This window comes from Eptesicus fuscus, chromosome 15 (genome assembly GCF_027574615.1).
Source record: "Eptesicus fuscus isolate TK198812 chromosome 15, DD_ASM_mEF_20220401, whole genome shotgun sequence".
Classification (NCBI taxonomy): domain Eukaryota; kingdom Metazoa; phylum Chordata; class Mammalia; order Chiroptera; family Vespertilionidae; genus Eptesicus; species Eptesicus fuscus.
In genome coordinates this window covers 29,606,732-29,838,562 of record NC_072487.1, presented here as the reverse complement: position 1 = coordinate 29,838,562, position 231,831 = coordinate 29,606,732, and the positions used below count along the sequence as shown (strand labels likewise).

General features: G+C 40.5%; 3 protein-coding genes and 1 non-coding gene across 7 annotated transcripts; 2 read left to right on the top strand and 2 right to left on the bottom strand.

Annotated features, from left to right (window-relative positions):
- The first annotated feature begins 19,773 nt into the window (after positions 1–19,773).
- Positions 19,774–39,594, top strand: MLANA (melan-A). 3 transcript variants are annotated; one of them, XM_054727700.1, is made up of 5 exons: positions 19,774–19,831; positions 28,148–28,247; positions 32,372–32,468; positions 38,106–38,219; positions 39,302–39,594. In XM_054727700.1, the coding sequence occupies exons 2-5, from the start codon at positions 28,171–28,173 to the stop codon at positions 39,368–39,370; spliced, it is 357 nt and encodes a 118-aa protein (XP_054583675.1). In that variant the 5' UTR covers positions 19,774–19,831; positions 28,148–28,170; the 3' UTR covers positions 39,371–39,594. The 3 variants fall into 3 exon arrangements, with proteins under 3 accessions (XP_054583675.1, XP_054583674.1, XP_008143219.1); XM_054727699.1 differs by lacking the exon at positions 19,774–19,831 and adding an exon at positions 20,643–20,759; XM_008144997.3 differs by lacking the exon at positions 19,774–19,831 and adding an exon at positions 26,581–26,647.
- Positions 39,595–46,540: 6,946 nt separating this feature from the next.
- On the bottom strand, positions 46,541–144,465 carry KIAA2026 (KIAA2026 ortholog). The gene is made up of 9 exons (XM_054727648.1): positions 144,396–144,465; positions 143,025–143,709; positions 114,565–114,765; positions 96,080–97,497; positions 83,552–83,631; positions 74,788–74,877; positions 61,200–61,315; positions 52,109–52,296; positions 46,541–50,837 (listed from the first exon to the last, which is right to left on the bottom strand). The coding sequence occupies exons 1-9, from the start codon at positions 144,463–144,465 to the stop codon at positions 47,215–47,217; spliced, it is 6,471 nt and encodes a 2,156-aa protein (XP_054583623.1). The 3' UTR covers positions 46,541–47,214.
- Positions 84,362–84,468, top strand: LOC114232778 (U6 spliceosomal RNA). Its single transcript, XR_003618877.1, has one exon. It is a non-coding gene; the product is annotated as a U6 spliceosomal RNA (small nuclear RNA).
- Positions 144,466–146,392: 1,927 nt separating the features above from the next.
- On the bottom strand, positions 146,393–150,952 carry RANBP6 (RAN binding protein 6). 2 transcript variants are annotated; one of them, XM_008145001.3, is made up of 2 exons: positions 150,817–150,952; positions 149,631–149,701 (listed from the first exon to the last, which is right to left on the bottom strand). In XM_008145001.3, exons 1-2 carry the CDS (start codon positions 150,950–150,952, stop codon positions 149,631–149,633), a joined length of 207 nt encoding a protein of 68 aa, XP_008143223.1. The 2 variants fall into 2 exon arrangements, with proteins under 2 accessions (XP_008143221.1, XP_008143223.1); XM_008144999.3 differs by having other exon boundaries at positions 146,393–150,952.
- Between the last annotated feature and the right edge of the window lie 80,879 nt (positions 150,953–231,831).

Below are 231,831 nucleotides of genomic sequence, written 5' to 3'. Positions count from 1 at the left end.
GCCGCTCCTCCACACGGCCTGGAAACTGTGCCAGGTGCTATTAATAAAGATGAAAATGAAATAATAGCCCAGAATTGGTGGATAATTTGATGCTTTTGAAATCATTTGCACATATATTACCTCACCTCTCTCTCCACCACTTCAAAAGACTAATTTGGGGATGGTTCAACTTGTCATTTCACAGAACTGGAGACATGGAAAAATTAAAGCAAACTGAAATCAAATTTGAAAACAAGGTATTGAAACCCAAAATACTTGCTTTGAGTTAAATATGTCAATAAAGGCTCTTTTTCACAAATTGGACGGTGATGAGAAAATCGGGGCGATGACATGACCAGTGTGGGAAGAGGGTAGAGAGAGCATGGTGCATGGACTGGTACAGTATTTCCTGTTCCTTTTCTAGCTGTGGGCCTGCAGGCAAAGTTGCACATGCTCCCTAAGCCTCGCTGTCCTCATCTGTAAAATGGGACTAGCAATAAGGATGGGTTGTTTTAGTAAAGCAAATGCATGAGAGGGCAGGGATAGAGCTGGGCCTCAGGAAACAGGGACCAAGATGTCCAGGGATATCAGCACCTCCCTTACCAGGTACCTGCTCCTGGACCAACCCAACAAGCCAGGAGGGAAGGTTCTATAAGACCATGAAAATTCCCACATGTACCTCGTGGAGTAGGGGGGGTGGTGGTGGGAGGGGGGTGGATCTCAGATGAAGGACATGCTATTCCACAGAGAAAGAGAAGGATAATGGCCTTCGGGGTCTCTTTTTCCAAGAAGTTGAAGTGGCACCGTGGACCTGGGCCAGGCCCTAGAAAAGTCTGGGAGTTGGGAGTGGGGGTGGAGGGGACTAAGTCCATTTTTGCTCAAGGCCTTAGGGAGGAACATCTCTGTTCATTTGGGTTGTCTTTCCCTGCTTCTTCCTGCTCTCAGGTGGTGAGTCCTCTAGGACCAAGATTAGGGCAAGGGCCTTGAGGACAGAGGTGAAGGCCATCAGTAGAGGTGCTAAGCCTTAGATCAAGCATTAAAATGAGTGCTCAGCCAATGGACGCAAAACTCTGGGGGGTGAGGGCATATATGGGAGTAGGGTGGGAGGGGGGCAATGGTAAGATATGTACACATATACCTTAATTAAAAAAATTGAAAAAAAAATGAGTGCTCAGGGCTCCCATAAGTTCCAGCCCTGGAGGATCCACACGGGGCTTTGAGATCCAAAACTAGTCAGTAGTAAGTGTCCCCCGTGTGTATCTCCCTCTGGCACCTGTCATAGCAGAAAGCTGAGGATGTGGGGCTTAGGAACCCTGGCCAAATACCTGTTCATCACTTCAGGACTAACAAAAAGGGAAGCCACGTCTTTAGGGCTTTTGGGACATTGTCAGATTGCTGTCCTGAAAATTGCATCCCATTTACACCCTGTCTGGTAGCAAGGGGAAGAGTCCAATCCAGGGGGGTCTCTTGACAATCCTGGACCCATCTCAATCAGCTACCAATAGCACCCCAGTGTTCTGCATGAGATAGAGTTTTCCTTAGAACCAATCAATCGAATACGATCATCACAATGATACAATGGCACCTGACAAAATATTGTATTGGTTTCTTCAATGCAAAGTTCTTCAAAGAACCATCTTTCCAGTTTTTTACAAATAAGAAATTGTGAAGGGGCTGGAGTATTTTCAAATGGTGTAGCATGCAGAAGGGTTTCTTTGGGAAACCTTGTTCTGTGTGCTTTTTTTCTCACACAGACGTTTTCTATGAGCACAGGCATTAGCATTTGGGGTGTAGTTTTTCTGCTTCTTCGGGGGTTGAAGAAGATCCATAGTTTGAAGACTGAACAAATGTGAATGGACACCTCTTTGCAAGTGCTGCCTGCCCTGACTTCCCTAAGCAAACACGGTATGATTGGCAGTGGGCTACAAGGGCATAAGAAGGGCTCACGCCAGTAAACACAGGCGTATTAGCTGGGACGTCCCGCCCTGTCTGCAGTTGCATGATGGAATGAGAGAGTGATGGAGCGGGAAGACCTGGAGACCATCTATTCCGAACACTTCCACCAGAATCTACGCACCTTACAGAAGAGGGAACTGAGATCATGGGAATGGAAGCGGCTTGTCCACGGTTACAAATGCAGAATATTCAGTCAAGAATAAGGTCTGGGTCTCCTCCTCCCTCCCTAACCAGAGCTCTGTCAAAAGTTAAACATGCATGGCGCTGGCTGGCGTGGCTCAGATGGTTGGAGCATCATCCCTTACACCGAAAGGTAGCAGTTTCGATTCATAGTCAGGGCACATGCCCAGGTGGCAGGTTCAATCCCCAATCGGGGTGTGTACAGGAGGCAACCAATGTTTCTCTCTCACACTGATGTTTCTCTTGCTCTCTCTCTCACTTTCTCTCGCTCTAAAAAAATCAATTAAAAAAAACATTTTAAAAGTTGAATATGCATTTAAAGAAGAATTTACATTTTGTGTTGCTTATGTACAAAGATGTTAATACACACTAAGAAAGGTCAGGGTTCTGAATCCAAGACAGCAGTGGAGTAGGTGGAAGTTACGCTCACCTCCCCGCAAGTCGAAACTGGAACTAGAGAACAATCAACCTGAATAACCAAACGAAGACTACCTGAACAGACGTCGGATAACCGAGGATTACAAAGAAGCCACTTCAAGGCTGGTAGGAAGGGCATAGATATGAAAAGCGCTGGCCCTGCACGCATGGGTGGTGGCTGAGAATTTGGAGGAGTATCTCAGCTTCAAACTTCCTCCCCGAGGAGCATGAGGTCTCAACCCAGGACCAGGCTCCCCAACCCAGAGCACCAGAGCCAAAAAGAGAAGCCCACATAACATCTGGCTGTGAAAATCAGCAGGGATTCTGTCTTCCAGGGAGAGACAGAAGTCTGCTAGAAACCCAGGCACTCTCTTAAAAGACTAGCACGCAACATCGGTTCATGGCCACTCACCCTGGCTCCAACAGAGAGGGCACGGCTGGAGCAGACTGGAGTCACGCGAGGAAAGACGGAGTTGTGTGTTTCCAGGGAAAAAACTTGAAGGGATGGCAACCAGGGTCCCTGTGCTGAGTTCATCTCCCACACCACCACAGACGTTATCTTTCCCGGGTGGAGCACTCCGCTCCATGTCGCATCAGCCTGGAGGAGTGCACCAGCCCCACCCTCCTGACTCCCTGTCAACCCACCCTGCTGAGCTCACACCTTGCAAAGGAGTTAGCTGCCTGGGCCTGTGGTGAAGACTTTCCTGGAGGCCTCTTGAGGGAGAACTCAGAAGGTGTCAGAGACTGAGTTCTGTGGCTCCGGGGTAAAGCCATTTCCAACCACTAGCTCCCCTGGCTGACCAGTGCTGCCACCCTCCCAACTCCTGGTGGCACCCCTTGCCAAGCTTGAGCCCTGCATAGAAGTCAGGTGTTTATGGCCAGCTTGAGCCCTCTAGGCAGCCTCTCTTAGAAGGCTCTTAAGGAGGGAGAGAGCCTGGCCAATATTGCTCAGTGGTTGAGCATTGACCTATGAACCAGAGGTCATGGTTTGATTCCTGGTCAGGGCACATGCCCCGGTTGTGGGCTCAATCCCCAATGTGGGGTGTGCTGGAGGCAGCTGATCAATGGTTCTCTCTCATCATTGATGTTTCTATATCTTTCTCCCTCTCCCTTCCTCTCTGAAATCAATATATAAATATATATATATTTTTTAAAGGAGGGCGAGAATGAGTTGTGCAGCTCTAGGGTGAGGGCCATTTCCCCTGCACAATGACCGGCACTTGTGCAGAGCCCTCCCTTCACAGGGCCAAATCTTGAACTGTTTGGGCCTGATAAACTCTGCTGGCCTCACCCTGAAGACTCCGAGAAACCCCACCCCATTACAAAGGTGTGCAGGTACCCAGCAGGTAGCAGCTGGCCTTGGTGCACCCTGAGACATTTGCTGAGTGGCCTCCGTTCAGGCACTGGCATGAAGTTCGAGTCTGTACCAATATGGTGAGCACCACTCACCCCAAACTAGTGTCTCACCAAGAACCTACGTCACCCAACTCACATGCTGCCAGAGGCTCTTTCAGTGACTGAGCCTAACAGGAAGTCAGCAAGCGGAGGGGGTTCTTGGGGTATCTTGGGCCTTTTCCTGACCTGGCCTGAGGCTTGGTACTGTTGGAAGCCAGCGCTGGTGTGCGCCTTAGCCGATCCCACGCACACCCAGGCGCAGAAGAGGCAGCCAAAACCTGTGCATTGCTTTGTAGCTACAAACAGGAAGCCCAGGGCTGTTCACAGGCAGTGCCTGACATTGACCTGCACCTGGGTTCCTCCCAAGGGGACCCACAATCAACACATTTTGGGGTGAGATTCACACCACATCAGAGCACCACCCAATTAGCTCCACAGGCAGCACGCCCAAAAAGAGATCTCAACAGGCACCAGGCACTCCTGGGGCAAATTCTGTTTCCTGGGGTCAGCCCCGCACAGCAGCTCTCGCACTGTGGTCCAAGTTGATCCTCATAGTCAGCCAGCCTGCCAAGGACTAACCCCCACATACACATGGGCAAATAGCAACCAAGATCCAACTGTAACAGGAGGGTTCACATGCCCCACACAAGAAACCCCTGGAGCACCTAGAAGGTGATTGGAGAGACTGTGCCGGTCCCATAAGACACCTACCACAAAAGGCCACCACAGAGAGACTGGCAGGCAAAGCAGACATACTTAACACACAGAAACAATTAGAGAGGCAGCCAAAATGGAGAGACCAAGAAGCATGCCCCAAATAAAAGAACAGAAGAAATCTCTAACTAAATGAAATGAAGGTAAGCAATCTACCAGATAGAGTTCAAAACAATGATTATAAGGATACTCAAGGAACCTAGAGGAAGAATGGATGTATTCAGTAAGAGCTTAAACAAAGAGATAGTAAACATAAAAAAGGACATAGAAACCATAAAAAAAAATCAGTCAGAAAAGAAGAATATATCTGAAATAAAGAATACACTAGAAGGAATACACCTCAGGTTAGATGAAGCACAGGATCAAATCAGAAATTTGGGAGACAAGGTAGCAGAAAACACCCAATCAGAGCAACAAAGAGAGAGAGAGAAAAAAGAATTTAACCTTTTGCACTCGGATGTCAAGTGTGACTCGACTCGGTTAGCATTAGAATAAAGGAATCGAGAAAAAAGCAAGCGAGTGCAAAGGGTTAAAAAAATGAAGATAGTTTAAGGGACCTCTGGGACATCAATTATAACAACATCCTCATCGTAGTGGTACCAGAAGGAGGAGAAAGCAAGGAATTGAAGACCTGTTTGAAGAAATAATGACTAAAATCTTCCCAAACCTAGTAAAGAAAAAAGATACAAAAGTCTAAAAAGTGTAGAGAGTCCAAAACAAGATGATCCCAAAGAGGCTCCAAACAAGACACATCAAAATACAATGGCAAAAGTTAAAGACAAAAATAGAATCTTATGAGTGGATTAAAAAACTGTGGCACATCTGCACAATGGAATACTACAGTGCTGTAAAAAGGAACTCCTACCATTTGCCTCAGCATGGATGGACCTGGAGAGCATTATGCTAAGCAAAGTCAGTCAGTCAGAGAAAGATAAATACCACATAATCTCACTCATTTGTGGAATATAATGAACAACATAAACTGATGAACAAAAACAGATCCAGAGACAGAGAAGCATTGATCAGACCGTTAAACTTCAGAGGGAAGGTAGGAGAGGGTGAGGGTAAAGGGGAGAAATCAATCAAAGGACTTGTATGCATGCATATAAGCCTAACCAATGGACACAGACACCAGGGAGATGAGGGGATGAGCAGGGAGGGGGGACAATGGGGGAATAAGGATACATATGTAATACCTCAATCAATAAAGAAAAGAAAGAGAAAACAATTAAAAAACAAATAAAAAATTAAAAACTGAAGGGAAAAAAGATAGAATCTTAAAAGCAGCAAGAGAAAGACAGTTACCTACAAGGGAGCTACCATAAGACTGTCAGTTGATTTCTCAACAGGAATATTTCAGGCCACAAGGGATTGGCACAAAATATTTAAAGTGATTAAAAGCAAGGACCTACAACCAAGACTATTCTACTCAGCAAGGCTATCATTTAAAATTGAAGGAGAAATAAAGAGCTTCCCAAACAAGTAAAAGCTATAGGAGTTAATTATCACCAAACCAGTATTACAGAAAATGTTAAAGAAAATTCTTTAAGAAGAAGAAAGAAAAGAAAAAGAGGAACATGGTTATAAACCATTAAATGGCAAGAAATACATACCTATCATCACTTTAGCTCTGGCCGGTTTGGCTCAGTGGATAGAGCATCAGCCTGTGGACTAAAGGGTCCTGGGTTTGATTCTGGTCCAGGACACATGCCTGGATTGCAGGCTCAATCTTCAATAGGGGGCATGCAGGAGGCAGCTGATAAATGATTCTCTCTCATCATTGTGTTTCTAGCTCTCTCTTCCTCTCCCTTCCTCTCTGAAATCAAGAAAAAAAATATTTTTTAAAATAATCACTTTAAATGTAAATCAAAAGACACAGGGTAGCTGGATGGATGAGAAATAAGACCCTCTCTCTATATAAAAGGCTAATATGCTAAGTGTCCCTCTGACCGTCCGACCAGTCGCTATGATGCACATTGACCACCAAGGGGCAGACGCTCAATCACAGGAACTTCCAGGATGCACACTGACCATTTACAAAGAAACGGCACCGCGGACCTGATGCCAACAAAGCAACACTCAGCTTCCCCCAAGTGGGACACAGGCCCCACCACCACCCCAGAGCGACACCCCACCGAATCGCAGCCAGCTCAGAATGAGGCAAAAGAATGGGAAAAGGTATTTCAGACTGAAAGTAAAAGGTTGAAAAAAGGTATTTCATGCAAATGGGGGGGAAAAAAAGGCTGAAGGAGCAATACTTGTATCAGACAAAATAGACTTTAAAACAAAGCTATAATAAGAGGCAAAGAAGGACATTACACAATGCTAAAGGAATCAATCCAACAAGAGATACAACGCTTGTGAACATTTATGCACCCAACGTACCAGTAGGAGCACATAAATACATAAAGCAAATCTTGATGGACATAAAGGCAGGAATTGACAGTAATACAGCCATAGCAGTGAATTTTAACACCCTATTGACATCAATGGCTAGATCTTCCAGTCAGAAAATAGAAAACAGCACCGTCACTGACACATTAGACCAGATGGATTTAATTGATGTTTTCAGAGCATTTCTCTCCAAAGCAGCCAAATATACATTCTTTTCAAGTGCACAAGGAACATTTTCTAGGATAAACCAGATGTTGGGCCACAAAACAAGTCTCAACAAATGTAAGAAGTTTTAAATCATATCAAGCATCTTCTCTAACCACATGGTATGAAACTAGAAATCAATTATAAGAGAAAAACTAAAAAACACACAAACACATGGAGGCCAAATAACATGTTACTAAACAATGAATGGGTTAACAATGATATTAAGGAAGAAACCAAAAGATACCTTGAGAAAAATGAAAACACAAGAACACAAAATCTGTGGGACACAGCGAAAGCAGTACTAAGAAGACTGCTTTCATAGCATTGTAGGCCTACCTCAAAAATCTCAAATAAACAATTTAACCTTACACCTAAAGAAACTAGAAAAAGAACAATACACAAAGCCCCAAGTGAGTAGAAGAAATGAAATGATAAAGAACAGAGCAGAAATAAAATAGAGTCTAAAAAAATAGAGTCTAAAAAAATAATACAAGAGATCAATAAAACCAAGACCTGGTTCTTTGAAAAGATAAACAAGATGATAAACCTTTAACCTGACTCATCAGGAAGAAAAAGGACTCAAATAAATAAAATCAGATATGAAAGAGGAGAAATAAAACTGACACCACAGAAATACAAAAGATTATAAGAAAATATTATTAACAACTACATGCCAACAAACTGCACAATCTGGACAAATAAACATATTCCTAGAAACATATAATCTTCCAAAACTGAATCTGAAAAAAAAACAACAAAAAACCAGAAAGCCTGAACAGACCCATTACAACTAACAAAATCGAGCAGTAATAAAAACAAAAACTTCCAACAAACAAAAGTCCTGGACTCGATGGCTTCACAGGTAAATTTTACCAAATGTTCAAAGAAAAATAACACCTATTATTCTCAAAGTACTCCAAAAAATTCAAAAGGAGAGAAGACTCCCAAGCTCATTTAATGAGGCCAACATTATCCTATTTCCAAAGCCAAGTAAAGGCACTACAAAGAAAGAAAATTATAGATCAATATCCCTGATGAGCATAGATGGAAAAATCCTCAGCAAAATACTAGCAAACTGAGTTCAGCAGACATACACCATGATCAATAAGTTTTTTATCCCTGGGATGCAAGATTGGTACTATATGTGCAAATCAATTAACGTGATATACCACATAAACAAAATGAAGGATAAAAATCATATGATTATATCAATAGATTCAGAAAAGCATTTGATAAAATCCAGGGCCCATTTATGATAAAAACTCTCAGCAAAGTGGAAATAGAGGAAGCATACCTCAACATACTAAATGCCATATATGACAAACCCACAGCCAACATCATACTCAATAAGGAAAAACTAAAAGCATTTTCCTTAAGATTAGAAACAAGACAGAGAGGTTCACTTTCACCACTCTTATTCAACATAGTACTGGAAGTCCTAGCTACACCAATCAGAGAAGAAATAAAAGGCCTCCAAATTGGAAAGGAAGAAGTAAAACTGTTATTACTTATAGAAGGTGTAATATTGTATATAGAGAACCCTAAAGATTCCACTAAAAAACTACTAGAACCGGGAAATGAATTCAGTAAAGTGGAAGGATACAAAATAAGCATTCAGAAATCACTTGCATTTTCATAAAACAATAATTAAGTAAGTATCAGAAAGGGAAACTAAGAAAACAATCCCATTTACAATTGCATCAGAAGTAAAACAAAATAAAATACCTAAAATTAAATTTAACCTGTACTTAGAAAATTATAAGCTAGTGAAAAAGGAAATTGAAAAAGATACAGATAAATGGAAGCATATACCATGTTCATGGATAGAAAGAATTAACATCATTAAAATGTCCATACTACTCAAAGCAATCTATAGATTTAATGCAATTCCTTTCAAAATGCCAATGAAGTTTTTCACAGGACTAGAACAAATAATTAAAAGTTTTGTATGGAATCACACAAAAGACCCCAAGTAGCCACAGCAATCTTGAAAAAGAACAACAACATTGGAAATATTACACTACCTGATATCAAACGGTACTACAAGTCTATAGAAAAACAGCATGGCACTGGCATAAAAACAAATGGATGGAACAGAATAGAGAGCTCAGAAAAAAAAACTCCATGCATACATGGTCAATTAATATTTGACAAATGAAGTAAGAACATACAATGGGATTAAAGCAGTCTATTCAATAAATGATGTTGCGAAAATTGAACAGATACATGCAAAATAACAAAACATTATAAAAAAAAGAAACCTTATACCATATACAAGAATAAACTCAAAATGAATTAAAGACTTAAATGTAAGACTCAAAAACCATAATACTCCAAGAAAACATAGGCAGTAAAATCTTGGACATTTTCATAGCAATGCTTTTTCTGATATATCACCTGGGGCAAGGGAAACAAAATAAAAAAATAAACAAAGGGGACTATATCAAACTAAAATATTTTTGCACAGCAAAGGAAACCATCAACAAAAGGAAAATACAACCTACTGAGTGGGAGAGAATATTCACCAATGATACATCTGATAAAGGGTTAATATCCAAAAGTTATAAAGAACTCATACAATTCAATACCAAAAAACCAAACAACCCAATTTATAAATGGACAGAAAACCTGAATAGACACTTTTTCTAAAAGGACATAGAGATGGCCAATAGACATATGAAAAGATGCTCGATGTCACTAATTATCAGAGAAATGCAAATTAAAACCACATTGAGAAATTAGTTTACACCTATCAGAATGGCTATCATCAATAATTAACAAACAGTGATGGTGAGGATATAAAGGAAAGGAAACCCTTTTGCACCATTGGTGGAAATACAGATTGGTGCAACTATGGAAACAGTATTAAGGGTCCTGAAAAAGTAAAAAATAAAATTGCCTATGACCCAGTAATTGCCTTATGACCCAGTGATTCTACTTCTGGGTATATATTCAAAGAAACTCAAAACACTAATTCAAAGGAATATATGCACCCCTATGTTCACTGCAGCATTATTTACCATAGCCAAGATATGGAAGCAACTCAAGTGCCCATCAATAGACGAATGGATAAAAACGTGGTAGTACATATATAAAGTGGCATATTATTTGGCTATAAAAAATGAAATCTTACCATCTGTGACAGCATAGATGTACCTAGAGGGTATTATGCTAAGTGAAATAAGTCAGTCAGAGAAAGACAAATACCATATGATTTCACTTATATGTGGACTCTAAAGGACAATATAAAGGAACAAACAGACTCACAGATACAGAGAACAGACTGATGGTTGCCATGGAGAGGGGGAGACTGGGTGAAAAAGGTGAAGGGATTAAGAAGTACAAATTGGTACTTACAAAATAGTCACGGGTATGTAAAGTACAGCATAGGTAATGTAGTCGATAATATTGTAATAACTGTATGGTGCCAGGTGGATACTTGAAATATTGGGTGGACCAATTTGTAAAGTAGATGATTGTTTAACCCCTATGCTATATACCTGAAACTAATACAAAATAATATTGAATATAAACTGTAATTGAAAAAAATAAAAAAGAATGGTGAGTCAAGCCCAACAGATCTCTGAAAGACCTATATTCAAATATTTTCCAATTCCAGGACTCCAAGACATAGTGAGAAAAAGCAAAGATTGGAGGAGCTATCATGAAAGCCCAATGGTAGCCATACCAGTCTGATTATAGTATTCGTTAATGATAATCCTTTACTAAGGGCTATTGGCACAAATTCATCCTGTGTAAGTCAAGGATGCTAAGTTCAAGGCCACAAGACTGAGTTCAATGCAATGGTCTACTTCTCTGGTAACTACATAACCTTAGATAATGACTTCTCTGAGCCTCAGTTTCTCATCTTTAGTGTGGGGATAATAATACTTGCCTCATAGGTAAAAAAAATAATAATAATAATGAATGTATATAGTCTTGTGGTAGCTAAACCATTGCCCCCAAAGATATCCTAGTCCTAGTTCCTGGAACCTATGAATCTTACCATATGTGTAAAAAAGGTGTCTGTGGATGTGTGAAATGAAGGATTTTGAGACGGGTAGATTATCATGGATTACCTAGGAGGCCCCTAAATGCAATCAGGAATATCCATGTAAGAGGGAGGCGAGGGAGATTAGACTATAGACAGAAGACAAGGCAGCGTGGTCCCAGAGGCAGATATAGGAGTGGTGAAGCCACAAGCCAAAGAATGCTGGCAGCCACCAGAGGATGGAAGGGGCAAGGGAGGGATCGTTCCCTGGAGCCTCCAGTGGGAGGGTGGCCCTGCCAACCCTTTGATTTCAACCCAACAAAACTGGTTTTGGCCTTTTGGCCTCCAGACCTGTGAGAGAATACGTTTCTGTTGTCTTAACCCCCCAAGTTTATGGTAATTTGTTACAGCAGCTCTCGAAAACGGATGTAGATCCCACTGCAACATAAAAGATTGTTTGAGGTACAGGTCCTGTGATGTCACTTTGCCAATGTCTAACCGTTCCATGAAAGTGAGGAAAGTGTAAATCCCCATGCTCCCATGCTAGCCAGTGTTCTAGAGAGAAGCAGAGGCGAGATTTAGGAGAAATCTGGCTCTGCTCCGGGCAGGTGGGTCAAGTTCAGAGCTGAGGTGGCTTTACGGAGGTGGGTTGACACAGAGGGTATTATGCTCAGTGAAGTAAGTCAGTCAGAGAAAGACAAATACCACATGATTTCACTCACAGGAGACAGAGAAGACTGCTCTCAGGTGCCTTTCAGGCAAAGCACTGTGTTTCTTTTGCGATTCTACAAAAAGGAGGGAGTGGGGCTCCAGAGGGCCTTATGGGGCTGATGGAGCGACCCTGCTAGAAGAGGGGCAGCCTTTGGTTGGTTTTACTGCAAGTGAGGGAACAGAGAGGGGGAAGGGAACAGAATGAGCAGGTCTCCAGAAGGCGGGGTGCCTGTGATACCCTTCCATTTTCATTCAGGTCACAAACATCTTAAGATGCCTGGTATATCGGACTCCCCGGACCCCAGATTGGATCATGAGCGTTTTCAAATATACAGGGGAGCTGAAAACATCAAACAGCCATCACTCATATACCCACTACCTCAGTGTTCCAATTACATCTTACTAAACGTATTCCACATGTAAAATCATCTGTGTGCTCTTGTATTCATCCATCAACCCACCTTACTTTTGGTACATTTTTTACTAAGGGGCGGACATCAGCGTCCTTTGCTCCTAAACACTGTTAGCAGGAGTGCTCTGACCGGTGAGAACCACGGAAGGTGCTTGTCTTTGCTTCCGAAGGCAGAGGCTGTGGGGGGCACGGGCAGAGAGTGATGCGGGGAGAGCACTCAAACCTGGGGAGGGGCTGGTTTCCCACACGGCCAGCCACTGGACTCGGAGACAAGTTTAACCATGTCTTCTTGGGGGAGTGGGGGTCCCCCCCCCCCCCGCCCCAGGTGCTCACTGCATTCTACGGGCGAAGGCCGAGGGGGAGGCTGCCTGTGTGTGGGCAGCGGCGGCTGGAATGGTGCCTGTAAGTCTAACAGTCTTTTTCATGTTGGACACACAGTAACTCATCCACCAGCACAACATTTTAAAGGGGGAAAAGACCTCATGTTATTTTTAAAAATATCACCAGAAGGAGCCCTGGCTGGTTTGGCTCAGTGGATAGAGCGTCGGCCTGCGGACTGAAAGGTCCCAGGTTCGATTCCAGTCAAGGGCACGTACCTTGGTTGCGGGCACATCCCCAGTGGGAGGTGTGCAGGAGGCAGCCGGTCAATGTTTCTCTCTCATCGATGTTTCTAACTCTCTATCCATCTCCCTTCCTCTCTGTAAAAATCAATAAAATATATTTTTAAAAAATATATCACCAGAAGGAGAAGAAAGAGATAAAGGGAACAGAAGAAATATTTGAAGAAATATGACTGAGAATTTCCCCAAATTAACAACAGATCCGGGAAGCTTGGAGAATAACACCAAGCAGGATAAATGCAAGAAACAGATAAAAACCTAACCCAAACCAACCGAACAGAAAGCACATAAAAACCCTATACCTAGGCATATATCATATGCAGACTGCAGAATATAAAAGATTAAGAAAAAATCTTGAAAGAAGCCAGAGTAAGAAAACAAAACACCTTACCGATAGAGGGGCAAAGACAGGAATTACACCCATCTTCTCAGAAACCGTGACAGCAAGAAGAGAGTGGAGTGACACATTTAAAGTGTCGAGAACAAAAAACCAACTTAGAATTCTGTGTCTGTGAAATGATCCTGCAAAGGTGAAGGAGAAATGACTTTCTCCGACAAACAGAAATTGGATGTGTTGTCAGTAGACCTGGCACAGAATGTTACAAGAAGTTCTTCAGAGAGAAGGAAAGTGATAAAGGTAGGAAATTCAGATCTAAAGAAAGGAAGAGTGTTAGAAAAGGAAAAAATGAAGGCGAAATTTCAGATTCCCGAAGTAAAACCCACACACACACACACACACACACACACACTCACACACACACACACACACTCACACTCCCCATGTCGTGTGCTTTTACACTAACCGCTGTGACTGGATTGGGGAGGAAGGAGGACTCAGTGACTCAGAGTCACTGTTCCCTCAGGGAAAAGGGGAGGCGGGATCCTTCCTGGGAGCCTGTGCGGTAACTTGGCCCCGGCCTGGATGAGGGGCGCCCAGGCCTGGCACGCCCCGGGGTGGGGAGAGGAGAAGAGGAAGGCCCACCCCTGCCATGAAGCAGCATCCTGTCCAGAAGCTGGGTGTTTAGCTCTCAGGGAGGCCGGAGGAAAGAAAAAAGCAAGAGAGACCGAGGGAGGGAGCAAGGGAGGGAGGCCTTTGATCACAGGAAGCATCAACTCCAAGGCAAAGAGCCAGCAGCCACCAGGCCCCGTGGGCACGGGAGGTGCTGGACGTTCCAGACGCCCACAGGTGGCGCTGCACCAGACCCTGGACCAGAAGCCGCAGCCCCACGACCTGCCGACCTGCCACCATCTGTCCCTTCCTTTCCTGCTTGAAGCAGCCTTGGGGGTGGGGGTTAGGGGTGGGGTGGGGCGGAGGAGGGATATAGGATTCATGGCTTTCCTCTCTATGTCTGTGCTCTGTTAGCCACAGACAGGGAAATTCCAGGCTGGAGAGTAAATCTTCAAAGTCCCATGCTCAGGAGAACTGAGATGGGGCCAGAGGACACAGGCTGTCATGGGGGGTGGGGTGGGAAAGGGAGCCTGGAGGGCCTGCTGGGTTCACCCTCAGACACCCTCTGCCCTCAGAGCTGGGTCCCTCCCGCCACCGATTCTGGTGCCAAAAGACAGCCACCTGGTCAGTTGTTTTCCGCCAGAGATGGTGGCGCTGCTCAGTCTGGAGCCAGCACGTCCGTTCCTTGCCTGAGCGTGCCAGACACCAGCAAATGCAAGTCCCAGGAGCTCTTCGGGGCCCCAGGGCCACTGGGCTCTGGGCTGGGCTTTGCCACAGACCTTAGTGTGACCGGGCGGGTCTCTCTGTGTCTCTGCCTCTGCCCTGGGAGGAGAGGACTTAGCACCGAAAATTCATGGAGCCCAGCCCCGCCGTCCCGCAGAGAGAGCGGGCAGGGCTGGGCTGATGTCTGGTGGAAGGGCGGGCGTGCCCCTGTCCGTAGAGCTACTACCCCCCGATTGTGAGGTCGAGAACGTTCCCACCTGGACACGGCCTAGCAGACCACACCTGGCCCAACACCGAGTGTGTCAACACGCCGGGACGGACTGGCCCAAGGCCAGGGAGGGGCAGCGTGAGGGACACCCTGGCCTCTAAGGAAGGGGAGGGCCAGGCCTGGGCTTTCCTGGGAAGCTGTGGGTGGCTCCAGAGCTGGGATGGGTTTTTCCAGGGCTTCTCCTCATCAGCCTCACTGCTGCCCGGGGCCAGATAACTGAAGAAAACCAACGGTTCCCCAACTTCCGCTTGTGTGAGCATCACCTGGAGGACTTGTTAAAGCAGACGGGGGCCTCCTGTCTGAGTTTCTGATTCAGCAGGTCTTGGGGGGCGGGGGCGGGCTGGAGAGTGTTGAGGCTGCTTGTTGAGACTGCACTTTGAGGACCACTGAACTATGGGAAAACAATTTTATTTTCTGCGACATCATGGTAGACACTGTATGAATATCATCTCATGTAACACTCACCATAACCCCGCTGGGTAGATGCTGGGCAGTCTGTGAAACTCTCTGTGGAATTGTATCCCCAAAATCTCACATAAAATCCTAACCCCCAGCACCTTGGAAAGTGACCTTAGTTGAAAACAGGATCATGGCAGACGTAGTTAAGATGAGGTCCTATTGGAGTAGGGTGAGTCTTATAAGGAGATATGACTGGTGTCCTTATAAGGAGACACAGACACACAGAGCGAGGTCAACACCCTGTGCAGACAGACACAGAGCAGACAGACGTGGGACAGCCGAGGCAGAGACTGGAGTGATGCATCTACACGTCAAGGGATGCCAGGACTCCCAGCAAACACCAGGAGCTGGGGAAGCCAGGACGGGTTCTCCCCCAGGGTTCAAAGGGAGCGCGGACGACACCTTGCTTTCAGAGGTGCAGCTTCCAGAACTGCGGGACAATACACTCCTGTAGTTTCAGCCACGCAGGTCGCAGAGCAGCACGGGGAAACCAACACTCAGCCGTGCGCTGTTCCCCCCGAGGCTCTGCTCAGCCTCCTGGCCACCGGCAGAGCCAGGGACCCTTCCTGAGACAGAGAGCTAAGGACACGGTGGTCCGGTGCACAGACATTGCCCCACGGGCGTGGTCCACTCAGGTGGGACAAACCAGCCCGGTGAGGCCCTTTACCCGTGTGAGAGAGACAGGGAGTACCGAGAAGTCTCAGAAGGAGCAGAGGTGCCCTTTGCTGACTGGTCGCTCCAGCGGCCGCCATCTCCCTAACGAAGACGGGCTTGCCCCCGGGCCTCCACGAAGCAGCAACAAGCTCAGCCTTGAAAAGGTCCTACTCTTCCTAATCAGACCTTCCTCGGCCTCCTCTGAAGCCACTTGTGGGTCGCTCTTTGCAACCTGGAGAAACTAAACAAATAAGGATAATCTTAAATTTAAACAATTATTATCCCCATTTTACAGATGAGCCAACTGAGGCTCAAGAAGGTTAGGTAACTTGTCCAAGCTCACACAACTAAAACAACAACAACAAAAAAAAAAAACCCTGCAAAGGTAGGACTTGAACCCCTGGCTCCTATTTCACCCCTGTATCTCTCATGGGAAAGGCCCAAGTAGAGACGCTTGGGGTGAGGTGGGCTCTGCTGTCAGCCTCCTGCATTTCGGTCCGTGCTCCCTAGGAGCACCTGGCAGCCTTGCCCAGGCGCCTGCAGGATTTTCTCTCTCAGAAAGCAGCAAAGACCCGGGAGCTGCTCAGGGAGGAAGCCTCGCCTTCGAGCCCTACGTAACTCGCCGGCCACCGTTTGCGGAACGCGGTAGAGGACAGCTCTGTCTTTGTCTCTCTTGCATCCCTTCCTTCTTATTCCCTCTGAAAATGTCTCCTTCCCTGTTGCATCATCCTGGAGCGAGTGTTAAATACCACACTCCCTGCACCCCCGCTCCAGACCATTCCACGCCTGGGCGAGGATTTGGCACGAGGCCCAAGCCACCCCAACAAGACTCTCCAAGGAATCTAATTATTGTACGCAGACAAACAAGGACGGACGTGGTTAGAGCTGATTACTTTCTAACGGCAGCCACTTGAAAGATCACCCATTAATTCCTTCTACCTGTGTCCACAGGCCTGCTCAGTTCTACTCCTTCTTCAGACCTGCTCTGCTCAGACTTTTTTTTGTTATTAGTTCTGTGGGACACCTCCAGCACCTCCCTTATGCCCTTAAGTAGCCCGAGTTGCGTTTCTGTTGCTAGCAATCAGAGACCCCTGACACAAGAGCTTACTCCACGCCAGGCACATGAACCCTCACCCCACGGCCTCCCCGAGACGCAGGTAATGTGTTCCCGTTCTGCGGACGGAGAAACTGAGGCTGAGTGTCTTGCCACACAACCAGCCCTTGCTGTAGCCAGCCTCCAAAGCCCAGGCCTCCTCCTATCCCTCGCTCCACGCCACCAGCCCAGCGCCCTGCCGTTTAAGGACCAGCTGCTGCTGCCAGAGGCCTGCCCATATGCTGTACCCTTTACACAGTGTTTTCTCACACAAGGACACGTGTAAGCCGCCCAGCCACCTGGGAGGGAGATATTTCCATGACCCCAAGTCTGGTCAGCCCCATTTTTTTTTCCCTTTCTAAAAACCTTTCTGTGACTCAGCACAGGCTGCAGGGGAAGTCCGACGGCCTCGGCAGGGGCTCCCAGTGCCTGGAGGCTCAGGCCCAGGCCTCGGGTCCGCACTTTCTTTCTGGGACGTTGAGCTCCAGCCAGGATGGAGCTGTTGGCCATTCCCCAAACCTGCCAGGCGGTGCGGCGCCTCTGAGCCCTCGCCCCACCCGGAGTCACCTTCCCCTCTCACCCTAAGTCCTGACCGGACTGCCCCCCCTCCCACCTCAGGCCTGTGAGCCCTGCTTACCTTTCCAGACTCCAAGGAAGCTCTTGTTCCTCCGAGAAGCCTCTCCTGTGCCTCCGGCCCCAAGGAGAGCCAATACTCCCGCTGTGTCCTGGGCAGGAGTCTGGGGTGACATCGCAGCGGACACTGAGGTTGACCCCTCACTATTTTCCACCTCCGAAGCCCTTCTAATCCAGCCCTGCAAGCCCCCCCTTCTTCATAGACACTGGCCAGAGCGGCCACGGGCGGGCTAAGTCCCGTCTCTGACTTACTGGTGCTCTTCTCTGCCAGGGACCCGGGCATCGTGCTCACCGGCACCAGCCTCTGTGCGGGTGTGGGGGGCGATGCTAGTTCTCCCGGGACGACTTTCCTACCGGAGTGGACAGTGACGGCGTCCCCCCAGCTCCTTCCCGGGAGCCCAGGCTGAGGCAGCAGAGCCACTCTTGCTCTTGTGTCTCAGGGAGGAGGGGCTCCTGTTGTCCCCCAGGGGCCCCCCGGCTGCTGGGCTTTCCTGGTCGGCGCCCCGGTGGACAGACCTCACCCTGTCTGTCTCCATCTCACCACGGCCTCCACCTTCAGAGCTGCCCCGCCCCACTCCCCGGGCTCCGCAGGCAGGGACTCAGCTGATGGGCAGCAGCCGCGCTCGGGCCACAGCTGACGGGGAGTTGAGGGGATGAGCCCGCTATCCCTCCCTCGCAAGGCTGTCGGCACGTTTGCAGGAGATTCTCCGTGGTCTCCGCTCTTCTCAGACGTCAGCAACTTGCCAAGCTCTGTGCTGGGTGCTTTTAGATATTATTGCTCATCTAATTTTTACAGCCATTTTGTAATTATTATCTATTGCCATTTTGTCGATGAGGCTGCTGAAGCTCAGCGAGGTTAAGTAACGTGCCTGAGATCACACAGGTGTAACAGGAGCTGGGGCTGAAGGCCGTTTTGTGGGCCCGGGACCCTGCAGCCGGCCGCAGATGTGCCTGCCTGTCCTCTCTGCCTCCTAAACAGCCAGTTCCGTGTGTCCCACGTCTCCCGCGACAGGGCAGCAGCATCAGCCCCACTTAGAGCCACGTCCTTCATTGATCACATTCTAGAATTTTCTGTTGGGGTGTGTGTGAAGGAGCAAGAACTCACTGTTGGGTCTGATCAAATAATTGAATCGATACCCCCTCCCCTGGGAACGGACCTCTAGGCCAGTGGTCGGCAAACTCATTAGTCAACAGAGCCAAATATCTACAGTACAACGACTGAAATTTCTTTTGAGAGCCAAATTTTTTAAACTTAAACTTCTTCTAACGCCACTTCTTCAAAATAGACTCACCCAGGCCGTGGTATTTTGTGAAGAGCCACTCTCAAGGGGCCAAAGAGCCGCATGTGGCTCGTGAGCCGCAGTTTGCCGACCACGGCCCTAGGCCACTTCACAATGGACATTCCCTTTTGCTTTGGTCACATTCCACTTGCTAAGCCCATTATCCTTCCTCTCCCACCTTCCCAGGATTCCCAGGACCCTGACCGCCCAGAGAATTCTCCGCCTAGAGTCCTTTAAAATCTCTGACTCCCCATCGCTGGGTGTTGGCGTCATTTGGGGGCTCAGCCCATCTGGTCTCCAGGTGACATAATACATTTATAATCCCTTACCACTTTTGGCCTCCTGCGTTCCTCCTTGGGAGACCCTAACACTCACACCCCAAAATCACACTGATTGAAAAGATGAACTGCAGGCAGTTTGGACTCCAGAGCCCCTGGTGGGGGGAATGGGAGAATGGGGGATGGAGAAGGGGGAGTGGGGATGGGGATGGGGAAGAGGAAGTCACTGGGAGTGGGGAGAGTGAGGGCAGTGGGCCTGGCCTGGGCTTCTTGGAGGCGGAAGCCGAGGCTATGACGATCTAAGGACAGTGACCAGCACTGAAGAAGGTTCTAAGTGCCAAGGAAGATGAGTACAGTGGGTCCTGGCCCCAGAGCACTGTGAGCGGAAGGTGTTGAAAAGATCAAAGAGGCATGTCCGCAATCAGTGCCCCGCCCTCACCGCGGCTTCATCAGGTGGGCGTGTGGTGCGAGGCCAGGCCCACCAGGTGGCAGCAGAGCGCCAGTGAGTGGCCCGCAAGGTGTGACTTGGCGCGAGCTCTACCCGAGGAGCTGGGACAGGGGAGGTGGCAGCCACTTCTAAACTCAAGGCAGGTTGAGCTGGGCCAAAGGGGTGATGGGTCAGGCAGCCTCCTCCACACTATGATGCTAAACGTATTCTGTACCAGATACTGTGTCAACACGTGGTGAGCATGATCTCTTTGAACTCAAACCGCTAACCTCGGGAGTAGATGCTCTTATTAAAAGCCCTACTTTTTAAGTGCCGGCAATGAGGCTCCAAGAGATTTATGATTTGCCCAAAGTGACACAGATTGAAGAGATGATGTGCAGGCAGTTGGGACTCTAGAGCCCCTGCTGTCAGCCTGGGGGGCGGCGGGGGGGGGTGGGGGTGGGGGCGCTATGCTGTCACAAGTCACTAGGAAGTGTGCAGGGTGAAGGCAGGTAGGGCCTGGCTGGGTTGGTCCTAGAATAGAGCCTGAGTCCCAGGCCAGGCCGAGGACAGTGACTAGGAGCCGAGTCAAAGGGAACTTCGGGGCACTTCCAGGAAACAGGATGTGGTAGGATTTTCAGGCTGCGGTCCCTGGGGAAACCCTATTCGAAGAAGCCGCACCAGCCAATCCTGGGCACCTAACCCTGACAGGACTGGGTACCTCAGAATCTGCAAACCACTCAAAGGCCAAAGAGATGCCCTTGTACAGCCTGATCAGGACTTTCTTGCTGAACTCCAAAGAGCAGAGGCACTGGAGAGTATGTCCCAGACAGGTCACAGTGTCCCCCGTGTGCTGGGTCTGGTCCTGTAGCCCCCTCTGGGGGAGAGGGGGGGGTGATGCCAGCTGCTCTGCGGACTCCATGCTGGAACAATGCCCGGGCACTCAAGGCCCCTGAGTTAGCACCCGGCACCAGGGGAATGGACTGAGACTGGAAGCTTCCCCTTCCCCTGAGATCCAGGTCAGCACCTCCCTCCTCATTGGTCTTGCTGCCAGTCATCCAGGGGCCCAGCTGTAGGGCCCAGGTTCACACACACCTGTGGCTTCTTGGCTCAGGACAGAACCTGCCACGGGCCTTTGATAGTTACTGGGCATTGCCCCAAGGTTCAGCTTGAAACTGCTTTCCCCAAATCCTTGGACACCAAGAGCTGGTAGCCTTCCTGACTTTTGAGCAAGTCATGTTCTATTATTCTGCCTCAGGGCCTTCGCACTGCTTCTTCTCTCCGTCTGAAATCTCTCTCCATCTTCCTATGGCTGACTCCTCATGTTGGTCTCAATTTACGTTCTCCCTCCTTCCCAGGAAGGCTTTCCCTGTCTCCCCTAATAGGAGGAACACCCCTCTTTCCGTTCTGTCTCTCCCTTGCCGTTTCCAGTGATGATAATCCGGGATGCCGTAGTTCTGTATGTCCTCACACAGGACAATCCCAAATGTTCACTGGAAACCCAGAGGATCTGGCAGGAGGGGGGCCCTCATATGTGATAGATCCTCCCTTCCCCCAACTGATGGACAGAGTATGACGTAAACTCCACCTGCAGCCGGACATTCCTGAACACCTTATATGGACTATACATTGAACCACCAATCAGCACCTGCCATATACCCTAAGCCCCCGATTCCTAATTCCCTAGGCCCCTAACCATGTACCTTACATGAAACCACCAATCAGCATGTGCTGAGTGCCCTAAGCCCCGTCCCCTCTTTTCCTCCCCTTAAAAGGCACTCTCACCCCGGCACGCTCTCTCTCTCTCTCTCTCTCTCTCTCTCTCTCTCTCTCTCAACTCTCTCTCTCTCTCTCTTCCCTTTCCCCCTCTGGAAGGCAGCGGCAGGGTGATCGCCAATAAAGCCTGTGTCCTGGTATCCCACGGTCTCTGGCCCTCTATTTAATCTTTTATCTGGTGCCGAAACCTGGGTGAATGAGGACGATCCCCAAAAAACCTAGTCCCGAGCTCTGACTCCTGCTCTGCTCGGCGGCTTGGTTTTGGGTTGATTGGCCCATTCAGAACCCTGCCGTGCCAGGACACGTGGGAATCTCGTCGCTTCCTTCTAACCGGTAGGCTTCAGGGATCCCCCCCCCCCTTTTCCCCCCACCCCGTTCCCTTGACCTGGAAGGGCCTCAGAGTTTCCCGTACACGGCTACACGTTCTACGTTCTAAGTTCTACGTTCTACGTTCTACTTTCTACGAAAGCCCAGGTACCTGGCCGGGAAAACTCTGTTCTACTCCACGGGAAAGGTTCAGGGTGACGACCTTGCAACCTTCTCCTGTCCTTTTTTCTACAGGTTGGCAGAGGGAAAAGAAGGACGCTTCTTATTCCTTCCCCAACTTCTCGGTGGCCTTTCCATCCGGTCATGGGAACCCCTCAATCCAAACCCTCTCGTAACCTCAAAGAAGCTCTACCTGGCCACAATATAAACTCGACAATGTCTCTCTGTGGCCTGAAAATTCCAATATCCTCCGAGATCTAGATAATTTTTGCCACCGGATTGGGAAGCATTCGAGATTCCTATGAACAGGCTTTCCCCTCCCCACCCACCCTCCTGCTCTCCCCACTTGCTTTATTCCTCGTGTTCCACCCATCAGATCCTCCTCGCAAAGTCCTCTTTGCCCTCTCAAACCCCTTTCTCTGTCTTCTGACTCTTTCAACCCAGTGGATCGTTTCTCTCCACGTGTCTCAATCTCACCACCTCCTTACAATCCTAAACCTGTCCCTCTCTGACTAAAGACTTTTTTCCCCAGGTCAACGCTGCTGGAGTGGAGTGCTGGAGTCCTTGGAGGACTCCGGAGTACGTTTAACTTTTTTTTTCCTTTACACACACTGGTCCCGCCCACTGACCGGAGGCAGCAGCGGTGGCGGCGGTGGCACTTACAGGCCCTCCTCTCCCTCAGAGTGCTCACTTCCTGAGTCCTCAGTCTCCCTGAAACGTCCCTCCTGGTCCCGCCCTCATGGGAGGCAGGGTGGGGCATTTCTACCTCTGAGAATTCTAACACCACCCCCCCGCCCCCCCAGCCTTCCCCTGTGCTCTCCGCCTTATCTCCGCTCCTGTGGCCTCCAGCAAACAAATTTACAGGTGGCTGGCCATTTCCCTTCTCACTCTCTGACCTTTCTCAAATTGAAAAACGTCTAGACTCTTTCTCTTCAGACCCTCTTAACCAGCAGCCACCTTCTCCCCAGTCCCTGAGCCCAAATCCTGAGAACCTGAGCTCCAAAACAGCCTTTCCATCTAACACTCATTCTCAGGCCACCCAAAGACTGCCTTCCTCAACAGCTTCTTCTACTCTCGCGTCCACTCTACCCCTGAGGGAGGCAGCAGGAACTGAGGGCACACTCTTTGAGTCCACGTCCCATTCTCTATGTCCAGCCTCACAGATTGAGAGGCATCTCAGGTTTCTTTTAACACTGACCTACCACCTTTACTCCCCGACATACGCCGCAACTGCAGGTCCACAAACCCCTCAAAAAGACCTCGTTAACCTACCTTTAAGGTCTTTAATAATAGAGACAAGGAGACCCAAATCCAAAATCAAAGACGAGATCAGGCCAAGGCTGAGGCCCAGAAGGGGGCCTTCCAGCTCCTAGCCACCGCTTTTAAACCCCAAACAGAGTGCCGGTCCTCCAACCGAGGGTAAGTCAGGGCTAAGCCTCCTCCGGGCCCATGCCTCAACTGCAGCAAGGAAGGACACTGAGCCAAGTCCTGCTCAAACCCGAGACCCCCACCTGGGCCCTGCCCAAGGTGCGGAAGGGAAGGCCACTGGAACTCAGACTGTAGTCTGGCTCCTCCGGTCTGGCCTCAGCCAGTCCAGCATGGCCACCCTCTGGATCCGGTTTGGAGCTCCCAGACCTCCTGGGACTGACCACCAAAGAAGCTGCCCAGGCCCCGACAGGGCCCCACAGACTTACATCACCAGGACAGAGCCTCGGGTAACGACTGTGGTGGCAGGTAAGCCGATCTCCTTTTTAATTGACACTAGGGCCACTTATTCTGCCCTCTCTGAATTCGCTGGGACCCTTGTCCCCTCCTCAGTCTCTATTATGGGGGTTGACATATCAGTCTCACAGCCATTAGCCACCTCACATCTACACAGCATCTTACTAAATTCCCCCATTCACTCTTTTCTCATTCTACCTTGGTGCCCGGCCAGGGCTACCATGCATCCCCTCATAAAACCCAGTTGTCCCAAACCACAGTCACCTACCTCAGTTTCACTCTCTTACCCCACAAGGCCAAGCCATTCCTGGGACTGTAAACGCCTTATCTCCTTATCTCCTCTATGATCATTATCTGCAGGAAGAATGTGGCCATTTGGGACTGAAGCGGCTAGAGGCCTGGCTAGCCTGGGAACCGGCTGCGGAGCCTGCTCCCTCCCCCGCCCCTGCCTTTTAGAAATAAAGAAAGAAAAAAGAAAGGAAGAAGGAACTCTGAGCAAGAAAGTGAGGCTTCAGTCTCCAAGCCTGGCAGGACAAGGTTGCTGAATACTTCTTAAGCTAAACCAGAATATTCAGTGTCTAACCTCTTATCCAACCATCCAGGTCCCTGGCTCTCACTACTCCTTTCCTTCCCTTTCCCTCCCACTTTCACTGCAATACAATCTCAATCACTCATCTGTCACCCCTTATTGGTAGCGCCATGGCTTGGAGTGTGGAACTAGAAAAAAGAATTTCATACCCGTTAGTCCACCTCTTCTCCCTACACCTTTCAGCTTGTCTCCATGATCAGGGATTTTTCTTCCTCTGTGGGGAAAACACATACATCTGTCTCCCCATCAGCTGGACAGGAACCTGTATTCTCATCTATCTCTATGCAGCCCCCAATAATCAGTCTTTACCTGTCCCTGTAACCCATCATATCTGACACAAAAGGGCAGTCCAGATCATCCCTCTCCTCCTAACCCTCAGCATCACAGCAGGAGTTGGAACTGCCACAGGGAGCTTAACCACTGCTCTACCCATACTTTGAAACCCTGTCTGTGGATGCCCAGCAAGGGGCAAAACTGGGAAAGCAAGAACCTCACCCCCAGGGTAACCTATTCTCCCCTTTCATATCACTAGTGAGGCAACTGAGACCCCTACTCTTTTCCCCCCTAAAAATAACATCTAGGTCTCAGTTGTATTTCAGCTCCAGGCCTAGAAAAGCAGCAAAACCAGACAAGTGACGCTGTGGCAGCCTCAGGACCAGCTTTTACCTCCCAAGTGACTCAACAGGATCGCTCTCAAGACTTCACCAACCAGTCTCTTGGGGAAATTATGCTGCTGCACTCCTCGTCCAGCCTCCCATCATTAGGCCAACTGGTGTCTATTCCTTTAATTTTGCTCTTTAGCCCCCTTTCTCATGCGCTGTTTTCTAGTCTTTTGCAGAACAGAATACAGGTGTTCGCCAACCAGAAGGTGGGAGAGATCTATCTGGCACTGAATTCAGAACCTAACACCAGAATCCTTGAGACCCCGGGTAGACGCCCCTAACGACGCCCCCTCTCAGCAGGAAGTAGCTATGGAAGACGGACCTTCATCCCCTGACCCTGCCCGGTCTCTCAATATTTTTTAATATTAGCAAAAGCCTGGAATGATAGATCCTCCCTTCCCCCAACTGATGGACAGAGTATGACGTAAACTCCACCTGCAGCCGGACATTCCTGAACACCTTATATGGACTATACATTGAACCACCAATCAGCACCTGCCATATACCCTAAGCCCCCGATTCCTAATTCCCTAGGCCCCTAACCATGTACCTTACATGAAACCACCAATCAGCATGTGCTGAGTGCCCTAAGCCCCGTCCCCTCTTTTCCTCCCCTTAAAAGGCACTCTCACCCCGGCACGCTCTCTCTCTCTTCCCTTTCCCCTCTGGAAGGCGGCTGGCAGGGTGATCGCCAATAAAGCCTGTGTCCTGGTGTCCCATGGTCTCCGGCCCTCTGTTTCATCTTTCAATATGTTATGAAGGAGGAGAACTGAGTGGCCATTTAGTCTAAGTGCTCAGGGATGAGAAGGCTCAGGTTGCCTGGTCCTGGTGGTGTTTTGTCTGGTTTGTTCACGATAGTGACAGAGAGCTGGTGAGCAGAGGTAGCTGTCCGTCCCACGGAAACGCTTCTGGCATCGACACGTTGGATAATCAGGGTCGATCGCAGTGTCCGGTTCAATCAGCCCTGCTTTCAGTTAGATCTACCTTCAAAGAGAAATTTTTATCTGCTTCTCCCCGGGGAACAGTTCTCTCTGAGAACATCACAAAGAAACCAGGGAGCTCAGCTTAGGAAGTTTTAGGGATCTTCTATTTCCGCTTCTTGACCAGAAGGGGGTGGGCCTAGATGGTCTCTAGGTCTAAGCCTGAAGGCTCTTCAACCCTTGGAGGCTCCATGAGGGAGGATGTGAGGGGCCCAGTTCCATGGAAATGTTAGATAAATAAATATAATCTCTTTAGTAAAAAATATATCTCGTGCAGTACAAGGGACATATTTATACTAATAAATGAGCCACAGTTAATCTAATTTTAGAGTACTAAAATTATTGTTTTTCTGAAATTCAAATGCAACTAGCATCCTGTATTTTAACCAGCCACCCTACAGAGGAGGTACCAGCATTGAAAATAAATGGCTTCCCCAGGATGAAACCCTGGGCTGAGGAAAACAGAAGCCATAGTGAGCCATGACTTTTGGAGGGGAGGAATGAAGGTGGTTTCTTTCATGCCAATTAAGCAATCACAGATGACCCCATCAGAAATCCAAACTCATGACTAACATGGGACTCAAGACCCGGGGGAGCGGGGAGGGGGGCGGGGGGGGAAGAAAGATTGAGAGAGGAGAAGCAGTCTTCACACACACGGGCCGCGGCAGTCGGAGGACGACCCCATCCAGAAGGTAAGAGCATTGCCTTCTCGTGCGCAGGGAGGGCCTGTTCCTGCAGAGCAGGGCCGGGGCCTGGTGACCCCCACCCTCCCTCATCGCCCCCCTGATGCTTGGCCATCACAGAACTCCTCCTCCATGTTTGTAATTCTCCAACTTCCGAAGGTTCCTAACGTCTCCTAGATGCTCTCTGGAGGCTGCCGAGCAGCAGAGCAGAGGCCCGGGAGGGCCCACTGCGAGCAGCAGCGTCTGTCACTGGAAGGACTGCTTCTCCTGGGCGGGGCATTGCTCTCCCTACACCCTTCCCCACGGCTCGGGACTGGAGGCAGGGATTCACCAAAACAAGTTGTTAACCCAGGATGCGTGGAGTGCCGTGTCTGTGATTTTGAACACGGGGCTCCCCCCTCCGTTACTCCCCTGAGCTGATCAGTGAGTTCAGCTGTAATTTCTTTGTTACCAGCGGGAAGGGCTAATTATACAGGAAAGGGCCCCGCGGAAGGGGTCATGTGGTGAATTCCCCACTCTGCCTCCCACTTCTCTCCTGCTGTTCTAAGCAGGCTCATTAATATAATGCTGTGGGGACCAGACCTTTGAAATTCATGAGAACAATAAGAGGAAAGAAAAATACATAATAGCAAGGGGAGAGGAGAAACCGCTGTTGGGTTTTAACAAGCACACTTTAATCACGCCCACTGCCGTTCATGAGCTTTTTGTCTATTTGTATTATAGATTAAATTTTTGTTATATATATTTATATAGTCTCTCTCTCTCACACACACACGCACACAGGCATCACACACACACACACACACACACACATACACACACACACACAGGCATCACACACATACACACACACTTTAAATCCCAGTCATGAGACTTGAACAAGGGAGAAGCAGAAATTAACTTCAGCAGGAGGGACAAGAAATTGTTATGAAAGACAGGCAGTGGGCTTCGTCAGCCCACTTTGTGGGGTGAATGTGGATCAGGCACCTGCAGGGGGTGGTTTTCTTTGTTGAAAAGTGGGATGGGAGGGTGCTGTGCGTGGCCACACACATTAGGTCGTCATAGCCTCCTATTTGTCCGGGGATTGCTATCAAATAATACCTCTAGAGAGAAATCACTCCTTCTATTAACCACAGTCTTGGGCCAAGGAAAGGAAGGAATAATAAGAATGATTTTTGCTTGTTTCTCTACAGTGTGTTTTATAGAGTCAAACTGAAGGCAAATGAAGAACATCCCCCCCCCCGCCCCCCAATAATAATTTAACTTGAAAGCATTTTTGCTTTTGTTTCTTCTTTGAACTTAGTTTCCAGTTGGAGGAAGGGGTTAGAAACCTGAGCCATTTCCACTTGGTAGCAAGGACAGAAGCAGGTACACATCCTCTCACAAAGGGAGCCCAGGTCCCAGCTGTCGTTCCTGGTCCCCGAGCGGGAGCGTCGGTGGGGTCTTTATGAGAGGAGGAGGAGGATGCTCTGGATGCGTTACATGCTGCCCGTGTGCCTCTGCTGTTAGGTGTCCTGTGGTCCCCGGTGAAGATGCCTAGTGAAGAGGCCCAGGGCGTCTACGGGTACCCCAAGAGAGGGCACGGCCACTCCTACATCACAGCTAAAGAGTAAGTTCAAAACGTTTGCTCACACAGCTCCTGAATTCCGCCGGCACGCGCCTGTCCATGAGTCTCTCCAGTGCTTATTTCTCCAGAGAGTAAAACGGTGGCAATGAAGCGAGGAGACCTGTGGTCCCACAAGGGGCTCACACTAGCTTCTCTGAGGCCGAACAGGCAAGGTGACAGGAATGGTAAAAAGTTGGATCTGGCCATGTTGGCCTGCATTCCTGGCTCTTCAGCCTTGGCTGTGGGTTCCCAGGCCGAAACACAGGTCTGGACGCAAGTCGCCTCTTTTCCTCAAGCCATGTTCTGTCTATGCCTCTCAGGCTCCGGAAGGCGGTCTGCAGACAGGACAAAGGTGAGTTGCCAAAGAGCAAGTGAGGATGAAGGGCAGGCATGTGATTCCACCTGCGGTGTCTCCAGGGCGGACATGGTGGGCAGGCCCTTCGCGTCATGACTGTCCTCTGGAAAGGCCTTCGGTGTTTTGAACCCGTGAAGCGTTTCTAAGAGCTGAGCATTGTCTAACCTGCCCAAGATGCTATCCTTCCCTTGGAAAAAAGTCTTACGATCTCGTGGGAGAGTTAGGCACGAGGATGGTTTCACAAGGGCAAGTGGTGTCACGGGAACACGGGCTGCAGGGGCGCTGGGCGAGTCTGGGTGCGGCGGCGGGAGGGGAGCCCCGCCCTCGGAGTGGGCATTCCGACAGGACAGACAAGGAACCGTCTCTTCAGCGGCCCGCGGCCTGGGACAGCTTCCTGCAAGCCGGCTGGCCCCCGGGAAAGAGCTGTTGACACATCCTTCCTCGACTGAACTCGCAGGGCCAGCGGGTGTCAGACCCAGCCAGATGGCGCGGGAGCATCTCCCCAAGGCCCCGTGGGGTTTCCTAACGTCCCCCATGGTCAGTGGGGTGGGCAGATGTCCTGGAAAATTGTCCCAAGAGCTAAAGGACACTCTTTGGGGGCTATATTGCACATGGTATTCAGTAGGATGCTGTTTCGGCTTCTGCGTGATGACTCAACAGGCCCCATAGCCGTGAGGCCTCGGGAGAGGGGTTCTCTCAGGTGCGAGGGCACAAGTCACAGGAGCTTGAAGAGGTGAGGTGTCCTAGGCGCCGCCACCCGAGGGGCTGATTCGGTTGGAGGGGGTGGGGGGGCAGGACCTGCACTTTCGCACATCTCAGGCGACCCCTCTGCGGAGGTTATTGGGGTGACACTCTGAGGCTCAGCCCAGCAGGGGGTGGGTTTTCCTGGTGTGCGCGGCACAGGCTGGTGATTTCCGCTCTCGGTCAGTCCCTGAGGGTGTGAGTGCAACGTGACTGTGTGTAAAGGGCGGGAACAGAGCTCGCTCTGTGCCATGGTGTCGGGGCACAGCCGCAGACCCGGCGGTGGGATCAGCTGCCTTCATCACGGGCCCCGCCGCTGGCTCCACGGAGCAGTTTCATTCCAGGAAGGGGGTTCGGGGGATCGGGCAAAGCAGCGGCCCAGGCGAGGGGGGCTGGGTCTCCCCGATTCTAGACGTGCGCGCTGGGTATGGGGCCAGTCGCTGTGAAAGCTGGTTCTGCCACTTACCTGCGTGCAGCCTGAGGCACGTTACCAGCCTGAAGGCTTGGGGTGTCAGCTGCGAAACGAACATCCTCCCTACCTCAGAGGTTGCCACGAAGATGGAATACAAGCCCGTAGGTGGGGGGCCTGGCACAGATTGGCGCTCAGGGAGTAGCCCCTAAGGTGGTGGAGATGCTGATGAGCTGTGGTGGGTTTCGGCTGCACGATCTATAAAGCGGGGGACTGGCCTGCAGCATCGGGTCAGAGCTGCATCCCGCCCTGCCATCCCCCTGCCGGGTGGGTCCTGGCCCCTCAGCGGATCTGAGGTGGCGGTGGCGCAGCAGGTGGCGCTGGGCAAAGGCCTCTCGGTCAGACCCTGTTTCTCCGGCAGCTGCTCCGTCTCATACTCCACCCCGCTCTGCGGAGCCTTTCTTCCGCAGGCCGCAGGGAAAAGGCTCCGCACTCTCCATTTTGTGGCCGCTGTTCATGCTGTGAAGTGGAAAGGCAGGCAGGTTATGCAGAGCCCCAGGGCCTGGAGAGGGACACTGGACACGGGGCCCAGAAGGCTGGCCTGGCTCCTGCCCCTTCTCAGCGAAGCTGCGGCCGGGACACTCCTCCCAGGGCCGGGCCTGGGCTGTGTTTTCGGTAATCCCCGCCCGGCCAGCTGGGAGCCACTTACCAAGTAGCTACAGAGCGCCTGGCTCCAGGGGTCACCTGGGCTCTCTGACTTGGCGGCCAGACCGGCCGAGAGGCCAGACCGCTCATGTCAGCTGCTCCAGGGTCTTCCGCCAGCTCCTTCTGAGAAGCCCCTTCCAGTCCCTCGGGAGAGACCAGAGGAAGCAGAAAGCACCTGCCCTGGGTTCCTGGGGCGAGAGGAGGCCGGACAGCAGCTTGCCTCGCTGAGCAAACACACGGGACCCACGTCCTGGCTGGGCTGGGTCTGGCACCCCTGTGACACTCACCGTCTCCTGGACCCCTCAGTCCCACAAGTCCTGCTTCCATCCCTTCCCCAGAATGCCCCAGTTCCGAGCCCTCAGGGGCCGGTTTCTGAGCTCTCTCTTTCTCTTTATTAACTTTCTCCATCCCAAACCCAAACCTGCTCTGTGGTATGTTGCTGATCCCTATGCTCCTACTAGAGTGTCAATGACTCACAAGAGGTTAAAGTCACATTTTGTCAAAAATCCACATAATTTTAGATTTATTTTTTTAAATATATTTTATTGATTTTTTACAGAGAGGAAGAGAGAGGGATAGAGTTAGAAACATCGATGAGAGAGAAACATCGACCAGCTGCCTCCTGCACACCCCCTACTGGGAATGTGCCCGCAACCAAGGTACATGCCCTTGACCGGAATCGAACCCGGGACCCTTGAGTCCGCAGGCCGACGCTCTATCCACTGAGCCAAACCGGTTTTGGCAAAAAAATCCACATAATTTTAGAAGGTTATTTTAGGAGGACATTAAATTGTTCATTCATTTTTTTTAGCGAGAGTGGTGTTATGGATTTGGATTTGTTATGGATTATGGATTTTGTTATGGATTATGAATTTGTAATCAGTCGTAATGCATTTGTTCATTTTTTAAATTAATTTGTTTGGCCATCCATTCATCCATCCACCCAGCTTTAAGAAATAGTTCTTGAAACACCTATGTGCCTGACTCGTTCTAGACATAGAAGACATACACACACACACACACACACACACACACACACACACACACGCCTCTGGGAGCTCTTTCCGTTTCTAGAAGAAACAGGTGAGCACACAGTGATCACCACCACAGGGAGGCCCAGGAGAGAAGGCAGGGTGGGTTGCCATCACACTGGAGGAATGATGCCGAGTCTAGGAACCTGTGTTAGCCAAGGCAGGAAGGGAGAGAGGACCTGGGCAAGGAGTGAGGTGTGGGGGATGGATCGGGCTGAGAGGGCACAAGGGAGAGTCAAGTTCAAACCCTCTGCTATCTTTGTGTGACCATCAGCCAGGCACTTAACCTCTGCAGGTATTTCCTCAGCTGTGAAATGGGGACGCTAAGTGGTGCCCGCCTTCCAGGGCTGTGGTGAGAATTAAATGAGCTAATGTATCTGGAACAGCGGTCGCCAACCTTTCGGACCTCACGGACCACCAGTGGTCCGCGGACCACCGCTTGGCGACCGCTGAAATGGTTAGCATGGGCCCTGGCTAATAGTAGATGTTCAGTCAGTGCTAATGTCCATTTCCCGTTTTGTGGACTGACAGTTGGGGGAAATGATTTAAACCAGCCCCAGCGGAAAGGTAATTCAGCCTCAAAAAGTCTATGGTCCACATAAGGGTCAGTTGCCACTGCACCTCCTGCACCAGGACCTCGGGTGCTTGTGCCCATGCCGGGCAGCACGGCTCCTGTTGGCACGTACCTGAGAGGCTCCTAGAGGAGGTGCTGCCCCCCGGATGCAGGTGCTGGAGGCCTGCTGGGTGCCCGGGGTGCCGTGTGGTGGGAAATTACGTGGGGACTGGGTGGTGCCGTGCTGGGCTGGCCAAGTCCCTGTGAAGAGAGGAACGTTCGGTCACCATGTGGAAGAAGTACCAAGATGGGCCTGTCTATCTCTTGGGCCAGGATCGTGGGGATTGGCGTCCTGACGGTGATCCTGGGACTTGTGCTGTTCCTCGGCTGCTGGTATTGTAGACGACGAAATGGATACGGGAGCCTGAAGGTTGGTAAAGCTCCCCCTGCCGGGATCCACCCAGCGCCGCGGCCCCGCTTCCCCTTCTTCCTCTGAATTGCTGGGCAATGGGGTAACATTCTCACGGTCACCTCTGGCTCTGATTCCCGGTCCTTTCTCTACATTGTACTTCTTACAACTCTCCCGTGGCCTCTGCCCAGGCATCAGCCCCAACCGGGAACTGGGCCGCTCTTTGGTTCCACTCAGAGCAAATGAGTGCTGGCCGTGTGTGTGTGTGTGTGTGTGTGTGTGTGTGTGTGTGTGTGTGCTGAGCACTGATAGTTTGGTGGCGGGGGGTGCGGGGGCCCCATGGGGCAGGTTTGTGGTCCTCTTACACAGCAAACAGCAGCAAGGAGACACTCAGGTCCTACCAAACTGTCTGGGGATTCTCACTGCGTCTGCTGCTCCACTTAGTGGCCGCTCCTCTCTCCTTGCCTCTTCACCCCTCTCCTCTCCGGTTGCCTGGGAATTCTACGTCCGCTCTACCAAGCAACCCAGTATACCCAGGACCCATCTGGCCATCAGTGCAATGAGGTAGCCATTCACTCCTCAGCAGCACCAAGGACCGCCAGGTGTTTAACAGGCTCCATGTTCCTTTGATGGCCGATGTGGTGCTAGTAGAATTTTTTCCTCCTTTGCTTTTGTGATCAGGAAGCTGGCAAGTGACACAGTTCAGTCTTGGGGCAGCAGGATCTTCCACAAATGGAAACCATCAACTGAGTCTCGAAACTATAAAAACTACAGGTTTCAGAAACCTGGCCTCAAAGCCAGGTAGCACCCTAGCACCTAAGCATCCAAAGGCATTATCCACAGTGAGCAACGGAATAGAAAGAGAGCTGTATTTTCTCTTCTCTTCCCTCCTCTTCCCTTCTTCCCTCTTGTCTTATCTCTCTCCCTCTCCTGTCTCTTCCTTGTTATTACAGACCTGAAGGCTTCTGAGGTTGGCACGTGATGGAAAACATTGATCTTGATAAAAGATGTTGGAACGTCCGATTCCTCACTCAGAGGAAAAGGCTCTGTGATAGAGGGGAGGAGTGGTGTGGGTGGGAGGCCGTGGCTTGGCAGACCTAGGTGCAGAGGGGAAGGTGAGGGCTGTAGCTTCGAATTCTCCTCCTTGCCAGGAAGCTTGGGCAGTTCCATGTACCCCCTTTTTTAATATGCATCTTGCCAGAGTGTCCCCAAAGCCAGGGGGAGTCTGGGGGCTGACACACCCACCGAGCAGCAGCCCTTCAGTGTGTTGACATTTCGGGGGGAGGAGGAGAAGTTGCTGAGTTTGAATAAGACTCTAAAACCAAGTACCATAGGAAAGCCTTGGGTTAGGAGGTTAGGGATGACACCTCTCTGTGGCTGTCCACAACAGGTTAGTTGAGGGGAGCGAGGGGCCTTTGCTCTCTGCCACAGAACTCCATTGTACCTCTAGCTCAGGGTTATGACATTGCCTTGGAATTGGCTATTTACTTTTTGCCTCTCCCACCCCTTCTCTTTCCCTCATTTATGAACTGGAATGGAGAATATTTCTTTCTTTCTTTCTTTTTTTTTTTTTTTAGTATGTTCTTATTGATTTTTTTATTTTTTTAGAGAGATAGGGAGGGAGAGGGAGAGAGAAGCATCTATTGGCTGCCTCCTGCATGCCCCCTACTGGGGATTGAGCCTGAGATCTGGGCATGTGCCCTGACCCGAATTGAATTAGGGACCCCTTGGTGCATGGGTCGTTGTTCAACCACTGAGCTACACAGGCTGGGCGAGAATATTTTTTTATTCATCTTTGTTCCTTGTGACCAGCACAGTGCCTGACACACAGCAATCACCCAATTGTGTGGCATTGGGTTTGGCCTCATTGTCTGCCATTGACTTGCGAGGTGACCTTAGATTTTAACTCCTCTGAACCTCATTTGCTCTGTTCTATACCTAGACACATGATATAAGATGACCTATATCTGTTTTTATTTTATTTACCTTTATTGTTGAAAGTATTATAGATGTCCCCTTCCCCCACCACATCCCCTCCCCCTCTGTTTTTATTTAATATATATCTTTTCTATATAGTTCTTAATCCTTTTGTTTATATATTAAAAATCACAATGGTTTAGTTTTTCAAGGAGTAAAAGTTCTACAAACTCAGTATGTTGGTATTCATTTCTTGACTGTCCACAGTTGCTAGCTAGATGATTCTGGGCAAAAAGACAATGTGTGTGTGTTTTTTAATTTTGTTATTTTCCTTTCTGCTTCAACACTCTCATCTTAAACTCATTCAACTTAAGGGTAACAGAGTCTTAACATTGTGGGCTCAGACACTGGGGACATTTTGCTTGGTAAGGTTGAAGTCCAGCCGGCCATGCTTCCATTACTCTAGACCTTCTTTCTGGAATTTTTATTCTCTGCTTCTCTTCTGTCTAAAAATGCTCCCCATCATATATTTTTTTTAAAATTAATATTAAAATCTTGTTTTGAGACTTTTATAACTCCTGAAATGCTAGGTTGGGAATTAGCAGTCTAAGAAATGTAGGCAAAATTATGTAAAATAGGGCATGAAGTACTGCATTTAATTACATAATCACCTCCCTGTCTCTCCTTGGTGATTCTATTTTCACTTTAAAACCGAAGTACATACATGACAATAAATGCAAACTGTGGGTGTCTGAGTTACTCCACCTTGAGCAACCTTCACTGAGCTTGGAAATGTCCACGTCCCCACTGTCCCTGAACACAGAAGGGTAGCAAGGTTGGTTGGAATTAAGATCTAAAATTTCTCCCTTGGCTAACAATTCCCCTTAGACCTGGAACACATCCTTTGAAAGGAAAGACTGCTTTTTGCTGCAACGTGTTTCTTTGAGGAAATGATTTGTAAGGTGCTGGGACTTGGTTTTCGTATTTACCAATTTTACTCTTTGACCTGGAAGGTTAGCGCACAATCCTTGTGATCCTGGGAGAGCGTTTTGAGGCCCCTGCTGGCAGCGGAGTTTGCGCCCATGTCTTGCGGTGTCTGCTTCTCCGTGCATGGCCAGGGGCTCCTGCACGCCAGCCACTGGGGGTTCTTGCTGAAATGCAGATTCTGGGGCCAGCTCTGGTGGCGAGACCCAGGAACCCTTGTTTTAACATGCACACCATGGCAGGTGAGAGAGCTGAACAGCAAAGAAAAAGAATAAAAGCAATTATTGAGTAGAGGGAGAGACACGTTAAATGTTATTTTACTTTTCTGAGGGGAAGCTCTGGGATCTGGGGAGGAAAGCAGAGCCTCCCTGTGTGCTCATGTCATTGGGGCCCGTGTGGGTGATTGCTTTAAGCCACTGCACTTTAGGGACGTTTGCTATGTCGTGATAGACAGCTGACACATGGTATTTGCCTTAATTTGCTTATGTTTTATTTAGGATTTTTGCACACACTTTCAGAAGGAAGATTATATTTTCTCTTCTTTTTCACTGTCCTTGTTGTCTGCTTTTCATATCAACATTATACAACCCTTTAAAAAAGGAGCTGGGATGTGTTCCTTTTTTTCCTAGTTTCTGAAAGCATCTGGGTAAGTTTGAAATTATTTTTTTTTTAACATTTGGTTAAAAAGAGACAGCCCTGGCAGGCATGGTTCAGGTGTTAGAGTGTCAGCCCGCACACCGGAGGGTTGTGGGTTCCATTCCTGGTCAAGGGCACACCTACCTGGCTTGCAGGTTCGATCCCTCCCCTCAGGTCGGGGCTCTTTGAGGAAGCAATCGATGTGTTTCTCGCACATCGATGTTTCTCTCCCTCTCTTCCTCCCCGCTTCCTTCCACTCTCTAAAAATCAATGGGGAAAAAATATCCTCAGTCCTTAGGCGAGGATTAAAAAAAGAGAGACAAAATAATACATATAAAAAAGATTAGGGTCCTTGTTCAGGCTGGAGTGTAGGAAAAGTACTTCTTTACAGCCTGCAGACTGTGTCGGTATCAGCCCAACCCATGTAGGGCCTCGTCCAGTCGATGCTCCTAATACTCCTCCTCCCTGGGGAACCTGCCTGGATGCCTTTCTCATGCCACCTGGCAGACAGACCCCAGTGGTCTGCCTGGGCCCATAGAGGAGCCGAAGAGCCGCACATCCCCTGCACACCCTCCCCGTCCCAGCCTCCCTCAGCCACAGAGCATGCTGCTAACACCCCGCTGGCTGGATTTGGCTCACAGATAGGTTTGGGCCTGTCTTTTTGAAAATTGAATTAGGTGCTAACATTGAAAGTAACATTTTATATAAAAAATCTTGATATCTAGTTTCTCTTTAAAAAAAATCAAAAGATCTGGGGAAAACTGGCAGCTCTGCAGTGGCTGTGCCTTCAGATGGGACATACACTCCCTCCTTTCCTATGGCCTCACCTGACCCCCTTCATTACCTGCCTGGTCCCGCTACGTATCTGAGTAGAGCCGAGTTGCGCTAGGCACAGGCAATGAGAAGGTGCATTGTCTGTGGAGCAGTGGTTCTTGGTGTGGTCCTGGCCCAGCAACATCTCCTGGGAACTTATTAGAAATGCAAATTCGTGGGCCTCACCCCAGGCTGACTGAGTCAGAGATTCTGGGTGTGGGCCCAGCAATGTGTTTAGCAGGCCCTCCAGGGAATGCCACGCACGCTCACGCTTGAGAACCATTGTTGTAGAGAATTTAACAATAATAAAAGCAACTAAACGTTAGTCTGTTTTTTATTATCACAAAATGCCAGCGATTTTTAACAATATCCGTGATTAAAGACTCCACCTCGCCAGGCTGGAGCGCTCCTGCAGTCTCTACTTTAGTTTGTGTCTCTGTCTTGTACAAACTGTTGCCATCCTATTCTAGGGGTGAAGAGCATCACCCACTAACCCTATGCAAAGCACTAAGCTTTTAGCCACCCTCCCCCCAATAACTCAGGGTGCATCGCTTAGCCATAGACTGACTTGTCATCATTGTTGCAACTTGACTTGGAAGCCCAGGGCCACAGCCACAGCATTTCTATCACAGTACACGCATTCAGAGTGTTTAAGATATTTTGCTTATGCAAAAGGCAGAAACAGAGTATGTCCCTGCTGTCATGTGGTCATATGCATGTCCTCACTGTCATACCAGCTCCTGCCTCACTAGTTCTGATCTACTCCACTTGCATTCATTCTGAAGTTTTTTGTTTTTTTTTTTAGATTCACTCTTTTTCTCCTTCCCTTTAAAAATAGTCATTGAGCATGGCCTGTGTGGCTCAGTGGTTGAGCGTCGACCTATGAACCAGGAGGTCACGGTTTGGTTCCCGGTCAGGGCACATGGCCGGGTTGTGGGCTTGATCCCCAGTAGGGGGACGTGTAGAAGGCAGCTGATCAATGATTCTCTCTCATCATTGATGTTTCTATCTCTCCTTCTCCCTTCCTCTCTGAAATCAAGAAAAAATATTTTTACAAAAGTCATTGACAACTGGGTATCAGGCACTGTACTAGGTGCTTTACCTTTAGTTAACTCCTGCAACAGCTCTGACAGGTGGATGATGTTATTTTCATATTACAGATGCAAAAACTGGAGTTCAGAGGGGATACACAGTATGTGGCACAACCAGGATTAAAACCCATTCTTAAAACTTCACCTTCCTTCTCATGTCTTTAATGGGCTCAGTCTTTTCTTCTCACGCACTGATCTTCATGAATTCACATTTCAGGGCAAAAGCCGTTACGTTGGTACTCAGCGTACCTTTACAGGAAGATGTCCACGTGAGGGACTCGGTCACCAGGACAGTAAGCTGCCTTTTCTAGAGAACAATTACGAACCTGTGGTAGGTTGAGATCCTGCATGTTGGTGTTTTCGTGTATGGCTGCTTTTAACCCAAATGAATAAAATTATTCCTATTTAAAAAGCAGGGACAACAGGAATGTATTTAATACTACTGAACAGTGCACCTAAAAAAGGTAAAATAGTAAATTTTATGTCTATTTTACTACAGTGAAAAATAAGAAAGGTAAAAATCAAGGGAAGCACAGAAATGTTCTTGGACTGTGTTCTCTCATGCCCCGATTTTCCAGGTCAACAATGAGAGCTTTACATGTAGGATCCAAAGGAAGAACTTGGTTCTGGATACAATATCCTTTTGTCTTACGTTTTTAGTATATTTGTCCATGTCCTGAACATAGATATATTTAAGGGAGAAAATAAAGGACCTGTTATTATTTGTATTGAGCTGTGCGACCCAGTAGGGTAACCACTAGCCACATGTAGCTGTTGCGCACTTAAAACACAGCAGTTTGGATTAAGATGCACTCGACTACATACCAGATTTCAAAGACTTAGTATGAGGACAGAACATAGGTAATTCATTAATCATTTTTATATCGGTTACATGTTGAAATGATATTTTGATATGTGGGGTTAAGTGAAATATATTAAGATTAATTTTACCTGCAGTAAAAATGCAATGTATTTAGTGCCTGCAAACAGGGTTCAATAATTCATTAGTTAGGGCTTGGGACTTCTACTGATAAGGATATTCTAGGTGTATAGGGTGTCCCCCCAAAACTATACACCCACTCTGAATAATTATAAAGGCAGTGTTTATTAAAATACATTTTCAAAATTGAGCTATCAGCTACTAAAGTGTGCGTACAGTTTTGGGAGATGCCCAGTATATAAGTTTCTGAGATTTTGGAAAGCCCTTAGCCCTATTTTTCTCTACTCTTGCCCCAACAATGTTTCAACATACACGCTTGTGAAATTTAACTATGATTACCTTGTTGGATGGAAATTAGATGTGGACACTTAAAGGCTCAGTCCAGAGAAAAAGTAGGGTTATGTTACTTAATGGCTGCCCCAGAAACATGCTCTGTGGCCACACGCCCTGTTCTCCCTTTCTCGTCCTCCCAGGTTCCCAATGCCCCGCCTGCCTACGAGAAACTCTCCGCTCAGCAGTCCCCACCACCTTACTCTCCGTGAGAGCCAGCGAGGCCCCCGAGAGATGCTGCAATGATTCGCCTCACACTTTGGATTGCACTGAACATGGACATTTAATGTTCTGCTTCGGGATGCTGTAGAAACCGTGTACATCATCACTAACAATGAGCTTAGTGCTAAATTCTTAGTAGGGAAACTAGCCATACTAATTGAGGAAATGATGAAACATATTAAAATGGAAAAACGTTGCCAATAAACATTTTGATGCATGATACTGTCTGTGCCAGGAGTAATGCTAATACATCTAAGGTGTTAGTTACTTCTGGAGGGACAGAATTTAAATGTGTGTTCTGGGACCATGCAATTTCTTTTCAGTTGAAATTCGGCCAATAACTAACCAACTACTATTCTGATTTCTGAAGAAGCAACCTCTTGGCCACATGGAACTCTAGCAGGTGAGTTTGTGATCGGGAGCGCTCACAAAGGATGCCTTTACAGGTTTAAGACCAAGAGCTGATTGACCTTCCAGATGACACAGGCGGCCTCGTCTGATCAGGAAGGTGTCAGCAACGTCCCTGTTTGCTGAAATTCCAAGGTGCTGCAACAATATACGGCAGAGGTCCTCTTTCCTAAGTAACACACAAACACAGTCCTCATCTCATTTCCTTTCAGGGCTCAATGGTATCATAATTAATGACAAGAAGTTCCTGTTATTCCAGAAGGTGGTGTCAGAATTTAAATAAGTAAAAGCCACTGTAGTTTGGCTGACGTCTTACCTCCTTAAATGTCCCAATGGCAATTTAGTTCCTGTGGGCTCCCAAATTCCTCTCAAAGGAGCATATAGAAGAAATCATAAAGAATCAGAGGTCCTGGAAGAGTGTTGTCATTTGCTAGCAACACTACAATTTTTTGTTGTTGACATCGACATATCATGTATACTATTATTTATCTAATATTTTTTTTCAGCCAGCTCATTAAAAATATTGGCTCAAATTTCCACCCTAAGTGGAAAATTGTATCTTTTTCCATAAGTAGAGGATAACTATAAACATGAAGATAAATGAAAGCAAATTATTCTTATTAAAACCTAGGAAGAGACTAATGGTTGCAGAAGGCTGTCAACCTGAGACCTGCTCTCTTTATTAATGAGGGAGATTAGCAAGAGCCGGAGAAAGCTTTTAACACAATGAAAAGGCTGCAGGAGAAAGAAATGACTTTCTCACTGTGTGACTCAGTGTTACCTAGTGCTGAGTCACCAAACCACCTAAAATCGCCTTGTGTCATTGGAAACACCAGTGCAGCCTAACTGCATCATTTCCCACAAAAGACCGAATTGTACGGAAGGGAAGAAAACACCGAATAAAGAGACTTATTACACACATTGAAAAAATGTCATTCGCCCAGCCAGTGTGGCTCAGTGGTTGAGCGTTGACCTATGAACCAGGAGGTCACAGTTTGATTCCCAGTCAGGGCACATGCCTGAGTTGTGGGCTGGATCCCCAGTGTGGAGTGTGCAGGAGGCAGCAGATCAATGATTCTCACTCATCATTGATGTTCCTGTCTCTCTCTCTCTCTCTTTTTTTCTCTCTCTCTCTCCCTTCCTCTCTGAAATCAATACAGATATATATTTTTAAAAATTCACTTATATATAAAAAAGTCATTCAACAAAATACTAAAATACTTCCCTGCCCTTCCTGACTGTCCAGTCCTACCACTTAAAATAAGCCCTGTCCCCATCCCTGTCGTCCCCTCCCCCAACACCCTTTTCCACCAAATAAGTGAGTTCTAAACAAAGTAAATCCGCAGCTCCTTTCCTCATTGAAAGGCCTAGTTTGAGCCCTAACCCTGCACATTCATAGAATAGCCTATGGCTTGCTCCCTGGACCCCTCCAAGATCTCCAGCCCATCCACCATCCGCTGAGCGTTCTCTCCTTTCCCTGTGGAAAATGGCTCTTTTCCCAGAGTCCCTCCGTGTCCCAGGTGATGGGCAAGGGGGTTGAGCTGTCTGCCAGAGAGAAACTAGAAGAGTGAGATTTTGTTTCAAGGAATAGGTATGGGGTGCCAAAAGGCCCTGCCCCCTACTCAGAGGCAGCCACACTTTTGAAAACGACTCCCTGGATTGGGGACCAATTGTGGGACAACCTTGGGAGCCAGGAGCTGAAGACTGCAAGGTCGCATGATGGGAGGAGCCTGGGTCACAGACACCAGTAGAAGAGTCTCCCTCATCTAGGAATGCTTGGATTGAATGAGGACAAATGGGCTCCACAGAAAATCCATGAACAGTTAACGGCTTTGCCAAATCTGACACTGAAATCCAGGGCTGTTAGTTAATACCGTTGTTGAGGCCCTTCACTGCTCTGCCCCTGCACACCTGGATGGAACACTCTCAAATGAGGGCTAGAGGGGTGCCTCCCGGGGAGCTAGATCCCTGTGACCTCTGCAGGCAGGATTAGGCTTCCCTGCTGCCCAAGGAAACTTGAACATAGGAGCATGAGCCTCACCCAGGGCCCTGCGCACAGGTGTCCTCTACTGCAGTGTGCCCCCCCACAATACCTTGTGGGCCGAGTGGGTAACGGCATGGCATGGCTTTGAGCTCCTAGGTTTCCTGCAGGACCAGGTCAGGACTAGAGTAGCCAGAGCTCATGGATGATCTCCTCTGGCTGCAACCCTTGTTTTCTGTGTCCAAATGCGCTGGATAAATAATATCACTTTCCATTTGTGCAGCGAGTCTGTTTTATAGAACCTGGTCTTCCCTCCTTCTCCTAGCCCCCGATCAGCCCTCAGGTGTTGTCTGATGCTTGATTCAAGGCCCAAGTCTCTATGGGTTTCCCTATAAGATTCTGATATGGACTCTCTGATTGCGAAGAGAGTAAAGAGCAGGCAAACTTAAGGAGGGAAAAAGAGCTGGCCAAAATAGTCTCTGCCTGGGTTAAAGTCAGTGAGGAGCTGGCAAATCAATGAAGCCCCACGTCCCCTCTAGTGGAGACCAGTCCTCTGCAGTTATAAATACTGAGTTTGGTAGCACTTATAAATCTGGACAGAACTAGTTATCACTTGAGAATATTACAGAACTTTTCCAAAAAGGACAGAAAACAGGGAGCCCCCTAAACTTTCATTTCATGGCTTTAAGGACTGACAGTGTTACCCGAAAATGCATCGAAATTCCTCTATCTCAGGTGACTGATGACAAAGCATCATAAAATCATCTCTGAGGAATGCAGAGCAAGTTCGGAGGGAAATCATGGATGGCTTGGATAAAAACACTCATTTTGAAGAATGCCCAAAACTGCTACCCCAAGAAGCTGTAAGATGAAAGAAAGTGTGGGAAATGAAGGAACAGAAAAAGAGAAAAAAAAAAAGAAAAGAAAAAAAAGCTGGCAACTTGAAAACACCAATGAAGGAGGCGTTAAACGATAAAGAGAGCCCATTAAAATCTCTGAAAAGGTAACGAAGATAAGTCTGCCTGCTTTCTTCAGAAACGATTGCATGGTTGATGGCTATCTGAAATCAGACAGAGAACATTAAACAAATGAGAACCCCTCTACTGTCAATGAGACGTCAAATTTGAAGGAATATACCAATCCCGTTAAGTGTTTCTTTAAAAAGACCTGAAGGAGAAAGATTAAGGACTATTTAAAAATTGAAGTGAAGACATTTAAATTAACAAATCACTTACAGTTCAAATGAATGGTGTCCAAACTGAGCAAACATCTTTGCAGTCTGAAAATAGTTTGAAAGTGAGACTCAAAAACTTCAGCTAAAACTTCAAATACGGCTTGCAGGACTAGTCAACAACATGTGCAATGCAGATTTGCAAAAAATCAATGGAGGAAAGAATTTACTGCTTAGCAATCTGGAAGAAACTTCCTGAAGTGTCCGAAAATACTAGTCATATACATTAGAAGCACGGCTCCTACAAGAAGATGGCTCTGACAGTTGGAAAGAAGCACTTCCTTTGAGATCAGCTGGATTGCCTCCCATGAGAAAAACGCTCAAGAAAAGTGGAGGGCAGCCTGGCGGAGAGAAAGCTCACTGAGCCAAGAAAAGAAAATGATCACAACAGACAAAATATTGGCTGGAGAAGTTTAAATTCCAGCTTTCCCCAAGTGGCCCCACTGTCCCACATGCAGCCCTGGGCAGAAGCCAGGAAGTATCAGGTCACTCCCTAAGTCAAGTCATCCGGTCCCCAGAGGAGGAGAGGTTAAGCTGTGAGGACTCAGGTATCTGAGTCATCTGCAGGTTTGATTCCGGTTTACAGCAGCCAACTCAATTTCTAAAGAAGGACGTGTTTTCTTTTTAAAAATAATTTTTAGATAATTCTTCTTTCAGTTTTTTACTTCCTTGTTGCTTCAGTTGCTCAAATTGAAGTTTAATGGAATCATTAATTCCCAAGATAGTGTTTTGAGGATCTAGATGGTTTTATTAAAATTCTAGCCCATTTCATTGATGTTCTAGAATTAGATCCATATAAACATTGTATTTAATCCTCAGCTGAGGATATTTTTCCATTGATTTTTAGAGAGTGGAAGAGAGAGGGAAAGACAGAAATATTGATGTGAGGAACATCAATATTTCTGCACAAGCCCCAAGCAGGGTCTGGGCCGGGGAGGAGCCTGCAACCGAGGTACGTGCCTTTGACCAGAATCGAACCCGGGACCTTTCGGTCCGAAGGCCGATGCTCTATCCACTGAGCCAAATCAGCTAGGGCTGGCATTACATAAGTGCTTACAAGTACTTTTATTACAGTTGTGAAGGAGTGATCTGTCCTTCTCAATCTTTGACCTCAATCTGTAACTGCAATATCATGATGCTGACTGGGGTATGGTAAAGAGAGGAAGTTATGTAATATGTGATGACAACCTATAATGGAACATTAAGTCAAAGAAAACATCTGGGAAGACCTTGAGGTGTCTCAAACTTTCTAGGACCAAAAACCAAACCAAACCAATCAAACAAACAAAAAAACTAGAGTACACTGAGCAAGGAGAGTAGGTTGAAATGAAGCTGGAGAGGTAAGCAGACACTTAAAAGACGGGAGAGTCTTTTAAGCCCTGAGGAGGAGGAGCGGAGCACTTCACTCTAAAAGGTTCAACAGATCACACAGAGCTTCGAAGGTCATTATCAGAATTTTGAATTTAGGAGTTAGAAAAGAATTAGTGGTTAAGAAATTATTTAGGTCCCTCACGAGATTAAAATTGGACCAATAGGTAATTCAGTTATTTCTGGAAGTGGCTTAGATAATTCTTTTCAACAAAAGATAAACAGTTGTGGGTGGTTTTACTTTAAAAGTTAAGTACAGAGCCCTGGCCGGTGTGGCTCAGTTGGTTGAGTGTTGTCCCATGCACCGAAAGGTTACTGGTTCCAATCCCAGTCAGGCCACATACCCAGGTTGTGGGTTCAGTTCCCGGACAGGAGGCAACTGATTGACATTTCTCTTCACATCGGTGTTTCTCTCCCTCTCTCAAATTAAAAAAAAAACATATGTAATAAAGTTAAATACACACATTCATTTATTGAGGACCACCTATGTACAATGCAATGCATTTCAACATCACCCACTCCCCCCTGAAATCCATGGTCTTTCTAAACTGACAGGGAAAGGGAAAGGTGACTACAGAGTTGAACATAGACATGATTGGTATAAGTGCTCTAAGAACACAAATACAGGTTTTTGAGAACCTTTAGCAACTTTCCAGGAATATCCATCCTCACTGCCCACTTTGATAACTACTAAATTTCAATGCAGTTTCGAAAGAAGTCTGTAGGCCTATTCTTCCCTACCATTTTCAACCCCAGGTTTAACAATCCTATATAGTAAAAAGCCAGAGGCATCATGATGGAAACGACCAGAGACCAGACTACCATGGCCCCTCGCAGGCTGGCCCCGCCCCCAAGCAAGCGGTTGGGGCAATCAGGCAGGCAAGGAGAGTGGTCAGGGGTGATCAGGTAGGCAGACCAGCGGTTAGGGGTGACCAGGTAGGCAGGCAAGTGGTTAGGGGCAATCAGGTAGGCAGGCCAGCAGTTAGGACTGACCAGGTAGGCAGGAGAGTGGTTAGCGGCAATCAGGTAGGCAGATGGCCCCTAACAGGGCTGGCCCCGCCCCCCAGCAAAGAGGGAAGCCCAGACCAGCCAAGCCATCGCACCCCAGCCTGTCACCTGCAGAGGGAGGCCACTGGTGGCAGGGGAGGGGGGGGGGCAGCGCTGCACAGATGGCAAGCAGTGGCAGTGGCAGGGGTGGGGCCAGCTGCCTGCAGCCAGGGGAAGGAAAGCCCCGACAGGCCCCGATCTCAGGCCAGGCCTAGGGACCCTACCTGAGGGGTCCCGGATTGTGAGAGGGTCCAGGCCAGGCTGAGGGACCCCCTTGAGTACACGAATTTTCGTGCACTGGGCCTCTAGTATTATTATAAATGGAATGTGGATGAATATACAATGTCCCAAATAAGATAATGGATCTAAAGATCTAATAAGTATAAAATCTTTTATTTAAAATGAGGCATATCCTGACCCATAAAAATTGCTTTATAATGGAATTTAAGTAACTGCTTTGTAATTGACAAAAACAAATAAAAAGCAGAGTACTTACAACTAATTGAAGTGTCCACATTTGTTATGCTAAACTAAAAAATCATGTTTTAAAAAATACCAAATTGGAAAATTAGTCACTATGAACCAACACCTCAATAAACCTATCGGGGGAAACTTGGTAAAGGGTTCAAGGGACCTCTCTGTACTATCATTGCAACTTTTTGTGAATCTAAAATTATTTAAAAATAAAAAGCTTATAAAAACATATCTGGGGTGTATAAACAGACAGCAAATACATTGGTCTGAAAGATTACTTATTTTGGTTAATGTAGAATTTGGTGGTGGACTTACAGAAAAAAGTTAATGAAATCTAGAGTAAAATTTTATAAGAGAAATAGTGTAAAATCATGGAAAAAGAATGTAAAGCATCATGTCCAAATATTGGCTCTACCACCCATTAGCTGGGTGACTTTGGACACATCACTTAACCTTCTCAAAAATACTGTGAAAATGAAATGAGATGTGAAAGTACAGTTTATAAACTGTAAAGCCGGTACAAATGCTAGTTATTAATTCAAATTTCCCAGCCTCAATTCTTTTTTGTAAGGGACTATCTCCATTTTATATCATATATTCTTCCAATGGAATAAGAACGCACTTAAAAAAAATGGTATTCAAACAAACAAATACAGCAACTCAGTTTATTACATGCAGATTCTTCTGCATTGTTGCTAACAGTTCACTGGTCCAAAATTACTAAAATACTTAAAAAACTATACATTATGTAAACAAAACATAAATAAGACAGCATAGTTCTTTGTACATATAGTTTAGTACAGGTTGTTAGGAATTTAGGAATATGTACAATTTTACACCATGGGCTGCATTTTCACAATGCATAAATATATATATATATTTTACAGAAACAAAAATAAGATTTCACTAATGACACAGAATACCATATTGTAGATACACGCTGCAATAGTCCAAATTCAAGAAGAAACATGTCAATGCAAGTGCGCAAAAGGCTAGCTTACTCCAAACTAGTCAAACTTGACTTTGTTCAATTTGTTATACAGACAGGTAAAGCCTGTCTACTTTAAACAAACAACCTCTGAGAACATATACCAATGAGTGAAATGGAACAGGTATTTCCCTCCCCAAGAAAACAAAGCCTTGTTGCAAGCTAATGAAAAGATACATTAACACACACACACACACACACACACACACACACACACACACACACACACACACACACAATGTATAGTATGTTTTCAACAGTATAACAAACAGTTCAAATTTATATGGGAATCAAAACAATGCCCCATTATTTAAAAACTGGCTCGTTTAGTCTAAATTCAAGATGCAGCTGTGTCAGGCTTTTCTAAGCCAGATGACTGAAACGCAGGGAAGACAGAGGCAGGCTTTCGACTGGCAGATACAACAATTTGAGAGAGAGATGAAGAGAGTGAAGAAACCTTAGATGCTGGAGTACTTATGGTATTCAAAACGGCTCCTTCTGGGCTAACCAACAATTTTTTGACTGATGTGTCCAAATGAAATACTGAAGGATTTGGCAGTGGAGGATTACTAGAGCAAATGGCAGAAACCAAAGATGTCTTAGCTAAAAGAGTACTTGGAGGAGACTTAATCACTGAAGTCAATGACACTGCTGGTACAGGAGGTGGAACAGAAACTTGAGCAGTTGTGTTTATGATTTGTGGTTGTGTATGTACTGTGGGTAGAGAACTTGCATTCCCAAGAGAGTTTACAATTTTTGTAGAGGTTCTTAGAGACTGTTTTACAGGTTGCCCATTTAAATTATTTGATGCTAGTGTGGTCTTTTGGACAGGATTATCTACTGGTGTAGGCTGAATGCTCTGGCCACTGTTAAGCACTAAGGGAGGTCCATATTTTGGATTAGTAGATATAAGGAGAACATGGCTGCCAGCTCCAAGACCTTGTGGAGGAACAATAAACCGGGTTCCATTAATCATGATCTGAGTACCAGGTGCCAAAGGCGTACTGGTGTTGATGACTATTTTTTGCTGAATACAAGGTTCACTGAACTGACTTTCTACCACACTAGTTACATGTGATGGTGCTGTAGCAGTATGAATGGCAGAGCCACCTGGAGTAGAACTGTAACTGGAGGTTGACTTTACTAAAGCAGGGGATATTGGCTGGTTTGGCAGAGAAGCAACATTGGAAATATTAACTATTTTACTTGGACTCGGTGAAAGGGATGGCAATTCAGTTTGAGGTTTATTTGTGTTCATATTAGTTGGCACTGTAGCTGAAATCCCTGGTGACTGAAACTGGACAGAAGTCTGAGATTGTCTTTTAGAAAGAGACACAGAACGTGTGGCTCCTGATACTGTTGCCACTTGTGGGACTGTGTTGATTTTAGGGGATATAGTCACAGGTGTAGGCAAGGCAACATTAACAGGGATTTGCAAAGCTGATGTCAAACATTTAGGAGACACTGTTGGTTGTGTAGTTGAAATCAGAACAGATGATGCAAGATGTCCTGTTTTCACAGTTGATATCGCCACAGTGTTTCCGAGATTTGACGTGCAAAGTCTATTTGACAAAATAGGCATAATTCTTGAAGAGGTATCATTTCCACTGACTAAAACAGGAGGTCGTGTCCCAACTGAAGCAGAGGTTGAGGTCACTGAAAGAGAACCTAAAGATACATTTGCTCCTGTTACTGAAAACATGTTTACTGCTCTTGTTGCAGAAACCACTGATTCATTAACAGGAGTAATATTTTGACTCACAAAATTTGAGCTTACTGGAATTGAATTACCACTTGTCGACAATGGCAAAACATAGCCCTTGGTACTTTTTTCTTCTCCTTTTGGGGTTACATTTTGCAGTATGTTAATTGATGGTATAGCTGGCACACTCCCTGAAGTATTTACAATTGCTTGACCTATGTTTAGTCCAATTTTCACATCTTTTATCTGAGACACAGTTGTTGATGAATTTATTTTCATTGGTGCTCCCACTGTAGATGGAATTAGTACTATCTGAGGCTGCTCTGGAGTCTTAACATATGTTTTATTCAAGGGGGGAGTTTGTTTTAATGGTTCTGCCACAATAGTTGAAGTGCCACTGGAAACTGGAGCATTAATAAAAACTAATTTCTGGGCAGATACACCTGTAGGTGTTGGTGCAGGTGTCACATTAATTGGAGTTCCACTGCCAGAAGAAAGAACAGATGGAGCTGATACCAGCATAACTTTTTGAACTGTAGTCCCACTGATCACATCTCCATTTGTTGCTACTGTTGCTTCTGATCTTGTAACAGGGTAACTTTTTGTGATATAATCTGCTTGTTGCTGTTTATTTGGAGTATGACTAGCATTTGCACTGGTTTGTCCAAAATTTCCTGGTGGAAGGCTAATTACACTTACTGAACTATTTGCTGTTGATGATAGCAGAGTACTAGAAGAAATAGAGGACTTTAAGGGAGAAGAGGGCATGTGTGAAGTCTTCTCTATCATGTGGCCCAAATTACCACTTACAAGAGGTTGTCCTAATGTAAGTTTGAGATTTTTCCCCACGGACGGATTAAAGCCAGCTGGAATGGAAGCAGAAGTCGGTGTTTGGCCAAAAGGTGGAAGACTAGATGTAGTAGTCATTCCAGCTACTGGTGAAAAAGCAGAGGAGGATGAAGTTGTTGATTTTGGCACCAGAAATGCCTGAAGCTGAGGAGCAAAAGTGAAAACTGAACTCGAAGATAAACTGTTGGGTGAATTTTGATCTGTATTTGTTTGTACTTTCACAACTCCAGTGTTCCCACCTCGTGTCCTAACAAGAATTGACTGTGAATCTCTGATACACACCGTTTTCAACTCTTGCTTTGCTTCAGAAGAATCAGAAGTTTGTTGTGCAAAACTGTTGAGGGAGCTACCAGGATTTGTAGATCCACTTAGTGTTGTTGCTGATAATAGAGGCTGAACTATGGAAGAAATGGTGGGTGAAGCAATGGGATGGGGGAATGTGGTTGCTGAAACTGCATTTTTGACTTTTCCTACCTCACTCTGGCTATTCTTAACTGGTGGTAATAAATTACTTATGGGGGTTACAGGTGACAAAGGCTGTGGTCTAGCACTATTCACATTTGACAAAGGTGTAATCGTCTTATTGAAAACTGCATTAGGTAGATGGGTAGAAGAAACAACTCCTGTTGACTTGACAAGAACTGTTGCTGAAGAAGAGTTTACATTTGCTGTCTGCTGGAAAGATAAACCATGTTGTTCTGTATCTTTTTGTTGAAGTGGTGGTATTTCTTTTGCAACTGCTTTTCCTTCCTTATGATGAATCACAAAATTCTTAGGCAGAATGAGGACCTGCTGCATGATTTTTTCTCCTGTCTTAGGATCCAGCATAGGTTGCATCTGAATCTTTACTGAGCTGTTATGAAGATCTATGGGCAACCACTGGCCACAGGGCGTTTTGTATAGCATCTGTAAAGGACCTTTTGTACTGGTGTGGCAGGTCAATGCTGGCTTTATGGGGCTTGCTTCTGGAGGAGATATAACTGGCTTTTCCACAACAGAAGCACTTTTACCTGTGGAAGGGGGCAGTTGATTTGTTAAGGTCACTTTGTTCCCAATATTTGTTGCAAGCAAGGCCTGAATAGGTTTGGTCCCTTTCTGGAGAGTAGACACTGGTGTTGAATCCACTGAGGCAAATGATTCTGGAAACAGTGGCTCTGTATGCTTTGATTCATTCAAATAGTCAATCTGCATATCATCTTCTGCATTCTCAACTGTTGTCTCATTTGTGCTTAACTTTGCTTTCTTCCTCGGAGAAAGTTCTTTTGTGCTGTCATCCAGATGACTAGTTTGTTTGGACTGTCGTTTAAGTGATTTAGGCAGTGTCTTCAGTATATCTTTAGAAGGCAATTCCTTTTTCAACAACTTGCTTCTGGCCATAGGAAACTCTATTTCTGACAATTTCGTATCATCTGAAAATTATAAAACAAGCATTTTGTTAATATAAATTGCAAGTGAATAGTAATAAGACCAATTATTTTTTAAAAAGTCAATCTTTGAACTGACAATTTATTAAGAAATTTATAAGGTGATTAAAGTCTCAGCACCACTGATGGAAATTAAGGTAAGATGACCTTTGACATAGTAATCTTGATATAATAAACATTTTCAAGAACAACCTATTATTAACAAGAAAATTCTTTTTGGTTAACTTCTCTAATTCTGCTGACCATGTAAGTGCAAAAGGAAATTTTATATCTTTTAAAGAGATCAAGCCAGCAATTAAAGGCTAAGAATTTAGATTTGGAAAGAAATCTAGTCTAGTTCTCTTCTTCACAGGAAAATTAATGTCAAAAAGAGATGGTTCTCCATTCTAATCTATTTTTAGAGACTCTAAAGGATGAAAAGTGTCCAGCTTTTACTGGTGTTTAATTATCCCTACAAGTAAAAAATTTATGCTCATGTCTCGTCAAACTGGGTTGATAAGAAGTTACTCTTTTTCAATTTACTAAAGACATAAAATACAACAGGTTAATTCATTTCTAACCACAAATTTTCATACTAACCCTCATATAACTAAAGAAAGTCATTTAATTAGATTTATATAATAATATAATCTGATGAGCTGAAATGAATTACAGATAATCTAATCCAGTCTTCATATAAGAAAAGTGTGTCCACTCAGGTATCATTAGGCCATCAATCTTGGTCATTCCTTATTAAAAAACAATCTTCACAGTATTAGGGACTTTCCAAGTTCCCATTTAAAGTAAACATCAGAAATAGTGCTTCAAACACAGTGGTAAGAGGCTGAACCTATTTCAAAGGAAGTGCAGATCAAGGCTGTGTGGTCTGTAATGAGCAGTGGCACACATATAGTTTGGAGTCAAGCATTGACTCCAGAAGCTCCCAGAAATGTAGTAACTTCAAAGAAACTTTTATTAAGGACATAGTACACCTTCAAAACATCAGATTTCCCCAATCAATACATGTCATCAACCAGATGATATTTTATCTCCATATAATATACTAAAACTTCTCTGAGCTTTTAGTGTTGATTTAAAAGAAAAAAATAAAAAAAAAAAGTGTTTTATTATTAAACTTATGATTTCTTTGATTAGTACTGAAGTAACAGTCTTTGATTTATTATAATTCCATGATAATAATTAGCCATATTCTGAAAGTAACAATGGGGACTGAATTACAGAGGTGTAATGCATTGGTGTTTTTTTTTAATGCCTACCTGAGTCAAAGTGATCTTTCTCCAGGATATCTAGAGGTTCTGTTGAGTCTATAGACTTACTGATTTCAACTTTAGGAGATTCCTTTCCAGGATCTCCTTCACCTTCTTCAGTAGTCCATAGTTCTCTAGTAAATTTATCATGATCAGGCTGTCTTCTGAAATCATCATAGTCTTTCTTTAGGCGGCTCCTGAAATATAATGCCCAACATAACAAAAAAAATACCCATGTTTAGTTCAGTCTTTCCAATGATTATTGTTTAAGAAGACAAAACCCAGGGTATAGCATAAGCAAGTGAAAAGATTATATCTGCAACTTCAAAATAAAGTGTTTGAACATTCTACCCATTTGTCTTTCTAAATGCTGCTGATAGAGAAAAAGGTAATTCTTTCTAAGAATATTGATTTTAGATAGTCTTAGAATGACTAATTATAATATTTTAAAAGGTCATTAAAAAGTTAATCAAGAAATTCTAAGAAACAGTACCTATCTACAGAGATTAACAAACAAACAAAAAATTCCACCATTTAATCCTGAGAGTAATTATTTTTAAACCTTTGGGTCTACTAGAAAGCATTCTTTATTAAGCACCTACCAAAGCTAAATCATGAAGAAATAGAAAATCTGACTAAATCTATAGCTAATAAGGAGATCATATCAATAACAAAAAAAGTCTCTTGACAAAGAAAAGCCCCAAACCTGACTACTTCACTGGTGAAGTTTACCAAACATCTAAGAAGAATTAATAGCAATCCTTTCCAAACTTTTCCAAAAATCTCAAAAGGATAAAACATTTCTTAACTCATTGTTTGAAGCCAGCATTATCCTGATGCCAAATCCTGGTAAAGACACTACAGGAAAAGAAAACTACAGACTGCTATCTCTTATAAACATTAATGCAAAAATTCTCAACAAAAGACAAGCAAATCAAATTCAGCAGCATATTGGAAGAATTATACACCATGACCAAATGGGATTTATTCCTGAAATGCAATGATGGTTCAACATACAAAAACTGGTTAATGTAATACACCACATTAACAGAATGAAGAAAAGAAACTGCATAATAATATCAATTATTGCAGAAAAAGCATTTGACAAAAGTCAACATCCTTTCATAATAAAAACACCCAACAAAGGAGAAACAGAAGGAAACTACTTCAACATTAAAAAACACACACCATACATGAAAAACCCACAGCCAACATCATACTCAATGGTAAAAGACTGAAAGCTTTTTCTCTAAGCACAGGAACAAGAATGCTTGCTTTTGCTACTTCTATTCAACATAGTACAAGATATTCTAGCCAGAGCAATTAGGCAAGAAAAAGAAACAAAGGCATTCAAGTTAGAAAGGAAGAAGTAAAATGATCTCTGTTCACAGATGATATTTTATGTAAAAAAACACTAAGCTAAAAAATATTGCTAGAACTAATAAATTCAGCAAAGTAGGAAGATATTAAGTCAATACACAAGAATCAATTGTATTTTTATAGACTGACAATGATCAAAGTGAAAAGGAAATTAAAATACTTAGGAATTAATCAAGAATGTGAAAGACTTGTACAATGAAAACTAAAAAAACATTGGAGAAGGAAATTAAAAGAAGACATAGGTAAATAGAAACATACCATATTCATGTATTGGAAGATAATATATTTTTAAATTTTTTTTCAATTACAGCTTACATTCGATATTATTTTGTACAGTATTAGTTTCAGCTATACAGTAATAATGGTTAGACAATCATACTTTACAAAGTAGTCCTCCCAATATTTTAAGTACTTATCTGGCACCATACATAGTTACTGCAATATTATTCACTATACTAGAGGCCCGGTGCACACATTCGTGCACCAGTGGGTCCCTCAGCCTGGCCTGCGCCTTCTCGCAATCTGAGACCCCTTTGGGGATGTAGCAGTGCGTGAAGTGGCAAGCAGCCAGGGAGGAGCCTGAGCCAGGGCTGGCGTCTCGCCACTCCTGCTCATCCCGGCCCCGCTGTACCTGCCGCCTGGTAGTGCTGCCATGGAGGTGGGAGAAGCTCCCACCACCGCAGCTGCACTCACCAGCCGTGAGCCCGGCTTCTGGCTGAGCAGTGCTCCCACTGTGGGAGCACACTGACCACCAGGGGGCAGCTCCTGCATTGAGCATCTGCCCCCTGGTGGTCAGTGTGCATCGTAGCAACCGGTTGTAATGGTCACTTAGGCTTTCATATACATAGATTCCTTATGCTGTACTTTACATTCCCATGACTATTTTGTGATTACCAATTTGTACTTCTTAGACCCTTCACCTTTTTCACCCAGACCCCCAACACCCTCACCTCTGGTGACCATCAATCTGATCTTTATCTATGAGTCTATTTCTATTTATTTTGTTCTTTAGATTCCACAAATATGTGAAATCATATGGTATTTGTCCTTCTCTGACTGACTTATTTCACTTAGCATAGTACCTTCTAGGTACATCCATACTGTTGCAATTGGTACTTTAATAATTATTTTTTTAATCCTCACCCAAGGATATGTTTTTATTGATTTTAGAGAGATAGGAAGGGAGGGAGGGAGAGAGAAAAATATCGCTGTGAAGAGAGCAACACTGATCGGTTGCCTCCTGAATGCACCCTGATCAGGAGGTATGCACCCTGGAACCTAGGTATGTTCCCTGAGCAGGAATGGAACCTGCAACCTTTTGGTGTATGGGACGATGCTCCAACCAACTGAGCCACCCAGCCAGGGCCCACTTTGCCTATTTTTAATACTTTTTTTTTTTTTTAAATTCTCACCTGAGGATATTTTTTCCATTGATTTTCAGAGAGAATGAAAAGAAGGGGGGAAGTGGGAGGGAGGAGGGAGAGAGAGAAAAACATCAATGTGAGAGAGACACATCTACTGGTTGCCTCCTGCATGTGCCCTGACCGGGGCCGGAGATGGGAACCTGCAACCTAGGTACATGTGTCCTTGACTAAAATTGAACCTGTGACCCTTCCGTATACAGGCTGACACTAACCACTGAATCATGTTGGCCAGAGCTGCCCATTTTTAAATTGGATTGTTTTATCTTTATCTTCTTTGTGTGTGTGTTGAGTTGTATGAGTTATTTATAAATTTTAAATATTAACCCATTATTGGATGTATACTGGTGAATATCTTCCATATAGTAGGTTGTCCTTTTGTTTTGTTGATGGTTTCCTTTGCTGTGCAAAATATGTAGTTCCATTTGTTTATTTTTCTTTTGTTTCCCTTGCATGAGAAGATTTATCAGAAAAAAATATTGCCAAGAGAAATGTCAGAGATTTTACTGCCTATGTTTTCTTCTAGGAGTTTTATGATTTCAAGTCTTACATTTAAGTCTTTAATCCATTTTGAGTTTATTTTTATATATGGTGTAAAAGGTGGTCTCATTTCTTTTTTTTTTTTTGCATGTATTTTTCCAATTTTCCCAACACCCTTTATTGAATAGACTGTCTTTATCCCATTGTATGTTCTTGCCTCCTTTGTCAAATACAGGGTGTCCCCCCAAAATGTATACACACTTTAACAGCTGATAGCTCAATTTTGAAAATGAAATGTGTTTTAATAAACATTGCCTTTATAATTTTTCAAAATGTGTATATACATTTTTTTAGGACATCCTATATTTACTAACCATAATAGGCCTGGGTTTATTTCTCAGCTCTCTATTCTGTTCCATTAATCTATATGACTGTTTTTATGCCAGTACCATGCTGTTTTGATTATTATAGCAATAGTTTTATATCAGGTAATGTAATAACATCCAATTTTATTCTTCTTTCTTAAGATTGCTGTGGCTATTCAGGGTCTTTTGTGGTTCCATATAAATTTTTGGATTACTCTCACTGTTCTTGGTACCAGATGATGTCAGCAAGTAAAAGTCGCTAAGTGTTGCTTTTAGAGAGAAATTAAAATGCACATTAGGTCTTAGCATGACTTAAGCAAAGTGCTGAGTTCAGTATTTTTAAAATAGACTCACCATAGGGACAGGAGGAGAAAAAGTGTCAGAAATCATCTGTGAATCTACATGTTTTCTAATTATGATGTTGACTGTAGTTTTCATCTGCTGGTTTTGCTAAACCTCCAGACACTAAAAAAGAATGTGCCCATTAGCAGGTATGACCCCCCGCCCCCCAGCTGTCTCCACCACTGGCAGTGGGGGACTGAGGAGTGCGGACTTGTTTAAGATATTAAGGTTCTCCTCAACTGTCCATACCGCACATTGATTTTGTCATAGCTCTATGCCTGGGGGTCTGGACCTCTTCACTGATCCACAGAGAGCATTTTTAGTGCATCAAAGAGATGCAGGAGGTGAGACTCAGAAGAAAAGATGGAAACCACGCTTTTAGGGCTGGACACGGCTCAGCAGTGTAAAAATCACACACACACACAAAAATAAAAATAAATAAATTTTTGGATTGTTTTAATTCTGTGAAATAGGCTGTAAGTATTTCGATAGAAACTGCAATGAATCTACAGATTACTTTGAGTAGTATGGACATTTTAATGATGTTAATTCTTCCTATCCATGAGCACAGTATATGCTTCCATTCAATTTTGTGCTTCACTGTCTTATAATTTTCTGAGTATAGGTCTTTTACCTCCTTGATTAAAAACTTTCCTACATATTTTTTAATGCAATTATAAATGGGATTGTTTTCTTAGTTTGCCTTTCTGCTAGTTCATTATTGGTGTATTAAAATGCAGTTGATTTCTGAATATTTATTTTGTATTCTACTACTTCACTTAATTCATTTATCAGTTCTAGTAGTTTTTTAGTGGAATCTTTGGGGTTCTCTATAAACAGTATCAAGCCATCGGTATATAACAACAGTTTTTCTTCTTCCTTTCCAATTTGGATGCCTTTTATTTCTTCTTCTTGTCTGACTGCTTTAGCTAGAACTTCCAGTGCTATACTGAATAAGAGCAGTGAAAGTGAACATCCCTGTCTTGCTCCTGATCTTAAGGAAAACACTTTTAGTTTTCCCCCATTAAGTATGATGTTGGCTGTAGGTTTTTGTCATATATGGCCTGTATTATGTTGAGGTATGTTCCCTCTATTCTCACTGTGCCGAGAAATTTTATCCTAAACTATAGGCCCGGTGCACCAATTCGTGCACAGGTGGGGTCTGGCCAGCCTGGCCCCTGATCAGTGTGTGTGGGGCCAATCAGGGGTGGGGCCAGCCGATGGGAGACCCCCCCGGCAGTTGGTGGACTGGCCCCGCCCCCTGGTCGAACTCTGGTCAAAGGGACAATTTGCATATTACCCTTTTATTATATAGAATTAGTACTGGATCTTCTAAAATGCTTTTTCAGCATCTATTGATATGATCATATAATTTTTTCAATGGGGATCGTACCATCTTACAGACCATGCTGTGATTTTTTTGTTTGTTTTAAATATATTTTTATTGATTTCAGAGAGGAAGGGAGAGGGAGAGATAGAAACATCAATGATGAGAGAGAATCATTGATTGGCTGCCTCTTGCACACCCCCTACTAGGGATCCAACCAGCAACCCGGGAATGTGCCCTGTCCAGGAATCGAACCATGACCTCCTAGTTCATAGGTCGATGCTCATCCACTGAGCCATGCTGGCTGGGCTGAACATATACTTTTTATCCTTCATTTTGTTTATCTGGTATATCACGTTAATTCATCTGTGAATATTGTATCAAACTTGCATCCCAGGAAGAAATCCCACTTGATCATAGTGTATGATCTTTTTAATGTATTACTGAATTCAGATTGCTAATATTTTGTTGAGCATTTTTTCATCTATGCCCATCAGAGATATTGGCCTATAATTTTATTTCTTTGTAGTGGGAAGACTTAATATTTAAAGATGTCAAGCCCTAGCTGGTTTGGCTTAGTGGATAGAGCGTTGGTCTGCGGACTGAAGGGTCCTGGGTTCGATTCTGGTCAAAGGCACATGCCCAGGTTGCAAGCTCGATCCCCAGTAGGGGGCATGCAAGAGGTAGCCAATCAATGATTCTCTGTCATCATTGATGTTTCTATCTCTCTCTACCTCTCCCTTCCTCTCTGATATCAATTTAAAAAAATTAAAAAAAATAAAGATGTCAATACTACCCCAAATAATTTACAGATTCCACGCAACCCCTACCAAAATCCCAATGGTGTTTGTTGCAGAAATAGAAAAACCCATCTTAAAATTCATATGGAATCTCAAGGGACCCCAAATAACCAAAATAATCTTGGACGCCCCCTACCCAGCCAAAACAAACAAAAAACCCCCACCAAAGCTGGAGTAGTCACACTTTCTGATTTCAAAATTTACTACAAAGGTATAGTAATCAAAACAGTGTAGTACTGTCATAAATACAGACATATAGGCCAATGGAATAGAATAGCGTCAAGAAATAAACCCTTTTACTATATGGTCACATAGTTTTTTACAAGGGTGCCAAGACCATTCAATGAGGAAAGAACAATATTTTCAATGACTGGTGCTGGGAAAAGTGGACATTCACATACAAAAATGAAGTGAGACATTTTCCCAGAACCCTGTATAAAAGTTTACTCAAAATGGATCAAAGACCTAAATGTCTCTTAATAGGAAACACAGAGCAAAAGCTTCATGACACTGGATTTGGCAATGATTTCTTGGCTATAACATAACTCTACAACTACAGGTAACAACAACAAAAGACAAATTGGACTTAATGAAAATTAAAAAGTTTTGTGCATTAAAGGCACTATCGACAAAGTAAATGGTAGCTCAAGAATGGGAGAACATATTAATAAAACTTATTATCCAATAAAGAATTAATAGCCAGAATATATATAGAATTCCTCAAACTCAGCAACAAAAAAACAAACATCCTATATAATCCCATAAAATAAAGAGGTAATATGCAAATTAACCCTCACACTCTCACAAGATGGCTGCCTATGACCAGTCTGGCAGGGGGGTTAGTGAGGGATGACAAAACAACTGAACAAGCAGGCTACATGAGGTGACCAAGCCGGCAAGGGGGTTAGTGAAGAAAAACCAAACGACTGAACAGCAGGCTGCGTGGGGCAACCAGGCCAGCAGGGGGGTTAGTGAGGGGCGACCAAACAACTAAACAGCAAGCTGTGTGGGGCAACCAGGCCGGCAGGGGTGTTAGTGAGGGGCAACCAAATGACTGAACAGCAGGCTATGTGGGGCGACCAGGCCAGCAGGGGGGCTGTGAGGGGCGACCTGGCCAGCAGGAGGGGAAGTTGGGGGCAACCAGGCCAGCAGGGGGGTCAGTTGGAGGCGACCAGGCAGGCAGGGGGGACAGTTAGGGGTGACCAGGGTGGCAGAGGGGGCAGTTGGGGGTGACCACGTTGGCAGGGGGCAATAAAAGGCAACCAGGCCGGCAGGGGGGGGGGCAGTTGGGGGTGACCAGGTTGGCAGGGGGGCAATAAGAGGTGACCAGGTCGGTGGGGGGGTGGGGCAGTTAGGGGCAACGAGGCCGGTGGGGGGGGGCAGTTGAGGGCAATTAGGCTGGCAGGAGCAGCAGTGAGGGGCAACAAGGCCAGTGGGAGGGGGCAGTTGGGGGTGACCAGGTTGGCAGGGGGGCAATAAAAGGCAACCAGGCTGGCAGGGGGGGGGCAGTTGGGGGTGACCAGGTTGGCAGGGGAGCAATAAGAGGTGACCAGGTCAGCGGGGGGGTGGGGCAGTTAGGGGCAACGAGGCCTGGGGGGGGGGGCAGTTGGGGGCAATTAGGCTGGCAGGGACAGCAGTGAGGGGCGACAAGGCCAGTGGGAGGGGGCAGTTGGGAGTGACCAGGCCGGCAGGGGGGGCAGTAAGGGGTGACCAGGCCGGTGGTGGTGGGCAGTTAGGAGTAAAAAGGCCAGCAGGGAGGGGAGACCTGGCTGGCAGCGGGGGGGGGGGGGGGGGGGGGCGCGCAGTTAGGGGCGACCAGGCAGGCAGGCAGGTGAGCGATTAGGAGCCAGCAGTCCAGGATTATGAGAGGGATGTCCCAGGGATCGGGCCTAAACCAGCAGTCAGACATCCTCCAAGGAGTCCCAGATTGGAGAGGGTGCAGGCTGGACCAAGGGACCACCCCATGCATGAATTTCGTGCACCGGGCCTCTAGTACTGACTCTATAATTGCCAAAAAACTTAAATAAACATTTCTCCAAAGATACACAAATGACCAATAAGCACATGAAAAGATATTCAATACACTAATCATTAGAAAAATGCAAATCAAAACTACAATATACCACCCACTTCATGCTCATTAAGATAGCTACTATAAAAAAATAGAAAATAACAGATGTTGGTAAGAAAAGGGAACCATTGTACACAGTTTGTAGGGAATGTAAAATTGTACAGTCATTGTGGGAAACAGTATGGTGATTCCTCAAAATATTGAAAGTAGAATTACCATATCATCTGGCAATCCCAGCTCAGGGTATGTACACAAAGAATTAAAAGCAGATATTTGTACACCTATATGCATAACAATATTATTCATAATAGCTAAAAACATGAAAATTGTTACCTAAGTGTCCATTAAAGAAAATGTGATAAATGCATACAATGGAATATTATTCAGCCTTAAAAAGGATGAAAATTCTAACATATGCTGCAACATGAATGAACCTTGAGAACATTATTCTATAAGCAAGTCACAAAAGACAAATATTGTATATTATATAAGGACTTATAGCAGTCAAAATTATAGAGACAAAACATAGAATGGTGGTTACCAAGGGCTAAGGAGCAGGGAAAATGCGAAGTTAATAGGTATAGAGTAGAGTTTCAGTTCTTGAGATGGATGGATAATAGTAACAAAACATTATGAATGTATTTAAATCACTGAACTGCACACTTAAACCTGGTTAAGATGGTAAATTTTGTGCATTTTACCACAATAAAGAAAAAGAATGTAAGGCACAGAGAAAGGGTTTTATTAACATTATTTTTTCAGGGCTTGGGAAGTCTCTTGTACATAGGAGGCACTCAAAATAGCTGCTAAATTATAAATCAATAGAAAACTACTAAATATTCCAGGACATCTTCCTATAAATCCTAAATTAAGAGCCCTAAAGTAAGTAAAACAAATTATAAAGCTTGAGTTACCTGTTTCTTTGAAAAGCTTTCATTAATTTTGGTTCCCATGGCAGCAGTTCATTTAAAAGACGTATCAATGTACTATGCAATTCTTTTACAGCTTGCCTCCGATGATACCATTTGCCCTAAAAACACAATTTTAAAAGTAAATCCCTTAGATTTAACCTAAAAATGAATGTCAACCCTTATTTTCTGAGTAAAAACCAAAACACCAATATCCATGAAATAAGTATCTCTTCTAGAAGATTGCAGAAAGGAGGATGTATCCTGTAATAAACCTTATTTGATACACTGTCATCATTTTCAATACTGCAATGCTACACTGAGTTAATAATTACTGACACCTCCTCCATTTGCTACTAAGCATTACTCAAAAGCATTTCATTCATACATGGGGGGAATGGGAAGGGGGGACGGATGGAGTGAGCATGACAATGCATACGCACTCTAGCTGTATGAAAACTCTTCTGAGGTATGTGCACTTTAGTCTCACTTAACAAATGATAAATGATTCAAAGTCCTATAAGGTGAATCCGCATCTGCCTGATGCTGAAGTTCAAGTTCTTAAAATTACATCACTATCTCTTAAAAACTATAACATGTAAATTCAATCTGACATAGGTTATAAAAACCTCTAATAAAGATATGTTTTAGTAGTACCCATAGAATTATTCAAGTTATATCTCTAGGTAGCTTATACCCTATTCTCCACAATGTTAGTGTACACCTATCAACATCACCACCGCCATCATCATCATTTACTGTTATATAACAGATTGCATTTTCTTTTCTTTTTTGGAGGCGTAGGGGGTGGTGGAGGGTAATGGCTTTGAGATGTAATTCACATACCATATAGCCCACTTGTTTTATTTTTTAAAATAACAAAATACACACTACTATATATGATATGGATCATATTTAGCATGTGAAGAATTAGATTTCATCCCATAGTAACTGTTGAGCCAATTGCACGTTTGTAGAACATTAAGGCAGAAAAATTACCACTCCCTAGAGCAAAATGTATTCTAAATCTGTGCATAAATTTCCCAATTGTATATGTATCTAAAACCTTCAGGATTTCAGTCATGGAAATTTTAGTCACATATAAACCTGAGAGATTAAGTGTACAGTTCCTACTCTCAAAAATTTTTGTATTTTAAACCAATAGAATGTTTATGTACATAAAAATAATAAATACTACATTTTTACCACTGAGGTGTTTTTTTTTAATCTTGAAAGGGGAATTGTTTATTAAAAATAGGAAGATGTGGGATTTTATGTGCACATGCACATAAATAGGCTCACTCATTCTTGTGTCTTCTTAGATGGCATGATAACTCATAGCATTGTGAAAATATTTTCAAAAAAATCAATTTATTTCATAATATGCTAATGTAGACATATCTTCCCTCTTGTCAAATATTTCCAAGTTAACAATAATTTATACCTCAAAAGTCCCCCCAAAGGAATGTTATGAAATAGTATGAAGTGCTTATTCTAACTCATGAAAACAAGTTATTCATATAAAAAGCCAGCGACCATAATGACTGTAACGACCGTAAGAACCAGTCGCTATGACACCCACTGTGGCCAGCAAACAGGCCTGATCAGGGGGTGGGGCCGGCCAGCCAACCTCGAGGCCGCTCCTTCCTGCCGGCCGGCCCCTGGACTCTCCCACCCTGATCAAGAGCGGGCCTCCGGCCAAACGCCCCCTCCCTTCCCCCCGGCCAGCCCCGCCCCCCCAGCTGGCCTGCCCCTGATCACACACTCCCAACCCAAGAGGGGGCAGGGCTGGCCAGCCAACCCCCTGCAGCCCCTCCCCCCAGCTGGCCATGCCCCCAATGGGCCCCCACCACCCTGATGGACCTGCAGCCCCTCCCCCAGCTGGTCCCACCCCTGATCGCTCCACTACCCCAATAGGGGGTGGGGCAGGCCCGCCAACCTCCTGCAGCCCCTCCCCCCCGCCTGGCCCCACCCCAGATCGCCCCCCCCCCCACGCCATCAGGGGCCAGGCCAGCTGGCCAACCACTCATAGCCCCTCACCCAGGTCACTGGCCCCTGATTGTCACCCCAACCCCAATTGGGGGTGGGGCCTGCCAGCCCAGCCCTGATTGGGCCTCAATCGGGGCAGGCCAGCTGGCCAACTTCCCACCATCTCCTCCTCCCAACAGGCCCAGCTCCAATCTGCCCCAACTGGGGCCAGGCCAGCAGGCCCCACCCATGCACAAATTCATGCACTGGGCCTCTAGTTAAATTATAAACAATAAAACTGACCAGAAAAAAACTTTCATCTAGGGAAAGCTAACTGAGGAAGGTAAAAAAGGCAAATGACAGCTGCCCTAAATCCTTTGAGGAATGAGATAGGTTTTTATTTAAAAAAAAAAAAAAAAGAAAATTAAAAAAAAAAAAAAGAATAGGAAGGTGGAGACTTTTCCCTTTAATAGGGCATGTCAACAATGTTATTTTTCTACTTAACTATCATTTAGCTCAAAAATAAAATGGTGAGAGTAGAAGTAAACTTTTCCTAAGTTAAAGACAGCAGGAAGAAAAGAGAAATGAGGAACGAAGGCGGAGAGAATATACTCTTCTTTGTGGTATAATTAATTGGAAAAGTGTGAAAAGGCCAGGGAATACCAAGCATGCTGAATTCCTTTTAACTGGGGGTCAGATGGGGCAGAATGGCAGATCAGAATTAACTTGGGTAGTATGTCTGCTGTCTGGATTAATGTGATGGTGATGGGATGGGGAATGCAGAAAGACTACCAGTATTATGGGACCTAAGAACTAGGTAAGTGAAGCACAAGAAGGGAAGACTGTGCAACTGGATGTCGTTATTGCAAGGCATTTGTCATCTGTGTTTGTGTCTCTACTAAATTGCAACATTTATTTTTGTAGAAGAAAAATTTTAAAATATTAGGAAGATTTCATCTTTTGGTTTATTAAATTTTAATTAATCCAATACCCAGAAATAAACTTCTGAACTAGCTGATGTACACAGGAAGGAGTCAGTAAATATTAATCAGAGAATAGATTTCTAACTTCAATACAATTCTGTCTTACCCACTGACCTGTTTGGGAATGTCTATGGCCTTCTAACTTTATCTACATATTTTGCCTTCTTTCCTTTCTTTACATTGCATATTCCCAAATTGGGATAGTGATGGAATGCTATTTCATTTACATTTGAAAATGTGTATTTAACCATTCTGTATTTGGAAAGCAAACAAAAAGTTTATTACTTACATAACACAAATCATAGAAAGACTGATAAAATGTTTTGACTATAAGAGACATATAAAGAATACAATATGACCTTGACGAAGGACATTCCTATACCCTGCCATGGAGTATGTGTGTCCCTAGTTTTTAGGTTGATTAAAAGGGTGACACAGGTTTTAAAAAGTTCAGAATCACTGCTCTGGGATTGGTATTTGAGGTAAGGTAGTTTAACTACTTGGTAGTAAAAGAGAAACTCACACTGCTTGTTTCATTTATCATCTTTGGTCAATAAAACCAAATGGAATTAAAATAATATATCCCTTTCTAATAAGAGATGATTTCAGAGTGTCACAGTATACAATGGGACTAATGTAAGGAGAAGAAGTTACAAAATTTTAAGTTAGTCAGAGATGGTAAAAATTTACCTTAACTTGGGTCTAATATTAAAATCGAACAAATATTGCCAGAACTTTAAGTCAGGTCATTAACTAAATACAGGCAATAGCTTTGCTGACTGATCAACTTGATTTACAAAGGCAGATAATATAATGCTATTTTTCTTGGCCTATACAAAGGCAATTCCTAAAGAAGAAAGAGACTATCTTGTTGTAAGTACCTGTATTTACAGGTAGGTATCTCTGTAATGCAAAAATTAAAATATCAAATGTATTGTTTAATTACAACAGTACTTAAAATTATAGTGAACTAAAGTTTAAAAGTGAATTAAAAAATAAGGAAAACAGCAAGTTCCCCTATTTTCAAACATGTAAGACAGAATATGGATATAATAAAAATTAGAAGACTCTTACAATCGTTGTCGGCACTAATCAATATAGAATCAAAGATAAAGATGGTAGGTAGAAGGATTAATAAAAGGTCATTTGTGGAACAGAGCTATAACTGTTTCTCTAATAAAATATATTTAATAAGCTTAATGTATATAAATTTAGCCCTGACTTTTCTTTGTAAACAAGTATATAAATGAGGATAAATAAATTGTTCTCAAAATTAGAATTCTATTTTCAGGGATAAAAGATATTTTCTAAGATAATCCCAATGTGTTCTGTGAATTTAATAATTCAAACATCTACTGAAAAAATCACTTTAAAAAAGAGGAAATAATTTTTAAATGGATGTATTATAGAGTTTAACATAGAATACAGTATGAATTTCAAGCATAAACCATGGAACCAAAGGCATACAATATGGATTAAATTTGAAGTTTACCTTTCAATACTTTCTCATCCAATGTCCACAGCAGCTGCAGATTGCCAGCTCCCTTTCCATAAGATGTCCCAGATGTCAAATAGTGGAGGTTTTCTAACCTCATAGGAATTACTATAAAAAAGGAGTTGGTCTATGGTCACAAGATAAGTCCTTTATTATATTATGCAGTTTTGTAAGTTTTTGAATGTGACACATTAATTAATAACCTAAGGAACCATATGGAAAAACTTAAAAAAGTTCACAAAACTGCACAATACTGTAAAATGAAAAACTGAGTCTATGTGTGTGAAATGAGTGGGAAGGGAAACTTACCTTACAACTAAAGAACAACTCCATTCTGCTGCAGTAATCTGAAATGGGCATGACAGCACCAGCATAATGCTGGCTGCGGTAGCAAAGAGAGGGAGTTGGCAATCTACTGATGTTGGGGACATTAGACACCTAAAAGGAAGAAAAAGAGGAAAACAAATTCCAGATTTATCAACTGTCTCACCACCATGGACATATTTTGCACATTTTAATAAATTTAGGTGGTTTGAATGTTAAATTTAGGTGAAAGTAACTTGTTTAAATAATAATATACCATACTTTTCAAATAAAATGCAAACAACTTTCAGAAAAGCCAAATTGATTCATACACAAAGATATCTCATTTAAAATCACTAGCAATATCTAAAGGAAGGTTGCAAATATTTTAAATTCAGATGTGTAATAACAGCAGAAATCACATTAACTATAATTAAGTATTTTAATAAACTAATCACTTGCCATTCTCCTAGTCCAAGCAATATTACATGAAAAGGTAATAAGTATTTACTTATTTTCGTATTGCCCACCTAGAGAAAATACCACCATATTCATATATTCCTGCATATTCACAGTTTTTGGGGTAAAACATCACATTTATCTTGATAAAGACCCCTGAAACAGTGCTAATTTGGCAGTATAATGAAATGTTTGCATATAATATGGAAAAAGTTAAAAAATATTTTAACATTGCCAGAAGTTCTAATATGAGCTATCACATGCTAGTATTTTCTCTTGAGGTACTCTTACACATTTTCATCTATGACTAATTTAATAGAGAAGGAAAACATTTGTACTTTATTTTAAAGAAATCCCATACTGAACAGCATATGTGAAATTTCCATTTTATTTCTAAATTAGCATTTGACTAGAAAGCAGGAAGACAGCAACTACATAAAAAATAAAATTCCAAGTTTCGGTGTCATTTGGATTTGTAAAAGAAAAACTGGATGACATATCACATTCTTAGTGAGACAGTTACTATTAATTATTGGAAAAGGGAATCTAATATTGCCAGATTGATGAAGCTCATAGTTTTGGCCATAAGCACCTCCAGGATTTAAATTCAATTGTTCAGAACTCTGGTAATTGAAAGGTGGCAAAATAACTACTAAATAGAAGATAATATAAATTTACTTGGGGCTTTGAAAAAATTTGGTATTTAAAATGTTATTCATATTTGAATAAGCGTTTGAGATATGTAATTCAAAAGCGTTTAAGGCATATTATAAAAGCCACACTATTATGAAGCTCTAACTATAGAAGGATATATTACCTAGTTTAACCCTTGCTTAAAGCTCACTCCATTCTGGAAATATACAGTATTCTCTGCCTAATGTAAAAATACCCAACAACCCTTTCCCCTTGTAATTAGAACTTTCTTTTGGAAGAAAAAAGGATTTCAAATATTCATTTTATGAAAGTTTCCCTGATGGGATTCAAACTATGCCAAATTGCAGTAAGTAGAAATAGTGAACACTATTAATAGGGTTCAAATCCTTCTTAGTTGGGCAGAGTAGACTTACCATAGATAAATGAAAATGCATTCTCAGACATTTCAATGACTATAGTCTTACCAGTCATGTATTGTTCTGTCATCTAGCTTTATTTTTGAACATGTCAGTTAACATTTGATTCTTCACAAAATTCATGTTATGTTTTTCCACACTATTCTCAAGTAACATATAAACATGCAATTAATGAAAGTGAGCAAGTGCATGGTGACTTCTGAATAAACACAGCTTGAAAAATAAAAGATTAAGTCTTTTATTTAAAAAAACTGGAGCTAGTCCAACCTTTGATTAAAGTTAATAATTTATTCCCAGGGGTGAGAATAGAATCTTAAGCTCTGTAAGTGATTTCCTTGAGGACAAGAACTCAATTTCAATCTCTAGATCCCTACCCGGTTCCTGGTAGTATGCATAGGACACAAAAGATGTTGAGGAAATCCTATATAATGAAAGGCTAATATGCAAATTGTCCCCAGGGGCAGAAGTTCGACCAACCAGGAGTTAGATGTGTACTGACCACCAGGGGGCAGCATGGAACGAAAGGAGGCCCTGGCTGGCAGCTAGCAGACGCTAGGGACCCTACCCGTGTTGTGCACTGGGTTTCTAGTATTTTCCTAATGAATAAGACTGGAATCTGTAACTAAGTAAAGAAACTTATCTGTTGCAAGTTTTCCAAAAGGTCACTTTAATTTCTTAAAAAGCTTTAAATATGGCCATTTAAAGACAAAGTAATCCCCCAACAGCTGAGATAGTTTTCAGTTTTGTTAACCATTAAATAGTTTACCAGAAGATCTAGAATAAAAAAACAATACAGATAATGACTCAATTGTCAAAACTTTAATACTAATCTTAAGGACAATTTAGAGATTACTACAACCATATCTACAACTAAAGCCATTAAATAAAATTAATTAGGGCATATTCAATACTCTGAATATACCTAAAGTTCATTACACACTCTAATAAAATAGATTTGTACTCTAGACATCTAACTATAAAGATAATTTTGATTTGATGCCTCACTGTGAGCAAATGCGATATGAAATGGAAAGGAGGAGGAAATAGTCCCATAACCTTTCATTATAAGAGAGTAAAATTTGTTATAGGTGTTAGAAAATAAGATGAATGTATAATAACTTCTTTGCCTTATATTAAACTTTTACCATAGGTTTTTTGGGTCCATATAAATTCACATAAGTGAAATTTTATGCATAATTTTCCATTTATCTGTGCTTCACTTTTTAAAATATATTACATCATATCTCTAAAAATGAATAAAGAAAATATATAAGCATGTTATCTGTAACTTCTTCATTTCCTAAGGAAGGTAAAAGGTAAATGGTGAACAAACTTAAGGGAGGCCATAAATCATAATGGAGTGAAGACAGCTGAGTTGGATCTGAAGCTAAACATTTGCAATATATAAATGTATCAAATCAACACACTGCACACCTCAAATTTACAGTGTTAATGTCAATTATATCTTTTAAAAATTTTTTTCAACTATATCTTAATAAAAACATTTTTAAGTGGAAAAAAAGAATATTTTAAAATTATCTGATGGAATCATAAAGGGTAAATGTTAACACTGATAGTCACAAGTTCTATCAAATACGGGCCTGAATTAGGAGTAAATGATGCAATAAAATACTCTCAATTATGGGATATGATATATGATTTTATTGATTTTTACATAATTTTCAAAATATCCACATAATAAATTGGCAGCAGCAGACAAAATTTGAGGCTAGATCCCTTAGCAAATACGGGCTTACCGCCAGGGTTTTATAATGGCCACACAACTAACATTTGAGACAAGATAATTCTTTGTCATGGGGTGGAGGGCTATCATGTGCATTATAGGATCATTAAAATGTAGCATATTTTTAGCAGTATCACTGGCCTCTATCCATTAAGTGCCAGTACTACATCTTCAACTATGACAACCAAAAAGTCTCGGGGGTTGGGTAGTAGGAGTGCAAAATTATCCCTGATTTGATAACCACTGGCTTATGAAGAACTCTGTGACTCCAAAATATTGTCTAGCTAATGTATAGACTTTGTATTATTGTATTATGAATTTAAATAATCTTAAGAACATATAAAAATTTCATTCATTACTTGAAATTCCTAATTCCTTTTAACATGTCTTTTTATATATTGTAACCATTACACACATATTATTTTGTATGTTTTTAAAATTTAACATTTCACAAATATTTCCATGTAGTAACAATGATCTACAAATATTTTATTTTACTAGCTATATGATATACCACTGTGTTAATATTACTGTTTGGTTAGTCATCTCCCTACTGTTGGACATACGAGCTTTTTCCAAATTTCCAATATTAGAGGCAGTCTATGGAACACACCATTGTGTAAATTACTTTTATTGGGGGGTGGGTAAGGGTGAAATGGGGATAATAAATGTTAAATCCCAAATAGGACTACAGGATTAAAGAGCATAGACAATTTTATAGCTTTTTTATATACTGATTATGATATTTAGAAATATTAAATTCTGCTCAGTGCAGAAGTGCTTAATTGCTAAAAGATGTATTAGAAAAGATGTGCTCTTATATTTTAATTTTAGTTTATCTATTTGATAAGACTAGCATTCCATCATTTGTCATAATATAATCCAGACAAGGTTTCTTTTCTTATAAATAAGAATTTTTTTTGACAAATGTTCATTTCCTCTTATACCCAATCTTTATACAGATCTTTGCTTATTAAAAAAGATGAAAACCTCTTTGAAAATATAAACTATGACATAAAAAATAAGGAAATAAAGCCAATGCCCTAGCCAGTTTGGTTCAGTGGATACAGAATCGGCCTGGGACCCAAGGATCCTGGGTTTGATTCCAGTCAAGGGCACATGTCTGGGTTGCGGGCTCAGTCCAGTGTGCAGGAGGCAGCCAATCAATGATTCCCTCTCATCATTGATGTTTCTATCTCTCTCTTCCTCTCTGAAATCAATATATTTTTTTAAAAAAGGAAATAAAGCCGAAACCGGTTTGGCTCAGTGGATAGAGCGTCGGTCTGCGGACTGGAAGGTCCCAGGTTCGATTCCGGTCAAGGGCATGTACATTGGTTGCGGGCACATCCCCTGGTGGGGGTGTGCAGGAGGCAGCTGGTCGATGTCTCTCTCTCATCGATGTTTCTAGCTCTCTATCCCTCTCCCTTCCTCTCTGTGAAAAATCAATAAAATATATTTAAAAAAAGGAAATAAAGCCAATATGAGAAAAAAAGGGGTCACATGAAACACCCAGAAATATAATCACTTCTATATAAGCTTGGCAAAATCTTTCCAATTTTGATTATTTAGAAAGCAATAATGCTGAATAAATTTAAAATGCAACAGGATCAGACAAATTTATTAATACCTTTATTCTATCTTTCTGGAAAACTAATAAACTTCCTCGATAGAAAAATGTTATTTTCCATATAATTAAGGAAAATGCAAATTATATCTCAAGACTAAAACTACAAAAATAATAAAATGTTATGATTTTTTCTTTAGCTTACTAAAGAATCCTATGATCTAAATAATAATGAGAAAGAAAAAATTAAAAGACTTTGTCCAACTACATACCTCTACCTCAACCAGTTGTTTGACTTTAAATGAATCTCTGGTAATTAAGTATAGCATCTCTCTAGGATGTTGAGCCTTTTTTTGAAAAAGCTCCTAAATGAAGTATGGGATCAAGTGAACTAGAGCAAACTCAAATTTAAAGCATTTTCCTCTCCTCACATTATTAACCATAAATAGAACTAGTTGTCTTGCAAGAATGAATAGCTCAATCTAGATTTTAAAAGACTGTACATCTTTCCAATACAATGAGGAGTAGCAAAGCCTCTAAGTGGTTAAGAAAGCTATATATATATATATATATACATATATATATATATATATATATATATATAATTTTCTTGCCCTGGCCAAGTGGCTCAGTTGGTTGGAGCGTTGTCCCACACACCAAAAGGTTACAGGTTTGATCTTTGGTCAGGTTATATACAGGATGCAAGTGATCAACGTTTCCCTCTCACATCAATGTTCCTCTCTCTCTAAAAATCAATAGAATATATCTTTGGGTGAGGATTTTAAAAAATTATTTTAAAAATAATTTTAGACAGAGAGGAAGGGGGAGAGATAGAGAGAGAGAGAGAGGGAGAGGGGGGAGAGAGAGGGAGAGGGAGAGGGGGAGGGGGGATAGAGGGAGAGGGAGGGAGGGAGAGAGAGAGAGAGAGAGAGAGAGAGAGAGAGAGAGAGAGAGAGATCCATTTGTTGTTCCACTTATTTATGCATTCATTGGTTGACTGTTTTATGAGCCCTGACCAGGATGAAACCCACAACCTTGGATATTGGGATGATGCTCTAATCAACTGCTACCCAGCCAAGGAAAAAAGTTTTTTTAATGGAATGTTGAGTAAGGGTGAGGAAATAGGATAATTCTTCCTTGTTGCTTTGGTAGAAAAAAGTATCTGGAAAGGCCCTGCAGAGAAGCTGCCTAAAGCAGCCAAGTGTTTATATGAATCCATTTTAAATCCTCTCTCACATATATAATTTCTACCTTTAGTAATGGCATTTATGACAACTGAATGTTTATATAGAATATACCCTCTTTGTTATTTGAGCCATTATTGTAAATAGGAAAGTTTATGATAATAAGTTGTTTTGACTCTAAATATTATTTTAGTTTTGGCAGTGATATCCTCTTATGAAGACCAATATGAATATTTTATTTGTCTGGCAATAGTGAAGGAAGCTCTTGAGGCAAAGAATCGGTCAAAATGGTTATTACCATCACCAAGTTCAGGCATTTCATTATTAATAAAGTCCCTCAGGTCCTTACCATGAACCCACTTCCAATAAATGTGGTTACTTGCTTTGTAATCCACAGTATATATCAGGCAGGGCAAGTACATGGACACACACAAGAAATGACAGACTGACAATGAAGAGACAGAACAAAAGCAAAAATACAAACAAACAAAAACCTTAATAATACATAGCATAAAGGCCTTTTGGTGTATGTTCAGTTACTGATATTAACAGATTTTTAGGGTATCAGTACAATTATGGATATTCATAATGATACTTCAGTAATCAAGAAAGGGTTAAATTGTGTTCAACACAGTACAAGGAGGCAGGAAATTTTCCATTGAATGATGAATTTCAGTTATGCAGAAAATTCAGTTATGTGGAATACTGTATTCCAAATGATACCAGACCAGACAAAATAACTGGTATTCAATATTAACATAAACATTCAATAAAGTTAATTCCTGCAACTAGTATTTATCACACTCAGTATTAGCTTTTGTAAAAAAAAAAAAAGAATGATACTGAGATGCAAACTTTCACTGTGTATTTCCTTTAGAATGCTATGTGGCCATTTAAGTGGTTGAGATAAGCTGTTCATGAAAACCTTTTAGGCAGCCTATACATTGGTAATCTCAATAAGATTATCCCCACTAAGTACAATTCCAAGAACTTCTATTTCTTTAAGAGCAGAAATCATATTTTAAAACTGATATGCAAATACCAGGAGTCATGGACAAGCTAAAAATTTAGAGACACGAAATCTAATCAATTAAACCCTACATGTTCCCAAGGACTAGAGTGCTAAGTATTTGTAATTTATAAATGTTTTTTTTTTTCACTCTTCTCCTTGTTCCTGTGAAGGAAGGCAATATGCTTATACCTCACAATACCACATGGAGGTGAGGTAGATGGCTTTATATAGAGAAACTCTAGGATGTGTGCAAAAGTCTTTTTCTCTTACAATACATGATATAAATAAGTACATAAATCAATTATGCTTAAAAACAAAACCCTAATTTATAATATGGGAACAAATTAAGATATTATGTTTTACTAAAGCATAAAAACCAATTAGCAAATTAATTTAACAAAATTCTGTTTGGAGTCATAAAGTATAGAAAATAATAAATACTAAAGTATGCACTAAAAATAAACAGTTTCTGCAAAAAAACTGTAACACCCTGATTAAAATATTATTTCTTATTTCAGAACATCAGTCCTTTATGAGCATATAACATCAAATATATTTTTGAAAACTTTGGCTGAGGAGAAAATAGTCTAATATAAATGTTGTTTGTGAAATATATCACAGAAGTAAATTTTAAAACAACATTTGGTGTTCCATATCAAGAGAATGTCCGTATACCAAAACTGTGTGTGTATATATGAAAATAAAATATTCTAATAAGGGTATAAATCATGTTTAATGAAATATTTTTATAATACACTTTTTTTTTGCATTCTCAGATTATAATTTAACATAATATTTTCTTGTTAATTGATGATTACCATTATGAACATTATTCTATCTGTTAGATTACAGCTATATTCTCAGGGGTATCACATGAGTGACTTCTGATATGCTTAAAGCTGTTTCACTTCTGTATTAAAATAACCTTGGAAGGTTGTAATTTTATGATACTTCAGTCTCCTCCCTTCAGAGTGCTACCAATATGTCTTTTCTAAACAGAATATAAAATGACTACTATAAATCTGTTGATATAAAGCTTGCTGTATCACTAACTTTATTTTATACATAATTCTAGATTAACAGATTGTGAGAGCAAAGACCTAAAAATGGCTTCATGACATTCCTAAGGGATAAAACAAAGGGATTTTTAAAAATGATGATTGATTTTCAAATTTGTGAAATAACCGAACTATGAATGCCAGTTAATTAGGTAGTACTGATTAAATAAATAATTGGGTGTTTTACCAAGTATTGAGTGAATAAACATAATGTCCCTATACTCTATTCTCAAGAACAATATGAAATAAGGATGAATTTAGAATATATAGTGAAAGTTAAAAAAAGACCTTTAGCTGGCAAAGATTCTTAAGACATTTTTAGGCATGTATCAAAAACATCTGGGGCAAGATTAAACAATTTACATCTGTTATTTATGTCACAGCTAATTAAAATTTGATGTTACTAAGCAATAAACTTCCATAGAAAGCACATAATTATTAAGAATATTTGCAAGGTAAGCATTACCCAAAAAACTACCAGTCAGACAACGACCAACCAGTATATTGGGAAATATCTAAAATTATACCTGATATAAACCAGGCAAACAAAATTAATTTACTTGCGCTGGCACAATTTTTATCTATTAAAAATAAAAAGCAGACCACACAGGAGAAATAAAAGAAACAATGTTTCTATTGTTCATTGCAAATTTTTATGTCATCCAGGAGAACAAGATAAAAAAGGCTTTAGAAAAAAGAAGGAATAAATTTTTATGCTGACAATAATAGATAGAACTTTTGGATCAACACCTACCGATTTTTTTCTACTGTTTTCCAGATCTTTGAGTTCATTCTCGATTTTTGTGATTAAGTCCCTGAGTTCATCAAGATTAGTGCAAATAAGCTAAAATAAAACACAAAAACACAGCTTGATAACACATAATATAAAACACCCAAAATGTGGTAACAGAAGTTGTTTCAACACACACTGAATTCACAATTATTTGTAATAGCTAAAACCAAAGAAAGCTCCGCAGTTTATACTTTAAAAGATATTTTTTATGATGTATGAACTTCAGGCTTAGTATAAAAATAGCTGAAATTTCAACATCGGTGGCTTCACCCCTCTTCCCTATCCCTCAGTTTGCTTTAAAATACAGGTAACTTTAACATCCTAACTTTCAGCCCAGAATGACAAAGATCTGGAAACTCACCCTAGATTTAACAGGTTACTGAATCACCTTTTAAGAAATACTTCACCAGGCAGTCTCCTAGTAGGTGAATAAATGCACCCCTGGAGAACTGTCATACCTTTGCTTTGGTTTGCTAACTACACAATTAAGCTGTATTATTGGTGTTGGGATTGCTAATAAAGGACTTTAACTACATGTGATATATTCAAAGATATAAATGAAATTAAGTACATATTCTTAATATGATCTTAGTAGTCCTTTAGTAAGACCATCTCCACACATTTCCTTTCATAATTGTGTGGCTCATTTTATTTCACTTGGTAATATTAAAAAATGGCCAAAATAATTGGTTTTTAATTATTAATAATCAAACTAGTTTGACTTAATTACAAAAGTTTTAAACTGTAAAGTGTCAGCAACAAAAATATTAGTAACTAGATTTTAGTTCTTGTAAAATTATATTGAGTTTTTCCAATTAGTTTAATATACTTAATATTTTTCCTAAAATAATTTAAGCTCATATTTTAAAACAAAACTAGAACCACCTACAAAGGAAAAGTTTTAGATTAATGAAAGTCTTGCTGTAATGTTTATACTGTGTGATAATTTTAAAAATATACTATAGTTACAAAGCTATTAATTCATTGATTTATTAGCCCTTGTTTTATTCATTAATTTATGTGTAAGAATACTGTTTTCCTAAAAGTCATACTTTCTTTTTAAAGAAACAAACAAAAATGACAAAAGGAAAAGCGTTACAAGATCATTCCTAGTGACTGATGAATAAAACAGGAGACTAGGAGCCCCTTAAACTTCCTTTATCATTAGGCTGAATTATATGAAATTGCTGATATGCCTTTGATCTACAAAAATGGCAATATGGCTCAACTTAATAGACTAAGGAAAATTTATCACAGATATTATAAATTATAATTAATATTAAAATACCATTATTAGAAATAGCTACATAATTTCAAACTCACAGAACTAACAAAGCAGGTAAGATTATATAATTAAGTAACTCAAAACAATTCCAGAGTAGAAAACAGTACACAATATATTAGCAGGACAGTACAACTAATATTTATTACAAATTATGCATTCCCATTTGCCAGTCTAGAGTTATGGAAGAAATGTTGATAGTCAAGCAGTGGAGTGGTTAACCATGTAAGTGCCTCAAGAACGAAATTGTCTTCAATTTCTATTAAAGCCTAAGAACAATGTTGGCCCTATACCAGATTTTTAGCAAGAATTCAGTGGAAACTAAACTTCCCACTATATAATCTGCTATTATGACTATCATGTAAAATTTGTCCCACAGCTTACAGATGGTTGGTTACACCTCTTTTCACTGAACTTGGTGTACTAGTTCATATCACAGTAAAGATTTCTAATTTGCACATATAGCAAAGCTCAGAAGAATTTTCACTTGCATCTTAGCTGTCACATTTTACAAAAAAAATAATGGCATATTTTGCATATAGTTTTTAGAAACTTATAGTTACAATGAAAACATATATTCCTACAACTAAACACACCCTTAAAAAGGTAAAGATCTTTTAATTAACAATTAGCCATGAGGTCAACAAATATTTATATTCAATTTAAAGGAATAAATAACAGTTCTGAAGTCAAACCATGAATAATTTCCACAGTCTATGAGCTATGTAAAATAACACTCTCAAGTGGCTTACCCAGTTATTTATTTGTACTAAATCAGTGCTCCTCAAACTTTTATGTGCATAAGAATCATCTGGGAATCTTGTTAAAATGTGGTTTTTATTTAATAGGTCTGAGGTGGGACCTAGGATTCTGCATTTCTAACAAGTTCCCAGGTATGGTCTTCAGATCACACTTTTGAGCAGGAAGTTATTGAATGATTATGAATTACAAAACTGCATGGCTACTGAGACCTTCTGGTACTAAGGAGCTAATGAATATGGAAATTCATAAAGATAAATTTCCAAACAGGGGATGGAATACTGAATTAAATGCACAATGAGAAGACAATTATTTCTTAAAATAACTGACATGACTTTTAAACATAAATTTTGTTGAATTTGAAAGTCAAAAGTTTTAGCAATGTTTACTTTTACATTATCTTAAAATGACTTAATATCTTAACAATTTATACCCTTTATCTATAATAATAAAAGCATAATATGCTAATTAGACCGGACGTCCTTCTGGATGACCTTCTGGACGAAGCTGCGGGTAGCAGGGGGCCGAGGCAGAAGCAGCCGTCGTGGTGGGCAGGGGCCGAGCCCCTTGCACAAATTTCATGCATTGGGCCTCTAGTATATTAATACATACCTCTCTCTACATAAATTTGTCCTACATACCTAACATACTGAAAATAGGGTCAAATTACATGACTACAAATTCTTGTATATGAATATAATTCTAATTTTGTTACTAATATTGAAAGAAAAAATAATTTGATTTTTGCAATTGTCATAGTTCTTCTGTTTTACAAAGTAAGGCATATGTGTGGCTTTTAAACTCAACTCAACTTCAAATGATGCTTTTAAAAATACAACCAATCCAATAAGTAAAGTTCGCCTTAATAAGGAAAACAGATGCATTTCTTGAATGAAGCAAAACACCTTATTAAAACCTCTTTCTCATTACCTTGAATTTGAAAAACATATCTGAGGCTCAGGGCCTCAGAGGGGCTGAGGGAAAGCTCCACAGCAGCTCAGATTACAGTTGGACTGCATTGCCAACACTCATAAGAGCAGTTTTCAGTCACACTGCAGGGGTTACAAGAAGAGTTTTATCCTCCAAGAAGAACCTCTTTAAGGCAGTCCCAATCTCCCCTCAAGTTAACCTTTCACTTGATGGAATCCATGACACAGCCACAAGCTACAGGGACCAAAAATATGTAATTTGGTCCAAACCTTGGCCTAGGCCAGTGGTCAGCAAATTCATTAGTCAACAGAGCCAAGTATCAACAGTACAACGATTGAAATTTCTTTTGAGAGCCAAATTTTTTAAACTTAAACTTCTTCTAATGCCACTTCTTCAAAACAGACTTGCCCAGGCCGTGGTATTTTGTGGAAGAGCCACACTCAAGGGGCCAAAGAGTCACATGTGGCTCGCGAGCCGCAGTTTGCCGACCACGGGCCTAGGCTAAAAAGGTGTATACATGCTAGTTAAAACTAACAGTTACTAACCTAAGATAACACACTGGTAGAGAAAACCACAGAATCTGGGATTCATCCTTCTTCTACTATAACATGTTCTTTAAAGGTCTTTCTAAACAAAACAAAACAACATCTAACAACTGGAGATGTATTATAGTTTTAGGATTTAATTTACTATATCTAACCTTTTACTTCTATTAAATGGCAAATATTAAAAGGCCCGCTCTTCAACTCAAGAAGCAGAAATGTGTGTACGTAGTAGAGGAGAAGTCCCATAGAGATCAAAAGAACCCCATTACCACATCTCAGAAAAATTACAAAATAATTCATTCCTTACTTTAGTACTACTTCAAGTTAGAAATTTTGCCCTTTGGGTTATAAATTCAGTAGGTTTGAGAGATATGTACTTTATTTGTTCCAAAAGGAGTAAGGTGGCATACAAAAATAAAACAATATAGTAAATTACATTAAAAAGCAAAGGGATACAAGGCAGAAAAGTCAGAATGAACACGTCCAAATGAAATGGATCATGTTCACTACCATTCTAACAAAACATTCCTATATAACTTATTATGAAAATTGTGAGCAAAACACTACATGCATGGTGTAAATTAAAAATCTATACTGTATTTAAGTTAAAATTATATTAATATCTGTTAAAACTGACAGGAAAATTCACTTCTTATGATCACCATACCAGCAATAACGAGTTCTTCAAAACTTGCAAATAAGACTATCTTGTGTGACGTAAAAAATATGATTAACAAGTTAAAATATTTTTACTACTATATGACTAAAAACAGATGTTTTTCTCAATGTACTATATATATTTAAAAATTAAAAGAATTTTAAGGTATAAATAAAAACCCATGCTGTTGTTAAAAGTGAAACACAAAGCTGAAGTTGGAAATACTCATCTTAAGAGGTAGCAATTCAAAATAATAATCAAAAGGTCCTTAACAAAGTTAAGCACTTAAAACTCTAATTTTAATTTTGGTCCCAATTTGTTACATTAGGGCAGTACTTTATTTAATATTCCTTAGTTTCTTCATTGGTTAAATGGAGGAACATAGTTGTTATTGTTTTTTTAGAGGTATTAAGGTCCAGTGAGTTTATGCTTACATTTTAAAACAATACTTTTACTTAAAGTCTTAGCTGGATTCTGAATTTCCTGTGCAAAGCAGCCTTTAGGATAAATGACATATAGAACAGGAGCAAGTGTGCATTATATGAAAGACTTTGATTACCAATGAAAAGCGGAATCATGGTAACTAAGGCTTTTAAACTATTTTAAAAACTTGTTTTAAAATAAGTTTTAAACTTATTTTGACTTGACACACTAAGGTTTTAAAATACTTTCTAAAAAATAAAAAAACTTCCTATGACTGTTATAATTATGTACAAAATGAGAATTCATATATGAGATTTCTTTCTCAATTAAACAAATTAAAGTAAAAGGCTTTTAGTAAAAATTAATTTTATTAAAATAAAGATATTTTCTGATTTTTTGCAACTATTTCTAACTAAAAAAAATTTTGACAAGTTCCCCTATGTGCCAACTGTATAACTCAACCAAACACTAGAGTAAGGCTAAGCATAAGTTTTTCCCTCTGGTTAAATATAATGATGCAAATATTATTACTTGGTTCTTTTCACTTTTCAAATTCTTATAAGCTTAATCATGAGATTTCATGATTTATGAAATATGACCAATCTAAGATTTCTTTCAAGGACTTAAGCAGCTGTTGAAAGTGGTAAAGGTCTAATGATACATGCTCTTGAGCCAATTCCTAACTGATTTTCCTACTCATAACACAGTATTTTTTTGTCTGAAGCATCTGGCATGCTTATTTGGAAAAAAAATAATACCAAGAGAGAAAATAGTAAGCCCTCTCATTTAATCCTTACAACAACCCTTTGAGATAGGTACTATTATTACCCATTGTACAGATGAGGAACTGAAATCACAAAGAGGTTCAGTAACTTACCTAAGTTTCAGAGTTAATGGTAAAGTTGGCATTCAAACCCAAACTGCCTGGTTCCAGAATCCGTATGATTAACCACTATGCAGATTACTGGTAAACCCACTGAATCAAGGATGAAACCCAGGAACTTTCATTTTTAATAAAGGCATCAGATTATTTTTATACTATCTAAGGTTTGAGAAGCACTTTTTCCTAAGATTGATGTCACTTAGGAAAAAGTGGCACAGATATGGTTAGTCCTTTTACAGTACACACAAAGGAATAAATCCAATCCACCATTTGAATATCTACAGTGTATACTTTAAACAGGGATGGGATAATTATTTCCTTAAACTGAGGTATAGATATTAAGAAGGTATGTAAATAAACCTGGATTCTTCTGGACATAAATAGGCAGACAAGTTTGATTTCTAGTTTAGTTGAGGTCAAAACAGGATTCACTTTAATTCATTAGGACTTGCAAGAAGGCATTTTAGAATAAACACCATGAAGCAAATCTTCCAGCTAAACATTTCTATATAGTACTTTTATGTTTAATATTAGAAATGTGATACTTAAAACAACTTGGATAAAAAAAATAATTTGCAGAATCTGAGGTATTAAGTGTCACAATGCTAGAGCTTTTGTGAAGGAAATAAATTCACTTCTTTAGTATATAATGATCAGTCTTCTTACATGTGGGGAACTTCCAAATAATTTAAAAAACAAACTTTACATAAAATTATTTTGAGAGGCAAAACTCTAAGTTTTGCATGTAATAACAAAGTTTACTACTGACTGCCCTAGCTGGTTTGGCTCAGTGGATAGAGCGTTGGCCTTCGGACTGAAGGGTCCCAGGTTCGATTACGGTCAAGGGCATGTACCTTGGTTGCAGGCACATCCCTAGTAGGGGGTGTGCAGGAGGCAGCTGATTGCTGTTTCTCTCTCATCGATGTTTCTAACTCTCTATCCCTCTCCCTTTCTCTCTGTAAAAAAAATCAATAAAATATATTAAAATAAAAACTTTACTACTGACTAATACTATCTACTATTATTTGCTTATTTGAAGCAAATGACCTATTTCCTGGGAGACAGGTGTCCATTTCCTTTATGAATAATACCATGGTATTCAAATTGTAAACCAGGCATAAGAACCACTATTGTCATAGTCTACACTGTGTGGCCATATTATTATGATCTCTGAACGCATAATAATCTGGCCACTCAGTGTATATCCTATATAATAAAAGGCTAATATGCCAATTGTCCCCTCGACCAGGAGTTCCACCAGCAGGCAGGCCGGCCAATTGCCCACATCCCCTCCCTCTGGCCAGGCTGGCCGGACCCCACCCATGCATGAATTCATGCACCAGGCCCACACACACACACACACACACACACACACACACACACACACAGCCAAACTATCTATCTCTCTCCTCTCTCTCTCTCTCTCTCTCTCTCTCTCTCTCTCTCTCTCTCTCTCTTTCTCTTCCTCTCCCTCCCTCTCTCCCTTCTCCCTCCCTCCCTCCCTCCCTTCCTTCATTTATTTAAAACAGCACAATCTAACAAAACATGAACTTTTGACAAATTTCTGAGAGTGGTAAGAACATGGTTAGTAACTGATTAAAAGCCTAACTTAAGACAGTGTTTTTAAAACTCTTTTGTTTACAACCCATGTTCAAATATACATTGCATGTCAGTGTCACACACACACACACACACACACACACACACACAATTAAAATCAAAGTTTCATGAAACAATATTACCCTTACTATATTGAACACATTCTTTTAATTTCTTTTTATTTTTAACTTCGTTAACTTACAAAAGAAATGCTGGTCATGCAATCCACTGATTTCATGGTTTACTAATGAATACCACCTGCTTCAGGTGGTATTCATTTTAAAACACGGTCTATGCCAGTCATTACATATAAAAGTCCATCCACTAAGATAGGAATGGAGACAAATACCAACATCAGGCCAGAATACTTTGAAGGATTGAGGAAAAAAATGAGTGAAAGAAATAGCAAAGGCTAGTATGATATCAGTGGAAGAATGATAATATACTACTATAGCATTAAAAAACATGTACAAGCAATGATAGAAAGGCCTCTCAATAAAAAGTAAATACACATTTTTTTATTGAATATGCTAGAACCAAGTTACTTTATATTTTAAAAAATCATTCTAAGAATGTCATTAAAAATACTCTATTTGAAAATATTAAGAGAAAACCACGTTTATTTTCTTTCTTTGTTCATTTAAAAAATATTAATTTAATAGAACTATAAATAAAAGTAAATGTGTAAATGAAAGTCTTCCAAGAACAATTAGTAACTTTACCAAATAACTTTAAAAGAAACACTTCCAAAAACAGAACTTTTACTGAAAAATAGATTGTTACATATATCCAAAAATAGCTCATTTTTGGATATATGTAACTGTTAAAGTCACTTTACATACTATCAATATTTTCAAAGTTATTACTCCTTTATTTTCTTCTTTACTTAAATTGGCTCACAGAAACTCATTTTAACATCATTTTTATTTTTGGCAATGAAGTATTAGGTTATAGAACTTTTGGAAATGAACTGGACACACTAATACAAAGAAATTTTTAAAGAAAGAATCATCTGTTGAAGAAAACACATCTTTTATAAAAACAGAAAATAAAAATATTTAATTAGGGTGAGATTCTGCTTATTCTAGTATCAGCTTCAAACAAAAAACTCTTCATATAGTCACATGGTAGTCAGATAATTACTTTTTTCTTTTTGCAGAAATGTTTAAAGACAACTGAATTAACCTTTACTTAATATTCTTTCTAAAGTTTATATATAACTAAGAGTTAAGAGATTTGTTTTTCATATTAACAACTCAACCATTTCTACAGTGCCAAAATAAATAAAAACGGATTACCTTGGCAGTATTTCCATGCACATATATGGCTTGTTCTTGGGAGACTTTCATTTACATGTTTATTTTTATATATAGTTCTATTAAACTACTTCTACAAAACAGTATAGTATATAAAAAAGAAATTTCTGACTATCAGAAAAAAATAGAGGTAAAAATTTGTTTGAAATACTAGCAGATTAACTCATAAGTACCAGCTATGTCTGTACTTGTAGGGAAAAAAGTCACAGTTGGAAACATTTCATTGAAAGTATGTGTGTGCTACAGTGGAATTTAGCCAATTTCTTTACAAACAATACAAACATTGAAACAAAACTTTAAAAAATGTTGAGAGAAAACTAAAACACTTACCTGAAATTCTGGTACAGTAGGTAACTTTGTGACAGTTTTCCTCTTCTTTGTGATTGCTTTTTTAGATATGGATTTTTTCCCTTTCAAGATTAAAAGAGAAAAACTTCATAATGCTGTTAATAACCCTTCATTAACAAAAATAATACACAGAACCTTGAAAATTCAATTATAACTAACAGATGGATTCCAGTGAGTCAAATAAAAATGATGAATCAAAAGTCCTAGTAAAAGCAAACATTCAACTATAACTACCTATAACAGACACAAAAACAAATGCCATATTCTTTATATAAGAACCAAATTATTACAATTTCCAATGTGTTGCACAGTATCAGAATTTACTATAATAAGATTTATCAAAAGAGTCACATTACAACTCAATTAAAATTTAATTCACAACTTAAAATGAGGTTACATAAGGAAAAAAAAATCTTACCTTTAACAATAACTTATGTAGTCAGGAACCTGCATCGAATTATACTCTGAAGACTATGGTCTATTTAGCCAAACCAATGTAAAAATCCTCTCAATAGCTCAGAAAACAAAGTTTTTCTATCCCTTTAGCTCTGCACTCATCTAATCTTTCCTCAAGGGCTGCCCTTGGCAGTATTCAATGACCAGTTGTAAAACAAAGTAAACATCTCCCTTTAAAGTGCACCTACCTAATCATTTGTGTAATCAAAAATCACCGGGAAATATAAACTTACATTCTTAAAGAAATAAAATTCATAACATAGATTGAAGTATATCTCTGTGTATTTAACCTGACAAGAGACATAATTCAGATCATGTTAAAAGTAAATATGTTTTGTGCTCACTTCGGCGGCACATATACTAAAACTGGAATGATACAGAGAAGATAAACATGGCCCTTGAGCAAGGATGACATGCAAATTCACAAAGCGTTCCATATTTAAAAAAAGAAAAAAGTAAATATTTTTCTCCCACTTGTAATTAGCAAAATCAACTAATAATAAGTTGGTTGTTAATTATTCAACAAAGAAGAGATATAGGGCACTATAAAATTTATGGGAATGACAAAGAAATATAAAATGGAAACTGTCCTTCAGGAGCTTACAATCTATGTAATGGGATAAAAATTAATTGTAAATACTTAAAAGTTAATTTTAATTCTCAATCATTTATAGGGGAAAATTAAAAGTTACTTTTTTTTCAAAATGAAAAATGAGTTTAAGTACATAAAGTAACTTTGCTCTACATACACCCTATTGCTCCTTTTTAAACAGTATCCTATGTAGATAAGATCTTGCATGAAAAGTCAATTTAAAAAAATTTAAATTTATAGGGGTGACATTAATAGGATCATATAGATTTCAAATATACATTTCTATGATACATGACCTATATATTGCATTGTGTGCCCATCAACCAAAGTCAAATCATCTTCTATCACCATATATTTAGCCCACTTTACTACCTGCCCCCATCAGCTCTTCCCACTGGTAACAACCATACTGTTGTCTGTGCCTATGAGTTTCAGTTTTATATCCCACATGGAAGTGAAATCATATGGTTCTTAGCTTTTTCTGACCGATTCATTTCACTTAGTATAATATTCTCAAGGTCCATCCATGTTGTTGCAAATGAACAGTATTCCATAGTATATATGTACATTTTCTTTATCCAATCCTCTATCAAAGGGCACTATGGTTATCTCCATATCTTGGCCTCCATGAATAATGCTGCAATAAATATAAGAGTGTATATATCTTTGCAAATGAAATGTTTGAGTTTTTCGAGTAGATACCAAGAAGAGGGATTGCTGGGTCATATAGTAACCCTATTCTTAATTTTTTGAGGAACCACCATACTGTTTTCCATAGTGGCTGTACCAGTTTATATTCCGACCAGCAATAAATAAGAGTTCCTTTTTCTCCACAACCTCTCCAACACTCGTTATTACCCGTCTTATTGATAAGAACCATTCTAACAGGTGTGAGGTGGTATCTCATTGTAGTTTTGATTTTCATTTCCCCAATGGCTAGTGAAGTTGAACATCTTTTCATATGTCTGATGGCCATTTATATGTCTTCTTGGAAGAGGTGCCTGTTCAGGTTCTCTGCCCATTTTTTAATTGAATTGTTTGTCTTGTGTTTATATATATTTTGGATATTAAAACTCCTTGTCTGAGCTGTTGTTTGCAAATATCATCTCCCATTCAGTTGATTGCCTTTTTGTTTTACTGGTTGTTTCTTTTGCTGTGCAGAAGCTTTTTAGTTTGATAGAGTCCCATTCATTTATTTTTTGCCTTTACTTCCCTTGCCTTTGGGATCAAATTCATAAAATCTTCTCTTAAGACCAAGGTCGGTAAATTTAGTACCTATGTTTTCTTCTATGTAATTTATCGCTCCAGATCTTACATTTAGGACTTTGATCCATTTTGAATTACTTTTTGTACATGGGGACAAACTGCATCTGGTTTCATTCTTTTGCATGTGGCTTTCCAATTTTCCTAGTGCCATTTTTTAAAAGGCTTTCTTTTCTCCATTGTGTACTTTTGGGTTATCAAAAATTATTTGCCCATATACATGTGGTTTTATTTCTGGGTTCTCAATTCTATTCCATTGGTCTATGTGTCTGTTTTTCTGCTAATATCATAGATCTATAGTATAATTTGAAAGTCAGGTAGTGTGATATTTTTGGCTTCGTTCTTTTTTCTCAGGATTGCTTTGGCTATTTAGGGTCTTTATTGGTTCTGTACAAATCTGATGATTTCTTGTTCTATTTCTTTAAAAAATGGCATTGGAATTTTGATGGGGATTGCATTAAATCTTTGGGTAATATAGCCATTTAAACTATGTTGATTTTTTCAATCCATGAACACAGAATATCTTTTCATTTCATTGTATCTTTTTCAATCTTTTAATAGTTTTGTAGTTTTCAGTATATAGGTCCTTCACATCCTTTGTTAAGTTTATTCCTAGGTATTTTATTCTTTTGGTTGCAATTGCAAACGGAATGTGTGTTTTTTCCCCCGTGAAGTTTCATTGCTAGTATATAGCAGTGAATTTTTGTACACTGATTTTGTATCCTGCAACTTTACTATATTTGTTTATTGTTTCAAATATTTTTGGTGGTCTTTAGGGTTTTCTATATACAGAATCATGTCATCTGCAAAAAGTGACACTTTTACTTCTATTTATTTCACTTGCCTGACTGCTCTGGCTAGGACTCCTAGAATTATGCTGAATAATAGTGGTGAGAGTGGGCATCCTTTTCTTGTTCCTGACTTTAGAGAAAAAGCTTTCCATTTTTCACCATTGAATATGATACTGGCTTAGGAAAACATTGAAAATTTCTTTAAATAAATAACACAATTTACCAAAGAGCTTCACATGACCTAGGAGTGGTAATAAGAAAACATTTATTGAGAGCTTACTATGTATCAGACACTTAGTAAAATGATTTATATAAATGATCTCATTAATTCTAAAAAATGCCCCCCTCACACACACACACAAAAAAACCCTCAAAGGTAGGCAATTCCTCATTTTAATGTGAGATAACTGAAGAAGAAAAAAGATTACTTACTCAAGTGTTACATTGTAAGTAAGCACCGCAGCCAGGGATTCTACCGCCAAAGTCCAAGTTCCATTATGCAATGCTAACCTCTCAAAAATCATAGTTAACATTTATTGATTCTTACAACTTGCCAAGCACCATGCTATGTACTATGCTTTGCTATTCAAATTAATCTGTGTAATGCTACAGCAAGGTAGGTATTACCTCATTTTTTTTACAGATAAACAAACTGGCTATAAACAGGCAAATAAATCAATGGAGGACTTGTAGCTAACGTGCACTGGAGCATGTATCTGTACTAGACCTGTCTCACATCAAAGCTGTGCTCTTTTCTTTTTTAAAGCACGTTATTTTATTTATTTTTGAGAGAGAGAGAGAAAGAAAAAGAGAGAGAGAGAGAGAGATTTGTTGATTCTTTTATGTGCCCTAACTGGGGATTGAACCTGCAACCTTTGGATATTGGGACGATGCTCTAACCAATTGAGCACCCAGCCAGGGCTAAAGCTGTGCTCTTCTTAATGATAAAATACTGTGTTTTTTCTAACTTTCTACAGCGATATAATATGCTTTTGACAGATTTCAGAGCATTCCTTTATACTAGAGGAAGATTCGCATATTCACTATTACATAATACTTTCAATCTATAGCCTCATAAAAACAATCTGAAAAATTTCCTGTATTCTTCAATAAAAATTAGTTCTTTTTAATTAAATACTTACTTTTATTTTTTTCATTTTTTAAAAATAGATTTTATTGATTTTTTTTACAGAGAGGAGGGGAGAGAGATAGAGAGTTAGAAACATCGATGAGAGAGAAACATCGATCAGTTGCCTCCTGCACACCCTCTACTGGGGATGTGCCCGCAACCAAGGTACATGCCCTTGACCGGAATTGAACCTGGGACCCCTCAGTCTGCAGGCCGACGCTCTATCCACTGAGCCAAACCGGTTAGGGCTAAATACTTACTTTTAAAATAGAGCATTGTGCACTATAAAACCTCACAGTCTTTATTTAGTAATCTGTTTTTGTTTCAGGGCAAGATATATACAAGGCAAGTTACATACTGCCTCTCAGTGGGCTTCCACTGCCCTAAGTCACCTGTTACCATAAAACAGAATAGAAGTCTCAGATCTAGGATTGTGCTGAAGTCAAGAACAGTTAAAACATACACAGAAATGCCCTAGCCGGTTGCTCAGTGGTTAGAGCATCGGCCTGCGTATTGAAGGGTCCTGGGTTTGATTCTAGCCTGTGTATTGAAGGGTCCTGGGTTTGACTAGAATCAAACCCAGGACCCCTGGGTTGCAGGCTCCATCCCCAGTGGGGGGCATGCAGGAGGCAGCGGATCAATGATTCTCTCTCATCACTGATGTTTCTATCTCTCCCTCTCCCTTCCTCTCTGAAATCAGTAAAAATATATTAAGAAAAAATAAAGAAGCCTTTAAAAAAAAACACACACACGGGCTTTCAACTTTAATTCTTGGGCTTAAAACACAGCCACGGGCAAAAAGTTGAATCTCAACTTGTACCAAGAAAATGGATAAAAACCTTAATATAGTCTACTAATTAAGGTTACAAGTGCAGCCTAATGAAGCTTTTTAAAACTATGCTTAGAACAGCTCAAGAAAAGAAAGCCCAGCTTGAGAGGAAAAATATAACTAAAAATATATTTTACACTATAAATGTAGGCACAAAACTCTAGTCTTCTAGAATATGTAGATACACTTACTAGAAAAATGAAGATGATTATTATCCCCACTCCAACTCCTCTTTCCTCAGTCTCTCATTACTCATCTTTATCCCTCTCCTTCACCTAGCTGCCCTGCCTATCTTTACCCCTTGGCCTTCCACTTCCACTCCAATGCCCTCCTAGATTTGGCCTTCCCATGTATAAGAATTCTCCCAACACATTCACTACTCTCTTAGCGTTTTCATTTTAGGAACCATAAGTGAATGGATAATAAGACATTAATCACTGTTAAAAGTAAAGGGCATTTGTATTATTAAATACCAAATCTGGGAAGTACTTAGAATGTGAGGCCACAACTGGATTTTAAACTTGACCTTTATTTACTAAAAGTGCATGTTTTGGATGAATATTTATATTCTACAGTAATTTCTGGAATGTTCTATATTTAAGTAAGCAATTTGGCCTTAACAAAACAGCTGATTTCCTCCTATTCTCTTGGGCAAATTTTTCATCATACTGGTAATTTTTTAACCCTATCATATAATTCAATAACTGCTGAACACCTATTTCTTCTCCTTTAATTTAGAATACTGAGTCAGTTGTCAAATTCTGCTTCTTATTGCAATATATTTCTCAAAATGTTTTTTCTTTCCTGTCAATGTGATAGAAAAGTCATGTAATCATTCCTTATCTGGATTTAGAATTTCCTCTTTCTGAAGTTACCTTCTACCCCACTCCTTCATCTAAATCTCATCAGTTTCTTTTTGTAGCTATTTAATGATGTCCTAATTACCTGGCAAGATCCTTTCTCCTAATCCTGCCACTTACTAGCTGTGTTACCTTGGACACAGGGATAAATTTCTCTGTGCTTCAGTTTTTTTTAATCTATAAAATCTATATAATAGGAAATAACAACATTATCTACTTTATGGAGTTTTTATGAAGGTTCAATGAGACAATATGCATAAAGGCTTAGAACAGTACCTGGCATACATTAAACAATAGATGAGTATTCACTTTTGCGGGGGTGGGATAGGGTGGGAGAGTAGAAGGCAATAAAATAAAAGGATATGGAGTACAGTTTATCCTTTTACTCTCTTTTACCGTGGCATCTTGAGTTGGTCCTCTAAAAGTTTTCCCCATAAAGACACACACAGCTAAGTGCTATAATAGTGCTATCAACACAGAACTATACAATCTTTTTTACAAATATCGGTCTGGATGTAACCAAATATTGTAGATTACATTACTTTCTCGGTTATTCCCTATAAACCAGTATAGTGTTTTTTACACATCTGATAGATCTTATTTAGTGCTCATTTATTTGTACTGGGCTCCTGATTCAATTATTTAAAATAGCATAACAGTATGAAAAAAGATATAGTAACTATGAAAAAAGAAGAGTCTGAGATAAAGAATGACATAACACAAATAAAGAACACAATGGAAGGAATACACATCTGATTAGGGGAAGCTGAGGATTGAATCAGTGAATTAGAAGACAGAGTTGGAAATATCTCTCAATTAGAGAACCAAAAAGAAAAAACAATTACAAAACAGGAGGACAGCTTAAGGGAGCTCTGGGACCATGTGAAACGTAACAATATTAGAATAGTAGGTGTGCCAGAAGAGGCAGAAAGGGAGAAAGGAATAGAGAAGGTGGTGTTTGAAGAAATAATGGTAGAAAACTTCCCTAACCTGGTAAAAGGAAAGGTCACACAAGTTCAGGAGGCATAGAGAACTCCAAATAAGAAGAACCCAAACAGACCCACACCCAGACACATCATAATTAAAATGCCAAAAATTAAAACAAAGAGATAATCTTAAAGGCAGCAAGAGAAAGAAAACTGTTACCTACAAAGGAGTTCCCATAAAGCTGACACCTGATTTCTCATCAGAAACTCTACAGGCCAGAAGGGAATGGCGTGAAGTACTCAAGGTAATGAAAAGCAAGGATCTGAGACCAAGATTACTATATCCAGCAAGGCAATCATTCAAAATAGATGGTCAAATAAAGAGCTTCCCAGACAAAAAAAAAAAAAAAAAAGGCTAAAGGATTTCATCACCACCAAACCAGCATTGTAAGAAATGCTAAAGGGATTGCTGAAAGGGATTGTTGAGAAGAAACAGAGAGAGAAACCTAGCCATACAGAATTAAAATGGCTATAAATAAGTACCTCTCAATAATAACCCTAAATGTAAATGGATTAAATGCTCCAATCAAAAGGTGTAGGGTAGCTGAATGGATACAAAAACATGACCCAACTATATGCTGTCCACAAGAGACCCACCTCAAAACAAAAGACACTCACAGGATGAAAGTGAAGGGATGGAAAAAAATTTTCCATGCAAATGGAAAAGTAAAAAAAAAAAAAAAGCTGGAGTAGCAATACTCATATCCAACAAAATAGACTTTAAAAGCATCATGCTAAGTGAAATAACCCAGTCGGAGAAAGGTAAATATATGATCTCAGTCATTTGTGAAATATAATGAACAACAATAAACTGATGAACAAAAATAGAGCCAGAGAGGGGGGAAAAATATACTAGAGTATAATAAAAGTAACCCTGTTATTTGCAGATTTTTAATATTTCCTACAACTTTTGTGATATTATACTATGTTAGTACAGTTTTGGTAATATTATTATACTTAAAATCCTTTTATTCTTAAAATATATGTTTATTGCATGAAATATTATATGTAAGATCATTTTTCTTCAATAATTGGTGTTTATTGCATGTAACAGTATTATATTTAAAATCGTTTTGCTTGAAATAAAAAAAAAAGAGGTCATATACAAAGAATCAATAATCCCAAGCTTGGCAATAAACCTAACCTCCAGTGGCAAATACAGTTTACAACTTAAGTGATTAAACTCTGCTCTCTATAATAAACTAGTAGCCCATTTGCAGGAAGAATCCTGCAAGCGGCTGCTGCGGCCACGTGCGTGGCCACTGCTGCCACCATTGCAGCCGCAGTGCCTGCACGCATGTGCCACTGCCGCCCACCGCGCTCCGCCCGGCCCTGCCCCGCCCTGCCCCGGCTTTCCCTCTGGCAACCACCTTGCTTTCCGCTTTTCCTCCCTCTTCCTTCTAAGTTGTCTTCAGTCTTCACTCCTCCCTCCCTCAGCGTATGCAAATTAACCGCCATCTTGGTCGGGTAATTTGCATACTTGCCCTGATTGGCTGGTGGGGGTGGCTTGGGCGTAGCAAAGGTGCGGTCAATTTGCATATTTGTCTATTATTAGGTAGGATACTCTAACAAATAAATGTAGTGTATTCTAACACAAACTAATAGTCTCAAAGTTACTTGTCAATGGTCTTTCCAAGGTTTACATTAAATAAACTTTTGACTTTTATAGGAAACTCTGCCTTTTCAGAAAACGGACTTAGCCTTAAAATCAACTCAATGATGACAAGATACATGTTAAAAATAAGTTACAAAAAAAAGTTTGACCTCATTTTTTTGCAACTGGTATATAAATATTTTTTAATCTTCCCAATCTATGTAAAGCAATGTTTGCCTTCTCAAAAGCACTTTCACTAACAACTTACCATCTTGCAGATTTACTGCTATGGAAATTATTAAACTTCCTGATAGTTTAATAATTTTAATCCTTAATTTTAATCAAGGCTAAAAAAAAGAACATTATAGAAAAGAGTGTAGATAATAACCAAAATAACCTAGAAATAAACATAATTGTTATGAATAGATTTAATAAATAAGTATTCTGACGGAGAAGTATCTGGTGCTATAATTATGCACATTAAGGAAAATTCCAATGTTTTTCTATTCTATAATGTTTCCAAGAGTAAGGAACAGGCTTAAATTCACTAAAAATGAATTCAAAATTTTAAAAGGCAGAAAGAACATTCTCATTCTGAAAAATAGATAAAAATGTTTAAAAGTTACAAAATTCTCTTATAGTGCATTAAAATTATCAAATCATTTTTAACCAATCTGCCTTTGTGCCTTCTATTAAAAACCATCTCCCATCACAATAAGAAGGTTTACTAAATTTGGAGATGCAACCAAAAATTAAAACATAAAAGGAACCAGATTAACCACATGTAGAATTTATTCTACCCGAAATTAAGGTTAATAAATCAGTCATGGATGACACAGCTTATCCCAAAGCATATTCTACACAATACTATTATTTGGAAAAAGGAAAAAAAAAGCCCTGTGTTCAAATAAACTTGAAAAATACTAAGTTAAAGAAAACGAAACAGTTTCTTTTCTTCAAGACCTTGAAGTGACCTTAATATACAGGCACAGAATCAATTATTCACAATTCTAAAGTCTCAAAGATTCCAAAAAATAAAGTTTTAAAAAATAATTTATATGGTAGTAAAATCTGACCTGAACTGTTAAGAGGTTCTTTATTGTCTTCATCATTTAGTCTGATTTATTCATACATTTTCTTTTCTGTAGAAATTATGTATTTGATTACAGAGTTACTCCAAACTCCAGAGGATGTTCCTTCGAAAACACTATATACATCATTAATACCCTTCTAAAATCTGAAGATTTCTGAATCCCCCAACATAAATGGTACAAGAGTTTCATAAAATGCACTGTGGACCTGTACTAACGCACAATGTAACTCTATAAGAGGAACAGCTCCCAAACTTGGGACCATGGAGCTCACCAAGTCTAGCTTCAATGGGTGAAGCCAGATTAAGCTTTGAATAAAGAAAATTTATCCTAAAGTGCCACCAGACTTTTTCTTTTGGAGATTAAAAAGAGAAAGGAGCCCTAACCGGTTTGGCTCAGTGGGTAAGAGCGTCAGCCTGTGGACTGAAGGGTCCCAGGTTCGATTCCGGTCAAGGGCATGTACCTTGGTTTCGGGCACATCCCCAGCAGGGGGTGTGCAGATATTTTTTTAAAAAAGAAAGGAAATACTGGATTAGAGTATGTCCAAAACTGACTATAAAAGGCCACACAATATCTCATACCTATTAAAGAAGCCCAGGGCAAAATGATGTACAATAAACTTTTGTTGTTATTATAACATTTTATGTAACAATGTAAAACAGTAAGAAGCTTAGTGTCTGATGATGAAAGAGAGCTGGTCTATGCTTATCCACTGCTAACAACAGAACGGTATTTGCCAAATCCAAGTATTTTTGTTACTGAAGACTTGACTCTCTAAAATTTGCTCTGAAGATAAAAACAAAAAAGTATATAGGCAAGTGCATTATTTTCTCCATTTCATGCCTGTAAGACTTCTCTCCTCAACTAAAAAGGCACACAGAGGATACACAAGTACTAGCTGAATTTGCTTCTGACCTTTTTTCATTCACTTGTCTAGAACTGGACATGAAGTTCTCAAATTTTCTCTCTGATCTACATTTTGAACTTATATTTCAAAAATGGAACACTTTATTTGCTTACAATACAAATTCATTTTATTCTAATCCTCATCAACTAATATTTTTATTCTGCTACATCAATAACTATGTTACTTTCTAAACCACTTTAATTCATAATTAACTTTGAACACACGAATAGTAGGTCATAAATAAAAACTTAATCAAAGGTTTTAGGAAATAATGGTATTAATAAAACAGTATTACATATTATAAAACTGGAAACATTTTCAAATTTAAAATATTTAGTATTTCAGAGGCCAACATTTCAGAGAACTCCTCACGTCAAACTTAATTTATATAGCTTAATGGATTGCTTGTAAAATTTAAAAGGTTTATTTCTGAAAGTTACTTTAAAATATTATAGCTTTTCATTACTTGGCCAATGTGGACCACTTTGCAATTTTCAGTTCAACAAATTAAGCCTGTTCTTGATAGTAAATTTTATACTACTTCTTTATCAATGATACATTGCATATACATTTAAAAATACATTTAATTGTATTTAATAATTTAAATAACTAAGGTATACATCTACTATAGCAGTTAAACTAAATTCATCTCATTTTCCAATTCATTATCAAATTATTGCCAAATCTTAATTATCTTTGTAACTGAGGGAATGAAAAAAAATTGAAATCCACAAATAATTACAATAAATCACAATTTATTTTAGTAAACAATTCAAGGTTTTCCCAATCAGGCAACTTTTTATTAGGGTTAATAAATGAAGTTAATCATCTGCTTTTGTCTCACCTATCCTCTCAATAAATGAGACATTTAAACTGATTAAATGGCAAAGATTAGGAAAAGCAAAAGCAATTAAAAAACAGAGCAATCAACCACTGAATATTAGAGGTCTGTATACACACTTTAACAGCTGATAACCCATTTAGTTTTCACTTCTTTTCAGGTTTAACTGATTTGAAATGGGTGAAGCCAGACTAAGCTTTGAACAAAGAAAATTTATCCTAAAGTGCCACTAGACTTTTTCTTTTGGAGATTAAAGTTTACAGTACAAAACAGTCGACGAATCGAGGGCACACTAATACCAAAGAAATAATTCTTGATGTTTGAGATTCCATGGGTTTGTGTTATCACCAGTGCCTGGACCAGAATTGTCATCATTTCAAAAACAGGCAATGACAAAAAAAATTATTCATTTCTGTAGATTCTTTTAAATTTTGAAAATGAACTATATGTTAATAAACACAGACTTTATAATCATTCAAAGTGCATACACATTTTGGGGGGACACCCTGTATATTTATCGGATTTTTTGCTTTAATTTTTAAATAGGCTTGTGACAAATACATTATTTAAATTAGGTATAAGACAAACTTAAAAATTCTGTTATAAAAATATGATTCATGTCTTATTAGTTGATATAGCTTTCTTTACATTTCACAACATTTTTCTGTATATGCAAATAAAAACTGAAAACAGTGCTGAAAAATATATGATGTGGGGAAAAACTGAGACCCAGAAAGATAATCTGGCCTGCCTTGGTTTAAGAAGCTAGTTGCTATGAACTTTAGTCCTGGGAATGCAATCTCCTGATACCAGTGCCTTTTCCACTGCACTGTAACTGCCCTTACCCAGGGGAAAAAAACACTTCTCATCAGTGATGAAAAGTATCCCTTATGGAGAAATTGGTCCAAAGAAATGTAAACACATAATGTCCAAAGACTGTCAGATGAAAATTAAATTCAAATGTATTGCCCCAGTATTTTGTTGTTATTGTTGTTAATAATAAAACCTCTTCTGCTCTGGGTTTTAATCATGGGGAATAATATAAAACTTGACCTTTACATATGCATGCAAACACGCATGCATACATGTTCATTTCATTCTGTTAAGATGCCTAATTGAAAGAACTTGAAGTATGCATAAATGTAATTCTCACCCATTTGTGTTAGCTTACCAGATTTGTGCTTCTTGTGTTTTGCTTTCTTTTTGATGATCAATAACTTATTCTGGATCTCAGGTTTGTAAGACTTGAATGCAAGAGAATGAAGACCTTCACGCTTTCTCTGTAAGTTTTCATTCAAAGCGTCTTTTAATTTCTTTTTTTTCTTTTTCTTCTTTTTTGCCCTCATTTTAGTTAGCTTGAGTTTCTTGTGGCTCTGCAGTGACTGCTCTAATAGAATATCCCTTACAACTTTGGGGCAGCTAATTTCTGCGTGATCATTGTGACTTCCATTTACATGTATTTGGCAAGATTTCAGAGCATTTTCTTTTAATGGACTGGGTTCAGGCTTTACTCTAGAAGCTTCACCAAATCTTTCGTGATTTTCTATAAACCTTATTTCACCTGGACTAAGAGGCTCTCCAAAGCCAGTAACTTCACCTGGACTTCCTGGTTTCTCTAAATTTTCTTTACAGCAATCAGTTTTCTTAATTTCGCAGGGTCTGCGAATTCTAATTTCACAGTTGGATTTCACTTCCATTTCAACAGAGATGTCATGATTATCCAAGTTCATTTTAGCATGGCAGCAAGTTGGATCCAAATTAATTTCTTTCTCTTTTTTGAAGGCAGAGGGCAGGCCTTCTCTACCACACCTATGTTCTCCATTACTTGTACTAAAATAGTCACACTTCAATTTCTCCAGTTTAATCCGAGGTACTCTTTGTATTTTAATGGGTGGAATTGGAAATTCTGGGGCCTGAAAAGGTCTCTGCTTATAAATCCGTACATCTGCACCACAGAACTGTGGAAAATGTACATAAGCATTCTCCAAATAATCGTAACCAAGTATAACTTCCCTGCATTCATGAATAGGCTGTCCAAGTACAGCATCTTGAACTTCTTTTTGTGTTTCATACACAAAATCACAAAGACCCTTAAGTAACCACACTTTTTGGTGGAAAGGTAGTTCATGAAAAGGTTTTTCTTCCAATGGATTAACTTCTCCAAGAACTTTAAAAAACTGAGGACACAACCCAAGTTTCTCAGCACAGTTATTGGGATTTTCAGTCTGCCCTACAGCAGTGTACCACTGGTGTACTTTCTGTCTCAGTGCTGCCTCCCAGGTCCTGTAAGGCAAAGTAGGTCTTCGATGTAAGGTAGGTCTGCGATGAGGAGGACTTAATAGAGAAGTCATTATTTTAGATAAAAAAGCATTACACTGAGGCATCAGAAGACAGCGTTCCAATTCGTAGAAGACTATTTCTGGCAAGTTTAGAATTTGCTGGGCTAAGCAAAGGAAATGCCCAATAGCTGGAATTTCCCACATGGTTTCCATACAAGTTGGAGCTGCTTGAGCTAGAAGTCTTCTTTCCCATTCTTCTATTTCCTTTTGACTAGCTTCTTCTGCCTCTTTTCTCTCCTGCTCCCGAAGCCTAAAGGAAATTTAACAAAATATACTATTATTGTTTAAAGTAGAAGATGCCATAAGATAACAAATTTTGTCATATTTATCTTCAGTCAACAAGGCAACTGGCTGGTCCAGTTTACAGTATCAGTACAAAGTGTTCCATTGCCTATACCATTTTTTTTTTCAGATGAAGAAATACACATTTAACTTGATCATGAGTTTTCTTGATAGAGGATTATCACTGACAATATTGCCACTCAAAGTAAAACTCTTATAATGTGCATCAACTTTAAAATAAATGAAAAAAAATTAAAGCATATTTTCTAAACAAAAAAAGTTTAGTGCTTTCTAGAAGTAATGTGACATCATAAAGGAGTTGTAAAGATGTTTATATCCTTTGAGCCCATAATTCCATTTCTAAAAAGTTATATTAAGAAAATAACTCAGTACAAGCAAAAAGTTATATGTCAATGTTAATCAGAGTTTTATCATATAATATATTATGTCATAAATATATTATATCATATCATATAAAGAAGTTGCATTACACAACTAGAAAATAAACTGGCTATATTATGTAGTCTTAAAATTAGAATTATGAATATGACATATAAACACAAAAGTATCAGAACACAACAGAGTACTTAAAAAACAATAGCAATAATAAAAATATGCATACATTGGACAAGGACATTATAGCATTTCAAAAATAAATGACTCCTAAATTGATTATGGGTGTTTTTTTCCCGTTAAAAAAATTTTTTTACTGACACTGCTACAAAATATTATTTAAAAATTTTAAATTATTTGAAAAGATAGGTGTAAATCTTTTTGATATTGTATTAGGCAATGTGTTCTTAGACATAACACCAAAAGCACAAGCAATAAAAGAAAAAATAAAGGGGACATCATCAAAACTAAAAGCTTTTGTATTGTGAAAAGACAACCCACAGGAGAAAATTTTTGTAAATCATGTATCTAATAAGAGATTTGTATTTAGAAAATATAAGGAACACTTACAACTCAATAGTAAAAAGATAAATAACTGGATTAAAAAAAGGGCAAAGGATCTCAACAGACATTTCTCCAAAGGTATACAAAAGAACAATAAGCACATGAAAAGATGCTCAACATTGTTATCCATTAGAGAAATATACATCAAAACCACAATAAGATACCAATTCATACCCATCAAGATGACTATAAGAAGAGAGATAAGTACTGGTAAAAAGGTAGAGAAATTGGAAACTTTATACACTGTAAAGGGCTCAGCTGCTTTGGAAAACAGTGTAGCAGTTCCTCAGGTGTTTAAGATTACCATGTGATCCAGCAATTCTACTTCTAGGTTTATACCCAAAAGAAATGAAAAGTTATGTCCACACAAAATCCTGTATGTAAATGTTCATAGTAGCATTATTCATAATAGCCAGAGTGTCTGTCAACACGAAATGTCTATCAACTCCTGAATGGATAAATAAAATGTGGTATATCCACACAATGAAATATTATTTGGCAATAAAGCAAATGAAGTGCTGATACATGCTACTGAACATGGGTTAACCTTGAAAATATGATACTAAGTGAAAGAAGACATCCACAAAGACCACATATTGTGTAACTCCATTTATATGAAATGTCCAGAAGTCTATAGAGACAGAAAGTAGATTAGTAGTTTCCTAGGATTAGGGAAGTCAGGGATAATGGAGAGTGACAGTTAACAATCTTTCTTTGTAGAGTGATGAAATGTTTTAAAATTGATTTAAGTGATGATTGCACAACTTTGTGCATATACTAAGAATAACTGATTTTTACACTTTAAATAGGTAAATTGTATGGTGTATAAATTTTATTTCAAGAAAGCTGTATAAGATAATATGGAGTTTTTTATGGTGTATAAATTTTATTTCAAGAAAGCTGTATAAGATAATATGGAGTTTTTTTTTGCGGGGGGGGGAATAGGATACAACAACAAATGAAGGAAAATAGCCGAAACCAGTTTGGCTCAGTGGATAGAGCGTCGGCCTGCGGACTCAAAGGTCCCAGGTTCGATTCTGGTCAAGGGCATGTACCTTGGTTGCGGGCACATCCCCAGTGGGGGGTGTGCAAGAGGCAGCTGATCGATGTTTCTCTATCATCGATGTTTCTAACTCTCTATCCCTCTCTCTTCCTCTCTGTAATAAAATCAATAAAATATATATTTTTTAAAAAATGAAGGAAAACATAATAATTTATCTTATTCTTGATTTTCGAAAAGCGAGAATGCTTCCTCTAGAAATGATGTATGAAAACACTGATAAGTGACTAATTCTTGGGCTTTATATGAAAACCCAGGTATAATGTCTGACACTGGCTATTTTCTATACTATCATATTGTAATTTGTTAAAACAAATACACAGTAAGACACTATTTTAGCAATATCAGGATGTTCTCTTTCACTGAACATGCCTACAATTACCTTTTTTGGCTGAGAGGTCACATTACAACTACCTTGCTACAACAGGTACAACAAATTATTTGATCAAATGGTCCTAGTTCATTAAAAATATTAAACTGTCACTTGCAATTTGACATCTATACTAATAAAAGGGTAATATGCTAATTAGACCGGGTCGACCGGCCATCTTCTGGACGTCCAACCTCCTTCTGGACAAAGCCATGGTGGTGGGGGCCGAGGCAGAGGCAGTTAGGGGCAATCAGACTGGCAGGGGAGAGCCGTTGGGGGCAAGATCAGGCCTGCAGGGGAGGGCCGTTGGGGGCGAGATCAGGCCAGTAGGGGAGGGCAGTTGGGGCAAGATCAGGCCTGCAGGGGAGGGCAGTTAGGGATGATCAGGCAGGCAGGCAGAGGAGTTAGGAGCAATTAGGCAGGCAGGCAGAGGCAATTAGGGGCGATCAGGCAGGCAGGCAGGCAGGTGAGCGGTTAGGAGCCAGCGGTCCCAGATTGCGAGAGGGATGTCCGACTGCCAGTTTAGGACATCCCCCAAGGGGTCCCTGATTGGAGAGGGTGCAGGCTGGGCTGATGGACGTTTCCCCGCCCCCTCCCGTGCACGTATTTCATGCACTGGGCTACTAGTTTACATATATGATTACATCTGAACACCCAAACAATGCTACATTTAATAAAATTTAATTTTCTTCAAATGTACTTATAATTTTGAAGAGTTTTAACTTCTCACTGTGAATGGGGGCTAGTTAAGGTGGGCTGGCAGAATCAAGTTTCCGTGATACAAAGCTGGAACTCCAAAAGCCCACATAATCAGTAGAAAAATATAATAGAAATATCAGTCTCTTCCCCTGTCCCCAATTAGGGGACTGCAAGGAAAATTGTCTTCACAATAGAAGTGGTAAATGGAAGGAAACAAAATCTCTCTTAAGAATTTATGCCTGGCCAGCATGGCTCAGTGGTTGAGTGTCGACTTATGAACCAGAAGGTCACAGTTCAATTCTGGACAGGGCACATGCCTGGGTTGTGGGCTCAATCCTCGTGGGATGTGCAGGAGGCAGCCAATCAATGATTCTCTTGCATCATTGATGTCTCTCTCTCTCTCTCTCTCCCTCTCTCCCTCCCTCTCCTTTCCTCTCTAAAACCAATAAAAACATATTTTTAAAAAAGAATTTATAACCATAAGTTTACTCTCATGTGGATTTTTTGCCCACATTCACATTTTCAGGGTGCTCAGAAAAACATCACACTAAAAAATGAGTTTAATGTGGTCTCATTCCAAAACTGTTGTCAGCTATTTGACCAGGAAAAAAATATTAAATCTCTTAAGGAAATGCAACTTAGTTCTAGATCTTCAAAAACTCCTACTGATACAGTCACAAGAAACAAGTTCATAATCAAAGATACATAATATCAAAGGAAACAAGATACTGTGAGGACAGGAAAAAACATGTATATATGGCCCATCAAAAACTTTAGATATAAAAATTACAGGACATGGAAAATAAAATGTTTAGTACAAAGAAATTTAAAACATGGGTAAAGTAGAAGAGATTATTAAAAACAACAAAGCAGTTTGAAAAAGAACTAAAGAGAACATGTAGATATAAAAAGTATAAATATTAGTTCTGGCCCGGTGGCACAGTTTGGTCCTGTGCACCAAAAGGTTGTGGGTTCAATTCCCAGTTGGGTGCATCTTGGAGGCAACTGATAGATGTCTGTTTGTCTGTCTGTCTCTCTGTGTGTGTGTGTGTGTGTGTGTGTGTGTGTCAAAAAAAGAAAAGAAAAAGAAAAAAATCAATAAAAATATATCCTGGGGTGAGAATTTTAAAAATATACAAAAATTAAAAGAAAAAGATTTACAGTTATCTCCTCAACAGCAATAATTAAAGCCAGCACAGACAATGGAATATCTTCAATGAACTTAAAAAATAACTACTGCCTGGCTGGTATGGCCCAGTGATTGAGCATTGATTGACCTACAAACCAGGAGGTCACGGTTAGATTCCCAGCACATACCTGGGTTTCGGGCTCGAACCCAAGTAGGGGATGTGCAGGAGGCACATCAATGAATCTCTCTCTCCCTCTCCGAAATCAATAGAAGTATTTAAAAAAATAAATAAAAAGTTTTAAAAAATAACTATCAATGTAAATTTTCACTGAGAACAAAAACATTTTCCAAAAATGAAGACCAAAAAAAAAAAAAAAGATACTTTTCAGTCAAAAACTCAATATCTATAATAAAAGGAATCTCAGCTAAAGGAAGTTCTAAGGGACATACATAAGACAGAAGGACAGTAATCCTTTCCTGAAGATCAGAGATGAGAAAAGAGCAAAAAACTGGTAACAGGTTAGTAATAGGCTGATCTATATAGATACAGCATAAATAATGATTAAAATGTTTTGTGGAATTTTCAAAAAAGACAAGAAAAAATTAAAATACATTATAATAATAGCAAATAAGCTGGGCAAAAAAATTATTAGAGTTAAGTATTCCAAGATCCTTGTATTAAACAGGAAGAAGGTAAAAATACTAATTTTAGGCTTTGATAAGTTAATAATAAATGTGAAAATTTCTAGGGTAGCTACTAAAATAACAGATTTTATAGCACTAAAAATAGCAGAGATGGAAATATTGAAAAAAGAATAATCAAAAGTGGTAGGATGCATCCAAAGTAGTATGTTGAGGGAATTTATAGATTAAAATGCATATTTAGTTAAAAGGAAAAGTTGAAAATCAAATATATGTGATTTTTAAAAGGGAAAAAATAACTAGAAAAAGAACAGCAAATCAAATCCCCAAAGCTGGAAAGATGAAAATAAAAAGCAGAAATCAATGAGCTAGAAAACAAACATAGGATAGAAAAATAAAATAATCAAACCCAAAAGTTGGTTCTTTAAGAACATTAATAAAAACAATAGCCCTATAGCAATATTGCTCAACACACACACACACACACGCACACACAACACACAACACACACTCGCACACAACAAAAATGAAAATATGCATGTCCTATAGATCCTATAGGTATAAATGATATAGGATGATATTATAAGCAACTTTTGCCAAGAGACAATTTAAATGAAATACACAACTTTTATAGAAAACAAAATTAACAAAACTGACACAAAAAGAATGAAAATAAAATTAATTCTGTATTTATTAAAGAAACAATATAACTTTAAAACTTTCCCCTATAGAAAAATTGGTGTCTTAAAGCTTAACTTCACTATAAGAATTCACCTCAAAATTCTCAATTAATTAAATTATTAGGAATAAAATATAAAAGATATGTTAAAAAAGTAAAAGAGGGAATTAAAATAATAAATAACAAGAAATTATCAGAAAACTTCAAAGAACTCACTTTTGGATTTGAATTTGGCATTGGCAGATTTGAAAAAGAAAAAAAAGAAATTTTTAGATGTTAAAAAAAAATAAACACAAAAATAAAATACTCAGTGTATAGGTTATCAGGGGTCCTCAAACTTTTTAAACAGGGGGCCAGTTCACTGTCCCTCAGACCATTGGAGGGCCGGACTATAGTTTTAAAAAAAAACTATGAACAAATTCCTATGCACACTGCACATATCTTATTTTGAAGTAAAAAAACAAAACGGCAAAAACACCCGCATGTGGCCCGCAGGCCATGGTTTGAGGACGCCTGGGTTACATAGCTGATTATGCACAGGAAAAGAAGGTAGGGCCAAAGAAATTTCAAAGAATTCAGTTTCAAGAAGCAAAGATATAGAATATAAAAAAGATATATAAAGACAGAAGGACAAATTAAAATCCAACAAGCAAGCAATTGGAGCTCCAGAAAATAATACATAAGAAGGGTTGACAAAGGACTTGTATGCAAGCATATTAGCATAACCAATGGACACAGACACTGGGGTGGTGGGGGCTTGCCCAGGGTGGGAATGGCTGGGGCAGGGGGGGGGGGTGTCAATTGGGAGAAAAGGAGACATATGTAAAACTTCAGACAAAAAAAAAAAAAAGGGTTAAAAGGGGGTGATGATACCAACATTTGAAGAGATAATAGATGAGAATTTTCCAAAATTGGTGAAGGACACAAATCCTCAATTCAGGAAGCCCAAGAAAATAAACTGAGAAAGCTATATTTAGGCACATTACAATCCTATATAATAAAAGGCTAATATGCAAATCGACTGAATGGCGAGAAGACCGATCACTATGACACGCACTGACCACCAGAGGGTAGACGCTCAAAGCAGGAGCTGCCGCCTGGTGGTCAGTGTGCTCCCAGAGGGGGAGCGCCACTTGGCCAGAAGCCAGGCTCATGGCTGGCGAGCGCAGCCACGGTGACAGGAGCCTCTCCTGCCTTGTGGCAGTGCTAAGGATGTCCAACTGCTGGCTTAGGCCCACTTCCCATTGGGCCTAAGCCATCAGTCAGACATCCCCCGAGGGCTCCCAGGCTGCGAGAGGGCACAGGCTGGACTGAGGGACCCACCCCCACAAGTGCATGATTTTTGTGTACTAGGCTTCTAGTAAAACAATAAAATATCAAAGATAAAAAAACTCTTACTCTTAGAGAGGAAAAAATTACATTTACAGAAATGACAAAAAGGTAGAGAAATTTTTCAGTAGCAACAAAATAAACCAGAAGCAGTAACCAGCATTCATGGATGAGGACATTTCCAATCAAACAAAAAACAGAACTGATTCTAACTAAAGTAACAACTTCTAAAGTGTCTTCTGATACCCAAGATGAAATAACCAGGAATCAGATTTACTTTCCCATCTGAACCAACAACAACAACAAAAACCCTGAAAAAATAGATAAAACAGTGGTTTTCAAAAACCTAAAAATCAAGCAAAGGATAGTGATTCTCTGAGAGAAACAGGTGAACCTAACAACTGCTGCAGCTGATTGAGAGAACTTCCAGGCCATGACACAGGGAGGGAAAACCCAGGAGAGCCCACCAGACTTCTTGAGTTGAGAAGGAGCCAACAGTCCATATCTACACCAAGGCAGCTAGGGTCTGCAGAACACAGTACCAAACAATAAGAGAGCTGCATAAAGTGAGGACACCAAAGATGTACAGATGGTCCCTCTTGAATATTCACCATATTGATTAGTGCATGCATGTAAAGAAACAACCCAAGGCTAAAGGGGGGAAGGGGAACACCCAAAATATTAGAAAACATAGTATTTATTCCCACCAGCCATACTGGAAAAACCTCATAATGCATAGGACACTGGGTAGAATAGGAAAGTTGTGCCTTGATAGCAAAGAATAATTTAGTCCTAGACTGAACAGAGCATTCTCTAGACCTAAGTAACAAATTATAAAAGATGCAAAATGATCCAACTGTTTATAAGTAACAACTACATTTCAGAAAAAAATCTCAAGAAAGTTTATAGGAATATAAAAATACCTGGCACCCATCAATATAACACTCACAACATTTGGCATCCAAACCAAAACTACCAGGCATACAATGAAGCAGAAACTCATGACCTATAATGAGGAGAAAGACCAATCAATGAAAACTGACCCAGAAAAGAAACAAATGCTAGATTAGCAAATAAAGTAGTCATTGAAAGTAATCCATATGGTCAAAAAGTTAAGTAGAGACTTGTAAGATATAAAATAGACCCAAATCAAACTTTTAGATATGAAAACTAAAATGAAAATATACTGAATGGGACTACTGGCAAATTAGGTGTGGCAGAAAAAAAGTTAGTGAACTTGAAGACAGTAATAGAAACTATAGTTTATACTTCAGGAAAAATAAATCACAGGATGAAGTTCTAAGATGCAAAAAGGATTGGAGAACAAATCAATTATTAATCATGTGAGTAAAAAACATTATAAAAAGACAGCAATAATTGCCTAGTTTGGGGGTAAAAATGAGATAGCCAAATTATTAATCAACAATATGTAAGATAGATGAGGAAGAAGAGATCATAACTAAGAATAGAAATTGAGCATGTAAGTTCCAAATTTAAAGAGAACTCAATCTTCATTTTCTACAGATGAATATCAATAGATAATGCCAAAATGAAAAATGAAGAAACAGCAATATAAGCATGCACTGTATTTAGAAATGTGGAAATAATTACTAGAAGAAATGGCTAAAAGTTAAAAGTGGATATTTCTAAGTCATAGACTTGAGGTGAGTTGAAGTGAGGCTACCGCCTTTCATTAGAGGCCTTTGAGGATACAAAATGATAAAAGCATGCACACCACTTTTTAAGAGTTTGCAAAATACAAGGGGGGAAAAAAGGAGGCATATGTACTACTATTTATAATACTTCAAACAATAAAAAAAGGGCAAAAAAAAGAGTTTACAAAATATACATAGGAGCCTTAATCCAAAATAATCCATTAATTTAGGAACTAATGTAATGTATGCAAATTAATGGCATGAAAAGGGAAAGCAATACATGTATTTACATTTTCTAAAGTGAATAATATGTAATACTGTATTTTAGAAAAACCAACCATTCAGATTAAAAGTTCTGTCAAGCTTCTTTCGTAGGTGTCAACAAAAGAATCTTGTCTGGTTCATTAAAGCAAAAAAGGAATTTATTTAAAGATTAGTAGAGAGCTTACTTAAAGGATCAGAGAGCCAAATTTACAGAAGATATGAAGATGTCAATTCCAACCACACTTTGGAAGCTTCTCCAGGAAATACTAGACTACCACCACTTGGCACCTCTGATACTTGAAAACTAAAACAATCAAAAGTTCCCACCACCACCTGTGCCAAAAAAATAAAACTCCCCTGCCCAAGACTGCCACCTCATGTTGCTCCTGTGCAATATCAAGTGTGAAGTATATGACTGGACACATTCCTCTATCTTAGTTGTGAATATAAGAATATAAATTTTCTAGCTTCTTTGGGAAGTCAGGACTTGTAACATAGGATATTACCAAAATGTAGGGAAGATGTTAAAAAATGCTGGGTGGTCCACAAATGATGAATGTTTACTTCATTAAGTCACTGTTATTTAATGTTACAGAGAATTTAAAAATAAATCAATAATAAGTCATAGTTTTATTTCACAAAAAAATTTGTTTTAAATCGTGATTTCCAAATCAATAAAATACCAATTAAGTTTATACAAATATATGAAACAAGAGTATTAAAAACACACACACTATTTCACCTGGTAAACCAAATAATTTTGCAAAAAAGATCCAATATTTTTAATACAGCTAAAGTAGACATTACTGATCAAACGGCTACCTAGTAATTTCATATTCCACATTAAAAGAAATTTACTTCATGAGAGCTAACTTTAGATTATAACCAAATTTTTTAAAACTAAAGTATTATATACTTCCCTGCTTATTAAACAAGGCATATAAAATGTAATTTAATTTTCTGTAATGGCTCAAGATGCAGTGTTTTCATAAGTAGCTTAAAGACTATTTCAGCAACTATAAATTAACTAGCCCTTTCAGTTCATTTTCCCAGAACTCTGACTTGTAGTGTTGCTATCTCCTAATTCAATAGTGCCTCTCTATACCTACCAGCCTCAAGAATGCCAGCTGTCCTATATGCATTTACCTGAACATGGCAAGACTAAAAAGCCACATTCAGTATTTATTCCTCTTTGTTCAACACACACCATCTTCCATCTCCTTTGCATTGGTTTCCAATGCTGTCCAAATAAAGACAGCAATAAAGGAATGCCAGGATTTTTGCAATCTGATATTTTAAAAAAATTACTGTCCTGGCTGGTGTGGCCCAGCAGTGGAACGTCAGCCCAAGCATTGAAGGGTTGCAGATTCGATTCCAGACAAGGGCATGTAGCTGGTTTCCAGGTTCATTCCCCAGTCCCATTTGGGGCTGGGTGTGTGTGGGAGGCAACCAATGGATGTGTCTCTCTCACATAGAAGTTTCTCTCTCTCTTTCTTCCCTTCCCTCCCTTCCACTCTCTCTAGAAATCAATGCGGGAATGGGGGGGGGGGGGGGCGGGGAGAGTGTCCTCGGGTGAGGATTAACAAAACAAACAAAAGCAACCACATTATTTTATGGCATATATTGTACAAAAAAGGGAAAAAATATAAAAATTAAAATACAGAGTGGGATTCCCTTCCTTTAACTGGAACAGATCACAAATCAGAGACCTAATAGTTGGACTTAAAATATCTTTTTTTTAAAATTTACTTTTATGTTTGTATGTGCCCAGGTGATCAGCTAAAAATAATCAAATGCCCATCACACAACTAAAGTATTACCACATTAAAATATGTATTAGAATTGTTCAGCTTGCTGCCAACTTGAATATAAAAGTTGTTTTAACCTAATTAGGATGGAAATTTTATCTTCACACATCTTATATCAAAGGTTTTAATTTTCTTTTTTAAAGCCTATGCCCAAGGCTAAGGCACAACTACAGTAATCAAATAATCTTGGCAACCATTTCCAACATGACCTTTCCTTATAATGATTTCAAAGTCCCTTTCTAGACCTAATTTTACACTATCAATAATCTCTGCTAGTCTGACTAACTCTTGGAAGGGTATTAGATTGATAGAATTGATATGATAGAATTCCAGGTATCATGATAGATGGTAAGGAAATTGTACATACGGAGGGAGGCTTTGTTTAGCAGTCCCAAGTCTTATACCACATGTTGCTACCTAAATGTCACATTTTCCTTCTGAGGACTACAAAGAAATCTTAGGATAGGTTCAAAAGACATTTCAAAAAGTCTGCCTGTCACACTATCTATAGGGCACATTACAAATTTTAATACTTCTTATATTTTCAATTATAAAAGAAAAGCATCCTTATTTTAGGAAATTTAGAAAACACAGGTTAAAAGAAAAGTCCCACCATTCTTGATACATTTCACATGGGTTTTTATGTGAACTCTGAATTTGGATGCACATAAAGTTAGCCATCTCTTGGCACTGAAGAGAGGGAAAGACGGCCACTATAGCTAGGATATCAAAAATGAGGGAAAGAAATGGATGAGGTTAGACAGATAAGCTGAGGTCCTGAAGTGAAAGGTCTTATATTCAGCCACTAAACTTTTTGTGTGTGCAGTTGTCCCATGAACAACAAGGTTTGCATGGGTCCACTTACAAGCAAATTTTTTTTAATACATATATTGGAAAGTTTTTTGGAGATTTTCTTACCACTATGAAGTGATCATATAAATCAGGGGTCCTCAAACTTTTTAAACAGGGGGCCAGTTCACTGTCCCTCAGACCGTTGGAGGGCCGGACGATAGTTTAAAAAAAAAACTATGAACAAATTCTTATGCACACTGCTAAGTCGGCTGCTAAGCAGGACAGACAGCGGCGGCAAAAACACCCGGCGGGCCGGATAAATGTCCTAGGCAGGCCGCATAAATGTCCTCGGTGGGCCGCACGTGGCCCGCGGGCCGTAGTTTGAGGACTCCTGATATAAATTATATTAAGGAACCATAAAAATCATATTGCTGCTTCTTCGTTATCAATATATGAATCATAATACCTATAAATAAATATGAATTTCTTTTTCACACTCTTCATTTTTGATGTCTAGTGTTAGGCATACATATAACATCTACAGTGTTTTGTATCATGTAAGACAATAATAATGTAGGTACTGAAAGACAATTCACCTTATGAACAGACTATGTAAACTTATATCGATAAGGACAGTAACAGTATTGTAAATGTATTTTCCCTTCCTTATGATTTTCTTTTCTCTAGCTTACTGTATTGCAAGATACAGTATATATTACATATAACGTAAAATATGTGTTATTTATGTTATTAGTAAGGCTTCTGGACAACAGTAGATTATTCGTTGTTAAGCTTTGGGGGAGTCAAAAGTTGTACTTGGATTTTTGACTGTGTGTGGGGTCAGCGCCCCTAACCCCCATGTTGCTCAAGGGTCAACTGTACTTGCTTTTTTCTGGGGAGATAGTAGGCAATGGGATAGATAAGGGGGTTCTGGGGAGATAGTAGGCAATGGGATCGATAAGGGACATGATCAAACTTGCATTTGGAAAAGTTCATTCTATCTTTTATGTGAAAAATAGACTGGAAAGAGGCAAGCAGAACCACTTAAATTGATTAAGAGAAAATAATAGTAGTCTAAGGGAGAGATGAAGATTCTGGATGGAGGCAGAGAAGATAGAGGGAAGTGGGCAGATTCAAGAGAGACTTAAAAAATAAAATTGTCATGATATGGGGGTGACTTCGATTTCTATATGAAGGAAAAGAAAGTGTCATGGGTGAATCCCAAGTTCCTAACTTGCATTTTCCAAAAGAAAATCAATGGTGCCATTCTCCAAGATAGTGAGCATTACAGACTAAATTTTAGAAGGAAAAAAAATCATGTTTTCATAGTTACTTTTAGATGTAAGCAATTTGAAGATATTTATACCAAGTATCTTGTTTGCATTCAGATTTATGCTCTCCCCATCACTGTATAGTTTATCTATATCATCCATCAATAGGTAACCTCATCAGAGGAGTATTTATTTCAATGGCTCCCTCTGTGAGGTTGCCTTTAGCTGTGTCCTTCAAAAGAAGGTATCATCTCAATACAGTCTCTTCTTTGTAACTCTCTCCTGAGTACCAGTTACACTAATCAAGATAATCAATACACGCACACATAAACTCAAAGGCACATTATAATTAAACTGCTGAAAACTAGTAATAAAGATAAAATCTTATCTTTTTTTAAAACTATGTATGGTAAAAAACATGCCATGCTTAAAGTGCTGAGAGGAGAAAAAAAATACAACCAAAAATATACCCTTCCCCCAAAAAGAAAACCTGTCAACACAAAATAAAAGCTCAGAATTCATCACTAAGAAACTTATAAGAAATGTTAAAGGAAATTCTTTAGGCAGTAGAAAAATGACACCAGAGAGTATCATGGGAAGGGTAAATGTATGGATAAATATAAAATACTTTTTTTCTTAAATTTCTTCAAAAGATTAACTATTTAAAGCATACACACTAACAGTGTATTGGGGTTTATAACACAGGTAGAAGTAAAATGTATGACAACGACAGCACAAAGGATGGGAAGGGGTAAAAAGTAGTATACTGTGAAGTGGTACACAACATTTGAACTTAACTGTGTAAGTTAGGCACATTTTATAAACCCTAGAGAAGCCACTAAAAAATAATTTTCAAAACAATAAGCCAATAGTGAAGTTAACATGCAATATTTTAAAATGTGAGAAATATTATCAGGGATTAAAAAGGGACACTCATAAGAAAAAAGCCAATCCATCAAAAAAATATAAGAATCATAAATATGTATGTATCCAATACCAGAGTTTGAAATTATATGAAGTAAAATCTTTCAAAGTCAAAGAAGAAATAGACAAAAGTATTTTGATTTTCACTATACTAAACTCACTTGTATTTCTATATATTGGCAACAAAAATTATAAATTGAAATTTAAAAGTAATTTACAATTACATAAAAAACATGAAATATGTAGGGGTAAAGTTAACCAAATATATGGAAAATATGAAAAAAAAAAGTGGAAAATGTGTACAACACTGAAAACTACAAAATACTTCTAAGAGAAATTAAAATTAAACAATTATCCAGAAACTGATCGATAACATCCAAACTCAATCAATATTCCCTTAGACTTCTGTTTTTATGTAAGAATTAACAATATGATTCTAAAATCACACAGAAAAGCAAAGAACCTAGTAGAGCCTAACAATTTTGAAAAAGCAAACAAACAAAAAAACACACAAACAAATCAGAAAATAAAACACAAAGTTGGAAGACTCATTTACCAAATTTCAAGGCAGAATAGTTTTTTTCAACTAATGATACTGGAACAACTGTTTATCTGGAAGAAAAATAAACTTTTATCCTTACCTCAAATCACCCACAAAAATTAATTTCAAATGGATCACAGGCCTAACCATAAAAAATAAAACTTCAGAAATTTCTGGGGAGAAAAAGGAGAAAATCTTCATAATCTTGGGTAAGCTAAGATTTCTTAGGTCACCAAAAGCACCAAATATTTTTAAAAATTGAACTCAAAGTTAATATTTTCTCTTCCTCAAAAACACACTGAAAATGAAAAGGCAGGCTACAGACTGGGAGAAAATATTTGCAATGCATATATATATGACAAAGTATATAAAAGAATAGTTAAAATTCAATAATAAAATTCATGGGAATCAGGATAATGGTTTCTTTGGGCAACAGAGAAAAAATATTGGGGAGCTTGATTATAACTATGCTTAATTTCTTTGAAAACTGCTGGGAAGTGAGTATATGGGCCTTTATTATAATTTTATTTTATTCTTTACTCCATGCATAAAATACATAAAAGAAAGAGTAAACACTATACCCAAAGAGAGAGCTTAATTTATATTATTCTATTAAATTATCATAGTTACTAAGACACTTAAAGAAGGATTTTCCCCCAGGTCTTATACACCAATGACACACACAAATATATATAAAACTGAAGAAAAGAAAAAGATTCAGTCATATTTCTAGTTTCCTACTAATCATTCCTACTTGAATGTTTAAATGTTTCCATCATAACTTCAAACTTATTAAAACAATTGAAGATCGCTGATCTTTTCCCACACCATGGATTCAAGCTTTTCTTTGTTCTTTGCTGATTCCACCACTTTACAAGTTACAAGGATAGCATATTGCTTAAGAGCATAAGCTCTACAGCCAAACTGCCTATGGTCATATGTTGCCCATAGCTCAAGCATTGCCTGACTTTAAATTACTTAATCTCTTTGTGCCTCAGAATAAATGTTGAATATGTAAGGTTCTTAGGGCTAAACCTGCCAAATAGTCATTCTCAATATGTGTTAATCACTCTTTTTTAAATCTTCCTATTGCTAATGTCTTTATTGCAATTATGTCTTGATTCATCTTTGTTTCTTTCTTAGTCCCCCTATATCAAGAAAGGTACTAAGCCCTGTTGATTGTTCCTAGAACAATATGACCTCTCCCTATTTCTGGACATCAATAGTGGAGGTCTAAAATACTACAGCCTCCTCCCTACAAGTCTTGCTATTTAATTTCTTGCCATTCCAATCTACTCACACTATTGGGTTCCAAATTAATCACTAATATAAAAGTATTAGAGGCCCGGTATATGATATTCATGCACTGGGAGGCAGGGTGGGGGGGCCCTCAGCCCAGCCTACACCCTCTTGTAGTCCAGGAGCCCTTGGGGGATGTTCGAATAACACTTAGGCCCACTCCCTGCCTAAGCCAGCAGTCAGACATCCTTAGCGCTGCCACAGAGGTGGGAGAGGCTCCCGCCACTGCCACTGCCACTGCGCTCGCCAGCCATGAGCCCGGCTTCTGGCTGAGTGGCGCTCCCCCTGTGGGAGCACACTGACCACCAGGGGGTAGCTCCTGTGTTTAGCGTCTGCCCCCTGGTGGTCAGTGCGCATCACAGCGACTGTTTGTTCAGCTGTTTGGTCAATTTACATATTACCCTTTTATTATATAGGATGGTGGTGGAAAGCCTCCAGGTTAAGTGTTAATCCTAGAAATATCAAAGCGAGCTACATTTATTACTATGAGAGGAGCAACAATATATTATAAATTGGCCCAGCTGGCATGGCTCAGTGGTTGAGCATTGACCTATGAACCAGGAGGTCACGGTTCGATTCCTGGTCAGGGCACATGCCCAGGTTGTGGGCTCGATTGCCAGTAGGAGGTGTTGCAGGAGGCAGCCGATCAATGATTCTCTCTCATCATTCATGTTTCTATCTCTCTCTCTCTCTCCCATCCTCTCTGAAATCAATAAAAGTATTTTTAAAAAATATTATCAATTGCCTTTGAGTAGAATTAGCAGTTCCCTATTATATCAGCAATCACTCCCAACATAGTTTGAGACTTGATTTAGTATAAAAATCACCAATCTTTTTGAATACTCACTTACCTCTTTGGGCCCTAGTCTCTTTTGTTGTAAGTAAAATGTTTATAAATGCCATCAGTCTATGCTCCCAGATCCTAGAAGATAACACTGATTGAGCACAACATTCTTTCCTGATGAGCCCAAAATAATCATAGTTATCAAGGAAATTAATACCAATGGAGGAACTGGCAGAGGTGAAACCTATGTGTCATTTTGAACTACATAATCTCTGGAGTTTCTCCTAATTTTAAAGGTCTTTGAATCTATTCTAAGCTACAGAAATCTATATAAAAGTCCCCTAATTTAAAATTAATAATTAATTTGAAATAAAATCTAGAAATCTAGAAAGCATTCTGAAATCTTTTATAAAAATTATATTTGGTCCGCTGGAGGTCACTGTTCGATTCCTGGTCAGGGCAGATGCCCGGGTTGTGGGCTACATCCCTAGTGTGGGGCATGCAGGAAGCATCCAATCAATGATTCTCTCTCATCACTGATATTTCTCTCTCTCTCTCTCCCTTCTTCTCTGAAATCAATAAGAATATCTTTTTAAAAAATTATTTTTGTATTGCTTCAAAATAATTTGGTTTAAAACTTAAAATTGTCTTTCAAAACAAATTTCATTGTGATATTTCACTATAAATTCATACTTTGGTGGCAATGCATTTGGAACACTATTAAAATGAGCCCAGAAATTTGATATGGGCACACAGAAGTTACACAACTACTCTTCGAAAGTAGTTCCTGGAAATTTGAACAACATGAACTTAATTTTTTTTTAACATTTACCTTTTTTCTTCTTTTGCTCTCAGCTGTTCTTCCTGTCTCAAAACTTGAACCATTATAGATTCAAAAACTCCACTTGTCAAGCCCACCAAACTTCGCGGTGTTGACCGACGCCTTGTTGAAGTACATGCAGTTCCCTTCTCATCCTCCAATCCATAATAGCCTCTAGATGTAACTGCTATCGTTGTCTTTTCTCTCAAGTGCCTTGGAGAAGAATAAGTCAATTCACAAGGTCAAAACTCCTGAGTAAGCAATAAGCCCCCTTAACCAGCATCTTAAGAATTCCTTTTGCTAACTACATAAAAAGTATTTAGTAAAATTAACTATGCTCCAGATCATTTTATACTCCCTATGTAATTTTAAATTTTCCTTACTCAGCTCATAAAATCACTGAGTGATAGCTCTTTCCCTACGTTAAAAAAATACACATAACTGAAGTATTAAAGACAGTTATTAAAGCACTACATCTTTAAAGAAAAAAGTTTACTGTGAGCAAACTTAAAATGTACCTTATCTTTATATCTCTTCATATATTTCATTCTACCAATCATTGGTGTGGAAAAATGTACAATAGAAAAAGACTTTGGGAGAGAAAATTTATGATATATAAACACTTTGAAGAAATTATAAACAAATGAATCATTAAAATATATAGTTTTAAGTTGTATTACAATGTAATTATAAATTTGGAAATCTTCTGACTAAACTATAAGAATATAACAATTCCTCTTCAATCTCACCACAAATGTTTCCCTGCTCTATAATATTTTATTAATACACTAAGATATTGACCTAATTTTAAAGAAATTGATGTTAAAAAGTTTCTCAGCAATTTGCTTAATTGTCCATAAATTCTCTTAATGAATTTGAAATAACTGATTAAAACCATTCACACTGGAAAAAGAAACATTACATTAAACAAAGTTTTTAATTCTAGACTAAAAAGATTTCTGAATTTGTATCTATATGTGTTAACTGTAAAAAGCATAAGAGGGAAAAAAATCTGCTCTTCTACCTTTGTAAAGAATGCCAGAGCCTCTGAAGGTTTTGTATATGCTGTTGTTTCTACAATGGCAAAATCAAGTCACTACTCAAAGTAAGCATTCAATATCCTAGAGAAGAATTTATATACATTCAAAGTTGATCCTGTAGTCATATTTCCTTGCTTTCCTATAGGCTTCAATATAAAATAGGCTAAAAGTTCACCAAAACATAAGCCTTTATGGCATGTAATACAATTAAACTCCTGTCCATCTTGGACTATATTTACAGTGTTTTGTTTCTCTAAGTTAGAAAAACTTAACAACAATCTTAGTCTTAGGCCATCTAGGTCCCACAAATGGTATAGCTGCAAGATTCTACTGAACTATGGCACTATTATGTGTTTTCTCTGTTATAAGAAGATAATATTTTAACTAATTCAGCTTTAGGTAGGGAATGAACTTTTAAACTAGCTTTCCAGTAATTCTGAAGAATTTAGGTTAAACTATGCATACTTTTCAGGCTATGATTCTTTTATGTACAATAGCATTACATCTGTATGCTGAATTGATATACTTGGGTTCATTTTAGTATAGAGTTTTTACTGGGGAACTAACTACGTCTGTAATTTTAATCACTTCCTCATCAATACTAATAGAGAGAACATTAATATACAATATTACACTGAAACATAATAACTTCTCAGAGGTCACAGTGTATGTAGAGTATTGGAGATAAGGAGAGTTGAGGGAAATAGTAAGTCACATGGGTAAATTGTTGTGTAAAAAAGTCAGAAATTCAATTGTATCCTTTAACTTCAGTCTTATAAGTAAAGATGAAATTAATAAATTACTTTTTTAACAGTATTTTCTCAGAACAAAGACCAAAAAGAAATTAATATCCTTTATTATTTATCAAAAATAAAAACATAAGCTTTGATACTTATTCATAATTAAAAAACAAAACTATGTTTCTTTCATAGCAACAAATAATGATTAAATACTGACATTACTCAGTGTTGGAGCAGGTTCTAAGGAAAGAAAAATTCTCATACAACATTAATGGATGTGTAAAATTGGCACAGTGTTTTTGAAAGTCAATTTGATAATGATCATTAAGATTTAACATGCACATACTCTTTTACCTGTCATGCTTCTAATAATGTACCATATATACATATATATACATATATATACATATATATATATCTGCAACTATAAGCAACACATAGAGAATATTATTTTAAAAACTTGAAAACATAAACGTCCTTTGATACAAGATAAATTAACTAAAATAATGTACCCACAATATGAAATAGCACCCATCCATTATAGAAATTGCCTAAGTCTGCCAAAACCGGTTTGGCTCAGTGGATAGAGCGTCGGCCTGCAGACTGAAAGGTCCCAGGTTCGATTCCGGTCAAGGGCATGTACCTTGGTTGCGGGCACATCCCCAGTAGGAGGTGTGCAAGAGGCAGCTGATTGATGATTCTCTCTCATCGATGTTTCTAACTCTCTATCCCTCTCTCTTCCTCTCTGTAAAAAATCAATAAAATATATTAAAAAAAAAAGAAATTGCGTAAGTCTATTTATGCTCACTGTAAAAGATGTCCACATTACTCTGCTGAATATAAAAAAGCAGTTTCTAAACAAAATATATTTTTTAACCCAAAAGAAATTACATACAAGTGTATATGTAAACATACATATGGCACTGAGTAGTGTGTACATGTACGAGTTCAAATTCTCACCTAGACTATTGCAATCTCTTCATGACAGGTCTCCTGGCTTCTGCTCTAATCTCCTTACAGTCTATTCTGCATGTAGCAACCCAGGTAATCCTTTTAAAAGGAAATCAGATCATGTCATTCCCTGCCATGTCTCCTCCAAAGTCTTCTAGTTACACTTAAAATATAATCCAAAGTTCTGATGGCCTATAAGATCTAGTATGATATGGCCCTCATCTACTTTTCCAGCCCTCATTTTCTACCACTCTGCCCTTAGGTCTTTCTGTCCTGGCTATCAAAGTCTCCTTGTTATTCTCAGTCACACCAACATCAACTTTGCACCCGATCTTCATCCTGGAAGGCCTTCTTCCCCAGATATTTGTATGGTTAGGCATTGTCACTTCATTCATTTGTCTGTTCAAATGCCAGCATATCTGAGAGGACTTCTTTGACTACTATAACTAGGATCCCCCGTCACTCTCTATTTTTCCCTTCATATTACTTGTCACTACATTGCATTATATAATTACTTAAAATAAGCTTAATCTCACATTTTAAGTATCTAGGTGAACAGTGAGACACACCAACAGCACAGTGGAGAGAGGGAAAAAATAGATCCAAGTACAGAGGGCCAGGATGAGGCACTGGGGATGGATGAGCCATGGAACCACTCTTGAGGCGAGCAACCAGGAGCACATGAGATGAGGCACAGCCAGCAAGCATTGGGGCCCTGTTGTGAGGTGTGGGGCAAGGCCAAATGGGGACTCAGGGGACATCAGGTGAGCAGTGAGGGGCATATGAGGTGAGAGGGAGGTAGGAAACAAAAAGAAAAGAAAAAGATCCAAATACAACAGGAATTTGATGTACTAAAAATGGTAAATAATAAAGAAACGTGATGCTGTGACCACTGGCTGAACATGAGAAAAAAGTAAAGCTGAATTTCAACCTCACTCCTTAACCAAAACAAATTTCAGACAGATCCATTCCTTTGTTCATTCATTCACTTATTCCTTCATTCAATATTCATTTAGGTGTACACATACACACTTATAGGCAAGATTCCTGTCCTCATTAAGCTTACATGCTAGTAAAAAAATATACAAAAAGCAAACAAATAGGTACATAAGTTCTAATGATAAACTTATAATTATAGGTAGTCAAGAATAATTTCTCTGAGGTAGTGATAGGAGGAGGAGCCACCATAACAAAAACAAATGAACAAACAAAAAACCTTTGGTGATAGTGTTCTATATAAAAGAAAGAACAAGTATAAAGGTCCTCAGTTGAGAAATGGCTTGGCAGGTATGTAAAGAAGAGCAAGCCAAACTCCTTTCTATAACTCATAAATGCCACTGAAGTGCTTTAAGCAGAGTGCTGATTTCTCTTAATGTACATATTTCAAAGTTCACTCTGGCTGTTGGTTAAAAAACAGACTATAGGAGAAAAAAGTAGAAACAGGAAAACAAGACAGGAAACTACAGCAGTATTCCAGGCAAGAGATAATGATTCCATACTTCAGTGATAATGGAAAAAATAGACAAGATTTAAAATACAGTTTAGAGGAAGAAAACTCTGAACTGGTCCATATGCTTAATATGGGAAGTAAGTGAAAAGGTCTCAGATAGTTTTTTGCCCAGAGCAACTTGTTAGACAGTGGGATCATTTACTCAGAAGGTAAGAATAGGCTTAGAAAAGCAAAACAAAACAACAAAAGTTCAGTTTTGAATACGTTTAAAATTTGAGATGGCTATTAGATACCCAATTGAATAAAAGAAACTAGTAACCACAGTATTCTCTTGATAGTAGGAGGCCAAGGGGCTGGTGAGAAAGGGACACATTTTTATTGCATTACCTCTTGTACTATTTAATTTTTGCCACTAGATGTACATATTTTTCAATTAATAAACAATTAATAAAATAAACACTAAGCACTAGATTGCTAAACAAGTCCATGTATAATAGTTATACTTCAATTATATCCTTTAGATTTTCACAATAGTTGTATTTTATATGTATAATAATTTTAATAATTTATATTACAAATAGTTAATCCTACCACCACAGGTATCAAAATGCTCCCTTCTCCCTGAAATCATTTATAATCTTTTCTCCCCAGCCTCTCTCTCAGGTAGAAAAGTCCCTTTCTCTCAATCCCCACAGCTCTTGTTCATAAGCAGGATAGCACACTGGTTAAGAACCTGGGCTCTGGAGCCATACAATCTAGATTCAATTCCAGGTCCTGCCACTAACTAGTTTGGCAATTAATCTTTGTGCTTCATTTCTTCATTTGTAAAGCAGGTTGTGTAAATCATTAATCACCTCAAGGGTTGTGGAGATTAACTAATTTAATATAGGTAAGGCCCCAAAGTGACACAAAGGCACTTCATAAAATAAAGGTTAAAACTATTACTTAAAAAAATGTAATTTCAAACTTTCTGCTGGGCTTTTGTATATTAAAGGCAGCCAAGACAGGCTCTGCCTCTACTCCTTGCTCTACATTGGCAAATTTTGAGTTTTGTTGAAAAGGTTAGTCATAAAACATACTAATGAGAGTATCGGGAAGCTAGCTAACTTGTGTGATTAGAAACATTAAAATATATTTTAATCTATATTCTTACTATACATTTTACAAACTCATCATGATATAACTTCAACCTACTTCTTAATGACTTAGGCTAATTTTTAGTGAAAGTGGTCTGTTGAACACAGCAAAAGATAGCTAATCCACATGGCAAAAATTAGAATTTTAGAAAAAAACAACACACACACATAAAAAAAAAAAAAAATACCAGCCCTGGCTGGGGTGACTCCATTGGTTGAGCATCATCCTGTGCACCAAAGTGTCACTGGTTAGATTCCTGGTCAGGACACATGCCCGGGTTGCCAGTTCAGCCCCCCACGGGTGCCATACAGGAGGCAATGAACATCTCACACATTGATGTTCTCTCTCTCCCCCCTCCTCCTAAAATCAATAAAGACATATTACAAACAAAAAACCCAGCCCTGGCCTGTGTGGTTCAGTGGGTTAGAACATTGTCCCGTACACCGAAAAGGTCATGGGTTTGATTCCCAATCAGGGCACATACCTAAGTTGTGGGTTCAGTCCCCAGTTGGGGCACATAAAATGTTCCTCTCTGTTTCTTTCTCCCTCTCTCATTACATAGCCTCAGGTGAGGATTAAAAAACAACAACAAAAAACAAACAAAAAAAACAAAAAACATTACAGAGTTTTACTATTGTTACCCTGTCAGTGTACAGTCTCATATGTAACAATATTCATATGTAATATTTGATTAACAGTAAATAAAATCAAATCTAATAGGTGATAAGCAGAATATAAAACTATATGTGGCAAATCCAAATCTTGTAGTAAAATTTTGTGTGTGTGAGTAAATAATACACATGGATATACACTGAGTGGCCAGATTATTATGATCTCTGAACACATAACAATCTGGCCACTCAGTGTATATGCTATATAATAAAAGGCTAATATGCAAATTGTCCCCTTGACCAGGAGTTCAACCAGCAGGCAGGCCGGCCAACTGCCCATGTTCCCTCCCCCACTGGCCAGCCTCTAACATATATATCTACTAGAGGCCTGGTGCACGAAATTTGTGCACGGAGGGGGCGCATGTCCCTCAGCCCAGCCTGCACACTCTCCAATCTGGGACATCCCTCTCACAATCCAGGACTGCTGGCTCCCAACTGATCACCTGCCTGCCTTCCTGATTGCCCCTAACCGCTTCTGCCTGCCAGCCTGATCACCCCCTAACCACTCCACTGCCAGCCTTATTGATACCTAACTGCTCCCTAGCCAGCCTGTTTGCCCCCAACTTCCCTCCTCTGCCGGCCTGGTCACCCCTAACTGCCCTCCCCTGCAGGGTTGATCGCCTCCAACTGCCCTCCCTTGCAGGCCTGGTGCCTCCCAATTGCCCTCCCCTGCTGGCCATCTTGTGGTGGCCATCTTGTGTACACATGGGAGCAGGATCTTTGACCACATGGGGGCAGCTATATTGTGTTGCAGTGATGGTCAATCTGCATATTACTCTTTTATTAGATAGGATAGAGGCCTGGTGCATGGGTGGGGGCTGACTGGTTTGCCCTGAAGGGTGGGGGTTCCCTTGGGGCATGGGACGGCCTGAACAAGGGGCCTGTAGTTGTTTGCAGGCCGGCCACACCCCCTGGTGACCCAAGAGGAGGCCCTGGTATCTGGAATTTATTTACCTTCTACAATTGAAACTTTGTAGCCTGAGCAAAGCCAAGCCTGCTGCTCGCTCCGTGGCCAGCAGCGATTTCTGTTGCAGTTAATTCACCTTCTATAATTGAAACTTTGTAGCCTTGAGCAGAGGCTTAGGCTGGCAACAGGATGGCTTCTTTTGTTACCGCAGAAACCCAAGCCTCCCTCCTGCTCTCAGTGGCTGTAGCCATCTTGGTTGGGTTTATTTGCATATTTGCTCCTGATTGGCTGGAGTGCATGGCTTGGCTGGTGGGCGTGGCTTAGGCGTAGCAAAGGTGCGGTCAATTTGCATATTACTCTATTATTTGGTAGGATATCTATATCTATATATACACACACATATATACATACATACATACACATACACACACACACACACACACACACACACACACACACACACAGAGTGGCCAGATTATTATCCATTAAGAGATCATAATCTGGCCACTCAGTATAGATGAGATCATGAAAGCTAACAACTACAATAGCTGGTTTGACTCAATGGATAGAGCATGAGCCTGCAGACTGAAGGGTCCTGGGATCGATTTCAGTCAAGGGCATGTACCTAGGTTGCAGGCTCAACCCCAGCCCTGGTTGGGGTACGTGCAGGGAGGCAACCAATTGATATGACCCTCTCACATCAATGTTTCTCTTTCTCTGTCTCTCCCCCTCCTTCTACTCTCTCTGAAAACCAATGGAAAAATATTCTCGGGTGAGGAGTAACAAAAAATTTTTTAAAAAAGCTAACAACTGATGATTACTTCTGTCTGGTTATTTTAAATATTTGACCATTTTCTATTATTTTCCAAATCTTCTTCAAAGAGCATGTAGATTGCTTAGTATTTATAGTTTATGGAAAGGAATGGATGAATGTTAACTATTAGAAAAAAGATTTAAACTGCTAATAAAAAAATAGATCTGTTATTCTACAACTTATGCAGTCTTGCCATGAAAGTGTTTTAAAATTAAGAATGGCACCCTGGCTGGTATGGCTCAGTTGGTTGAGTGTTGTCCCATGCACCACTCTTCGAGTCCCAGGCACTGGGTTTCGGACTCCATCCCCAGTAGGGGATGTGCAGGAGACAGCCAATTGAAGTTTCTCTATCATTGATGTTTCTCTCTCTCTCCCTTCTTCTCTCTCTCTATCTCAAGTCAACAAAAACATATTTTTAAAAATAAGTAACACTTGAATATAACTTTTGAATTAAATTTTACCACCAACCAAATTCCCTACAATGGAATTAATAAGTAGAAGAAATTACTAATGTATTGGCAATTGCACAGTAACAAAGACTTAGATAAACTGGAGTATCTGTGGTTTTCATACTAATTCAGTAGTCTGTGGATCACCACAAACTACCATCATATTTAATTATTTCTAGAAACTTTTATTTAGGACATTATGTTATTAATTTTAAGGCTATGTTCTTATAAGTAGCTGTCTGTAACAAACTTGGGTCTATAAAAACCAAGCTGTCAAATTAAGCATTAAACAACTGATGTCAATATGTGTTTGCAGTTTCTTAATTATGTTTGTCATATTTCATTGTTTTAATCATTGGCAAACAAAGTTGTTGAAAATACCTTGGTAGACAAAAACTTAAATGGGTAAAATTCTGTATATAAAATAAATATTTTTCCTGAGAACTGGGAGAAGACAGAAATTATTCAATTAGAAAAATAAAACAACTAAGTCCAACCTAAATTATGTATATATTTAAATCTAGCATATTATCTAAATTATCTGGCTAAAGAAAATATTGTCTTTCTCTTCTTTCCAGCATTACTTTGGAATTCTGCTTAATATAAAACAAATTTTTCCAGATATATTTCGATATAATCCTTCATTAAATCTGTTACCCAAGAGAAACAAAGTCAAATGCAAATTAAGATTGAGAGAAGCTGAAAATTAAGGGATGGAAAACATTAAATTGACATTAGTTTTCTCCTCTAATTCATCTCAGATATGTGTCCCTTTTAACTTTCTAGCTTAAAAACTTTTAATATAGTAACTCACTAGAATGGACTATCAAACTCTTTATCAGCACAGCATATTTGGCCCTGTATGATCTAGCTCCATAATCTGGCCTTCCCAGTCACACCTTGTCACTACTTTTCTATATATAACTACTAGAGGCATGGTGCACCCCCTAGTCCAACTCCCAGTTGAACTCCCGGTCGAGGGGACAATTTGCATATTAGCCTTTTATTACATAGGATACTATAGCCAAATTAAACTACTGGTATTCCTTAGCTATATACAGTGGCTTTTGCCTTTGTACTTTTGAACATGCTATTCTTGTTGCCTGGAATGACTCTATATGAACTTAGTTTATCAACTCCTAACCTATCTAATAAAAGAGTAATATGCAAATTGACCATCACTCCAAACACAAGATGGCTGCCCCCATGTGGACATAAGATGGCCACCACAAGATGGCCAGCAGGGGAGGGCAGTTGGGAGGGACCAGGCCTGCAGGGGAGGGCAGTTAGGGGCAAACAGGCTGGCAGGGGAGCAGTTAGGCAGCAATCAGGCTGGCAGGGGAGTGGTTAGGGGGTGATCAGGCTGGCAGGCAGAAGCGGTTAGGGGAAATCAGGAAGGCAGGCAGGCGAGCAGTTGAGAGCCAGCAGTCCTGGATTGTGAGAGGGCCGTCAGACATCCCTCGAGGGGTCCCAGATTAGAGAGTGTGCAGGCTGGACTGAGGGACACACCCCCTCGTGCACGAATTTTGTGCACCAGGCCTCTAGTCTTTCCATATTCACCTTTGAATCCCTCCATAGTACCTATAAAATAATAAGCATTATAAGTATACTAGAGGCCTGGTGCACAGATTCCTGCACTGGTGGGTTCCCTCAGCCTGGTACCAGGCCTCTAGTATGCATAGAAGATCTTTGGTTAATCTCTGCCCGCCCTCCCCCCTTCCCTCTGAGAATCACCAGTCTGTTCCATGTTTCCATGCCTGTGCATTGAGCATCTGCCCCCTGGTGGTCAGTGCGCATCATAGCTACCAGTCAAACGGTTGGAAGGTCGCTTAGGCTTTTATATATATAGATGTTGAATAAAATGAACTATTCCTGTCTTACTACATTAATCATACATATATAAATACTATATTCATCCCTTAAAGGAGGATATGATGCCTGCATTCAATTCAATAAATACCTATTAAGCTTCTCTGCACTTGAAGAGATACAAAAATGCATAATTCAATCTTAAAATGTAGTGAGGCAAATAGATATGCAAACAGATAACTCCAATATCAAGATATTCAAAAGCTTCAGTATAAATCATATGATCCCAAAAGGTGGGTTCTGTAAGAAAGGAGGAATATACGGAACCCATGCTGAAAAGAAAAGGGAGAAAGAGATGTGCAAAGTTTTCCTGTGGAGATGACAACTCTGCTGAGTTTTTTAAAGAAGAGGAATTTTTACTTGATATAATTAAACTAGTGGCCCGGTGCATGAAATTCATGCACATTAAAAGGGAATTAATTAGAGGAAATATTTCAATATTGCTATTTTCCCTTTCTCTATAATAGAAGTGTCAGAGATGAAAGAAAATTAGTAAAATGTATATGAAAATCTCCCTCCTGTCAGAGTCTGGGGCACGCCGCGGGACCCAGAGTCAAGTCCCCGCCCACCCGTGCGTGCCTCAAAATCACGCCAGACTGAGACCCGGCCAGCACCACCAGGCGTGGGGGCGCAGCCTCAGGTCCCCCAGCACAGCGCCACATAGCCTCAGGTCGCTGCTGATTGGTCGTTATGGCATCACAGCGTGATGACCATTTGCATATTAGCCTTTTATTATTATGAAATTTATTTGATCTTTTTTCATATGCTCATTTATTTCATTAATTCAAGAATTACCAAATAACTATTATGTATGCCCAAGACCCTGGAGATACAGTGGTGGAGAAGACATATCCTCTGCCTTAATAGAGACACAGTACAGAAAGGGATACAGATATATTCCTAACATAATTTTTTTAAAGAGCTATAAACATATGCAAAACAAAGAATCATGGATTACAAGGAATAAAGCAATTAATTCTACATCAGGTTTCATAAAGGAGATGTCATCTGAGCTGAGCCTTAAGTAATATTAGAATTTCACTACACAGAAAAAGAGAGACTTCTAAGTAGATAGAGAAGGTACTCAAGATGTTTTGAAATTGTTCTGAATTTGATAAAATTAACGGCCAATGACTGCAAATTAAATTCTAGAAAAAGCTAATGTCTAATTCAACACAGTGTCACTGGCAAAACCAGAATTAAACTCACTTTACTCACAAAGGTATGACATCTTCAGTATAATAAGTCACATATTAAGTCTTTCAATGTGCTAAATACCAAGAAAGCTATTTCCAAGACATTCCTCCTCTAACTTAATGCAGAACAAAACCATTACTTAAAGGTCAGAGTTAAACAAGTCTCTTTAAAAACCTAATAGTATAAACATGTGCATAATACAAGAGGTACTACTTAGATTCTCTGTTGTTATGGCTGTTAAAGGCCTAATTTTTTCTTCATTTAGTTAATTGGAATTTTCTCCACTTCAACCAAACATCATCATAACTTACTGGATACTGGTTAATTCTGTGGTTTAAACATATGCTTCTTAACCTTTTTTGGGGTCTATGCCTCTCTACTGACCTAATAAAAGTTTTGCACCCTCTCTCTACAAAAACAAATCCACACGAGCACACGAGCGCACACTTTTGAATACTGTGGGGGAGGAGGAAGGCTGTTTAGAACTCCAGTTAAAAACTCTAAACTTTATAAAGGCTTGGAACTCATACAGAACTATAAAAGAGAATCACAAATTAAAATATCCATCAAAAGGCTATTAGGTCAATCAATATAATACTTTACCTGACATAATTGAGAGTAATGCTATGAGAGCTAACCTTGGATCTCTTTTCATTGCTCCCCAAAAATCAAATGAGAAACACAACAAATAGCTGACAAGTAATGTAAGATCATACAAACAAGTTTAAATAGGTACAAGCGGATGGGAATAGGACCTAAGGTACTTAACTTCAGGCTTTTGATTTCGACCAAACTGCTAGAACCAACCACAAATTTATATGAAATACAAAGGACAAAACATGAAATACTATCAACAAAATCCAAGACTGTGGGAGACTAGACAAACAAACTTGTTTCTTCAACAAAATCACTGCAAGAAAGAAGGGGACAGGGGTATGATTAAAGAGAGAGAAGGAGAAAGGAAAGAAAGGGAAATCTATATTTGCTATTAAGAATTCTTTTTTGTTTGATTCGGCATTATAGCTACATTTTAAACAAGAGTCCTCATCTCTGAGTTACAATCTGAAGCATTTATAGAATAATCTGCTGTCAATGATTTGTTCAAAATGATATAGAAGTTAGGCATATAGAAGACATGGATGAGGCAGAACCAGCCATAAATAAATATTGTTTGGGACTGAGTAACATGCACGAGGGTTCGAACCTCCTATTTTGTTTATTCCCCTCCCCCTTAATATATATGTCTAGATCTCAGAGAGGAAAGGGAGATGGGGAGAGAGAAAGAAACATCAATAATAAGAATCATTAGCTGCCTCCTGCACGCTCCCACTGGGGATGGAGCCCACAACCCCGGCATGTGCCCCAGCATGTGCCCCGAACAGATATTGAATGGCAATCCCCTGGTTCATAGGTTGATGCTCAACCACTGAACCACACCAGCCAGGCCAGTTTTGCTTTTTTATGTGTTAGAAATTCTCTGATTAAAAGTTTTAAAACAATGTAAAAACTTATCTAAAAATAGTTTACTTTGTATAATATTCTATGACAAACTCATGACTTTCAATGTCCCGCCATTCTTTTTCTTTTTAATTGATTTGAGAGAGGAAGGAGGAGGGAGAGAGAAACATCAATATGAGAGATAAACATCAATGTTCCCATAAATACCCCAACAAGGGACTGAACCTGCAACTTGGGCATGTACCTTGATCGGGAATCGAACTGGCAACCTTTCAGTGCACAGGGCAATGCTCAACCAATACAGCCACACCAGCCAGGGCTCCATTCTTTTTCAGAGGAATAATTCAAACACCTGATATCATGTCTCCTTACCCTCCGCTCCCCACAACTTTCATTTTTTACCAGTTACTTCTTCAAGGTGTATTCCATGTAAAGACATGAGCATGAGTCTGCTTCTCTTTACTCCTGTCTTCCCTTCATTCCAACTATAACCCAAAATACAATGCTAATAAGGGTTGACAAGTGTAAAAGCAGTGCAAAAAAAAATTTTTTTTCAATGAAAGGAAAACTGTAAATTGTGAGGTGAAATTCAAACATGAAACAATGTTACTATATCCCGAAGCATCAGTCCTCAAACCTTATTGTGCATAAAAATCAATTCAGGAGAGAAGTAAGATGGCTGCTAAGTAAATGCCGGTACTCATCATCTCCAACAACCATATCAAAATTACAACTAAAATACAGGACAACCATCAAAATTCAGAACCATCTGAAAGTTGGCTGAATGGAAGTCCTATAACTAGAGAAGAAGAAAGCACACTGCGACTGATAGAAGGCGTGGAGGCTTGGAATGGGCTGGTCTGACACCCACATGTGGTATTTTTTTAATCAGGAGGGATATCTCCAAGGCCTCCTGTGAGGAGCTAGGGGTTTCAACCCCAAACCAGACCCCCAGCCCAGGGTTCCAGAGCTGGGAAGAGAAGTCCCTGTAACTTTGAGCTGTAAAAACTAGCGGGGATTGTGACTGCAGGAGACCCAGGTGTTCCTCTTTTTTTAAAATATATTTTATTGATTTTTTACAGAGAGGAAGGGAGAAGGATAGAGAGTTAGAAACATCGATCAACTGCCTCCTGCACACCCGCTACTGGGGATGTGCCTGCGACCAAGGTACATGCCCTTGACCGGAATTGAACTTGGGACCCTTCAGTCCACAGGCCGATGCTCTATCCACTGAGCCAAACCAGCTAGGGCCCAGGTGTTCCTCTTAAAGGAACAAGCCCAATACAAGTAGCAGCTATCTGCAGACCTCTCTGTGGAGGCCCCCAGAACCGTGCATCCAGTGGACAGCTTCATACCATACCATATTATAACTCTACACATCCACAAGTGACACGTGACGCATTTAAGGGGCAGACTCAGGGAGCACCAAAGAGCCCCACTGAAGCAAGTCCTGCTCCATGGGGGGGAAGGGGGACCTGCACAGCAACTCTTCCACTGTAGTAGCACCTGGTCCTCACAGCCAATTGACCTAGAGGTCAATTCCTCCCAGTGACACTGACAGCAATAAAGGCTCAACTACAAGACTGTGCACACAGCCCACACAGGGGCACACCTAGAGTGCCCAGCTCAGGTAACTGGGGAGACTGAGCCACTGGGCCCTAGAGGACACCTACTACACAAAGTCACTCTGCCAACTCCAGGAGACATGGCAGCTCTACTTAATACATAGAAACAAACACAGGGAAACAGACAAAAGGCAGAGACAAAGAAATATGTCACAAATGAAAGAAATGGAACCAAGCAAACTACTGGATACAGAGTTCAAAAGCATGGTTATAAGGTTACTCAAGGATCTTCATGAGAACTTCAAGGAACTTAGTGTGACTTTCAACAATCTTAGTGAGAATTTCAAAGACATGAAAAAGGACAAGTCAGAAATTAAGCACACACTAACTGAAATAAAGAATAATTTACAGAGATTCAACAGTAGAGTAGAGGATTCTGAGAATCAAATCAATGATTTGGAATATGAGGAAGCAAAAAACACCCAACCAGAAGAGGAAAAAGAATAAAAAATATGAAGATAGTATAAGGAGCCTCTGGGACAACTTCAAGCATACCAACATTCACATCATGGGGATGCCAGAAGGAGAAGAGAGAGCAAGATATTGAAAACCTATTTGAAGAAATAATGACTGAAAACTTCCCCTACCTGGTGAAAAAATAGACTTGCAAGTCCAGGAAGCACAGAGAATCCCAAACAAGAGGAATCCAAAGAGGCCCCACAAGACACATCACAATTAAAAGGCCAATGGTTAGCCCTGACTGGTTTGGCTCAGTGGCTAGACCGTCAGCCTGCGGACTGAAAGGTCTCAGGTTCGATTCCGGTCAAGGGCATGTACCTTGGTTGCGGGCACATCCCCAGTGGGAGGTGTGCAGGAGGCAGCTGATCGGTGTTTCTCTCTCATCGATGTTTCTAACTCTCTATTCCTCTCCCTTCCTATCTGTAAAAATTCAATAAAATATATATTTAAAAATAAATAAGTAAATTAAATAAAAGGCCAATGGTTAAAGACAAAGAGAGAATCTTAACCTTTTGCACTCAGATGTAGAGTGTGACTCGACACAGTTAGCATCGGTAGCAGCTCGTATGTCGAACCACACTTGACACGTAGTTTCACCGCGGGGGGTGAGGGGGGGAGATTTTTGTCTATTTTTCCAGTATCTTTTCTTGTTTTCGTTAGCATGAAAGGACAAGTAAAATGTAAATGCCATCTCAACTGATGCCACCACCTAAGCTTATCTTTTGCATAGGCAACAATCTTGAGTAGGAGGGTCCAAGGCATGAGTCGTTGCATCATGCCTTTTTGAGCTTGCATCATCTTCCCTTGGTAAAGAACCTTCCTTATCTTTTCGTCTCCTAGGTTTGTTTAGGTTTCTATTAGCATATCACAGATGCTGTCATGACACAGGGTTTAGTTGGATGATTGGTTTGCCCCCTAGCAGTCGCACGTTCTGAGCGAATTTCCCCTCCTCAGGATGGACAAGTTTTCCAAAGACAAAGAAAGCAGCGATGATGAATTTTACTTTGAAAATGAAGAAAAAAGTGAAAAATGTAATAGTGACGAAAGTGAGTTTTCCAAGGATGCGAGTGGAGATGATGAACAAATCGCTGGTCCTAGTGGAACTACAGAAAGGAAAAAGTCCCTTGCTTTGCCCAAAGATCTGGCTGAAAGTACTAACAGTAACAGTGACATTGAATTCATAAAGGCAAAACGAAGACGCACAATTGTTTATTCGAGTGAGAGTGATGGAGATATAGGTGATATCATTGAGAATTCGGGTATAAGACCCAGTGAAAGTTACGTTTCTAGGGGAAAACAGGAAAAAGAAAAGTGGACATCTACATCTGTGAATGACAAAGAGCCTAGCAGAATCCCTTTCTCCACTGGTCAGTTACATGTTGGACCTCAAGTTCCTTCTGGATGTGCCACACCAATAGACTTTTTTCAGTTGTTTTTTACTGAGACGTTGATAAAAAATATAACGGATGAGACAAATGAGTATGCTAGGCATAAAATTAGCCAGAAAGAACTATCCCAGCGATCCACTTGGAATAATTGGGAAGATGTGACGATAGAGGAAATGAAGGCTTTTCTTGGTGTAATACTAAATATGGGTGTATTGAATCACCCCAACTTGCAGAGTTATTGGTCCATGGATTTTGAATCTCATATACCATTTTTTTTTATCTGTTTTCAAAAGAGAAAGGTTCTTGCAAATATTTTGGATGTTACACTTGAAAAACGACCAAAAGTCAAGTAAAGATTTGAGAACAAGAACCGAGAAGGTAAAAAAAAAAAAAAAAAGAACCGAGAAGGTAAACTGCTTCTTGTCATACCTTGAAATGAAATTTAGGGAGAGATTCTGTCCTGGAAGAGAGATTGCTGTTGATGAGGCTGTTGTTGGTTTCAAGGGAAAGATACACTTCATCACATATAATCCTAAAAAGCCAACAAAATAGGGTATTCGTTTATATGTCCTCTCAGATTCAAAATGTGGTTACGTACATTCATTTGTCCCTTATTATGGAGGAATAACATCTGAAATGTTGGTGAGACCTGATCTCCCTTTCACTAGCAGAATAGTTTTAGAGCTTCATGAAAGACTGAAGAACTCAGTACCTGGTTCTTAAGGTTATCATTTCTTCACTGACAGGTATTACACTAGTGTCACTCTTGCAAAGGAATTGTTCAAGGAAAAAACACACTTGACAGGGACAATAATGCCCAAGAGGAAAGATAATCCACCTGTTATCAAATACCCAAAGCTAATGAAAGGAGAGATAGTGGCTTTCAGGGATGAAAATGTAATGCTTCTTGCGTGGAAAGACAAGAGGATAGTCACAATGCTCAGTACATGGGACACTTCAGAGACTAAGTCTGTGGAAAGGAGAGTGCGTGGTGGTGGAAAGGAAATAGTTCTCAAACCCAAGGTCGTGACCAACTATACAAAGTTTATGGGGGGTGTTGATATAGCTGATCACTACACAGGCACATACTGTTTTATGAGGAAGACTCTAAAATGGTGGCGTAAATTGTTTTTCTGGGGGCTTGAGGTCAGTGTTGTAAATACCTATATATTGTACAAAGAATGCCAAAAAAGAAAAAATGAAAAACCAATAACGCATGTGAAATTTATTAGGAAACTAGTACATGATCTTGTTGGAGAATTCAGAGATGGTACACTAACTTCCAGGGGTAGATTATTATCCACTAACTTAGAGCAACGTTTAGATGGAAAGCTCCATATAATCACACCTCACCCTAACAAAAAACACAAAGACTGTGTTGTTTGTTCTAACAGAAAAATCAAAGGAGGAAGAAGAGAGATGATTTATATTTGCGAAACATGTGAATGTAAACCAGGTCTTCATGTGGGTGAATGTTTCAAAAAATATCACACCATGAAAAATTATAGAGATTAAAATTACTCTTTGAATGTATCAATAATTTGAAATATAAAAAAATCCAAATAAATAAGTTTGTATGAAAAGAAACTCCAGTTTTTTATTCTACTGCCGTGCTTTGTAAAATCTGGGGTATTTAAAAAATTAAATCCCGAGTGGAATAAAGGAATCGAGAAAAAAGCAAGCGAGTGCAAAGGATTAAAAGCAGCAATAGAAAAGCAGTTAGTTACCTACAAGGGAGTGCCCATATGACTGTTAGCTGACTTCTCAACAGAAACTTTGCCAGTCAGAAGGGAGTGGCAAGAAATATTCAAAGTGATGAATAGCAAGGACTTACAACCAAGATTACTCTACCTAGCAAAGCTATCATTTAGAATTGAAGGTCAGATAAGGAGCTTCACAGACAAGAAAAAACTAAAGGAGTTCATCACTACCAAACCAGTATTACATGAAATGCTGAAGGGTATTCTTTAAGAAGAGGGAGATAAATATGAACAATAAAATGACAATAAATAGCCCTAGCCTGTTTGGCTCAATGGATAGAGCGTCGGCCTGTGGACTAAAGGGTTAGATTCTAGTCAGGGGCACATGCCCGGGTTGTGAGCTCGATCCCCAGTGGGGGGGCATGCAGGAGGCAGCCGATCAATGATTCTCTCTCATCACTGATGTTCTCTCTCTCTCTCTCTCTCCTTCTTCCTTCCTCTCTGAAATCATAACAATATATTTTTAAAAATAGCAATAAATACGTATCTATCAACAATTGAATCTATAAGTCAAAATAAACGAACAAGAAATCTAATGAACAAAATAAACTAGTGAATAAAATAGAATCAGAGGCATGTAAACATGGAACAGACTGACAAATCTCAGAAGGGAGGAGGGAAGGAGGGGGTGGAAAGAGATTAACCAAAGATCTTACATGTATATATGCATTACCTATGGCCACAGACAATAGGGTGGTGAAGAGAAATATTAGTAAAGTACTTACAAAATATAGCAAGAGGTTTAATCAAGCAGTTTTACCTTAAACTGGTTATTACAATTTGTATTCTCTCTTTTTATTTTTTAGTGGGATAGAAATGAATTCCCAGACATACATTTAAAGAAATATGCCCTAGCTGGTTTGGCTCAGTGGACAGAGCATCAGTCTGTGGACTGAAGGGTACCAGTTTCAATTCTGCTCAAGGGCACATGCCCAGGTTGTGGGCTCAATTCCCCAGTAGGGGGCATACAGGAGGCAGCCGATCAATGATTCCCTCTCATCATTGATGTTTCTATCTCTCTCTCCCTCTCCCTTCCTCTCAGAAATCAACAAAAACATATTTTTAAAAAAGAAATATAAAATCTGTCAGAAGAGTTATTTTTTTCTGAAGGTACTTTCAAATAAATAGCTGTACTCAAATGTTTTAAATATGAAAGTTTTGTGTGAGTTCTTAAGACTAGCTATTTCAAGTCCTTAAAACTGTACTTACAAAATCTGTACATTTTATATTTTCAACATTAAAATAAAATATTAGAAAAAATTAAAAAGAGTGAAAGGGAAAATTAAAAATCACCTACAGTTCCACTACTCAGTTACAACATTTAATATGAATGCATACTATCTTACAACTTTGGTGATACATATCTTTAACCCTATTTTACCAATACATAATTTATTCAAATTTGTAAATAGTAATCTCCTTTAAATAAAATCTTTACACCATAAAATATGCTTATTGTAGAAAATCTAGGACATACAGAAAAGTTAAAAGAAGAAAATGAAAAACAGCCAAAATCTTTCTACTTAGTTATAGCCACTACTAACACTTTGTTCGTCTGCCCAAGTATTTTTTCAGTGTATATACTTAATATACTGGCTTTTAAGCATGATTAATTCTGGATTATTCACAGGTCCCAGGTGGGAGATAATATACAAAAGGCTAGGTGATAAATAATACTACCACTGGGGTTCATTATTCATTCCCATTTTTTTTAAAAAAAACACCTCAATTAACTCAATATGTATTTTAAAGATTTATATCACTATGTAAGTTCCTTGGAAATGAAAACTGCTATTATTTGTCCTTAGAAATGAAAACTGCTATGATTTGTTCCGGGCACCTCTAAGTTCAGGGATATAGCCTACAGATGACTTGAAAGCTAAAATACAACTACTGAAAGGGATCCAATCTTCTCTCCAAAAACATGATTTTCTTTCCCCCTGCTCCAGTTTTTCTTAGAAATAAAAATGTAGTTACAAATTGATGTTAACAAGGGCACAAATACAATGAGAAACAGACTGGAAGGCAGAACACATTAGAATCTATTGGTGCATTTTTACTGTATGAAATCTAAATCAGTCTCAAATTAATATTTTCAAATGGAACAAAATTTCCTAAAATAATAAAGTCTATAAGTTTACTGTCCTATCTAATAAAAGAGTAATATGCAAATTGACCATCACTCCAACACACAAGATTGCTGCTCCCATGTGGTCAAAGATGGCTGCCCCCAGGTGGACACAAGATAGCCACCACAAGATGGCCAGCAGAGGAGGGCAGTTGGGAGGGAACAGGCCTGCAAGGGAGGGCAATTGGGGGCGATCAAGCCTGCAGGGGAGGGCAGTTAGGGGTGACCAGGCCAGAAGAGGAGGGAAGTTGGGGGCGATCGGGGCTGCAGGGAAGGGCAGTTGGGGGGGACCCAGGCCTGCAGGAGAGGGCAGTTAGGGGTGACCAGGCTGACAGGGGAGTGGTTAGGGGGTGATCAGACTGGCAGGCAGAAGCAGTTAGGGGCAATCAGGAAGGCAGGCAGGTGAGCAGTTGGGAGCCAGCAGTCCTGGACTGGAGAGGATACAGGCTGGGCTGAGGGACACCCCCGCCCATGCACGAATTTCATGCACCAGGCCTCTAGTATAAAATAATACCTTTTACTTATTCCAGAATAAGTTCTTTTCATTTTCATTAACTGTCTCTTCTTAATTAACCATTTCAGCTTTTAATATATATCATACACACTTTAATCATCTTCTTCTAAACTTTCATCTTTCCAGTAAATGTACTCAATCCTTATATAAAGTTCTGCCTTTAGGTCCCCTTTGTATTTTAACTAGATTCTGTCCTGGGAAATCTCATTCACTCACGTTTCTTCAACCATCACCTTTCTGCAGGTTAATTCCTAATCAAATATTCTCTAATCTTGCCCTACTCACTCCGCTGAGCTACATACGCAGCCTTCCAATAATTCTCAGCTGAGTATCTTCAAATAAATGCCGCCTCTCATATTCCCTCAGCATCATCATCACCATCACCTGGGCTTGAATTCATTTTGGACATCATCCTTTCCTTCACATCCCACATCCAATAGCTTGCCATTTAACCTGCTGAATATACCTCTTTCATATCCTCATCCACTTTTTTTCCTACTGCCTATTATCTTTTCATGGAATTAACTCAATAGCCTTCTAATTAGTTTCTTTTCTTCATTCTCTCTTCTTCCATTTCAGCTTTCAAACTCACAATACTAGTAAAATCATGTCACCCCTTAGCTAAAACCTATGATAGATCTATACTGCCTACATTCTAACTTCCTTAGCAAGCAATTAAGAATCTCTATAGCCCCAATCTACCTTATCTAGACTTATCTGCCACTACAGCTCCTCATTATCCTATACGCTAATCACTGATATAAACTATTCCTCTGGAATACTCTGTACTCTTCTGACTCCATACCTTCGATTGTTTCTGTTTATCTACCACCTTGAAATAAGAAATAATGTCATATTTATCATTGTATCTACAGGGCTTTACTTATCATATAATAGTTCAAGTAATTGTTTAATGAACTCCTCAACTTCACCTATCAATATTCTATCCACCCTCCAAAACTTTATCCTCTAGAAGAAAATCTAATGAAGTATTTTTCAATTCCAGCTCCTTCCTCCCTCCTTGCAGTTACAACTCCTTTGCACTCCCTTAATACTTTATAATAAAGCTCACCACAGTAGTCTTCAAAGTATGCAGCCTTGTAATATAGTTATTTCATGAGCTGAATGAACCAAGATGTACCATCGTGATTATGTTCTCTCAATTTGTAAGGGGGAAAAAACTAAGGTACTAAATACAACTTCTTCAATCAAGGGTTTCCTCCCGTAATTCTACAAAGCCTTTTGGGCTCCCTAGCAAAAAAATAAATAAATAAATAAAAATCATGATACAACCAAATATATCAATATGTCATGATAGTCTGTAAATAGTTGCATGACTGCCAGGTGTTCTGACAATGGAATAAGTTTGAGAATGAACAACAGTTTTAACATATTTTACTTTTTTTTTAAATGTAACTTTTTTATATATATATTTTATTGATTTCAGAGAGGAAGGGAGAGGGGAAGAGAGATAGAAACATCAATGATGAGAAAGAACCATTGACTGGGGGTTGAGCCCACAACCCAGGCATGTACCCTTGACCGGAATCGAACCTGGGACCTTTCAGTCCACAGGTCGATGCTCTATCCACTGAGCCAAACCAGCTAGGGCAACATATTTTACTTTTTATCATAACTGTGTATGTACCTCTTGGAGAGAAAAACTGCCCCCCAAGTACCCAGCAGGTACTCAATAAATGTCTTAATTAAAATCCCTCACTCTTTCATCACTGCACTTAAACATTTTCTGAATCTTCTCTAAATAATACAACTATTTTTTTAAGAATGGCAACTCTAGCCCTGGCCAGTGTGTGCAATGGTTAGAACATCGGCCCACGCACCTAAGGGTCATGGGTTCAATTCCTGGGTCAAGGGCATGTACCTGGGTTGTGAGTTCACTCCCCACCCTGGGTCGGGGCACTTGCCAGAGGCAACCAGTAGATGTGTTTCTCTTTTTCTCTCTCCCCCTCTCTCTTCCATTCTCTCTGAAAAGTAATGGAAAAAATTTCCTCAGGTGAGGATTAACAACAACAACAATAAAGAAAGGCAACTATTATAAATAGAACTACATGGAGTATCAAGCTCTAGCATTCTATAGTTCTGAACAAGAGGCAAATCCAGACTCTATTACCAAAAGGTCCCCAATTTTTAAAGACTTACATAAAAAGGATAGAATTACAGAATCCAATGGGGGAAAGAACAGTTAAAATTACTAATAAGAAAGAAGCATCTTGTTAAAATTCCCAATTAATTTCTAGGTTTTGATCTTAATGGAGAATAAGCAAGTCAGCAAATTTCAAATTTAACTCAGGAGAGGATTACAATCAGTCCACAAAATTCATTTGTGTTTCACTTATTACTCTTACTTGGAAATCTCTATTTAAAAATTTTTGAGGTTTCATGATGATGCTTTTGTACTCTCATTCCCAAGAAAAATATCCTATCAACTAAAAACCAATTATAAAAAATAACCTTTAGCTCTATATTAAGAAAGTCTTTTTACCCATGTACCATTTAACAGCAACTTAATTCAGAAATGAAAAACAATTTTAAGAAATATATATTATAGTCAAGCTTATTTTCACCAAAATATTATTTTAAATGGCCAAAATTAAAATTTTAGGTTCAGCTCTGTTGGGATCACTGATGATGCCTCTTCTTTAACCACAACCTTTTAAAACTAGGAAAAGCAATCTTCTGACTATATAGCAATATTCTTAAAGCTTTCAAAAACAACATGGTTTAAAATTTGCCAGAGTCAAAAATTCTTATTACTATTTGACAGTTTCTAAAGCTTTGTGCATAATTTCCTATCTATTAAGTATTCTCTATTCCTTTCCACTTATTCTCCCCATTTTTAATGTTAATTGATATTTCTTTCAGTTGCTTCAAATGAGTGAGATTCCCTCCTAAAACTATGACCTTCCTGAGAATAGATATGTTGTTTCTTGGTTCTAGTTATATTACAAACTAGAGGCCCAGTGCATAAAATTCATGCACGAGGGGCAGGGGGTGTCCATCAGCCCAGCCTGCACCCTCTCCAATCTGGGACCCCAGTAGGATTGGGCTTAAACGGGCAGTCGGACATCCCTCTCACAATCCAGAACTGCTGGCTCCCAACTGCTCGCCTGCCTGCCTTCCTGATTGCCCCTAACCGCTTCTGCCTGCCAGCCTGATCACCCCTTAACCACTCCCCTGCCAGCCTGATTGCTGCCTAACTGCTCCCCTGCCAGCCTGTTTGCCCCTAACTGCCCTCCCCTGAAGGCCTGGTCACCCCTAACTGCCCTCTTCTGCAGGCCTGGTCCCCCACAACTGCTCTCCCCTGCAGGCCTGGGTCCCGCCCAACTGCCCTTCCCTGCAGGTCTGGGTGCCCCCAACTTCCCTCCTCTGCCGGCCCAGTCAACCCTAACTGCCCTCCCCTGCAGGCTTGATCGCCCCCAACTGCCCTCCCTTGCAGGCCTGGTCCCTCCCAACTGCCCTCCCCTGCTGGCCTGATCGTCCACAACTGCCCTCCCTTGCAGGCCTGGTCCCTCCCAACTGCCCTCCCCTGCTGGCCATCTTGTGGTGGCCATCTTGTGTCCACATGGCGGCAGTCATCTTTGACCACATGGGGGTAACCATCTTATTAGTAGGAGTGATGGTCAATTTGCATACTATTCTTTTATTAGATAGCATATGCATAACATGTTGTTATATATTACCAACATATATTAACATATTATTATACTTATAAACTATAGACATAGTGCTATTAAAAACACCACAAAAAGCAAGCCAAGCCCTGGCCTGTTTTGCCTCGTGGTTAAAGTGTAGGACCCAGCACCAAAGGGTTGCTGGTTGAAGGGCAAGGTACCTCGGTTGCAGGCTCCATCCCTGGACCAATAGGGGCTTGTGCTGGAGGCAACCAATCAATGTCTCTCTCTCTCTCTCCCCCCCTCCCACTCCATCTGAAAGCAATGGAAATATATCCCTGGGTGAGGATTAAATAAATAAAATAAAAATTTTAAAAAGCAAGCCAAAAATTAAAAAGATAAAATAAAATCTATATATATAAAGGGCTAATATGCAAAGTGTGCCCTCGGGAGTTCGACCAGGAGACTGGGAGTTTGATCACTTGCTATGACATGCACTGACCACCAAGGGGCGGCACAGAATGAAGGAAGGCCCCAGCTGGCAGCCAGCAGCCAGCAGCTGGGGAAGGAAGGCCCCGGTCAGCAGCCAGAAGGCCCTGGCCAGCAGCTGGAAGGCCCCAATCGGCCCTGATCACTGGCCAGGCCTAGGGACCCTACCTGTGCACCAATTTCGTGCTCCTGGCCATTAGTTAGAATATAATGACCTTATAATATTTTCTTTCCTCACCCAAATCAATCACCCTGCATATCTCCTGGGTTGCAAACACTATCTGGAGACCATACTGTAGCCATATAGAAGTACCTATAGTTCCCAGAAACACTATACTGTTTCATGCCTTGCATTCACTGCAGTTCAGCATTCTGGAATGCTCATTTCAAATCCTCCAAAAAAAATCCCAGTAGCAATATTCAACTTCGAAAGTCGGTTCAAGTGTAAACTTCTATATGATGTCTTGTAAGTACTGTAGTCTCTTTCCCCTTTATTCTTCTTCCTCTCAACTGCCATCCCCAGGGTTCGTCCATTCCCTTCAGATTTATGTCTCCTTCCTCTTAAATTTCCCTGTACCTTGTTTATATGTCCGTTACAGAATCATTATCTTTTTTAAGTCTCTGTTTCCCTATTCAACTATAAACCATTTAAAAGCAGATTTGATCTCAGGGGCGTGAATGTCTTGCTCTGACAGATACTCTCATATACAATCAACCAATCTAGCCTAGCACTCTCATAGCACAAATGAAGCAATCAAAATTCAAGTTACATGAGTTCGAAGTACTAATGCCATTGGGTTTTTCTATAATAACTAGAGGCCCAGTGTACAAAATTCATGCACAGGTAGGGTCCCTAGGCCTGGCCAGCAATCAGGGCCGATCAGGGCCTTCCTTCCCCCGGCTGCCGGCCAGGGCCTTCCTTTGTTCCATGCCACCCCCTGGTGGTCTGCACACGTCATAGCGAGCGGTCAAACTCCCGGTCGGTTGAACTCCCGAGGGGACAATTTGCATATTAGCCCTTTATCATATAGGATATAGCATCCTTTTAACCTAACCTAACATAACTTGTCTTGTGCTCACTAAAGGACTCACTAGTACATAAAGCAGAGGTAAAGTTCTCCTTACTGTAAATTTGAAAATAAGAGCTTATTCAAAATCTAACAGAAGACAGGACAAAACTTAAATGAGCCCTGGCTGGGTAGCTCAGTTGGTTAGAGCAGTGGTTGGCAAACTCATTAGTCAACAGAGCCAAATATCAACAGTACTACAATTGAAATTTCTTTTGAGAGCCAAATTTTTTAAACTTAAACTTCTTCTAACAGCACTTCTTCAAAATAGACTCGCCCAGGCCGTGGTATTCTGTGGAAGAGCCACACTCAAGGGGCCAAAGAGCTGCATGTGGCTCGCGAGCTGCAGTTTGCCGACCACGGGGTTAGAGTGTTGTCCCGATATGCCAAAGTTGAGGGTTCAATCCACGGTCAGGAAACATATAAGAATCAACCAATGAATGCATAAATAACTGGAACAAAAATTGATGTTTCTCTCTCTCTTTACCTCTCTCTCTAAAAATCAATAAATAAAAATGTAAATAAAACACACAATAACCTTAAGTGATAATATCTAAATAGATACCATGTACCACTTATTTACAAATAAGGTATCTGGGTCATCTATTTGCTGAAAATCTTATTTATATGGACAGTCTATAGATCATTGCTCTGGAACATCTATACATCCTAAATGCATACTGAAGAGTTGCAACCTATGCTTTTTCTCGAAGTTGTGCCCACTCAAAGCATTTATTGAGTAGGCTAGTACATAAAAAGAAATGATTTCCTAGTATCAACAGGTGTGGTCTGGCAAACGTATTATTTACAAAACTTTTATCTGTTTAAGACCATCATATTACTTTTTGCTACTAAAATGCAAGAATTTTATCTCTTTTAGAATAATAATATCACATATATATTATGTTTACAAACAACAGAATGTTGTAAGTTTAAATTCTAAGTATGGATGCTATTAAATCATGTCAGAATGAGCATAAGCCACTGGGATTGATTCTAAGCATTTAGAAATTTACCTTTACATACCTTTATGTGAAAGAGAAATAGTCTCCCTTGCTCTTTTGTGGGACTTGAAAATTATTTACTATAAGCACAATGCTTTTGAAAATATCTGTAATTCATTCAAACCTATATGCTGCTTCTTAGCGCTTTCATACAGCCATTCTCTTGCCTCATTCTAAATTCTGTTTCTACATCTATAAAACTGTATACTTGGATTAGATTAAATCTATGGATCCTTCCACAGTCTAAAATCTTGTGACATCAACTTAAATTATATTTTATTACTTAAAAATAAAAACATATGTATGTATTGTTTTTCATGTCAGTCATAACTACAAAACACTGTGGAGTCAAGGGTAACAAATACACTACACACAAGAATAATGTCACTAAAAGAGTATTAAGAGTAATCTACAAAGCAAATCTGTGAATAATTGTTACCAAATAATTCTACTTTATAAAAGGATTCAAGAAGAATCCTACTGTTTTCAATGAAAAAAGTCACTGATGGTAGTGAAAACAGCATAAAGAAGCCAGTTGACAAATTAGATCACTTTAAAATTACAATTATAAATCAAGGACCAAAAAATTAACTACTACAGAAAAACACTAGTAGAATGCCCAGTTTCAGATATGAGGAAAATATTCATTTTATTCAACTACTACTACTATAATGATTAACGTTTATATTTGGCTCACTATGGGACCGGCACTGTTGACTTTACATGTAACTCATTTAATCCTACAGCAATTCCATGAGGTAGGTACTATTATTTTCCCCATATTACAGATGATGAAACTAAAGCCAAAAAGGTAAAGTGACTTGTTCAAGTTCACTTCAGCTAGTAAAGAGTCTAACTACCATTCAACTATTTTCAGCAACAGTCAATTATTTTTCTATTCCTAAAAAATTGCCACTTGAGAAAATTAATTTGGTTTGTATAAATTACATAATTATTAGAAATTAATGTTTATTTTAGTAGCCTCCATTATTTCCTCTTACTAAATTAAAATAACTGTAGTTATATGGGTGGAGTACACCAGCAGCACTGTGCCACCTGAACTTCCTATGATTTGTGGTAGAATAAACACAAATATCTAAACGTATTAACAATTTTGCGTTGATGCACCCACTATTATTGCAAAAGTTCAGTCTCCTCAGATGAAGCTGAGAGAAAAGATCAGGAGTACATCAGAGTAATCATTAACCATTTAATAACTCCATAAATCTCCGATGGCCGACCCGGGGTAGAAAACGATACTATTTTTTTAATGGTATGAAACGACCACCTTTATACATGAGCTAAAAAGATTTCCCTGACGATATTTCATCCTAAACATTTTTTTAAACTGCTATGCTAAAACAGTCTAAAGGATACGGATCCAACTTCCATCCCACTAAAACTTTTCCTCTGCCTCCCCCTATAATTCTTCCTAAGGGCACCATCTGACTTGACATCTACAAGCTTTACCCGCCCGTTGGGTCTGGCCTGGGCTTCCTTCTCAGCTTCTTCCCACCTGGGCGCTGGGTTCGTCCGCCCACCCCCGCCACACCACACCCCCGCGGGCCCCCGCGCCGAGCGGCCGCTCCTCCCAGGGCTCTCCAGCACCGACTCAGCACCTATCAGCGACGCCCCCCGGCCCGTGGCCCAGCCCCTCCTCGGACACGTGTGAGGGTGTGTTTGTGTCAGTCCGCCAGGCCCACCTGGGACGGCGCTCACTCACCGGGAGAGGAGCGCCAACTTCTGCTCCAGCATCATCTCCAGCTTCTGGCCCTGTCTGGAGATCCAATGGTCCACGCCGTGCAGGCGGTAGCACATTTCCAGCATCAACCTGAAGTCCGCCACGAACTCGGTGATGCCCCCGTACTGGCCGCTACTGAACTTCTCCTCCATCTTCAGCAGACACATGCCCTGCCCGGGATGCTGCGGGAGGGAGCGACTGCCCCGGCCCCCGCCGCGCGGCCCCTCGGCCGCCGCCGCCTCCTCCTCTCCGGCGGCAACGCCCCCCAAAGGCTGCAGGAAGGGGGCGGTGAGGCCGCGGTGCTTCTCCTGCAGGAACTCGCCCAGGATGCGGTAGCCCTGCTGCAGCTCGTAGCTCAACTCCTGCTCCTTGCAGCCACTACCCCCGACCATCGCCGCCTCCTCCGCTTCCTCCTCCTCCTCCTCCGGGCCGTCCGCGTCTTCCCGCGAGGAGGCACTCCTCCGTCGGGCCGGCCCTGAGGCCCGGGCCGCCGCTGCCACCTCCTCCTCGTCCTCTTCCTCAACTGCGGGTGGCGGCCTCTCCTCCTCCCGGGCCGGCTCCATCTCCCCCGGCGTCTTGGGCACGCTCACGCCCCCGGCAGGCCCAGGTTGGGCGATGTGGAGCGGCCGCTCGAGGCGCCGGGGGACGCGTGAGCGCGGGCCACCTCCTCAGCGCGCCGCCGCACCGCGCAGCCCCAGCCGCATCGGGCCTCGCTCTCCTCCGCAGCCGGCTCGGCTCCGAGCGCGCGGGGGTCTCGAGCTCGCCGCCAGCGGGGCGGGGTTACATGGCGCGCGGGGGATGGGGGAGAGAAGAGGAGAGCCTAGGTGCCCTCCTCTCCCCTCCCCCCCGGCGGCGGCGCGCGCGCGGCCCTCGCCGGCCTCACCCCTCCGCGCCCCGCCCGCTCTTCACCCGCCTGGCCCGGCCGGGCCGCCGCGGCCTCGGCGCCCCACCCCCTCCCGGGCCGGCGAGGGGACTGGGAGGGGGCGAGGACCAAGTGCGGGTCCTCTCGCCTCCCCGGAGGGGGCCGCAGCGCTGGGCCGCGGCGGCTCGGGCTCCTCCTCCTCCTCTCCCTCACACCCCTCCCGCCCCTCTCTACCTGCGGGGCACCCGGGCAAGGAGGAGGCGGCGCGCGGACCGAGCCGGACGACAACTGTCAGTTAGAAGCCCCGCTGGGCGGGTTGGGGCTGAGGGGGGGTGGTGAGGAGGGAAGGGGAGGGGCAGAGAGAAGAGGGAGGCACACAGGTCCCCACTCCACCCCCCCCCCACTGGGGCGAAGAAAGAGTCGCCGTCGCCATCCACGATGCGCATGCGTACTAAGACAGCCCCACCCCCCCTCGCGTCCCGCCCCGCTACGCGACAGCGGGGTCTTCGGCGTAGCAGCAGGTCCGGAGATCTGGTAGGTTGCGCGGACCAATGATGTCATCAGCTTGCGGAAGATTTTAAGGGCGGAGGGGCGAGGGAAGCAAGGCGCCTGCGCAGAGTGGCGGAAGGGCTTTTGAGAGCAAGAACTGCGGGGGGATCATTTCTTTTGCGATAGCCCCTTACTAGCCCTGAAAACTAAAATTATTCGAGAAGGAGCTTGCTAGGTAACTTTTGTTAATAGCAGATGAAAAGTAAGAAGACACAAAATGTAAATCCTATCCTACTTTTCAATTTACATTTTCTTTGCACACAGTTTCTTTCCCTTGGAACTGCCGGCTTTTAAATATAAAATTAGAATTTTGAAAAGTGTAAAAAGAGGCTTAATAACTGGACTAACTGAAACATATGTACACATGCAAGGGACAAGGAGATGATTTGCAGAACTCGGATTTCTAAAACTCTATCTCCAGTTCTTAACATCAATTCCTTTGAAACTAACCTCATGTTTTTCGTTAAAATGAAAAAACATATTTCCACATTTTTGATTCTTGATATCCGCTGAGAATAAAGGAGGGGAATGGGACCTCATTAAAAAATATATCCTCGGGACTAAAAAGTTTTCAGATATTTCAAGTAGAATCTGTATAGCATTAGTTAGCTATTAAGTAGTCATTAGCATGGCCTTGTAATCTCTACACATTATAAAATTACTGTTTAGATATCTTAAAAGTGGAATCATCCTTCACACTTGCTTAAAAATAAGTGGGCAGAAAGGAATTAATGGTCCCATAAAGCAGACATTACTGTTTTCCCATGTTCTGTTTGAAAGATGCACATAATACTTTCTATTTAGAATGAGAAATATACCTTCTTTAAAGTAAAAGTTATTTAACTAAATAAATGGTCAGATATTCTGACTCTTGAGATTGTTTCTCATTAATATGGACCTTAAAGACATTTGCAATTTATTAGGCACTTACAGCATTCTCTCCTCAAAGCCTATAGATGTACTTCAGCTCACAGGTACAGAGGCAGGAAACTATTTCAGCAACTGGCAACCAAAAAAGTGTCTGACTGGACATCCATCATTTCCCTTGACAAAGCCCAAAAATCTGGACCCACCCTACACCAGCAGATAACCCCCTTCCTCTTTAGCCACCAACCCTATTTCAGGATTCTCCAATATATTAGCTTGCATTTGTTGAACCCTGTACTAAACACTTTATATTCATTATCTCCTTTAATTCTCACAACAATCCTATCAGCTAGGTATTATGTCTATTTTACAGGTAAAGAAGCTGATGCTTAGGTTAAGAAAGTAGTTTGCCAAATTTTAAGTCTAGGTCTGTCATATTTCAAAATTCTCCAGGGGCCTAATTCCTAGTCAATCTGGCAGATTTTCCAATTGTGCATGCAAAAGAGTGTAGGAAATTGCAAGAAATGTTGATCAAGGGCTTCTTAATTAAGGAATATTAAGATAAAGAAGCATGGCTGAGTTGAAGGAACCTCAGCCATAAGTCATAGAGAAGCCAAGATGATTGTGATTAGGTCCTTGAACCTAAAATATGTATATATAAGAAATATGTTGGTTGTAGGTAAGTTAGAAAATATAGAAAATAAGTTTCAAGAAAAAAAAAAATTGTCATTTAATCTCATTACCCAGAGAAAACCTCTATTAATATTTTGTGGTGGGATTTTTTCTATTTACTTGTATATTTTTTAATTTATCTTAAATTAACTTAAAATTGTGACTATATTGTACTTAATGTCCTTTGCTTTTCCCCCTTAATTAATAAATAATTGTACTTAATGGACAGGAATTGCATACCTAAAATTTCACCTTCATATTTCTGACCACAATGGCCTAGATGGCCTGCTTATCTGAACTGGTAGGTGGAAAATCAGGGATATTCTCATGTAAAAGGCATTCTAAACCATAAAAACAAAACAAAACAAAAACACAGAAGTACAAACAACAGCAATAATAGCTACCATTTATTAAGCACTTACCAGTACTTGCTAAACAGTTTACATATACAGTACTCACAATAGTACCAGGAAATCATGATAGATGTATTTGTTTTTAAATTTTGGATCAATGATTTGTTGAGTAGAAAGCTTTTTTCTACCCTACAAAAGCTCAACATTAAAGACTGACATTCCAATTAATATAATTAACCCTACATTTCTAGTGTTGTTTTCTTATAATGCACATCTAATGATAAATGACTGGTCTCAAAGCTGTTTACATTTTCATGTCTAAAGATAATATTAATTTTGCTTTCCTTTCATTTTCACAATAGAATACTCTTTAGTGCTACTATAGAATCTATTAATAACTTCTTCAAAACAGAAATCTATTTAAGCCCCACTTTAAATTAGGTCTTCTTGTTGAGCTGCTTTGGAGGGGAAAAATAGCATACATACACAATACAATATTCTGCTCAAATACATAACATTGAATGACTCCCACAAACATTATTTCCATTTGTCAAACTGTTATTACAGTATGTTACATGCTACCAATGTTAGATGTCAGGACACCCTTTTCAGTAAACATGGTTTTTAGAGCCCTAGATAACTTAACAGAGACCAGTCTGGCTAAGAAAATTCTAAAGTTCTCATAACTCTCAGGTGGAAGTAGAATGTGGATGTTTCATCCAGTTCTGAGGAAGGCATTGTGAAAAAGTTCATATATATTAGAGAGAAAATTCCCCACATCCACTGCAATATCTCAAAACTCCCAATTTCCGCATCTTCCTATTACCATGAAAACCAGGAATATTATCAAGGAGGAATGAGCCTGCCACTATATTCTTCACCCGTAATTACAAAGATGTTTGTCCTGGAAGTTCTCCGATCCTAACTTTGTGAGCTCTTAGCATCCTGTGATAGGCAGTATGACATCCTGACACCAAGTATAATGCTTGCTCAGCATCAATAATTCAGACAAATAGCAACAATTTATATACTTCACATCAACTAGGGGAAGGAGAATAAACATTCTAAGACTGGAAGCACAGGTCATCACCAAGATCTATGGTTATGAGATAAAACATGCAAGGTGAAGAGAAGGTTATAACACTGGCTAATCCTGGAGAAACATGGGGAAGGAATACAAACTGCTTAGCAGGGAAAAAACAGTTCTCTCAATTACAATGGAATCCATTCACAACACTTATTTGGAGTTCCTTTTACGGTAGATGATATTCAAGTGGTATTAAAGTGCTTCAAGCAAAATTCAGCAATTCCTGTAAGGCTTCCTGATGCTCGTCATCAAGTTGGGATATACATTCCAACCATAATTCTTCAGAAGTCTGTACCTCGCGCACAACATTAGCTAGGCGTTTGGCACAAGGATCTTCATAGTTAATAGTCTCATTAATTTTTCCTTCTGCAATTATATTGATTATTTTGGGAAGATTGGAATTATTTGGACCGAGTACAGCTGGGTGGTTACTTTCAATTAAGTCACAGAGAAAACTCAAAGTCTGAATAGCTTCCTCTTTATCCTCATGCAGTGGAAGCCATGACAACCAGTGTGGAAGAACTTCATCTACATTTACACAGTTAGGCTTAAACCTCAAAATCTTACCTACTGCTGAGATACAGTTCTCTGTAGCAATGACATTTTTTTTGGTTTTAGAATTTGCACACTTAATAATTTTTACCAGCAGTGGAACAGCTTCTGAACATAAAGAATGATAATCATCTCCACCAAACTGTGCCATAACACCCAGGCCATAAGCAGCAGCTTGCCTGACTTCAGGGTTATTATCTCGCATATTTAATAGCATTGGCCACCGAAAATATTCTACATATTTAAATGAGGTTGGACTACAGTGCTCTATAATATCATCAAATATACACAATCCCCACTGTCTATCTGGCCATGGCCTACTAGAACAAATTAGATTTACAATTAATGGAAGCAGCTGTTCAAACCATGGTAAAATCTTTTCTTTGTAAGTACTAAATAATGAGTGCAAAATATCTGATACTTTGGTCAAAATGTAAACATCACATTCATCCTCATCTTGCAAGGACATTTCAACCTGTTGGTCATAGTTTTCTTCCTGTCTTTTAACCTGTCTCAATTCTTGGTTTTTAAAGTGCCCTTCAAGTTTTGCTTTCAATATTTCTCCCAGTTCTTCTAAGTGTTCATCATTAAGGCAGCCATCTCCCATTACTTCAATGGACTTTGCAAAAGAACTCATTATTTCTGAGAGTACATCTGTATCAGGTTCAGTCCCAATAGCCTTGATTAAGGGATCACATATGAATTGCCACATCTGTGCAAGATACTCTGGGCCACGAATTCTTGCACATTCCAGGAGAAATGGCATGGACTCGGCTGCTGCCACTCGAACATTGTCATGGAAATAAAATTTCAGTAAAGGAACCATCAGCTTTACAATTTGTTCTGTATATTCCACAAGTCCTTCCCTTAATTCCTTAGCATAGTAAACCAACATCTGGCAAGCAGTTGCTTTTGCTTCAAGTCCTGAGGTTTTAATTCCAAAACTCTGCTGATCTCCAAGATTTACAAATTGCCAGCCATCATCATCACTCATATTCTCCACATCTTGTGTATCTAAGAGAGCAACATCAGGTTTAGCTGAAGCAGTCTTAATAAGAGGCTCAATAACCAGTGGAAGGTACTGTTGAAAATCACTTCCAAGAATTTTACACATTCTAGCCCATGCTGAAACTATATAAGAGGTCTGAGGGTCATCGTCTTCCATATTATTTAAATCTGATTGTGTCTTCAATAATAGCTGCATCACATTTGATGCATCTTGCATAAATTTTTCCTTCCCAACAGCAAGACCAACATGGCTAATGCATTCAATAGTTTTTCCTTTCAGAAGCTTGAGTTCCTTTTGAACAGCAAGCTCAACAATTTGCTTTAGAGATGGCATAAATATATCATAATATGGAACAAACTTTTCTTCTATTGTATCTGCAACTGAGGCAATAGTTGTCACAAGCTGTTCCAAAGCCAACTTAGTTCCATTCCGAATCAACTCTTGAAGTTTAATCACCAAGATGGAATGTAGGTTTCTCACCATACTATCCAAATATATAACTAGCAATGATTTGGGGCAGTCTTCAATAAAAATAACAAGCGCAGAAGCTGCATGGGATTGCACACGCTGATTACCTTGATTTTCCATGGTACGCAACAGAGCTGCAATCACTGTTTCATGGAATTTCTTTTGGAAATTAGGTGCAAAATCTGTAGCCATCTGTCCAAGCGTAGTACAGGCTGCAGCCCTTACCCGTGGATGAGGATCCTGAAGAAAAAGCAAAACAGAGTTAACCATTTCATCTAGAATTGGTTCCATTTGTTGATGGCATCCTTCTCCAATGGCAGATAAGGCCATTAATCCAGCATGTCGGTATTTCCAGTCAGGGCTCTGAAGCATCTGCATGATATGCTCCTTAGTGATTGGTAAAACAAGTTTTCCACCGAGCCCACAGGCCAGTCTGTCTAGTGCACTCTCAGCAGCAACTGCATTGCTGTCAAAATCATCTTCTTCCATTTCATCGGCATTTACCCAGTCCTCATCATCTTGTAGATCAACCATCATTCCTAATATATGAGGAATTGCCTGTGCAATAATACTTGTATATTTTTTCAACATGGGGGTTGCAGTTTCAGACAAGGTCACTATTACTTCAAGGGCCAGCTGGCGTTGCAGATTACTAAGTCTAGAGTCTCCACATAACTTTAGACTCAGCTGCAGAGTATCTTCTAAATAAGGACCCAAGTATTTAGGTACAGTATCTGCAATCTCCACAAGGGATTCTAGCACGGAATCGTCATCCTGGTAGCAAGAGTCATTCACGGCCTGTAAGATCCCAGGAAGCAAGTCTGCAAAGTCCTTGAAAAGGGCGATATTATTCTCATTGGCAAGGACAAACGTAGCCGCGGCTCTGGCGGATAGCGTCCTGATGGCTGGATGTTCTTGATCTTGAATACACTGGTCCAACAACCGTTTGATGATATCCAGATCATGCCGCTCCTGGTTCCCAAAGATCCCCGGGAAGTGCCAGAAGACGTGAAGCGCAACTTCCCACAGAACCACGTTTTTGGAGTAGATGGAGTCAATGAGGAACTTCAGACCTTCCGGCCAGTGGTTCGTGCCCTCCTCATCTATCAAATTCCTGGCCAGCACGGCAAAGATATCACAGAGCTTTTTCCTCATACTGGCGTGCGTCTCTAACTTCACGGCCAGGATCAGCTCGATCTTGACGTCCCTCTGCACGTCCGAAGGCAAATTCGGATAGACTTCTTCAAACCCGGAGGACAGGAGCCGTCGCAGCAGTGCGGCAGCCATTTGTCTCACCTCGTACCCTGCTCTCCGGTTCCGGACGGCGTCTAGGAGGCACGTGGTCTTCCACAGGCCGGGGATGCTCTCGTACATCTCCTCGGCCTGCCTCCGCACCATGCAGCTCGGATTGACCAGGTTCTTCAGAAGCTGGTAAAACTCTGGCTTCCCCGACGCGGCCGCCGGTGCCCCTGCCGCCCCGGCCGCCGCCATCGCGCTCTGTCAAAGCCGCCGCGACCCGGCGGGAAGGAGGGGGGGGGGGGTCTGCGGCTCCCGCCGTGACGCAAGCGGGGCGCCGGCGGGGATGGGCGGGGCCGCTCCGCCCGCGGCCGCGGGTCCTCCGGCGGAGCTGGGGGAGGTGGGCAGCCGGTGGCAGCTGGGGGAGGGGTATCCCTTTCTGTGTCATCCAGCCAGATAAAAGTGCACCTGCAGATGGGGGGTGGGGGGTGGGGGGTGGGGGGGAAAGAAAGAAAAGTATGTCATTGATTGTATTAGAATGGGATTATGGGTGATTCTCTCCCCCCCCCCCCGCCCTTCTTTATTTCTAAACTGTCTCTACAGTTACCCTCTAAGTTTAAAACAAGAAATACACCTTGAAAACCGGCTACGTGAAAGAAGCCGACCCCAAAAGGCCGCATATTGTAGGGTGTCATTTATATGAGAGGTCTTGGCTGGGCAGGGCTACACAGATGAGTGATGGCCAGAGGGTGGAGAATGGAGGATGACAGCTGTCAGGTATGGGGTTTCTTTTCGGGTGATGAAGATCTGACGAAAATTGAATGTGGTGATGGTTGCACACCTCTGTGATTATGCTAAAAATCACTGAGTTGTACAGTTCAGAATGGTGAGTTGTGTGGTATCTGAATACTAGTAATACCTCAATAAAGTTGTTTATCAAGTAAGTGCAATAAGAGGTAAAAAGAATTATTACCACCCCACTACCACACCTAATGCAGTAGAGCCGTGGTGCTCAAACTCGGCTATGTATCAGAATCATTTGGTCTATGGACTATAAGAAAGAATGAAAAAGACAAAGCATGGTGTGGAAAGTGACCTGGACCAGTAATCAGAAGACTTGAATCCTGGTCTTATCTCTAAATTAATTTTGTACCCTTTGTCATGTCACTTAAGGTTTTCCTTGCAACGTTGTTTAAAACTGTAAAATGCTTTTAAAGTTTTCCTTTTAATAGGAAGCTGCTAAGATTACTCCAAAAACAAAACAAAACAAAACAAAACAAAAAAAACAACACCAAATGCCTCTGAGGCTAAATATCATTTCTTTAACTCAGGCAGGTGTGTCACTCAAAAACAATTATTCCTCTAAAATGACTGGATCTTACCTTTGTATTATTATTACTTTATCATTCTGTCATTTTGACCTTAGTTTGCAAGATTGGTAGGATAAGTATAATACAATATAATTTTAGGTGAGAAATGAAACTCAGGGAGGTTAAGGGATTTGTCTAAGATGACACAGCTGAGTGTAAAATTCTCTTCTTCAGAAAGCAACGCTAATGCTCTTTCTCCATATCACTTGCCCATGATTATTCTTGGTTTTGCAACATGATCAGAGGTCTTCACCTATTGCAAAGTAGGTCTTAAACTTCTCCAAGTGGGCTTAATTTTAATATTGTAAAATGCTATTGTACATACCCACAAAGTTAGAAAATGGCAAAATTTAGGAGGAACCATAATCTGTAAACAGTGTTTCTCATTCTGTGGACTGAAAACCAACTATGGCAGAATAACTTGAGATAATTATTTTTAAATATAGGTATTATGTCCCAAACTCTGAACCACTGAATCAGAATTTCTGGGTCATAGATAAAGAACAGGCAGGCAGTACTGGTGGTTAGGGTCGGGTTGGGGGAGTGGAGGGATTGACCAAAAAAGAAAAAAGAAAAAGAATTCATGGAGAGAACAACATTGTGGTGACTGTAATGGGGTGGGGGTAGTGGAAGAGGGTATAGGGGGATAAATGGTGATGGAAAAAAATAAAATAAAGAAAATTTAAAAAACATTTAAAAAGAATTTCTGGGGAATGCAACCCCAGAGTATTCAATTTTAACCAACAACGTGGATTTTCATATAAATACCAAAATTTGAGAACCATTGGCAGCTTTGGTTCTGATTCCAAAATCTTAACTACAGTTCTGCATCTTTCTCCAGACTCACTGGTTTTCTTACTGTTCCTTGAAAAAGTCTAACTGCAGGGCCTTTGCATTTGCTGATTCAGGAAACGTTAATAAGTATATGTAAAGGGAAAGGCTTCTCTTAACACTATGTCTATTAGCACATTAAAGATATTAGAAACTAGCCCTAGTTGGTTTGGCTCAGTGGACAGAGCCTTCGCCTGCACACTGCAGGGTCTTGGGTTCGATTTCGGTCAAGGGCATATGCCTGGGTTGGGGGCTTGATCCCCAATAAGGAGCGTGCAGAAGGCAACCAATCAATGATTCTCTCTCATTATTGATGTTTCTATCTCTCCCTCTCCCTTCCTCTCTGAAATCAATAAAAATATATTGAAAAAAGATACTAAAAACTATAAAGAGATGCCACCACAGACCCAGCACAGTGTTTTACATTTTATTTCTTATTTCTTTATTTATTTTAACCTGAGAACATGTCTTCATTGATTTAAGACGGGGAGCTGGGAACGAGGGGGAGAGGGAGAGAAAGAGAGAGAGATCGGTTGCCTGCAATACTTTCCTGACTGGGATGAACCCTGGACCCTTCTGGTGCCCCGGACGACGCTCCAACCAACTGAGCCACACTGGCCAGGACGATCAAAGTCTGACATTTCAAGGGTTAATGAGGAAGTGTTACAACAGAGAAATCAGTTATATTTTTGGTGGTAGTATAAATAAATTGGTATAAACAGTTTGAAAAAATGTTTGGGTAATGCTCGGTTCAGATTATTCAATAACTAATTAACCGCATAGGGTTGTGGAGGAAGTTAATCTACTTTGGGTGTGGAGGAAATCAAGTAAAAGGAGGTGATATCAGGGCTGACTTTTGAAGAATGAATCTTCATTAACTATTTGAAGAAAGAGAAGAAGGTTGTTCTAAATAGAAGAAACATCTTTGCTCAAATATAGCCAGTTCTGCCCATTTTTAATACCGCTAGAGCATTGGGTATGGGACTTGAGATGGCCTGGGGATGACACAGGAGGCAGGAAGGAGAAAGATGGTTAAACAGAGGGAAGGTCATGAAGGGTATTATATTCCATGTTAAGAAATTTTTTCTAAAAGTAACAAGGAGCTTTTTAAGGATTTTAATCAAGGGCTGTGAAATAATCAATTTTTTAGAAAGATGACTTTCATAATATCATGAAGACTAGAGGTGTTGAGGAAGACAATAAGTTAGCTAAGCTAAAAGTCTAAATTATAGCAGTAGTGGGGGGAAAGAAAAGAGGGCAAGGATTGGAGAGGTTTTAAGAAGTCACATCAATAGCACTCAGAGGGGAAAGGGAAGCTTAAGAAATCACCCCAAGTTTCAAACTGGGCATCTGGTTGGAGGTGTTGTAATTTATCAATTTATTTACCTATATATGAATGAAGAGCAGTGTCAGTGCAGACCGAAAGACTGGTAACTCTTTCTGGAGGAAAAAGGGGCTTCCTTAAGAAGGTGAGCCCTTGCCCTAACTAGTTTGGCTCAGTGGATAGAGTGTCGGCCTGCAGACTGAAAGGTCCTAGGTTTGATTCCGGTCAAGGGCATGTACCTTAGTTGCAGGCACATCCCCTGTAGAAGGTGTGCAGGAGGCAGCTGATTGATGTTTCTAACTCTCTATCCTTCTCCCTTCCTCTCTGTAAAAAATCAATAAAATACATTTAAAAAAAAAATAAAAAGGTGAGTCCCAGAATTCATGTCTAGTTGTTCCCACATTCTATACTTGCAGTCATTGTTTCAACAGTAAGAGCTAAACTGAATCCATTTTAGGAAAATTATTTGTGTATTTTATTTTAGAAAAACATACACTGATTTAAAATCTTAAGGTCTTTCCTCTTAGATTGCATAATCCTGTTATATTTCTTTTTGCACTGGTATTTCCTTTCTTTCTTCTCCCCTAAGCAGGGAATAATGCACAAGATTTCAAGACTGGACTTGCAGATTTGGTTAAACAACTTTGTTACATTTTGTCATTAAAATTGGCTTTTAAAATTGTTTGAACTGTGTGAGGCCATTTAAGATTGTAAGGCGGCTCAATACCAGACAATGCAACTGTTTATTCGCAACTTACAAAAGGGGGAAAGAGCAAAATAAATTGCAAATTTCTTCCAAGATGTGAGAGATTTAGAGTCAAATGAGAGGGATAGAATTAAATTGGACATGCTTGACATTTTTACAAGAATAATCCAGAAAAAAATAAAAAACACGGAAAAAATACCATGAATGCTCCTACTTGCCTAAACTGAGACAGTCTGAATATTAAAAAGAATAATGCCTGCCATGGATTAAAAAAAATCAAAGATATAAACAAAAGTGATGAGTTTCTAATATTAACAAAAGCCTCCAAAATAATCATCTTTGGAGGTTACCAGGTCACCAACTCTGAAAATTGATGAAGAGAAATAATCAAGGTTTTTTTCCTATCTTTCTCATACAAACTGTATTTCAGGTTAACTAAATAGTTGATGAGAGTACATTCTTCTTTATAGAATTCGACCTAATAGATTCACAAAGAATGCTAAAATCAGAAAATCGCTGTGTCATAACCCCAAATGAAAGAATTTATCTATGTAACACTAAGCAATGGATGTTAAAAATCATTAAATGAAACATTGGTTGGAATTTAATAATAGAGGGATTAAGCTGAAATTACAGATTAATCTTAATATTATTAAAAGTAGGATAAACCGGAGGTGTCATTTACCTGCTCTCTACAGCTCCATATCCATACCTCCTGTAATTTGTTCTCTGATGCTGAGATTAGACTCTGGAAACAAAATTTATCTTTTCACAGCTGTGTGCCTGATAGTTTCCACCGACAGGAGGCACTAGAGACTGGACAACAGGAAAGGAATGAATCCTTCCTGTTTTTCCTCCTCTTGTCTAGATTGCCCCAGCAGTAGCCCTTCCTCCTGGTGGCAGCAGTTTCCTCTCTTTTACAACCCTGAAAAAAACCCATTCTCTTCCATCTTTGTAGGAACGCCAGCAGTAACGAGGGCCACTCCTTCCTCAGAGGTTTCTTCACCCACAGCTCTGAGAGGTCCCTTCTGTGAGCTTACAGAGTTCCATTTTGTTCCCTCAGCTTTAGGGGCTGTAACAGTTCCCGCAGTTATATATTTGGGTTACCTCAGTGCTATTTATTTATTCTTTCAGGTCTTTCACACCTGTCTAACCAATCCCTTAAATTAAATCTCTTGAAGTATAAAGTGGTTTATTTTCTCATCTATCAGGCCTTAAGTGATGCATTCATAGCTACTAAGAAGTCTTTTTAAGTAAGATTTATTGTGGTATAATTTACATGAAATAAAATTCACCAATGTTAAGTGTATAGTTTTGACAGCCAAGCAACCATGACCACAGTCATATATAGAACACGTTCATTACCCCTAAAAGTTCCATTGTGTCCCTCAGTAGACAATCTTGTTTCCCCAATCTTGGCTTCTAGCAACCACTGATCTGATTTTTGTTGCTATAGCTTCATTTCTTCTAGAATTTCATGTAAATGGAATTATTCTGCATGTGCTCTTTGTGTCTGGCTGCTTTTGCTTAGCACAATGCTTCTGACATTCATTCATTCTGTTGTTTGTTCTTTTTCATTCCATCATATGAATACAGTAGTATTCCATCATATGCATACTCCACAATTTGTTCATGCATTCATCAAATGATAAATTATAGTAGCTGTGATTTTAAGAAAAAAGAAAAAGTAGACATATTAAACTATCTTATAAAGATAAAACACTTTAAAAAGTGTCACTTGTACTATTTAGTACTATTACTAATACTAATATTAGGATTACAAAAGTCAATATATCTGATTAATTACCAATAATATTTTAAACAGTTTATTAGGTAATAGACAAAATATAAATAAGACCTGTCGAACTAGGTAATATATTGGGTAAGATCATCTTGGACAGTGCTATAACATTTTTATCTGCATCTGACTTTCTAGGTAAGTTGAGGAAATTGTACCACCAGGAAGAAGTAACAACAATGAGATGTGCAGAAATGTGAGAGACCATGAGTATCAGTATGTGCAAGTTTCTAGCCCCCATGCTTTGCTATATTTTAAAAATCTTGGCTGCATCTCTGTAAATAATCCTTTCAGTACATTCTCTTTTTTAAATTAAATTTATTGGGGTGAACTCAGCTGGCGTGGCTCAATGGTTGAGCATCGGCCTATGAACCAGGAGGTCATGGTCTGATTACAGGTCAGAGCATATGCCCATGTTTTGTTTTGTTTTAATTAAAAATATATTTTATTGATTTTTTACAGAGAGGAAGGGAGAGGGATAGAGAGTTAGAAACATCGATCAGCTGCCTCCTGCACACCCCTACTGGTGATGTGCCCGCAACCAAGGTACATGCCCTTGACTGGAATCAAACCTGGGACCCTTCAGTCTTCAGGCCAACATTCTATCCACTGAGCCAAACCGGTTAGGGCTATGCCCAGGTTTTAGGCTTGATCCCCAGTAGGGGGCTTGTGGGAGACTGTTGATCAATGATTCTCTCTCATCATTGATGTTTCTTTCTCTCTCCCTCTCTTTTTCTCTCCCTGAAATCAATAAAAATATGTTTTAAAATTTTATTGGGGTGACATCGGTTAATAAGATTATATAGGTCTCAAGTGTAGATTTCTATGATACAAAATCTGTATATTGCATTGTGTGCCCATCATCCAAAGTCAAATCATCTTCCTTTACCATATACTTGCCCCCCTTTGCCCTTTACAAAATTCAATTTATCTGATTAATTGCCAATAATATTTTAAACATATTAAATATTAAAAATAATATTTTGTCCCACCCCCTTTCCTCTGGTAACCACCATACTGTTGTTTATGCGTTTCAGTTTTATATCTCACATATGAGTGAACTCATATGGTTCTTAGCTTTTTCTGACTGATTTATTTCACCTAGCATAATATTCTCAAGATCCATCCACATTGTCGCAAATGGCAGTATTTCATCTTCCTTTTCTTATAGCTGAGTAGTATTCCGTTGTATATATGTACCACATCTTCTTTATCCAATCATCTATAGAAAGGCACTTTGGTTGTTTCCATGTCTTGGCCACCAGGAATAATGCCGCAATGGGCATAGGGGTGCAGGCTGACAGAGTAGCTACCATCTTGAATATTATCCTTCTCTATGTCAGTGGGAAAGAAAATTCTGGGCAGTCTTATATTGACAATTAAACCTGAAGAGAAACATGTCACTCGCACTGACAAATCATTGGCCTGCACCTATCACATGACCCCATTCACTATAAGGAGCTGGAAAGTGCAACCCTGCCATATATGCCCAGGAGAGCCTGAAATATTTGATAAGTCTTTATTATTGCTAAAATCTGCAGCGCTAATTGTTGTTCTTCCCACACCCCCAGCCTCTTCCTCGATCCCCCATTTCAGAGAGCTGCAGTCCAATAGCCACTGCTCACCTAACTATCAACAGGGTCCTCAAGGTGCCCTGCAGTGGTACCTGGAGCTACTTCTTTTTTAAAAAAATTAAATATATTTTTATTTATTTTAGAGAGAAAGGGAGAGGGCAAGAGAGATAGAAACATCAATGATGAGAGAGAATCATTGATTGGCTGCCTCTTGCACCCCCCACACTGGGGATTAAGCCTGCAACCCACGCATGTGCCCTGACTGGGAATCGAACCGGTGCCCTCCTGGTTCATTGGTCCACATTCAACCACTGAGCCAGGCCAGTTGGGCTGAAGCCACTTCTTTGGCCCGCTGAGGGAACGTAACTCTGGGCATTCTGTAGCTGAATTTACCCAGCAGAGCTGTATAATAGCATTAATTGTCCACCTTGGCCCACTGTGGGCCCTGTAAAAGCTCACAGAGTAAGCCCTTACGGTCAAGATGACCCTTTCAGGAGGACTGTGAAATCCATTCTTTCTTCTTGCCAAGAGTATCCAAAGTTCAAGTATTTAAAGGACATGAATACAAAACCAACATTTTTCACTGTTCAGACTGTTTTTTATTTCATAAAACACCCCCCCTTCAGCCTCCAATACCTTCTTAAAATATATATCATGTAGATAAATATTAATAGACATTAAGTCAAACCCATTATGTAATTTCTGAAGGAATATCTGCAAAATCAATTATAATCAAGATCCTTAATTAGAAGAATAATAGAGAGAAGTTGCTTTTGAAGGAACCATAATTTCATGTTCCTAGTCTCCTTTTATGACTTCTTTTTTAAAAAATATATTTTATTGATTTTTTACAGAGAGGAAGAGAGATGGATAGAGAGCTAGAAACATTGATCAGCTGCCTCCTGCACAACCCCCACTGGAGATGTGCCCGCAACCAAGGTACATGCCCTTGACCGGAAACGAACCTGGGACCCTTGAGTCCGCAGGCCGACGCTCTATCCACTGAGCCAAACCGGTTTTGGCCTTTTATGACTTCTTAACTGGAGTCCGTGAACACCTAACTACAACATGTTTTTGTATAATTGGTTTCTTTTGTAATTCTTTGTATTGTATTTACTGCATTTAAAAACATTAATCTGAGAAGGCATCCAAAAGTTCACCAGACTACTAAAGAGTTACTTGGCATGTTAAGAACAGTTCTAAAAAGTTCTAGTGTGAGAAAACATTTCCATATTTCCACAGGGTGGTGCTATTGCTTTAAGAGTAAGGACGAGTATGTCAAGCTCTTTGAAGAAGAGTACAAATTACCCTAGAGAAGTTTGAGGAACAAAGGGGTGATGTGGCTATAGATAGTTATAGGAATCTTAATTTTAAGAGAAAGTTTCCATTTCTAACAGGTAAAACACAAATCCATTATTATCTAGTATATAAAATGTGTACTGTAATGGGTTTTTACTATTTTAAAGTAGTATCTAACACAAAAATGCAAGCTTTTGAGGACCTGTTAGTCAGCCAATTCCCTAAACATATATTCTACACAATATTACAGATTTTATTCAACGTACAGAGCTCTCACTGTGGTATCATTTTTCTTGCCCATGTTGTCAGGGTTTTATTTTCCCTGTTAGCTCCATTCTGAATTTATGTATGTAGACTTCATATTTTATATGCACTGAATTCCAGCTAGATTCGGTCACTTATCAGATGCACATGGCAAGTTCAAAAGTAGAAATCCAACTCCTGAACAGAAACTGGAAGTCATATGATGGATATTGCACGAAGACCCCAAGGAAGAAACAGAGCTAGTTATGTTAGCAAAAACAACATATACAGGTCTGCTCAGCTTTTTGCAAGTTCAAGTTACACCACTTCGCTTTTATGAAAGACCTACATTACTACTGGTTTTCACTAACTGAAAGAAATCTGAAGAGGATTTTTGATTTTACAAAAAAAAAAAAAAAAAAAAAGGCGAAAATAGCGTTCAGCATCTGATTTGCAATTAGCCGTTCTAAAGGCAGCAGCAAGAGTGTGGCCTCCCAAGTTCCTTCCCATCACGACACCACTATAGCTTCGAGCTGTGTCTGTGAGCATCTGTGCTGTATCTCAATTTATTTTGTGCATTTCTGCTTTAAGTATGTTAGTATTATTTTAGATTTTATGTGTTATTTGATGTGATTTGGTAGGTTATGTTTTTGGGAATGCTAAAAAATATTTCCATATAAATTAATAAAGTTCTTTGCTTTACACCATTTTGACTTACAAAAGATTTCACAGGAGCCCTGGTGGGGTATCTCAGTTGGTTAATGTGTTGTCAGGATATGTCAAGGTTGCGGATTTGATTTCTGGTCAGGGCACATACTAGAAACAACCAATGAATGCATAAGTCTCTCTCTCTCTCTCTCTCTCTCTCTCTCTCTCTCTCTCTCTCTCTCTTTCTCTCTCTCTCTCTCTCTCCCTCTTTCCCCTCCCTTACCTTCCCTTCCTTTTTCTCCTTAAAATCAAGAAATAAAAAATATTTTTGAAAAGTTTTCATAGGAACACTGTACTTGGTGGGGGGGAACCTATACTTGAAACAAGTTGCTTCAAAAGAATCTGAGGGGGAAGGTGGTGGTGAGAAATGGGTGGTGGCATAGAAGAAATAAGATAACTATGTGATAATTGTTAAAAGCAAGGTGATCTTTTTTATTTTTGCAAACACTGAGTGGCCAGATTATTATGACCTCTGAAAGCATAATAATCTGGCCACTCAGTGTATATCCTATATAATAAAAGGCTAATATGCAAATTGTCCCCTTGACCAGGAGTTCGACCAGTGGGCAGGCTGGCCAACTGCCCATGTCCCCTCCCCATGGCCAGGCTGGCCGGACCCCACCCATGCACAAATTCATGCACCAGGCCTGTAATATATATATATACTGAGTGGCCAGATTATTATGTGTTCAGAGATCATAATAATCTGGCCACTCAGTGTATGTTTGAAATTTTTTTGTAAAAAAGAAAATTAACACATACATAAAATAATAAAATGCTTTTTTTATGCATGAATACTTCCATTTCTGCTCTAACCCCGGGTGGGGGGGGAGGGGGGAGGAGGACTTTTCTTAGAACTCAGAAATTCCCTCATTTTTTACATTTTTTCAGGATAACAGAAGACATTTCTATTTTTAGTTTTACAAGGATAAGGTGGAGTCAGAACATACTTTCTGTCAATATAAGAGTAGCACTCCATCCTCTTGAATAAAAAAACAACAACAATTAACAGTAATACACTGCATTTTTATTTAAACCAAAAGTAATTGATAACCCAATGATTAATACATTTAGTTCAAGTGTGTGTGTGTGTGTGTGTGTGTGTGTGTGTGTGTGTGTGTGTGTCTGCTGGGGGCCTGCCCCCAGCCCCGCCGCGGAGGCTTGGAGCATGTTGTTCTCTCAGGCTCGGGGCCAGGCCTGGCCCCTCCTCCTGTCTAGTCGTCTCATTATGGTGTCTGGGCCTAATTTGCATACTACCTCTTTATATATTAAGGTAAGTTCTTTGGTTAGTCTCTTCCCTTCCCCCCTACTCCCTTCCCTCTGAGGTTGATCAGTCTGTTCCATGCTTCTATGTCTCTGGACCTTTTTTTTAAAAAAAAAATTTTTTTTTTGACTTCAGAGAGGAAGGGAGAGAGAGATAAAAACACCCATGATGAGAGAGAATTATTGATTGGCTGCCTCCTGCACGCCCCACACTGGGGATCGAGCCCACAACCCGGGCATATGCCCTGACTGGGAATCGAATCCTGGTTCATAGGTTGATGCTCGACCACTGTGCTATGCCAGCCTGGCTGGACCTATGTGTTCATCAGTTTATTTTGTTCATTAGATTCCACATATGAGTGAGATCATGTGATACCTGTCTTTCTCTGATTGGCTGATTTTGTTACCAGGAAACCCCTGGGTGGGCTCAGGCTGCCTGTCGCAATGTCCAATAACGAAGGCAGGGTTGAATCATAGAAGGCATTTATTGAGAAGGCCAGCCAACCAAGAAGACAGGGAGCTTACAAGCATCCAAAACTTGTTTTGCCCGTAGGGTGCAGGGGACAGGATTACATAGGAAAAATGGGCTGGGGTATGGTTGGGAACAGAATGCAATTGCATGCAGTCCTGGACATCAGCAGATGCAAACATTGTTCTTGGTTATCAGGCAATGAGATGACAGCTTGGCTCCTGGTGGGGTCGGCCTGGTCTTGTTTAACAGTTCTGCTCGTGTGTTGGGTACAGTATACATTGTCCGCAGTTGAATCACCTCCTCCGTCACGTGGTTAAGGATCAAAGAGAGTACGCAGGTGCACTGGCCCGAGAAATGACACTTAGAAAAGAAAAAAACTTAACCCTCTATTCCCACATGTGTATGTATTTCAGAATTTCAAACTAATGTGATTATCTTTTGGATTAACTCAGGTGCTCTATCTATTAGATTATGAGGCCCCCTATCAATTTGGTTTAGCATAATACACTCCAGGTCCCTCCATGCTGTCTCAAGGGTAAGAGATCCTTCCTTTTTACAACTGCATAGTATTCCATTCTTACTTGTTATACATTTCTAATATTATCCCCATCAACTTCTGGTGAAAGAGTAGGGCATAATAATAGTTATGGAAGATAAGGCAGTACTGGTAAACAAGACAGACATATTCTGGGCCTAAGTCCTTTGTCAGATCTGTATTGTACATATATTCTCCCATTCTATAGATTGCCTTTTCTTAATGGTGTGTCTTGAAGAGTTAAATATTTTAATTTTGATGAAGTCAAGTGTATCATTTTTTTTTCTTTTATGGCTCATGTTTTTGTGTTATATAAGAAATGTTATATAAGAAATCTTTGTCTGTCAAAAGATTGCAGATTTTCTCCTATGTTTTCTTTTAGGAGCTTTATAGCTATTTGTATTTTAGGGCTTGTGGGAATAATTTATCACCTAGTTTGTTGTAAATGCCAACAGTTTTTAGTTTACTATTTTGTTTCTCTATTTTAATGTGGGAATTCAAAAATTATGTCACTGCTAATACTGTATCTCCAGATGTCCCTACAACATTTTATGGCTTGTAAAACTGTTATATTCCTTTAGTAATAATTATCTTCATTTTTACTTGCTTAGTGTTTAGTACCTTTCACTAATTAATTCCAAATGTTCACACAGCTGCATATCTGTTTTCAGCATTGACAAACAGATTGAATAATCAGTTGCATTTGTTCCTGGAATCTTTTCTCATTCCGCACTAATTTTATCATGAGACTTTCCTTCACTGAGTTTAATATGGAAAATCTTCAATATTCTCCTTGATAGATTGCATGATTCCTAGATTCCATATCTCCTACTTCTCTGGGCTTTTTTTTTTTTAATTTCTTTATTGATTAAGGTGTCACATATTTGTCCTCATCCCCCCATTCCCATCCCACACCCCTCCCCACGGATGCCCCCAACCCCCTGTTGTCCTTAACCATTGGTTAGGCTCATATTCATGCACACAAGTCCTTTGGTTGATCTCTCCCCCCTACCCCCACCTCCCCCTACCCTCCCTCTGAGGCCCGACAGTCCGATCGATGCCTCCTTGTTTCTGGGTCTGTTCTTGTTCATCAGTCTATGTTGTTCATCATTTCCCCTAGATGAGTGAGATCATGTGTTACTAGAAATATACTTACAGGAACCGAATGTGAAATGAGCGATAATAGTTATGCTGACAGGCAAACGAATCAGTCTATAGTGAGTTTCTTTCTGGACCAACAGTTCTTTTGAGACCCAATTTCAATGTCCACCAGTTCCTTATGTGTACATGTCAGCACTGACTTTTCAGCTCTGGATGGTGGACAAATGGTGGTAATGCAGGTCCGACTCCCTCTGGTTTGGTCTCGCCCGGACCCAGGGGCACGGCTTCACCCAGACCCAGGGGCGCGTGGCCTCACCCGGACCCAGGTGCGTGCGGCCTCACCTGGTCCCAGGGGCACACGGCCTCACCCGGACCCAGGATCCAGCCTCACACGGACCCAGGGGCGCAGCTTCACCCGGACCCGGGACCCAGCCTTACCCAGACCCAGGGACGTGAGCCCTCACCCAGACCCAGGTGCGTGTGGCCTCACCTGGGCCCAGGGGCGCGTAGCCTCGCCTGGACCCGGGACCCAGCCTCACCCGGACCCAGGGGTGTGCGGTCTCACCCGGATCCAGGGGCGCGTGGCCTCGCCCGGACCCCAGGGTGCGCAGCTTCACCCGGACCGGGACTCAGCCTCACCCTGACCCGGGACCCAGCGGGGCTTCGTCTTCTTGATCCCAATTCCTGTCAGTCAATTCCCTCTCAGCAATTCCTTCGGCCATTTTCTCAAAGCTCCAGGGTGGCTGCCGCGGAACTTGCTGGGCGGCAGGCTCGGCGAAGCTCCGGTGCGCCCGGTGCACGGCGGCGGGCTGGTCCGAGGTCACTGCGACGGTGCTCGGGTCTGCTGCGGTGACCAGTCGCTGGGTGAGCGCTCCTGGATCCAGGACCCAGCGGGGCTTCATCTTCCCGATCCCAATTCTCCTTGGTCAATTCCTTCTCAGCAATTCCTCCGGCCATTTTCTCAAAGCCCCGGGGCGGCTGCCGCGGAACTCGCTGGGCAGCGGGCTCGGTTAAGCTCCAGTGCACCCAGTGCGCGGTGGCGGGCTGGTCCGGGGTCACTGCGTCGGTGCTCGGGTCTGCAGCGGTGGCCGGTCGCCGGGCGTGCACACCTGGCTGCTTCCGGGGCACTGAGATTCTCGAAGGACTCAGGGGTCAGCAAGCACGGGGTCTCCCACCCAATGTCTCCCAGGGGCTCGTCTGTTCATGCTCGGCAGCGAGTGGAGCCATCCCCTCAGCCGGAGACCGCCAGGGGAACTGTGCCGAGCACGTTCCAGGCCACCATTGTGTCGCCAGAGCTGTAGTTCTTAAAGTACGATCTTTGGCTCACCAGCATCAGCATCATCCTGCATCCTCCTCTCTTTTATTCTAGTTGTAGAGCATCTGCTCAGCCAGCCCTCCGGTGGTTCTGGATGGTGTCTGCTCTGTTTTACCGTTGTAGTTTCAAAATTGTTATGGTAGGCAACAATCAGGCGTCCGCCCTATGCCTCCATCTTGGTCCTCCTTTGTGTAGTTAAGTCTTGATTGTTGTTGGTGTCACTGGGAGGAATTTTCCTCCAGGCCAATTGGCTGTGAGGACCTGCTGTATCTATAAAGGAAGAGTTGCTGTGCAGGAGACACGTTTATGGGCCGGGACTTGTTCCAGTAGGACTTTGGCGCTCACTGAGTTGCCTCTTGAATGTGTCCCTTATGCGAGTGGTTGAAATCTGGTGTCGTCTCACACCGACCACTAGATGCCCTCGTTTCTGGGTCTCCAATGGGGTGCAGGTCAGCTACTGTCTGAGGCCACTCAGCAGGAGTTTCAGCAAAAACTGCAGTTTTCTCCTCCTGCTTGAGTGGTTTTGGAGCAGTCTGACTGGAACTGCAGTTTATTTGGTCAAGCTGCCACAGGGCAGGCCATTTATATGCAAAAGCTGCTGTTTGGAGCCTGGGTGGGTTTGTAGAATGTGCAGGGCAGGTCTCAGGGCGGGGCGGGTCTCAGGGCGGGGCGGGGTCTCATGGCATCACTAGGCTAGGGTGTGGCAAACTGCAATGGCTGCAAGTCTGCTTTTTCTGCCTTTTCTGCCTTTCCGTGTTTCCAAATCCCTGCATCTCGTGCTCCAGCGCAGTAAACACTGATTGCTGGGTGCACCTCTGCAAGAAAGTCACTCTCACTTTCCGACACGATGGCCGAGAGTCCAACTTCTCCCCGTAGGTGTCTGGGTCTCCTGCGCATCCCCAGAAACTGGATTTCAGTGTGATGGGGAGCTTATCTCCCTTAGGGTTGGAAAAAAAGCTGCGCATCCCTTCCCCTGCCACCAGCCCGACCCACTCGCCTCCGCACCTCAGTCCCTCCGCGTTTGCTCTTTCCTCTTCCCTCTTAGTTGTAAATCCACCATTCAGCCAGCTTTCCTGTGGTTCTGGGTGGCAGACGCTCTGTCCTCTAGTTGTATTTTTGAAATTGCTGTGTGCAGCGCAGTTCATTTGTTTAACTTTGCCGCCATCTTGGTTCTCTTCTCTGGGGTATTTTTTTTAATTTAATAAATCTTTATTGTTCAGATTATTACAATTGTTTCTCTTTTTTCCCCCTATAGCTCCCCTCCACCAGGTTCCTATCCCACCCTCTGCCCTTACCTCCCCCCCCCCACTGTCCTCATCCGTAGGTGTACGTTTTTTGTCCAATCTCTTCCCACACCCCCACTCCCCTTTTCCCCCAAGAATTGTCAGTTCACTCCCTTTCTATGTCCCTGTTTCTATTATATTCACCAGTTAACCCTTTGCACTCGCTTGCTTTTTTCTTGATTCCTTTATTCTAATGCTAACCATGTCGAGTCACACTCGACATCCGAGTGCAAAAGGTTAATACTGTTTATCAGATTTTTTATTCCCTTGGTTTTTAGATTCACTTGTTGATAGGTACATATTTGTTGTTCATAATTTTTATTTTTATCTTTTTCTTCTTCTTCCTCTTCTTAAAGAATACCTTTCAGCGTTTCATATAATTCTGGTTTGGTGGTGATGAACTCCTTTAGCTTTTTCTTATCTGTGAAGCTCTTTATCTGACCTTCAATTCTGAATGATAGCTTTGCTGGGTAGAGTAATCTTGGTTGTAGTTTCTTTCTATTCATCACTTTGAATATTTCTTGCCACTCCCATCTGGCCTGCATAGTTTCTGTTAAGAAATCAGCTGACAATCGTATGGGTATACCCTTGTAGGTAACTAACTGTTTTTCTCTTGCTGCTTTTAATATTCTCTCTTTGTCTTTTGCTCTTGGCATTTTAATTATGATGTGTCTTGGTGTGGTCCTCTTTGGATTCCTTTTGTTTGGGGTTCTGTGCACTTCCTGGACTTGTAAGTCTATTTCTTTCACCAGGTGGGGTAAGTTTTCGGTCACTATTTCTTCAAATAGGTTTTCAGTATCTTGCTCTCTCTCTTCTTCTGGCACCCCCATAATTCTGATGTTGGTACGCTTGAAGTTGTCCCAGAGGCTCCTTATACTATCTTCATATTTTTGGATTCTTTTTTCTTTTTGCTTTTCTGGAGGAGTGTTTTTTGCTTCTTTGTATTCCAAATCTTTGACTTGATTCTTGCGATCCTCTAGTCTGCTTTTAGGTCTCTGTATAATATTTTTTATTTCAGTCAGTGTATGCTTAATTTCTAGTTGATCCTTTTTCATATTCTCGAGGGTCTCATTAAATTTATCGACCTTTTCTAGGAAATTCTTGAAAAACCTTATAACCGTGGTTTTGAACTCTATATCCAGTAGTTTGCTTTCCTCCATTTCCTTCATTTGTGACCTGTTTCTTTGTCTCTGCATTTTAGCTGTTTCCCTGAGTTGATGGAATGGCTTTGTGTGCTAGGTGTCCTAGCAGGGCCCAGTGGCTCAGCCTCCCAAGTTACCTGAGGTGGACACTCTTGGTGTGCCCCTCTGTGGGCTGTGTGTGCAGTCTTGTTGTAGTTAAGCCTAGATTGTTGTTAGTATCACTGGGGGAGTTGACCTCCAGGCCAATTGGCTGTGAGGATCAGCTGTGTCTCCGCTGGGAGAGCTTCTGTGCTCAGCTTGGATGGGGCGGAGTCTCAGGGTGGAGCAGACAGCCTTGGTTTCCCATCAACCCTGACCTAAGATGCCCCTGTGTCTCAGTGTCCCTCAGCAATGGCTGCAAGCACCTCTGAGAGAAGGCTGCTCTTGAGTTTCGCCTGCTGCCAGACAGTCCAGTTTCTCCCGGAATGAGTCTGGGTACCCAAAGTCTCACCCGGAACTGGATTTCAGTGCAGTCAGGAGGTTTTGTTTCCCTCCTGAATGAGAAAGCTAGCCGCGCACTTGCTGCCTGCCCTCTCTGCATGCCGTGAGTAAGCCAGCCTTGTATTCAGCCACCTACCCTTTCCGTGCGTGCATGTTTCCGCACCTCTGTCCTCCACAGCTCCTCTGAGTCTCAGTGTCCTTTTCTCTTTCCTTCTAGTTGTAGAGTTTCCACTCAGCCAGCTTTCCGGTGTTTCTGGACCATGTCCGCTCTGTCTTCCAGTTTCAATTTTGAAATTGTTGTGCGAGGCAGCAGTATAGGTGTTTACCTATGCCGTCATCTTGGTTTCTCCTCTGGGGTATTTTTTGTGTGAAGAGATTGACCATTGCCTGTCGGGCTGCCTGATATTCATTATTCCTTATGTCTAAGGAGAATTCTGGTTTATTTTTAAGTGGCAGTGAGTCCAAACCAAACTCATATTTCTCAGCCCAATTTACAGATATATTGGGCATGTGACACAGTACTGGTTGACACTATATAAGCTCTTTAAAAGGTAGGGGTATAGGCAGTCTCAGCTGACACACACATTGTGCCCTTTGCCTTTCCCTTTTCTTCCTTCAAGGAATGAAGATATGCCTGACTGGTGTGGCTCAGTGGTTGAGCATCAACCTATAAACCAGGAGATCATGGCTTGATTCCCGGTCAGGCCACGTGCCTGGGAGGTGGACTCAATCCCTAGTGTGGGGTGTGCAGGAGGCAGCCCATCAATGATTCTCTCTCATCATTGATATCTCTATCTCTCTCCTTCTCTCTTCCTCTCTGAAATCAATAAAAATATAGATTTTAAACAAAGGAATAAAGATGTAAGTCGTCCCATTGGGAGAGAATATGTAAGTCACATGGACTTACTAATTTAGGTCTCTATAATTTAAAATTTCTCATTGTAAATTGATAACTTGGCATTCTGATTCATAGATCAGACTCTGTGAACCTATTTAATTGGAGTTTGCCTTGAGAGATAAACCTACTTTTGGCATATTTTTGAACTAGTTTTCTTGGACTGCAAAATTGAGGGAGTGACTGAGAAATTCAAAACTGTGAGTTTCTTAGGTGCTAATCACAACCAGCAACTCCCCCTCCCCCAACATCTTAACACAGTAAGCTTTTCCTTTGAACTGCTAGGGATTGGGTATCCTGTGGATTTGTACTGATAATACATAAATCCTCCACTTAACAAGGAATGGAATTTGACTCAGAGGCAACCCAGGATAGGCATAAGCGCTTTCTTCTTCGCAAGGGCACTCTATACTGGCTGATCATTAATTCAACCGATCATATTCTCTCTTTGAATATGAGAATATGAGACGTAACACAGAAACAGACAGTAATGTAGAAAAAACTGTAAAAGTAAAAGCCATGTAGTGAAACCACAAGTAAGCAAAAAGTATGAGCAAGTTGTAATAATATCAAAGTGAATGAGTTGTGTCATGTCCTGATAATGATCCATTTCTCTACAAAACCTTCTGAGATTACTTATTGTTCTTTATTATTTAATCTGTCTTTGCAATCTATCACTTGAATCATCTGAGTGGGCCTAGGTGCCTTGCAATGTGAAAAACTAACTAGTCTAATTACTAGTATTTCTCAAATCTGTTTCCTCATTTCCTTGTCCATTGCCCCATTTAGATTAAGCTTTCATTCTTACTCACAGAGATGACTAGATAATGGTCATTTACAGTTTCCCAGCTTTCACTCTTCCCTCACCTAGCCTTTCTAAAATACAGATCTATGTCACTCTCTCTGTATTCATGAGTAATGTGTGTCAGTATTGGCATGTCATATGACAGTGCATCACCGAGTTGGCTCTAGAATGGTTTCACTCTGTGCGTATGATCTGGAGATTGAGAATTAGAGGTGCCTTATCATACTCTTTAAGGAGGGAACTGTAGCCCATAAAGGCCAGAGGTAACTTCATTCAGTCTTTTGGCTTCAAGCATCAAGTCTATGTTCCACTTTCTCCTGACCTTAAACACATGTAATAAAAAATGCAAAGTGCTGTTCCTGAGTTATATAACCTTTTACACTAAACTAGTGATATCACTTGTTTCTCTGAGTTCTGTGAGCCTCTTCAGCCAGTTGATCAAATTCAAGGAGGGTGTTTTGAGAAGTTCTGCTTTGTAGCCAGTTGCTTAGAAGTACAGGTGATAACAAATGGCAAGTGCTGGCGAGGATGTGGAGAAAAGAGAACCCTAGTACACTGCTGGTGGGAATGCAAACTGGTGCAGCCATTATGAAAAACAATATGGAGTTTCCTCAAAAAACTAAATATGGAACTGCCATTTAACCCAGCGATCCCACTTCTAGGACTATATCCTAAGAAACCCGAAACACCAATCAGAAAGAATATATGCACCCCTATGTTCATAGCAGTACAATTTACAATAGCTAAAATCTGGAAACAGCCCAAGTGTCCATCAGTAGACAAATGGATAAAAAAAACAGCTGTGGTACATTTACACCATGGAATACTATGCAGCAGTAAAAAAAAAAAGAAGGATCTCTTATTTTTTTGAGACAGCATGGAGGGACCTGGAGAGTATTATGCTAAGTGAAGTAAGCCAGTCAGAGAAAGATAAGTATCACATGATCTCACTCATATGTGGAATCTAATGAACAAAATAAACTGATGAACAAAATAGCTCCAGAGACATAAAAGCATAGAACAGAATGTGGAATCTCAGGGGGAAGGCAGGGGAGGGTGGGTGGGTGGGGAGAGAACAACCAAAGAACTTGTATGCATATATGCAGAACCCATGGACACAGACAATAGGGTGGTGAAGGCCTGGGGCTGGGGGCGGGGGCGGACTAGAAGGGATCAATGCTGGGAGTAGGGGGGAAGACAGGAACATATGTAATACTTTCAACAACAAAGGCTGGGGGGAAAAGAAGTACAGGTGAAAGCCTGGGATTGAGACTGGCCTCTGAAGTGGGAGTGGGGTGTATACGCAGTCTCCGGGGGCTGAGCCATCAACCTGCTGTGCCTAGAGCCATCACTGGTGGTGTTAGGTGGATAATGTAAGAACTGAGTTGAATTCCTCGACAAGCAGCTGGTTTTCTGAGGATTGCTTGGTGGAAGAGTGGGGAACCCCCACCCCTCCTGAAAGCAATGTATATCTAATTCAAAAAAAATATTTTTCAACACATACTTTGTAAAATTTTTTAACCAGCTTAATCTCTGAAACGTCTGTAATTTTGTTCATTTTTCATGTTTGTTTGCTCAAGATCTATTGCTTTTGAATAAAATTGTCATTAAAGAAGGATATATTTTTAGCTTTCAAAATCACTTTGAGATAGAATTTAAACTTCACCTGTTCAAAGTATAAAATTCAATTACATTTAGTAGATTTACAGAATTATATCACTATCCTCGTAGAAAATTTTTATCACCCCCAAAAGAAAAGTTATATGAGCTGGCATTTACTCTGCATTCCAGTACCGCCACTTTCCATGTAGCAGACATTTTATGAGTTGACTTTCTATGGATTGGCTTTACTGTACATTTCATGTAAATGATATAACACTATGTATGGTCTTCGTGAAGACTGGTAATATCCTCGAGGTTTATTGGTTTTGCACCATAAATCGGCACTTTATCTATCTTATTTCTAAAGGATATTCCATTGCATGAATACTCCATATTTTGTGTATCTGAGTCACTTGATTTACTTTAGAATTGTTTCCATGCTGCTGTGACTATCTGCTCATTAGTTTTTGTGTTGATCGTTGTTTTCACTTCTCTTCAGTATGTAGACACCTAGGAGTGGAATTGGTGTTAGGTGGTAACTATGTTCATCATTATAAGGAACCGCCAGATTGTCTTCCCACTCTAATTCCCATCAGCCATGTGTGTGGGTTCTGACTTCCTCACATCCTCTCCACCACTTGTCTATCTTCACAGCCATCCTAGTGGTGTGATCAGCTATCTGCTTTAGTTTTGATTTGCAATTTCCTGATGATTAATATCTAGCATCTTTCATGTGCTTATTGGTCATTTGAATTTCTCCTTTGGGGAAATGTCTGCTCATATTCTGTGCCTGTTATTTAATTGTATTAGTTGTCTTTATATTGTTGTCTTTTATTGCTGTCAGATGAGCTTTTCCAAATATATTTAGAATATAAGTGTCTTAGGTATGTGACTAGCCCAGTTGAATTGGTGTTTTTGTTGTAGCTAATGTAATTGGGATTTTTTTTCCCCTGTAGATTTTTAAGAAAAATTCTTTTGGTTGTCTAAAAATTCTGTTTTTTCATAATAGCTTGCTCTTTATTTCTTGGGTACCGTGTCATCCATATTGCTCTAAAGATATTGAGTAGATGTATTTTTTCTCTCTCTCTCTCTCTCTCTCTCTGACAGTTGCCTTTGGCTCTATCACCATCAGATCCTTCAGCAATTCTTTGTGGGGCCATTTTCTTGAATTCTGGGCACTCGGTTATTGATTTGGGAGGCCCTGCTAGATTCTTGATAAATTCTTTAGTAAACATGCACTCCTCTTTGCTAAGAGGTGTGCCAGGCCCAGGCCCTGGCCTATGTCTATGCCCACCATGTTTACTCATCCCGGGAGGGGCGTGTCTCTTCCTCTGTGGGGTATGAGGTGACTAGACCTATATAATTTCCTTATTTTTTTCCTAATTGTTGTTTATTCCCCTTTCCCCCTGCTATTTGTTCACTATTGATATAAAACTTAGAGGAGAGAGCTGGGACATAGTAGGCACTCAATAAGGATATGTTGAATAAATTAAACTTCTTTCTGTAGAAATAGGATGTAGTAATGTTTTTCTTATCAACTTTATTGAGAATAATCTACATATAGCAAAATGTATATATTCTAAGTATATAGTTCCATTAGTGTTTTTAAAATACATTTTTATTGATTTCAGAGAGGAAGGGAGAGGGAGAGAGAGATAGAAATATCAATGATGAGAAGAAATCATTGATCGGCTGCCTCCTGCATGCCCCACCAGGAATGGGACCGTGTGACCTCCTGGTTCATAGGTTGATGCTCAACCACTGAGCTATGCCAGCTGGGCTATAGTTCCATGAGTTTTGACAAATGACAGAACCACCATGATACTCAAGATATAGAACAATTACAACACTTCAAAATTTCCCTTGTACTTCTTGTCAGTCAGTAAACCCAGTTTCCCAAAAGCAATGATGCATTATCAAGTATAGACTAGGTTTGCTTGCTCTAGAGTTTCATATAAATGGGAGCATGCTATATATACTCTTTTTGAGTCTGGCTTCTTATTCTCTGCATAATCATTTTTTTTTTGAGATAATGATAAGTTTCTTGTTTTATGTAAGTTTGTTATATTCATATCATGATGTGACTTTTGGGTATTTCTGCCTACACTTTAGGCGTGCACTAGATGTTCCTGTACCCTGTGTTACTATAGGAACCGAATGGCAGCACAGCCCACTGCACAGAACTCACCACAGAGTTCGGGGCCCACACCTCCAGCAGGTTGGTAGCGTGGCTGAGGGAGATGTGGACTATGTTTCTTTTTCATAAATGGTTCACTCTCGCTTTGTTGTTCCTTGGCAAGTTTTCTTTATTCTTATAATTACCTTTTAAGAGAAGACATTTGACAGCTTTAGATTTAGGAATTTTCTAGAAATATATAAATTTCCATGAGAATACTTTATTGAGGACTGATAGAATAGAAGCTAGCTGTATGGGTCCTGGAACCAGACTGTAGGATCGAAATCCTGGCTGTGCCACTAATTAGCTGTGTGGCCCTTGGCAAGTTAATTAGTCTGTAAAATAAAGATGCTTTCTAGAGTCGTTATGAAGATTAAATGTGTTAAACTGTGCTAAGCACTTAGAATAGTGCCTGGCATGTGGTAACCTCTCAATAAGTTTTTATTGATGCTCTTGTTTACATTGTTGAAGGAATGTTTCACCAGCTTTTGCAATATATATATTTATGCCCAAAGACCTGAATTTGTACACAGGAGCCCTCAGAACTCTCTGGCAGAGTCATTTCCTTTTTAAACTTCATTTTGATATGTTCTGAGTGCTGAGATTTATCAATTTTTGAGAAATATGCTTATTTATTTATTTATTTATGTTAATCCTCACCTGAGGATATTTTTTTCCATTGCTTTTCAGAGAGAGTAGAAGGGAGGGAGGGAGTGGGAAAAAGAAAGAGAGAGAGAAAGGGAAAGAGAAAGAGAGAGGGGTGAGAGAGACACGACTGGTTGCCTCCCATATGCACCCCCTCATGGGGTTGGGAGCGAACCTCCAACTGAGATATGAAGTACATGCCCTTGATAGGGAAAAAAACCTTAAGACCCTTCGATGAGCAACGCCGGCGAGGGTGAGAAATCTACACATTTTTATTATACAATTCAAATTCTGATCAGGTCCCTCTAGGGAAAAAGGTCTCTCCCAAACCTTATAATGAAGTAGCAACTCCCTATATATATTTACTTTCTTTAAGAGAATAATAGCTCTTAATAAATGGATATATTTTGTTTCAATAAATGAGGGTTTAATTTCTATGTGGAACGACGATGACTAATAAAGTGAATGTTATATCTGTCAGAGGTAACTTTTAAAAAATATCATTTTAAGTTTTAAATCACATATTTGAAAGTAAAGACGATTTCTAAAAAACAAAAGTAGAAAACACTAAAATCTAAGATATGTGTTGGTTATTAAGCTACTGTCCCTTAGCTTCAAACCCATTCTTCTCTGTTCACCTTTATGATGCTGAGGCCAGGATTCTGCAAAGCCCACTACTCTTTTGCCAGCTAGACCCCTGCTAGGCCCTCTCAATAGATGGTACTGAACAGAGCCTGGAAGTTTGGAGGAAGCAGAAAGGCCTGACTCCTCCTTATCTGTTTCCCACTCCTCTCCCATCACCCTAGCAAATGATCTTCACCTTGAGTACAGTGCCATCCATTAGCCAAGTTGATTCTAATTTGCAATTTTCCCCTACACTCCTAGAACCAGCTCTACTGCACCTCTCCAGAGACACCACCCGCTGCTAACTCATGTTCCTTCCTCAGGGGTCTCAGTCCAGCTCTGTGGCCCCTCCTCCAAACACCTCTAGCCCGACTAACTGCTGAGCAGACTTCCTCAGAAGTCTCTGAGTCCAGCCCTTAAAGACTTCTCCTTCAAGCTTGTAAGAGTTAATTTTCAAACTCCTCTCTTTATTTTCCCACCTCTAGCAGTCATAGCTGCTTTCTTCCATTTCCACAGTATCTTCAGTGTTCCCATTTGGCCTGGTCTGTTCTCCAATACCTGTTAACAATTCTGTATATTAAATATGTGATGAGCCCTGGTCGGTTTGGCTCAGTGGATAGAATGTCGGCTCACGGACTAGAGGATCCTGGGTTCAATTCCTATCAAGGGCACATACCTCGGTTGCAGTCTCTCCCCATCCCTTCCACTTTCTCTGAAAATCAATGGGAAAATATCCTTGGGTGAGGATTCACAACAACAACAAAAACGTGACGAGATGTCATTTAAGTCATCATCAGCAAACTTCCCAGACAATTTGTATATTTATTCATTATCCATTTCTGCTTACCTATTTATCCTTCTAATTAGCTAGTTAGTACATTTTTATCAAGAATTTTACATGTTTTGTGGAGACTATTTGACTTGGTGTAAGCAATTCTCTTCATGGTCTGGTCTGAAATATACCTTCTGGCCCTAGCATTTCTCCCTCATGAGCCTGTTGCCTACTAAAATTTCCACCATCAGGGGAATCATTCTTTTAGGATAAGTTTTTCATTTCTGGAGATCCTCTTAAAATGCAGGTACTCCTCAGAGTACTAGCAAGGTGTCATTTATATAATTTCACATAGATTAGTGGATCCTACTGGAACACAGGGCACTGTAGGTCTCCATAACTGGCTTATGAGCCCTTGTCCTCCACATCTTCCTGTATTCTCAGGACCTTCCTGGTGACATGCGTACATTATGCCCCAATGAATATGTGTTAAATGCTTGGGGCAGTTGAGGTGGGGAAGACTTGATGTGGGACAGAAGGCCCTGTTGGAGTGTGTGTGTAGTCCTAATGGCCACAAGGCACTGAGTGGAACGGCTATCGGATAGAGGGAAAGGAGAAAAATGGCAGGAAAAGAGTGTCGAAAGTAAACTTTGATTACTTCCAAAGTCTTGCTCAGGCTGGCCCCTGACGCAGAGATTGTGCTGAGGAGAAATAATCTTCCTGGGAATTGCCTTAAGAAATTATTGCTTACACCATAATATTAATACCTCTCTTTCTCTACTCTATCTCATCTCTGTTAGTGCAAAATTAGTCATGAGATCAGGCTTACTGAAAATCACGAACCTAGGCAAAATCAAGATGAAAAACAAGTCACGGATTAAGAAATTGTGTTTCCTCCACAATATCTTTTCTCCCTCAGGGGAGACCAATTTTCCTTAAGCAGCTGTGGAAAGTTGGCAACTGACAAAGACTTGCTTGCTCACTTAGCCCTGCTGTCTCCGTCTTGACTTCATTCTCATTTGCAAGGTTTCTAGCATGGACGCCTCTTTTTTCCTCTTCTCTAAAAATTGCCAGAGAAATGTTTAGCTATATTAACATCCATGTCAAAATCTATATTTATATTTTTTCTCAGAGCTCTCCTTACAAGGGGCTTCTTTTTTATCTAAGCAGCAATGTAGAAGTGTCAGAAAACCAAATGAAAAGATGACTAAAAAAAAATGACATCAGCATCCTGCTGGAATAAGGCATTCCTTTTGTCCCCCACCCTTACCACAGTAATAATTTGTCATTTATCCACAGACAAAAGTGCATTTGTGTGATCTGTGGGACCCAGCACAATACCAAGAGACCCAGGAGACGTCTCACCCATTCATGCATTGGGTAACAGGCATAAAAAGCTTAGTTCTAGCTGTGGACTCACTCTGCAATGGCCTGTAAACCAGCTCCAACCCCTCCTCATAGCTGCAGTCTGGGAACCCTGGAAAACAGCCTCTTAGACAATTACCCACGGATGAGAGAGCTTTTGTGGAAGTCCAGGTTCCTAGAGGAGATGTTCCAGCACACTGCTGGAGCAGAAACAAGTAAGAGTTTAGACACACTTGAGTGAACAGCTTGACTTTATCCACATCTTCCCTCCCCCAGACGGCACAGTTCAGGGCCAAGAAAGCTCTTACTCAGTCTGTGATTTATGCTGTGGGGGAAAGAGAGCAATACACACACTTAGTTATGAAAGTCACATAATATTAAATAGTTTGAAATAAAACTTAGCAGTCCCCATCTCATCTCTCCACACCCTTGATTTCTGCTCCACATTGGCAACCACTTTTAATTGTTTTAATGCAATTTTTATTTCCATGTAGAATATACTTATTCTTCTTGATATGTAAAATTCTGGCATTATTCGTAGACTTCCTTTTATGGTACTGGATTGAATTGTGTCCCCCAAATTTCATGTCCACTTGGATTTCAGAATGAGACTTCATTTGAAAGTAGGGTCTTTGCAGATGTAATTAGTTAATGCTCTTGAATTGAAATCACCCTGGATTTAAGGTGATCCCTACATCCAATGATTGGTGTCCTTCTAGAAGCATGCAGAGAAGAAGAAGGTCATGTGAAGGTCAGAGAAGAAGGAGGCATAGATTGGAGTTCTGCTAATCACAGGCCAAGGAATTCCTGGGGCCAACAGAGGCAAGAAAGAATCTTTGCTAGAGGCTTCAGAGGAGCATGGTTCTGCTGAAACCTTGATTTCAGACTTCTAGCCTCCAAAATTGTGAGAAAATAAATTATAGTTGTTTTAAGACACCCAGTTTGTGGAATTTGATACAGCAACCCTTAGAAACTAATACACTGAGAGAGGGTTTGGCTTATCTGTGCACCCCCATTATCTCAGCTCATTTCCTTCATTCCTACTCCTACTCTGCTAATCCTAGAATTGTTATTAATAATTTTGGTTGAATCAGTGTTTACATTATTATACGGTTTCCTGCTAACCCAAGTATACTATGATTTTATTTACTTTGTTGATAGTAACCTCTCCATAGTTAATTTGCTTAATTTTCTATGTGTCTATTATGTCTATTATAATTTTTCCATACTCTACAATAAGCTCTCAACACACACCACTTTATCAGTGTGTGTGTTTGGTTTGCTTGTGTTTTCCTGAAATCCTCTGGCTCTGATCTGGACTGGCGCTATCTAAGACAGCTACACAACTACACCCAGATCTTGCTTTGTCATCATTCTAGGTATTCCCATTGTCTCCCTGTTGTGTTGGAGTCCAGTTTCCTGGATCCTGTGTCTTCTACTTTTTTGGTTATACTGTGATTTGGGGAAGCACATTCTCCATGGCTTCCTTAGAAAGGGTATTTGGAGGTGAATTTATTACTACCATGTTCATCTAAAAATGTCTTGATTCCACCATTATACTTAACTAGAGGCCTGGTGCATGAAATTCATGCACAGGGCGGGGGGGGGGGAGGATGTCCCTCAGCCCAGCCTGCACCCTCTCCAATCTGGGACCCCTCGAGGGATGTCCGACTGCCCGTTTAGGCCCGATCCTGGATTGGGCCTAAACGGGCAGTCAGACATCCCTCTCTCAATCCAGGACTGCTGGCTCCCAACTGCTCGCCTGCCTGCCTTCCTGATTGCCCCTAACCGCTTCTGCCTGCCAGCCTGATCACCCCCTAACCACTCCCATGCCAGCCTGATTGATGTCTAACTGCTCCCCTGCCAGCCTGTTTGCCCCCAACTTCCCTCCTCTGCCGAACTGGTCACCCCTAACTGCCCTCCCTTGCAGGGTTGATCGCCTCCAACTGCAGGCCTGGTCCCTCTCAACTGCCCTCCCTTGCAGGCCTGGTGCCTCCCAACTGCCCTCCCCTGCTGGCCATCTTGTGGTGGCCATCTTGTGTCCACATGGGGGCAGGATATTTGACCACATGGGGGCAGCTATATTGTGTGTTGGAGTGATGGTCAATCTGCATATTACTCTTTTATTAGATAGGATACAGGCCTGGTGCACGGGTGGGGGCCAGCTGGTTTGCCCTGAAGGGTGTCCCTGATCAGGGTGGGGGTTCCCTTGGGGCATGGGGCAGCCTGAGCAAGGGGCCTGTGGTGGTTTGCAGGCCGGCCACGCCCCCTGGCAACCCAAGCAGAGGCCCTAGTATCTGGAATTTATTTACCTTCTACAACTGAAACTTTGTAGCCTGGAGTGGAGCCAAGCCTCCTGCTCGCTCCGTGGCCGGCAGCCATTTCTGTTTGGATTTGTTTACCTTCTATAACTGAAACTTTGTAGCCTTGAGTGGAGGCTTCTGCCAGCCAGGGAAGGTGGAAAGATTGGCTTCTTCTATCGCCTTGGAAACCCAAGCCTCCCTCCTACTTTCTCCATGGCTGTAGCCATCTTGGCTGGGCTCATTTGCATACTCGCTCTGATTGGTTGGTGGGCATGGCTTGTGGGTGTAGCGGAGTTAAGGTCAGTTTGCATATTACTCTTTTATTAGGTAGAATTGTTAGTATGGCTAGGATGAATTTTTTCCCTCACAGAATTTTAAGGCATTTCCCAAAGCATTCTATGTCTAGTAATACTTTTGGGACATTTTAATTTCGGTCCATTGCGTGTGACCTTTATCTACCCCATTCCCCAAAGCATCTGGAGTTTTCTATTTATCTGAGATGAGAAATATAATTACAATGTATCTTTGTGTGGTTGTTTATTATCTTTCATTTGTGTTGAACTCTAGACAAGAAAGAAGCCCCTTCAGTCTGAAAACTCACATTCCTCACTTCTGGGAAAGATTATCATCTTTTAATAATTTATGTGTTTTCTTCTGAGTTTGTGACATTCCCACTAGTTGAATATTGGACTTCCTGGGTTAGTGCTTTATTTTCCTTTACTTTTATCCTCCAATTTATAAAATAACCTTTTTATTTTAGAATAGTTCTGGACTGTATCCAGAAGAGTTGTGAATACAGTCCACATCCAACTTTCCCAATTATTAATATCTTATATGTGTATGGTACATTTGTTACAATGAACCAATATTGATCCATTAGTATTAAGTAAAGTCCATACTGTATTTAGATTTCCTTAGTTTTTATCTAATGTACTTTTTCTGTTCCATGATCGCTTCCAGGATACCACATTACATTTAATCATCATATTTCCATAGGCTCTTCTTGGCCTGATTGTTTCTCAGATTTTCCTTGTTTTAGATGCCGTAGACATCAAATTACGGGTACTTGTCAGGTATTTTGTAAGATGTTTGTCAATTGAGATTTGTCTGATTTTTCGCCTCATGATCAGGCCGGGGTTATGGGTTTTGAGAAGGAAGACCACGTAGGAAAGTATAATTCTCATTACATCACAGTTAAGGGTACATGCCATCAACATAACTTACCACTGTTGATATCAACTTTGATCATCTGGCTGAGGTAGTGTTTGTAAAGTTACTCTTTTCCTCTTTCCATAATGTACACTTTGAAAGGAAGTCACTGTGCACAGCCCACACTTAAGGAGTGGGGAGTTATATTCTATCTCCTGAGTGTAGTATCTATACATTTATATATAATTTTTCTGCAAGAGAGATTTGTCTATTCATATTTATTTATTTATATCAGTATGGATTCACTGATAATATTTATTTTATAGTTTTCTTATAATTCAATACTTTTGTTGTTGTTGTTGTCCAAATTGTTCTAACTATAGCCATCAGGAGTTCTTCAGTTGGCTCCTGTGTCCCTTTAATGTACCCCCATAATTGTATTTTTGTTTTCTTTAGTTTTAGCACTTTCTTACTTTCTGGAACTACAAGATGCTCCAGGCTCATCTTGTATATTTCCTGCCCCAGTTCTAAAACTAGCCATTTCTCCAAGGAGTTCTGGTCCCTTTTATTGAAGACACCAAAATTAGCACCAAAATCTGGTTGTTATATGTGGTCACTGTCACTGGCTTCTAAGCCCTCTCAGCTGACAGAGCAAGGAAATACTAATCCATGTATATAAACATATTTCTAAATATTTCTATACCTAATAACTTATATTTATATGAAGCTAAACATTGGTCCACACAAATGTCTAAAACGAATCCATTATCGCACAGATAATTTTAGCCTTCTCCCTATGCTTATCTATAAATTCCTACTCCAACAGTGAGAAACCTGGCTCTCACCATCTGTTCACCCATTTACTTAATTATTCAAATCAGAATTCATATGTAGCAGTAACATAATTGTTCATCTATATCCTCATGGGAAACAATTTACCCACCAGAGTACAGTGCTTATGTATATTTTTTCTGCCTGTAGTTTTATAGATGCCACTTATTTCCAAAGTTATGTAGGTTAGCACCTTTTCTCTCATGTCTTTAATAAGGATGTTTCACATACTTCTAATAGAGCTAGATTCTTTTGTCACAGCATAAATGTCTTGCTGAGATTGCCCAACCCCCTGAATAAGTTTTGAAAAGTTTCCTACATTAGGGTTTTCTCTTTGTCCTGTAAGATTATATGGGTTTTGACAATTGTATAATATTGTGTGTCCACTATTGCAGTGTCATAAATAATCCTCTGTGCTTTACCTATTCAATCCACCCTCACCCTTAAATCATGGCAACCATTTAACTGATTCCTATCTCTACAGTTTTGTCTTTTCCAGAATGTTATGTAAATAGAAGGGTATAGTATGAAGGCTTTGAGGATTTATTTTATAGTTTACTCTGTTTAGCAATATGCATTTAAGATTCATCCATGTCTTTGAAAGGCTTTATGACTCATTCTTTTTTTAAATCCTCACCCGAGGATATTTTTCCATTGATTTTTAGAAAGAGTGGAAGAGAGAGGGAAAGATGGAGAGAAATATTGATGTGAAAGAAACACATCAATTGGTTGTCTCTGGCTGGGGAGGAGCCTGCAGCCGAGGTACGTGCCCTTGACGGGATTAAACCCAGGACCCTTCAGTCCATAGGCTGACACTCTATCCACTGGTTAGGGCTATAACTGGCTAGGACTATAACTCATCCTTTTAATTGCTGAATAGTATTCCCTTGTATAGATGTATCACGTTAGTTTGCCCATCCATCTATTAAGGACATCTTGGTTGCTCCCGTTTTTAAAGGTTATGAATAAAGCTGCTTTAAGCATTCATGTACAGGCTTTTGTGTGAACATACATTTTCAAATCAGCTTGGGTGAATATCAAGGAGCACGATAGCTTGATATATTGTAGGAATATGTCTAGCGTTGTAAGAAATGGCCAAATTATCTTCCACAGTGGCTGCATCATTTTGCATGTCCACCAGCAACAAATGAGCTCCTGTTGCTCTCCATCCCCACTAGTATTTGATGTTGTCAGTGTGTTGGCTATTAGTTATTCTAATAGATGTATAGTGGCATCTCACTACATATCTTCATTGATGGGGTGTTTATTCAGATCTTTCATATTTTTAAATTGGGTTGTTTGTTTGCTTATAGTGCGTTTTCAGAGTTCTTTGAACGTTTTGAATACAAGTCCTTTATCACATTATGGTTTACAAATATTTTCTCCCAGATTATGGTTTGTCTTTTTGTTCTCTTAATGGTGCCTTTTGCAAAGCAGAAATTTTAATTTTGTTGTTGTTGTTGTTGTTAATCCTCACCCAAGGATATTTTTCCATTGATTTTTAGAGAGAGTGGAAGGGAGGGGGAGAGACAAAGAGAGAGAAACATCAATGTGAGAGAGACCAGGGCCGGGGACCGAGCCTGCAACCGAAGTACTAGTATGTGTCCTTAACTGGAATCAAACCTGGGACTCTTCAGTCTGTGGGCTGATGCTCTATGCACTTAGCCAAACCAGCTGGGAGAGAAGTTTTTAATTTTAATAAATTCTAGGTAATTAATTTTTCTTTTATGAATTATACTTTTGGTATTGTATCTAAAGACTCATCAGAAAACCCAAGGTCATAAATGTTCTCCTATGTTTTCTTCTAGAGGTTTTATAGTATTGCTCTTTGCATTTAGATCTCTGATCCATTTTGAGTTCATTTTTGTGTAAGGTATGAGGTCAGTGTCTGTGTTCATTTTTCTACAAATGGATGTCCAGTTGGTCCAGCATCATTTAGACTATCTTATCTCCACTGAATGCTTTGGCACTTTGGTAAAAACTAATTTGACTGTATTCGCGTGTATTACTTCTGGACTATTTGTCCCATTGATTTATGTGTCTATCTTTTGTCAATATCATGCTATCTCACTGTAACTTTATAATAAGACTTGATATTAGGTAGTATGAATCATCCAAACTGTTTCTTTTTTATTAATATTGTATTGGCTATTCTAGGACTTTTGACTTTCTATATAGTAAACTTAAGAATCTGTTATACAAAACTGCTTGCTGTAATTTTGATGGGATTATGTTGAAATTATAGATTAAGTTGGGAGGTATTGACATTTTAGGACTATTGAGTCTTCCTATCCATGAACATGGAATATCTCTCCATTTATTTGTATACTAGAGGCCCAGTTCACAGATTCATGCACATATTCATGCACCGGTAGGGTCCCTTGGCCTGGCCTGCACCCTCTCGCAATCTGGGATTCCTTGGGGGATGTCAGATGCCCAGTGCATGGATTAGGCCCTCCGCAGGCCAGGCTGAAGGACCCCACCGGTGCATGAATCCATGCATTGGGCCTCTAGTATGCATATAAGATCTTTGGTTAATCTCTTCCCACTCTTCCCCCTCCCCCCTTCCCTCTGAGATTTATCAGTTTGTTCCATGTTTCCATGCCTTTGCATTGAGTGTCTGCCCTCTGGTGATCAACACACATCATTGCTACCAGTCGAATGGTCAAACGGATACTTAGCATATTAGCCTTTTATATATATAGATTCTTCATTTATTTCTTCAGTGTTTTGTAATTTTCTATAGATACTTACATATTTTGTTATTTTATATTAAAGTATTTATTTTTTCTTGCTATTATAAATATTGTTTTTAAATTTAAATTCTAATTTTTATTGGTATTTGGAAAGCAATTAACTTTCATATACCTGTAATTGGCCTTGTTCTTTGTGACCTTGCTTTTTTGTTCCAGAAGTTTGTTTGCTTTTTTGTGTTGTGTTTTTTCGGTTTTGTTTTTGTTTTAGTTTCTTTCAGGTCTTCTAATAGATAACCCTGTCATATTCGCACCAAGGAGTTTTAGATCTTCCTCTATAAAGTGTATACTTTAAAAATCCTTTTCTTTTCTTATTGCATTACATAAGACTCCAGTATGATGTTGAATAAGAGTGGTAATAGAGGACATCTTTGCCCAAAAACCAAGGAGAAAGCATCTATTTATTCTCTCATCATTAAAGTATGACAGTAGCTGTAGGGTTTTTTTTAATAGGGGTTTTTAACTAAGTTGAGGAAGTTCCCACAATTTCTAGTTTGCTTAAGACCTTATAATCACAAATAGATGTTGAATTTTGTTAAATACTTTTTTTGCATCATTTGATATGATCATACATTTTTCTTCTTTAGTCTATTAATATGGTAGACTATATTGACTGATTTTTAAAATATTGTACAATCTTTCCTACATGACATGAATTCCACTTAGTGTTGGTATATAATTCTTTCTATGAATTATTGGATTGATGTGCTAATATTTTGTTGAATAATTTTTGCATTTACATTCATGAGAGATATTGGTTCATAGTTTTTATTTATTGTAATGTCTACATCTGATTTTGCTGTTAAGGCAAGAAAAAAGTATCACAAGATGATTAAAGACTATAACTGGCAAGAAGTTGTTATTACACCCCCATATCAAGATGGAAAACTGTAAAGGCAAAGAGGGGAGTGCACTGAGCCATGTACACAAAATAGATGAAAAACAATTTAGAGATGTGGAAAGCCAAAAAGTACTGCTGCATTCACAGGCCAACCACAGAAGGAGGCTGCCCTGTCATCCTGAGTCCCTGGAGGACTCTCCCAGCATCCAGCCAAGGAGGTGATGGGGATGGCTTCAGCAGAGGCAGGCAGGGGAGGAAAGTGATCCTATATTTCCTGTTGGCTCTTGTTAACAAAGGGTCAGTCTGAACTGACTAAACAAACATAAAAACCAACAAAAAAGAACAAGAGAATAGTTTATAAATTGAATCATGACTTGACTAATAGACTTTGGTCCACCGTGTCCTTTTCACAGTCTGCTACCGGAATAGTCACCTTGTTAAATTTAGTTTGGAAAATTTCTTTCTGGCTTCTACCCTTTCACTTCTGACTTTCCTTTCCTAGTCTGTCCCTCCCATTCTATTTTTGTAAGTGGCTAGCCTTGCCTTCTGAATGATTGAAACTTTTACATCTTTTCTTCCAAAATAAAAGTAACAGGCTGACTGTGATACTTACGTTGAGATTAGAAAAGCAGACAGAAGTCTCACTTGAAAAATTTTTAATTAGTTTTATTTTTCTTAACTTTAAGTACACATATGGAAATACATATTTAAATGCTCTCTAAATATTTTCTGCTTCTTCCAGTTCTCTTTTTACTAGATCATGACCACTCTTCCCACCTCACACCTCTGGAAATAAAAACATATTGCCCTCCCCACCATCCATAGCCAGACAACTAACTTGACTTAGTTCACAACAAGAATCTTTGGCAGCACTTCGTAGAGCCAGTGTGTGCAGATGGGAGTTGCCTCTGAGGGTTCCTGAGGGATTTTAGTCTTTGTGTGTACTAGTCTCACATTTGACTAAAACCTCAGGGTTCTTTCTCTGCCTTTTGTCTTACACTTGCTGGTATTGGAAGAACCTCCTCACCACTCTCCTGACTCCCAGATGGGAGAGCCAGCTGCCCTTTCTCCAGTATCCTCTGCAGAACTATTCTGCATGGCACATTTCAGCTCCTCCTTCTGGGATGATATTTTCATCAGAAACCTGGAGCTCACTTATCCAGACCTCTCTTTAATTGTGTATCCACAGTCATTAACCCAGTGAAAAGCTTGGGTTACTTATAGTTTATTTTCTGCCAACATCCTACTCTTATGCCATCCCTACTCCTTTTAAATTTTACAAGCTTATGGCAGTTTGTATATGCTCAGCTGATGAACAGAAAATCTGGAAAGAATTCTGGACGTTAGCCCACCAGTTTGTCTGATTTGAATAACCTGCTAGAGCTAAAACTGGCACCCATCGCCCCATGCCTTCAGGGTGATCCAATGGGACAGAGTATACCACCATCTGAATATCAGACACTGAGTGGGATATGGAGCTGCTCATGTGACTGGCTAGAGCTTTGGGGGTGGAGTGGGAGTTAACTACAATTTTTTGTTTGGGCTATGATCTCTTTCCTCTTCCTTTAAAAATAAAATAACATAAATGGATCAAAATCAAATAATTCAAGCCCTGCTTTCAAAATAAAAAATTTTCAAGTATTATTTAACAAATTTTTAACCAAAAAACACAAACAAGAATTGATCCATTTCATATAAGTTGTCAAATTGGTAGATTCATTTATTAATCTTATAATGTGTTATAAGTAGTGATGACCCCTTATTCTTTGCTGATATTGGTAATTGGTATGTTCTCTCATTTTTTCTTGGCTAGACTGACTAGAAATTTGTCAATTTCATCCATGTTTTCAAAGAATCAGCTTTTGGTTTCATGGATTTTCTTCATTAACCCCCCCCCCCCCTCTTTTTTTTTTTTTTTTTTTTTGCAATTTCAATTATTTCTGCTCTAATTTTTTTATCATTTATTTTCTTCTGTTATCTTTAGGCTTAAATTGTGCTTTTTTTTAGTTTTCTAAGATGGAAACTAAGTCATTGATTTTAGATTTTCCTTCTCTTAATATATGAATTGAATGCTTTAAATTCCCTTCTAATTTCTGCATCTCACAAAAAATTTTAATAAGTTTTTATTGATTTTCAGAGAGAGGAAGGAAGAATGAGAGAAATGGAAACATCAATGATGAGAGAGACTCATCGATTGGCTGCCTCCTGCACCCCCCTCTCCCCCCCGCCGCTGCACACACTGGGATTGAACCCAAAAACCTAGGGTTCAATGCCTAGGATCGAACCCAAAAACTTAGGCATGTGCCCTGACTGGGAATGGAACTGTGACCTCCTGGTTGATAGGTTGAAGCTCCACTACTGAGCCACACCAGCTGGGCTGCACTTCACACATTTTGATAAATTGTATTTTAATTTTCATTTATTTCCTGTAGATATTAGTGTCAGAGGCTTCAAATTTCCTATAGTGCCCTTATTTTTGGCTCATCTCTTAATTTCTGGCTTCCCTCAGTATTCTACCTCAGAAAATTTGTATCTTGTCTTTCTTTCATCTGTGATTCACTGTTGTCATGGTGCAGCCCCATCAGTATGATGTGGGGGAGGGGAAACATTCTATTATCTTCTGATTATATCTCATGCTGTGACCTTCACAAGGATTTCTTCAGAGATATAGTTTTTCCATCTTATCCCCTACTTCCTAGAAGTGAGCATGACACGATATGAGGGGTGAGAAGATGCAGTCAAGGGTCTGGGATCTGGCTTAGGGCACAGGTTCTGCACCAGCCTGTGGTCCTTCCTTTCCTGCAGATCTCCTTTGTGCAACTTCATCCCCACCATGAGAACCACTCTACTCTTGTCTGTTCTGATAACTCATCCTGTACATGCATGCAGAGGTATTTTTCACTCAGGCTGTCCTTACTCATGACTGTGTTCTATTTCCCGGTACAAAAGTTTGATTATCAAGACTGATTTATCAGTGAGTCTCACGTCAATGTAAGTCATGTTTTACAAAACGTCTACAAATTTCCATATATCCAAGAACTGGATAATTAGTTTTTTCTCAGCTAGGTTTAGATTAGCTTACCATGTGTGGGAGAATCCTTTCTTTGGGTTTAGTCGGTGCTGAGGCACCTGATAGGATCCATGGTTTCCTTCTTTTAGAACCATCCTTGGAGTGTGCCTCACAAGGCCCAAGATTTTTTTTGCCAAAAAATGGCTGGAGAGGAATGCTACAGATACGGATCTCAAAGGCTTTATAAGTATATTATATCAATACACATCTGTAACTTTTCTCATTCCTAATTTTAACATATATTCATCAACAGACAAATTTGGCTCTAGTACCTAGTGAGGTCAACAAAGTAGGGACTCATTATTATTATTAGTTGTGTTATAGTTGTGGTTACTTTTCAAAAACGTTATTTTTAAAAAAAGTTTTACATTTACAGAAAAGTGTTATTGTTTAAACCTACATATAATCCTTGTGCTAATGGCACAGGAGACCATAATTTTCTTCCTAGACTCAACCACTCAATCCTGCCCCGTTTCCACCAATATCTCACTTTGTAAGCACACTGGCCAAATCACTTTGAACCTTCTGGAAAATCCCACTCACCAGGAGTCCATCCTCAAAACCAGGACCAGGGAGAAGGGAGAGAGGGGATACCAGACATGGTCCATTGGATATACTCTTAGTACCATTAACAGAAGGTTATTGGTACCAGCCAAAGGGGACAGTTACTGTATAACAGAAAGGTAGGTAGGAAGGAGACAACTGCAAACTAGCGGAGTGAGTGAAAGCAAAGCCAGCAGCCTAAGTTGTCAGACTAACATGAGCTGGAGCAGAGGAAAGCAAAAGACCTGCAGGAGGGGTCACCACAGAGAAAACAGGGTTGCATGAGGCTTGGCACTCTTCAGAGATGCCAGGTCCAATTACCAAATGCCTTTCACACTTGGTTTGGTTGCTCTGAAGTGTCTGGGGGCTCAGATGTTCCACAGAGAGCCTGGGCTGCACTCTAGTGCCCTTAGCACTCCCATCCCACATTTCCTGTCAGTGTCATCCTCCAGAACAGTAGGCTGAACATTGGACTCACCTGCGGGCTTTTGAACTCGACCAATGTCCAGACCCATGGTGGTAAAACACCACTCTCTGAGACCAAGCTTTTTCTTATGTTCCCAGAGTGAAGCCGGAGAGAAGGGAAAGAAACAGGAACCATGGGAAGCACTTGCAGGGAGGTGGCAACTTTCTACCCCCAAGCCCCCTCTCTATACATCTACCACCTCCCACCAGGGAGGGCCCTACAGATCATGGCTCATCAGCCATCGGGAAAGGGGCAGAACTCCAATCCAATTCCAGAAAGGGATCAACATCAAAAAGGCCCCAAATCAGGGTGTGGACCTGAGTGCAAGTCTGTTAAGTAGAGGACTATCAGGTAAATAAGAGGACATATCCAGGGAAACAATTGAAAAGAAGTTCTGACCCAGGGCAGGCACCAGCACTGCTAAAAACAAGGCAAAAGGGTCAGGCAGCAGCCTGCTGACTCTACTGTGGCTGCCAGACAGGCAGATTCCTTTCTGGCTTGGGATTCCGTTCCTGCGGTCCTCCATCCCCACGCCTCTCCTGCACCCTGATCTACCTGCTAAGAGCAGCTCCTTCTGTGCAGTCTCTAACTCTGTAACAAGGCTCTATCAGACAGATCCTAACAGGAAAACCGTGGAACCCCAAACAGGGAAACTGAGCAGGGTTAACAAAAGAACCAGTTACCAAAGTTTGGGAAGGGTGAAGGGAAACCAAGGATGGTGCTGCTTCCTGTGTTGGAAGCATCAAGGGGAAGAAGCAGAACTGGGCCCAGAGAGCATAGCTCTAGGAAGCGACTGTCAGGTGGCAGCTGAGGGTTCAGCACAGGCAATCTGCAAACTGCAGAGACTTGGTGAGGAGGGAGTACAGGGGGAAAAGAAAGCTGCTCTCACTCTGTTCTCTATGCCCCAAGAGTGACTGATCCTTCAGCGAGGGTCCTTGAATGAGAACCGACCTGCATGCCCACACACCCAACTGAGCCACAGAGCCATATATGTCCCACCCACCCTCAGCCCTTGTGTAACAACAAGACAGAAATAGAAATTTGCTGTAATAAGCTAGGGTTGGTTACCCAGCTCACTGGATCCCACCAGAAGGTTCTCAAGTGGGGAAGCCTATAAAGTCAGCTTCTGTGGTCACAGAGCAGGGCTGTGGCAGTGAAGAGTGGGCCTGGAGGGGCACTCAGAGGCATCTAGCGCAAAGGCCAGGGGTCCTCGTGTCTAGGCATCTGCCCTGGGCAGACATCTCAGTTAAAGGCCCAAGAGACTAGCTTGAGACAGAACTGGCAGCATGGTTCCAGGGTCACTGGGTGTCTTCCCAGGCACCTGCTCCTAGCTAAAATTCCCAATAGCTCATTCTTCCTTGTAGCTCAGCACTTGCCCACAGAGATGTAGGTACTGTGTTTGCATAGAGCCAGGTATTTCTGTCACATCAGTATCAGAGGATCGATAATATTACACAGGACCCTCTGGATAACCTCTTAAAAATTAATTTGAACGTTTTTTCCCCATTGTCAAAATGTTTGTTAAGGTATTGGCCAGATAACTCAATTGGTTAGAATGTTCTCCGATTAGCCAAGTTCAATCTCCGGTCAAGGCACATACAAGAATCAACCAATGAATGCATAAATAAGTGGAACAACAAATCCCTTTCTCTCTCTCTCTTTAAAATCAATAAAAATATATTTTTTAAAAAGGAATGTTTGTTGAGCAGAGTGTGATATTGTTACATGATCCAGGGCAGGAGGAATAGGGAAGCTGAGACTGGAAAGTTAAAAAAAGGCCAGACAGTGTGGGCAATTTGTGCCAGCTTGTAAATAACAAGCCATTATCTTCCCCAGCCAAGGACAGGAGGAAAGCAAATGTTTAAAAACCTCCTGAATGAAAGAATGCATAAAGGGAGGGGAAGGGAAAGGAAAAGAAGACCGTTCTGCTCCCTAAGCAGAGAAGCCAGCAGACGCAAGTCTTGGCAGGATAAAGTTGCCAGGTGCTTCTCATGAATTCTGGGAAAACCACAACACAGTAAAAAGTGACCTTGAGAATTACTCTGTACCAAAATATTCAGCAAAGGAATTTTAAAACCTATAGACAGGAGGTTATATAACACTTTGAACCCTCAGCCAACCTGCTCTTTAGATTAGCCGAGAGTACATTATAAGCCAGATGTATAGGTTTGCTTGCTTTGCTTTTCAATAAAGGTGCATGCTTTAATTGTTTTTTAATAAATTAGGCTTTTCACAACGCAGTCAAGGTCTTTCGTATAAATACACTTATATGAGAAGACAAGGATCGAGGTTGGGGCTGTCCGGTAACACCTCTCTGGTGCTGGTGAGAGGTGCCTCTAACAGTATGACTCAATTACTATATGTGTTCTACCTTGAGTCTGAAGCCGTTAGCTCTTATTCTCCTTCAATTTCACATAAACCAGAATTGTTGAAAGGTTGGTCTCGTATGTAGTAAACAATAGAACCCAAAGTTTTGGGGTCAGCCAGGATAGAAAAATCTAGTTTAACCCTGAAACGAGGCATTGGATATAACTAATTCCTCCAATTTTCTCTTGATTTAAAGCTCTTGTTGGGTAATGTGGCCCTGCATAGATGCTGAAAGATTGGCAAAACGCAGAGACTCACAGATGGGTCCCCAAAAGACATTTTAGTAAATTAGATTTGTGCCTGGAATTTTCTGTGGTCATTATAGTTAGACATTTCTAGCTCACATCCAGTTACTTTGCACTTTAAAGTGTAGCAGTCTCAGATTCATCCAAGTGCCTTCCATGAGGGGTTTAACCATAACCCCTTCAAGTTTGTACTTGTATTCAAAGTGAAAATATTTATTTCAATAAGTAATTTCTAGGTGCATCCTACCTAATAATAGACAAATATGCAAATTGACCATACCCCCAACACACCCACAAGCCACGCCCACCATCCAATCAGAGCGAGCATGCAAATTAACCCAAACCAAGATGGCTACAGTCACAGAGAGCAAGGTTTCCTAGGTAACAGAGGAAGCCAAGCTTTCCGCCTGCCCTTGCCAGGCCTAAGCCTTCACTCAAGCTACAAAGTTTCAATTATAGAAGGTAAACAAATTCAAACAAATAGCAGCAGAATGGAGCTTGAGAGAGCAGGCCAGGGTTGCCGCCGGCAACAGGGGAAGCAAAGCTTTCCGCACACCCTGGCAGGGCCCACCTGCTTAAGGCAACAAAGTTTCAATTATAACCCCAACAGAAATGGCTGTGGCCTCAGAGAGAGCCCCAGACTTGGCTCCGCTCCAGGTTACAAAGTTTCAATTGTAGAAGGAAAATAAATTCCAGATACCAGGGCCTCTGCTTGGGTTGCCAGGGGGCATGGCCGGCCTGCAAACCACCACAGGCCCCTCGCTCAGGCCGCCCCATGCCCCAAGGGAACCCCCACCTGATCCAGGACGCCCTTCAGGGCAAACCAGCTGGCCCCCACCCCTGTACCAGGCCTCTATCCTATCTAATAAAAGAGTAATATGCAGATTGATCATCACTGCAACACACAATATAGCTGCCCCCATGTGGTCAAAGATCCTGCCCCCATGTTGACACAAGATAGCCACTACAAGATGGCCAGCAGGAGAGGGCAGTTGGGAGGCACTCAGCCTGCAAGGGAGGGCAGTTGAGAAGGACCAGGCCTGCAAGGGAGGGCAGTTGGAGGTGATCAACCCTGCAGGGGAGGGCAGTTAGGGGTGACCAGGCCAGCAGAGAAGGGAAGTTGGGGGCAAACAGGCTGGCAGCGTAGTGGTTAGGGGGTGATCAGGCTGGCAGGCAGAAGCCGTTAGGGGCAATCAGGAAGGCAGGCAGGCAAGCAGTTGGGAGCCAGCAGTCCTGGATTGTGAGAGGGATGTCCGACTGCCTGTTTAGGCCCGATCAACAGGCAGTCGGACATCCCTTGAGGGGTCCCATATTGGAGAGGGTACAGGCTGGGCTGAGGGACAACCCCCCTCCATGCATGAATTTCGTGCACTGGGCTTCTAGTATTAAAGAAATGGGTGGATGATTTTCTGAAGTCTTTTAATAAGACTTTTGGTTCCATGTCCCATTGCTACTTTGAGCAATTCGTCAAACTAAATACCTTACATGTACTATCTCCTTTAGTCCCACAATAACCCCTGAAGTAGATGTAGGTATTATTTATCCTCATGTTAATGAGTGATAGCTAATGTTCAGATATGTTAAATGACTTGCCTGAGTCAACTTTCATAATATATCCAGAATTTAATAATTTGTCACCTCTCGAGTGACCATTATGGTATATTTCGTCCACGGTCACTATGAACCACATCCTGTCTCTTCTGCTGTGCTAATCTGCTTCTACTGGTCTCAGCATTCCAGAACATTCCACCACATGTGGTGTGAAAGTCTTATAGATATGTGAATATACAGTCCTCTCAGGCTCTTATTTGGGAGCCAGAACCCCCAGGTCAGTCTGGATTTGAGTTGCCTCTTCTGCCTACTCCAGGCAGCTGTGTAAATGTTATTTTCTATGAGTGCTAAGTGAAAAAGTTTGGCAGGAACTGATTTATGCAATCATGTAGATAATTTAACTTCTCAGGTGTCTTACTGATAAACAAGATAAGAAGGGTATACAAAAGAGAAGTTAAAAATTAAAAGATGTTTTAAAAGTCTTGGACAGCTGCCCTAGCCGGTTTGCTCAGTTGATAGACTGTCGGCCTGCGATCAAAGAGTCCCAGGTTCAATTACAGTCAAGGGCACATGCCTGGGTTGCAGGCTCAATCCCCAGTAGCGGGTGTGCAGGAGGCAGCCAATCATTGATTCTCTCTCATCATTGATGTTTCTATCTCTCTCTTCCTCTCCTTTCCTCTCTGAAATCAATAAAATATATTTTTTAAAAGTCTCAGATAGCTAAATCTTCTTAGGTACGAAATGGAATAACATTTAATTACATACATTGCAAAAAACCAACAAAGCTATACTAATTAAAATAATGTGATATTGGCACAAAAATAGACAAATAGATCAGACTAGTTTTGTTGTTTTTTTAAAAAATATATTTTTATTGATTTCAGAGAGGAAGGGAGAGGGAGAGAGATAGAAACATCAATGATGAGACAGAATCATTGATTGGCTGCCTCCTGCATGCCCCCTATTGGGGATGGAGCCTACAACCTGGGCATGTACCCTGATGGGTAATCAAACCATGACCTCCTGGTTCATAGGTCAATACTCAACTACAGAGCCATACCAGCCAGGCTGATCAGATTAGTTTTTACTTTCTATTTTTTGAGGCAAATTTCAAGTTTACAATACATTATTTTAACTATAGTCACCATGCTTTTCATTAGATTCCCAGAACTTATTCATTTTACAACTTAAAGTTTATACATTTTGACCAGCATCCCCTCCCCTGAGACCCCATTTTCCCATCCCCATTCCCTGGCAACCATCATTCTACTCTCTGTTTCTATGAATTTGAGTATTTTAGGTTCCACATGTAGTTGAGATCATGCCGAATTTGTCTTTCTGTATTAGGCTTATTTCACTTAGCATAATGTCCTCTGAGTTAATCCATGTGTTGTATATGGCAGGATTTCTTCTTTTTAATGGCTAGTGTGTGTGTGTGTGTGTGTGTGTGTGTGTGTGTGTGTGTGTGTTGTTTCCTTTGCAGAAAGTTTAAACTTTTATTTTATTTTCACAGAAACTGTTTTGTTTTTTCTCTTTCCCTCTCCCTTCCTCTCTCTAAAATCAATAAAAACATATTTAAAATTATCTCATTAAAAAAAAAAAAAAGGTTTAGCAGTTCCGAATGATTTTACTAAGCTAGGAGCCCATGCTCGGTCAGCAGATTCTAAAAGCACAAAAACTTGTTTTAAGAACCTCTCATACCAGACTTAGCTAGGTGAATCATGGGTCCTGTTATAACCCAGTAACTACTTAAGCTTCATTTGATCAACAGTTCAGAGCTAAATCTGATCAACTGAGCATTAGTAAGGACAATTAAGTTCAGCAGATTGAAACATACTGAATATGTTTAAAACTATGCATTCATGCAAAAAAATCTTATTTGCCGAGGCCGGTTTGGCTCAGTGGATAGAGCGTCGGCCTGCGGACTCAAGGGTCCCAGGTTCGATTCCGGTCAAGGGCATGTACCTTGGTTGCGGGCACACCCCCGGTAGGGGGTGTGCAAGAGGCAGCTGATCGATGTTTCTAACTCTCTATCCCTCTCTCTTCCTCTCTGTAAAAAACCAATAAAATATATATAAAAAAAAAAAAATCTTATTTGCTTACCTTTGAAAGGTGCTAGAGAACCAACGGATTATTTTGAAAAGTGGGAAAGAGAAAGAGTCAAGAATTTATCCTGCCTTTATAACATAGACCCTGCGACTGGGTGACTAAAGAGCAGATGATGGAAAGTTACTCTTGATATAATGTGCCAACAAATAAATGAAAAAGAAATTACAGAATTGGAAAACAGCATTTTGCATATGTAGTGAATTAAGGATCTAAACATAAAGCATCAATGGCTGCTAACAATTCAAAGCATGTGCTACTTGGTGCATGATACCGTCTGTGAAGCAGACTTCACTCTAAAAAATCAAACTTGATTTTTATTATCCTTTAGACCCAACTACCAGTTATAGGAAATATATAGGACAGAGATGCATGCTTGGATGGTAAAGCTATAAATAAAAGGAGTGGTTACTGTAAAGGTTAGGACTGGTTATTCTTAGTGGGGTCTGGGACTTGTGTTTTAGAGGAAGCTAATGGAGAGCTCATGGAATGGATGGTAAGGTTTTATATCCTTCCATGGGTGGTGGCTAAAGGGATTTTTGATTTATAATTCACTAAGTGGTACATTTGTTTTTTGTATGTGTTAATTTACCAATAAAAACACTTTTAAAAATCATTAAGTCCAGCCCTGGCTGGTGTGGCTCAGTGGTAGAACATCAGCCTGTGCACCAAAGGGTCATGGGTTTGATTCCAGTCAAGGGCACATATCTGGATTGCAGGTTCATGCCCCAGCCTTGGTTGGGGCATGTGTGGGAGGCAGCCAATTGATGTGTCTCTCTCACATCAATGTTCCTCTATCTCTCTCCCTCCCTCTCTTCTTCCCTCCTACTCTCTCTTCCTCTCTCTCTCAAAAAAAAATCATTAAACCTGAACAAGGTTATGGCAGACTGAGATTTGCAGTGACATGTACCAAGAGCAAGGCCAAGAATCAGTTCTAGAAGGGCAGGGCAGAGAGAGTGGGAACAGGGTAAACAGAAACATCATGTGCCAAGGCTGCTTTCAGGAAACACAGCAGCTCAGTCACTAGCTGGAAGGTAATATCTCCAGCTCAAGCTCTAGGACTGAAAGAGGACAGAGGAATTCTGGGAATCCTTGGGCTAGAGGGAAATTGGTGCAGACGGTGCAACGCCTTTTTAAGGCGTTGAGAAGGTCTGTCAATCTAATAAAGCTGTAGATTGCATCAATAGCCACATCTGTGCTGTGGAAACACTTTGGCAGTTCCTCAAAAAGTTCAACATAGATTTTCCATGTGATATACGGTAGCAATTCTAGTCTTAAAAAATTGAAAACAGTACTCAAATAAATATATGTACACACTGTTCATAGCATCACTGTTCACAGCAGCCAAAAGGTGGAAACAACCAAACACCCACCAACTGTTGAATGGATAAACAAACTGTGATATTAATGTGCAATGGCATGTTGATCAGCTATATTAAAGAAGTACTGATGCATGCTACAATACAGATGGACCTTGAACACATTATGCTAAGTGAAAGCAGCCAGAAACAAAGGGTCACATATTGTATGATTTCATTGATATGAAATATCCAGAATAGATAAATCCCCAGAGAAAGGAGATTGTTGGTGGACAGGGGCTGGGAGAGTAACTACTAAATGGGTAGGAGGTTTTCTTTTGGAATGATGAAAATACTTTGAGACCAGAGAGAGGTGGTAATTGCACAACAATGTGAATGTACTTAAATGCCACTGACCTGTACATAAAAATAATTAACATGGCAAAGTTCATGTCATATGTATTTTGCCACAATTTTTAAAAATGTCTTAAATTTTATAATTTAATATTCTACAAATTTCACCTTAATAATAATAAAAAAGTCAAATTGGTTCATTCACCTGACATCCACTGAATCCCTCTTCTGTGCAAGCACTGTGCTCATGAAAGAGAAATGGCCCCAGCCCGCACGGTGCTCACAGTCCAGTCTGGGGTAAGACAAATGGAGTGCATATGAATTCCAGTGGATAAATGTGGGAGTGAAAGAAATGAAACATTTTGTTTTCCTTTCATTCAGTCTAAGTTCGTGTTTGAAGCTTTTATTTCATGGGGTGGTGGGAGAGGAGGGAGAAGCAGAAACATGATTTCAGTGAATTTGGAGTTCCCAACCCTTTCCCCAGAGCTATACCTAAATTCCTGAGGCTTATAGAGCAAAGGCAAGGGGATGGAGTGGGCCCAGTCAAGCTTTCAATCTCTGTCTCCTAGATAACTTAGGGTGCATCCAGAAGCCCAACTGGCTTCCTGGCCAGAAACACAGGTTCTGAGATAATATACTGATAATAACAGCTTATCCTATATAGTAAAAGGCTAATATGCAAATAGACTAAATGGTGGAACAACAGAACAATGGAATAACAGAACAACCGAGCAACCGGTTGCTATGACATATGCTGACCACCAGGGGGCATGCGCGGAACATGGCAGGCGTTGGCTGTGGCAGGATGGTGAAGCAGGTGAGAGGGGGTGCCAGATCAAGGCAGGGCACCAGTCGCTGTCATCAGGGCGAGCCTCTGGTGGTTACTGAAAATTATTTGTTCCCATGCACCACGGTCCCACCTGGCACTCACACCTGGTGCTGGTGCCAGAGCCGCCACTTGCACCCACTGCCAATGCTGGCCCTGCTTGCACCCACAGCGGGCACTGGAGTCACAGCTCACACCCACTGCTGGTGCCCGGTCCCAATCACTCAGCACCATCAGTGGGTGCAAGCAGCGGCTGCTGGCCCTGATCACCCCTGAGGGCTTCTCCACCTCTCCCTGCTCCTGAGGGGTGATCAGGGCAGCATCTGCCACTCGCACCCGCTGCTGGTGCCAGCCCCAATCGCTCTATGCTGTCAGTGCGTGAGAGCGGGGATGGTGGGAGCAGGGTTGCTGGCAGACAGGGGACCAGGGGCCATGGCAGAAGGGGCCAGGCAAGGGCATGGAGGATGGGCCGAGACCCACCCCTATGCCTACTGCAGCCTCACGTCCCACAGTTCCTTTCAAGGTGCATGAATTCGTGTACTGGGCCCCTAGTCTATATATATATGAAAGCCTAAGGGACCAGCTGACTGGCCAACCAGTAGCTATGATGTGCACTAACCACCAGGGGCCAGACGCTTAATGCAGGAGCGGAAACCACAGGCATGGAAACATGGAACAGACTGATGAATCTCAAGGAAAGCGGGGAGGAGAAAGGGCGGGAAGAGATTAATCAAAAATCTTATATGCTAAGCCCTCTCACAATCCAGGACCCCTGAGAAGATGTCAGAGAGCCAGTTTCGGCCAATGCCTGCAGGCCAGGCCGAGGGACCCCACCGGTGCATGAGTCCATGCATCAGGCCTCTAGTCTTTACATAATACTTATTATGTGCCAGGAATTACCTAAGCACTTATTTAAATAGCAACCCTTCAAGCTAGTACTCTCTTTACTTCTATTTTACTGACGAGAGAAGTGAAAAGACATAGAAGTCACATGATTTGCACAAGGTTACACAGGCTGGTAAATGACAGAGGTGGTACTGAAACCCAGTGAGTCTGGCTGCAGAGTCTACATGGTGAGCAAGTACACATCCTATTTCTCATACTTTTGTGACCCTCTCTAGCAGGTCAGCTCTTCCTGCTGTTTCCCTGACAAACTTGGAGTCTCAAGAATCTTTCTGCTATCCCTGTCTCTGGCCCCTTGTTCTAGGTATGCCCTGTTGGCTGGCCAGGTTCCCTGTTGGCTGCCCTTCAACTCTTTTCCACTCCCTTCTCTTTTTTTCCTCTTGTTCCTGAGGCAGCTGTTCTAGTCTCCACAGGGAAGTCCCTCCCTCTATTAATTTTGCTGTTTTCCCTAAACACTTTAATTTGTTTTTAGACTTTGAGTTTTTAGGAACCAAATCAAGAAATAGATCTTTAAACTGTGTGGGGTGATTTGGGGACGGAGTAAGAAGAGAAGGGAAAAATATATGGGAAATAGCAAACAAAAGAAATAATCTAAATAAAAATTTTAAATATGATGCCAATGTATTCTGGTTTAAATTAGTGGATTAACCATCATGTTTGTCTTTCTATATGAGTACTCCTAATTTTTGCAGGATGCCTAAAGGATAATTTTGTGTGTCTTCAGCCAACAAGTAGCAATGCTTCGTTCTCCTCCTTGGAGTCATTGGATGTATGTTTTTTGGTGTGTATGTGTGTGACTCAGTGTAACCTTATCACTGTTGTTAGTGTGGTTTTAGTCATGCTTTCTTTTTACCACAGCAACGAGTATAACAGGAAAAGGGCACTGCTTTATAAAAATCTTGGAGGCTGGTGTGATAGAAAAATTATAAAATATTTTCTTTCCCTGTAATTATGCTCTTTACAATATGACTTTACAATCACTCTTATAAAGAAATGGGATCTATTTATCCACCCCTGGAATCTGAACTGGCCTAAGACTTGTCTAAACTTCAGAAGGGTCCATACTGGTTCTATCTAAGCCTAGGCCTCAGAAGCCGTAAACATTTCTGCTCTCTCTCTTGCTCCTCTGCCTTCACCATGGAAGCATGCTTGAACTAGCCAGTTGGAGGATGAGACACATGGAGCAGAACCATTATTCCCAGCCAAGGCTATCCTAGATCAGGCAAAGGCCAGTCAACCACTCAATAGGTGAGTCCTAGCTATGACAGAAGCCCTGCTAAGATCAGCAGAACCATCCTTCCTACCCACAGACTTAAAATAGAGGCCCGGTGCATGAAATTCATGCACGGGGGGTTGGGGGGGGGCTGTCCCTCAGCCCAGCCTGCACCCTCTTTAATCTGGGACCCCTCAAGGGATGTCCAACTGCCTATTTAGGCCCAATCCCGGTAGAACCAAGCCTAAACGGGCAGTTGGACATCCCTCTCACAATCCAAGACTGCTGGTTCCCAAATGCTCACCTGTCTGCCTTCCTGATTGCCCCTAACTGCTTCTGCCTGCCAGCCTGATCACTCCCTAACCACTCCCCTGCCAGCCTGATTGATGCCTAACTTCTCCCCTGCCAGCCTGATTGCCCCTAAGTGCCCTCCCCTGCAGGCCTGGTCCCCCCTAACTGCCCTCTCCTTCAGGCATGGTCACCCCTAACTGCCCTCCCTTGCAGGCCTGGGTCCCTCCCAACTGCCCTTCCCTGCTGGCCTGATTGCCCACAACTGCCCTCCCTTGCAGGCCTGGTCCCTCCCAACTGTCCTCCCCTGCTGGCCATCTTGTGGCGGCCATCTTGTGCCCACATGGGGGCAGCCATCTTGTGTGTTGGAGTGACTGTCAATTTGCATATTACTCTTTTATTATATAGGATTATTGTGACAATAGAAAAGTGTTCCAACTGGGTGTTCTGAGTATCTTACAAGGTTCCTAGTTTGGGACATTATCTGTTTTTAAAGCTCACCTACACCAGTACCTTGTTTCAAATCCCTTACACGGAATTGAGCGATTAGAGCACTCCACCTCAGGGTAGGAATATAGGAGTCAGTACCCTGAGATTCCCTTTGGTGTTGGGAGTTGGGAGGATCTTATCCATTTGAAATATGGCAATACACTGTAAGTCTTTCCTTAAAGCCCCCAAAGTTTAATAATTTACCTCTGTTCTTTTCTCTTTGGTCTGAGATAAGTAAAGTGGGGTTTCTTATTTTTAGCAGACACATCAAAGTGGATGCTGGAATCACAGACCCTAGTTTGAAATCACTGTATAATAATCTATTGTTTTTCTTTTTCCTACTAGTTTGGGTGCTCTTAAAGAGCGAAGATAATTCTTCTGTGTCCCCAGAACCCAAAACAATGCCAGGCATAGAGAAGATATTTAGTAAATGTTTAAAGGATTAATGAAGCAATGAATTTGGGGTATCAAGACATTCAGATCCATCTAAGAAAAGGTGTATAGAGTGGAAAAGGAGAGTGTGGGTTTTCAGAGATGGTGGATATTGGGACTAGCTCACAAACCGTACAAAGAGGATATGGTCTTTGATCTTATTAGTAATGCAAATTTGAGGTATAATGATTTATTATATGTATAATAAACCCAACACTGAGACCCATTAAAGTAGTGGTTCTCAATCTTTCTAATGCTGCGACCCTTTAATACAGTTCCTCATGTTGTGGTGACCCCCTACCATAAAATTTTTTTTAGTTGCTACTTCATAACTGTAATTTTGCTACTGTTAATAAAGCATAATGTAAATATCTGTGTTTTCCGATGGTCTTAGGCGACCCTGCTAGCAGTTCTCAACCTGTGGGTTGACTCAGTTGATTCCTTATAAGGTATGTATGTATTATGTGCTATTGAGTCAGCTTCGCCTTCTGGAGACCCTGTGAATGAGTGATGTTCACAATGTCCTGTTCTCAGCAGCCCTGCTTAATTCATGTAGATTCTTGTCTATGGCTTGTTCTATGGAGTTAATCCACCTAATATTTAGTCTTCCCCATATTTTTCATAGCATTATTGTCTTTTCTAAAGAATCCTGCCTTCTCATGATATGTCCATATTAGGACAGCTTCAGTTTTTTCATTTTGCTTCCGGTGATGTTTCAGGCTTAATTTGCTCTAGGACCCACTTGTTTATCTTTCTGGTTGGTAGTCCAGGATATCCGTGGAACTCTCTTCCAACACCACATTTCAAATGAGTACATTTTTATCCTATGAAGTAAGTAATTATTATTATACCCATTTTCTAAATAGATCAACTGAGACATGTAGAGGTTAGTAATTTGCTCAATTATCTGCCACCAGTAAATCACAGAGAACCTGCTTTTTCTTAAATAAGTCTCACACCTCACTCTGCTTATTTTCTATTTAAACTGGATTTTGGTTTCTGGATGATATAGCTTATTCACTTTTAACTCCCCAGTGTTAGCACAATGTCTGGTACTCGTTAAAATAAATAAATAAATAAATAAATAAATAAATAAATAAATAGGTGCAATGATGGTAGAGGTTTAAACGACCCTAAAATTTTCTTCACATTTGTTGATTTTCCATTTAAAAACACAGGATCTAGGCAATTAAATCAAAGAACTGAATGAAGTCCCTAGTCAAAGGCTTCCCTCCTCTCACAGACTGGGCTATGATCACAGGGAGGACTTGGCAAACACTCAACTCAGCTGCTTATAGAACACAACATAAGCTGAAGGTCTGAGTTGCCCCGTATGCCTTACAAAGGCCATTTTACCCACTGATATCCTATGACTCTTTCAATTTGACTACACCATTGCTGCCATAATTCTCTTGCCCCATTATCCCCTTCATTAAGAATGCTCCAAGGACCAAGAACTTCTTCCAAATGGTCAGTTCTTCCAGCAAGTGGAGTTATCTGGTTACTACAGTGCTATCTAGTAGGCTTGAGAGAGGGTATGGAAAGAGGAATAGAAATAGTGACACCTGAGGCCTGTCCTGTGCATGCCAGGAATAGCCTCCATGACTTCAGGGATCAAGGGTCTCAGGTTGCTGCTCTTTGCTATAAAGTAAGTGGGGTATTTCCTGCTTTCTAAATTTCTACTATCTTTGGAGATTAACCCATTGGTACGTGATTCAGGAAAAAATAAAAATGTTTAATCCTTTTAACAATTTAGTTTAAGCCTTTTGCACTGTGGTCATACTTAGTAGGGCATGAGAAAGCCATCATTCCACCTTCATCATTCATTTCCCCACCTGTCTACATTATGTTCCTTATAGCAGGAAATGATTTCATAATTTGTGACTATACTCGGCAATTATTAAATCAATATGTGTCATCCAGGAACAAATTTCAACTTCCATCCCTTTTATAGATAAAGGTAAGTCTTTTCATATTGAACTCAAGAATGTTGATTGTGTTAAAGCCGTGCTAATCTATGACCTTAGAAGAAAATTAACTTTCATAATTTATTGTATTGATTTCCACGCCCACCCCCACCTGGCAAGTACTCACTAATGGGCAAGGATAGAGAGAAACAGATACAGGTCCAGAATCTTCTTAAGAATTTTCAAGTCTCTTTAATTTTATTTTTTCATTCATTCATTTGTTCATTTAACAGATACTAACCCTTTTCTATATGCTATATTTATCTGGGCCAGCTGGATCTGATTCAAGCTGCACATTGGTTCAAGCGGGCTACCAGCACATGTTTTTTCTTATGATGATGACAGAAGTGCAAAAGAGCAAGCCCAGTTGCATAAATATATTTCTAGTCTCTGCCTGTGTCAAGTCTGCTAACATCTCATTGGCCAAAGCAAGTCATATAGCTAAGCTCAAGATCAAAAGACAGGTACGTACACTCTGTCTTTAATGAGAGAAACTATAAAGCCACCTGGCAAAATGTATAAATACATGAAGGAATAAATAATTTGTCACCAATATACAATCAATCACGCTGACAAAAGACATCATGATATAGTTTCAAAAAGCCCAATGAAGTATAGAATATCTAAAAAGTAGTATAGAATACCTAAAAAGTCAAACTTAGGCAGGTCATAAAATATCTAAAAAGTCAAATTTAGGCAGGTCATAATAAAATTTTGGAATAATAAAAACTAAATGTTTTAAAATGTAAGTTCCAATTATTATTATGGTATGGTGTGGGAAACAGATCAGGAGATGACTGCCAGTGAAGATAATTGTTACTCATAGTTCCCAAGAGAAGGGGGCATGCCATGCCATATAGAGTCACATGGGGAAGCATCAGGTCCAGTCAGGAAGCAGAAAGTGTGAGGGGAAAACGTGGGCAAGAGTTTCTATGGTTTCTGTGAGAAGGAATGGGCAAGGCAGTGAGGTTTTTGTGGGAAGGAATGAGTAGGTTAGGACTGGCTATTTTGAATAATTTCAGTGGGCTCTAGGGTGTTGGAATGGTCTCCACCTGTCTAGTACCTGTGGTGATTAGGGTAGGAAGATAGTGACTTGGTATTATGAGAGCCCAGAACAAATAAACCAATGGAACAGAAACAAGAATCCAGACATAGAGCCACACATATATGATGAACCCCTGAATAATGATAAAGGTGGTATGGCAAAGCAGTGGGTAAGTATAGTCTTTTCAATAAAGGTTGTTGGGACAATTGGATACCCTAATGGAAAAAAAGAAAAGGAAAACATAACCCTTACCTCACACTACATATAAAAATAAATTTTAGATGTTGTATAAATCTAAATATGAAAGATCATAATAAAGCTTCTGGAAGAAATTATATGGTAATGCTTTTGTAAACTTGGAGTAGAAAAAAATTTAAAGCAAGATATAAAAAGTATCAACTACAAAGGAATATTGAAAAATATCCAAATATTCCATCAAAATAAAGTTGAAATAGTTTGCTTTCCCAGATTCAAATGGGCCTCTTCACCTGAAAACCTGAATAGAACAAGAAAGCCAATAAGAGGGAACTCCTCCTGCCTGACGGTTGAGCTGGGCTACTGATCTTTTTCAGTCCTCTGACTTGGGTTGAGCATTGGATCCTTTTGGATCTTGAGACTGTCAGATTTCAAATTGGAACTTACACCATCAGCTCTCTCAGTTCTCAGGCCTTCAAACTCAGACTAAAACTACACATCTGTTCTCTTGGGTCTCCTGTTGGCTGACCATAGATCTTGGGACTTTTCAGCCTCCATAATCACATGAGCTAATTTCTTATTATAAGTACTCTGTAGAACCCTAGTTGAAATATAAGCAATAAATTTGGTGAAGATATATGCAATGTGTATTACCAAAAACTTGTACTTGGAATATAATATATATGTATATTTGTATTTAGAGTATATACAGAACCCTTGGTTGAGTTATGGCAGCTTGTATTTTTCTAAGACTATGTCTATTTCATCTAGGTTGTCCATTTTGTTGGAATAGAGTTGTTCATAGTATTTCTTCATAATCATTTGTTACTTCACCGCTTTCATTTCTGATTTTGTTTATTTGGGTCCTCTCTCTTCGCTTCTTAGTGAGCCTGGCTAGAGGTTCATCAATCTTGTTTATCTTTTCAAAGAACCAGCTCTTTTGTATTTTTTTTTTGTTTGTTTGGTTGGTCTCTATGTCGTTTATCTCTGCTCTGATCTTCATTATTTCCTTCCTTCTGCTTAAGCTGGGCTTTTCTTGTTGCTCTCTTTCTGACTCTTTGAGTTGTAGGGTTAGATAATTTATTACCATTTTTTCTTGTTTTTTGAGGTAGGCCTGTAGAGCTATGAACTTCCCTCTCAAGGCTGCTTTCGCTGTGTCCCATAGACTTTGGATTGTTGTGTTTTCATTGTCATTTGTTGCCATGATGTTTTTTATTTCTTCTTTGATCTCTCTGGTAACCCAGTCTTTGTTTAATAGCATGCTATTTAGCCTCCAGGTGTTTGATTTTTTTATTATTGTTTTTATTGTAGTTGATTTCTAGTTTTATGCCATTGTGATCTGAGAAGATGCTTGATATGATTTCTATCTTCTTGAATTTGAAGAGACTTTGCCTGTGTCCCAATATATGGTCTATCTTTGAAAATAACCCATGTGCTCTTGAAAAGAATGTATATTCTTTGGCTTTGGGGTGAAATGTTCTGAAGATGTCAATTAATTCCATCTGATCTAGTGAGTCATTTAGGATTGATGTTTCTTTTCTGATTTTTTGTTTAGAGGATTTGTCCAATGGTAATAGTGGGGTATTAAGGTCCCCTACTGTGACTATATTGTTGTCAATCTCTCCCTTGATATCCTCTAGAAGTTTTTTTTATGTATTTGGGTGCTCCTGCATTGGGTGCGTATATGTTTATGAGTTATATCTTCTTGTTGGATTGTTCCCTTTAGTATTATGAAGTGGCCTTCCTTATCTCTTATTATGTCCTTCATTTTGATATCTAATTTGTCAGATATAAGTATTGTTACCCCAGCTTTTTTTTCATTTCCATTTGCCTGAAAAACCTTTTCCATCCCTTCACCATCAGTCTGTGTGAGTCCTTTTTTCTGAGGTGGATCTCCTCTTGATAGCAGATATATGGGTCATGTTTTCTTATCTCAATAACACTGGTGAAAATTATTTTTAAAAAACAAAACATTTATAAGTGTAAGGAACATTCAAACCTGTGCCAGTGGCTTCTCATCCTTGAAAAGTCTTAGATCTCCTCTGTAGACAAAGGCAAGTGTTGGAGACAGGAGTAGATGTCCATTCACAGTCAGGTGCCTTTTTTAAAATGAGAAAAGTGAATCCATGAGTTAACTCCTTTGAGTTTGGCTGCACATGGGTTAGTTAGTAATACTTGGTAAGGTCCCCTCCAATAGGTCAAATCTCCTGGTTATAAGCCAGGATCTTTGAAATATTTGTCTCCCAGGAGTGCACTGTGAAATAAATCAGTTACTAATTTATCAATTTCCTTAAGCTGGTTAATAAGCTGTTGCCAATAATGTAGAATGTCTCCTTTTGAGAAGGAAAATAGGTGGGCAACTTTGGGGCTTATAGCCTAGTTCAGTATCTAATTAAACAGTAATCTTACTTCCCCATTCTAACTGACTTGGGCGGAGCTACAAAGCCCACGCCGAGGGGCCCTCCATAATAAGATATATATATCAAAACCTGCCCACATTGGCAGTTCAGGCTTTGGATCAGAGGCCCCTGGACTAGCAGCGCTGCATAATAAAGGTTTACTTTCCTGATTCCTCTGGGTGCTGGCTGTCGTTTCCTGGGCCATTTGCCACAACACATTTTAGCAAAGATAGTTCATATGCCACTTCATCCAGATACACAGGGTGGCCAGTGACTATTTCATAAAAAGTTATGTTTACCAAAAGGAGATCTCAGGTTGAGGAGTCCTATAGGGAGAACTTTCATCCAAAGGAAATAAAAGGCTTTTGAAATCTTGGCTAGTTGAATATTTATTATATCATTGGTACGTTCCACCAATCCAGAGGACTGGGAGTGATAAAAATGCTGTAGAATATGCCAAATGTTACAGATAGATTTTATTATTTGCCAGGTGAAATGGGTCCATGGGTCACTATGCAACTTAGAGGGAATTCCCCAATTGGAAATTATTTTTTCTAATAACAATTTACCAACCATTAAGGCTGTTGTTCCCCATGCAAGGGAATGCTTCAACCCAGTGAGAAAACATACAACTCATAACTGATATATCTTTGTATCCCTGAAATGGTGGTATTTGGATGAAGTCCAATTGCCATATCTAAAAGGACCTAAAGAAAGTGGGAAATGTCCACTGGAGTGGTTTTCCTGGGTTATATTTTAGACAGATAGGACATTTGCTGTACACTTTATGAGAGCAGTAGGAGATTTCCAATAATACTGTTGACTACATGAAATTATATTTTCAGGAACCCAATGTGTTAGCTCATGCACATTTTGAAGTATAGGGAGTTGGGCCCCTATAGGTAAAATAGGTTTCTGATTGGGTTCAAGCCATATCTGTTTCTTTGGGTCAAAGGTTTCCCCCTTTTGTTGCCATACCCTCTTTTCTTCCTCCATAGCTGTCTGTTAAAACTGCAAAAGATAATATTTTATAGTTGATAGAAAGCAAAGACATTCTCAGATCTGGATAACTTGACTGTTCAATGCCATCTGCCTAACTGCAGCGTTGGCAAATGATTTCCTTTTGCTTCCATGGTGGTATCTTTAGAATGCCCTGGAATTTTGATAATTGCCAATTGTTTTGGTGGCTTTATGGCATTTAATAATTCTGCAACCAGTTTTCCATTTTTTATGGATTGCCCTGAGGAAGTTAAGAAGCCCACTGCTTCCATAACATTCCAAAGTCATAAGTTATATCAAATGCTTAGCAACTATCAGTGTATTATTGGCTACTTGATCTTTGGCCAATTGACACAGCAATTAGTTCAGCTTGCTGGGAATATTTTATTTCAGGTAGATAAGAACTTTTAATTATGTCCACCATGGAAGTTTTTGCATATCTAACTCAGTAATGTTCCTGTTCATCTTTTATAAGATCCATCTGTAAACCGAATTAAGTCACACTATCAATAGTAGTTTCCTGTAAATCATCCCTAGGAACAAGAAGGTGGTCAGTAAGCAAAACACAATTGTGGTTATCTTCATCCTGTAAAGAGGGTAACAAAGTTGCAGGGTTAAGATGATTACCCCGAGTTAAAGTAATATTACATGCAGAAAGCAGGAGCACTTCATAAGCAGTCAATTGACTGACAGAGAAATGTTGATTGTGACGAGAATTCAGTAAAGATTCAACAGTCTGAAGAACATAAATAGTTAAAGAAGAGCCCATAACTATCTCTTCTGTTTGTTTACATAACATGGCTGTAGCAGAGATGGCATTCATACAGGGAGGGAGCCCTTTTGCTACTGAGTCTAGTTGCTGACTATAAAATCCTATAGTTCTAAGATGGTCTCCATGTTGCTCAGTTAGAACTCCTAAAGCATATCCTTTACTTTCATGTATGAAAAGGAAGAAGGGAAGTTTATAATTAGGATGTCCCAGAGGGGGAACTTAAGATAATACTTCTTTTAGAGCTTTTACACCTTGTCTCCCTTCAGGGTTCTATTGAATTGGATCAGATTGATGTGACCTAAATAGGGCATATAGAGGCTGGACTATTAATGAAAAAAATTGGAACCCAGTTTTGACAACATCCAGTCAAACTCAAGAAGAAAAGATAGGATTCCTCTGAGTCAGGGTTAATTAGTAGCCCATCTTTATTACTTTTTTATTGGTTAAAAATAGTTTTATTGATATCAGAGAGAAAGGGAGAGATAGAAACATCAATGATGACAGAGAATCACTGATCAGCTGCCTTCCAACTATGAAATACTTAACTCTTCAGAGAGATGGTAAATTTATTAAAGTACCTGCATTCATCATGGGGCAACTTTCTTGAATTATAAAAAGACTGCCACAGGAAAATAATCACTTCCTGAAAGTGATTACAAATCCAACCTTAAGAAGTGAAAAGAACTAGCCATAACCAGCATTGGTAAACAGAAAGAAATGTAACTGCAAATCAGTAGTGCTGCATTGCATGTGGTGGGGAGAGAATAGTAAAAGTAAATATGTAGTCAAATTCAAAATACTCTAATTGAACAATTATTAACAGATCTGAAGATGGAAATAGAAAAGCAATAATAGTAGAGGACTTCAATACCCCACTTTCAACAAGTGATATGGCACCCAGACAGAAAATCAATAATGAAATAATGGATGCACACTACACATTAGATTTAACAGACCTAACAGACATATACAGAACATTCCATCCACATTTTTCTCAAGTGCACAAAAAAACATCCTCCATTGATAGGTCATATGTTAGGTTACAAGGAAGAACATTCTTCAACGCAACTTTTAAGAAAGTTAAGGATAGCCGAAACCGGTTTGGCTCAGTGGCTAGAGCGTCGGCCTGCGGACTCAAGGGTCCCGGGTTCGATTCCGGTCAAGGGCATGTACCTTGGTTGCGGGCACGTCCCCGGTGGGGGGTGTGCGGGAGGCAGCTGATCGATGTTTCTCTCTCATCGATGTTTCTAGCTCTCTGTCCCTCTCCCTTCCTCTCTGTAAAAAATCAATAAAATATATATTTAAAAAAAAAAGAAAGTTAAGGATATATAAATTATATCAATTATCTCTTCCAATCGCCATGATATGAAACTAAAAATCAATTACAGGAGGAAAGCTGGTAAGTTCACGAATACATGAAAATTAAACAAAGACTGTGTCCCTAGCTGGTTTGGCTCAGTGGATAGAGCATTGGCCTGCGGACTGAAGGGTCCCAGGTTTGATTTCAGTCAAGGGCACATGCCTGGGTTGCAGGATCGATCCCCAGTAGGGGGCATGCAGGAGGCTGCCGATCAATGATTCACTAATGTTTCCATTTCTCTCTCTCCCTCCCCCTTCCACTATAAAATCAATAAAAATATTTTTTTTTAAAGAAAAAAGACTGTGGAGTAGTCCAAAAACAAAACAAAATAGAAAAGACAAAAGCTTTTACATACACAAGCTAATCTCATTCCTTAAAGAACTACTAAAGAACAAATTAAGCCAAATATTAGCAGAAGGAAGAAAATAACAGATACGAACAGAAATGAAATAGAGATTAGAAAAATAGAAAAGATCAACAAAACTGAGTTGGTTTTTTGGGAAAGAAATTAACAAAGCTTTAGCTAGAGGAGACATTACAACTAATACCACAGAAATACAAAGAATCTTAAGACACTACTGAGAACAATTGGACAACTAATTGGACAACTGAGAGGAAATACATTCCTAGAAACATACAAATTATCAAGACTAAATTACGAATAAATAGAAAATATGAACAGACTAAAACCAAGTAAGAAGCCGAAACCGGTTTGGCTCAGTGGATGGAGCGTCGGCCTGCGGACTGAAGGGTCCCGGGTTCGATTCTGGTCAAGGGCATGTGCCTTGGTTGCGGGCACACCCCCAGTGGGGGGTGTGCAGGAGGCAGCTGATCAATGTTTCTCTCTCATCGATGTTTCTAACTCTCTATCCTTCTCTGTAAAAAATCAATAAAATATATTTAAAAAATAAAACAAGTAAGAAGAATAAGTCAGTAATCAAAAACCATACAACAAGAAAAATCCAGGACTAAAAATCCAGTGCAACTGGTGAATTTTACTAAACACTTAAAGAAAAATTCACACCAAACTTTCTCAAACTCTTCCAAACTATGGAAGAGGAGGGAATACTCCCAAACTCATTGTATGAGGCCATCATTAACGTGATACTGAAGTCAGATAAGGGTATTATAAGAAAAGAAAAATATAGACCAATATCCATAATGAATATGAATGCAAAAATTCTCAAAAATATACTAGTAAACTGAATTCCATCACACATTAAAAGGCCTATACACCATGATCAAGCGGAATTCATCCTTAGGATGCTAGAATGGTTCAACACATGTAAGTCAATAAATGTGATACAGCATATTAAGAGAGAAAGGTAAAAAATAATGTGGTCACCTCCATAGATGTAGAAAAAGATTTGACAAAATTCAATAAAAAACTGAACAAAAAATCCATTCATGATAAAAACTTTCAACAAGGAGGAGCATTCTTCAACACAATAATGGATATATATGACAAGACCATAGGTAACATTACATTCAATAAGACTGGAAGTTTTTCCTCTAAGATCAGTTGTCTACTCTTACCACTCATATTCAGTATGGTTCTAGAAGTCTTATCCAGAGTAATCAGGCAAGAAAAAGAAATAAAAAGGCATTCAAAATTTGACATATATATATATATATATGCAGTGCATTATGTACTCATAAAACAAAAGAAGTCATGCTATTTGTGACAAAGATGAACTCTGAGGGCATTTAGTGAAATAAGTCAGACAGAGAATGACATATACTGCATATACTGTATGATCTCATTTGTGAAATTTTAAAAATATAAACTTATATAAACAGAGTACAGATTGGTGATTTTAAGTGACAGTATAGGGGCTGGAGGTAGAAAAATGGATGGAGGTGGTCAGCAGGTCAAGTTTCCAGTTATAAGATGCATAAGCTCTGGAGATGTAAATGTACAGCATATTGACTATAGTTAATAATACTATGTTACATTTGAAAGCTGTTAAATAGATCTTAAAAATGTTCTCATTGCCCTAACCGGTTTGGCTCAGTGGATAGAGCATCAGCCTGCGGATTGAAGGATCCCAGGTTCAATTTTGGTCAAGGGCATGTACCTTGGTTGCAGGCACATCCCCAGTAGGGAGTGTGCAGGAGGCAGCTGATCGATGTTTCTCTCTCATCGATGTTTCTAACTCTCTATCTCTCTCCCTTCCTTTCTGTAAAAAATCAATAAAATATATATTTTTAAAAATGTTCTCACCATAAAAATATGTAATGATGTGAGGTAATAGATGTAATAAATAAACTTACTATGGTAATCCTTTTACAATCTATACATCTATCAAATAAGTACATTGTATACCTTTAATGTATACAATGTTATATATTATTATGTTACTAAAACTGGAATAATAAAAAGAGAAAGTTGTATATATGTATATACTAGAGCAAACAGGCAAGAAAAAGAAATAAAAGGCATCCAAAATGTGATTTTCCAGGCCCAACCACAGGAATTAAAAAGGCTTTAATAGGCAGACCTCATGGGGAAAAGCTTCCCTCCCATACCAGATTTGGTGCACAGCCAATGCACTGCAGTTTCTAAAGAGAGTTGCAGTCAAGGACTCAAGCAAGCTCCCCTTCTAGCCATGCTCTTACATACATCTGCATCCCTATTCCAGCATCTCCTTTTGGAGATCTCCTTATCAGGGAACCTGGAAGACACTTTTCTTACTCTGCCACAGTATTCGGTATTTTCCCACTCCTGACTATCCTTCTTTTCTCTCTCTCTCTTTTTTTTTTTTTTGGCCCTACAGACTGTAACTGTGTGGGAACCTTTTGTTTGGTGATCCCTCAACAGTGAGTCAACCTCACCTTCACACTATTCCATGGTGGAAATTGAAACGGAGGGAGTTGACACTTTCTCTGGTTTTAGCCTCTTCCTTATACTATTGTAGTAACTGATTAAAGACTTGACTGTTATTTTCATTTTGGCTCATTTTTAATCAGCTACTCCAACAGACGAAAACTCAGTTAGTTCTCTCCAGTTCAGTTGAGATCCTGACAGAGAGAAGCATGTGGATTCCAAGATATTTAAAAAATAGAGATGATGGGTTTGGCTATTGATTTGCATCAGGGTGGGATGGGTAGAGGACAGTTAGGGAAGATAGAATGACAAGGAAGCTGCCTAGGTTTCTTTTTTGTTCAACTGTGTAGATGACGTTTCCATTCACTAGAACACAAAACAAGGAACAGGAGCAGAGCAGTAAGGAGATACTTCCAGTAGGGTCTGTGGTCATGTTCAGTAAGTAGTTAGATATGTAAAAACATATTTAGGGGAGAGATTTAGATTGTAATATAGATTTAAGAGCCATTGATTTATAAAAAGTAATTGTAGCTATGGACTTGAATAAAATGGCCCTGGGAGAATATATAGAATGAGAAGGAAAGATGGCCTGGGACTAAAGCGCACCATGATCTCTTCTTACAGCTAACCTCTTGGGGTTTTATAGATAGTTCTCTAATGATGTGTTTTTATATGATTCTATCAAAACCCTCCTTAAACTTACTGGATAAAGTAGAGATAGCAGGTTATAATGGAGAGCCAACATTTAGAGTCAGCCCCATCATCCCTCTTCTCGGGCCTCCACATTCCCCACCCCTACCTCCACAAGCTGGAGGATGATGGACTCAACTAAGCACCTTACTCAAGGAGGAGGCATTGTGCCTCTGAAAAACTGCAGAGTAATTTCTTGACTCTTTTAAATTTTCTTTTTTTTTCTTTTTTTGTTGGCAAACTGAACTGGGCAGAAGGTTAAATTCCTAAGTATCCAGAACCCTGGGGAAGGGAGTGTTGCTGTGTATAACTTCAACCAGAAATGTTGATATTAAAGCATTCTGATAAAGATGGGGATTTCCTGATTATTTAGTTTGTTTATATTGTTACATCCCCTTTTTTTTGTTGTTTAAAATGTACTTGTGAAAAAAATACCTGGCAAGAAACCTGAGTAGACTCTCTAATCTCTCTTCTACCTTCTATGTCCTCAGGAGGCAGCACAGATCCCAAAGTTCTATGAAAAGAGCACAGGTGTTGAAATTAGGCAGACTTGGGCTCAAATGTGAGCTGTGTTAACCAGATATGTGACCTCAGATCAAACACTTAACTTCAGTGAGCATTAATTTTCTACCTGTGCATTGAGAACTTCATTAGAGTTCTGATAGCCTATCTAATAATAGAGTAACATGTAAATTACCATCACTCCGCTACACCCACGATTGGGCGGCGGGAAGCTGGGGGGCGGGACTCGGGGTGGCCTATCCATCCATTGAGAGGCACGGATCCGCTGCCACTGAGGGGGGCTACCCTGCTGTTGAGAGGCACAGGGGGCGGAACTCCCGCCCCCTGTGCCTCTCAACGGCCAGATCCAGATCCGTGGCCGCTGAGGGGGCCTGCCGCGGACACCCGGCTGCGCCTCTCAATGGCAGGGTAGCCAGGTGTCCACGGCAGCCCCCCTCAGCGGCTGCAGACCATCAAAAGCGTGGGAGCTGGGTGCCTGTCTGCTCCGGCACCAGGCTCCACCGCGAAAAGCAAAAGCGTGTAGGGGACCCTACACATGCATGATTCAATCATGCACTGGGCCTCTAGTCAATTAAGTAAAATAATATGAATAAAGCCCAAAGTATATAATAAGTGCAAAATAAATGGCAGCTAGGATATATTAGAATATTATTTAGCAATATAAAAAATGAAATATTGATACACACTATAACATGGATGAACCTTGAAAACAATAAGCTAAATGAAAGAAACAAGACACAAAAGACCAAGTATGAGTGATCTTTTGTGAGTCCATCTATATGAAAAGTCTAGATTAGAAAACTCCATGGAGACAAAAAGTAAATTAATGGTTGCTAGGGTCTGGGATAGGATTGAGAAAGAAATGAGTAATGACTTCTAATGGATACAGGGTTTAATTTGGGGTCATAAAAATGTTCTAAAATTGTGTGGTGATAGTCCCACAACTCTGTAAATACGTTATAAACCATTGATTTGTATATGTATAAATGGGTGAATTATATGTATTTGAATTATATTTTGATAAAGTTGTTATTTTATTTCTAAATACTAGAGGCCCGGTGCATGAAAATTCATGCACTGGAGTGGGGGGTCCCTCAGCCCTGCCTGCCCCCTCTCACAGTCTGGGAGGCCTCAGGGGTGGGAGGCGATCTGGCAATCAGAGGAAGGCGACGCCCATCATACCTCTGCTGCTGCCACTGCCGACAGTGCAAGCCTCGGCCAGCCCTGGTTACCTGAGCCTCAGGCGGCACTAGGCGGCTGGGAAACCGCCATCTGAGGCTTGTCTGTGCCTTGGGCTGCCCTGGGTGGCTGTGGGGTTGAGGGGACTGGGGGACTCTGAAGGCAGGCGCATGGAGCAGCTGGGCCTGCCTGGGGGCAGCCTGGCCTTGCCGCACCTGCCTCCCGGTGGGGCTGAGAGGACTGGGCGCCATCATCTTGTGGCTGTGGGTACCACCATCTTTGAAGGCGTGGTAGTCAATTAGCATATTCCCTCCTTATTGGCTGTAGGCGCTGCCATCTTTGAGGGCAGGGCAGTCAATTAGCATATTCCCTTCTTATTGGCTGTGGGCACCACCACCTTTGAGGGCAGGGCAGTCAATTAGCATATTCCCTCCTTATTGGCTGTGGGTGCTGCCATATTTGAGGGCAGGACATTCAATTAGCATACTCCCTCCTTATTGGCTGTGGGTGCCACCATCTTTGCAATGGCATGAGGGTCAATTAGCATATTCCCTCTTTATTAGATAGGATATTTTTACTGATTTCAGAGAGGAAGGGAGAGGGAGCGATAGAAACATCAATGATGAGAGAGAATCATTGATTGGCTGCCTCCTGCATGTCCCCTAGTGGGGAAAGAGTCCACAACCAGAGCATGTGCCCTTGTCTGGAATCAAACCTAGGATCCTTCAGTCTGTAGGCTGACACTCTGAGCCAAACCCTCTAGGACTAAAGTTGTTATTTTAAACATAATACAATAACAGCAAGCACTCAAATGTCTTATTTCTTAAGTTACTGCCATTGCTAATCTCTTTTATTCCTCTTGGCCTAGATCCTGTGGTGATGATTTCTCAGCATCACTTGTCATCACATTCAAAGAACTGTGGGAGCTAAATTTCCTTTCTGGCTATCTTTTTATCTCTTAGATTGTCAAGCTTATTCTTTAAGCTCTCCAGAAGTATTAATTCCATGATAATCCTTAGTAAATTAGTATAAGATGAAAATACTTACTTTAAATCTTTCTGCTGCACCTACATATTTTCTTTAATATCCACCATGACATACTAAATCATAGGAAATGTGAATTTTCTATACAGATAAGAAAAATATAATTGATTCCATCTTCCACATGAGATTATGAAAATATCCACAGTGGATTTAGTGGCCAAATTTTCTCTTCCAGATTGATATCTGTTGGAGAACGGGTGTAAGCTGAAACGGTCCTTGCACCTGAAGGGGCTAGCAAGGCTTGGCCCACTACCCACAGAGTTTTCCCAGACTTGTTTGGATGGCGGTTATCAGTAGAATGAGAGCAACCCTTTCATGGCTTGCCAAGAAGTCTGTAACTATTTACTGAGAATCTGCCTGATTTACTGTACCAAGAATTTGTCCTTCTACTCTATCTCTCCCTTAGAGATTATGAGGAACAAAGAGTACATTCCTCTTCACAGACCTCCTATTCAGTGATTTGTGTATAAAAAGCATTACAGAGTTAATAAATGCGCTACAGTCTCTTGATTGACTCGTAGACCTCCTGATCCCACTGTCCTGTCTTTCTTTCTTTTCTCAAGTCCCACCTCCCTACCTCAGCCCGGATCAACCTGTTAGGCTGGCCCTGACAAATTGGCGCCCGAGAACAGGGACCTGAGGACTTGGGAAGCAGATGGTGAGGATCTCCTCCGGATAAAGAGTGCACTCGATAAGGTAAGGGAGGAGCAATTTATTGATAGTCAGGAGTAAAGCATGGGACAAGTAGAGTTTAGAGAAAGTGCCCTTTGGAGGCAAATGTTAAAGTCTATGTGATCACAAAATAATGTTGTTTCTTGTTCAAATTAGAATCTTAGTGTGTCTATGGAATTTAAAATCTGTAATAAGTGGAACTCCACTGCTGAAACTGCCTCTGGTGCAGAGAAATTCAAAGGTGGCAGGAGAGGGCAGGGCTATTTGCTCTCCCACAATAAGATTACTTGCAATAAGATTACTTAATGCCTTGTTTAAAAATTATAAGAGAACTAGCAGGGAAATGCAAATCTTGGCCAAATTGGGTGTTAGTTATTGCTTCAGAAAGCAAAAAATAAAGAAAAAATTTAAGATCTGTCTATCTTTTAAGCATGAAAAGAAATTCGGCCAGATCTGTTGCTGATGCTTCCCCTGAAGTAAGCAGGATGTGGGGGAAGGGAGAGACACATGGTGATTCAATATAGAAGCCCACTCTCCTAGTATATTAAATTAAAAGTTTTCTTTCTCGCCATGAAAAAGTTTTAAAAAATTTAGAAATACGTCTGGGATGTTTGTACACGTGTAAAGAGAAAGCTGGTATAAGGCAAAATGTGCCTTATATTCAGTGATTTGTGTATAAAAGGCATTACAGAGTTAATAAACGCGCTACAGTCTCTCGATTGACTCGTAGACCTCCTGATCTCGCTGTCCTGTCTTTCTTTCTTTTCTCAAATCCCACCTCCCTACTTCATCCTGGTTCAACCTGTCAGGCTGGCCCTGACAGATATCTAATTCCCATGATTACATAGGAACATCATTTTCTGAATACGAACCTATATATGTACTTTGAATTAAGTTGTCATAAAGTGTGGGCTTTAATTTTTTTGGGGGGGCGGGGGCATCATATTTCTCTTCTAAAAAGCATACTTTATGGAAGTCCTATTTATAACTTCCTGTCAGTAACTACTTAATTTTCCCTGCATATCTTGCTTCTTATTATAGTCTATGTCTATTTTACCCTAGTTTTTGAGATAAGCTTGACAAAAGCAAAAATCTCTGGAATATGTGCTCATGCATGCAAACCATAACCATGCTAGTTATGGTTATTTCACTGGGGTGGGTCTCACACCACTGTTTCACACCAGAAGTCCTATTTTATTTCTAAGTAAAGGCATTAAAAATAACTTTAGAAGCTACAGGAGATCTCCATAGGAGCTAGAGGAGATCTAGAGAAGATCAACTGAAATGATTATAAAGATAATTATACTAAAAAAGACTTTTTCATTTAAAAACAAAAATACAGAAAAGATAACTAATTGATGCTTATAAAATACTTAGAAATACATGCCATCAGATTATTCCACCCACAAAACTTCCCATTCCTTCTTTATTTCAGTTACATATCATCATCCTCGATCCTTCTTCATTTAATATTTGATTACAGTCTTTCTGGCTAACAGTCTTTCTCTTCACCATTCATCTTATCGTCCTTACTGATTATTCTAATACTTATGAAGGTAATCCAAACAATTTATCTTCTAATCCACTGCAGTTATTCACTCTCCTAGTCATGTTTGAGATCAATTATTGTACCATTAACACAATCTCTATTTTGAGTGTACTGCTTTATGATCACCACCACCTTTTTTTCCAGCTTATCCTTAGTCCAAGTCTTTGACCTAACCGGCACCTTCAGCTCACTGATTTTACCACCTTTGCACTATCACTTCAATCATGCTCTCCCCTTCCTCTCATCTAGTTGTCATTCCATCATTAGTCATTTTCATCATTTCTTTGAATATGTCTTTAAATCTTTTGCTCCTATCTCCATCCATCATTCTCACCCAACATAATCCATTGTGTGCGTGTATAAAACATCTTTTTATCCAGTCATCTATTGATGGACTTTTAGATTGCTTCCATATCTTGGCTATCCTATCTAATAAAAGAGAAACATGCAAATTGACCATACCTCTGCTACACCCACAAGCCATGCCCACCATCCAATCAGGAGTGAGTATGCAAATTAACCCAACAAATATGGTGGCAGCCACAGAGCTGGAGCAAGCAGGAGGCTTGGGTTGCTCCCAGGGATGGAGGGAGCCAAGCTTCCCACCTGCCCTGGCTGGCCCTGGCCTCCGCTCAAGGCTACAATGTTTCAATTATAGAAGATAAATCCCAGATACCAGGACCTCTGCTTGGGTCGCCTGGGGGCGTGGCCAGCCTGCAAACCACCACAGGCCCCTCACCAAGGCCACCCCACACCCCAAGGGAACCCCCACCCTGATCGGGGACACCCTTCAGGACAAACCAGCCGGCCCCCACCCGTGCACCAGGCCTCTATCCTATCTAATAAAAGAGTAATATGCAAATTGACCATCCATCACTCCAACACACAAGATGGCTGCCCCCATGTGGTCAAAGATGGCCACCACAAGATGGCCAGCAGGGGAGGGCAGTTGGGAGGGACCAGGCCTGCAAGGGAGGGCAATGGGGGGGGCAGGCCTGAAGGGGAGAGCAGTTGCAGGGTGGACCAGGCCTAAAGGGGAGGGCAGTTGGGGGAGGACCCGGCCTGCAGGGGAGGGCAGTTAGGGGTGACTAGACCTGCAGGGGAGGGCAGTTAGGGGCAATCAGGCTGGCAGGGGAGTGGTTACGGGGTACCAGGCTGGCAGGCAGAAGCAGTTAGGGGCAATTAGGAAGGCAGGCAGGCAAGCAGTTGGGAGCCAGCAGTCCTAGATTGTGAGAGGGATGTCCCAGATTGGAGAGGGTGCAGGCTGGGCTGAGAGACAAAGCCCCCAACCCCATGCACGAATTTTTGCACTGGGCCTCTAGTTACTAATAATGCTACAATGAACACAGGGGTGCATATGTCTTTTCAAATTAGTGTTTTTATTTTCTTCAGGTAAATACCCAGAAGTGGAATTGTTGGATCATATGGCAGCTGTATTTTGGATTTTTTAAAATAAATCTTTATTGTTCAGATTATTACAGTTGTTCCTCTTTTTTCCCCCCATACCTCCCCTCCACCATGTTCCCACCCACCCCATGCCCTTACCCTCCTCATTGTCCTCGTCCATAGGTGTAAGATTTTTGACCAATCCCTTCCTGCACCCTCCAACCCCCCTTTTCCTTGAGAATTGTCAGCCCACTCCCTTTCTATGCCACTGATTCTATTATATTTACCAGTTTATTCTGTTCTTCAGATTTTTTTATTCACTTGATTTTTAGGTTCACTTGTTGATTGATTTATATTTGTTGTCACTTTGTTGTTCATAATTTTTATCTTTACCTTTTTCTTCCTCTTCTTAGAGAATACCCTTCAGCATTTCATATAATACTGATTTGGTGATGATGAACTCCTTTAGCTTTTTCTTGTCTGTGAAACTCTTTATCTGACCTTCAATTCTGAATGATAGTTTTGCTGGGTAGAGTAATCGTGGTTGTAGGTTCTTGCTATTCATCACTTTGTATATTTCTTGCCACTCCCTTCTGGCCTGCATAGTTTCTGTTGAGAAATCAGCTGACAGTCGTATGGGTACTCCCTTGTAGGTAACCAACTGTTTTTCTCTTACTGCTTTTAAGATTCTCTCTTTGTCCTTTGCCCTTGGCATTTTAATTAAGATGTGTCTTGGTGTGGTCCTCTTTGGATTCCTTTTGTTTGGGGTTCTATGCACTTCCTGGACTTGTAAGTCTATTTCTTTCACCAGGTAGGGGAAGTTTTCTGACATTATTTCTTCAACTATGTTTTCAATATCTTGCTCTCTCTCTTCTTCTGGCACCCCCATAATTCGGATGTTGGTACGCTTGAGGTTGACCCAAAGGCTCCTTACACTATCTTCATATTTTTTTATTCTTTTTTCGTTTCTGGTTGGGTGTTATTTGCTTCTTCGTATTTCAAATTTTTTACTTGATTCTTGCATTCCTCTAGTCTGCTGTTGGATCTCTGTATATTATTCTTTATTTCAGTCAGTGGATGCTTAATTTCTGATTGGTCCATTTTCATATCCTTGAGGGTCTCACTAAATTGCTCAGAGGTTTCTAGAAGATTCTTGAGCAACTTTATAACTATGGTTTTAAATTCTATATCCAATATTTTGCTTTCATCCATTTCTTTCACTTGTGACTTGTTTCTTTGTCTCCGCATTTTGGCTGCTTCCCTGTGTTTGTTTCTATGTACTAGGTAGCTGCTAAGTCTCCTTGAGTTGATGAGTGGCCTTGTGTTGTTGGTGTCCTCATTCGAGGTGGAAGCTCTTGGTGCACCCCTTTGTGGGCTGTTTGCACAGTCTTGTTGTAGTTATCCCTTTATTGCTGTTGGTGATATCCAAGGAGGTACAAGGTCAGCCACTCTCTGGGGCTGCCCAGCAGGAGCTACAGAGACATCTGCAGATTCCTTGTCTTTGTATGGGGTTTGGAAGTGCCCAGACGAGGCCCAGCTGTGAATCAAGGCCACTGCTGCTGCCAGGCAGTGGGCCTTCTTTTGGAATCTCTGGGTCTCTCTGACCCAGCTGCAGTTTGTTTTAGGGACAGGCTATTCATATGCAAAAGCCGCTGCTCACAGCTTGGGTGGGGTTGCAAATTGGGTGGGGCGGGGTGTCTGGGAATCACCAGGATAGAACAAACAGCAATGGCTGCCCTGAACCAGAGAAGTTCTCGGTTCTCCGTGTCCCTTGCCCCTGTGCAGGAACAATGATCGCTGCGAGCACTTCTAAGAGAAAGCCACCCTCGCATTCCTGTCCTGATGCCAGACAGTCCAGTTTCACCCCATATGTGCTTGGGTCCCCCAGAGTCTCACCTGGAACTGGTGTTCAGAGAAAGTGGGAGCTTGTATCTCCCAGTTTAAAGAGCAGCACATCCAGGTACCAGCATTTTCCACACCTCTTACCAGTCTCAATGCACTTTCTTCACCTCTCTAGTTTTGGAACTTCCACTCAGCCAGCTTTTCCGCAGTTCTGGGTGGTAGTTGTTCTGCATTTTAGTTGTGGTTATGATGTGTTTGTGAGAGGCAGCAAGTATAGGTGATTACCTATGCCGCCATCTTGGTTTCTCCAAATTTTATTTTGGATTTTTAAAGAAATCTCCATATCGTTTTCCATAGTAGCTGCACTACCGTATTTTCCGGCATATAAGACGACTGGGCGTATAAGATTTTCCTGGGTTAAAAAGTCGTCTTATACGCCAGAAAATACAGTAGTCCAATATATCTAATCCATTATATCTAATCCCATCAATATAGTCCAATATACCGTGTTTTCTGGCATATAAAACGACCTTTTAACCCAGGAAAACCTTATATGCCCAGTCGTCTTATACGCCAGAAAGTACGGTAATTTACAATCCCACAAACAGTGCAGGAGGGTTCCCTTTTCTCCACATCCTTGCCAACACTTGTTATTTGTTGGTAAACTCCTAATGAGACTATTACTTTTTTAAAAATATATTTTTATTGATTTCAGAGAGGAAGGGAGAGGGGGAGAGATAGAAACATCAATGATGAGAGAGAATTGTTGATCGGCTGCCTCCTGCACATGCCCACTGGGGATCACACCCGCAACCCAGGCATGTCCCCTTGACCAGAATTGAACCCGTGACTCATCAGTCCACAGACCAACACTCTATCCATTGTGCTAAATCAGCTAGAGTGAGTCAGTTACTTTTAATCATGTGGAAATTTCAACTAATTTTCTTTTTTAAATTTAATTTTTTTCCTTTATCATTTATCACCTCTATGCCCTCTTCCACCTCCTCCTACTCCATGCCCCCAATCTCCAAACTGTTGTCCATGTCCATGAGTTCTCTCCCTTTTTTTTTTCTTTTTTGCTCAATCCCTCCACCTCCTCAACATCCTCCCACCAGAGCCTGCTCTCTATCTATGAGCTTGTCTCTATTTTGCTTGATAGTTCAGTTTGTTCATTAAAATCCATATATGAGTGAAATCATATAGTACTTGTCTTTCTCTGACTGGCTTATCTCAGCATAATATTCTCCAGGTCCATACATGCTATCACAAAGGGTAAAATTTTCTTCCTTTTTATAGCAGAGTAATATTCCACACATCCACTAATGGGCTCTTGGGCTGCTTCCAAGTCCTGGCTATTGTAAATAAGATTACAATGAACATACAAGAACTTATATTCTTTTGAATTAGCGTTTTGGGTTTCTTTGGATAAATTCCCAGAAGAGGAATCACTAGGTATAAGACAGTTCAATTTTTAATTTTTTGAGGTAACTCCATACTGTTTCTCACAATGGCTGCACCAATCTGCATTCCCACCAACAGTACACAAGGGTTCCCTTTTCTCCATATCCTTGCCAACCCTTATTGTTGATTTATTAATGATAACCATTTTGACAGGTGTGAGGTGATGTCTCATTGTGGTTTTAATTTTCATTTTCTGATGATTAGTGGCATTGAGCATCTTTTCATATATCTACTGGCCCTCTGTACCAGTATGTCCTGTCCTCTTTGGAGATGTGTCTATTGAGGTCTTTTACCCATTTTTAAATTGGATTGTTTGTGGTTTTGGTGTTGAGTTTTATAAGTTCTTTATAAATTTTGGATGTTAACCCCTTGTCAGATGTATCATTGGAAAATATGCTCTCCATATTTAGTGGGTTGTCTTTTCATTTTGTTGATGGTTTTCTTTACTGTGCAAAAACTCTTTAGTTTGATTTAGTCCCATTTGTTTTTGCTTGTGTGTTTGTTTGTTTATTTCTCTTGCCTAAGGAGATATATAAGAAAAAATATTGCTATGAGAAATGTCTAGGGTTTTTATGGTTTTGAGTCTAACATTTAAGTATTTCATCCATTTGAGTTTATTTTTCTTAAAATACTAGAGGCCTGGTGCATGACATTCATGTACTGGAGGGTGTCCCTCAGCCCAGCCTGCACCCTCGCCAATCTGGGACCCCTCTTGGGGTGCACCAAGAGCTTCCACCTCGAATGAGGACACCAACAACACAACCCCTCTCACAATCCAGGACTGCTAACTCCCAACCACTCGCCTGCCTGCCTGCCTGATCATCCCCTAACCGCTTCTGCCTGCCAGCCTGATTGATGTCTAATTGCTTCCCTGATGGCCCGATTGCCCAAAACTGCCCTCCCCTGCTGGCCCGATCACCCCCAACTGCCCTCCCCTGCTGGCCTGATCGCCCACAACTACCCTCCCCTGCCAGCCATCTTGTGGGGGCCATTTTTGACCACATGGGGGCGGCCATCTTTTACCACATAGTGGTGGCCATCTTGTGCGAGGGCATGAGGGTCAATTTGCATATTACCTCTCTATTATATAGGATATTTTTTATTGATTTTTTTTTATTTCAGGGAGGAAGGGAGAGGGACACAGAGATAGAAACATCAATGATGAGAGAGTATTATTGATTGGATGCCTCCTACACACTCCCTATGGGGATCAAGCCCAAAACCTGGACATGTGCCCTGACCAGGAATTGAACCGTGACTCATGGTTCATAGGTCGATGTTCAACCACGAACCACACCAGCCAGGCTTGAGTTTATTCTTGTGTGCAGTGTAAGAAGATAGTTTCTTTCTTTCCTTCTTTTCTTTTCTTTTCTTTTCTCTTTTTTCTTTTTTCTTTTTTCTTTTTTCTTTCTTTCTTTCTTTCTTTTTTCTTTTTTCTTTTTCTTTTTTCTTTTTTCTTTTTTCTTTTTCCTTTTTTCTTTTTTCTTTTTTCTTTTTTCTTTCTTTCTTTCTTTCTTTCTTTCTTTCTTTCTTTCTTCTTTCTTTCTTTTTTTTTCATGTATCTGTCCAATTTTCCCAGCATCATTTATTGAATAGATTATCTTTATCCCAGTGTATGTTTTTGCTCCTTTGTCAAATATTAATCGACTATAAAGGTGTAGATTTACTTCTGGGCTCTCTATTCTGTTCCATTGATTTATATGTATGTTTTTATGCCAGTACCAATCTGTTTTGATTACTATGGCCTTGTACTATAGTTTGGCATCAGGTAGTCTGATTCTTCCAACTTAGTTCTTCTTTCTCAAGATTGCTATTGCTATTCAGGGTCTTTCAAGGTTCTATAAAAAATTTTGAAACAGTTGTTCTAGTTCTGTGAAATACTCCATTAGTATCTTGATAGGAATTGCATTGAACCTGTAGATACTTTGGATAGCATGGACATTTTAATGATGTTAATTATTCCTATGAACATGATATATGCCTCCACTTATTTGAATCTTCTTCAATTCCTTTCTCAGTGTCTTATAATTTTCTGAGTACATGTCTTTTACATCCTTGGCTAAATTTATTCCTAGATATTTTATTCTTTCTGAAGCAATTGTGAATGGGATTTATTTTTCCTTTTTGATAGTTCATTATTGGTGTATAAAAATGCAACTGATTTCTGGATGTTTATTTTATATCCTACTACTTTACTGAATTCATTTATCTGTTCTAGTTGTGTGTTTGTTTTTGTTGTTGCATCTTTAGGGTTCTCTATATACAATATCATGTCATCTGTAAATAATGACAGTTTTATTTCTTCCTTTCTAATTTGGATGCCTCTTTTCTTCTTGTTGTTTGATTTCTGTGGCTAGGATTTCTAGTACCATAAGAATGGTGAAAGTGGATATCCCTGACTTGTTCCTGATTTTCAGGGGAATGCTTGTTGTTTTTGCCCATTGAGTATAATATCAGTTGTGGGTTTGTCATATATGGCCTTTATTACGTTGATGAATGTTCTCTCTAGTCCCACTGTGCTGAGAGTTTTTATTATAAATGGGTGCAAGATTTTATTGAATGTTTTTTTTTGCATCTATTGATATGATCATGTGGTTTTTATCTTTCCATTTATTTATGCGGTGTATCCTGTTTATTGTTTTGTGGATATTGTACCAACTCTGCATCCCCAGAATAAATACCACTTGATTATGGTGTCTGATTTCTTTAATGTAGTGATGGTTCTGATTTGCTAACATTTTGTTGAAGATTTTAGCATCTATGTTCATAGGATATGTCTTTATAGGATAATGCTGGTCTCATATAATGAGCTCAGGAGTTTTTCTTCCTCTTGAATTTTTTGGAATAGTTTGAGAAGGATTGGTGTTAGTTCTTCTTTGATTGTTTGGTAACATTCTTAGGCTTTTGTTTGTTGGGGCGTTTTTGTTTTGTTTTGTTTTGGCTTTTTTAAACTGCTTCAATTTACCAGTTGTAATCTGCCTATTAAGAATCTCTGATTCTTCCTGATTTCATTTTGGAAGGTTGTATGTTTTTAGGAATTTATCCATTTTGTCCAGATTGCCCATTTTGTTGGCATATAGCTATTTGTAATATTTTCCTACAATTCTTTGTATTTCTTTGGTGTCAATTGTTACTTTTCCTCTTTTGTTTGTGATTTTTTAAATTTGGGCCCTTTATCTTTTTTTCTTTATGAGTCTGGTTAAAGGTTTGTCAATCTTGTTTATCTTTTTAATTAACCAGCTTTTGGTTTCATTGATCTTTTGTGTTCTTTTGGGGGCTCTATTTTATTTATTTCTTCCTTGATATCCTTTCTTCTACTAACTCTTGGCTTTCTTTGTTGTTGTTTTTCAAGTTCCTTTAAGTGTAAAGTTAGAGTGTTTATTTTAGCTTTTCCTTGTTTCTTGAGATAGGCCTATAATACCATGAGTTTCCCTCATAGGACTGCTTTGCCTGTGTCTTACAGATTTTGAGCTGTTGTGTTTTCATTTTCCTCAAGTTATAGTTTGAATTCTTCCTTGATCTCATTGTTAACACATTCATTGTTTAGTAACATGTTATTTGGCATACATGCCTTTGTGTGTTTTTCACTTTTCTTCTTGTGATTGATTTCAACTTTCATAGTATTATGGTTGAACAAGATGCTTGATATGATTTCAATCTTCTTAAATTTATTGAGACTTGGTTTGTGTCCTAAGATATGGTCTATTCTAGATAACATTCCATGCACACTTGAAAAGAATGTATATTCTGCTGCTTTCAGGTAGAATGCTCTCAAGATATAAGTTAAATTCATTTTATATAATGTGTCATTTAAGGCTGCCATCTCCTTGTTGATTTTCTGTCTGGAAGATCTATGCATTGATGTCAATGGGGTGTTAAAATCTCATACTATATATAATTGTATTACTGTCAGTATCTCCCTTTATGTCAATCAAGTTTTGCTTTACATATTTAGGTGCTCCTATATTGGTTGCATAAATGTTTGGAAGGGCTATATATTCTTGTTTGATTGATCCCTTTATCATTATGTAGTGTCTTTCTTTGTCTCTTATTATAGCCTTGGTTTTAAAGTTTATTTTGTCAGACAATACTCGAATCTTGAGGAACCAAGATGGCGGCATAGTTAAACAACTAATCTGCTGCCTTACACAACAATTTCAAAAACACAACTAAAAGACAAAAACGTCTACCACCCAGAACCACGGGAAAGCTGGCTGAGTGGAAGACTGACAACTAAGAACAGAAAGGAGCACAATCGCTGAAAAGCTGAGGTACGGAGGCACGCGAATCGGGCCGGCGGCGGGCGGCTGGGTGCGCGGCTTTTCTTCAACCCGCAGGGAGACATGCTCCCGATCACTGTAAAGTTTATTTTGTCAGATATAAGTATTGGTACCACAGCTTTTGTTCTCTTTCCATTTGCATGAAATGTCTTTTTCCATCCCTTTACTTTTCATCTGTATGTATCTTTCATTCTGAGGTAGGTCTCTTGAAAACAGCATATACAATGGGTTTTGCTTTCTTAACCATTCAAGTGATTATTGATAGGTAAGTATTTATTACCATTTTATTTTTTTAACTATGTTCCTCTTCGTCCTCCTCCTCCTCCTCCTCCTCCTCCTCCTCCTCCTCCTCCTTCTTCTCCTTCTTCTTCTTCTTCTTCTTCTTCTTCTTCTTCTTCTTCTTCTTCTTCTTCTTCTTCTCCCAAGCCCTGTAACATTTCTTCTACTACTGGTTTAGTGGTAACAAACTCCTTTAGCTTTTTCTTCTCTGACAAGTTCTTTATTTCTCCTTCAATTTTAAAGAATAGCCTGTATAGGCAAAATAGCTTTGGTTGTGGGTCCTTGTTTTTCATCACTTTGAATCTTTCATGCCAATCCCTTCTGGCCTGAAATGTTTCTGTTGAGAAATCAGCTAACAGTATATGGGAGCGCCCTTGTCAGTAACAGACTGCCTTTCTCTTGCTGCTTTTAACCCTTTGCACTTGATTGCTTTTTCTCGATTCCTTTATTCTACTCGGGATTTAATTTTTTAAATACCCCAGACTTTACAAAGCATGGCAGTAGAATAAAAAACTGGAGTTTCTTTTCATACAAACTTATTTATTTGGATTTTTTTATATTTCAAATTATTGATACATTCAAAGAGTATAAAAAGAGCTGCTACCGATGCTAACCGTGTCGAGTCACACTTGACATCCGAGTGCAAAAGGTTAAGATTCTCTCTTTGTCTTTAACTTTTGGCATTTTAATTATGTCTTGATGTAGGCCTCTTTGAGTCCATAATGACTGCATATGTACCTGATAACGGGCTTTAAATACATGATGTCAAAATTGATAGTTAGAGAGAGAAATAGATAATTTTACAAGAATGGTTATAGATTTCACATCCCTTTCTCAGCACTTGATAGAACTAGACAAAAATTATGTGAAGACATAAAATATCTGAACAACACCATAAACCATCTTGAGCAACTGACATTTACAAAACACTACATTTAGGCAAAAACTGATGGTGACTCAGATCAGATGAGAGCATTGAAGTGGTAACAACTGATCACTTCTAGATATATTTTAAAGACTAACTTGGGAAAGTCACCTAACATTTCAAAACACTGGTTATAAATCAGTGAAATGAGGATAAATAATACCAACCTCATTGAGTTATTTTGGTATTAAATGAGATAATACATGTAAGATGCTTAGCATAGTGCATGGCTCAGAGTAAGCAATCAGTACACTTAGAATTAGTCTTATTATTACAATCTTGGGAAATAATTCATTCATAAAATACTTACTGAACTCTTCTATGTGCCAGGGCCTAATATGGGCACAAAGGATACATATTTGAATATGATGAGGTTCATTAAGGAGCTCCCACCTTATATATGCAATGGAAACCAAACATTGCACTTCACTGAAGTACCAATGGGAGCAGGAATGCCCATCAGTGATAACAATGGGACATAAAAGCCACCACACTCAGTCAAAGAAAGACAAATACCATATTATTTCACTTATATATGGAATCTAATGAACAAAATAAACAGAATAAAATCAGACTCATAGATATAGAAAACAGATTGACAGCTGTCAGAGGAGAGGAGGCTTGGGGTGCTGGATGAAAAAGATGAAGGGATTAAGCAAAAAACAAACAATCTCATAGATATAGCCGAAACCGGTTTGGCTCAGTGGATAGAGCGTCGGCCTGTGGACTGAAGGGTCCCAGGTTCGATTCCAGTCAAGGGCATGTACCTTGGTTGCGGGCACATCCCCAGTGCAAGAGGCAGCTGATCGATGTTTCTAACTCTCTATCCCTCTCTCTTCCTCTCTGTAAAAAATCAATAAAATATATATATACTTAAAAAAAAAAAAAAAAAAAAAAAAAAAAAAACAATCTCATAGATATAAACAACAGTATGGTGATTACAAGAGGGAAAAGAAAGTGAGGAGGAGGTAGAAAAGTTAAAGGCGGGATAAATGGTGACAAAAAGATTTGATGTTAGATGGTGAACACACAATACAAGATACAGACGCTATATTACAGAAGTGCACACTTGAAACCTATATAATTTTATTAACCATTGCCATCCTCATAAGTTCAATAAAAACATTTTTTTAATGAAGAAAAGAGAAGCCATCACATTCATTTGTCAATATGGCTTTCAGGAGGACACAGCTATGATTCTCAGCACTTTACAACTCCCACAATTTTATCTTTGAGTCCCTCTGCAGAGTCAAATCATCCAATAATAGCTTTAAGTTAAGCAAAAATTGGTGGAAAACAATGTGATAACCTGATACCAGGTTTCAGGGTTGAACTTAGTTTTTTTCTATCTTAAATGAACTCAGGGCTTCTATTGTTTTTAACTAAAGGAAGACTGACCTTTAAGCAGTGCTGGTTTCTGTGGAATTAAAGGAGAATAGGAACTCTAAGAGCTGGAAACTCAAGATGGAACATTTACAATAGATAGTTGAGAAGCACATTGTTTAAATCATATCACATTCTGGCCAGTAAATATCTTGACAATGAGGACAGAGCCTTTTCAAAGTAAATTTTCAAAGATATTAATTCCAGAGGATCTTATATGAGTTGGAAGAGAAATAGGGAAATTGTATAATATAATCCTGTAAAATTAGTGGGTTGGAATAAGTGTTTCTATGGGTCAACACCTACATCTTTATTACACCTCCCATGAGCAAGTGCTGGGCCCAGAGAATACAAAGAAAAATGAGGCACTTCTAGAGGTTTCCTTCAGGCGGTGATGTCTGTCTTGGAGGACCACCCAGTGACCCAAGGATCATGCCACCAGCTATGACTCAGGCTAGATTCCTAGCCTTCAGAGAGACATGACTACTGAAAGCAAAAGCCTAAAGAAGGGGACCTCCTGACCTTTGGGTTGTATGTCTTCTAGTGCCCCTCCAGGCCCACTCTCTACTACCTACAACCCTGCTTTGTGATCACAAAGGCTGACATTCTAGGCTTCCCTACTTGTTTCCATTGCCTTCAGGCTTCTGGTGAGCTTTCACTAAGTGATGCTGCATAGCCAACAACCTCAGATTCCGACAACAAATTATCTGTTCCTATCTCATGTTACATAAGGACTGATTTTAAAATCTGCTGCCAAATATAAGGTCATAAAGATTTACCCCTATATATCCTTCTAAGATTTTAATATTTTTAGTCCTTAAGTTTAGGTTTTTGATCCTTTTTTATGTATTTTGTACATTGTGTGGTAGGGGTCCAACTTTATTCTTTTAATTGTGTATATCCATTGTCCCAGCATAATCTGTGAAAAAGATTATTCCTTCCTCCATTGAATAGTCTTAGCACCCATGTCAAAAATCATCTCATCATATATGTGAGGAATTACTTATGAGCTCTCTATTCTATTCATTGTTCTATAAGTCTGTCTTTATGCCAGTATAACATTATGATTACTGTGCTTTGTAATAAGTTTTGAAATTTGGAAGTGTGTGTCCTCCAATTTTGTTCTTTTTAAATTTTGTTCTATTTTTGCTATTCTGGGTCCTTTGCAATTATGCATACATTTTAGAATCAGTTTGTCAGTTTCTATAAAGAAGTTAGCTGGAATTATTGTAGGGATTGTGTGCATCTGTAGATCATTTTGGGGAGTTATGCCAACTTAACAATATTAAGCCCTTTAATTCATGAACATTGAATGTCTTTGAATTCATTTAGGTCTTCTTGCATTTCTTTCAACATTTTGTAGTTTTCAGTGTATAATTCTCATACCTCTTGTAATCAAATTTATTCATAAATATTTTATTTATTTACTAGAGGCCCAGTGCACGAAATTTGGGCATGGGAGGGGGTCCCTCAGCCCAGCCTGCACCCTCTCCAATCCGGGACCCCTTGGGGGATGTTCGACTGCCGGTTTAGGCCCTGCGGGATCAGGCCTAAACTGGCAGTCAGACATCCCTCCTGCAATCCAGGACCGCTGGCTTCTAACTGCTCACCTGCCTGTCTGCCTGATTGCCCCGAACCACTCCACCTGCCTGCCTGATGCCCCTAACTGCTCCCCTCCCTGCCTGATCACCCTTGACCGCTCTGCCTGCCTGCCTGATCACCCCTCACCGCCTCTGCCTGCCAGCCTGATCACCCCTAACTGTCCCCTGCCGGCCTGGTCACCCCTAACTACCCTCGCTACCGACCTGGTTGCCCCTAACTGCCCTCCTGGTCACCCCTAACTGCCTCTGCCTCAGCCCCCACCACCATGGCTTTGTCTGGAAGGATGTCCAGATGGATATCTGGAAGATGTCTGGTCTAATTAACATATTACCCTTTTATTAGTATAGATTTATTTTAGAGAGAGAGTGGAAAGGAGGAGGAGAGACACAGAAACATTGAT

Bases quoted from the DNA above. Each gene is read 5' to 3' on its own strand.
- MLANA (XM_054727700.1), top strand. From the start codon at position 28,171: ATGCCTAGTGAAGAGGCCCAGGGCGTCTACGGGTACCCCAAGAGAGGG. The intron at 28,248-32,371 runs GTAAGTTCAAAA...CTCTTGGGCCAG, and splicing joins TCCTACATCACAGCTAAAGA to GATCGTGGGGATTGGCGTCC. The intron at 38,220-39,301 runs GTAGGTTGAGAT...TCGTCCTCCCAG, and splicing joins AGAACAATTACGAACCTGTG to GTTCCCAATGCCCCGCCTGC.
- KIAA2026 (XM_054727648.1), bottom strand. From the start codon at position 144,465: ATGACATCATTGGTCCGCGCAACCTACCAGATCTCCGGACCTGCTGCT. The intron at 83,632-96,079 runs GTAAGCTAACAC...TAATCTTGAAAG, and splicing joins ACACAAGAAGCACAAATCTG to GGAAAAAATCCATATCTAAA. The intron at 50,838-52,108 runs GTAGGCATTAAA...TATAATTTTCAG, and splicing joins GAAAGATCACTTTGACTCAG to ATGATACGAAATTGTCAGAA.
- RANBP6 (XM_008144999.3), bottom strand. From the start codon at position 150,952: ATGGCGGCGGCCGGGGCGGCAGGGGCACCGGCGGCCGCGTCGGGGAAG.